Below are 255,980 nucleotides of genomic sequence, written 5' to 3'. Positions count from 1 at the left end.
AATATTATGCATTGTTAATATAAAGATTTATATACATTTAATATGTTATCAATCATTTATTTCCACTACTTATATTTAAAAATAAAGAAATAATAGATTAAATATGAATGATGAAACGACAATGTAAAAAACTATTAAACTAATGTCTGTATCTCTTTCTTTAACAATTTCTCCCATGACAAGTTCTCTAAGAAATTGTTGAGAGAAGTTCTAGCCACTACTAAAATCAAAGAGTACAAACGAACTCAAATTTATCCAGTTTACAAATGAAACAAGTGGTCAGTGTTTGAACTCATAAAAGCTGTCGGAGAAAGGTGGCAAATACAAGCATGGAGAAGACACTGAACCTTCAAGTTCACTGATTAATTCACTATAGGTCCAAGTACCATGATAATGGCCCATACACATACATAGAACTTTTATGGAGATAAGCTAAAGAAAATTTGTCCTATAGTTTTGATCTTTGAGACATGATTTTCTATAGGCCATCTTTGATATTTACACAATTTGTTGTTCAATATTTTCACTTTAATGTATTTGTCCATGCTAATGTATTTACATAATTTTTTCTTTAGCACATGTATTTATATCAATGAAATTGGAATTGAAAAGAGATGAAAGTTTATATGACCTTGTATAAGCAAGAAAATTTGTAAGGGGTGTTCTTGGCCGTGTAGGTGGTAAGGTGGAGTCTGCTCCATTGGAATAATAGTCAACTTTGGACTGCCTAATTGGGTATTTGAAAAGACATCCTGAGACTTAAGTCAATATAAGTAAAGATACATAAAGAGAAGACACCGTAAAAGTATATTAGTATGAGAAAATAAGTGTAAACTTTTTTTATGAGGAAACTCTCTTATTTATAAAGAGTTTGAGTGAAACATATTTCATCGTAGGATACTTTTAATGATGATGAATAGTCTTGCCAATATCTACTAGGTGGGTTGCTTTAGCCATGTTGGTCAGCCCTACTGCATCTATGATCTTTATCCAGGATGAGTCATTTTCTCGCCTATCCATGCTATCGTAATCAAATATTATTTTTGAGGATAATACATAATGTTCAACTAATGTTTGGCTCTATAATAGTGTGTGCACTATTTAAGCACCATGTTTGTCCAACATCATATATTTGTGGTTTTATAAGTATTAACTAGGTTATGTCTTATTATGTCATTTTTTCTTTTAGTTAGATCGATCATCTGAGTATAATCAATAGCCACATTCCACGTGGGCTGAATCTTATCCGTCCGATGATGGATTTTGGTCCTATGAATCAACTGATGTTTGACTAGTTAGACACATGATAGAACAATGGGAATATCAAAATATGAAATCTTTTGGTGAAAATTTGATTGTAAGATTTTGTTACAAAGTATTGCAACACCAAAGCCAAATGTCATGTGATTCTCTGGTGTCTTCCCACATGGAAAACTAGACAATTCATGCCCATTTTCTTTGTACTTGGTCAGAAGACTGGTGAGGACTCAATGAAAAAGCTGACACCACATTTCTCATTGGCGTGGAACTTGGAAAATGTCCAATTCCATGCTTGAATGTGGGATAGCTATATCTCAACTGTTATATTGATTTGTTGTTAAAATCAAACTTCTTAATTATATTAATCTTCAGTAATAAATAAAAAATGCATATAATATTTTAAAATATAGACCATATATTCATTTTTACTTAGTAAGTAGGGGATTAGTAGAAGAATTAGATAACCGTATTTAAAAATATTTAATTTCTCCTTTAATTTATGATTTGGTTCGGTTGCCTTTATTATAGATCATGCATAGTTTTATTGTAAAGGCAAAATATAATATGAGGTATGTAGTTGGAGTTATTATAATTTGTTTTGTTTAATAAATATAATTTTATCACTTATACAAGTTAAATCTGGCTCGAACTAAATTGCCATTCGTTGTGGAGGAATGAGGAAATGTGTGATTTAGAAATACAAATGCAAAATATTGGACATTTGTTTTAATAAAAAAAAATTGTTTACTAATATAGACTAATTTTCTAGAAATATATCAACAAGAAAATCTATAAGTATTTGAGCATAATTTTTTTTATATATAAAAAAACAAGCTTTAAATTTTCTAATATACTATCATTTAAATCTTGTAATAAAACTTAAAAAATGATATATTAAATAGAGGAATAATATTAACCAACAATGAGTTGATATGGTGATAAAGACACCACAAAATTTTAAGCCTACAGTAAAGATTTATTACTTTTATAGTACAGTTTCTTACTTTTATTCTTTAAATAGTTACAATTGTACATTTATTAACAACACCCATCAACGTTTTATATAGTTTCTGATTTTTATTCTTTAAATAGTTACATTTGTACAGTTATTAGCAACACCCATCAACGTTTTATCCTTGATTTATTAATAGCTAGGTTAAAAAATATGTAGTATTAAATAGAGGTTTGATTTTAAAATTGATACCTTACATTACATGATTTGCTTCAAGGCATATAGTATATAAATATGTAGTATTCAATTAAATATCCATATTTATATGTAATCAGTTTATGAGAAGTATAGTGATAGACAAATGTGAAGCAATGTTGTTGTGTTGGTGTCTGTCTCACAAATTAACACCCACCACACTACACTACACAATCATTTCATGAACACCATAATTGCTCCCAATATGAACATTATCATGAGAATATTTTTATTTTTCTAATTTGACTTTCTAGAAATGATTAATATTATCATTTTCTTACAATTTTGTTTCTACACGAAGAAAATATAAGGTGAGTATTAGCTCAATTACTACAAACAGATACTTTATGAAGGTTGGTTGTTTCATGTCATTAATGGTGGCACTATCATCATTAAATGCTCTGGTTTCCTTTACTTCCCGTGATTTTAGGGCATTATTAAATGTCTCCATTTTATATTAATTATAATATTTATGTATTGTTACTGGTATAAAATTTTATATACAGTTAATATATTATATATTATTCATTTGTATTATTTTTTAGTGTAATATTTTATATACCATTATTGTGAAGATTTATACACAATTAGTATATCATTCATCATTCATTTGTCTTAATTTTTTGAATAGTCAATTATGATTAAATGCAAATGACGGATGATGCATGACAACATATGTATTTATAAAACTCACGCACCATTACATTTGTTTCTTTTAATTTTCTTAGAAAAAATAACAATAACTAAATATAAATGATAAATGATATAATAAAATTATATAAAACTCGTGTTACATACATTTTTTCTATATTTCTTGAGCTAAACTTTTATTGGACCCTACCACTGTAGGACTTGCTACATTGCCATCCTAAATTTTTAGAGGGCTTTTGGCCCAATAAATTAGCCCTTGGTCTTTTAATTTTTGCCTACATCTTATTCCCAATCATTGGACTAAAAAAGTTGGGAGACATTTTTTTCATCCAAAAATAATGAGATATACACTCTATCAACCTATCCATTTCCTATAAAATACTCTGTGCCCCTTCAAAATATTCCCCCTCATAAACTCATTCAACGTATTCACCCTAACAACCTTCTCCCAATTGATTCTATAAACCTTGATCATGGATTGTATGTTCTAAAATATTTATGTCTCAATGTTTCAAGCCAATTAAATTTTACTAAATAATATAGAAAATTATTTTCTATTTTTAATTAGGTGACACTTTTTAATTAGGTTGAGACACAAATATGACACAAAAAAGGTATTGATGATATTTATTCGTAAACTTTTGTCTCTCATCTTCAACTTCTAAACCTACTTTCACAAGTGCACCTCAATAAGGAAGACAAAGTCACAATTCTCGCTTTGAAGCCAATAGTAGGTTACCAATAATCTCAAGGCAAATTTGTTTTCAACTTCAACCTTCTTTAGGCTAGTGAGTTCAATATAGAAGCTAAAATTTATAACTGCTACACTTAGCTCATGAACTTAGGAATTTCTGAGAAATCCTTTTATGATTTCTACATTGGAATCAGGAACTTATCATGAACGAAAAAAGGTTGTAGAAAAAACGAGTCTACGATATCGATCACACAATCATTGTATGCTAACAGAGTCAAAGAGTGATGGGATTTAATTTTTATGTTTATAGTTGAAGAAGAAAAGTTAGTTTTTGGAGAAGAGAAAGTTGTAGCACTAGCTGAAAAGACTTACTAGGTCGAGCTTTAAGCAACTCAAGGCTAACCTTGATATCCTTAGCGCTTTGTTTGGGAGTTACGAGGAAAAGAGAATGAGAGAGGTCAAGAGGTTAGGAATGCCGAGGAAGTGAAGGGAAAAGAAATGAAATCATTCTCCTTGTTTGAGAGTATGAAATTTAGATGAGGATGTAAACTAATGATAGTGTAAGATTTTTTTTTTCCTTTAAAAATGTAATTAACAATGAGAAATGGACAATAATGTATAATTATATAATATTAGTAAAAATATTTAGCTATTTTGATATTTTATCTCCAAAAAAATCCTAATGCTTTGTTTCGAAGTGGAGTTTTGGAGGGGAAGGGATGACTTTGGAAAGTCTTCCCCTTGTTTGGGAGTTGGATCAAGGAAAGGGGAATGTTTTGGAGAGTTTCTCAAACCCACCAAAACCCTCATAATGTCTATTTTTAAAGTTCCCCCAATTTGGAATATTTTGGAAATAAAATTATATATTATTGTCCATTTTCAATTGTTAATTACATTTTTTAAGGGAAAATAAAAAAAATATTATTACATTATCATTAGTTTATCCTCCTTCATCTAAATTTTATACTCCCAAACAAGGGAGATGATTTCTTCCTTTTCCCTCCCCTTCCTCCTCCTTCCTAGCCCTTTGATCACTCTCCTTCCTTTTCTGTCCTAACTCCCAAACAAAATCTAAATTGATGAAACTTTAAAAATAGTCATAGGGTTTTGGAGGGTTTAAGAAATCCTCCAAAACCTTCCCCTCTCCTTCATCCAAATCCCAAACAAGGAAAAAATATTTTAAAGTCATCTCTTCCCTTCCCCTCGAAAACCTCACTTCCAAACAAAGCCTAAAACAATTTTCTCAACAGAATTTCACCATAAACAATACCCCACAAGTCTATAAAGATTAAAATTAAAACACTACCTTTATTATTAATTCCTTTTGTCAAAGAAGTATAACAATGACAAATTTCAGTCCATTCCAACAATGAACATTTTATAATTGTACTACATAATAAGGATACCAAAAGAGTAATACATAACAACAAAACCACTCATAATAATTCAACTCAAATCAGAGAAAAATGGAATATCGGTGGAATTCAACCATTCACTGCCTTGTATGAATTGACCCACTGTGAATTTGCTTGCCTCAATGGAACTATTGATTATATGATAACCTGGCCAAGTAACTCTAGCACTTGTATTAGAACCAGGTCCTCTATTTTTGTACTCTCCATAATATAATGTATCCAATGCAAATGTTCCATTCCATTCTAACCACCCTGCTGGATCAATCAAATCATCTATGTAAGATTGAAGAAAAACAGTTCTTGAGTACATTTTCCAAGGGCGGCCTAGGTACGACTTGAACGTCGATTTAACCGGGTTCAAATCCGCGGCGGCTGCAACCTTACAATTCAAAATCGATATTCCGGTGTTTTGATTAGGATCTTCTCTACCTTGAGCAGTGAACAAATTCTTTTGATTTGGGTCAGGCTTGCGTGCATATAAGTTGCAATTTTGAAAGACTACAGCTGCATTGCCAAAAATGAAGTCTACGGTGCCATAAATGTCACATTCACGGTAGAATTGGCGCAAGGAATGAACATAAAGAGTGTCTTGATATGCAACAAAACTACATTGGTAAAAGGCTGATAAGTCTGCACCACTTCTCAAGGCTACAGCTTGGTGCTTACTTGGCCCAGCTGAGTTCTCAAATGTTATACCCTTCGCTATGAATCCATCTCCAACCACAGCTGAACACCACAAACGTTGAGAATTTTTAATAAGTTGGCTATTTTTTTTTAGTAATGTGAGGGCTCATTAGATCCCCAAATATCAAACTAAGTAAATGTTAAAGGTTCAAATTCTGTAAATGATACAGTTGAGAGAGAGACAATAACTATTTTTTCCGAAAGGGGCAATATCAATCTAACATATATCCTAGAGGGAATAATTGTTTATCTATAAAGTGAGAGGATACTATTTGTTATAAAAAATGTGGTGATAAGAGGGATAAAAGATTTCCGTTCAAAGTATCCATGCCAAAAATATGGAATTGAGTTTTGTTGATTCATAATTGTAGGATAAAAGAAAGAGAAAAAAATGTATGCACTGTCGAATTTTTTATATTGTTACTGTATTATTCATTATTTATATTTAATTATTATTGACTTTAAATATAAATGAATGATGAATAATACATTGATTGTATATAAATTCTTGTATTGTGAAATGTTAAATTAGTGAGCATAGCATATAATAAACATTAAAGAATACCATAAAACAAGTGAATTGCTCACTGGGCCTAATAATGTATTGAAAATTAGCTCAAATCCAAATTAAAGTCACTCTTTAGTTAGGTTGGAGTCAAGTGGACACTTTCCAGATAAATAAATGTGGAAATGAAAGCATAGATCTAGTCTTAGGAATTTCCAACATAGTCACATGTATCTAGTTTTGTTCTTACAGTAAGAAGAGGTGTCGGCAACTACTAATCAAGAAATCTAAAAACAATAAAAAAGATTTAGTCATTGGATTTGATACCATATTTCTATGTGAATAGAGTCAGATACTCTTACATATTATACGTATAGTTAAACAAATGTAATTAAGTATAATATACAACTTAAAACAGGGTTTAGCTGAAACTATTTCCTATGTTAATTAAAATAATGTAGGCTAACATGTTATCTGGAATGTGAGACCTTGGTTTTGTAATATGATATTCTTGATGGGAGAATCACAAGAATATAAGACAATTGTCTGTATATATTAGTATTACTATATATACAAGTTGCTGTCCTTGCATAGTTTAAATATAGTTAAGAGAGATTTAAAACAAGTCTTGTTATATTTTCTACGTTTTTTATTTGAATTTGAGCATTGTTGATAGAAAGTCTCTTCAAAAAATAATAATTCAAATGAATGATAAATGAAGTTATGACTGTGCATAAATATTTATATTGACAATGTATGAATATTATACTCTAGAGAAAATATGTATGCACTGATAGTGTATAAGTTTTATACACTATTACTAAATTACTCAATCATTGATATCTAATCCTCATTAACTCTTTAAAAAAAGTAATCCAAATAAATGGTAGATGAAGTTATGATTATACATAAATTTTTACACGGACAATATCATATATTATACTATTTTAGCAATATCACATTAGAAAAGTAGTACTTTTTTATATTTGTCAAAATTGTTGCTAGTATTCTATTACTATGAAGTAAGATAGATTTTTGAAAAATGCATATCTGACAATCCTAGGTATGGGTGAACATATATACGCTCATGCAGCTATGAAAACCGACAGAGGGAACGTGAGTGTAATATATGCATGAACCACTATATAGGAGAAGAAACCTAAAAGTTTATGATGAATGATTTTAAGTCTAGTGTTAAAAATGTAAGAATGTAATTAAATGATGGTTATGATTATAATTATACTGTGTTCGTTGTAATTGTGATAAATTGAATAAAAATGCTGTCACATGTTGTTGGAACTCAATAACCATAATATTATAATCACAGATTATGATTTCAAAATACAATTAAAAACATCAAACGAAATTAGAGTAGGGCCGGTTTCTTTGTTTTTGTTAGTATTTTTTGTTTTCATGTTTTAACATCAAATCCAACATATCAAGGGAAAAGAATATATTTTTGAGCATCGGGAAGATAAACTGTTGTTTTTTTGTATTATCAAGAGTATTTATCACCTTTTTTGATATATAATTAATCTCTTTCAGAATTCGTGAAACTTTAAAAAAATTGTAGCAATAATCGAAAGAAGAGAGTTGAGAATAGGACGCACCAAAAGTAGCTGATTGGAAAGTAGTCCACCCATCCACAACATTCCTACTGGCCTTCACAACAGTGTTTCCAATTCCATCTCCAACCAACATTAAATTGGTCTTTTTCTTTATCACCTCCACATTCTCAAAATAAGCCCCTGATTTTATGTGTATCACAAACCTACCATCACAAAAAATTAACTACACAATTAATGTTCAATAATCGAAGGCCACACTAACAATATAAACAATGGAACTTAGCTTAATCATTTTATCATCTAATTCCCTTATTTGTATAACTAAATTGACTTAGGTTATAGTCACAAATTTATTTTCTCTCTAATATATCAGTCTATGTTGTCTTCTTGCTTATATGAATTCTTTAAGTACCTCCGATACTTTTCAATAAGATATATTTTCCAATAAAAAAATAGTATATGATGTCTATAACTAGCACAAGGGCTTTTATATGGTATAAATGGTAATAAACAAAATCTCTCGCAACCTTATACTTAATCTTATATATAAAATCCATATAAATTGTTCTCTCTCTATAATCTATTTATTTGTATCCGTAGATTTGATACCTAATTATTATCTCACGGATCCACTTACAACACATTTATTCTAACATTCACATATAAATACAAACTGTCACATTCATTAAATATAGTACAACAAAAAACCATTTTTATTTATAATATTTTTGTATAACTAAGATATTTAATAATTATCATACATATGACTAATAAACTAATCATTTTTAGAGGAGCAAGGATCCTCTGCATTAATGGAGAGATAATTAGTTGTTTTTACACATATTTTCAATAACAAAAATGTGATTTTGTGGTAAACAAAGAGATAAAAGTGGAGTCTGAATCCTCTCCATGACAGGAGAAGTCAGTGCAGAGCCATGATTATGACATGTGGCAACGTCATTTTTTAACGGTTAAAATTTTAAAATACAAATTAATATTATTTTTAATTAAATCAATTCATAAAAATGGCAAACATACTCTTTATTCTCTCTCCCTTTCATTCCTTAATCCCTAACCAAATCTCTTCCCATGGCTACCACTATTTTTCTTTTGTTCTAAATTTTTTATCTCTCCTCTGTAACCTACTTCTGCACTGCCACCATAGTGTGCATTCGTCGTCGGAGTTTCTCTTCCTCTTCCATATAACACCTCCGCCTCATCCTCTCAAGCAAACATTTTCTAAACTCTTTTTGCTTAATTGTTTCACCTTGTCCAAGTTGCTGTATGAGTTGAAAAAATGGTGTCTTTGACTTTGAACCATGATTATGTGTCTCTTGTTTTTTTATTAGGAGGAAAAATGTGGAAGGTTTCTTTTGCATTGTTGAGCATGAATAAAAAGTGAGTTTTGATTTTTTTGAGAGGTGAAATTTTACCCTAAAAATTATAGAATGGCGCAAAGAAGATATGGTGGCAGCCATGAGAATAGATCTGGTCAGGGATTAAGGGATGAAATGGAAGAGAATAAAGGGTATGTTTGTCATTTTCTGAATTGATTTAATTAAAAATAATATTAATTTGCATAAAAAATGACATTGCCACATGTCATAATCATGGCTGTGCACTGGCCTCTCCAATAATGGAGAGGATCCACACTCATAAAGCCACATGTCATAATCATGGCTGTGCAGAGAGGATCCAGACTTATAAAACTGTTATTACATATTATTTTTTGTGTGTTATTATGTGGTACTTGCTTCTCTATTAATGGAGATGATCTTACTCTTTTTAGAGTGTGTGACTCTCTCTCCTAACAACTTTATTTTTTAAAGATTGAAATTTTGACCATTGCTAAGTAGGATACACAATGATTTAATGATATCTTATTCAACAAATGTGTCGTTCTTATTTTTGTTTATATTATGTAACAATGGTAGTACCACGTACCTAGTTTTGCTCGAGTTTGGAGCTGCAGCAATTGCTTCCACTATAGTTGAGAAATTGCCAGTGCCATCTTTTGCCACCACAAGATCGAACTTGGTCTCATTCACTGAAGCTTGGAGTAGCTTTCTATCTTTGAATGATACCCAAGAAGGGAACCCATCTTTCATCTTTCCATATTCAGGGAACACTTCAGACTTAGATTGTTTCTTTACTCCAGGCACTTTTTTAAGCATAGCCAAAGAGTTACTAATGTGATGTGAAATCTCATACAATTTCTCTTCAATCCTATCTCTTACGTGAGTTCCTTTACTATAAGCAAAACCATCAAGGCACGTGTATAAATTGGTCATTGCACCACTTAGCAAAGTTTGAGAGTCATGGTAACGTTTGGAGCATATTGTGCTTTGATTGAGATCATAAATAGAGGTTTTGAGTTCCTCTATGGTGTTATCAAAAAGGTTGTTACAATCATCAAGTGCTCTTTGTTCTAGATTGTTGAGATTTCGGAGATTCTTTCGAAAACTGGTGCAGTTTGAGGAAGACAATGTTACCTCGTATATGGTGTGGTTGAGGAGGGTGCATATTGTTTGAGGGACAGATTTTGAGGTAAGATCTTGGAATGAGGTTAAGGTTGAGACACATAGGTCAGGGTAGAGTGTTCCTTCACATGTGGAATAAGCTACTTGAATGTGTTTTTGGTAATGAAGGTGTATTTCTTGGTGTCTTAGATTTGTTGTTGTTGTTGTTGTTTTTGGGATGATAGTGAAATGGGTTACAAGAAAAACAATGGAGAGGATGGTAACAAGAACCAAGAAGAGTGGTGGTGTTCTTCTCATATGGTTAAACATGGTTGAAAGACTATAAGGGAAGAAATTTAATGATGGCAAATGAATCTTTAAGATATGGATCTTAATGTGTGAGGTGAAGTGGAATGATGAAGTTGGATAAATAGGGTGGTTGAGTGCATAAATGAGTATGATCAAGTGTGAGCTTCACTGTAGATCTCACAAGACATCACATGTTTTTGTCCTTATCAATATGGCTATCATTTCAACACTTGAGTTTTTAGACCAACACTCGTACACTTTCAACTATTGGGAAGTTATTGTATATGAAAATAAAGAAGATTGCAATTCTCAATCCCCTTTCTCCTTTTTCTCTTTATTTTCCTATAATCAAAAGGAGGCAAGACTCATCTCATGTAAAAAATTATGTTTTTTAGTGTATTTTTAAGGGTAAAAATATAATTTTAATGTAAATTAAAGGATAAAAATGTTATAATTATTTAGTTTTTCTATGCATTTCCATATAATTGTCCTCTCAGGCAATGGAAAGGAATTTGACTATATATGTCATAGGTTAATCTTTAGGTATAGTAAAGTGTTGTTCGTGGTAACTTCACACATACACACAAATTTATGATAACAATGAATATATAATTCATAACTATTTATTTAACTGTACCTTCAAAGCATTTGGAACATGCAACTAATTAGCAAAACGTAATTATGTACCATGGTCTATGCCCATGTTTCATCTTGGAATGGAATTACTTCATTTTTTTGTTTTCAAGATTGTTCTATAACATCCTTCTTTGTCCAATTTTTTCAATCTTTCAAGGGTGCAAGGTTTTAATCCACTCACATCACTTCAGAAATAAAAAAAGTAGTTACCCGAAAGATAATAAAAAGGTTATGACAAATAAAAAAGGTTTTAAAGCTAACTAGAATGCGTGTATATATGCTAAAAGGAACTATATATAACCCCAAAACAAATACTATGCCTATAACAAACACTTGAAGCTACTATGTATCGTGTAAGAATTCAAAATGCAATGGCAAATAAGGAGCTACAAGTGTTGCACAATGACCAAAAGCAAAGAAGCTTGCACCACAAGTAATCTTAGAGAGGGGAAGAACAAATAAAGCATTGTAAGATGCAAAAAAAAACTTTTTAATTGGACTGAAACACAATAAGACACAAAAAAGAAACATGTGATCTCCATTCTGTTAATAGAATACCCGAATTGAAAAACTAAAATATAATTAAGCATAAATAAACTGAGGATCAAGCTTCTAGTTTATGCTTCCATTCTAATAAATCTAAAAACTAAAGTCTTTCACACTAACTCACAAGACAGGCAATAACATTAGTCAAGTATTCAAGTTATATATATGCTTTGGGATATAGTATAGACTACACTATTATTTTTATTCTTAATTTTATAAATCATCAATATATTATAAGGGTGAAATTTTTCTCTCAACCAAATATTAATACCTTCAGTAACTCAAAGTTAAGACTTTTAATAAAGCTAGAATTGTTGAAATTAGGATCTCCCAAAATTTTGAATAGTCTAGTTAATATCTCCCAAATTTGAGTTAATTATCACCACGATGGTTATTAACTGAAATCTATATACCAAAGTCCAAACCCGTGTTTCTTACCATGCAGTGTGCAAATTGGATTTGGGCATGTATTTGATATAATATAGTAGTAGCTACTTTTAAGGAAGGTGTATATGTCATTAATATTACTTATAATTACACATTCAGTTACTTCAACTCTAAAATCGGTAAATTGGTCTCCATTTCAGTACAGTATGAAAACCATATCCATCATACAATTAAAATTGATTAATAAAGGAAAATACCGATCTAATTATATGGTACAAAGTATATTGAACCTTGATCTTTATAGTTGTTTCATGTTTGTAATATAGTTAGTCATTAAATCATATATATCAATAATTAAATTATATGTTGCAAATAATAATATGTATTTCTAATTTTTTTTATAATTATAATATATATAATTTATTCGTATACCTCCCTAAACTTTATGAATTTTGCAATTAAAAATTATGAACTATTTTTTCTTTGTAATTACACCTTAAACTTTATCACTTGGTGAAATTGATCCATGTATAAATATATTGTTAAATTACTCATAAACAATAAGAAATTTGCTACAATCACACTCACAATAGTAGCAACACAATAATGCATGTTAGATCAGTATTGATATCAACATGAAATCACCATTAAAATACAAGATTAATTGAGAAGAAGAAAACCAGTAAATTATAGAGTTAAAAGTGATTAATACAGTAATATTGTTATACGTACAAAAATAAAATTAAGAGTCAAGATTAAAAAAATGCATAGATTAAACAATTTCATTGCTTTTAATTTAACATTCTCTTTATGTATGACAAATTTCACCAATAGTTAAATTTTAAGGGGTAATTAAAAAGAAAAAATAGTTTGTAGTACCTATTTACATAAACATAAAGTTTAGGGTATTTTTATATACTTTACCGTATAATTTAATTATTGAAACCACTATATTAATACTTGATTGATATAATAATTGGTAGATATTAATGATAGAACTAGCACATTAAGTCAAAGTATCCATCATCAAGGAGGAGATATAGGTAATCACAATGGCATATCTTCATCTAAATTTTAGAGGAGATAACAATATTTAACTATAATTTTATTACTAAAATTAATTGAGTAACAATGAATATAAAGAATTATATATGATAAAATTTTCATTTTTTTCCTTTTTAATATAAATTACTATCTAATCAACAAGAAATTTATCTTCTATATTACTACATAATTTTGTTTGGTTGTTTTTGTTGCTGAAAATAATAGAGTAAATTACACTAACACCTCTCGAGTTTTAAATCACCCAAACCTTTTCAAAACCTACACAAACTACCCATAATTATATATACATCATACTGACTACCCCAATAAAAGATATAAGTGCAATTTCTTAAACAAAAAATAGTAATGAGTGTAATTAAGTCAAACGAAGTATGATATAGTGCGAAGACAAGTCCAAATAGTATGAGAGTTAATGTCAATTCATTACAAACTACATCAATAATTCTAAGGATATATTTAAATTACTCTTATACTATATTGTAACTAACCAAAATAATGAATAGACATCGACTCTTATACTATTTGGACTTGTCTTCACAATATATTATATTTTGTTTGATTTAATTATACTCGTCTCCATTTTTTATTTAAGAAATTACACTTATATTTTTATTTCTCTTACATGGGTAGCCAGTGTAATGTATATATATAATTAGGATGATTTGTGTAGGTTTTAAAAATGTCTAGGTGGTTTGTATAATTTTACTTAAACTCAAGGGGTGTCAGTGTAATTTACTCAAAATGATATTTATGTAGTAACTAAACCATAATAGCTAAAATAAGACGAAAAAATATATGACTAACGACATATGATTGGATTTCTTTTTGTATGATTGAAAATTTTTCAAACTTGAATGATTAACGACATGAACAACAAAAATTTGAAATTGACATCTCAAACTAATTTTTTGTTACTCATTGAATTTCACATAATAGATTTTTGACAAAAATACATATCTTATAAATATTAAATGAATTATAAGCATTCTTAGTATATATTATCAATACATACATAATCTCTTTCATCAAGTGTAAAATAATTATGAACTTAAATGAAGTCATATTATTATAAGTAACATCAACCTATACACGTGTAAGAATTTTTTATCAATTATGTATAATTTTTAGAAGGATAACACAAGTTATACTATATATATAATCTACAAATGCATATTTCCATAAAGACGTCATTTGGGTATAGGTAAGTGAAGTACATCTACTATTCAAAAAAGTATGTCATTATATGTGTTCTTTTTTATAATTTAAGAGTTAATAATTAAATACTCAATCATCATAACAAGTAACACATGAAACAATATACTATGTGGAACAACAAATATATTGCGTAAAGAGGTAAAAAACATTATTTTAATAAAAAATTAAAAACCAGGGGCAATTGCCCCCACCTGATGTCCCCCCTCGGGGTAATCACTAATCTCGATCGTTGGGCACTCACATATTTAGATAATCATTCAAAAGTGTAACTGTGTAAATGACACTAAAGTGAGTGAATCTTATAGCAAGTAATCGATACACAAGGACATGATGAACCAAGATTAGAGATTTTTTGTAGAAGGTGTGATGAGAGGAAGAAAATTTTGAGGGAGAAGTAGAAGTTTGTCTATTGAGAGAAAGGGAGAGCTGGGTTGGGTGTGAAGAATCTATAGTGATTCAACTTAGCTTAATTCGTTAAGTAGCAGTGACAGTTATTGTCTCTCGATGTTTATATGTAAGGAGGATCCTTGTTAGAATTTAAGTACATTATCCGACAACATATTAGTTCATTAAGTAGGAGAATCTCATGCCTTAAATATTAAATTGAGTTTTCCTATCTAACCTAATGTAGGACTCCTAACAATACTTGAAAGCTAATATGGAGTTTTTGATGCCTCACTTTTATTGATTGGTAGTGGTGATAACTGGTTGATAAGATCTTCTATCCAGCAGAAGGATATGTGCAGGTTGATTGCTTGTGTTGGTTGTGGGGATAGATCTAGGTTTAGGAAGGGGACAAAGATTATCTCTCCCAAGATAATTAGGAAGGGGACAAAGATTATCTCTCCCAAGATAATTTTGTCTCCATGTATTCAGCAAACCAAACTCCGTATAATAATGTGACAATATTAATTTATATTATTATAATATTTATTTTTAATTAAGTTAAAATTTTTAATTGGATGAAGACACGAAATAAGACGGAAGTGAGGACAGGGGATCCCCATTCTCCTGAAGGATGAGTAGTTGGGAGAGATATTTTTGAAAGAGTTATGACCTAGATTATATGTAGCTTAGGCAGATTGTTGGTGTTAGTGGTTTGAAATCTAAATCCTATGTAACAAAAGTTTTCTATATCTCTATACCAACCCAATAAATGATCTTTTGTCAAATACCTAAATACGTTAGTATGATAATTAATAGGAAATTAAATGAGGTATGTTATTTATTTTACTAGGCAAAATCAAGGATTTGAATTCTATCATTTGGTATCCTATTCTTGTAAGAATGTTTGTCATTGGTTACATCAACACTTTCAAGTGAACTTTCATATTCATTGAACATTCTTACCACAAAAAACATTTTGTAAATATTCATTGCAGTTTTGTATAAATGCTTTTTTAAATGTTAGGGAACCAATTTTATCTTCTTTAATTGTTTGGTTATTATCAACAGGCGTTGGTTCAAGTGGCACATGCTTGATTTTCCTTAAGCAAGGTCTCGGGTTCGAGTCTTGTGGATGGAAAAATGCTCACTGGGAGAGTTAGCCCCATATACCTGTGGATGTTCCCGGCTCGGACAGGATTGCCTCCCGTGCGAGGATACCTGTGGGAAACCAAAAAAATTGTTTGGTTACTAATGACAATTAGAAGTTACGAATTTAAAAAGAAAAGTTAAAAACGGGATAGAAGCAGCATGAAAATGAGAAAATGAGTGAAGGGTTAAAGAGGACAAGAAGAAAAAGAAAAAGAAAAAGAAAAAGAAAAGACAAGGAAGAGGAGAAAAACAGGAAGAAGAAGAAGAAGAGAAGAGAAGAAGAAAGTGAAAGTCATTTTATAATGTTCTTAATCCGGAAAAATATGGATTTATTTATCTCTAAAATTATGTATAATAAAAAATTGCGTTTAAAATGTGTACGTGGTTGTAATTCTTAAATCTTTAAAGTTATTTTTTCAGAATTATAAAGACTCTACGCATGTTTCCACATAGAGATCAATATTTGCTATCAATTCTTTAAAACAATGAATATTTCAAAAATGGAGCACAATGATATAATAGATATTTTGGAAATCTAAAGCCAATAAATACATTTACAATAAATGTGAGAAAAAATATAATAGTCAAAGAAATCATTATTTCTTCTAATTGAAATAAATTCATCTAAAAGCATGAATGAGTCCATTGATTATCAAGTCGCTTATCATACATACTTTAAAGTATTCAAATGTATTCAATACAACTTTATTAAAGAAAGCTATACCAAATAGTCATTTGGTTGTCATGTTGTTCATATTAGTGTATATGCTTTAAATAATTTAATTTTACAAGTTCCTAGTTGTCAGATCGTTCCTTGTTATTAAATTCTAAGAAAATATCACATATTTCAATTAATTTAATTTACAAGTCACTTGATATTCAAGTCGTTCATTATCATTAAATTATAAATAAACATCACATGTTTCAGTTAATTTAATTTACAAGTATTCTGATATTCAGATTGTTCGTTATTATTAAATTCTAAACGAATATCACATGTAACAATTATTTAATTTACAAGTCTAGTGACATTCATGTCATTTCTTATAATTAAATTTTAGACAAATATCACATGTGCCAAATAATTTAATTTACAAGTCACTTGATATATAGATATGTTCTTTATTATTAAACTTGTATCAACTAATTTAATACATAAAATATGTCAATTAATTTAATACATGTATGAAATAATTTAATTTATAAGTAAACATCACTGTCACTTTTTAACACATCAATGTTTGAGGTTTCTATAACCTTTTCTTATTTTTTTTTTGCAGAGGGCATATAGAATCACACAAGAAAACCACACAGTGGATTTAAATGACATTTTCTTTACTTCCCTGTGAAAACGGTACATGGGCTTTCTCCTTATATATATATTATGCAGAGGAAAGTAGTGTATTAGTACTTAAATTTATATATATAAATTAAACAGATATGGCCACTCAGAGAAAATTCTCTCTATATTATACACATAAAATACAGATTTTACCTTTTATAGAAAACACACTTCATTATATATATAAATAGTTTATTTATTGAATATAAGTTTCATCCAGGAACTATTTTCTATATGTATAATGTAGTTTTGAATACAAATAGAATGAATAGTACAAACAAATATGTACATATTTACGGAGAAAGTTTTCTCTCATAATTGCGCATTGTCTCACTTTAATTTCTATAAAAATATTGCATCATATGCATACTCATAATTGCACAAGCAATTACATCGAAACTTTTCCTTTTAGTACTCTCAAATATATAAGGCACAAAAAAGAATATATATATGGTTTCTTCCAAGTGCAAACAAACTATATTCATAAAAAGAAAATTTTACAATACAAATAAACCATATTCATACAAAACTATTATATATAAATTAAACACAAAAATCATGCTATGATACCAATTGAAAGTCTTTTTTATAGTTGTTCTTAACACAAACAAACAGGGAAATAAACATAGATCTATTTGTATATAAAATTATATATAACAAAAAACTGCATATAAAATGTGTTCTCTCGGTTGTAGTTTCTCAATCTTTAAAGTTGTTATTCAAAATTATGAAGACTCTACACGTGTATCCACATCGAGACCAACTTTATAATCAACTCTTTGAATCAATGGAGGAGAAAAATATAACACACTAAAATTAAGAATTTATTGTTCATAAAACTCTTATATATATAGTAAATAAAGAAAAGAAAAGATCCCACAAAAAGACAATACAATTGTTTATTTTCTTACTGTGCAATAGAGTGAAGGAAAACCTTTTTCCCTTTCTTTCTTACGTTCCTGTCCATTTCAAGAGCCCTTTTCCCTTTCATTATATTGTATATACGGGTGTACAGTGTTTCTGTAATACAACTTGTTGCCACCCTTTTGGATGTGAATGGACCCAACTATTTCACTTTGTGCATACATATATATTATATTAATATATATTGTTTTCCATCAAGTGGTACATAGTAGTTGAATTGTTATAAACCAGTTACCACATATTATTTCATGAAAGAATGCAATGACTCTTCATTTATTATTTTTTCAGGTACATATAAATAATTTTAGAATGTATTTTTTTTATTATTTAATTCTTAGTGCTAGCATTGAATTAAAATGGTATTCCATATAATTATTTATTTGATCAAATTAAAATTTTAAAATTAATTATCAAATGATATAATTTTTTAGCAAAGATTAGAACACTCATTAGTACGTGACCCCGTAGGTTCAATACTAATATGGTACTAAATTAAATAATTAATTTACTAAACAAGGTTGACGTCTAACAACATTTCTTAAGGACCAGTTAGGATGAAGTAATATATATTTTACTTTCAAGAACCACTAGAAGATTAATTAAAATATTTACTTTCGTCTTTACAACTCTATTCTAACCTTAAAATATGGTACAACTATCAACCTTTACTAAGTTGTCATGATGACTCAAAGAAACTCATTTCTTTATTCACTATAATACATTGACCAATGTCTTATTTTATACAAAGTTCAAACTCATTATCAAGAGTTGATGGATTCCTTCTAGATTAATCATTAATTCTATAAGCATTTAATCACACTCAATATTCATTCAAATAATATCTCCCTAGGACATTATGTGTCCGAAATTAAAATATAATAAATAACATGTTATCTACTGTATTAATCACAAGCCGAAGGAATCTGTTCCATTTCTTATTGGCAATTTAAGGTAATTTTAATCATTAGAAATTTTCAGTTGAGTCAGTTAAATGAACATATGCATCATTTATATATGTTATTTAATAAATGAGATATATTATTATTTATTCTATAAATATTATCACACATATAGTGTTCTATCCGAGTCATTATGTCGTATTGTCATATTGTCAATGACTCAATGATAAAGAACAATTTAGACTAATAATTATAAAATACATGTCTCTCATTTATTATAATCTCTATTATAATAAGTTTCTAATTTTTAATCAAAGACTTTATAATATAATCTATTTAATTAAATAAAAAATATGATATAAATAAACACAATTAATTTAATTGCATTTAATAACAGATTAGGTCTTAGACATAAATACAAATATATTTTCAACAGAAAGAAAAAAGAAGAAGAGGAAGTGGCAGAAAAGAATAAAACTGTATGTTAAGTGTGAAAAAGGAAATAAGAAGCATACACTTGTCTACCTCCTTTCATTCTTCTGTTTCTATATTGTAATATCATTATTAGGGGTGTATGGTTAGTTTGGATAAGTTTTTAGACAAAATTTCACATGATTCGAATACATAAATAACATGCAGTCTGATTCAGTTTGATAGATTTATATTAAAAATCTGATCCAAAATTTATAAACAGTTTCGGTTAGGTTTGATTTGTTTTTCTAAAGAAAAAATAACTAAGTCTATTACACTTTCGTAGTATCAACTTCACATAAAAACATGTCTATTTCAAAATAACAAGTTTAATACATTTTTAAATCGACAAGTCTATTTCAAAATAACAAGTTTAATACATTTTCAATTGGACAAATCCATTCCAAGACTTATGGTACCAAGTGCAATAGACAGAAACATTTATTTGGACATTAATAATATTCATTTGAACTAAAAATAAGAACGGACAAAATAAAAAATACAAATGAAAGAAAAACTAAAACATCAGGAAAACAACACTAATAACATATCATCATGTCTCTAGAAAATGGGTTTCCCTACACTTTGGATATCCACTATTATAACTTGTGCCACCGCATCATCCTTATTTGTTTTACTTAATGGTGAACCTCAAAATTAGTTTATGCAACTAGAGCTTTCAGGCTAGACGACATTGGTGGATCTTGATGCAAAGTCTAGCGAAGGCAATAATATCTATTATAATTAAGATAAGTAAAAACATATAAAGAAATATATATAATTGTTTCAAAATAATATATTAATTGTAAATATAAAAAAATAAAAAATTAAAGGCGTTAAAAAATATACATTCATTTAAAGTGTCTTGAATTCACCGATTATTAAATTAGAGGTGAAATTTTTAGTTATTTCAATATAAATTATTATGTTATCCGCAAGATTTATTTTATCTTATAATATAATTTTGTTTAGATAAGATGAACAACTGAGTCAAGTAAACAATATGCATTTACTTTCCTCATTTGTCAAATTTGTATTTAACTTAGAAATGGTTGAAAACTTCTCAAACATGAATGATTAACGACATCAACAATAAAATATTGAAATTGACATATCAAGTTAATCTTATCTTATCTTACAATATAATTTTGTTTAGATAAAATGAGCAACTCAATTAAGTAAATAATATGTATTTACTTTCCTCATTTGTCAAATTTGTATTTAACTCAGAAATGGTTGAAAGTTTCTCATACATGAATGATTAACGATATCAACAATAAAATATTGAAATTGACATCTCAAGTTAATCTTACCTTTCTCATTGAAATCCACATGATAAATTTTTTGTACAAAAATACATATGTTATAAGTATTAAATGATTATAAAAATTCTTACGATCTTATGACTTTTGCTACGAACTCAAATGAAGTCATAATATTTTATTAGCAGCATCAACAAATACACATGTAAGATAATTTATTTATTATCTCTAATTTTTATTACGACCACACAAATTATATTGCACATTTTTATCAACCAACAAATTGAAGAAAAATGTGAGCTCAAATAAGTATTTTCATGAAGACATCATTTGAGTGTAGGTAAAAAGATAAAAATAAGAGAGAAAAATCAGTAATATACATTGTCACTGCATCATTCACCATTTATATTTTATCATAATTGACTAATGGAAAAAAGTAATACAAATAAGTGATTGACAATATGCTGATGTATATAAATATTTACATTAACCGTACATAAATATTACACTAAAAAATAGTAGATCGATAATTCAAAAAATAATTTTCAGGGGGCAGTTGCCCCCACCTGCCCCAACAAAGTTCCGCCTCTACAAGGTGACCCTATCTGATGTAGGAAGGTTGACTGTGTTATCAAAGACGAACTCGCTCGTGGGAAAAGAAAACATTTTAATATTTTTAGTAATTATTTTTTCAGAATTTTTTCATTATATTTTATGTATCTTTTCATTATATTTTCTTATCTTTTCAGTATCTTTTTCTTTAGTATTTAAACACTTTTGGGAATGTAGTCAAAGAAAAACATATTATTTTCATTAATAAAATTTGAAAGTTTTCTCTTTGTGATGGATTCTAGAGCTTTATCTATTATGTTTGTTGCTTGCAAACTTATGTTTTCATTCTAGGTTTAGTGTTTGTCAATCCTTTGTGCTTCCAACTCCATCAGTGTCTCCATCATATTTCTTTTATTTTACACTTGCACGTATTATCTAATATCTACTATGGTTACTAATGTTGCTATGTCCAATGAGGTTCATGGAATAAAAGTTTCTCACAAAACTCATTATAGCACATCTCCTCTTTGCAGATCATAAAATCCCTGTCATCAAGGACACACCAAATGAGGCAATAAAAACTAGACAATCCTTCGATCTTTTGAGCAAGCTTCTAATCCAAGGATCAACTATGACAAGTTAGCGCTCTCATTTAACCAAAATGTTACATGTAAGAGGATTAATGAGATTGAGAATCCTTTATGTATTAAGGAATTCCAGAGATATTCAAAATACTTTGGTCTCCTAACATTGATTTGGGTCAAAGTATTTTATTTTTGACTTTATCAGTTGTAGGGTTTGGGAGAAGCTCAAAGGATAGAAGGAAAAGTTCATTTCAAGAGTAGGTGAGGAGATCATAATTAACTCAGTTGCCCAATCACTTCCAAGATATTATAAACATTCAATTTTGTTAACATATTTTTACAAAAAATAAAAAATATAGATATTTCTAAATAACAAAAAATAGCAAATCAACCACTGTTACGATTTTATAGAATTAAATAAACATTTTTACACATTTATGAGAGTATTATAACAATGGTTGAGATTTATATAGTCAAAATTAGTTTTTTATCCAAAAGTTGTACTCTCATACTTTTTGAAGTTAAATGAAATATTTTTACTCACCAAAAGTTATTGTTAAACATTCTTTGTAAAATATATTTATCATGCAATGATCATATTTTAGATATGGTGGAACACTAAAATATCAGTTAAATGATTGGGCGCTTGGCACACTAAATGTCCACTAGGTTTTGGCTAGCCACTAGATTAGAAGATATCAGATTATGTGCATTGCCATCATGACATAGCGGTCCAAGCATAGTTTTAAAATTCTGCCACGAACAACAACACAACCCTTCAGTGAGTGACACAAGTCCCCTCTGCCTTGGTTCCCTTCCGATAGACAACACGAATATATGTGTTGTTGTCAGCACCGTCTCTATGCGTTCGTTTCAGCAACACCACTTGTTTGCCGGCAAGTGGCCACACCTTAGTTTTTTTTTTTTACTTTCGCCATTCCTTTTTATTTATTTTAATAATTAAATATTAAAATTTTATTTTCAAAAAAATGATAGTAATAAACATTTCATTTTACTAATTAAATGAATAATAATGAAAAATAAAATAAAAAGTATTTAAAAATGCTTTAATTAGTTAAAATTATTTTAGGAATTTAATGGTCAAGATATGTCTTGTGTCATATTTTACTTTCAGCTTTTTGAGTAAAAAAAAGATTATGGTAATTATTATTGTTTTTAATATCTCGAAGTGAGAAATCAGTTTACAACTAATGTGTTCTCTTCTATAATTAGTTCATTTTTAATTAAATCAATTTCTTAAAAAATAAATAAATAATTTTATTAAATATTTTTTTAAGAATTTAATAGTAAGGTTATGACTTATGTCATATCTTATTTTCTACCTCTAGTTCAGAAATGGTTGTGGTGGTTGTGTTTATAACTAATTCGCTTTTAATTAAAATATTTTCTTTTGTTAAAAAGTAATTTTTGAGAATTTAATAGTGATATTACAACTCTTGTCATATCTTACTTTCTACTTTAAGTCGAGAAACAGTTTTAGTCATTAGTATTGTCTATGCTATATCTTAAGGTGGGAACTGGGTTCACAACGAATGCACTCTCATCTCCTATTAATTTCCTTTAAATTAAATTAATTTATAAAATTATTTTTTTGAATTTAATATTGGTGATATGATTCATGTGGTAAATTATTTTCTACTCTAAGTCATTATAATTTCTTTATATTGTATCTGATATATCTCAAAAGTTGGGGCATTCTCCTCTCATGATATAATGAGAAAGAAAAAGTTGAATAAAAATGCATTCAACTTGGGGCGAGTTATAATGAGAGGAGAATGTCTCTATTTATAACATGTGAGTTTTTCCAAGTTCTTCATCTCTCTAATGTGGGACTTGAGAGTTGTTTTTTCAAAAATCTTCTATGTGAGACTTGGGAGTTTTTTTAGATTTCACACCTACAAGTTCCAACTAATGGATTTCAACAAACCAAGTTCCAACAATCTCCCACTTGAAATTAAAAAATGATTTTCGAGAAATTTTTTGGTCTCAATAAGATTGTGCATAAACAAAGGTGTCATACGACTTGAACATTTGCATAGTAAATAGGATCCAGATTTTACTAGAGTGACTCATAGTCTTGAACTCTATCTCCGACATCAAATCACACACAACCTTTTTAAAGGTCATGCACGTCTATCCTAGTATAGCGAACACTCTAGAAATTTATGCCCCATAATTTCACAGGAAGCGGCCTCCGCTTCCACATTCACATTGGTGAGTCTATCAAGAGTACTCTTGTAGCCTAGATACTCCACTCCAATTAGAGTATAGATCTCATTAAGAGTTTAACTCATCCTTACATATGTTGCAAGAATCATGCTTCTCATAATTTTATAGCATTTGCATTCTCATAATACTTCACAACTTGTTATTACTCATTGAACATATTTCTTTGATCCCCAGTCAGTTAGGTCGGGTTATCATCATGAGTAATTCTCGTTCTAAGGGCAATAGTCCTATAGTCTTAAAAGTATTGCAGACTTTCTCTCTAGCTAGTCATTTCGGCAAAGGATCTGCTAAGTTATTCTCAGTGCGTACATGATCCACTCTAACAGCAGCTATAGAGAGTAACTCTCTAATAGTGTTGTGATTACGACGAATTTGTCGTTTCTTACCGTTATTAAAAGCGGTTCTCAATTTTTGAAATAGTCGCGGTACTATCATAATGGATCAACACAACTGGTATAAGTTTTTCTCATATGGGAATCTCTACAAGCAAGCTTCTCAGACAACTTCTTCTTCACTAGTTGTTGCTAATGATATCATCTCAACTTTCATAATGGATTGAGCTAAAATAGTCTGTTTTTTGTTAGACTGTAGATAATCCATCTTATTATTTATGGAATATTGCTACAAATTAGCATCCAAAGAAGTCAAAACTTCTTGGAGAGTTGATGGATTCTCCTAAAATATATAGATCATATAATCAAGTATATACTCTCTAGCAGTTGTTTCTCTCTTACTTCTTCTAGGTTCTATTTCAAACCTTTCATTTTTTATCATTATCTCAAATCACAGGTATGTGACTAGTTGATGTGCCCCCACTATTCCTCAATTTAAAAGGAATTTTTTCTCATTGGAGTCAGCATCGTTAGACTCAATGATCATTTTTGCGCTAATGTCATAAAATCTATACGCATTACTGTTTACAACATACTCAATGAATACACATTCATAGGCTCTACTTGTGAATTTAAATCTCTAGGGGCATACTTTCATAAATGATTTCATGAGAAATTCTCTTTATCTCATTAGACCGAGACTCTACTGATTTATCATCATTCATATGATACTTGAGGTAACGACTAACATCATACTTTTTAGTCTCAGCTTCCTCAGTACCATATTTCTTTTCAAGTGCATACCAAATTAATTGAGCAGACTTGTATGGACTATAATAATCACAGAGATCATCAGAAAATCCATTGAGAATGAAATTCTTACACAAGTAATTATTTTCATTCCAGATAACTATTTTAATAGCGAGTTTATCATTTTCTCTTTTCAGTTTTTTCTAGCATTATTTGGATATCAGTTTTCAGAATGTGTGTAACTTTTTTCATAGTGAGGAAATTTCATCTTGTGTTGCCACCATTTGAAATTTGCCTCATTGCAGTAATATTATCTACGAACGTCATTGCAGTAGAAACGTCTTAAAATAGTTGTTGTTGTTGTTACTTTTGCTTGCAACACTTCTAAATGGCACAAAATAATACATACTGACTGAGTCACGACCAAGTCGCTCTCTTTAAGACATTTCGTGGCACTGCCCGAAATGTGTAAGCAGACTATCAACCACGCCGTCCCTAGGATAAAACAGCCCAAATCTCTGTTATCGAATTCTTACTGCACTGTAAGAACCAATCTCGAATACACCCACCACAATATCGCTATACGTGCCAATTCTTTTCCTACAATACTGACTACTATTGTCAGTTCTCGAATTGCCCACAATATGGCTACCTTTGTCAATTTCCCCCCTCAATACTGACTACTCGTATTAGTTCTCGAAATTCTCGCAAATTGGTTGTTTGTGGCAATTCTTAGTATCATGGAAAGAAAGGGGGAGAAGTTTGCGGGAAATGCATCAGTGGGAAATATAAGGGAGAAAGAAAAAGTTGAATGAAAACACATTCAACTTGGGGCAAGTTATAATGAGGGAAAATGCCTCTATTTATAACATGTGAGTTTTTCCAAGTTCCTCATCTCTCCGATGTGGGACTTGTGAGTTGTTTTTTCAAAACTCTTCTATATGAGACTTTGGAGTTTTTTAGATTTCACATCCAAAAGTTCTCACTAATGGCTTTTAACAAACCAAGTTCCAACAATTTATGCTTATTGAGGAGGTAATTCCTTCTCCTACGAGTTGTATATTTATCTTTTTATCTTTGTTTGTAGTTATCATGAAAATGTTAGCTAAATTTGTCTCTTGTTGGGATTGGATGTAATATTTATATAATGTATAACACTTTGATTTGAATTTATGCTTAATTAATTACTATGTTATAATTTTTATGAGTTCCATATTTTGCCTAATGTTCCTGAAGGTTGACAACCTCTTTTGTATGAATTTGGATCGATGAATGCATGAAGGAATTCCGGTTTTAGATTATGAAATTAGGAGCTCATTGTATTGGTATAATTTCAAGACATGGACTTGTGTCGATTGGTCATGTTAATGCATGTGCTGGATGCAAGACATAGAGCCGTATGAACATTAAATCAGTCTTAAATTTGTTAACATAATTGTTAGACATAGAGGTGTGTTAACGGTTCATAAATCTTCATCTTGTTAGTATAGTTGCTAGACATGAAGTTATATTAGTATAGTTACATTGTCGATTAATACGTTTGAGTTGTTCATTAAAATGCTATTTAACAATCATAGTTGCTAGAAATAAATAGTTCTTCATCTTATGAGTGGAGATGGTAGACATAAGGTTTTATTTCATAATCTACTAAATTAAATAGATATTAGCTTTTTAGTACATTTGAGAGCCTATTGTTGTGAAAGAACCTTAGCTAAATGATCTTGTTTTGTTTAATCAAGTTCGTATGAATAGTGAATAGTAAGTTCAATTTCATTATCTTTATTTCACTGGTTTAATTAAATCAAATTTCATTTAATAGTATAATCAAACAACCAATAAAAACCCAATTTGAAATAGAATAACAAATTTAGTTAAAAGACTAGTGTCAAATAAGTCTTCGTGGATTCGATAATTAAATTTTTAATCAAAGACAATAGTGTATATAATTAGCAAGAATATCATTTTAATATGGATAGACAATATGTTAATGCAAGACAATATTTTTCAAATTAGGAATAAAAAGAGTATTTTACATTTTGATGGAAAAAATCATAATAGGTAGGGAAACATACGCTTTGAGTTGTATTGCACGGCCTACCTCTTTATGCAGCAAAATTGACAATATGATCACAAGAATTTTATTGGGCAGAAGATGTTAGCAAGGGGAAAATTCGTTTGTTGAGTTGGGAGAAGCTTGGTATGCCAAATAAGTCTGACTATTTGGTTATCCAAACTTTAATTGCTTTCAACAAAGCTCTCTCAGTTGTGATGTGTAAATATCTTTTATCTTAAGATGTATACTACTTCATATACTTTTTTTTATTGATAATAAAATATAAATTTGATAAATGTTAAAATGAAAGGATCTACTTACTTTATGAGTAAGTTAAAAATACATATTGTATATCTTAACTATTCATTCTATGAAAATCTAATGATTCAGATTTACTGACTAATTCAAATCAGTAAACTATTATATTTTCATAGGATAAATGACTAAGATGTGAAGTATATTTTTTTAACGTACTCCTAAAATAAGTGAATTATCTTTCTATATTAAATTCATGATGGCGGGATAAGGAAAATTTGGGACCATAGAAGTATAAATATTAGGACAAACAAGTATTACACATTAGGGGTGAGCAAGACCTAGTTTGGTCCATAGACCCATCTCAACTCGATAACTTAGGGATGGGTCTGATCCATCCAAATAAATAAAAAAGGACAGACCCGATTAAAAGGGATAGACCCGTCATAAAAGAATGATGGGTTTAAGTCTATGTCTGAGTCACTTGGCCCATCCCTTATACGATATATATAAATAGATGAATCAATACCTATCAATACCTATTATGTTCAGCCCAATAACTCAAATACCTACATATATCATATGATCTTTATTCCTTACCATTTTTCCTTACCATGCAACCATGAATCTTGATTACTAGGAAAACAATTAATTTTTAGTTTTTTTGTGTATTTTGTGTGAACTTCAATTTAAGTTTCATTTTTCAGTTAATAGTTGCTTATTGTATTTATTTTTGTGTGAACTTTTGAGTATTAATATGTTGTCATTTCAGTTCTTATGTGTTTTTTTATTATTTACAAAAACACTTCAGCTTATGTTGACACTTGACAGTTTAAATTGTTCTGAAATTTTCAATGTCTTCTATAATTTTTAGTCACGTGATTGTGATAATTTTTAGTTTGAATGATGCAATTTACAGTTTGTAACTTGTTGTGATAGTTTTTAGTTGATTTTATATACAAATTGTGATAATTTTGCTTGTGCATGCTTAAATATTTGAGAAAAAATATGAGTTTGTCATTTTGTCATTTTCCAATCTAGACTCGTCCATATCTTAACCTGACTTATTTTGGATTTGTCCTTCATGCATCCCATCCTAATTAGGAATGGTGAAAGACATACTTAACCCATCCCAACCTGTCTCACGTTCACCCCTATTACACATATAGGTGCATTAATGAGCTTATTGATGTAAATATAGGTACTTCGAAGAATGAACCATGTATGTTCTATTAAAGTTTGTATCACCTTATATACTTATTATTTTTCGGTACAATGGAAAGAAAACCAAAAACTAACACGAAGGAAAGAGATCAAAGTTCATATAAGGTTGACAATCTTGTCGAGCTGGCGACTAGTTCTTCATAATAATAGGCGAGTGTGAGCCAAACTTAACCATAAAATCTGCTACTTTATTCGCCTCTCTGGTGGCAAATTTTACTTCAACCGTCCGGTTGCGAACACATATCGGGATAAAAGGTGTTTATCTCGACAAAGAAGTCATAACCCAAGTTTTTGGCCCAGCACAAGACTAGGCCCTCTGTTTTTGGCCCACTAAAAAGAGAGGATCACCGTCCCAAATTAATATATTTTTTGGTTAAATATAACATCGTTTCCTAGCTCATATTGATTTTAGAACCTGGTTTTTCAAGTTTTTAGTCCATGTGAATTTAAAATCATATTTAAGCATTATTTTACTACAAAAATGGGTATTGAATTTGACATTCTTAATAAATGATACATACTTATTCACTGGACCATGCTTAGTGTAAAAGGTTCATATAAATATATTTAATATCTATCATCGTTTTTCAACCTTTGAAACTATTTATATCATTTTTATGTGTTATATATATATATATATATATATATACCACATGTAATTTAATAACTATGTAGTTTAATTAGTGACCATACAATTGAGTCAATATGCTAATTACTAAGTACATTGATTCAGTGTGATAATCATACTGATTTTAATTATATTTATTGTAGACTTCAAGGGAAATGATGTGAATGTCATTTAAACAATCCAATTTCAACAACTTCTCTTACCATAAAGAAACTATTTATAAATATATCCAAAAATTCATATAAAGACCAAAGAAGAACTTTAAATTTTCCCAATTTAATTATTAAAAATAACTTTGTTGTTTTGCTAGATTAGGGAGCTCTAATTTTGTTTTGCCCAATGGCCCATGTAATGTTAAGAATATGATGTATGGATTTGGTCAATGTATTGTTATACATGATCAATATATAGTTATACATGATCAATCTATAGAAACAAAATTCAACCCAATTATATCAATACCTCAAAAAAAGAGATCAATCTTTAGTTATACATGATGAATGAATATAAATATTAAACTTTTATAGTTATTATTTCATTCGCCTCGAAAAAAGACAATAAATAAGATAAAATGAAAATATGAGTTAAACTATTACATGCAATTATATACTGAAAATAATTATTAATTAATTTTGTTTTTATTTCCATAGTTTATATTAAATAAAATAACATTTTACTATTTCTTAACAGAAGTGCACCCAAGAAATCTTTGCAGATACCACCATTTAGCTATACATTACACGCAATATTGGAAATAATCGTTAATTACTTTTTTAAGGAAACTATTATTATTCAATTTTAAATATATTTCCATAATATATATTTAGTAATAGATATTATTTATTTTATGTTTGTTTTAATTAAAAAGTTATAGATTTTATATTATTTTAGGATAAAAAAACATAATAAAAATGAATTAAATATACTACTAGATGACAAATTTCCTTTATAAAATTGATTATTTGACAAAAGTTGAAGTTTATCCTAATATTTTGTACGAATGAGAATGGCCAAATTCATAGCATGTAGGCATAGAAAGAAATAAGTTACTATTCAGCATATATAAATTGTTGGTCATACTAAGGAGAATGGCACATTCTTTTTCTTCTAACCAGAATACGAACTCGACCAGGTTTTCCTCTTTTTTCTTTTCTACTTATCATTGTTCATAGCTTGTTTACTAAAAAATTTGATTAGAGTTCCTTACTTTTAATGATATATTTATTCATCTTATATTATTATTATTGTTTTTCTTGAGCATAATTTGATTAGTTGTGGTCTACATCACAAACTTTATATTTTCTCTTCATATATTCTAGTAATTTATAACTTCTCATAAAATTAGATCTTTTTGTTGATATTACTGTATGGGGAAGCATTTTATGTCATCAAATAATCACAAAGAAATAAATAAATTGCTTTGAATCTAATAGAAATTTATTCATCTTCAATAGTTTGGATAGTAACACTAAATTGCATTTACTAGTCACCTTTTTTATTACTTTTCATTTATCAGTGGCAATTGGATGAGTTTGGATTTGGATCCTAACGAATGGACATAAAACTATCAACCAATCCATATAAGTTCATTACATCACATTTTTAAATTATTCAATCCATCCATATCCAATAGATTCTAATCCATCCATTCTATCTATGTATCCATTTTAATGGATTGGATGGATGAATATCCTACCAATTTTTCTAATTTGAACAAAACAATTTTAATAAAGCAATTTTTAGAAAACAAATTATTTTAAAAATTATTATTTAATAAATCATTTTTAAAAAAATTAAAAAGTGTTTTTTTTAAATTATTCTTAAAAAGTGAATTTTTTTAAAAAAAAATCTTAATAAACACTTTTAAAAATTGCTTTTTTGATAAGCACTTTTAAAAATGTGAAGTTTTTCTATAAACATTCTTATTGGCAAGAATCTCTGCTGCAACATAATTGTCAGAGGTGTAAAAGTTCGTTTTGGTTTTTGACGCAATTTAGTGACCGAACCTAACACAAATATACGGTTCGGTTCTACTTGATTAACCGCAAATTTTATTTAGGCACCAAACTGAACCGTTCATTAACGGTTCGGTTATTTAACTTATTTAAAGAAAATACTTTAAGAAATAGATGAACAAATTTTGCAAGGTATAGAGTCAACTAAATGAATACTGAACACGTCCATAATAAAGTATTTAATACTATTTCTAGTAAAACAATAATAATTCAACATCTCAACGCATTACAAACTTAAAATTTTAGTCCGCAAAATCTTCGACAATGTCCAACAAAATTTAAGAATGACAAACTTGGTACCATTATTTTAGTCCAACAGTTACACATAATACTTCACATCATTAGTAATATCCTCAAGTTCTTCCTTAATTTTTTTTAGTTTCTTAATTTCTTTATTTAATTAATTTCATCTCTGAATATTGACAAAATGTATACTAGTTTTTAGTTTTCTTTCTATCTTCTTAATGGATAATAGAGATAATAGATATTTAGGTTTATTTACTAATTAATTTTTTTCTATTTGCGTCTTATTTATAGTCTATATGTATTAATAATTCTAATTTCTTAATCATATTTTATCTCCTAACTTTAAAGCTTAACCATTCAAATATAAAGTAAAATTATTTTTTAATATGCGGTTCGGTTCTAACTGTTCCAAAAATTATAAAACCGTGAACCAAACTAAACTTAAATGGTTCTAAATAAAAAAAACTGAACCGAACCGAACTGCATTTTATGGTTCGGTTCGGTTTCATCGGTTTCAGGTTTAAACCGGAATCGCTTACACTCCTAATAATTGGGACTTCCATAAGTTATATGCAACAGTCTATCATTCTGAAATATTTCATTTTGTTATTATATTATCACATTAGTCAATAACAAAAATGATATATTTATACTTTGCATTAAAATGTTAGGGTGAAGCACTAAGGCCGAAATCATTTATACTTTTTTGATAAGCACTTTTTAAAATCACAATTGCAATTTTCAACTTTTGTAAAATGTTTGGAATTGTGCTTAGAAAGGTGAGAGAGATTTTTTATATTAATATCAAATTAATTGGGAAAAAAAAACTTGTTTTTATTTTTATTTTTTTTGGATGGATTGAGTATCATCCAAATGGATATACCCATGGATATAATGGATAGATTTGAATCCATCCATTATCAACATTATCCATTGGATTATATCCATTTAAATCCATTAATTCTAACGGATGAATTTGGATGGATTTAGATGGATTTAATTTAGATGAATTTTGGATTATGGATAATTTTGTCACCCCTACTTACATTTACTTCTAACTTGTTTGTTTAGATTTTTCATGCATAAGGATGCTACTTTTATTATACAATTAGATTATATTAAATGGATCAAATCTTATAACTTGGTGATAAAAGAAAATATTATCTCATTCAATATTTTTAGGTTAAGTCAGATAAAATTGTTAAATTCATTATTTTGTGTTTATTACATGCATATGTTCATAACTTCCTGTCATTTTCTATGCAGCATAATTGAAGGAATGGACAGTGATTTTCCTTCATCTCTTGTGATCATTGATAATGATGAATCATGGAATGAGTTTTGCAGTGACATGTTACCAACTGAAGAACCTATTTCTCAGCTAGTTGATAATGATTTAAAAGGATTCTTGGATTGTGAACCAATGGTTCAAAATTCTGATATTTCTGACAACAATGTTGATTCTATGGACCAAGAACAAGTTGAGAATTATAGCTTCGATAATTGCATGGAGCAAGTTGAACTTTGGAAGAAAAGAACTTCAACTAAGTACAAGGAAAAAGAGTCGGCTCTCAATTTTTGTAAGGTCAATCAAGATTTTTTGCTAGAAGAGATTAAGCGGCGCGATGAAACCATAGCGCGCTTGCAACAAGAACTTGATCAAGAGAAAAGTAGAAATTTACAATGTGCCAATCAACATAAGCGTGACCTCTTTATGATGGGTAAACTTGTGAATGATTATAGAGAACAGAATTTGAAAATAAACCGTAAATTTAAAGAATATAGGTCATCTGTGCAAAATTTGAATGGTAATTTGGGCACTACTTTAGAGTCTAGAGGTCCTGTTTTGAACACCGAGGGACATGCACTAACCTTTGGCTTTAATTAACTATTGTTTATATATTGGAATTTTTAGATATTCCAACCACAATAATTATAGCCGATTTCATCTAATAAGATTAAGACTTGATTGTTATTATTGGGATAATAATCGATCCCACAGTTGTATTTTCATATTATGTAAGGGGATATAACTTGTTGTAGAGCCAAGAAATCAAAGTGTCAGCTAATATATGATGCAATATAATAAGTTTATTCAGATTGTGTGCTTTCCTTTCTCTACTATAATACCATCTCTTTTTAAATTATAAGAGTTACAATAAATGATGCATGGAATTTCAATTTCAACTGGTTTCTGTAAAATATGGGTATATCCCTTATTCTTTATCATTTGCTTCAAAGTGGGATAAATGCAACATAATTTTTTCAAAGAATTTTAATTTAAATTCTCTATATTCAATTTTTTCATATGTAGAGAATTATGATAGAATGATGTGTTGCCATGAAGCCAATCATTGGTTTCCAATAAACATGAGAGATGATTGACATTGAGTATGTTGAACCGGAAAATGAAGAAGCTTTGAGCCAATGACAGCTTGAGTTGAGCTATTACATGCAATAATATATTCAAAATAAATTCTTAATATTTCTTTTAAATATTAAATAATGACTTTAAAGGAAAATAATTTAAGAAAACAATATTTATAAAAATTAATGGATATAAAAATAGATTATTTTTTGTCATAATTTGAGATGTAAAAATTAGTGTAATGCATTTCACCTTTATCAACTAAGTATTTCCTTATCATATGAGAAAGATCATACCTTGTTTTTATAAGCAAAGAATAGTATTGGTAAAAGCATAAGAGGTGTTTAACTACATATAGTTGATGGACTAAAAATAATTAAGAAAGTGACTTATAACATATTAAGATATAAGTAATTCTGGGATGATAACTAGCTTAGTTCTAACAATTTGTTAATTAGGTTTAAAAGACTTTATTCTCTCAGTTTGCATCAAAATGCTCACATTAACGAGTTAAGTAGTCAAAAGTTTTTGGCTGCCATCTGCTGGACATGAGTGTCATCTAATAAAATATTTAATTGACACCATGAGATATTGGATTGAGATGATTTCATCTAGATAAATTGTATTTTGTTATTACCTAGGGTATTCTCTTATAATATGGATAAAAAATTAATCTCTTTCGAAATATGTAACAACTTTTCCTAACTAGTATTGTTCTTAGAAATAGAATTATTGACTTTTTAATCTTGCTGGAGATTTAGTAGAGCCATACATACACTACTATATTCACAGCTTGTTCCTTGTAGATTTATTGTTTGATAGGCTTGAATAGCTACCACCAACTTATAAAATTTAAAGCTTCTATGGCTGCTAAAGGGTGGATAATGACTTTCATTTCTTATTTTAAAGAATATCCTTTTCTTCAAAGTTCAAACATAACCAGGGTTCAAAACAAAATCTGTGATAATAATTGAAGTTGTAATTTTGATATTGTTTTGAATTGTACAAGTATATCACAAATTCACCATAGTTGTCATAAAATTAATACATTTAGTTGACAGATGCTACTCTCTACGTTCCCGTCTTCACAAGCAGCTTTAATTCGTTACCAACTTGCAAGAGGTAACAGAACCAGAAATTTTAGGTTGTAGAGTTATTATTGTATAAAAAAAATTAACATACTTTTTTATAAATATGTTAATTAATGGTATATGTTAAATATTACCCAACTCATACAAAATGTAAATTATATACTAAAATCTTATTATAATAATAGTCTCATGTATCATATTAATGAATGAATAAAAAAAATTATTAGTTTGTATTGAGAATAAAGTATTTTCTCATATCATGACATAATTTTTCTCTTCCAACCACTAAAATAATAATATTGTATCCTATTTTTTTATTTTTTAGAAAAGTTTTTATAGAAAATGGTTAAATATAACTTATATCATGATTTTGGCTAAGAGAAATAATTTGTCTAATAATAATATTAGATTTTAAAAATGATATATATAAAAAATATTTTTTATACTTTTTTAATTTTGAATATAATTAAGTAATTTAGAAACAAAAAGCAGCGTTGTAAACATCTTCAATTAGAAAACCGGTTACATTAATAATGCAATTATATCAATTAAAGCTAGTCGACCGGGTATCAATTAAAATGTACTAGTCATACCGACCAATTTTCATTTAGTACTAACTTTTCTAATAAAATGACTCAATTTTTATCAAAATGTAGATATGAAGGATGAGACACATAATTACTACATTTGTTTATACTTTTAAAACATAATCTATTCATAAGCGTCACATCTTGTTTTAACAAATGTGATAAATAAAAGTAGTTATTCCCTTCTTTATTGATTTTTTGATATTAATATTAGTAATATATATATATATATATATATATATATATATAATTTTACTGATCTATGGTTTAATTAGTGAATTATTGGTTGAACTGTTATACTACTATACACTACTCCGATTAATTTGATAATTAATATAATATTTTAATAATACTAACAAAAATCTAAAATACACTTGTGGTAGGAATAAATATAAAGTTTTTTCACATTATGTACCTCCAAGGGTCCGGTCCTTGCTTGCCTGCTTGCTTGCAAGGGGTTCATTTTAAATCTCTAGATTGTTTAGCACTTAAATGCATGGTAGCATTGACATTCCTTACTTATTTTCAAAGTTTAAAAATGTGAATGGAATTTAAAGTAGATAGAATTTGTGTATTTTAAACATTAAGTTATTAACTAAATCTACAATCAATTTTGTTTCAATAAATGAGCCTCATAACTATCTTGACTCATCCAATGGTTAGACCCTGTATGTTTGAGTTAGACTCATCTCTATTACAGAAGATGACACGTAGGTTTTATATTATATTTTTAAGGGTAAAAATATAATATCAATATAAATTAAAGGGATAAAAATATTATTATCTTTTGGTTTTTTTATACATTTTTATTTAATTGTCCTCACATGTAATGTAATGTAGAGCAGTCTAGCTACCATGTGATTGTGATTATAGTTCAAAAGCTCTTTACTTTAATGTCAAGTAAACAACATTCAATTATGATAAAAGATAATGACATGTGCCCAATTTATTATCATACTCCCGTCCAACTTAGTCATTTAATATTTAAGAAACTAATATAGTGAAAATTTTAATTTTTAAGGGTTAATATAATAACAAATTTATTTAGAAAAGTTGATAACAAATTTAATACTTATGATAAATATGATGACAAATTTCTTTGAAATACTAACCGTGACAAAAACAATATTTGAAATATTGCTATGATGACAAAAAAAATTAAATGAATAACTTGATGACAAATGTAATATTTATTGGACAATTTTTTTTAAAATCAGTAAACTAATGACACTTCAATTTTTGGAAAACCAAATTAACTATATCTCATAAAAATACATATAAGCATAGGAAAATAATATATATTCATACTACATCCTCCTACCCATAAAAAAACAACATATATCACAAAATAATATTTTATTAATAACTAATTTACAAATGACACATATTACTTTAATGATTTATAGTAGGATTTAGTATAAGGATACAACATTATTCATCCTCATATTTTGAAGTCAGAACCTTCTTCTACTATGAGTTTTTCTAGAGAATTCTCCATATCCACCTTTTTTCCAAGAAAGCATTGTTGAACATTTCCAAATCCTTAAAATGATGCTGCAATTTACTCATGCTTGTCCCTAGAGAAAATTCCTCTAAACTTACAAAAGTCATTGTAAAAACCATCCCCTACACCTTAGAGAATGAGAAGAAACAAACACACAGGGATTAGGGAAAATAGAATTTATAAGAGTATTTCCCAAAATAAATAAAAAATCTATGTGTACAACTCAGTCACAGCAATAATTTAGAGCTCATTTTGTTAAATAATAAATGCTCATAATCCAGTCATCTCTAAGGGTTCGTTTGAGAGTTAGATTTTGAAGGATAAGAAAGGGAAATGAAAGGGTTGGGAGTCATAAAATACACTTGCGAGATGACTCACAAGTCTTCCATTTCCTTTTTTTCTCCTCCAAAATTCAACTCTCAAATAAACCATAATAGAACTGGTTTGTATTGCCAATAACAGAAATGGCAAGCATTTGAAAGACAATCTCCAACTTGCAATTGAAAAAGTTCAAGTGTAATTACGCATTCCCCATTCCAAAACTAGTTTGTTTTACATTTATTTTTTATTCAAAAATATTGTTGTTTAAGAAATTTAATTTTTGAACAAAATTGTTTTTCAAAATTTATCCTCATTCAATGCACATAGAGAAATATACACCATTGTATCATAAGGATCTTCTCTCTTAGATCTTTCCTATTTATATGTTCCTAAACAATTAAACTTTATAAAATAATATTAAAATATTAATTGTTATTTTTTTAATTGAATTAAACTTTCTAATTAGCTTAAGACACAATATGAAACATAAATTAGGATATATGATTATCGTCCCTTTCAAATAATGGTGATATACCAACTAGTTAATACACATAAAAAAGTTTTATATTAAATGTTAATTTCTTAATATGTATGCAATAACATTTAACATTTGAGAAGTATAATTTTGGAATAGCGAGTATAATAAGTTTACTTATTTTAATTTAGATTATATATTAGTTGAGCAACATATAAAGAGGAAATAAATAGGAGTATTTTATACAAGAGTGTAATATCTATGTACTGAGAGTATTAACTGTGCTATATATATATAGGGTTGAGGGTGTGCAAATGCCCACCCTAATTTTTTTTTTAAAAATTAATATAATACCTACAAGGCATTGGAAAAATGAGAAATTCTAAGTGAGCTAGATTTGAATTAAGAAACTAGTCTCAAACAAGTTGTTGATATTTGTTGGGATTCATATTATGCAACTTTGATAAATTTAATATTGATGTATTTTACTATATGTGATGTTGTTGAAATTATTAAAGAAAATGGATTAACTCCCGGAAAAAGAGCTGAAGCCAAATATATATTCCCTGTGAGAGGAGATTTTGAATTTGCATTCATGTCGCACTTGATAAAAAATATCTTTGGTGTTTCAAATGAACTATCACAAACATGGGAAAGGAAAGATCAAGACATCATTAATGATATGATCTTGGTTAAAATCATAAAGCAATGATTAGAGACTATGAAAAATGATGGATGAGAATCTTTAGAGGTAATCTTATTTTGCAATATGCACGACATTGACATTCCTAATATGGATGCCAACTTTTTTCCTAATGGTAAATCACGACGTGGAGGCAGAGCACATGTTATCACAAAAGAGTATCATTATCGTGTTGAATTATTTTATATTATTGTGGATATGTAACTTAAGGAACTTCATGATGAGACAAATACTTAATTGCCTCTTTGTATGTATTATTTAAGTCCAGTCAATTTGTTCTCTAGTTTTGATAAGGCAAAACTGGTTGAATTTGCAAAGTTCTATCCACATGATTTTTGTCAACTGATTTGGTAATGCTTGATAATCAACTTGAGACTTATATCATTGATATGTGTTGTAGTGTTGAATTTGCTTCTTTGAAATGAATCAATAATCTTTCAGAGAAGATGGTTGAAAGTAGAAGACACATTGTTTACTCATTAGTTTATATCCCTTCGAAGTTAGCAATATTTTTACTTGTTGCTACGACAACAGTAGAATGAGCATTTTCAGCTATGGAGATTGTGAAAAATAGGTTGTTAATCGAATAGGAGATGTATGGATGAATGACTGTCTAGTAACTTATATTGAACGAGAAATGTTCAACAACATTGACAATGAGGTGATCATTCAACGAATTCAAAATATGAAATCACGTAGAGATCAATTTTGGAATCACGTAAATATTATGATTTTGACATTCATGTTTTCATCTTTTTATATAAGATGATATATACTATTTTATTTTAATATATGTTGTACACTCTGCTTTTGGATCTCAGAATTGTCACTGACTGATAGTGTAAATATTTATACACGGTCAGTGCATCATTCATCATTCATTTGTATTACTTTTATTTAAAAGTTAAATATAATAAAAAATGAGTAGTGACATTTTTTTCTCCTTATGTCAATGCAATAAATAATAATATTAGTTATTGATTTCTTAATGTGTATGCATTAACCTTAAGCATTTAGAGTTTTGGAATAATGAGTATAATGAACTTTACTTATTTTAAATCAATCTATGTAAATTAACAAGGGTTGCTCTATTGATTAGATAAAGCTGGACTGGTATATATGGACTCTATATCACTTAAAGAAATAAAAATGGATTAAAATTGTAGGAATCCAAATTATTGTTTAACCTATATTTATCAGGTTATGTTAACAAGTATATTATAGGCTACGAATAAATAATAAGTCAATTTTGAAATTTCAACCCCAACATTACTTAATATGTTAAATGTGTTAATTTCAAGCCCAATTTTGAAATTTCCAATATAAAATTATTCTTTTTATTTCCTTAAAATTCTATGATACTTCTTAACAAATCCCATTTTATCGGAACAATAGATAATTGTGATAGATATTCCTAGAAAAGTATTCAATATATATAAACTAAAATATATTATAACTACATGACATAATTTTTATTTACTCATTTTGCTCTTATAATTAATAATTATTGCAATATTTTTCCATACAATAAAAAATATAAATGAAGGTTAGAGGAAGTTATATCCACTAAATATTTCAAATTATGAATACAATTTTTAAAAATATCACAATTCATTTTCATCAAAAAATTATAATATCATATATAAAAAAGTGATATAATTCTCTAAAATAAAATATATAAAAAATTAATGTTCAAAACTAAAAAGTAAAAAATGTAGATCGGCAGACACGAAGTAACTGACGACATGCTAGTACCTATAATAACAAGAGAGTAAGATTAGATGTATGATATTTAAAAAACTCCACTACCTATATTTTATCACAAGTGCCACCCATATACCAACTGTGTTGGCGTCGTTGATTATTAAATTATTATTATTAATTCATTATGTCAATATTATATATTATACATGCACATTGCCATACTTGACCACTATATAATACAATGATATCATATCTTTGTCAAATAAACGTTGAAAGGCTTATATTTTAAACTATTTTTAATAAAATATTTAAAAAAATCAAATTATTTTTTATTATCATATTCACTACTAGATTCTATAATATGGATCTGAACTAGTAAATGATAACCATCAAATAAGAATAAACATTATTTTATGTGATTATGTTTACCGTCAATAAAAAATAATTATTTATTAAAAATGTAAATTAAAAAATAAGTTATTGAAATCTTTAATATCATGGTTGTTTTTTATTGGTGATAAGAAAAGGAGAAACAAAATTATGTGTTCTAATATATAAAATAAGAGTATAATATCTATATATTATGAGTGTTATAATTTATATATAGTCAGTACATTATCAATTATTTATATTACTTATATTTATGAATTAGATTTAATGATGATTAAATATTAATAAGAAATAATGTACTTTGTTTATAAGCAAAGAAAATTGTATTAAATAATCACAAGGGATAAAAAAATTAAAATGGAAAAGAAATACAAGCATCCTTAATGCACACTCTAGGATCTGTACACCAAGAAAGGAAAGAAAAAGCTGGTTTTTCAAAAATGATGTCCAGATCATATAAAAAGTGTTCATTCATATATTTTTCCCTAAAAATAAATAATATTATGCAATATTATTTGCATATTTTCACCTTTACACAAACCTAACTATTTAACACATATAGAACACATATTTTATTCCATAAAATATGTCATTTCATGTGTTATAACGGTAAGTGATCAAACAAATAATTATTTATTATTAGATAAAGTGATATATATTATTAGATAAAAGATATTTTCTCGTCTGCAAGTGACTGCATCTCTAAAATTTCATAATATATCCTGCTGGTAATGCAGACTCCTGTATGCTAGCCACGTATCAACATCTGGTAGGCCAATGCAAATTCCTTCAAGTTCACTTTTTTTAAAAAGATTCTGTAATGCATATTTTGTGGATGTTTTATCAAGTTGGCTTCAAAAAAGAATCTGTAATGCATTTTCTGTAGATGGTTTAAATTATGGTTACTACTTTGATAAAGTTATATTACTTATACAACAACCATTGAAAATTGCAGGAAAATATGAGTGATTGGATAATATATTATTATAAACATTCTAGAACCATAATATTATAGCGACAATAAAAATTAAGAGTATAATTTAAAATATTCATCCACTATTCTAATAAGACAAAACTCAATCTATGGGTTTTACTTGAAGTTATTTTTAATAAAATACTTTAAAAATTATCAAAACTCATCCTTTATTATCATATTACACCATATTCTCTCTAATATGGAGCAGAACTTGCAGTTGGCAACTAATATCATACAAGTTTAGTAGAGGTGAATATGAGCTAATCTTAGATGCTCATCTGGTTTAGCCTAATTATGCTCGAGTTCGAATATGGTCAATTTTCATCGTGTCTAGGGCTGAGTTCAAAGTTTAAAAATTAGATTCAGTCAATATTTAGGGTTGTATATGGGACAAGCATGATCTGACTCTGACACGTCCCATAATTATTCACTTATTATGTTTGTATATGTCTCTATTCAATTATTTCAATTATGTATAGAGGAATTATATCTATTTGGTTGAAAGTATCATTGATTCTATATTTTTTCATCATATATACATGATTAACGATATATATACACATATCATTTCATATGTTAAATTACTTTAGAATAATAAATAATATTAAGAAGACTTTACCCAAAATATGTATGTATTATATTTAACCGGATCGAGTTCGAGTTCATAGACTGATCTGATAGACATTTGGGGTCGGATTAACTTCAGGCTTAGAGCAGGGTTCAGGTTCAAAAAAATAAATAAATCAATATTTAAGATCGGATAAAAGACAAGCCTTACTCGATCTACCATGATCCAAACTCACCCTACCAGTTGGTTGTCAAATAAAAAATAAACAGAAATCTTTTATATAAGACTATTTTAAGTTATTATATTTATTACGAATAAGAAATAATTACTTCATTTCAGAATGTTTAATGATGTGATTGTTTTTAAAAGATTATGTTAGATAAAATCTAGACAAAACTATGTCTTCTAATTTATACCAATAAATATTCTCATGGAATATTTGCATATCTTTAGGATTACACAAACCCGACCGATCTACTACCTGACTAGCTACTTCTCTAAAATTTCATAATAGGCAGCTGGTAGGCGAATGCTAATTACTTCCACATGACTTTTTTTAAATACTTTAATTTTTAGTGCCTTATATCTCCTAATCTTTTTAAATTGTGGTTTCTATTTTGATTAAGGCTATATTGTATTTGCAATAACAATAGAAAATTGAAGCAGATATAAGAATAATGGTCGATCTCTTGTTACAAAGTATGTCTCAAATCATGTTTTATATCCAGTGTTGTTAGAACTGGATCGGACGGTCTGATCGGACTTGAAAAGACTCTGGTTTGCCATCTTAATCGAATGAGAGTTGGACCGCTTTGAACCAGAAAAAATCCGGTCCGATCATGTTAAACCCGGTTAAACCGAATTAACCCGGGAAGTAAACCGGACGGCTCACTTAAAAATAAAATAAATGGGACAATGTTCTAATATTTTGTTTTACTACGGTCCAAAAAAGATAAACATATATTATTTCAATATAATTATACATAATTATTAATTATATAAAGTTTTACATTTATATATAACTATATATTTATAAATAAAAATTATTAATTATGTACGAAATCATTTAAACCAATTAAATCTAATACGGGATCTCTGCCGGTTTAACATCCGGCTCGGGTTTCACAATACTGCCTAACCAATGATATTGAACCAACAAGAGAAAATTAACAAATTTTTAACTTTTTTAATTAATATAAACCAATCATAATTTACCCCATGGTTTAGAACAAAGCATAGGTTAGTGTTACAAGGCATGTGATATCATTTATTGAGGACACTCCAAAAAACCAACCACAATATTACAAAGACTATAAAGATTATGGAGTGAAACTTAAAATACTCAACAATCATTAATAAGACAAAACTCAAACTTCTTCCTTGCCTATATAAGAAGCTCAAGCATCCTTGAATTCCATGTCCACAAATCCATCCTTACAATTACAACTAACACTAATTCCTTGGTCCAAAAATCAATGGCTTTCAAGAACTTCCTCATTGCTACATTTTGTGTTTTATTTTTACTTTCCATCTTTACATCATTATCCATAGCTGATAACTATGCAAAACCCACTCCACCAGAAACTATTTGTCAATCCACAACACACCCTTCTTATTGCAAAACCATGCTTGCTAATCAAAATGGAACCATATATGACTATGGTCGCATTTCTGTTAGAAAATCATTGTCCCATTCCCTTAAGTTCTATAACTTATTGGATTCATATCTTCAAGATAAGTCATATTTGTCACAACCTACAATTAGTGTTCTTGATGATTGTAGATTCCTTGCTGAACTAAGTTATGATTACTTATCAAACACACATAACCATGTTGATAAAGCTAATGATAATAATCTTCCAAACTCTCAAACAGAAGATCTACAAACCCTTCTTAGTGCAGTTTTGACAAATCAACAAACTTGTTTAGATGGCTTAACAACCACAGATTCTGATCAGAGAGTGAAGAAACATCTTTCTTCTTCGCTTTCTGATGATACCATGCTTCATAGTGTCTCTCTTTCTTTGTTCATGAAGGGTTGGGTTCCAAATAAGAAAACACCAACAACATTGGAAAACAAAAATGGAAGACATTTGGGTTTTCAAAATGGTCGTTTACCATTGAAGATGTCAAACCGAGTACGGGAAATTTATGATAATGGTAGAGGCCATGGAAGAAAGTTACTTCAAACTGTGGATGATATTGAAAGCGTAGAGGTGAGTGACATTGTTGTTGTTAGTCAAGATGGAAGTGGAAACTTCACTACAATCAATGATGCTGTAGCAGTTGCACCAAATAACACAGATGCTGGTAATGGATACTTTGTCATTTTCATCACTGAAGGTGTATATAAAGAATACGTATCTATTGCAAAAAACAAGAAGAACTTGATGATAATTGGAGAGGGAATCAATCGTACAATTATCACAGGTGATCATAATGTCGTTGATGGTTTTACAACATTCAACTCGGCAACATTTGGTAAGCAAAAACATTACACACAAATTATCATGTTGATGCCCTAAATTATGTTACCAAAATTAACTTATCAAGCATATATATTAGTGTTTTGAATTGCTTACCCACAAACAATTGCAGACACAATATTATGATTTTGGGAGTCTCTGTAGTAGCACCACAATCGCAATTGTGGTAAACATATCCGAAATGTATATGTGATGACCGTAATTTAGAGCACTGTCAAGGTTTTAAATAGCGGTTGTAGTTTCGAAAACTTCCAAAACTTTGATGTTTCGTACAATTGTGAGCATATACAGTCGATGCAGACGCAATCATGGTCGTAATCCATTTGTAGCTTCTCCTAAAACCTTAACTTGTGGTTGTTTGTAGTGTATGCAGACCCAGATTTAAAACATTGTTAAGACTCATTATATATATGATATATTTGAAGACCATCTTCTGAATTGTTTCAAATTTAATTGCAGCTGTTGTAGCACAAGGGTTTGTTGCAGTTAACATAACATTTCGTAATACTGCTGGACCAAGCAAGCACCAAGCAGTAGCAGTAAGAAATGGAGCAGATTTATCAACCTTTTACAGTTGTAGTTTTGAAGGATATCAAGATACTTTATATACTCATTCTCTAAGACAATTCTATAGTGAATGTGATATATATGGCACAGTAGACTTCATATTTGGAAATGCTGCTGTTGTTTTTCAAAGTTGTAACTTATTTCCTCGCTTACCCATGAATGGACAATTCAATGCTATCACTGCACAAGGTCGTACAGACCCAAATCAAAACACAGGAACTTCAATACACAATGCTATTATTAAAGCTTCTAATGATTTGGCTCCAATGATTAGTAGTGTGAAAACATACCTTGGGAGGCCATGGAAGGAGTATTCAAGAACAGTTTATTTGCAATCATTTATGGATAATTTGATAGAACCTATTGGTTGGCATGAATGGAATGGAGATTTTGCATTAAGTACTTTGTTCTATGGAGAGTACAATAACACAGGACCTGGTTCTAACACTACAAATAGAGTGACTTGGCAGGGTTATCAGGTTATGAACACTAATGATGCAGCTAATTTTACTGTGTCTAGTTTTTTGGATGGAGATGTTTGGTTACCTCAAACTGGGGTACCATTCTTGAGTGAATTGATGTAGAGAAAGAAAGTTAGAAGGTGATTATATAATATGTGTAAAGTTGCTCTATAATTCTTTAATATCAAGCATGAGTTTCTTTATTGTATTAAACAATAAATGAATTGTGCATTACTGTTCTATTACAAAGGTTTTCATTCAAGTTATTATTAATAATATTTTCATTAATTATTTATTTCTCTTCTCTCTCACTTTTTAATTATTAATTTGTTTGTTACATTTTCATAAGATTATTTCGACAGTTTCATGTGATTTAATTATGTGTTAAAGATCCCTCGTTTATGGTTGTCTTCTTCCTTACGGCATCATTGCTCTTCACCTTCTCTGTCTTAGCCTTTTTCCTGAACTAGTGTTGTTTCCCGTTTGGTCCTTTATTTTACCTTTTGGGCTTTGCTTTACAGAAAGCCCAATTCTATTTTTAGCCATTTGGTTGTTAGTTTTAGCTTTTTTAGTTTAGTTAGTTATAGAATTGTTATTTTTCTCTCTTTTTGGCAACAAGGATTAGCATTAATATACATCAATCCTGCCCTTTGTATTCACCAAGTTCTCCAATATCCCAATTAAATTTTCACTGAAGTTATTCATTTCTCTTTTCTCCATGGTTTCATTGCAAACTAACATGGTATGATAGCAATCATTGCTCTGATCACCATCTCTTCTTCCCTTCTGTTTTTCCTTTTCTCCTACTTCTTCCTCTTCTCCCCTCTATCTCTTGCAACCTTCTCATTCGTCAAGATGATCACATCCAACCTTGATCACAACATAAATCCCCAAAATCCATTCTTCCTTCATCCTAGTGAAAGCTCATCCCTTGTCCTTGTTACCCCTCTCCTTGATGGAAAGAACTATCACTTATGGTCAAGAACCTTCAATCTTGCATTAGACTCCAAAAATAAAATCGGTTTCATTGATGGAAGTTTAAAGTAACCAAGAAAGGAGGATCCGATGTTTGGCCCCTAGAAAAGATGCAATATAATGGTATTGTCATGGATCCAATAGTGAAGTCAATCCAAGACTTGCAAGAACGGTACTCTCAGGAAAATATGTTTAGGATGGCAGTGTTACAACAAGAATCTTATCAACTAGATCAAGGTAATCTTTTGATATCTGAGTTTTATACCAAACTTAAGACCCTATGCGATGAAATAGATAATTTCAGACCCATCAACGACTGTATATGCATTGTGCCTTGCTCATGTGGAGTAATTGAGTCAGTAAAACAGTACAAAGAACAAGATTATGTAATCATATTCTTGATGGGATTAAATGAGTAATTTGCTCAAGTTCGTTCACAAGTAATGATGATTGAACCCTTACCCTCTATAAACAAAGCCTTCTCTATGGTTGTTCAACAAGAAAAACAATAAAATAACCTCATCCCCTCAAACCTCAACCAAGACAGCAAAATTTTGTCCATCAATTCCAGACAAGAAACCCAAAAGAACACTAATGCTGGAAATAATGCCACTTTTAGAAATAGAGGTGGTTATGATTATAAGGGAAGAGGTGGTTATGGTTATAAGAGAAGAGATGGTAGATCAAGCACAAGAAACCTAAACAACAAGTTTTGTACCCATTGTAAAAGGACAAATCATACAAGTGAAACATGCTTCTTAAAACATGGTTATCCCCCTGGATACCAATCTAATAATCCCTCTAGGATGGCAAATCACACTGCTTTCTTTCCACTAGACAAAGAAGAAAATGTTGTCCCTGATGCTCAATCAAGTTCTCACCAACAAGGCCAGTAAAAGATATTCACAGAGCAACAGGTCAATGACATATTAGAAATGCTCAATCAATCAAAAGGTGAAAAGGATCATGCTGCTAATTCTGTAATCAACACACCTCTACCAAATCCAGGTAATTCTGCATCTTAATGACTCCTAGACATTGGAGCCACATATCATATTTCCTTTACAATGAGTAGTTTCCAAACCTTCAAAACTATGGCTCCAATGTTCATAATATTATCTACTGATGTCAAGGTCTCTACTAATATCACTGGAATAGTAAAATTAAGCAAGACCATCACATTGCATAATGTTCTGTTTGGTCCTCAATTTCATCTCAACCTTATTTCTCTCAATAAATTGATTCATTACATGAACATTATATGTCTTGCATGAGGAACTCCTTTTGAGTTGTTCATCCTAATGCATTGCAAAAAAATATTAGATAATTAATTATTAAATTAGTCTTCAAAGAAAAATGACAATAACTAAAACACTCAAAGAATCTGTCCATCAACTAAAACAAAAAGATGAAAAGTCATCATGTTAATTTTACGTTAAGATGAATTTCTTCTTTGAATGATTTAAGATTTAGTTGGAGGCTAATATTTTGTTTGAAGAAATAAGTTGGTGAACATTCTATTACAGGCTTATTGTAATATCTACATTGCATAGAATATTGATATAAAATTTTTAATTTATGTATTTATAATTTTTCTTTTTAATTTAGTGGCATTTTTTCATTAAATTAAGACATAAAAGTGGGATAAAAAGTGAGACAAAATTTGGTACATATAATCTCCCTCAATATCCATCCTTCACATATTTATTGGGTGGCCCACCATGAAAATATGTAACCCAATTGCTACGTCAATACATGAAAATATGCAATCCAATTGTTACGCCTATAGTATATCATCACTCTAGCATCTTAAAAGTCCCAAAGAAAAATGCAAATATTCTCTAGTTCTCTTCTCCCCTCTCCCACTCTTCTTTTATCAATTCTTCTATATTTAATTATACCTTGTGACCAATAAGGTGTTTATCTAATGACATAAGAACCTAGCTTGATCTCCAGACAAACTAAAAAGTTAATAGTTCAATTTCTATGAGCAACACTTGTTAGAAGAGACAATCACAAAAATATTTGGTTGTATATTTTTAATTGTCATTATATAAATATCAAACTCATAATTTGTATATTCCTATCGATTTATTTATAATAAGATATGTAATTGGCAAAATTTTGACATACTAAACTTGGACTAAATTTTGATATACAAAAATGGACTAAATTTTGATATACAAAAATGGACTAAATTCACCAAATTGGCAAAATAGGGAATTAAAACCATAATTTGTTTATTCTCCTTGAACAGGTTAATCCAACTGGTGTAATTGAGAATTGGGTACCTAATTGATACAACTCATTCCATGGGGAACTAAATACCTTAATGATCCAGCTGAGAATTGGGTATTTTATTAGTATGAGCTGCTCATTTGATCGATCATATATTAATAATACAAACTAGTTTGGTTAGATCGTTTAAGCATTAAATTAGTGATCTGACTTGGTTGGTTGAGACATTTAAAAAACATAACAACATTGTTTTAAGCAGGGGTGACGATGGACTAGGTAAGGTTTGTCTCTTACCCAACCATAAATGTTAATCAGATCATTTTTGAATTCGGACACGTTCCTAAACTCGAAATTAACCCGACCATAAATATCGACCAGGTCAGCCTATGAGCATGAACTCGATCCTAGACTCGATTAAATATAATGCATACATCTTTTAGATAAAGTCTTCTCAATATTATTTATTATTATGAATATAGTTTGACATATGAAATGATGTATATATATATTGTTAATAAGGTATATATGATGAAAAATTTAGAGAATCAATGTTGTTTTCGACCAAGGATATGTCATTACTCTATATATAATTGAATAAAGACACATACAAACATGATGAGAGAGTAACCAAAGAACGGGTTCAGGTCGACTCATGTTTGTTCTCTATCCGACCTTGAATATTAACTAGGTTTAAATTTTAAACTTGAATCCACCCTAAATCCAGTAAGACCTAACTCTATTTGTGTTTGATTATGATCGGGTCAAGCCGAATGAGTGAGTATGTTCAGATCCTAATTACCCATAGTTTTAAGAGGGGAAATATGGTGTTTTCAACTTATGCCTAGATATGTATGTTAGTCAGTTAATTTATTCTTTATTAACTTATATTTAACAAAACAATTAATTGAGTTTTAAATTTACTCATTTAATTTTCTTAAAGCATATAATTTATGATGTTTAATTTTAACTTATTTGTGAAATCTTTGAGCGTTGTACTAAAACCTTGATTATTGATTGTTTAGTTAAACATTTGTGGGATGACATTACTTTTAAATCTGGAATATAAAATTATTAAATAATAGAGTAAATTACATTAATACTTCTGAGTTTTAATGAAATTATATAAACTATCTCTTACTTTTTTACACCTACACAAACATTTCCTAATTTTTATACTTTCGTTATATTGATCACCCCTGCATAGAAATAAATGTAATATTTTAAACAAAAAATGTGATAAATGCAATTAAGTTAATTAAAATATGATATATTGTAGAGACAAATCCAAATAATATATGAGTCAATATTTCTTTATTATTTTTGGTTCGTTACACTATATTATAAGAGCGATTTAAATATTATTTCTTTAGAATCGTTGATGCATTTTGTAACAAAAAATAATAAAGATACATTAATTTGTATATTATTTAGACTTGTCTACACAATATATCATGTTTTGTTTAACTTAATTGCATTTATCACATTTTATGTTTAAAATATTATACTTGTTTTTTATGAATGGGTAGTCAGTGTAATGAAAGTATAAAAACTATCAGAGGTTTGTGAGGTTTGTGTAGCTATAGAAAAGTGAGAGGTGATTTATATAATGTCACTAAAACTCATTGGGTGTCAGAGTAATTTACTCTAAATAATATTAGTTTCTATTATCTTTTTTTTTAATGTAAATTGGATTAACCGTCCTACAAGAGACCCAATGATTTAACCATCCAACTAATAACCTATACAAATTTAATAACACGTATTAAAATTATATTTGATTTTTTTATTATTTTCTAAAGTAAATTACACGAAACACTCTATAAGTTTTAATGAAATTATATAAATTACTCATTCATTTTTTAAACTTACACAAATCACATATAGTTCTAGACATATATTTCATGTATAATTTCTTAAACAAAAAATGGTGACTAGTGTAGTTAAGTTCAACAAAATATGGTATATTATGAAAACAAGTCCAAGTAGTACAAAAGTGAATGCATATTCATTGTTTTAGTTACCTATAATATAGTATACAGTGATTTAGACATTTATTTAAAATTATTGACGTAGTTTGTAATGAACAGAAAATAATGAACAGACATTGACTCTTATATTATTTGAACTTGTATTTACACTACATCATATTTTATTTAACTTAAATACAATCATTAACATTTTTTTTATTCAAGAAATTATATATGCATATAATTAAGAGTAATTTAAGTTTTAAAAAAATAGATAATTTATATAATTTTATTAAAACCTGAAGATGTTTGTGTAATTTTATTTTATTTTTACTAATAAAAAACCTAACACCCAGTTAGAAGAAAGAAACCAAATGCTCTTTCACTCACTCTTGAAAGTCAATAGCTGAGAATCCTCAAACAGAAGCAGATACTGAAAAAGCGAAGAAAAGAAATGGAGAAAATAGAGCACACAACAGTAGCCACAAATGGAATAAAAATGCACGTTGCATCAATCGGTTCAGGCCCAGTAATCCTCTTCCTCCACGGTTTCCCTGAGCTTTGGTATTCCTGGCGCCACCAACTCCTCTCTCTCTCCGCCCTCGGCTACCGCGCCATCGCTCCCGATCTTCGCGGCTACGGCGACACCGATGCTCCGCCTTCTGCTTCCTCTTACTCCGCCGTCCACATCGTCGGCGATGTTGTCGGACTCCTCGATGCTCTTGGTATTGAGCAGGTTTTCTTGGTGGGCCATGACTGGGGAGCTAGCATCGCGTGGTATGTTAGCTTGTTGAGGCCCGATCGTGTGAAAGCGTTGGTGAATTTGAGTGTTACGTTTAGGCCCAGAAACCCTAGGAGAAAGCCCGTTGAAAGCTTGCGGGCTTTGATGGGTGATGATTATTATATGTGCAGGTTTCAGGTAAGTGAGAATTATTCAGTTAAATGTCATTTTGATCCATGTGATTATGATATGATATTATCGGTCAACTTGGTTCCTGACGATGTACTTTTGTTGGTAACTGGATTGACCGAAGGACTTAAGTATACGAGAAGAGTCAGTCTAACTCAAAAGACTAGTTTATTATAGACTTAAGTTACCCTGAGTTTGTTACGCTACCCTACTACTAAAAACACCAACAATATACGAAGTTGAAGATTAAATTGACAATTTTGTAAACTAGAAGACTAATTTAATTGATGATGTCAATTGTATGGATCAAATTGATGATTTAATTATGAGGGGATCCACCTACTCCATGATTAAGTTAAAAAAACATATGCCACATCTTAGCTATCATTCTATGAAATTCTAACGGTTCACGTGATTTGAATTAGTCAGATCTGAACATTAGTTTTTCATAGAATAGATGACTAAGAGGTGGAATAAAAATTTTTTAGCTTACTGCTGAAATAAGTGGATCCCCTCCCTTTAATTATTGTTGCCGCGCTTTGAGTAAACTGTTGTTTGTCTTAGCTGTCCTCGATAACCATAGAATCTGTTTGACGTTTATTTCACCTGAGGGTAAGATTATGTACAGTTATCCTCTGGATCTGTGGTCCTTTTTTGAAATTTATTTTGGTGAAATTAACTTCTTCATCATTCAAATCTCAAAAATTCACATTTGTTGTAGGTAATTAGATATCTTCCATCACTTTAGTAGTTTTATGCATCCCATTCAGCTGACATTCACATAAATGGAGTATGGCATTAATGTTTATTTTTTAAAAAGACTCTTCAATAGAGTGATAGACATGTCCACCAAACATATGAGAAGTCAAAACTGACTTTTAAAACGAGTTCTTATATAAATCTTGTGCACCTAAACCAAAATCATTAGCGATGACACATGAATAATTCTTGTTCTATTCACTACTGTACTAATAATGCATCACTGGTTTAGTACTCTTAAATTACATATTACATTTGCTTTATACAAGAATCTCTCTATTTTTAATTTTTTGTCTTAGCTCGTAGTGTGTAGAATGTTCTTTTTATTAATAATGCATCATTGTTTTAGACAAGTACATGGTCTGCTTAGGTGAGTTAATCTTCACTTTCATTCCGATAATACATTAAAACTCTATGGTAAGTAGAAGGATCCAAGTTCATACATATAATGCTTGACTCTTGTATAATTTTTTCTTCCTTGAACAGCAAAGCAATGTCTGTAGTGGTCTAATGAATTGGACATATGTGGTTAATCTGTATTTGCTTTTGAAGAATTGGTCTTTACAGCAGTGCGAATGACACATCGATCTGTAATGGTCTAATGAATGTGGACATATGTGGTTAATCTGTATTTGCTTTTGAACATCGATAAGAATTCTTCCTCTCTACTATTTTGAGCGCCTGAAAATGATAATTGCTTCCTTGCACAAGCTTCTGAATCAATTTGAGTTACATGGAACAGTACTTGTCAAATTCAATGTTTTACGAATTCCATAGACATATATGATGTATGGTAATCGATAGTTCCAAACATATATACGTCAAGTTAATATCTAGTATTCGGTTGTTGATTGGTTGCCCTACAGAAACCTGGGGAAGCTGAAGAAGAGTTTGCCCGTGTTGGTACTGCAAAAATATTGAAGACATTTCTTACATTGCGTGATCCACGCCCACTTCGTGTGCCTAAGGAGATAGGATTTGAGGGATTAGCTAACATTTCTAATACTTTACCCTCATGGCTGTCTGAAGAAGATATCAATTATTATGCAAGTAAGTTTGACCAGAAAGGCTTCACAGGAGGACTAAACTACTATCGTGCTCTCGACCTGTAAGTTTCATCTAGTTTCGTTGTGGTAAACATTGCTATACATATTGAATTGAAACCCACTATTTGTATGTGAAACTCTTGGTTCTAGTTGAGTTAATTTTTTCTTGTTGCAAAATGTTACCAAAAATCAATTCTACCACCGGAGAACTATGTTTTTTGTTTCTCAAATTTCTCATCCTTGTTTTCCTTGTCTTTCCCAAGCCTCTTACATTGGAACAAATACAAAAGTATATGCTGAATGCTGATTGAGTAAAAAAAATTCCTCATGATTAATATTTAATAGAACATTTATCATGACAAAAGTAAGTCATATTTTGGAACAGCAACTTGAAACAAACCTGCTCTGTTTTATGTCTCTATCAATTAACGAAGTTCAGAATGGAAGTTTTAATTACGAAAAAAAAAACGGCCCAGTGCATGAGGCAAACACCTGGTGGGGTTTGATAGTTGAGGAAGGTCATGCAGCTTTACCCTCACATATAAAGAAGTTGTTTCCAAGATCGCATGATCTCAGATCACAAGACAGACAAACTTATTTTTACATTGATGCTAACCTTCTCGAATGAAAGTTTTAATTGCAAAGAGATAATACTATTCCTAAGTTTTGCTTATTTATTTTATTTTGTTGAAGGATGTAGATGTATAATCAGGTAAATTTGTTATATCTGCAGAACCTGGGAGGTCACAGCACCATGGACTGGAGTACAGATCAAAGTACCTGTGAAGTTCATAGTGGGGGACCTAGACATTACATATAACACTCCAGGTGTTAAGGAGTATATACATGGAGGTGGGTTTAAGAGAGATGTGCCATACTTGCAAGAACTGGTTGTAATGGAAGGAGTAGGTCACTTCATAAATGAAGAAAAACCAGCAGAGATCAGTGCACACATATATGACTTCATCAAGAAATTTAAATCTGCATTATAATTCACAAGTATACTGTGTAAGAGTCATAAATAATATAGATTTGAGCTTGTATGAGTGTCAAGTCTTGCACAATTTATCTTATTTTTTAATTTGGCTTACATAGTCTAACTATATTGCTGTAACTAATATCTCACCTGTTTCCTTTATGGCATAGCTAATGAGTCATTCCCAAATGGCAGATTTCCTCAAATTATTTTGTTAGAATATATGTTACTTGGTCTTATATGGTCACAAGCTTCTTGAGCTTGCTAGTTGTGGTAAGAATTTATAGAATTGCTTGCACCAGTGGTTCTAAACATGTGAGGTTTGTTTCGGGACTTAAGAACATGAGGAGAACTCAATTGAAAAAATTAGTCCATTAGGTGGGAGAGTCTCATGATTTAAGTATCACATTGAATTTGTTATTCTACCCAATGTGGAACTTCTAACATTGTTGTCTCCCTTTAAAAGTCGATGTTCATGATGACTTTCAGTTTATTGACACTGACTCGATGATAGTCTTTTCTCTCTTGACAACTTCAATAGCCTATCACTATTCAGTAATACCTTAATCTAACCTATGAGTAGTTTTTTTGCGGCACAACTCTCAATAAAAGTATCATTTGTTACAACTTAAGCATATGAAAGAGTCCAATTCAAAAGAGTAGTCTAATAAGTGAGAGAGTCTTATTGTTTAAATACCACATTTAGTTTGTTATTCTACTCAATATTAGACTCATAGATTTTTTATTACATGTGATTATATTTATAAGATTTTTATAGGTAATTTGATGTGAAGTAAGGAAAATGGTTAATATAATTAAATTTGTCAATTATTATATATATATTTCTAAAAAAGTTCATTCTCATTAATGTTCTATCTCCACTCCATTAATAACTTTATTTTTTGGGTCAATAAATATGAGGATACTTTGGTAAGATGCATACAATTTTGAAAATGATCATGTAAAAAGGGCCAAAAAATTATAATCTCCAAATGATCTTATAATAAGTATAGAGGCTACTAATATGTTAGTAGCTTACATCTCTAGGTTTTCTTTTGGCACAGGAAATTGTTTGTAAAGAAGGTTCAGATTGGAACCTCCTATTACTCATGTCCTACTTATTACTATATAGGTTAGAGTAATTTTATTGTGATATGGTAGTTTACTAATTATATTATATACCAGTCAATATATATAATAAATTTATAAATATAATACGTTATTTAAATTTATGAAAATTTACATTTATTTATCAATTTTGATGATATTTGTTATTGTGACTGATTTAGTTGTAGGTGTAATATAGTTGTTAGAGACGCTAGTATCAAGATCAATTTTCCAAGGTGAAGAGGGTGGTCGCAAGGAATGGAGTGTAGGAGGTTGTGGGTTCGAGTCCCACCATCAACATAAAATAGGAGTTATAAGGTGGTTAGATGGTAGGGGTGTAGAAGGTTGAGGGTAGAGTCTCACCCATAATGAAATACTAACATACTAACAACTAATATACTAACAATTGCCGACAAAAAAAGAGATCAATTTTTCAATTAAGGTAAGATATATGATGAAAACATATTCCTCTAAATCTCCAACAAAAATAAATTTATTATATTTTGGTGGATCACATGATTTTGTAGGAAATGGATATCCCATTTTTATTTAATGGTAGTCAAGGAAAAATAAATCAAGGATTGTGCATGTGACTTTGACCATGACTATGTAAAAAAGTCTTCTCTATCTTTTATTATAAATGTTAAAGGATTCTATATAAAAAAGTATGATAATCCATAATTAACTAATTTAGCATTCTAATTAAATACATTCCTAAAGTACCTATATTTTATTCATAAATTTCAAATATAAATATAAAAGTCATTTTGTTATTATTTATTTATTAAAATAATTCATTATACTTAACAATTTTCCTCTTTACTTAATCACTAATATTCCCTCACAATAACAATTAGGGGAGTTGAATTCTGATGACTCCTGCTATAGTGTCTGAAAATTAAGAATTTCTGATTTTTTCTTTAATCCCTAAATCTCTTCCTTCTGTTTCTAAAACATAAAAAATAAAAAAAAACACCATGCAATCTTCCAAATTCCCTCGCCGGAAAGTTGTTCCGATGATCGGCGACGGCGACAACTCCGGCGACAAATTGGAGCAACTCCTCATCTACTCCGCCATCTGCAACAACGAAGACTTAGGCCCCTTCATCAGAAAAGTCTTCATCTCCGGCAAGCCGGAAACCCTAATCCACCATCTCCGCCACTTCGCTCGAACGAAAGAATCCGAGATTGAAGAAATGTGCAAAGAACACTACCAAGACTTCATCGTCGCCGTCGACGACCTCCGATCACTTCTCTCCGACGTCGATTACATCAAATACTCACTCTCCGATTCAAATTCCAAGTTCCAATCCGTCGCTCTCCCTCTCCTCTCTTCCCTAGACTCCTTCGTCGAAACGCGAAACGTGTCAAAGAACCTCAACCGCGCAATCGAATCGGTCAAAACGTGTGTTCAGTTAACGGAACTGTGCTCACGCGCTAACCGTCACCTCTTGAGTGATAACTACTACATGGCGCTGAAGTGCGTTGATACGCTCGAGAAGGAGTATTTGGATAAAACGCCGTCGTTTACGCTTAAACGAATGCTAGAGAAGAAGATTCCAGAAATTCGGTTACACATAGAGAGGAAAGTGAATAAAGAATTCGGTGACTGGTTGGTTGATATTCGAGCCGTGACTCGAAATTTGGGGCAGTTAGCGATTGGTCAAGCTTTGGCAGCAAGGCAGAGAGAAGAAGATCTCAGAATGAAGCAGCGGCAAGCGGAGGAGCAGAGTAGGCTTAGCTTGAGGGATTGCATTTATGCCTTGGAGGAAGAGGATGATGATGATGATGATGAAATCGGCGCCGGCGGCGGAATTGGAGAGGATGGATATGGTAATAATGGTGGTGCTGGTGGAATTCTTGGATTTGATTTGACTCCATTGTACAGAGCTTACCATATTAATCAGACTTTAGGGTTAGTAGATGGGTTTAAGAAGTATTATTTTGAGAACAGGAAGCTTCAGCTGACTTCAGATTTTCAGGTACTGTTCATGACCCTGTGAGAATTTTTGTGGGAGATTGCTGATAGTGAATGAATGAACGAATCATACATTGTTGAGTCCCTTAAGTTAAGGGTGTAATTCTGTAAATTTGTAAATGAATTGAGCTATTCCTGATCAAGTTTGTTTGTTTAGCAGCTCAAACTTCAATTATTTAAATGAATCCAGCTTTATATTTTTTAGGATTGATATCAGTAGCTTTCTGATAGCTCGCCTCTAGGTAGTCAAACGCGGATAGCGGTCGACCTTGAAAATACCATGACAGGATAGCAGGTAGCGGGATGGCCACTATAGCCAAGGGAAATATAATACACATAATTTATACCTTACACGTATAAATACTCAAAAATACTAAAATACACCAAATTAAAGACACATTCATAGATTGTAATCAAAATTAATAGCAGAAACATTTGTAACGTATAATGAAAATAAGTAATAGCTTCTAGGGCTTCAATATAATAGACCAAGCCTCTAAGGCTTCAAAAAATATGTGATCATATAAGGCCTCAATATAAATATACCAAGTTCTAAGTAAGACTTGAAAAAAATAAGATTAAGCCTCTAATGGCTAGGAGTAGTGGGTGTGGCCGTTTGAGGGTGAGATGAGGTGATGGCTGTACAAAGTGAGCTCTTGAAGTGGGCATGTGGGAGGTTGAGAAGTTCAGATGAATAGAGTGAGGGAAGTGGGTATGCTAGAAAGCTAAGAATGTGGCTGGAAATCACCACCAGTGATCGTAGAAGGCAGAGCTTGTTTCAGTTCAGTGTGAGGTGAAGAAACTTCAAATGGCACATGGGGCTTTAGCGTTTTAAGAGTGAGGGAGAGAAGGGGAGGGTGAAACTACTAAATACACTAAAGAAACTCGATAAACAATCAATCAAACTTGTGTTTTTTAGCTAAATCATAGTTGCATGGTTCCCTCATTTTGCCCGTGTACTGCGCACCGGGTTCTGATTATCACGTACTAGGTTCCACTTAAAGAAAGTCTTGTAATAATAATATAAAAAGTGATAAACCACATAGAATTGTGCTAAACAAACTACCTCAAAGTTGAAGTTATGGTCAATTGTTTAATGAGGTCAAGCATGTATTCCTTAAAAAAAGTGTAATATTATATTTATTTGGCAATTCTAATATATTTATGATTATCTTATTTACTTCGGACTTTCAGGTATCATCATTGACCCCTTTTCTTGAGTCCCATCAAGCTTTTTTTGCTCAAATTGCGGGTTTCTTTGTAGTGGAAGATAGGGTTTTGAGGACTGGTGGTGGTTTGATATCGAAAGTGGAAGTTGACGATTTGTGGGAGATTGCTGTTGGTAAAATGTGTTCTGTTTTAGAGGACCAGTTTTCTGGAATGCAAACTGCAAATCATCTTTTGCTCATTAAGGACAATGTCAGTCTTTTAGGTATAACCCTGCGCAGATTTGGGTACCCAATTGATGCGTTGCTTGATGTTTTGAACAAACATAGGGATAAGTACCATGAGCTGCTGTTGTCAGATTGTCAGATGCATATCACTGAGGCCCTTGCTGCTGATAAGTTTGACCAGATGTTGATGAAGAAGGAGTACGAGTATTCCATGAATGTGCTTTCTTTCCAAATACAAACGTCAGATATTGTGCCTGCTTTTCCTTATCTAGCACCATTTTCGTCAACAGTACCAGAATGTTGTCGCATTGTGCGGTCATTCATTGAGGATTCTGTCAGTTTCATGTCATATGGCGGGCAGCTTGAGTTCTATGAAGTTGTGAAGAAATATTTGGACAGGCTTTTGAATGAGGATTTAGATGAAGCATTGTTCAGGCTTATTAACGCATCAGTTCATGGTGTCAACCAGGCGATGCAAGTAGCAGCAAATATGGCCGTATTGGAGCGTGCATGTGATTTTTTCTATTGCCATGCTGCAAAGCTTTCAGGTGTTCCCTTGAGAATGGTGGAGAGAAGCAGGAAGCAGTTCCCTTTGAGAAAAGCTCGTGATGCTGTCGAAGAGATGCTCTCTGGGTTACTCAAAGCCAAAGTTGATGGATTTATGACCTTGATTGAGAATATAAATTGGATGACCGATGAGCCATCTCAGAGTGGAAATGAATATGTGAATGAGGTCATAATGTATTTGGAAATTTTGGTTTCAACTGCTCCAGCTCAAGTCCTTAAAAGAGTTCTGCAGCGTGTTCTTTCTCACATATCAGAGAAGATAGTTGGGACTTTAGCTAGTGATTCTGTTAAGAAGTTTACTGTAAATGCTATTACCATAATTGATGTGGATATCCATCTCTTGGAATCATTTGCAGAAAGTCAGGCCCCTCTTTTCCCAGACGGGGATGTCGATCAGTTGAAAACAGCACTCGCCGAGTCAAGGCAGATGGTTAATTTGCTACTGAGCAATCATCCCGAAAACTTCCTGAATCCAGTGATCAGGGAGAGAAGCTACAATACTTTAGACCGGAAGAAGGTGGTGTCTATTTCAGAAAAGTTGAGGGATTCTTCGGATGGGCTCTTTGGAACCTTCAGTACTCATGGACCTAAGCAGAATCAAAAAATGAAATTACTGGATGAATTGATAAACATCCTTAAGGATGCTAACTGATTAAGCTTATAGCTGAATGTAAGGTCCTTCAGCTTATTTTATTTTCTTGTTCTGTATTTACTTTCATTTTGAGTTGGTGAATTATTTAATAAAAAGTATGATAAATTTATTTGATTAAGGCTACCCTATATCTGTCTTTCATTTACAATTATATATCTTCTAATATCTTTTCATTGTTATGTTTCTCTTTCTTTCCCTCCAAAATTCAACTCACAAACGGATCAGTTTGTGAGTAAGTTTTTAGAGGGTAATGGAAGGAAGATAAATATTTGGGAGAACCATTAAATATATTTATGAAATGACTCTAAAGCTTTTTTTTCCTTCATTTTTTTCAAAACTAATCTCGCAAACAAACTCCTAGTTGTTTGATTGAGAAATTAGCATGGGGTTACTTTTCAGCTATGTGTTTCATGACTGTGGACCTACTTTACTTAAGGATCATATCCTAGGATCTGTACCTCTAATACGAAAACAGTCTTAAAGATAAAAGGCCACGGTTAAGGATGGAAAGAAACCAAGAAAAAATCATCATTAACACCTTGTGACTCGGGTAAGTTTTACTTGCAATTGTTAGGAATCGAGTCCTTTAGTTGTTACTCCCTCTGGGGAAGACTTTACCTAGCTACTAACTCAACCAGAAGATGCATAAACTATTATGTACCAAAAATAATATAAAATTAACCATTAAATAAAAAGAAAATATCAAGAAATCAATTTATAGCATTTTATTTGACATAAGAATGAATAACTGAACAAGAGTTATAATTCATTTTCCTTGCAATCTTTTATCACTAACTACTACCTAGTTTTCTGTAATTTGCTATACATGCTTTGATGTCATGAACAATTTTGGGACATAGTTCTGTGCAACCGAAAATGACCCTTTGGTGTCATTTCTATCCCAAGGGGTTGTCCTAGCAGTAGAGGCATGTGATATTGGATAGGTGCATTCGATTCCAGCTATGCCACTTTCTTATGGTTAGGTAAGATTACACTTTTTCGATTGTGGTGATTGCCCAACCCTCTCCTTGTTCCGCCCGCAGGCCTATTTGGACTTTGCCTACCCTTTCTATCGATGAACAGGCAAAGTCGACTAACCAACTCACCAACCAATAGCACACACATTCTACAATTTGTCTATCTCTGTCAAAGTGAGGATCATATTAAGCGAGTATCTTGACCTTCCATTCTGAATTGTCACTCCCTAATTTTATTGAAATTTTGGAAGAAAACTAATTTGGATAGATAATTCAAGCATTTGGGGAACTTCATGAATGGGTATGAGATGTATGAAATGCTTGACATTTTTGTATTGTTTTTGAAACTAGTAATATTAGGATGACCAAAAGGTCAAATGTTTGATTCCTGATAACGACATTTGTTGTGAGGGATAGTCATGCACCCGAAAATGATTAGTTACTTACCCAAAGGGTGAGAGGATAACCTTGGTAATACAAAAAAAAACTTATCAAACTACCTTCAAATCTTCTCACCTTGTAACATTACTAGTTTTGAATACTTTTCTGTTTCACGATGCCATGGATTGAGCCATTGAGGAATAGAATATGAATTTGATGAATGGAGCTATTCACTATAGCTCTTATAACAAATCAAGAGTTTGGTAATCCAACTTCAATATTGCAAAACTTAATGTAGATTTTTTGATGTTTTTAATGTAACTTTTAGATTACCTTAATGTGCTCTGTTATGAATTAGGATGTTGAGTAATTTTGAAATACTGACACAAACAGAGCCTCTTGATGATTTTCGTCTATATTACCAAAGGAGACACCAGCAGTATATGCCTTACCCAATCATGCATGCTATATTTACTAGGAAAGTATTTGGTAAAGGTCTAGTTTTTAATAAAGAGTTTAATATTTATACATATTATCCCATAAAGTATTTTCTTATATTTTTATTACATTCAAGAAAATCAATAACTATTAATATATAACTTAATAAACTAAAAAACTCTTACATTATTAATTTTGATTTTTTTTATATTAACTTAATTTTTCAAAGATTCTTTAACCAACCCAAATTCCATGAAACATCAAATGGATATCAGAATTGCCATGTAGGATGTTGAAGTATCACATTAGTGTTAAATTACACAATCTACTATCTTATCATTAATGAAAGAGAACATTGCATGCTACATGCTAAATCGATTTACATTGACTTACTCTAGTTGGACTTATTTTCTTCATTATTTTTTTCTCTCTCCAACTCTTCCATTTCTCATACTTCAAACTTCATTCTACATGTCTACTCTCTTCCACAATCTTATTCAAGCTTTCTTCTTTCACCACCAAGCGAATGGATTCATGTTATGAATATAATTTTTTATTTTGAGAATTTTACCTATAATATGTTCAATCAAATATATTATTCTAAAGCTTCTATGTTTGTGTCTAAAAATTAAATATTTTTTCATCTTCTTCAACATTTAGTGACTTGCCCTAAAAAGGTAAGGTTAAGTTTTTTGTGGGTATTTGAAAGAATAAAAATTATTATATCATAACACTGATTTCAAACTTCTAATATTATTTATGTCCCTCAATCTAATTAGGTGTGTCAAGTTCAATTTTTATGAGTATTTGAAGAAGTAAATATTTTTATATCATTCACTCTACCTTCTTTATTTGAAAATAAAATATATTTTCACCTTCAACCTCGTATGACAATGTGATTATTATTTTGCTTCGTAATTATTTTGGACATTTTACATCTAATAGGTGAAGATATTCTTATTGGATTTATGGGATTTGATCCTATTAATCATATTCTTATCAAATATGCTACCATTTGCATATTTACATTCAATATTGCAAGGTTTTAGTTATAAATGACATTTTCAACCTTATCTAAACATGAGATTATTTTAGTCATTGTTTTTTGTATGTAATTTTATTTGCTTCGTAATTATATTGGGCATTTTGCATATAATATGTTCAAGATATTCTTATTAACTTTATTGGCATTGATTCTATTAATCATATTGATATCAAAATATGATTCTATTTGTACGTTGCAATGTTTCACTTATAAATATTATTTACAACCTTATGTTTTGGTGACCCAGTCGGAAGCATAATAGATTGTTGACGATAATATGTTTTTCCGATTATATCCCAAAAGTGATTAAATATTAAAAAAAATACTAAAGAGATATTGAAAATATAATAAAAGGATAATGAAAAAGATATTTAAAAAATAAAATAATTGCTAAAAATATTAAAATGTTGTTCATTTATTCATTACAAAATTTAACACATTTCATTATAAAAAAATGATTAGTTGATAACCGTTTGGACTCCAACAATATAAATCAACATAAACTAAGTAAATTTTTTTTTATTAAGTTGGGTTGTCAAAGTACTAAAAAATCTAATCTAACCAGGCCATTAGATTCCTATTCATATGCTAACTAGTTTTATGGGACTCTTAATTTATTATTATTTGTTTAGGACTTTATGGTTAATATTTTTAATTTAATATAGAGGAAATTACATTGATACTCGCTGAGTTCTAGTAAAATTATACAAATCACCTCTCACTTTTCTACACATACACAAATCTCCCATAATTTTTATACTTTTCATCACACTGATCACTCATGCATAAGAAATAAGTGTAATCTTTTAAACAAGTCTAAATAATATACAAATCAATGCATCTTTATTATTTTTTGTTACAAAATGCATCAATAATTCTAAAGAAATATTGTTTTATAATATAGTGTAACAAACCAAAAATAATGAAGAAATATTGACTCATATATTATTTTGGATCTGTCTCCACAATATATCATGTTTTGTTTAACTTAATTACATTTATCACACTTTTTGTTTAAAATATTATACTTATTTTCTATACAGAGGTGATGAGTGTAATGAAAAAAATTTAGAGGGTGCGAGTGTAATTTAGTTTTTAATCTATTTAATGTTTTAATGTGTAAAAAGGAAGTAGGGTTTTAGATTTTTAGGTTTGTCTCTAACCAGTTACTACCACTTCTCTTCACACTCTCCTCTCTCTACTGTGAAACCTCCAAACACGCGCGCGCACCATGGCACAAACAAAGAAGCCAAAATCTAGAGATGTAGCAAGCCACGGAAGAGAGAAAACAAAACCAAATTTCGATTCGAAGAATCTCAAATCCTTCAAATCCAAAACTCATCGCAAGAAATCTGGTCCTCATTTACCTTCATCCCTTAAAAAAGAGGTTGAACGTTTAAACCCTAATACGAACTCTTTTGGTAGCGATGAGTCTGATTATGAAGATGGAGAACGAGAAATTTTGGTTAAGGATTTGTATGAGTACGAAGAAGAACAGGCTGAGGAAGAATCGAAGAAGAACAAGCGTTATGATGCTGGTTCTGTTGATAAACTTGAATATGAACTCCCCGATGATCTTTCCGATGACTTCAAGGTGAGTGTGTTTCTGCCTTTGTAGTATTTATTTTGTTGTAAATTAATTTGCAAAATTTAGAGTTTTTTAATTAATTTGTATATGTTAATTTAGAGTTTTTTAATTAATTTGGAGAAGGAATTAGGGATGTGAGTGTTTTAAGTAGATCTGGAGGAGGAGGAAGTGAAGTTGTTGATGTTGTTGTTGTTATTGTTAGAGTCTTCGGATTGGAATCGGAAAGAGGTGGTGGATTTAGGGTTTGGGGAGGAGGAGGAGAAGGAGGGGGGGCTGGTGGAGGTGGAAAAGTAGATGGAGAGAGCATATGGTAGGATAACATTATGATACATAGGTAGGATGACATTATGATACCTGTCTGCATATTAATAAAAAAGCTGATTTTAGGAGAAACTGAACAAATCTGTCAAAACCAATTTTGGAGAATTACTCATTGTTAGAATCTTAAACAAACAGACCCTAAATTTTCCCAAATGCGCATGCAACTTTAGTTTGCAGTACCTCATTGCTTTAGTGCTTCATTAATTTTATATTTCAACTTATCCATTGTGTCTGTACTAGTTCACTGTCATTTATGTGCCCATTTGTATTTCTAGGATGAGGATGTGGAATCTGAAGATGATGACGACGATGATGATATGAGTAAGAATCGAACTGCCGCGAGTAATGAGTCGGAAGAGGAAGATGAAGAAAGGCATGCAAGGATGTTACAAGGAGTTACTGGTATGCCCACCGAGGCTTTTGAAGGTAAGTATATTAGTATTTAACTTTTGTTTGGCCCATTATTTTGGTTAGAACATAGAAGCAAGTCAGTTTTCTGTCCTATTTATTGGAAAACAATTAGTTATACGAGATGCATTTGAAGAAGTTTTTAACATGCTAGGATGTCAATTTTAAACTTTTTGAGACAAGTTCTGAACACCTTTTGTACGGAGTTAATCTGATTCAGAGATATTTTTCTCATTTAACTGTTAATCCATCCACACATATGTTTTTAAGTTAGTTCAAAAAAAAGTGTGTATATGTACATCTGCTCCGATTTTGGAGACATGCGAGTAAAATGCTGAAGCAAGTTTTCCATATGAATGCTTCCTACAGAGAAACACAGTGCTGTTACACCATAGTCTGTCTATTGTGTTGATTCTAGAACAATGATGCACTTGTAATTTTAATCACAATGCAGGGAAGAGGAAGAATAAGAAGATGAAGGATACTGTTTTACCGGAGCTTTATCAAGAGTCAGAATATAATTCTAGCCGTGATGTTGTGAATGGTGATGGACTCATTACCATCGAGGATCTTCTGAATCCTCTTCATGAAAAACCTGGTTTTGGAGAACTTAGGAAGAGAATGAACGAAATTGAGAAGAAAGCTAGGACTATTCATGCACCTCTGCCAAAGGCAGATCAAGCAAAGATAGAGAGAAGGGCAGCATATGAAAGATCAAAGAAAGATGTCACGAAATGGCAGCCCATTATTCAGAAAAATAGAGAGGCACCAACTGTCTTCTTTGATGAAAATGTAGATTTAGGGTTTTCAACTGTTGGAGCAATAGCTTCTGAATTCGAACCCAGAACTGAATTTGAGATGAAAATGGCTGCACTGGTTCGTGATGACAAAGTTATGGAAGCTCATAAAAGGGACGGGTCTAGGCTTCTTGAAATGAACATGGTATGAATATGTAGATATTAGTTGACATTACTTCAATGAACTTAACATTTCAGATTCTAGCTGATCGTTGAATAGTATGATGAAACTGTCTTGGTTTCTATACTTCCCTAATTTCTGTTGTATGACTAAAATGTCTTAAATAGTCATCGCTGAAGTTGTTTGGAAGCTTAAATTGATGTGATGCATATAATGTGGAATTGCTGCATTTCAATTCCTTTATATAGTTTATGATGCCTGACAGGTCTCTGTTGAAGATGAAAAGGATAGGCAAAATCGGATTGCTAAAATGCATAGCCTTCTTTTTCGTCATGAACGGAAGGCAAAGCATATGAAAAAGATCAAGTCTAAAACATATCATCGTTTGTTGAAGAAAGATAGACTGAAGGAAGAATCTTCTCGGATTGAAATGGACCCTGAAGCCGCTAAAGAATATGCGATGAAACAAGAGCGCCAAAGGGCAGAGGTATGTAGTCTCTCTAAAGAAATAAGATCTGCAGAATTTTTGCTTTGCTAATGCTGTTTACTGATATATCTATTGTTTTATCAATTAAGAGAATAATTGTGTCTACCAATCCCTTTCTCACTTACCTCAGGAACGCATGACTCTGAGACACAAAAACCAGAATCGGTGGGCTAAGCGTATTTTACAACGTGGGTTAAGTAGCCAAGATGAAGGAACTCGTGCAGCCATAGCTGAACAACTTCAAAGGCATGCAGCGTTGTCTAGGAAAATGCACTCTATGAAGGATAGTAGTAGCAGCAGTGATGATACTAGTGATGAGGATGAAAACTCTGATGGATCTGATCAGGATAGGGTTTCTAAGCTTTTGGGAAAAGCAAAAGAGAAGACAATGAGAGTGTTAGAGGAAGAGGATGAAGTTCCCAAGTCAGGATTGCTTTCTTTACCTTTTATGGTAATTACTGATTCCTTCTCAACCTTATTTTATAAAAAGAATACTGAGTTACCTATCCTCTATTCCCTTGGTTTTTTATGTTCCTGATCCTGAAAAGATGTGTTTAAACTAAAATTGTTTACGTGGATAATTATATGTCTAAATAAGATTTTGTTTCATTAGCACTGGAAAAGGGAGAACCACCAGCAATGAGGAAGATATATATCTCCGGCTTCTGTTAATCTTGTTGTATTGTTTTCTTTGCTATAAAAAATCTTAGGAGTTGCAAATTGTCAGTTAGAAAGTTTTTCTTTGTGATTTGTCATTTGTGGTCTCTTGATTTGTTATGTGCAGAGGCGTGGATTGGAGAAAAGAAAAGAGGCAGCTGTTGAAGAAGCCAACATTCTTATTCAAGAATATGAAGATTCCTTGATGAAGCTGGGGAGTTCTGGTGGCTCAGAAGATCCAAAAGCTGCTTCTGTCAGTGGCAGAAGAGTATTCGGAACAGCTAAGCCCCAGATTTCCGATGCAGGCAATAAGGTAAAATTTAGGAACTCATTCAACAGACTTTTGCGGGAGATGATGTAGAAGATGATTTCGAAAAGGATAAACAGGAGATCCTCAACAGAGAAAATCCAGAGCCGGAAAAGCCTGTATCACTTCCTGGATGGGGCCAATGGACACATATACAGCAGAAGAAAGGTGAACCATCTTGGATGCTGAAAGAGCATGAAAATGCCCAGAGGAAAAGGGCAGAAGCTCTAAAAAGGAGGAAAGATGCTCAACTAAAAAATGTGATCATCTCTGAGAAGTTAGATAAGAAGGTTAGTGGCAGTACAATATTTTTTTACCTTTTTCTTTTCAAATGATATATCAAATTGATTTCATGCATGCAATTCATTTGCTTTCCAATAAGAATTTTGTTATTCTTGATTGGCATATTTCTAAATATGATATTTGGCAAAGGCAGCTAACTCATTAATATTTTAATAATAATAATCTTAGTATTATTGTTAATATTATTATTTATTGCTAATATGAGTAAATTACCCACTTCCTCATATTGTCTTCAAAGCATTGGTTGTACGCTATTAGTTTAATATGAACATGATTTATGATAGTAGAGCATTATGGCGTTGTTTGATCTATGTAGCCGACCCCACCTAGTGGGATTCATGCTTGATTATTGTTGTTGTATAACTTGTATTATTGAAAACTTCTTTGTATTCATAAAAGGGTTGCATCAAATGTGAATGTTTTGCTCTTTTCTTGACATGTAAGGATGAATAAGTAGGAATGACATTTGAACACAAGATAAGTTGTTGCTATAATGGCTCATTTAATGATTCAGTTAGGCTTGATATTATTTTAGAATTAGTCGTAGTAGTTTTTTCGTGAATATAATGGAATTTTGGTAGGTTCTTATGATATTGGAAAGATATGTGTAAGGCAAAGTAGAGTACCTGAGAAAGTAGCATTCTATTAATGTTATGGTTGTTGGTGTTTGATGTTGATCTTTTCTTTCTGTAATTACTTTTTCTTTTGGTAGACCTTGATGCTCTAATTTCATTTTGATACTTTCTTTTGAATATGGCAGGCTGAGAAGCTCCATACAAAAGCATTACCTTTCCCTTTTACTTCCAAAGAGATGTTCGAACAGAGCATGCGTGTACCTATTGGACCTGAATTTAATCCAGCAACTGCAATTGGACCGCTTAACAGGCCCGAGGTATGTGCTTGAAAACATTTCCTTGGCAAACTGAATATCCTTCAGTTTTCTAGCATTAAATTTTCACAATTTAGCCCTTATTCAAAGTAGCTCAATTTAATATTTGGAAAGTCCTGCTGGTCTCCTTTAGAGTAGAAAAGTCCTTAATTGATCGGATACTCGTCTTTGAGTTTAAACTATTTGGGGAAAATGCAATTACCCAATGTGCATTTTCTCTTGCTGCATTGTAAATTGACTCTTGTATGTGCAGGTGGTGAAGAGACCAGGTGTTATTATAAAACCAATAGAGTTTGAGGAAGTGAATCCTCATGAGCAACGGAGCGAAGATAAGCATAGATTGAAGAGGAGTAAAGGCAAAGGTGGCAAATCTTTGAAAAAGATGAAAAGTTGACCGGAAAAGTTAATCTTCCTATCTTAACAAGGAAGTTTATGGTAGACCTGTAGTATCTAAGGAAGAGAATAAAATAGAATTCAAGATATCTATGAAAATTGTTATTGATTTATTTTATACTTGCTGAAAATTTCAATGTTTAATTTTGTCATTGGTTTCTCCACTTGATATTAATATATATATGCTCATTAAAAGCTTTTTTCTTTGGTGGTTTTAAAGATATAATTTAACGTCAACTATTAATTCAATTTTCAAAACAGGTATATCAAATCTTTAACATAAATATTAATATACTTTCATTCATTAGGTGGCAATGCTAGCCCAAGGAAAATATAGTAATATCCTCTATTTTATCAAATGTAAAAAAATTATAGAGTATTTAATGACAGTATATTATTAACAAGATGTTTGTCTACTGATATAAATTCCTGCCAAATCTCTAGGATGATCAAAATGTTAATAATTCGATTCCTTGGAGCAATACTTGTTTGAAAAGATAACTATGCGTTCCGAAAGAGATTAGTTTCTTATTCAAAAGCGTGAGAGAATACCTTTAACAATACAAAAAATGACATAGGTTGTTTTGTATTGCTTATATTGTATTCAAACTAGTACATTATAAATTAAAATTGATTGTCATGCATAAGGTTATTTGATGAAGGAAAGCTTTACGTATAAAAATTAAATATTGAGAAGTTGTGAGGAAAATAGACAAAATATTAACTTGTAATAAAAAATAAAATAAATGACATAAAGGAGAGAAAAATATTAGAAAAGTTTTACCTATGAATTAAACATGGAAAAATTGTGAGGAATGTAGAAAAAGTGTCCCCTCATGACAAAAATAAAAGTAAAGTGAGTAAGTAAAGGAAGAGAAATTTTTTAAAAAAATCCTATGCATGAAAATATTAAAGGATATTTGAGTATATCATTCAAGAAAATAATAATATAACAAATTAATATTAATATTAAAAGCAACAAATGTTATATACTAGGAAGAGATGATGGGGTTCCCTTGGTTTATTATGTGTTGTAAGAATGTACTAAGAATTTATAACGGGCAACTGAATGGCTAGTCCATTCTTCTCTATTTTGCGGCCCATTCTTATTGAGTTAAGATCCAGATAAATATACCTAAAACAAGAGGAAAAAATAATATGATTTAACACTTTATTTTAGAGATATAATAAAATGACATTTTTACCTCTATGTACAAATGCAAAAAATGTTTACTTGTCTCTCTCCCATTCTTATTGCATTTACCTAAAGTGGTTAGTTTCTTGTGTGGCTAACATCCTATTGTCATTCTTATTGCATTCATATAATTACTTATCTCTTTAAATCTCTATTTACAAAGCTTTTGATTATAACTTGTTTGGGATACAGAATAAACTAATCCAAACATGATATTCCAAAAGTATAAATTAACAAATACAAAATGTAATTTTGCAAATTAATTTAAAAATAAATACTCTAGATGATGAACCATTCTCATCTTAAAATCATTGAAAGATCATCAAGAAGTTCATACTCGAATTTATCAACAGAACCAATATCATAACGCTTGTTCTTCTTGGATTAATTCTTATCTTGTTCTTCTTCGTAGTCATACAAAGTGAAGATGAGCATAGATTGAATAGAAGTAAAGGCGATAGTAGCAAATCCGCGAAAAAGATAAAAGTTGACTGGAAAATGTAATGTTCGTATAGTTTGTGTTTTTTTCCAGTTCTATAAACATTTGCAGTTCGGTCGAATAGAAGGCATTGATTGTACTATGCTTGAGGTTAAAACCAATCATTGCCTTCAATTCGACCGAATTGCAAATATTTCTAGAACTGGAACATAACACAAACTACACGAACATTACCTTTTCCGGTCAACTTTCATCTTTTTCATGGATTTGCTACCATCACTCATAGGAAATGGAGAGAAGGCATGAAGGGACAATGAATGCAATGAATGCAAGCTTGTGGGAAAATATTCTCATATAGTGGAGGTTGAAGACATGGATGGCACGTCCATCACTCATAGGAAATGGAGAGAAGACATGAAGGGCTAACATAAGCATAAACATGATGATATAGATTATTTCATTGCAAAAATCAATAATAGAAGGGGATGTGCTCTCTGGTGGCTCTATCTTTTTTAAGACAAATCCCAATATCATGCCTAATGGAAGTAGATTGAAAGGCATAAATAAAAAGTGCTCCCATGATAGCCCCCTCCTCATGAGTGGAGAGTGGGGTTCCACCGAGAGAGTGAGATGGTTAAGGAGGAAAAGTTACGTGGGTAGTGTAGTTTGACTACACTATCCCACGTTTGGGTATGTTTCTGATTAATTACGGCTTAGGGGTATTTTTATGAAACTCGTGGATGCCAGCCACGAGTTTGGCGAAGTCGTGGACTAGAGCCACGATTTCACTGGAAAGTCGTGGATACCATCCACGATTTCCATGAGAGTTTCTCTCTCCTCAATGAAATCGTGGATAGGATACACGACTTCCAATGTCGTGTACCCGATACACGAGATTGCATGTGTTATTTCAAACAACGCCCATTTACGAAACGTGTTTACTTGTTTTTATTTTTAATAATTTATAAAAATAATATAGTAATTGATAATTGAATATGGTAATTTTAGTATGTAAAATGAATATGTTAAACGTTTAATTTAAATTAATTTAATAACAAATTTGGAATTGGAATAATTTGTAATTTAAAATTAATGTAATAACAAAATTGGAATTGGAAAAAGAAGAAAATTTCATAAATTGTAGTATGAATTTCAAAAACATTAAATTAGCGGGAAAAAAATCCTAATGACGTCTATGAGATGATGTTCAAAAAATCCTAATGGCGTCTATGAGATGATGTTCCACATCCAGGTGCCTTTCTCCTTCGAGGTGGTTGGACTCTTAGTTGTTGTTGTTGTTGCGATTGATTTTGTCTTCCACCTCTAACCAGTTGTGGCTGCTCCTCATCTTCGTCTTCACTATCGTCATCATCTTCATCGTCATCGTTTGTTTGTGAAGGCATTGTCGGCTGATAATATTGTTGAGAGTTGAATGCCGAGAATGAAGTATTTGAAGTAGTGCCAAACATTGATGGCATTCCTTGAAATTGCGAAGATGAGGCTAAGTGAGAAAATGAGTAGTCACCCATTGCTCGTAACATTCAAACCCAAAGGGATGTTGTTGTTGTTGCTGAGGAGCAGGAGTCTGAGTGTATGCCTGCAGAAAAGTATCTGTCTGAGTTTGACTCTCATAATGTTGTTGATAGTCAGGTGCAAAAGGCATTTGGAACTGTTGTGGAGGAGGAGCTTGAGAAGTAGTTGAGGAGAAGGCGGTTGGAATTAGTTGAGCAAATGCTTCCATCATCTCATTGCAGTTTTGATAGACATCATTCAATGACTGCAACGGATTTGGAAACACATTTGTAGGAGCACACCTATCCCGAATCATTTTGATAAAATTGTACTGCCTAAAAAGGAAGGAAGGAGAGAAGTATGTTAAGAGGGAAAGTTTATGGTTGTATCCAAGAGAGAGGGTGAAATCCCTTTATGTATTTTACTCACATTGATTAATTTTATACTTGCTGAAAATTTTATAGGTTTAATTTTCTCCTTGGTTTTTCTTCTTGCATTAATATATATGCTCAAGGTGTGTAGGATAGACTTTCTCATTGATATGTTGTAATGGTATTTTATTTTAAGTATAAGTTTCGTATCTTGTCTAAGATATATCTGAAAGTTGGAATTTGTATTTCATCATAACCTGTCTTTTATATTTACTAGTTGTTGGGTAAGGAGAAAAAAATCTGAGTTCTTTAAAACTGATGGTACATGATTAAGTATAAATGGAAAGTGTCACACAAATTGTGTTACTTAATTTGTTAGAAATTTTTTTAATTATTAAATTTTTAATTTTAATATATATTTTTAACTAATTGTAGTGACACATGAATTTATTTTATGCTATTCAAATTTTAAAATGTTAAAATTGTTATATTTGTACTTAAAAAACAAATGAGTATTTAGAAGTAACTATAACCTTATCTATTTCATAATTATGTAATGGATAGAGAATTTAAAGTTAGAAAAATATCAGTAAATATTTCATCTCATGCGTATTCTTCAAATATAAAAAATATAGATGAAAATAAGAAATAATCATATTAAAAAATTAAAAATAATGATCTAAAATTAAGATACAAAATGTTAATTTCTTGAAACAAAATTTAATTAAAATATTTAATGACCATAAAATAAATAAGTAAAATTATAAAATAAATATAGAATGTTAAAAATAAAATCAAAGATTTTGAACCTGAACAAAAGTTTGATTTATTGAGATTAAATATCAACAATGTTGTTTATGTCGTTAACATTTATCATTTCAAATTGTTGATTTATGTTTTTGTATTATAACCATTGATATAAAAATTGTATTGTGCCGGCTGGTTGACCGGAAAACTGACGAACTAGACCCTTAATCAGTACGGTACAAATGTTGAACTAGTCAAATATCAAAATCAGTCAAAATTGGTGAATCAGGCGGAATTTGACTAAATCGACCGCTTTATACACATTTTTAAAAAAAAAATCCTATTACACGGTGACCAATCTTTTCAACCCTTCTTCTACATTTCAAGACATATATTTTCAAAATATACATAAATTGCACCTTTTGGCTCATAACATTAGTGTGTAATCTCATTGACATTTGTGTAATCTTATAGTCAACTATCTGAATATAGGATTTGGTGCAAAAATGGAACCTCGATATGAGACGAGTTTGACTCCTTGGTGTGAAATGTTAAAACTCTAAATTTATTTTTTTGTACGGTGAGTTGTAAACTTCTGTGTCATTTATTTATATTTTGCGGTTGTTAAGTGATACTTTTGGATTGATATATGTTTTGCAATTTAAACTTTGAATTTGTTAAAGACTTAAAGTTGTTTGTTTATGTGAATTTTGAGTAGATTATGAATATGAATTATAAATTTGAGTATCTACATTTTTTAATTTTTTTGTTATATGTTTATAAATATAAGCAGGTAGATCCGATTTAACCAGTTTAATCGGCATGCGGTTTAATTACTGAACTACACATTAAACTAGTGTATCACTATATCAGTATACTAATCGGTTTGAAAACCAATACGGTTTTAACAACATTGATTATAACTATTTTGACTTACATGTTTATTTTTTGTTTCAACTCATAAAACTTTAATATTTTATATTGTATTATTAGATTAATATTTAACTTTATTTAACTAAAAATTTAGGTCTTTCATTTACCTATAACTTTTAAATACATTTTTTAGTTTCAACAGGAAGCAATCCATGCAAATCACATGGATATAATGCTAGTAATTCTCATAAAAAATTAAGACATATCACTTTAAATATATGATTAGGATATTTGGTTAGATATGAGATACATCCCCTTTGCATCAATATGATGGATAGAAGGATCCCAAGATCCAGTTGAAACTCTCTTTTAAGTAAAAATATGCAAATTGGAGAACAATTTCAATAGCACAATATCAAGAACAATTGTGTTACAACAAAGATTCAATGGAATGCTCATTGGCTTTCAAAATTAAGGTTTAAAAATTTGGGTATTCATACTGGAAAAAATGCATTTATATAGAAGATGAGAAATAAATCAAGAGAATAAAGTATCTCTTTACATTAGGATATAATTTATTTCTTCAAATTCATTCATTGTTTGAAGTGTATTTTATTTATTTATAATATATTTTAAAATAAAAACTTTTAGAGGAAGGAGAAAAAAGACACATGTCAAATAATGAGTGTGTAAATTATCTCATTGTTTGATAGTCAATGATGTACTAACAACGTAAAAAACACTTACAATATTAGTATATATATATATATATATATATATATATTAAATCCTAATGAAATACTTTATTCTCATAAATCAAATACATAGATTTGTAGTCATTGAAAAAAATGGGACAAGTGGTGATCAATTATAAACATGTTGTAATTAATTAACTATATATATGATTTCACCCGCAAGAATCAATTACCAATCCACAACAATATCAGCCCAAAAATATATATTTTAGTGGAAAAGTGTGCATGGTAATCCATTATTCTGACCCATTTCCACTAACTTAAATAAACTTTTATATTAATTATCACATTGATTAAATTGTGATCTTTAAATATTATTATCCTTTTCAATTGTTATGCCTCTCAAAACTGTGATTTTAATATTCGAACTGTTTGTATTTTTATAGCTTTTAATTTTGAGTAAAGATTTACTTTGGTACATGAAAATTTTCGTCCAAACCAATTTAGACCATGAAAGTATAAAAAATCCAAGTCCTAAAAAATAAATATGTCACACATGTCAATCCCCCATTACTTTGACTGTTTCAGTTAATAAAAACATAAACATTTGCATAATTCTCCTATCCCTCATAAAAATAATTAAACAATCTCTCCCTTTTTATCATGATAAAAAAGCAATGATATATATATATATATATATATATATGAAAGCGCAAAGAGTCAAGATTTGCATATTTGACGCTAACCTGTATTTTGATGAAGACAATGGACATACAATCTTAAAGATTGTATAACAAACAACGAGCGGAAGACTCAAGGGTTACATCTATAGACTTAGGGCGTTGTAAATTTTTACTTTTATTAGAAGTCTTAAGATGATTGTCTTAGATCGAGTCTAGGTTAGGTAAACCTAGGTGAGAGTCTCACAAGAGCTTTAACATAAACAAGATTAAAATTGAGACATCACATCTACATATCACATGATAAGTAAGCTCCTGCATCTACATATATGGTTTTATGCATTGAAGGTAACATATTTGAAAAACCATGTATTGCATGTTTACATACCATGTAGTTTATAGTGGACCACAAACGAACCAAGGTAAAAATTTCCATGCGCACAATTTTCTAACCTCTATCTACTTTACTTTTCGTCTTTATATTTTTGTTAATTGATTGATTTTGTGTTGTTACATGTTATAATCAGTATTGACATAATTCTGTAACCTTTGTAATCAATTAAGTGTATAAGAACTGGTAATCGTGACTTATTGTGCAAGAAACCATAAAATCAAGAACTGCAAGAACTCAAGATAATCGATTATCCACAGGCATAATTGATTAAGTCCAGCACTAGTTAATCGATTAAAACCAAGTTTAATCGATTAAGTGCAATAACTTTCCATTTTGCGCAAAGTATCAGAAAAGTGGAGAAAATGATCTGCAACACCTATTCAACTCCCATTCTAGGTGTATTTTAATCTACTGGTACCCAACAATATATATAAAAAGGATATCAGAGTGATAAAATTTAACATACTCCATTAAAAACAAATCTTTCATAATAGTTTAGATTACAAAAATGAAAATCAACATGAACCAAACTATCTTTTTTATTAAGTTTGATTCCTAAAGTACTAAAAAATCGAATCGAACCAGACCCTTAACTCCGAGTTATAGGGAGTAATTGGTTTTATAGGGCTCTTGATATATTTTTGTTTAGGCTCTAGGGTACTATTTTTAATTTAATCTATTTAATTAAGTATTCCAATTTGTAAAAAGAAGTAGGGTTGTATATTTGTAGGTTTTCTCCAACAACACTTCTCTTCACACTCGGAAACCTCCAAACTAGCGCAGCCATGGCAAAAATGAATAAGCAAAAATTGAGAGACAGAGCCAATCGCAGAAGAGAGAAAACGAAACCAAATCAGAATTCAAAGAATCTCAAATCCGTTAAATCTAAAACTCAACACAAGAAAACCAGTCCTCATTTACCTTCATTTCTTAAAAAAGAGGTTGAATGATTAAACCATAATACTAACTCTTTTGATAACGATGAAGAGACAAATTCCGATTATGAAAATGGAGAACGAGAAATTTTGGTTAAGGATTTGTATGAGTATGAAGAAGAATAAGCGTTATGATGTTGGTTTTATTGATAAACTCAAGTATAAACTTTCCGATGATCTTTCAATGATTTTAAGGTGAGAATGATTCATCATTTGGAGTATTTGTTTTTAAATTAATTTGAAAAATTTGAGTTTGTATTTGTTAATTTGTACTTTTGGAATATCATGTTTGGATTAGTTTATTTTGTATCCAAAACAAGTTATAATCATAAGCTTTGTAAAGATAGATTTAGAAAGATAAGTAATTATATGACTGCAATAAGAATGATAATAGGATGTTAGCCACACAAGAAACTAATCACTTTAGGTCAAATGCAATAAGAATGAGAGAGAGGCAAGTGAACATTTTTTGCATTTGTACATGGAGTAAAAATGTCATTTCATTATATCTCTAAAATAAAAGTATCAAATTATATTATTTTTTTCTCTTGTTTTGATTGTATTTGTCTCAATCCTAACTCAAATATCCTTTAATATTCTCACGGATAGGATTTTTAAAAAAAAATTCTCTTCCTTCACTTACTCATTTTACTTTTCTTTTTGTCACAGTGAACATTTTTTCTATATTCCTCACAACTTTTTCATGTTTAATTTTTCACTTATAATTTTTTCACAAACTCAATAATTCATGGGTAAAAATTTTCTAATATTTTTCTCTCTTTTGAGTCACTCATTTTATTTTTTGTTACAAGTTAACATTTTGTCTATATTTCTCACAACTTCTCAATATTTAATTTTTATAGGTAAAGTTTTCCTTCATCTAACAACCTTATGCATGACAATCAATTTCAATTTATAATGTACTAATTTGAATTCAATAGAAGCAATACGGAACAACCTATGCGAACGCACAAGTATATTGTCATTTTTTGTACTATTAAGGGTATTCTTTCACTTTTTTGAGTAAAAAACTAATCTCTTTCGTGATGCATGTTTGTCTCTCCCAACAAGTGTTGCTTCGAGGAATTGAATTATTGACATTTTGGTTATACTAGAGATCTAGCAGAAACTTATATCACTAGATCAACATCTTATTGATAGTATATTGTTATTTGATACTCTATAATTCTTGACATTTGATAAAAGAGGATATTATTATATTTTCCTTGGGCTAGCATACATTAAAGATTTGATATCACGGTTGACCAAATTGAATTAATATTTGGCGTTAAATTATATCTTTAAAACCACAAAAATAAAAGCTTTTAAAGTGCACATTAGGGAATACCCGTGCACATTAGGGAATACCCATGCACGTTATGAAACATTGTGTATTATGGTCAATAAACCATGCCCTTTATGGAATTCGTGTGTGGAACACTAGTTAGGCTATATTTCTTTGTGTACATTTTTACAAGTTTAAAATATATGCATTGTTAGTATAAAAAAATTTATATTGTTAACACATCATATATTATTGATTTGTATTATTTTGATTTGAGAGTCAATATTGATTAAAACATGAATGGTAGATAATTTGCTAATAGTGTAAAAAAATTAGATTGTCAAGTGCGTATATATGAAATCCAATTTTTATAATTACTTTACAAATAATTACTAGACACTTTATAATTTTGACATTTTGTAAAATATAGGATATTATTATATTTTCCTTGGGCTGCTAAAATTACTTAACTAATAATCATTCTATAATTTTGACATTTGGTAAACAGTTATAGAACGCAAAAACATAGACAGAACTGCTAATGAATAGTCTGGTTCGGTTCTAGAGTTTTTTTGCTTTTAAAAAACCCTTTAAGAAAAATTTAGAGGCTTCTGAACTAGTCATAGTCAAAAAAACTCAATTTTAATAAGTAAATAAAAGTAAGTAAGCAAGAAAGAACTGTGAATACTTAATGACTAAAGTTCAGCTGAAGATCCAAAGCCCACTACAAGAAACTTTCAATATACTTCAAAACAGCAAAATTAAAATTTTAGTCCAAAAATCCAAGACATAGAATCATGTCCAACAAAATTTAACACCCTAATAAACAATGGTTTATTCAACAATAGAAGTCACTACTTACATGACTTATGCTCACGGAAGGTGCCATGTGGTGGTGAGGTGTGCAATTTGCACACCCTAATTTTTTTTAAATTATATATTTTTAAAGGAAAAAATGTATACATTAATAGTGTAAGAGTTTTATATATTGTTGGCATATCATACACCATTCTTTTAATCATCATTGTTTCTTCGGAAAAATAACTCAAATAAATGGTAGATGATACATGTGTATAAATCTTTACACTGACAATGCATTAATATTTTCTATTTTGTAATATTTAATAGTATACATTATTATTCCTATGATTTTTTAAAGAAAATTATATATTACCTACATACAAGAATATTAGCTAGAGACTAAGTATTGTCTTCAAATATTGTTTTATTTCTTAGCTAATTGGTTGTTTATATAGCCATTTAGCATTTTCTATTTCATTCTTTATATTATGTATTTCATTTTTCTATTATCCTAACATTGTTTCCATTTCATTGTCTCAATTTTATTGTTTCTATTTGTTGCATTTGAATAAAGCTATTTCCTTTTGTTATTTGTTTGATTCATTAAATTTACATTTCATTGTTTGGATATATATTTAACACTATTTTTATTTCAGTGTTTCTATTTATTTCTTACAAACGATTTTTCGTTTCTTTTATTCTTTATTTGTTTCATTGTTTCTATTATGTTTCATTCTTTCTATTCACTCTTTAAATCTTTGTAATTTATAATTTCATTATTTCTATTATGTTTTGTTTCTATTATATTTTATTTTGTTTGCAATGATTTTAGATGTTGCAACAATAACCGTAGAAGGATAGTTTTCAACTATGAAGATTACGAAAAATAGGTTGCATGGTTGAATGAGATATGCATAGATGAGTGACTCCTTATTCACTTGTATTCAGCAATAAATGTTTAACAACTCTGAAATTAATTTATATGGAGCGTGTAATTTATTTGAATAGTTATATTTAAATTTTGGTGATTTTCATATTAATGTTTTCATATTTTTATATTTTTTATAGAGAATTAGAATGTTTTTTGTATTGAATATGTATTTTATGTTATAATTTTTTTTTATATTTATGGTAATATCTAATTAAAAGTGGGATATATGATTATTTTGTTAATGATAATTACCTTTGATTATATGATTTTTTCAAAAATTAAAAATTGTTAAGAGCAAAATAAGAAATTGAAAATTAATGCATAGTGGTAGTTAAAACATGTTTTGCTTTTATATATTGTATAGAACTATATATGATTTTTATTATTTAATTTTTTAATATATGTCACACACCCTGCTCCCAGGTCTTAGAATCATCAATGCTTATGCTACTGAATACATGTCATATTTAATTCATTGTTTTTAATCTCCCACTAAATTGCACCATTTTAAGACATGGTCCACTAACACATGGTGATAGCTACCATTACATGTCATGTATTAATATTTGTGGTGTAAAGCAATTGTAATAAACAATGACTTATTCAACAATATATTACCTTAATTTAATTTGATACATTAATCATTAGGTACAGGTCTATCATTGATATCATTTGTTGTTCCTGTAATTCGTTGATTGTCTACTCTCATCTTTAATAAAATATTGAAATAAAAACGTATAACAATTTTGAATACTTATTTTTGTCCGGACATAATACTTTTTAAAAAAGTGACAAATAAATAATATAGGTACTTGTGAGTATTTTTATCGAAAAATAATATTTTTTAGGTATGCCAAAGTACCCACTGCACTCATCAATTTCTCACCCCCCTTTCACTCACTCATGAATCCTTAACCGGAAAAATTACGTGGGTAGTGTAGTTTGACTACGCTATCTCACGTTTGAAACCTCCCGAACCTTCATTCTGACACCAACCCTTCCGAAATTATACTTTCTAAAATCATACTTTCTCTCATTTCCCGATAATTATCATCAAAAAATGGAACATATTGGTCCAGGTCCTATTAACCCCTCCCTTCTCACCCTTCAAAAAGATCATGTCTCCACAAACATTTGGAATGGTGGAGAAGTTACTTTTCGAGCAAGATACAACTTTTGGCAAAATTTACCATCTGCGTCGGTGTTAGAAGTTATTCGTAACACAACATTTGGGCATATTCTCGATATTGGTACAATCGAAATCAACAACCACCTAATTACGGCATTGGTTGAGAGATGGAGGCCGGAGACTCACACCTTCCATCTACCTGTTGGCGAGTGCACAATAACTCTTGAAGATGTCGCATACCAACTTGGGTTGTCAATAAATGGAGCTCCTGTTACTGGCATTACAAGTGGTGATTGGGAAATGATTTGTCACAACTTGTTGGGTGCAATCCCAACTGACAAACAAATTATGGGTCAAAGGATCCAAATGAGTTGGCTCGACTCAACTTTTGCGGTTCTTCCACAACATGCTGATGATGTTGTGATTGAGCAACACGCAAGAATGTTTATATTACGCATGATTGGAGGCTTCCGCATGCCAGATACATCAGAATCACGAGTCCACCTGATGTATCTCCCATTGTTGCAGGACTTGTCACAGACATTCCAATATAGTTGGGGTTCATCTGTATTGGCGTGTCTATATCTTGGAATATGTCGTGCGGCACTCATTAGTCACCAAATTGAAATCGGTGGATGCTTGCATTTACTACAGTCATGGGCATATGACCGCATCCCAATGCTAGCTCCAAGAGTACATAACAATGACTCACAAACTTTCCCTTTAGTCCAAAGGTATATTTTTTTCCATGATTTTATTACTAAAATTCTTCAAATTACAATAGTTTATGTTTGAAATTATTCATATAACAATAACTACCAATAACAATACATTTTAGGTGGGCGCAATATCTAATCACCACCAACATCCCTGGTCATGCAACAAACATAATACGGTCAATGTTGGATCGCTTGCGCATTGATCAGGTAATTTCTGTAAATTCTAATTTTTAATATATTTACTATTATTTCTAACTATTCTTGTATTCATTAATTACTAACTTTGTTTATATATTAGTTTGTGCGGACCCCATATAGGAACATTACCTATGTGGGGCTCATACCTGATGTAGTCAGAGCACGTGTACCACTCATCTACTTTGCACTTGTTGAGTGGCATGCTGCTGATCGGGTGATGAGGCAGTTTGGTCTACAACAACCTATCCCAGAAGATCCAATTAATCTGCAGAAACAACACAAGATGGATCTACGTGGGAAGAATGACTACAACTGGCCTCAAAAGCATGACCAGTGGATTCAGGTTTGGAATAACCGGGAAAACTATGTAGTAAATGGTTTTCCCGATAACCAGTCTTTGTACCAGTACTCGTGGTATATGCAATGGTACTTACAAAGGACAAGGAAATACATATATCCAGATGGAGCATATTCAGCCGGATCGGTAATAACAAAAACATTTGTAATTATATTTTATTTTATTTTGTCTTGACATATTCTAACAATTTAAAATTTTCCATTTATTCAGTACAATTTTATCAAAATGATTCGGGATAGGTGTGCTCCTACAAATGTGTTTCCAAATCCGTTGCAGTCATTGAATGACGTCTATCAAAACTGCAATGAGATGATGGAAGCATTTGCTCAACTAATTCCAACCGCCTTCTCCTCAACTACTTCTTAAGCTCCTCCTCCACAACAGTTCCAAATGCCTTTTGCACCTGACTATCAACAACATTATGAAAGTCAAACTCAGACAGATACTTTTCCGCAGGCATACACTCAGACTCCTGTTCCTCAGCAACAACAACAACATCCCTTTGGGTTTGAATGTTACGGAGCAATGGGTGACTACTCACTTTCTCACTTAGCATCATCTTCGCAATTTCAAGGAATGATTGGCACTACTTCAAATACTTCATTCTCGGCATTCAACTCTCAACAATATTATCAGCCGACAATGCCTTCACAAACAAACGATGACGATGAAGATGATGACGATAGTGAAGACGAAGATGAGGAGCAGCCACAACTGGTTAGAGGTGGAAGACAAAATCAATCGCAACAACAACAACTAAGAGTCCAACCACCTCGAAGGAGAAAGGCACCTGGATGTGGAACATCATCTCATAGACGTCATTAGGATTTTTTTCCCGCTAATTTAATGTTTTTGAAATTCATACTACAATTTATGAAATTTTCTTCTTTTTCCAATTCCAATTTTGTTATTACATTAATTTTAAATTACAAATTATTCCAATTCCAAATTTGTTATTAAATTAATTTAAATTAAACATTTAACATATTCAATTACCATACTAAAATTACCATATTCAATTATCAATTACTATATTATTTTTATAAATTATTAAAAATAAAAACAAGTAAACACGTTTCGTAAATGGGCATTATTTGAAATAACTCATGCAATCTCGTGTACCGGGTACACGACACTGGAAGTCGTGTACCCTATCCACGATTTCAGTGAGGAGAGAGAAACTCTCATGGAAATCGTGAATGGTATCCACGACTTTCCAGTGAAATCGTGGCTCTGGTCCACGACTTCGCCAAACTCGTGGCTGACATCCACGAGTTTCATAAAAATACCCCTAAGCCGTAATTAATCAGAAACATACCCCAAACGTGGGATAGTGTAGTCAAACTACACTACCCACCTAATTCTTCCTCCTTAACCATCTCACTCTCTCGGTGGAACCCCACTCTCCACTCATGAGGAGGGGGCTATCATGGGAGCACTTTTTATTTGTGCCTTTCAATCTACTTCAATTAGGCATGATATTGGGATTTGTCTTAAAACAGATAGAACCACCAGAGAGCACATCCCCTTCTATTATTGATTTTTGCAATGAAATAATCTATATCATCATGTTTATGCTTATGTTAGCCCTTCATGCCTTCTCTCCATTTCCTATGAGTGATGGACGTGCCATCCATGTCTTCAACCTCCACTACATGAGAATATTTTCCCACAAGCTTGCATTCATTGTCTCTACTTCTTATTAATAACACAAATTTTAATTGAGAGCTTGCTACACTGATTTATTAACATATGCTGCACTCTAACCATTGTCTCACTGTTACATTATGTCATGCTTATGTCTCACTATTTCTTTTTACTTTGAAGTCTTAATTGATAAGGTGGGGATATATGATTTAGCTTCAACATTTTTGCTCAGGTTTTATTTCTATGTGTGTGCAGTCTTCAGTAACATTTATTATACATATTCCTAAACGTTTGGTTGGTCTACATTACTTGCTAAAGCATCTCGTGTTTTATATTTGTTCATGTGTTATGCGCATAAAGGAAGCATCGGGGATATTATACCGGGAAGCCTAACATATGGTAATCTTCTCCGGTTGAAGCTAATAGGAGATGACGATGTTGCTTTCTCCAAAATAAGACAATTGTACACTTTGAATCAAAATGAGATTAAGTAGAATTATATACCTTTGTGGATCAAAATGGGAAGCAAGTGGAGTTAACAAGCTGTCGGGTATAACAATTAAATTTTACATACTTTTATGTTCCCTTATTATTTCATTATCTTTTATGTATAATAATTAATAATTTTCATAAGTAATCAAACATAAAATTCAAAAATAAAAATATTGAAATGAAGATTTAATAGTGAGGTTACGATTTGTGTCGTATCTTACTTCTTACTTCGAGTCGACAATCGGTCGTAGTTATTTGTACTACTTATGTTATTTATCGAAGTAAGAGGATGGTTAATGACCAATATCGACTCTTCACTTATTAATTCTCTCTTTAAAAATTAAAAAATATTTTAATTATTTTATTTTCGGATTCAATAGTGAGGTTACAACTTGTATTACATCTTTCTTCTTGTTTTGAGCCGAGAATCGGTCGCGATCACTTGTACTGCTTCTGCTATCTATCAAAATGGAAAGAAGGTAAGCAATCAATATTGACTCTTCGTCTATTAGTTCCACTTCGATTAAATTCAAACAATTTCTAAATTTTAAATTAAACCAACTTATTAATTTTCTACAAGAACTACGTAGTCTTGATTTCCCTATTACACCCAGAGATACATAGGAGCATGATAAACTCTTGTCAGACACAAAAATAGAAAAATAAATATTTTGTTTAAACAATTTAATTTAAATAAATCAAGGGTATTTAGTTCATGCAATTAGTTAGGGTGCCGTTTAATTACGGGCAGACGATGTGTTAATACCTTCCTCGATCTGTAATCAACTCTTCAACTCAAACTCTAATATAAAAGACCATTTCCAGAAGTTGGGCTTAAATTGAGTTTTCCATATTTTAACTGCAAAATATGTGGTAGCGACTCCAAAAGAGGTCGTGTAGCCAAAAATCAAGACGCGACAATAACTTACAATAATTTTTTTTACTATACCTAATTCAACTCTAACTACATGACTTGAAAAATTAATCTTTTTAGGTTTGTTTCTTCAACCAAATTTGAGCATAAAATAAAGCCTCAATCATGAAGGGTGCAATGAACTACGATATGAAACAAGAATGTGACCCACGATGCTAAATACATTCTCGGACGATAGTGTAGAAACTCGAATAACTAATATATTCCTAGCCATGCATGAAATAACATGATACTTGACTAACTTGACTCTCTATCATTTCAAAATAGATCATCATCACTTAGTTCCGCAAAATTATCATCCATGTATCTATCCAATTCACTTTTCTTTATATCGCTTTGTTTTTTCCTCAAATGTTTTATTTGTAGTTCCTTGACCATAGCACTAAGGTCATCATAATTTTGAACAACTTGGTTTAGGGACATTGTATTGTGATTTCGCCACTAGGGACATTGTATTTATGGCTTCCCCCTATGGTACGAAATCAACGCAAAATTCAATGTTTTTCTATGTAATATCCATCCTCATCAATGAAATGAGTCGTCACACACTCATGGTTCATGTTTTCAATGGAAGTATAGGAACTGGTTTTGAATGAAACATTTGATGATTAAGCTCCAACAAAGATTTCAATAATACTTTTCCTTTCCTATAGTAATAATCACACGACTATGGACTTTGAACCGTGGTCGAGCTTACTCACAAAAGATCTAAACACAAGATTCTCAACAAACTTAAATGGAAACTCAACAAGATTCATAGTCACATTTCTTTCACCTTCCCTATTTTTCCCTTGTGCTATGGTCTTTCGCTTCTTGTCATGTATTTTATTTGGGCTTTTTACACTCCTATCTATATGTTTGCTCAATGTAGTTGTTGCACTTTTAGTGAATACTCTCTTGCACAATGATGACAAACATCTTTATTGGCTTCCTTCTTAAAAACATCTCATACAACAAGACAACTCTAGAAGGCTTTCGTTTAACACTTACCTCATTTGTAGATGTTTCACTTGTAATTTCAGCAACTTACCTCAGTGATGTAATTTTTTATACCTGTCTCACAGGTAGCCGCAAATTTATATATTTCGTTTTTAGTTAGATTATTATATAAATTTTATTATAATTTTAACTTTTAAGATTATATATCATATACTTTATTATTATTTCATAATAAATTACACATATTTGACAATGATCATAAATTTATCATATAAATATCATATTATTCATGTAACAATTATTTTTACATATTGATTATTACATATTATATAAATATATAATTAAAATTAAAAACTCGTTGGGTATCCACAAATACCTGCTACTCGCACAGGTACCCGCACGGGTACCCGCAAATATTGTGGGTTTGGGCACGGGAAAACACTACTCACGCCTGCCTGCACCCATTGCCATTCCTAGGAAGAGATAACAATGCATCCCGAAATAGATTAATTTCTTACTCAAAAGGGTGAGAGAATACTCTTAATAGTACAAAAAATAACAATATACTCGCGCATTCGCATATGTTGTTCCATATTGCTTCTATTGAATTCAAATTAGTACATTATAAATTGAAATTGATTGTCATGCATAAAGTTATTAGATGAAGGAAAACTTTACCTATAAAAATTAAATATTTAGAAGTTGTGAGGAAGATAGATAAAATGTTAACTTATAACAAAAAATAAAATGAGTGACTGAAAGGAGAAAAAAATATTAGAAAAGTTTTACCCGTGAATTATTGAGTTTGTGAAAATTTACAAGTGAAAAATTAAACATGAAAACATTGCAAGGAATGTAGAAAAATGTTCATTTATGACAAAAAGAAATGTAAAATGAGTAAGTGAAGGTAGAAATTATTTTTAGAAAAATCCTATCGGTGAGAATATTAAAGGATATTTGAGTATATCATTCAAGAAAACAATAATATAACAAATTAATATCAATGTTAAAAGCAACAAATGTTATAAACTAGGAAGAGATGATGAGGTTCCCTTGGTTTATTATGTGTTGTATGCATGTACTAAGAATTTATAACGAGCAACTAAATGGCTAGTCCATTCTTCTCTATTTTGTGGCCCATTCTTATTGAGTTAGGATCGAGATAAATATACCTGAAACAAGAGGAAAAAATAATATGATTTAACACTTTTATTCTAGAGATATAATAAAATGACATTTTTACCTCTGTGTACAAATGCAAAAAATGTTCACTTGTCTCTCTCCCATTCTTATTGCATTTACCTAAAGTGGTTAGTTTCTTGTGTGGCTAACATCCTATTGTCATTCTAATGCATTCATATACTTACTTATCTCTCTAAATCTCTCTTTACACAACTTTTGATTATAAGTTGTTGGGGATACAGAATAAACTAATCCAAACATGATATTCCAAAAGTATAAATTAACAAATACAAAATGTAATTTTGCAAATTAATTTAAAAATAAATACTCTAGATGATGAACCATTCTCACCTTAAAATCATTGAAAGATCATCAAAAAGTTCATACTCGAGTTTATCAACATAACCAATATCATAACGCTTGTTCTTCTTGGATTCATTCTTAGCTTGTTCTTCTTCATAGTCATACAAAGTGAAGATAAGCATAGATTGAATAGAAGTAGAGGCGATAGTAGCAAATCCGTGAAAAAGATGAAAGTTGACTGGAAAATGTAATGTTCGTATAGTTTGTGTTATGTTCCAGTTCTATAAATATTTGCAGTTCGGTCGAATAGAAAGCATTGATTGTACTATGCTTGAGGTTAAAACCAAAGGCCTAAAAAGGAAGGAAGGAAGAGAAGTATATTAAGAGGGAAGTTTATGGTAGTATCCAAGAAAGAGAATAAAATAGAATTAAGAGAGAGGGTGGAACCCTTTACGTATTTTACTCACATAAATTGTTGTTATTGATTAATTTTATACTTGCTGAAAATTTCATATGTTTAATTTTCTCCTTGGTTTTTCTACTTCTATTAATATATATGCTCAAGGTAGTGTGGGATAGACTTTCTCATTGATATGCTATAATGGTATTTTATAAGTATAATTTTAGTATCTTGTTTGTGATATATCTGAAAGTTGGAATTATCATTTCATCATAACCTATGTCTTTTGTATTTATTGGCTGTTGGATAAGGAGAAAAAAAAAACCTGAGTTATTTAAAACTGATGGTAATGACTCTAATATAAATGGGAATTGAGACCACATCATCTTCTGTCCTATAAATTGTGTTACTTAATTTGTCAGAAAGATATTTAATTATTAACTTTAATATATATTTTTAACTAATTATAGCAAGTGACACATGCAATTTATTTTATGCTATTCAAATTTCAAAATGTTGAAATTATTATATTTGTATTTAAAAAACAAACGAGTATTAGAAGTGAACCATAATCCTATCTATTTTATAATTATGTAATGGATAAGGAATTTAAAGTTAGTAAAACCATCAAATATTTCATCTTTTACACATTGTTAAATATAAAAAGATATAGTTGAAAATAAAAATTAATCATATAAAAATTAAAAATAATGATCTAAAATTAAGATACAAAATGTTAATTTATTAAAACAAAATTTAATCAAAATATTTAATGACTATAAAATAAAATGAGTAAAATTATAAAATAAATATATAATGTTAAAAATAAAATCATAGTTTTTGAATCTGATTATGAAGAAAAGTTTGATTTATTGAGATTAAATATTAACAATGTTATTTATGTCATTAAGATTTATCATTTTAAGTTGTTGATTTAAAGCTTATGTTTTTGTATTGTAACTATTTTGACTTACATGTTTATTTTTTGTTTCAACTCATAAAACTTTAATATTTTATATTGTATTATTAAATTAATATTTAACTTTATTTAACTAAAAATTAGGTCTTTGATTTACCTATAACTTTTAAATACATTTTCAATTTTTACGGGAAGCAATCCATGGGAATCACATGGATATAATAATCTAGTAATTCTCATAAAAAATGAAACATATCACTTTAAATATAAGATTAGGATATTTAGTTATATATGAGATACATTCCATTTGCATCAATATAATGGATAGAAGGATCCCTAGATCCAGTTGAAACTATCTTTAAGTAAAAATATACAAATTGGAGAACAATTTCAATAGCACAATATCAAGAACAAATGTGTTACAACAAAGATTCAATGGAATGCTCATTGACTTTCAAAATTAAGGTTTAAAAATTTGCTTATTCATACCGGAAAACATGTATTTTTAGATTGAAGATGAGAAATATATTAAGAAATAAAGTATCTCCTTATACTAAAATATAATTTATCTCTTTAAATTCATTCATTGTTTGACGTGCGTTTTATTATTTATAATATATTTTAAAATGAAAACTTTTAGAGGAAGAAGAAAGATGAATGTGTCAAGTAATTAGTAAATTTAATGAGATAAATTATCTCATTGTATAAGAAAATTAGTTCAAAATCTGTACATTGATAGTGTAAAGTCTTATACATTGTCAGCGCATCATCTAACATTAAATTGTATTACTTTTTTTAGAGTCCATGACTATTAGTAAATTAATAGTGAATGATTTACTCACAATGTACAAAATACTTACATTATCAATATATACATATTAAATCCTAAAGAGATACTTTATTTTCAGAAATCAAATAGATATATTTGTAATCATTGAAAAAATGTGACAAGTGGTGATTGATTATAAACATGTTGTAATTATTTAATTATATATATGATTTCAGCCGTAAGAATCCATTACCAATCCACGACAATATCACCCCAAAAATATATATTTTAGTGTAAAAGTGTTCATGGTAATCCATTACTCTAACTCATTTCCACTAACTTAAATCAACTTTTATTTTAATTATCACATTGATTAAATTGTGATCTTTAAATATTATTATTCTTTTCCATTGTTATGCCTCTCAAAATTGTGATTTTAATATTCGAACTTTTTGTATTTTTATTGTTTTTAATTTTGAGTAAAGATTTATTTTGTTCCCTCAAAATTTTCATCCAAACCAATTTAGACATGAAAGTATAAAAAATCCAAGTCCCTAGAAAAATAAATATGTCACACATGTCAGTCCCCCGTTAGTTTGACTCTGTTTCAGTTAATAAACATAAACATTTGCATAATTCTCCCATCCCTCGTAAAAATAATTAAACAAATTTTTTTTGGTAACATTTGAGTAAATATAAATGTATATAAAGTGCAAGGAATCAAGACTTGTATATTTGATGCTAACCTAAATTTTGATGAAGACAACGAACATACAAATAAGCTTGAAGATCGTACAATAACAACAAACCGAAGACTCAAGGGTTACATCTATAAACTTAGGGCGTTGTAAGTTTTTACTTTTATTAGAAGTCTTAAGATGATTGTCTTAGGTCGAGTCTAGGTTAGGTAGACCTAGGTGGGAGTCTCACAAGAGTTTTAACATAAACAAGATTAAAATTGAGAGATCACATCTAGATATCATATGATAAGTAGGCTCATGCATCTACATATAGGGTTATATGCATTAAAGGCAACATATTTGAAAAACCATGTATTGCATGTTCACATATCCTATAGGTAGTTTACCATATATCAAGAAACTATTTTTCATACAGCATAATCGATTATGTGTTGTATATAATCGATTATGTTTTGTATATAATCGATTATCAGAATTACAGTGGCTAACCAATATGATGATGTTGGTATGTTAATCAATTAAGACAATGTATAATCAATTAAGACGTAACATAAAACCAATTTTTAACAGCATGTTAATCGATTAAGTGTATGTATAATTGATTAATAGCAGTATTAGTATGATTCATATAAATGCTAGAATTCTGGCCAATGTGATATAAAATCATATCATGCATAATCTTGTATAATTTTGCATAACTAGAAGATCTTTGAATATACATTTTCATATAGTGCATTAGAAGAGTTTAGAGAATAAGATCATGTTGAATAGGGCTTAAACATTCACATTATTGCATGCATATCTAGGGCTTTTCATGCATTATATTCATGCTTGTGTTTCTTGATTGGTTTTAGAGTGAAAGAGTGAAAAATTTGTTTTCTGGAAATTGTGAAAACTGTTTTGTGAAAACCTTAGCATAATTTCTCATTTAGAATAGGTTCTTGTGAGTATTCTGCTTAATGTTTTAGAGTTGAGTTTACATTGTTTTTATCCGAGTATTTAGTACTTAAGAAAACTCAAAATATGTATTGAACAAGGAAGGTGATCTCTTGGTGAATAGTTTCACTTCAAGAATAGATCTTGTTATTCTTCACGAAGACTAGGAGGTCTTGGTGCGAGTGATACCTAGCTGGGCCTAATTGCGAAAATATAGGAGATGTTAGTAGGTGAGTTAGAGAGGTCAAACCGAGGTTGTCAAGCTCGTAGAGTCCAAAAAGTAGCATCTTATTTTTGTTGTGTATTGGAAGTTTGTGTGTATTCAAACAATTTCAATAATGAAGAAAAATCTCCCGATATTAAAAGGGGAGGCCTAAATGTAGCTTGCAGTGGACCGCAAACGAACCAGGATAAAAATTTCCTTATGCACAATTTTCTAACCCTTATCTCATTTACTTTTAGTCTTTATATTCTTGTTAATTGATTGATTATATGTTACATGTTATAATCTGTATTAACATCATTATGTAAACTCTGTAATCAATTAAGTGTATAAGGATTGGTAATCGGTGACTTCTTGTGTAAGAAACCATAAAATCAAGAACTGTAAGAACACAGGATAATCGATTATCCACAAGCATAATCGATTAAGTCCAGCACTAGTTAATTGATTAAAATCAAGCTTAATCGATTAAGTGTAATAACTTTCTGTTTTGTGCAAAGTATCGGAAAAGCGGAGAAAGTAATCCACAACACCTATTCAACTCCCCCTTCTAAGTGTATTTAACCTGCTGGCACCCAACAATATATAAAGGATATCATAGTGATAAACTTATAGACATGACAAAATTTAACAAATACCATTAAAAATGAATCTTTCATAATCGTTTTGATTACAACAATGAAAATTAACATGAACCAAACCAAACTATAGTTTTTATTAAGTTTGATTCTTAAAGTACTAAAAAATCGAATCGAACCAAACCATTGACTCCAATTTATAGGGACTAATTAGTTTTATAGGGCTCTTAATTTATTTTTGTTTGTTTAGGCTTTTAGGGTATTATTTTTAATTTAATCTATTTAACTAAGTGCTCCAATTTGTCAAAGGAAGTAGGGTTATATATTTGTAGGTTTTCTCCAACAACCACTTCTCTTCACACTCGGAAACCTCCAAACAAGTGCAGCAATGGCAAAAACGAAGAAGCAAAAATCGAGAGACAGTGCCAATCGCGGAAGAGAGAAAACGAAACCAAATCAGAATTCGAAGAATCTCAAATTCATCAAATCCAAAACTCAATGTAAGAAAATTGGCCCTCATTTACGTCCATTGCTTAAAAAAGAGGTTGAATGTTTAAACCCTAATACTAACTCTTTTGGTAGCGACGAAGAGATAAATTATGATTATAAAAATGGAGAACGAGAAATTTTGGTTAAGGATTTGTATGAGTTTGAAAAAGAACAGACTGAGAAGAAGGAATCCAAGAAGGACAAGCGTTATAATGTTGGTTCCTTTGATAAACTCGAGTATAATCTTCCTGATGATCTTTCGATGATTTTAAGGTGAGAATAATTCATCATTTGGAGTATTTATTTTTAAATTAATTTGAAAAGTTAGAGTTTGTATTTGTTAATTTGTACTTTTGGAATATCATGTTTGGATTAGTTTATTATGTATCCAAAACAAGCTTTAATCAAAAGCTTTGTAAATAGGATGTTATAAGTAATTATATGAATGCAATAAGGTAAATACAACAAGAATGAGAGAGAGGCAAGTAAACATTTTTTGCATTTGTACATGGAGATAAAAATATCATTTCATTATATCTCTAAAATAAAAGTGTCAAATCATATTATTTTTCCTCTTATTTTGGGTGTATTTGTCTCGATTCTAACTCAAAAAGAATGGGCTGCAAATAATAAACCAAGGGAACCTCATCATCTCTTCCTAGTATATGACATTTGTTGCTTTTAACATTGATATTAATTTGTTATATTATTATTTTCTTGAATGATATACTCAAATATCCTTTAATATTCTCATGGATATGATTTTTCTAAAAATAATTTATTACTTCAGTTACTCATTTTACATTTCTTTTTGTCATAAATTGAACATTTTTTCTACATTCCTTGCAACTTTTCCATGTTTAATTTTTCACTTGTAAATTTTCACAAACTCAATAATTCACGGGTAAAACTTTTCTAATATTTTTCTCTCCTTTTAGTACTCACTTTATTTTTTGTTATAAGTTAACATTTTGTCTATCTTCCTCACAACTTCTAAATATTTAATTTTTATAGGTAAAGTTTTCCTTCATCTAATAACTTTATGCATGACAATCAATTTCAATTTATAATGTACTAATTTGAATTCAATAGAAGCAATACGGAACAACATATGAGAATGCATGAGTATATTGTTATTTTTTGTACTTTTAAGAGTATTCTCTCACCATTTTAAGTGAGAAATTAATCTCTTTCGGAATGCATTGTTGCGCTGTTGTCTTTATTTTTAGCATTATATATTTATTTTATAATTTTACTTATTTTATTTTCTAGTCATTAAATATTTTGATTAAATTTTGTTTTAACAAATTAACATTTTGTATCTTAATTTTATATCATTATTTTTAATTTTTAATTTTTTATATGATTATTTTTTATTCTCAACTATATCTTTTTATATTTGAAAAATGTGTAAAAGATAAATATTTGCTGGTTTTACTAACTTTAAATTCCTTATCCATTACATAATTATAAAATAGATAAGATTATGGTTAACTTCTAATACTCGTTTGTTTTTTAAATACAAATATAATAATTTCAACATTTTGAAATTTGAATAGCATAAAATAAATCCATGTGTCACTTCCTATAATTAGTTAAAAATATATATTAAAGTTAATAATTAAATATTTTTTTGATAAATCAAGTAACACAATTTGTAGAACAGAAAATGATGTGATCTTAATTCCCATTTATATTAGAGTTATGTACCATCAGTTTTAAAGAATTCGGATTTTTTTCTCCTTATCCAACAACCAGTAAATACAAAACATATAGGTTATGATGAAATGAGAATTCCAACTTTCAGATATATCAGAAACAAGATACTAAAATTTTACTTGAAATAAAATACCATTACAGTATATCAATGAGAAAGTCTATCCCACACTACCTTGAGCATATATTTTAATATAAGTAGAAAAACCAAAGAGAAAATTAAACATATGAAATTTTCATCAACTATAAAATTAATCATTAACAATTTATGTGAGTAAAATACATAAAGGGTCCACCCTCTCTCTTGAATTCTATTTTATTCTCTTTCTTGGATACTACCATAAACTTCCTTCCTTCTTTTTTAGGCCTTTTGTTTTAACCTCAAGCATATTATAATCAATGTCTTCCATTCGACCGAACTGCAAATATTTCTAGAACTGGAACATAACACAAACTACACGAAAGAAAGAATCTAAGAAGAACAAGCGTTATGATATTGGTTATGTTGATAAACTCGAGTATGAACTTCCTGATGATCTTTCAATGATTTTAAGGTGAGAATGGTTCATCATCTGGAGTATTTATTTTTAAATTAATTTGCAAAATTACAGTTTGTATTTGTTAATTTGTATTTCGGAATATCATGTTTGGATTAGTTTATTCTGTATCCCAAACAAGTTATAATCAAAAGCTTTGTAAATAGAGATTTAAAGAGATAAGTAATTATATGAATGCAATAAGAATGACAATAGGATGTTAGCCACACAAGAAACTAACCACTTTAGGTAAATGCAATAAGAATGGGAGAGAGACAAGTGAACATTTTTTGCATTTGTATATAGAGGTAAAAATGTCATTTTATTATATCTCTAAAATAAAAGTGTTAAATCATATTATTTTTTCCTTTTGTTTTAGGTATATTTATCTAGATCTTAACTCAATAAGAATGGGCCGCAAAATAGAGAAGAATGGACTAGCCATTCAATTGCTCGTTATAAATTCTTAATACATGCATACAACACATAATAAACCAAGGGAACCTCATCATCTCTTCCTAGTATATAACATTTGTTGCCTTTAACATTGATATTAATTTATTTTATTATTATTTTCTTGAACGATATACTCAAATATCCTTTAATATTTTTACGGATAGGATTTTTTTAAATTTTCTCTCTTCCTTCAGTTACTCACTTAACTTTTATTTTTGTCGAACATTTTTTCTACATTCCTCAAAACTTTTCCATGTTTAATTCATAGGTAAAAAATCTAATATTTTTCTCTCCTTTAAGTCATTCATTTTATTTTTTATTATAAGTCAATATTTTGTCTATTTTCGTCACAACTTCTCAATATTTAATTTTTACTGGTAAAGTTTTCCTTCATCTAATTACCTTATGCATGACAATCAATTTCAATTTATAATGTACTAATTTGAATTCAATAGAAGCAATACAAAGCAACCTATGCAAATGCACGGATATATTGTCATTTTTTGTATTATTAAAGGTATTTTCTAACTTTTTTGAGTAAGAAACTAATTTCTTTCGAGATGCATGGTTGTCTTTTCTAATAAGTGTTGATCCGAGGAATCGAATTATTAACGTTTTTGTTATCCTAGAGATTTAGCATAAATTTATATCACTAGACAAACATCTTGTTAATAATATATTTTCATTAAATACTCTATAATATTTTACATTTGATAAAATAGAGGATATTATTATATTTTCCTTGGGCTAGCATTGCCACCTAATGAATGAAAGTATATTAATATTTATGTTAAAGATTTGATATAACTGTTTTGAAACTTGAATTAATATTTGACGTTAAATTATATCTTTAAAACCACCAAAGAAAAAAGCTTTTAATGAGCATATATATATTAATATCAAGTGGAAAAACTAATGACAAAATTAAACATGAAATTTTCAGCAAGTATAAAATTAATCAATAACAGTTTTCATAGATATCTTGAATTCTATTTTATTCTCTTCCTTGGATACTATAGTCTATCATAAACTTCCCTATTAAGATACTTCTCTGCTTCCTTCCTTCTTAGGCCTTTTGTTTTAACCTCGCATAGTTCAATCAATGCCTTCCCTTGGACCGAATTGAAAATATTTCTACAACCGGAATAGAACACAAACTACAGGAAGATTACCTTTTCCGGTCAACTTTCATCTTTTTTACGGATTTGTCACCTTCGCCTTTACTCCTCTTCAATCTATGCTTGTCTTCGCTGCGTTGCTCATGAGGATTCACTTCCTCAAACTCTATTGGTTTTATAATAACACCTGGTCTCTTCACCACCTGCACGTACAAGAGTCAATTTACAATCTAGCAAGAGAAAACACACATTGGATAATTGCATTTCTTCCAAATAGTTTCGACTCAAAAGACAGAAACTACTGACAGTATCCCATCAATTAAGGACTTTTCTACTCTAAAGGAGACCAGCAGGACTTTCCAAATATTAATTTGAGCTACTTTGAATAAGGGCTAAATTGTGAAAATTTAATGCTAGAAAACTGAAGGATATTCAGTTTGCCAAGGAAATGTTTTCAAGCACATACCTCGGGCCTGTTAAGCAGTCCAATTGCAGTTGCTGGATTAAATTCAGGTCCAATAGGTACACGCATGCTCTGTTCAAACATCTCTTTGGAAGTAAAAGGGAAAGGTAATGCTTTTGTATGGAGCTTCTCGGCCTGCCATATTCAAAAGAAAGTATTAAAATGAAATTAGAGCATCAAGGTCTACCAAAAGATAAAGTAATTACAGCAAGAAAAGATCAACATCAAACACCAACAACCATAACATTAATAGAATGCTACTTTCTCAGGTACTTTACTTTGCCTTACACATATCTTTCCAATATCATAAGAACCTACCAAAATTCCATTATATTCACGAAAAAACTGCTACGACTAATTCTAAAATAATATCAAGCCTAACTGAATCATTAAATGAGTCATTATAGCAACAACTTATGTTGTGTTCAAATGTCATTCCTACTTCTTCATCCTTACATGTCAAGAAAAGAGCAAAACATTCACATTTGATGCAACCCTTTTATGAATACAAAGAAGTTTTCAATAATACAAGTTATACAACAACAATAATCAAGCATGAATCCCACTAGGTGGGGTCGGCTACATAGATCAAACAACGCCATAATGCTCTGCTATCATAAATCATGTTCATATTAAATTAATAGAGTCCAACCAATGCTTTGAAGACAATATGAGGAAGTGGGTAATTTACTCATATTAGCAATAAATAATAATATTAACAATAATACTAAGATTATTATTATTAAAATATTAATGAGTTAGCTGCCTTTGCCAAATATCATATTTAGAAATATGCCAATCAAGAATAACTCAAAATTCTTATTGGAAAGCAAATGAATTACATGCATGAAATCAATTTCATATATCATTTGAAAAGAACAAGGTAAAAAAATATTGTACTGCCACTAACCTTCTTATCTAACTTCTCAGAGATGATCACATTTTTTAGTTGAGCATCTTTCCTCCTTTTTAGAGCTTCTGCCCTTTTCCTCTGGGCATTTTCATGCTCTTTCAGCATCCAAGATGGTTCACCTTTCTTCTGCTGTATATGTGTCCATTGGCCCCATCCAGGAAGTGATACAGGCTTTTCCGGCTCTGGATTTTCTCTGTTGAGGATCTCCTGTTTATCCTTTTCGAAATCATCTTCTACATCATCTCCCGCAAAAGTCTGTTGAATGAGTTCCTTTTGAGAAGGAAGCTCATATGACAGTTTAGATCCAGAAGACAGAATTCCATCCACCATCTGTCCTTCACTATCTGTATCACTATCCTCTCCAAATTCCTTTTCAGTATCCTAGGACATACAATAACAACAATCAAAGACCATAGGACATAGAATGAGAAAAGGTTACGGCAAAACCAGCAACAGGGTAGATATTCTCAACACTACAGAGAGTTCGTACCTTCACATCTTGCTTAGCAGGACCTGTAAGCTTTGAACACTTCTTGATAGTTTTGCCTTCATTTTTGTTCTTTGCCTGCTCACCATAAGTACATTAGAACTCTCACATCTATGGAACCTAAATGAGAATACAAAAATTAAAACCATTCAAACCTTTTGCCATGTATCTGATGCAAATATGGAAACTTCATATGTAGATTCTGGCCCGGGAATTGTAATAATCTCATCGAAGTTCTGTGAACAAAAAAATGCATAACATGTATCACAAGTTCACAACTATGAAGCAAGACACGATGAACCCAAGAAAAGGTTTAAAAATGAAATTTCCTCACCTTAAAAGAAGATTCCTGGTGATTATCAGTGTCTTCTTGAATTAATACTGAATCAATGCTTACATCCGTCTGCAAAACATTGCCTTCCCCATTCTCTATATCGTTTCTTTTGTTGTCCCTCATGTCATCCTCGCTATCACTGCTGCCATGAATATTATCTGATTTTACCTTATTGCCTGCATCGGAAATCTGGGGCTTAGCTGTTCCAAATACTCTTCTGCCACTGACAGAAGCAGCTTTTGGATCTTCTGAGCCACCAGAACTCCCCAGCTTCATCAAGGAATCTTCATATTCTTGAATAAGAATGTTGGCTTCTTCAACAGCTGCCTCTTTTCTTTTCTCCAATCCACGCCTCTGCACATAACAAATCAAGAGACCACAAATGACAAATCACAAAGAAAAACTTTCTAACTGACAATTTGCAACTCCTAAGATTTTTTATAGCAAAGAAAACAATACAACAAGATTAACAGAAGCCGGAGATATATATCTTCCTCATAGCTGGTGGTTCTCCCTTTTCCAGTGCTAATGAAACAAAATCTTATTTAGACATATAATTATCCACGTAAACAATTTTAGTTTAAACACATCTTTTCAGGATCAGGAACATAAAAAACCAAGGGAATAGAGGATAGGTAACTCAGTATTCTTTTTATAAAATAAGGTTGAGAAGGAATCAGTAATTACCATAAAAGGTAAAGAAAGCAATCCTGACTTGGGAACTTCATCCTCTTCCTCTAACACTCTCATTGTCTTCTCTTTTGCTTTTCCCAAAAGCTTAGAAACCCTATCCTGATCAGATCCATCAGAGTTTTCATCCTCATCACTAGTATCATCACTGCTGCTACTACTATCCTTCATAGAGTGCATTTTCCTAGACAACGCTGCATGCCTTTGAAGTTGTTCAGCTATGGCTGCACGAGTTCCTTCATCTTGGCTACTTAACCCACGTTGTAAAATACGCTTAGCCCACCGATTCTGGTTTTTGTGTCTCAGAGTCATGCGTTCCTGAGGTAAGTGAGAAAGGGATTGGTAGACACAATTATTCTCTTAATTGATAAAACAATAGATATATCAGTAAACAGCATTAGCAAAGCAAAAATTCTGCAGATCTTATTTCTTTAGAGAGACTACATACCTCTGCCCTTTGGCGCTCTTGTTTCATCGCATATTCTTTAGCGGCTTCAGGGTCCATTTCAATCCGAGAAGATTCTTCCTTCAGTCTATCTTTCTTCAACAAACGATGATATGTTTTAGACTTGATCTTTTTCATATGTTTTGCCTTACGTTCATGACGAAAAAGAAGGCTATGCATTTTAGCAATCCGATTTTGCCTATCCTTTTCATCTTCAACAGAGACCTGTCGGGCATTATAAACTATATAAAGGAATTGAAATGCAGCAATTCTACACTATATGCATCACATCAATTTAAGCTTACAAGCAACTTCAGCGATGAATATTTAAGACATTTTAGTTATACAACAGAAATTAGGGGGAAGTATAGAAACCAAGACAATTTCATCATACTATTCAACGATCAGCTAGAATCTGAAATGTCAAGTTCATTCAAGTAATGTCAACTAATATCTACATATTCATACCATGTTCATTTCAAGAAGCCTAGACCCGTCCTTTTTATGAGCTTCCATAACTTTGTCATCACGAACTAGTGCAGCCATTTTCATCTCAAATTCAGTTCTGGGTTCGAATTCAGAAGCTATTGCTCCAACAGTTGAAAACCCTAAATCTACATTTTCATCAAAGAAGACAGTTGGTGCCTCTCTATTTTTCTGAATAATGGGCTGCCATTTCGTGACATCTTTCTTTGATCTTTCATATGCTGCCCTTCTCTCTATCTTTGCTTGATCTGCCTTTGGCAGAGGTGCATGAATAGTCCTAGCTTTCTTCTCAATTTCGTTCATTCTCTTCCTAAGTTCTCCAAAACCAGGTTTTTCATGAAGAGGATTCAGAAGATCCTCGATGGTAATGAGTCCATCACCATTCACAACATCGCGGCTAGAATTACATTCTGACTCTTGATAAAGCTCCGGTAAAACAGTATCCTTCATCTTCTTATTCTTCCTCTTCTCTGCATTGTGATTAAAATTACAAGTGCATCATTGTTCTAGAATCAACACAATAGACAGACTGTGGTGTAACAGCACTGTGTTTTTCTGTAGGAAGCATTCATATAGAAAACTTGCTTCAGCATTTTACTCACATGTCTCCAAAATCGGAGCAGATGTACATATACACACTTTTTTTTGAACTAACTTAAAAACATATGTGTGGATGGATTAACAGTTAAATGAGAAAAATATCTCTGAATCAGATTAACTCCGTACAAAAGGTGTTCAGAACTTGTCTCAAAAAGTTTAAAATTGACATCCTAGCATGTTAAAAACTTCTTCAAATGCATCTCGTATAACTAATTGTTTTCCAATAAATAGGACAGAAAACTGACTTGCTTCTATGTTCTAACCAAAATAATGGGCCAAACAAAAGTTAAATACTAATATACTTACCTTCAAAAGCCTCGGTGGGCATACCAGTAACTCCTTGTAACATCCTTGCATGCCTTTCTTCATCTTCCTCTTCCGACTCATTACTCGCGGCAGTTCGATTCTTACTCATATCATCGTCGTCATCATCTTCAGATTCCACATCCTCATCCTAGAAATACAATTGGGCACATAAATGACAGTGAACTAGTACAGACACAATGGATAAGTTGAAATATAAAATTAATGAAGCACTAAAGCAATGAGGTACTGCAAACTAAAGTTGCATGCGCATTTGGGAAAATTTAGGGTCTGTTTGTTTACGATTCTAAAAATGAGTAATTCTCCAAAATTGGTTTTGACAGATTTGTTCAGTTTCTCCTAAAATTCAGCTTTTTTATTAATATGCAGACAGGTATCATAATGTTATCCTACCATATGCTCTCTCCATCTACTTTTCCACCTCCACCAGCACCCCCTCCTTCTCCTCCTCCTCCCCAAACCCTAAATCCACCACCTCTTTCCGATTCCAATCCGAAGACTCTAACAATAACAACAACAACATCAACAACTTCACTTCCTCCTCCTCCAGATCTACTTAAAACACTCACATCCCTAATTCCTTCTCCAAATTAATTAAAAAACTCTAAATTAACATATACAAATTAATTAAAAAACTCTAAATTTTGCAAATTAATTTACAACAAAATAAATACTACAAAGGCAGAAACACACTCACCTTGAAGTCATCGGAAAGATCATCGGGGAGTTCATATTCAAGTTTATCAACAGAACCAGCATCATAACGCTTGTTCTTCTTCGATTCTTCCTCAGCCTGTTCTTCTTCGTACTCATACAAATCCTTAACCAAAATTTCTTCTCCATTTTCATAATCGGAATTTAACTCTTTGCCGCTATCAAAAGAGTTGGTAGTAGGGTTTAAACGTTCAACCTCTTTTTTAAGCGACGAAGGTAAATGAGGACCGGTTTTCTTGCCTTGAGTTTTGGATTTGAAGGATTTCATATTCTTCGAATTCCAATTTGGCCTCGTTTTCTCTCTTCTCTGGACATCTCTGGACTTTTGCTTCTTTGTTTCTGCCATGGTTGCGCTTGGTTGGAGTTTTCAGAGTGTAAAAAAAGAAGGGGTGGTTGGAGACAAACCTACAAACATACAACCCTACTTCATGTATCCAATATATAGTACAACAAAAAATGTCCATCACACATGTAACTACATGTAACTGATGCCAACAAATGCCTATCACGATTTTTCATGTATCCAATATCAAAATTTCCGTCGTCTATTTTGCAAATTTTCAGACACATTATCCATGTATAAGTATTCCATTGTCAAAATTTCAGAGAAATTACCCATTAAGGATTAAAGAAACATATGAATTTAATACGATATTCCCGATTCCTAGTGTCTTACAAAATACATAGTAGACTTTTACATAAAAGACTTCCGATCAATCAAGATTAAGAGCACTAGAAAAAGTAATAAACAAATAGAAGAGGAAAACCATACCCTTAAAGAGAAGACAATGACGGATTGAGGCTTGGTCTGGATAGCAAGCATGGAAGGGAATAAGGGTTTCAGTCAAACAACCTTGTATTTAGAGTATTCTTTTGATAGAAAAAATCCAATTGAAAACCACGTCGTTTTGAGTTGCTGGAATCTTTAAAAGATAAATTGTTTCTTACATTGAATGATTAGGATTTAAAGTTGAGAAATAAGATAGGATTGAGGAATATAGGATTATCAGCATCTATCTATAGATACTATATAATAATAACTGGAACAAACAGAACTTCCTAAAATACCAAACAATTTTTCCTATGCAATATAATTATGACAGTAAAAGGAAAAGGATAGGAACAAGTTTATTGAATTAAATTACCAGATTTTATGATTAAGGTTGTTGCAGCACAATTTTGAAAGTAGAAGTGGCTATGATTGCAAATATCAGAAGATATTTATTATTATTATTCCAAGAGTACGCAGAAGTTGAAAACAAGGGTTCATGACTTCATTCTACAAAAACACACCGTTTCAAATGGGCCTAATGCCTTGCTCTTTTCAATGATGTATAACTAATAAATTTGTGCAATAATAATTAATTTCACTTATATTTTATTTTGCATTATAAATAATATAATATAACATATGATTCAAAACTCATGAATAAATAAAAAAATTTAAATTTTTTTAATACAGTTACAAAACGGAAAGAGTTAATTACCAACATAAATTAAAACATATCAGAAATAACAATCATTATAAATTGTTATGTAATATAATGTAAATCATTTGTTATAAATATGCATTAATTATAATTTAGTTTCTACTTTAAAATTGTGTACTAAAGTTGTTATGAAATTTTGAAAAATATTTTAAATACATTAAATAAAATATGTTGCAATTACACATTTAAATAGATCTTAAAATATTAACAATTAATATCATTTAATCATTTTTAAAACATAAATAGTAGAAAATTAATCTTATTACTAATAGAAAGAATAAACTATGATATTATAATTAATATGGAAATCTGTTGAAAATTTTATTCACATAAAAATGATAGACAATGAATTTATTTCACAAAATAACAATTTTTAATACTAATTAGAAGAAATGTAGATAGTTTTCTTACGTTCCTGAAACCAAAGAATTTTGGGGCATTAATAATGAAATAAGGAATTTGGAGCGTCGTATGATGATATGATGGTTAAGGTGAAAGAGTTAAAGGAATGAAGTGTATGAAATTGTGGGTTCGAGCCTCACCCATAGCAAATTTAAAACAATAAAAAAATGAGTTACAATGTGGTTTGATTGTTGCGGTGGAGTTAAGGAGATTTAAGGTTCGATTATCACACGAAACAAATACTAACATTCTAATTATTATTAATTGAAAGAATATTCTATCATATTACAATTAATAAATAAATATTTTGTTATTATGTCTAACATAAAAATGATAGACATTGAATTTATTTATTAAAAATAACAATTTTTAATACTAATTATTTAAATAGATTTTAAAACATTTTCATCTAGCTATTTTTAAAAACTTTAATATCATTAATCAAATCTTATTATTAATAGAGTAAACTATAATATTAGAATTAATAAAGATATCTCTTGACATTTAATTTATTTCATAAAAATAATTATTTTTAATATTAATCAGAAGGAAAGTTGATAATTCCTAAATGTTCCCTTTCCTATAATTAAGGAATTAGGGACACTAATTATGGAGTGAGGATTCACTTACTCGAAGAGTAAGTTTTTTAGTTTTTTACACTTACTCTTCATCTTGGTCATCAATTATAGGGATAATTAATCGTTTAGATCTACTCACTAATTCAAACCATTGAATTTATCTATAATTGATGGTTAGGATGAGGAGTAAGTTTAAAAAATTTACTCTTGAAGTAAGTGGATCCATCCTCTTACTTACGATGATTTAGTTTCTATTTTAAAATTATGTATTAAAGTTGTTAGGAAAATTTGAAAAAATATTTTAATTATAGTAAATGGATTATGTAGTAATTACATATTTAAATAAATCTTAAAACATTTTCAAATAATATCATTTACTCATTTTATGTGTCATTTATCATTCCCTGAAGATTATTAAAATATTATTGTATAAAAATTGTATGGATAAAGACATATAATCAAGACAATGATACAATTTTAAAATAGTATAATAAAATACTGTAATTGTACATAATCACTAACACAACAAATATAATAACATTAATATTATTAGTTAAATTATATTATTTATTTTTTTTACAATTCTCATAAATAGGTCACTCTCTACCTAATGACATATACATTTATTAATTTTGATAATTCAATAGATGTCATAGTTCAAAGTATTTATCTAGATCTACAATATCGCTAAAAATGAAGAATTTTTATAATCAAAGATAATACTTGCATCAATTATTGAAATTATTGAACACATAAGTGATTTCTTTTAATTCAAAATAACAAATTTTGAAGTGTTATCTTAGAGAAACAATATATATGTTCTTAACCATGTAGTAAAAAAATATTGCCCTATAAATTCACACGGGTATCTTGCTAGTATAAATAATAAAAATTATGCCACGTTATTCCATAACACATCACAACCTCACTGAAAAATTATGCCACCTTATTCCATAACACATGTCACAACCTCACTAAAAATTTTCCCTCCTAAATTACAATTTTGAGAGGCATATCAATTGAAAAGAATAATAACAGTCAAAGGCAAAATCACTATTTAATCAATGTGAAAATCTATACTTATACTATAGAGAAAACATGATATAATTATTTATGTTATAATTTTTGTTTTCCTATTTTATCCTTAACACTTTAATTTCTAAAAAAAATTATATAATCATATGTAATCATCATCAACATGTTAATCATTATCTCACCTTCATTTTCATTTGTCAAATAAATAAAAACAAAAATATAATATAAAGTACACTTAATACAATACATATTTCATTCACTACAACAAATATTCTAATTAACCAAGTATTAGTATATATATTTTTGAAGTGATAATTGATTATTGTGGATTGGTAATTAATTCTTACTAGTGAACTGTGAGATTTAATTAATTACAACATTCTTATAAATGATCATCGCTTGTCATATTTTCCCAACGACCAAAAATATATGCATTTGATTTACTTATCTCCATGATTGAATTGCTCATCTTCTATCTATAAATACACGTTTTAAAGCAAATTTTTAAACCTTAATTTTGAAACTCATTAAGTATTTCCTCTTATCAAGAATCATTGTAGTAACGCATCTGTTAATTGTTCTCCAATTTGCATATTTTTAGTTAAAGAGAGTTTCAACTCCATCTTTGGATCCTTCTATTCATCTTATTGTTGTTAAGAGCGATGTATCTCATATAGAACCAAATATCAAATCTTAAATTTAAAGTGATATGTCTCAATTTTTTTTTATGAGAATTATGTATCTTTATTGTTGTTGTTGAGGGTGACATATCCCATGGTTGATTGAAGGTGAGGTATTCTTAGGGGTGTAAGTGGTTTCAGTTTAAATTGTGAAACCAGTAACCAAATAACAAAAATGGAGTTCGACTCAGTTTCGTGATTCAGTTCTATTTTTTTATTTGAAACTATTTAAGTTCGGTTCATTTAATGATTTTAGAAAGTTAGGAATCGTTGGAACCCTAAATCAAATATTAAGAGATAGATTGTTTTACATTTGAATGGTTATGATTTAAAGTTGGGAAATAAGATAGGATAAGGAATATAGAATCATAAGAATCTATATATACTATATAATAAAAAAAGTTTTGTCACGTCTTTCCATGACACGTCTCACAAACTCACCCAAAATTTTCCTTCCTGAAGCACTCAACTTTCTTAAAGTACATCATCTCACCGAATAAAAATACACACTTATTCATTATTCATTACCCAATATATTATTTAATAATAACATTTAATAATGTAATAATATAACATTTAATCATTTTATAAATTTGTATTTGCATTGATAATACGAGTAACACATATGTTCTGAATAATGTGAATATATGGGTGATATGTGTTCTAACTATGTGATTGCATAGATAATATGTATTTTTTTAGCCATGTGAATATATGGATAATATATGTGCTTTTAACCATTAAAATGCACATATCACATGTTTGTTCTTAACAATACAAATGCACTAGTAACATATATATTTTTTAACCATACGAATGTACAAGTAACATATGTATTCTTAACTATGTGAATGCACATGTAATATGTGCTCTTAACCATCCAACAAAAAATATTGGTCCATGCAAATGCATGAGTAACTTGTTAGTTTGTGAAAAAATAATAGTTAACTCACCAGTTCAACCAAGAACCGACAAAGTCACTAGTTTTTTGAAAATTCGGCAGAGACTCACCGATTTGTACCGGTTCCTTTGCATAGCCAATCTAACATGTGGCTTAGACCAATTTATTGTTTGGTTCCAGTTCAACTGGTCGGTCGAAGTTGGTTTTTACAACAATGTTTATAATGTAGATTTATCTTTACTTAAATGTTATACAAAACTTATGTAGATATTTTTTTCTTATACAAGTCTACGAGGGATGGGAGAATCATGCAAATGTTTATTAATTGAAACAGAGTCAAACTAACGGATAGATTAACATGTATGACAAATTTATTTTCCAGGGGACTAGGTTGAATTTTTTATACTAACAAGATCTAAATTGATTTGGATGAAATTTTTCCGCAAAGAAAGTAAATATTTACTTCAAATTAAAAACAATAAAAATACAAAGAGTTCTCGAATACTAAAGTTGCAATTTTGAAAGGCATATCAATTGAAAAAAATAATAATAGTTAAAGGTAAAATCACAATTTGACCAAAGTGAATAACTAAAATAAAAGTTGATTTAAGTTAATGATATGTGTGAGCGTAATGGATTACAATGAGCACTAATGTATTAGTATATATGTTTTTGAAGTGATAATTGATTGTTGTGGATTGGTAATTAATTCTTACCAGTGAACTGTGAGATTTAATTAATTACAACATTCTTATAAATGATCATATTTTTCCCAATGACCAAATATATATGCATTTGATTTATTTATCTCAATGTTTGAATTGCTCATCTTTTCTCTTCATTTCTTAAACCTTTCACGCTACATATTTGAGTTGTAGTTTCAAAACTAAGTCATGATGCACTTGGTTTGCAAATTTAGTTTAAAATTAAAAGTGAGTTTACAATAACCAAATTCCTCATTAGCATATGAGATATATCTCTTTCTTTAACTAGATTGCTTTTAAGAATGGGCCTTAATTTGATTGATACTATAACTCACAGAAATATCATATGATAAGTATAAGAGAATAATGTATCTCCTTATATAAGGAGATAACTTATCTCCTCTAGCCAGTAAAAATGTGACATATGTGCTATTTTGTTTATTTTTTAAAATATTTTTATTGAAAATGATGAAATATGACACATGTCATGATTTCATTGGCGGGAGGAGATAACTTATCTCCTTATACAAGGAGATACTCCATTCCCTAATTATAAAGACATGCTCAAAAGTCACAATAATAAAAGTAATTTTTTTATTATAATCATATTTACAAAGACCAAGCAAAATCCAATCCATAGTGGTATAGTTGAATCAAATTCCATATTCGTATATATCTCTATCATAGCTAGGCTTTCTCTATTTAATCTCAATGTCATATTTCCTAGAGGATTAAAAATGAAACAAGTAAATATTTTAAGGATCTTATATTGATATTCGGAATTACATACTCACATTTTCTACTAAAGGATTATACTTTTTTGTTGTTAAATATGAATATACATTTAGAAGTGTCGATAGGTCGATAACCCTACCTATATTTCATGAATAATACATTACTATATCTACCATCTATAGTGTCATGTTACCCATTTCAAGTCTTCTATGGATCTGTGATGCTTCCAATACCAGTAGTGGCAAGTTTGTTAACAAGAGCAAGAGCATTACTTGTTATGCAAGAAACATTCCGAACCCGATTTCGCAGCAATTTGATTTGGATCTCACTTTGGCCTTCAAATCCATCAATGCAAGTGTCTTCACTAGTGAGTGCTGCACTGATCCATGTATTTAAGTTCCCCATTTGGGTACTAAATATGCTTTTACTTAGGTTTCTAAGCACACCAAGTGATTTGTGAAGCTCATCAATAGCATCTGCAAAAGATTCAATACAATCTGAAAGTGCAATTCTATTTCTTCCTCTCATACTCATGTTTCTGTTCAATTTTTGAAGATATGTTTGAACATTCTTGACCTCTTCTATTGTTACTGAAACACTTGCACGTGCCCATTTACTTGGGCTTCTTCCTGAAGTGTTAGAGAATTGTGATAGAGAGTGTATGCAAAGGTTTTGATACCTTGTTACCTTGCAAGCTTCTTGAACTTCATCACTCCCTTTTGCAAATACCATTTGGCTAGTATTTGCTAGGAATGAAAAAAGCAATGCAAGTAACATGAAACGTGCTATTATGATCATTTTATTCACAGAATTACAATGTAGAAGTTGAAAGAAGATGATGAAATATGAAAATAGAAGGTAGTTGTGATGCTAGTTTGGTACTCTGAGTGTTTAAGATCAGAATAGAAGAGTTAGGTATTATTATATAGTTCCTGATTTTCTAGTGAAGTTTGAGAACTAGAATGAGATTTAGCTTTATAGGTGGGTATTTAATAGGGGTTTGGATTCTCTTCTGCCGAAAAGTCCAATACTAAAATGTAATGTGTAAGTTGCTTTGATGATTTATAATTTTTTATTTAAAGATAATTTAAATTTTGTAGTATTAAAAAAAATTAAAATCGTATGTCATAATCTTTTCCGGATGACTCACTTTAAGGACTTAAGAGGGTAGTGATTGCAATTATAAAAAGGGATATGGGTGGTGAACTAAAATAGATGGGAAAGGTAGTGACATGTGAATGGATAGGGAGTGTCTCTCTAGTCTTGATAAGATCAAAATATTTGATTTTTCTAGCATAGACATGTTATATGTACAACCAAAATTGACAAACTGTATAGGAAACTACTTACTTCATAACATGTTGTTTGGATGTCCATAAAAACACTTTGGTTCATAATATTTTGAAACCTAACCTTAAATAGAAGTATTAGTATTATTTTTTTTTGTATAATTAAGGGTATTTTTATTTTATGGGTAAAAAATTAATCGTTTTTAAGTGTATGATTGTCTCTCTCAACAAATGTAGTTCGCATGAGTTAAACTTTTGATTTAGTATGATACTTGAGGATCTAATGAGATCTTATATTATTAGACAATCGTCTATTGGTAAATAGAAGAATTAGTATGAGAAAATATAAAATGTTTTATATTATGTACTTAGTATCTATATCTATACTATATATAAAGCCAAAACATCTTATAACTACCTAATATGGTGTAATTTTTTTATTGCCTATTTTACCCTTCTAATTAACTATTATTACAATGGTTTTATACATAATAAAAAATATTAATAGGAGTTAGAGAAAGTTACATACCTAAAAATATCATATTATCAATGTAGTTTTTTAAAAGAATTACAATTTATTTTCATATTTCTTTTATCATAAAAAATATAATACGATTCTCTTAAATATTTAATATTAGGAAATAAGAATGCGGGTCGACGAGCACGAAGTGCCTGTCAACGCTAGTAATTTATAAATAGAATAGAATTAAAAAGGGAAATAAAAAACAAACGTTGAGACATTAATTGTTTGCTGAACTAAAATTTTCACAAGTTTCTCCATCCACATTTGAAATATTAAATTCCCTTCGGCTAAGTATCTTCCGTATCTATATTTCATCCACCCAACAAACAACAAGGGTAATAACTCATATCACCTTTCATTGTACTTAACTTCTAATTGCTATTTCATGCCAAAAGATGTTAATTAATAAAATTGAAGTGTGTAATATATATGTATTGTTAGTATAAAAATTTATACACAAATAATATTATATCATTCATTTGTATTATTTTTGGAGAGTTGATAATCATTAAATACTAATGATATGTGATATAACGTTAATATATAAAATGAAACTATTAGGCTCAAGGAGATGAAGACAAGTAGGTAGCCGAATGGGACCTTAATCTGATTGGCACAAATACCTTATGTTAGGTTTGATTACATGAGGTCTTTTTCATGCTTGCCTCTTCTTGAAGAAAAAAATTGACATGACGAAATTGCATCTTTTATGCCTAACCAAAAGGCCAAAAACTAGATTCTATTAATAGGGGCCACAATGATCTTAGATAACTTATTATTTTGTACGGGCCCACATATAAAGATTATATTAGGGTTAGCTTTCTATTAATCAATTAACAAAGTTTTTTCATTACACCTGATGGAATAAGTGGTTGATCGAATGATATAAGGTGTTGTTAGATTATGAGAAAGATTAAAAGGATAAAAGTTCGATTACTGATAACAACATTTTGTTGGAGAATTTCTCCGACCATAATCATTAGATTGAATGCGGAAGTCCTTATGGTCATTGCTTCGTTCCAATAACCTAATGTTTATGCTCATACATAAACTCATATGGAACGACCATGACCCAAAATGAAGAAACCCCAAGTGATTTCATGGTGAAGAAGAAGAACATACCTTGTTGAGCCATTTCGAAATCTCGAAGGTACGAGGGTGTAATGATCTTCCAGATGTTAGAGCGCCGAAAAGGTTTTCCTTATGCTTCTCTAGAGAGGGAATGAGAAAGCCAAGAGCTTGAGAGTGAACCCATTGCTTGATGTGAGATTATTCTTTCTTAGTGTTGTGTGTTATTGCCTTATAAACAAGTCCTTGTTTATAACACACCTTTATTCTCATTATCCACTCAACCAAAACCCATTGTTCTACAAATGAGGACCATAACCCATAAAAGTAACTTCGTAGTGGTTACTACTTTAGTTGCAATAATTCTGATTCAGTCCTTCATCAAATCATAAGTTGACTGAGTATATCTACACTTGTATTATTTCATGACACATATGGCTTTAGCCACCAGATTAAATTACTGAAGATCATTTTATATTTTGGCTAATTACATAATGGCCATAACACAATTATAGAATTATATTTGTGACTCATATATTGTCAGAAATTCTAACAATCTCCCACTGGTCACACATATGATTCTACATATGTGTTATCCTTATTGCGCGCTTAAATATTGCCATTATGACTCATGCATACCTAAATTATTCCGTCAATTAGTCCTATCTCCATATCGAATCACAGTAAATTTTGCTATATCAATCATGACTAATTCAACAACAATGATCACCAATATCGACACAACTAAATGACATAGATAATCATGAAATGTGTAGCATAAAAATCACATGAATATATGTCAATTTTCAACTGGTTCTACTTAACTTTAGTGAGATCCTTAGTAATAACATAAACCTTATTGTACAAAGCATAAAGACAGAATACTAAACTGAATGATTAATCAACTGAAGTTTGAATACAAAGTATCCATACATAATACCGAAATTACATAGAACATAATAAAATATGCGCACATTCTAATTCCCACTAAACCAAAATATCCTCACATTGCAGAACACACATGTGAGCAGTATGCTCATGAAAGACCTTGGGTGTGATAGCTTTTGTAAGAGGATCTGCAATCATGGAGTTAATGCCCTAAATGTTCTATGGAAAACTGTCCACTTTGTACCTTCTCCTTAACAACTAGGAACTTAATGTCGATGTGTTTTGACTTTGCTGAACTCCTATTGTTGTTGGAGAGCAACACGACTGATTTATTGTCACGATATAACTTCAGTGGTCTTTCAATTCTTTCCACAATCCGCAGCCTAATGACAAAATTTCTTAGCCATGAAGACTGAAGTGATGCCTCATAACATGTTATGTATTCAGCTGCCATGGTGGATGATGCAACAAGATTTTGCTTGGCAGAATGCCAAGAAACTGCACCACCAGCCAACAGACAAAACTTAGCCCGAAGTAGATCGTCTACTATCTTGACATCCCACAAAATCGGAGTCAGAATACCCAATGATCTCTAATTGTTCTGATCTCCTATATGTGAGCATATAGTCTTTTGTTCCTTTGAAGTACCTCATGACCCTTTTGGCTGCTTTCCAATGGTCAATTCGTGTATTACTCATATATCTGCCTAAAACCCCAACTATGAACGCTATAAAACTTTTGACCAAAGAGATATCATTAATTTATACGCAATTGAATAAGCACAAATACAAACACATTGAATGAGTGGTCATCTTAGTGACCCTAAATATTAATTGATTCTAATGTTTGAATTCTAACTCGATCCTAAACCCAACAAAACTGACCATATCTACGACGAATCATTGTCGGCCAATCCATTTATGTGAGTAGATTGGATCTTGTTCACCAATACTAATGATGGCCATGAAGAAGAATGGATTGTTAAGATTGTCATTTTCATAAATTTTTTCACCTTTTAATTTAGACCACTACTTTTTTAATTAATAATGTAATATCTATGCATATACAAATAATATAAAAATTTATACATAATTAATATATTATCTATTATCAATTTTAATTACCTTATTTAAAGAACAGTCAATAATAATAAAAAATGAATGATAAATAACATTGTGACAATATATAAAATTCATACATATATCTTTTCTATTGAATTAAATGAGAAAATAAAATTGTGCAAGATGCACCTTTTTTAATTGTTACACGTTAGAAGCTTCCTCGGCCATAATATCTGGAAGCCGTCGTCATAGCACACTATAATAATTTTGGAACCCTAATTTTGGAATCTCTGATTGCAACGTTATCAATTCCAAATAATCTAAGGTAAATCCACTTTCACTCAATTCAATCTACCATTCCCCGAAGCTTTTCCGTTCCTCTTGACTCTAAATTATTGTGATTGAACCACAAAATTCGATTTTTATTTATTTCTTTATTTCCCTTTTCGCTATGTTTTTTCTCTTGCTTTACTTAGTTTTTTTTTTCATATGAAGAGTTGAAATTCGTTGCTGAATTAGATTTATTTCGTCTTGAATTGGGTGCTAGGGCAAACAAAATTAAATTTTTATTGTTTATTGGAATTTGTTGTTGCTTATTTTCGTTTATTTTATTACGTTTTTGCAGAAAAGATGAGCAGACGTTCGAGTAGAACTATATACGTTGGGAATCTACCTGGTGATATTCGTGAGAGAGAAGTGGAAGATTTGTTTATCAAGGTGCTTTGTTATTATTTCATTTTGATCTTCATTGTCCTTGTGGGTAATTGAGGAAGCGCTATATATTATATAATGGTGGTTAAGGGGTTGTGGATTTTGTATTTTGGAGAAGGGGTTGGAGGCGTTATAACTTATTTTTTCTATTTGGATCCATTTTCCGATGACAAACTTACATGCTTTTGAACGCCATAAACTTGCTAGAACCTATACATAAATGATACTCTGCCTTTGTTTGTCCATTTGTGGATTTCATTTTGTTTCAAGGGTGTCGAAAACATATATTAAAAAGGTAGGGATTGGTGCGGATCACCATGGAAAAGTTTCGGTAGCTAGAATCAGAACCACAAATCACTTGAATCACACGATTAGGTGGTGGCTCGTTAATTGCTGGACAAAAACATTTCATGACTGTTGCATCTTTGTGGGTTTAGCAGTTGAATTAGTTGGGTAGCATAGGTGTGAAAAAAAAGGTCTCCTTTTAAAGAGAAAAACAAAAGTTGAGATTACATGGTGTGGTGCGTTTTTTATTAAGTTATGACTTTTAGCCAATTTCAGTCCGTGCAGTGCTGATGACTCAGTCTATTTCAGTTTTGAAATTTGAAAAGCTTTTTTGTTACTGTGAATTGAAATTACTGAATATTAATTTGCAATTAAGTGGGTGGAATCCTACAGTAAAAAAATGCCTATTTAGTCCAGAAGCTATAGACTGCAAGAATTACACAAAATTCCTCCAATGTCTCCTGTTGCCAGTCTCCATCACCATATGTTTTCTTATGTTTTATGGGTTTTTCTTATTTATTAGCTCATGAGTGCTGGATCTGTTTATGACGACACTTAGGAATGGACTTATGATTGATTAATTTATGATTTTGTTTTTTATTCATATTGTCATTATATATACATTATGCATAGTTTAAATAATATATTGTAAGCAACTGTTCATTATGTTTTAAATCTTAGGATTTGATACAATTTATGACTCACGATTCAAAAATTAGCTTAGCGAATCACAATTTGAACTGTGATTTGACACAATTTGGTTTGTGTTAAAACGAAATGAATTTTAATAAACATTGGTAACAAAAGGTGGCCTTAAGTATTATTATAATTATAACGCTTGGTAGTTGCAGAAAGGTACAATTTTTAATGGCCTCTTTTGAGACAGTGTAGGTAGGATGTATTCCTGTTGTGGATGTTTAGTGGAGTTCTTAGTTCTCATATGCTGTCTCAATTAGTAGATTGTTTGATGTATACATAACTATTTATTACTTATTTTATAAATTTCACTTTGCAGTATGGACACATAGCTCAAATTGACCTAAAGGTTCCCCCGAGGCCACCTGGCTATGCATTTGTAGAGGTGAGTTTGGAGCTACAGTGTGATATATATTCCCTTTTATCCCTTTATGCTAATGGAGGGATGACTATTGCAGTTTGAAGATGCTCAAGATGCTGAGGAGGCAATTCGTGGGCGTGATGGCTATGATTTTGATGGGCATCGATTACGGGTTTGTTACATCTTACAAATTACATGTTGAAGTGGTCTGATAGCTGTTATGACCCTATAAAAATGAAGATAAAGACAGACACAGTGCGTTTCCAATATTGTTTAAACTTGTATCTTTGCAGGTGGAGATTGCACATGGTGGGCGGGGTAACACATCTTCGAGAGATCGACATAGTGGTTATAGCAATGGACGTGGTGGGGGTGGACGTGGGTTATCCAGGCGTTCTGATTATCGTGGTGGGTAGATTGTTGAAAAACTTAATTGGTATTTTTGAGGATGCTTTTGATATGCTTTTAAATCTTATTCCTCCCTTTTGCAGTGCAAGTCACTGGATTGCCCTCATCTGCTTCCTGGCAGGATCTTAAGGTGAGACTGTGTTCATTTCAAAGTTTTGTCGAATAGTATTTTTTTTGGAGTTTATAGGTAATGTCTTTTAAGTCAATGTTTTTTAAATGCAGGATCACATGCGGAAGGCAGGGGATGTTTGCTTTGCCCAAGTTTTTAATGATGGAGGAAGAGGTACAGGACATTTACATGAGATTTTTTGTTCAAGTATTCTTTTGGTTTGGTGGGCTGCACATTGGTTGATTTGGTTCTGGCAGAATCGAGAAAACCACTCAACCCAACCCAAACCTTAGTTCTTGGGTTGGTTTCTTTTTTCTAGAACCAATCAATGTTGGCTTCGTACTTGGATTTGGCTTTGGTTGGAACCAAGCCAACCCATAGAACCAAAGGAACCACCGGACCATCCAAAATAACACAATACATGGTTACTATGTTGTTATGTGTTTCACTTTTAAAAAACAAAAACACAACACTGCAGCATTTTAAAGACCAACCTTCTATGCTATTCAATTCAGAATAGTATGTTATTGATTTGGTAATGTTAGAATCCTTAAATCATAGCAACTTGTTGATTTGATTTTTTTAAGGCCGGCATTGATTTGTGTGGAGTACTTTCTAACATTTACAATTTCTCATCGTCTATCTTTTTTATATTTTTTTGTATATTTTTACGCGTTAAAACCAATAGAACTCTATCCAAACCAACCCAATCAAGAGCGGGTTGGTTCAAGTTGTTCCTTAAGATCATAATGACATTTACCTGACCAATTTTGCTTGGTTTGGTTCTAATTTCCCCTGACTAGCTACCCAAACCAATCCATATGCAGCTGTAGGTTTGGATGTATCAGCAACTGAGAAGTTTTTAAGCTGCTAACTTATTTTCCCCGTTTATCATTTCACTTGTCGTAGCCTTTGTCGGAGTAGTGATATTTGATCCTGTCAAAGAGACTGATTTTTTAAAGTTTCTCATTTCAAAATTACTTTTGGGATTATTCAACGTAATGTGATTGGTTTATAGGTACTACTGGGATTGTAGATTATACAAACTATGATGATATGAAATATGCTGTAAGTTACTTCTTTACTTGTACCGTCTTTTTTATTTAAGGGAACATTATTGATAATTGGTCATGAGCTTTGGATATTGGATTATGTTATTTATAATAAATACCTAAATATTTTTTAAATGCTGGTGACTGGTTTGCTGCAGATTAAGAAGCTTGATGACACTGAGTTCCGGAATGCATTTTCCAAGGCTTATGTTCGTGTATGACCTTACTTTGATATGTGTAAATTTAGATTTTTCTAGTGCATGCTATTTGTAGTTCATATTTTACCATTTCCCCATGTAGGTTAGGGAATATGATTCAAGGCGGGACTCCTCTAGAAGTCCTAGTCGGGGCCGTTCTCATTCTAGAGGAAGAAGCTATAGCCGCAGCCGTAGTCACAGTCGAGGCCGGAGTCAAAGGTCTGTGCAATATGTGTTTTAGATTCCAAGTTTTTCATTATGTGAGAATCATTGTTTTGTTAAGTTTTCTTTATTTTTAATTAAACATGTATTCTTAATTCAGCAAATCTCCAAAGGGTAAATCTGCACTGCATTCACCAGCTAAATCTCCAAAGGGTAAATCATCACAACGTTCACCAGCTAAATCTCCAAAGGGTAAATCTTCACAACGTTCACCAGCTAAATCTCCACCGAGATCTGTTTCCCGTTCAAGATCGAGGTCTCTTTCGAGATCGAGGTCTCGTTCTTTATCCGGGTATGAAGGAATTTCTCTGATACCTTACCTTTTTAAGTATCATTTTCTGACTGATACTGTTGTATGATGATTTAATGTATGTTTGATGCAACTTGATCATTTTACCAATCAGTTAGACATTTTTTGTCTCTAAGGTCTGTGCATGTACCATAAGAGCACCACCAGAAGAGGCTTTTTAATAGTTGGAATTGGGGGAATATATGGAGAAATGTGACCGAGTACTGATAATGCACAGAATAGCAGTAATTGGACTTGTATTTCATTAATCAATTGATTTTATTGCATATCTTGTCCTATCAAACTTGTCATAGAGATTCAATAAAGTTTTATATTGGTTGTCGACTACCTAACACAACCTTCACCTTTTATCCGGGCTTAGGACTGGGTATATATATAGAACCAAGCACACATAGGCAGGTTTGTCCGATCAAACTTGTAAACAAATTAATTTAACTGCTTTGTCCAAGTGAAGTAAAGTTGTCTGTACTTTCTGTTTTTTGCGTAAGCATCCAAGACTTGCTGACACTTGGAAGTAAAAGAGAGATTCTTGTTTGTTCAAAAAATTATTTATCAATTTTCTCAAGCCAAACTGTTGCTCCCTTCCTATTCCATCCCTTGTGAATTTTTTCCTTTCATGCTTTCTTCGTGCGGTACGTGATGAAGCATGCCTCCTTGTCAGGGTGTTCGGTTTCACTTTCCTTTTGTTTTTGTGAAAATTCCTTTCTTTGTTTTTTCTTAGATATGGATACTTGCAGCAAACTGGAAATTCGAAATTAGGAACTTGATGGGAATTGGTTCAATTGCCTGCAACTCAATTTGTTGTAGAGGTATGGTATTTTTTCGATGGGCGACTTTGGATACCACAGTGCATCTGTTCTAATACTTTTAGCATGTAAATGTCCATGGGTGCTAGATTGGGAATCAAGGAGATCATGGATTGCTATTTTAGAGCTGGATTCTTGTGTATCAATTGGGATTTGGAAATCACCACGAATGAGGAATAGGGACAGTCTCATTACACTTTTCGGCTTCAAGAGTTGCCAAGCCAATAGGGTGAACTATCTGGATTCATGGGATTGTGTGGTGCAGTAGGGAAGATTCTTCTCTCCAGTCCACTGGTGTCTTAATATATTACCTGTGATGGTTTATTTTTTATTTTTTTTTCTCAGCATGTTATTATGAATAGAATGTCTATTTCTTGTTTTTTGCTTCTTTTTTTGTTGGACTGTTTCATATTTTATGTTTTTTTACCTCTCTTGGATATGTCAATTGTGACTCTGGAGAGGCATCAAGGCAGTTGGATCGAATTTCACATGGGAACTTGTGGATTTTAAACTCTGTTGTTTGTGGAACTTTTGCAGATCACGATCGAGGTCCAGATCTCCATTGCCTTTGGTGAGTAAATTTTCTTAACATTGGTTAAGAATTATTTTCTTGCCTGTCTCTTGTTTTGGGTAAAGCCATGTAGTAACACAAACATGTTGGTGAACTATATGAATTTCATTTTTCATGGTGAGTCCTTGTGGCTTCTAAGAAAGATTTTGGCACTATTGTGGGGGTAGGAATTACATAGTGTGTTGGAAACCACATTTGAAGTTTCCATATACACGTTCGGTAGATTGTGTTTTCTTCTTCCCTCCGCAATTAATGGTGTTTTTTTGTCAGCGTAATAAAAGCCCAAAAAGGCGCAGTGCAAGCAGGAGCCGAAGCAGGAGCAAGAGTTTATCCCGGTCTCTATCTTAAATTCTGTTATTTCATTCTTCGTGAACTTAGCATTACATTCCTTCACTTCCTGAATACAAATTTGGTTTATGCTCAAATCTATGTGAGGGTTTTCATTTTGGATCTGATTGGATCTTGGTCATGCAGGTAAGCTCTGATTGTTGTATTTACAACTCATGAACATGTGGATGAGGGTGAGTGCTACAAAGTATTTTCTACTAAATTGACATTGGAATTATTGAATGAGATAAACTCCTATTTGGGTTGAACATTTTGATTATAAACTCCTTTGGATTGAACTTAGACTTCTACTTTTGCTTAGTTTATATGACAATTTGGTGGACCCTATATTTATGTAATACCCTTGTTGAATATCAAACTTCATTGCTATTTTGGTCACTTTCATGGTTTTGTTTGGTTCTGGTTTAATTACATTATCATTATCTCACACGTGATTTATTTATCATATTGTATTCTTTCTCTTTTTTGCCAAGCCATGATTGGCTACTTGATTTAAGGGCCAGAAAACTTTACTACATTATATGGAATATGTTTTGGATTTTACTTAGTTGTCGTTTACATGGGATTTGCATGTGGTTGAGTTTGTAAGTGGACCCTTTTTCCTGATGTGTAATTTTACAAATTTGTTTCTCGGCAAGAGCTTCAAATTTTGCATCACCTCTTGTGATTTTCAATTAGAGGGTGGGACTTCGTGCATTAGTAAGAATGTTTGCCTTTTGATTTTGAGGTTATTGGTTTAAATTCGGGGGATAATCTCGTCTTGCGAGAATAGTGTGGTATAGATTTAACCTCATCAGACTCACTAGGTCGGAGATTCGTACATTGAGTTGATTTTTTTATCTCTTGTTAAAATTTCAATGGGTTTGGGACATAATATGTCAATTATTTCTCCAATAATTTACTGGCATTTATTTGGACAAGACGTTTTATTGACTCCTCTGACTCATTGTCATATTGTATTGGCAGTCTTCGTATTAGTATACAATAATACAAGACATGTAATTAAATTGGCTAAAATTTGAAAATATTGGTTGATATTTGTCTAATTATGTCATATTGTATCAGTCAAAATAGATTTGTGCATGAAAAAATTCATCTTTTTTTAAATGGCATGTTAAGAAATTGAACCTTAAACCTAGCAGTTATTTCTATTATATTGAACCATTTGAATATGTTATGAATAATAATATTATTTTTTATAATTTATTGTAAAATATAAAACTTAAATAATATGTAGATTAATTAGTAAATGATTGTATTACTTTGTTATTTATATATTATCACTTAAAGATTTATATGTAACTACTAATCATTTGTTATCTATTTAAATATGAATGAAGCTTATACATTTATTTTTTCTAAAAGTTATTGTTTATTCAAACGAGTCATTAAGTCATGGATGTTTGAGAAATTAGTTCATTCAAAAGGTGATGAGATACTTTTGGTAGTACAAGAAAAATAATCATCAAGTATTTGAAAAACTTAAAATAGTCTCGAAAAATATTAATGTATCAAGTTAGTCTATTTTTAGCATTTTTATGCTCCTTATAAGAATCACTTTAATTCAAATTCATGATATTTTAGTACTAGTTTGAATTTTTATTTTTCAAAAATTAAATTATAGGAAAATTTATAAGGATGAAATTTAATATTCACACGAATGTTATATCCTTCAGCTTTTTATGGGATAAAATCATAAAACACATGGAGTGCAGAGAGAATGAGCATATCTTCTTTTCTAAAAAGTGTGTTACTTTTTCTAATTGATTAAAAAATATATTTTATTATTAAATTTTAAATTTAAATATATATTTTACAACCAATCAAATAAAGTATCATATGAAATAACATACTTTTTGGTTCAGTAAATGTCGACTATCCAGAGGGAAGGAACTCACCTGGTTAAAGAGGCATCTATGAGGCCCATGTAGGGACCAATAAATTGTCAAGTGGCATTTATTAGTTGGCAACTTGACAAAAAGTAACTAGTCATGAAAACTTGGTGGTTGTTGGCCTCTCCTCTTTGTGTGGTTCTGGCTTATCTTTATTTCATGTCAATGTGCTGTTCTGCACTCAAAGAGATAGAACCATTCTGGTCCCTCAGGGGTCACTTGTGGCCTCCATTTGTTTCATTTCTTTTCATCTTCACAACCATGTCCACTTGCTTCTATCTATGTAATGCTAATTAGCAATAACAATAACTTCTTAATTCTATTCAATTATATACACATATAAGAAGAGATTAGTTTATATCTAAGTTAAGTTACACTAGTACATTTAATTTTATTCATTAATTTTTTTAAATTTAACAGATTAAATTGGTGAGTGAAGATGACTTTTAAGTTTCATTCATTTATTCCATTAGATTTAAGAAAACTAACGAATAATATTGAGTGCAACTAGTATAACTTCACTTGAATGTAAATAGATCTTACTTATATATATATATATATTATATGATGAGAAAAAGATGTACGTACTCACAGTGCAATAGTTTTTTACACTTTCAATAAATCATCTATTATTTATTTTCAATTATCATTAACTCTTAATTAAAAATAATACAATTGAACATTAGATGATATATCATTTATTGATAAAATATTTATTTCTAAATATTTCGAATCACCCTGTAATTTTTATTAATCTTTTTTTTTAGATTAGCATTAATTTTATCTCCTCCTCTTATTAAGACTTTTAACCATTTCTTAACACTAAAAATACATTCATTACTAAAACATATTATAACTAAAATTGAAGAGGTAATGGGAAGGAGAAAAAGGGTTAGAGAGAAGGGTAGATTTTTTTATGAATGCAAATTATAAAAATACCTTCATTACCAAAACATAATATAATTAAAGTAGAAGAATTATTTTTATCCAAAGGTCTTATTGTACAATGTTAACTTACTCTCTTAGAAAGTTACATTCCATTGATGACCTGAAGATAAAATGTATCAAAATTGTAAAGAGCATACAAAGAAAAGTAATGCCTCCTTCTTCTTATTGAATCAAGAATAAAAAAAATACACTTCACATCTCTTAAGCAAAAGGAAAAGCCCTTATACACTAACTAAATGTAAAACAAAGTATAATCGAATAAGGTAACAACTAAAACTTAACTAACTAACTAAAAATGGAAGGGTCTTAACTAATATAACTAACAAGATACAAAGACTTGCTATTTTAGTGATACTATAGGGTTGGGCCATGAAGGCCTTGATTGGCCCAACATTTGATGATCCAAGCCTGTATTTATGAATGTTGAAGTCAGAGGAAAATATGTTGGTTTGTTCTTGATCGAGCTGAAGAATTAACCATAGAAGAAGGCTTATAAGAATACACTAAATTTAATATACTCCTTCTAAAATCATATTTTACTTAAGTTAGCAAAAAAAATAAATATATATATATATATATATATATTATTTTTAGCTCAAAATCGATTTATTTGATTTATAATCAAGCTTATCAAATTAAATAAGAACTTGAGTTTCAAATTAATATCAAGTTAATTGGGTTCCCGAAGTACTCATTATCATCAGTTGTAATTAGGGGTGGCAATATGGGCTTGGCCCGACGGGCTAGCCCGTTCGGATGGCTATTTTTAGCGGGCTGGGCTGAGGATTTTAGCCCAAAAACCCATATTCAGCCTGTTTTAGTAGCCCGTTTTTTAGACGGACCGGGCCGGGCTGGCCCGATGGGCCATTGTTAAAAAAATAAAAAAACTAAAGTGTGTGACACTGTGCTGTGCAAGGGACGTGTCAACTGGTTTCTTCTTTAGAATTTACAAGTTTTAAGCTAAGATGTTAAATTGTTATTGTAATATTGTAGACCTATGTTTGTGATTTTTTGTTTTAAAAGACATCTATCAAGTTTGTTGATTATTTTTGTCTAAAAGTTTTAATTATGTACATTTTGGAGGAAAAACGGGTCAGCCCGTCAGCTTGCCAGCCCTACAAAATATGAGTCGGGCTGGCATTTTGAGCCTTTTTAACAATACGAGTCGGGCCGGGCCAACCCTTATTTTGGCGGGCCAATGGCGGGCTGGGCCAGGCCGGGCCGGCCCACATTGCCACCCCTAGTTGTAACAAACAAAGTTATGGTAAGGTGCCCATAATTGTTTTGACCAAAGATAGACGGGAAAATTTATCCAAGTACTCTCAGGTTGACTTTTTATTTATTTTCTAGTAAGTACAACTTTTATAAAATTTATGGGGAATGTTTAGATTTGGAGATCTCGTATTTCTCATGTACGATTTTACTTTTTTTTTCTCTCTCCAAAGAACTCGTGGATGAAGACTACAAAATCGTAGTCACTTAATACAATTTTGCTATAAAATCGTGGCTAGAAGAAACAAATCTTGAACCTGTAGATGTGAGGCACAAATTTTGTATGTTACACAATTTTTAAACCTTATGAAACACGGGAATAGTTCACTATGAATAAACTTACAGTCTGGATGGAAGAAAGGAACAAAAAAATACATTTGAAGGTAAAGGGAATGAAAGGTAGGTGCATACAGAGAAGATGCAATATTTTTCATATTAGATTAGAGACAACAATTGTTTAGAACAAAAATGGATGATATGAAATTGTTGTTGAAATTCTATTAGTAAATGCACTAACTGGTTGTACTGGTAAGGAATAAAATTAGAATATCTTAAATGGTAGTGGCTTTGGTTGGGTCGGGTCTGGATGTTATGGGTTTGGTTAGAGGTGGAGAAAAGAGAAGAAGATCACGAAACCATTTTTTGTTTGATACCATCAAGGAAATTCGGTTGGCCAGCTTAGGAAGAAGGAGTTAAAGCATCCAAAATTAAATTGGGATGTGTAGAAATTTGAATTGCCCCCTTAAATGCCTAAGCAAATTCGGCTACCTCCACCACCGAGAGAATGAGTTTTTTTTGTTTCCAACATGTATGTGTGGTTAACTTTTTTAGTGGGTATTTTTCATCTGTAAGACTCGAACTTGAGAACTCGCTTAAGAAGAATCAAACATGTGTCACTTGAATCTCTATATTAACTGCACCAACCGAAATTTGTTCAGCTCCATTAAACTACCCTTCAATTTCGACAAATCCGAAAGAGCAATCATGTGGAATAACTCATGTTTCTGCATGTATGACTAACTCTTCTATTGAGTATTTTTTTTATTCACAAAACTCAAACTTGAGAAGTTACTTGAGGGGGATCAAACATGTACTACTTGAATCTCTATATTAACTGTACCAACCGAAATTCGTGCAGTTCCATTAAACTATCCTTCAATTTCGACAGAACCCAAAGAGCAGTCGTGTGCAATAACTCATGCACTAACTGTGTGCATTAAAATGGCAAGGAATGAAAAAATGGGCCTTCCCATTTATTTCTCCATCAACGGCTCCAACAAATGAATAGGAGGGAATTTTATTTTACCATATAAGGGATTCTAATTTTATTCCTTATCATTACAATCACTTGGTGCATTTATTAATGAAATTTCAACGCACAATTCCATATCATTCATTTCTATTTTCTGTATGCACCTAAACTTCACTCCCTTTATTATCAAATAGAATTTCTGTTCCTTTCTTCCATTCAGGTTGTAAGTTTATTGTTAGTGAACTATTTCCCTATTTCATAGGCTTCAAAATTGTATAACATGTAGAAATCGTGTCCCACATCCATGAGTTCAAGATTTGTTTCTCCTAGCCACGATTTCATAGCAAAATTGCATTTAGTAGCCACAATTTCATAGTTCTCATGCTCTTCATCCACGAGTTCCTCAGGAAAGAGAAAAAAAGAAAGTGAAGTCATGCATGAGAAGCACGAGATCTCCAAAATCTATACTTTCCCTGTAAATTTTGCAAAAGTTGCACTAGAACAGTAAATAAAAAGTCAACCTACACTACGTGGATAAATTTTCCAAAATAGACGTAAGAGATCGTTAGGTTGGGCAATTATACCCTCTTAAATTGACAAATTTTCTATTATGCATGTTATGTTGGAAATGACATTTGTATTTATGTGTGCAATTTCTCCTCTTAAATCACAAACATAGATGTAAAAGATAATAGTTCTCATCCAATAATAAATTTACTAAACAACATGTCTTAGACCATCAAATTTATCATTTATGGTTGATGTACACTATTTTTATTTTAGAGTTGCTCTATCTCGTCGTAAAGTCATGTCATGGCTAGACTAAACTACTAGGTGTCTGCTAGATATCGGGCAAGACAAATCTACTTTGATAACTTTGAAATTTGGACAACTTTGGATCATGTCAGGGCACAATCCAAAGGACAATACATGAAACTATCACCTTTGTTATCCGTTTGTCACGTCGCTTATAAAAGACGATCACTGCCATCTAAGCAACACAAACATTTACCATGAGTCGCATGCTACCTGCACCATGGACCTATTTTCTCTTAGACGACAAAGACAAGCCTATAATCCGACTACTAGGTCTACAACAGGCTATAAGTCAATTATCCACATAATACAGACCTACCCTACAAGAGTCGAGTAACATGGGTAAATCAATCAAGGCTTGTTTGAGACAAGACCGACAAGACAAGATTTTCGACCATACCAACATCTACCAAAGAATATTTCATTCTCTTCTTCACTATAAGTAGGAGACACCCTCATAAGGAATATATATGAACTCTTTCATTTACTCTTGAATATTATGTTTTCTACTCTCATATAATGACTTGAACGTCGAAAAAACTTTTCAGGTACCTCACTAGGTGTTTCCACATCAATCTTAGGCAACATCCATAAGAATCGTTGCCTAGTCAATTGTCCGTCTAGTCCAGATATCACCATAACAAATAACAAGAGTCAATGATGATTTAGATATGATGCATTAATGATGTAAAAAATTCATACATTGTCGATGCATTAATGATGTAAAAAATTAATACATTGTCGATGCATAAATATTAAACTTTTAAAGTTATAAAAAGAATATTCAAAATTTATTTTATTTTTCTAAATTTTAAGTTGAAACATTATTGGTGAACTAGCAAATCTAATAAGTGAAACGTGGATGTGTTAGGCAACTTTTTACATTGGAAAAAGAATGAAATAAAACAAATTATGAGACTTGAAACCGTTATCCTTTTCCAAAAATGAAAAAAATGACTATTAAATCATGCAATTTGATTGTAAAAATGAAGTTATTGGTTTTATCGTTATTATTAATATTGTATTAGTCATTAAATCAAATTAGATACTAATTAAATTGTATACCGATGAAATTAGACTACATATTAATAAAATTAAATATACATATATATTATACTAATATTAATATTGAAAATTTAATAAAGAATACAATAGTTTTATTTATTTATATAATTTGTTAAAACAAAATGTGTCACTTAATGTTTTAGAAGTATAAACAAATGTAGTAGTTATATGTTTTTGAATAAGGAATTAATTTCTTACAGGGTTCGTGATTACCCCTTCCAACAAGTGTCGCTCCCAAAAATTAAACTTTTAATATTGAGAATCCAATAGGGTCTTACACCACTAAACCAATGAGTTTTTTATTAGTTTTATTGTTGTACTATACCAATTCATCAGTTTTATCATTGAATCTAATAATAGAGTCCAATTTTCACTAGAATTATGAATGTTTGAATTATGTATATAGTCTAATATATATGCAAAGTTCACTGAAATAAATGAAAATGGTAAATATTCCAATTATTGTTAGATAGCACAATTACTGGAATTAAAAATGGAGTGATGTTTTGTACTTCAAAATTTCTTTAAAGTTTGTGATTACCATTCTTGTATTAAATTTTCTATATAGTGTCAAGCAAGCTTGATTTATTGCTAGATTATGCTTTAATTATGAATGTTTGAATTATGAATATGATCTAATCTATGTGCAAAGTTCACTCAATTACTTGAATTAAAAATGGAGTAAAATTTTGTACCTTAAAATTTCTATATCAAAATGTTTTGTACTTTGAAATTTCTATATCAAAATGTTTTGTACTTTGAAATTTCTATATAATATTTGATATTACCATTCTTGTATTAAAATCCAGTTGAAGTATATATATATAATATATGCAAAATCATTTAAAAGAAAATATATTATGCAAATTAATTTTTATATAAAAAAGCTCACATTATCTACACTCACAGACTTACTTTTTATGAGTAAATGAAGACTTATTTTCTGACTCTTTTTTAAGGGAAGATGCCTCTTTGTTATATATTGAAGGTTTAAATAGAAAATAAATATAAATTTGGAATAGTAGATAATGTTTTTTAATGTAGGAGGAGTAGATACACTTAATAGTTAATAGAAGGGAGAGACAAAGGAGGAAAAGAAAATATTTGAAAAGAAAAAGCTTTCTAACATTAACAACGTACGGTTCACAAGATGACAGAAACACTGAATTACATCCACACATTCCACATGCGATAGTGTAATGTGATTTTTTCTTTCTATACCATCCTTTCGCAATTATAATAAAATATTAATATTTTTTCCAAAATATGAGTAATTAATTACTTTTACGTTTTTGTTTTTATTTTCCCCCAAATATCACATGCTAAATAGTAATAATAGTCATTTTCATACTTTTTATTAAATCAAAATAATTATTTTGTCTTTTCAACTAATTTTCTAAATATGTGTGAAAGTGATTAAATTTAAAGGCTAAAACTATTAAATCATAAGGATTATCTATCAAACATTCATGTACGCCTTTATTACTCTACTATTATTTATTTGTTTTGCTAATGATATATCTATCACTCTTTATTATAAGTCAATTGATTTCAGGATATATAATTATCTATTAAAATAAATATTATTTTCAGGAATCGAACATTTCACATTTTAATATATTTAAGGATCTAATTTAACCTTATATCATTAAATTAACATTTTATCAATCTAATATATAATCTATAGAAAAAACCTATTCAATAAAAGTGTAATAGTTTATCATCCACTTCATAGGTATGTACTCTTAAATATGAATGAATATAATATATACATTATTAATATAAAAAATGATAATTAAATTGTAACAATGAAAGTTATAGAATTAATATACAAAACTCTTATATTATTAATATATGCATTTTATTTCAAAATATATTACAAATAAATTGAGGAATAATATACTAATTATATATATATATATATGATATATAGAATATGCACTTTACTCTAAATAAATATTAAAATAATGAGAAGATTTTTAAAAGGAAACAACAAATGTGTGGTATATAAGAGTGCATGAGATAGTACCTGATTCATATAATCTTAACTCTCACCATTTCCCATTTCCAATTTCCAATTTCTGAGTTCCCAATACCAAAACTCTTTTCTATCTTCATCTCCAAAACCATAACCATAACTATGTCAATTTATAACGTTTTCTCATCTCTCAGTGATGACATCATCCACAAAATTTTCCAATATCTCAAAGACGATCCACGTCACTGGCCTCGTCTCGCTTCCGTTTCCACTCGTTTCTCTTCTCTCATTCTTCATTCCTGTTCCACCAATAACTGCTCTCACACTCTCCCCTCCGATCTCATCTCCGCCGCAACCGCCACCGTCTCCCTCCATAAACTCACCGTCTGCTGCCCTGGCCTCCTCCACGCCGGTATCCTCCTCAACGACACCTCCGACTTCGGCCTCCACCGTGACCTCGGCCCTGACCAACCACTCACCGTCATACAATCTCATAACTCAAACCACAACAGCAACGACGTCGTTTCTGTGGCCGCCACAATTTCCTCTGAAACTAAAGAATCCTGGTCACTCTTCGATGATCTTTACTACGACACCGTTTATAACCCCTCTGAAGAATGTGAACCACAAGAATACAATTCAGTACAAAACGACGCCGTTTCGGAATGCGTTGTTGCTGTTGCTGAAACGAACGGTTGTAACAAGAGAAGTGGGTCCCAGGGTTCGCATTTAGCGTCAGGGGTTTGGAACTTGAGTAGAGAACAAGGAGGGAAACTTCTTGGTCGACAATTTCGTGATGATGCGTTGTACGTTTGTGATTGGCCAGGATGTGTACACGTGGAAGAGAAGAGGAAGTACATGGTTTTCAGAGGAGTGTTTAAGGATTTCAAAAGAACTAGGGTTTGGAGAACTATTAATGATGGGAAAAGGAAAAAAGTAAATCTTGGTTGTGCTTTTTGTTCATGTGATGAGACTTGGGATTTGCATTCTGCGTTTTGTTTGAGGAGAGGGTTTGGGTATCATGGTGATGGGGAGCCGGTGGTTAGAGCTTTCGTTTGCGAAAATGGTCATGTATCCGGCGCTTGGACCGATGTTCCCATGTATGGTTAGGTCGTTTGTGAGTTGGTTTTCCGGATAACAAATGAAACGGGAAGACTTGAGAGTAATTTCAAAAAAGACTTGCTACCAGATCCTGAGAGATATTTTTTTATATTTATTGCAGTAAGATTTCTCCTCTGTTTTGTGACATTTGATTTTACCAACAATTCAGTATTTCTAAGATATGTAATAGGATTTGAAGCCATGTTGATGGAATTTCTATAAATGATGAGTTGAATTGTTTGTAAGGTTGTAGAAATATTTGATGGGAAACAAGACAAGTGTATTTCATGTTTCTGAAGCTTCATTATCTGTTTATTCTCCTTTGAAACTCAACTCACGAGAACTAGAAGACTAGAAATGAATGATCTTTTTCTTGAGTTATTTTAGTCTTATGTATCTTTCTGATTGTGATCTGTTGCACTCTCTTATGCTACTATGTTTTATATTGGTCAATCTTTTATTCATGAATTGGGATATAGAATGTTTGCATCTCTATAAAATTAGCTATAAGCTCATTCTCCATGATTCTAGCCACTGTTACTCAGAGGAACAAAAGAAGATTGAAGAAATTCTTTTGTAGAGGGAAGAACAATTTAGTCACATTATTTCCACCCTGTTTATCCAGATTTTTATCGAATGAGGAGAAAATCTCTTCCTACCTGGACCCTAAGCACTTGTGTTTTGTATGAATCCCGAAATTTAAGAGTCAGATAACAAATTCGATCAATTAATGAACTACTTGTAATTGAAGTGTAATCCACACACCAAACTGTACATATTGAGAACCATTGAAATTTAAGGTTTTTATGCTTCTTTCTCACCGAAAACATTCTCAATTATTATGAAAATGTCTTTTTCTATCTCCTATATGGTAGACAACCCATCTACCATTGGGGTGGCATGCTTCACTTGTAAATGATGAAAGAATTTTCCGAATTGCTTGAGTGTATTATCAATCTAGCCCTTTTGTATTTATAAAATGAGAATCCTTAAATTTAGGAGAACAAAATCAAAGGAAATAATTGATTCCCAAATCATATTGCCAAACTTAATCAAATAAATCAATAGGAAATCATCTAATTAATATCAAGAATCTCAATATTACCCCTTGAGTTGGAGCATATAAGTTAGATGCATCCAATTTATCAAATATATTTTATATTCTTGGATCTCTAAGAGATTTATTGAAGATATCTAGGAATTGATCATTGAAATTCACTAATGATGTAGTGATCTCTTAGTAATAACATTTTGATGGACATTATGACGATTAACCTCTACTGCTTCGTTCTTTCATGAAAGACTAGATTAGAGGTAAAATACATTGTTGTCAAATCATCACAAGTAAGTTTCATAGATTCAACTTTGCAAAGCTCTAACTCTGATAGAAGATGTTTGAGCCATGTAAGCTCTCTTGCAACAAGGGTCATGGCTCTTTATTCTACCTCTGCACGTGATCTACCGACAAGATTTTGATCCTTACCCCTTCATGAGGGAAGGTTGCCTACAATAAGAACACAATAACCTAAACTTGACTTTCTATCATTTAGGCATCCAGCCAAAACTGCATCTCAATATGCAACTCATATATCAACCTCTTCAATGAGATCTTTTAATGTACCTTGAGATTCGAATAATTGCATCCGAATGGTTATGAAGTGGTGAAGTTAGGAATTGACTAACGATGCTACAAATAATATATATGGTGTAGTCATGGTGAAATAATTTAGCTCGTCTGTACGTTTTTGATATTTCCCTCGTTCGACATGGCTCCCCCTAATCCAACATAAGTTTAACATTAGGATTCATAGGAGTAACAATAGGCATTCAATCTAGTATTCATATCTTCTTCAGAATATCTCAAACCTACGTTTTCTCGGATATGACAATACACGTTTGTGTCTAAGCTACCTTACTTTCAAGAAAGTATCGCTAAGGTTCCAAGTATTTTATTTGGAAGTGTTGAAATAAATGTAGTTAGAGAATTTTATTGTCAACATGCTCATTTCCAATGTCATCAACATAAACTAGATGATAAATGCATTAATCAGATGATTGATCGAGGTCGTACCCGATACAAATAATATAACAATTAAAACTGCAGTACTAGGAAGTGACTCCTACGTCGTTTCCCAAGGATTATCTTTCAAGCAAAGTATCAAACACCTTATACTCACACACACATGGGGGGTTTTGTTGTTGGATATTATGAACATAAATCAAATTCAGAAATAGTAGTTAAACAATGTGATAAAACGGGTCGTTTCCTAAGGATTATCTTTCAAGCAAAGCTTCAAACACCTTATACTCTCACACACACAAGGGGTGTTTTGTTGTTGGATAGTATGAACATAAATCAAATTCAGAAACAGTAGTTAAACAATGTAATAAAACGGCTAAATCCCTTTGGTTCGTTTGTTCACAACTCAATCCTCGGTTTCAAAAGATTATTTTCAGATTCCAACCATTAACTTCCGAATTTTTTGAGAATCAATTAACTAAGCGATAATCAATCAAAAGCATGAAACGATTAACAAATTCACACGAACTAAACATTTATGCACTAGAAAGAGTAAATCAATTAAGTGAAGATAAACTCAACCAACCAATTTCTAAGCAATGGCTCAATGGCATTAAGCAAACCATATTCAGAAATGATAGAAGAAATCAACAATAAAGAAACCGAAAATGCATTAATAACAAAACCTCAAGAGTTGTGATACATTAGCAAAGGAACTTAGTCCAGAAATTTAGCCTTCCATGGCAATGGAAGAGCAAACCGAAAATGAGAAAATGAAGAGCAAACCCTAGCAAAGCACAAAGAGGGAAAACAGAAATGTGATTTTTTCAAAATGAGTCAAGGTGAAAGTGTGTGTGTTTGGAGTGGGGAATCCGAATTTAACCCCTCCAACACACATAAACCGAATTGGGCCTAAATAATGAGCCCAACCAAATCCAAATTACAATAAAACTAACTCCTAAATTAAAAATACAATCTTCACTTCAACACATATCCTCGACTTCCATAATGCCCAAAATGTCATTGGTGCCAAATGTGATCTGAAAATGATAATAGATTTAATCAGACCAAATAATCCCAAATTACTCATTTTAGGAATATTAGTCCAATAAAGTCTAAAACACTAAACCATGTGAAACAAAGTCAATTAGGCACCAAGAATCATCAATCATGCTAAATTAAGGTTATAAATAGTGTGTAATATATTGTTCATCAAGATAAATGCTTATAAAAACATAGCACTCTTTTTCATTATGGATTATACCAAACTTTTAGAGAATAGAGTTGAACCTGCCAAACTACACTCAAGGAGATTGTTTAAAGCCTTATAAAAGACTTATGATGCTTGCAAACAAATCCATGAGACTCCCTTTGAGCAACAATAACAAGTAAATTTTCCGTGTAAACTTCTACTAAATCTACTTGAAGAAAAGCATTTTTTTTTTATTTCCAGCTTATACAGGGGACATGCTAAGAAGATATGAACATAATCATTTTGGAAATGGTGAGAGCAACTTGCCATTGTGAAGGCTAAATTGTTGAGTTGACCCTTAGCCACCAATATGACTTTTAATTGATCAACATAACCATCTAGGCCTACTTTGATAGTAAAGGTCCATGGACAGACCAATGTAGAGTTATTAGATGGAAGAGGGACAAGAGTCCAAGTGTGGTTGGATTCTAAAGTTGTGATCTCGTCAATTATGGTGAAACATAGGATGGGAATATGCTTCTTGTATAATTTTAGGGATAGAAATAGAGGAAAATACAAACCCAAAAACATAATGCGATAAAGATACACGATGATAACTTAAGAAATTATATACGAGATAAGAGTAACGAGTAGAGTGGATACCTTTACGAACAATTATGGGTAACTATTTCATCCATGAAATTGAATTTAGGATCCATGAAAATAATATTTGATATTGTTCTCCTTGCTATAAAATCATGGATTCACATGGTTTAGATCATGATCCAAAACAATGAGAACCTAGGATTAATATAAAAGGAAAGAAGAAATCTTAGAGCTCTACTTGCCTTGAGCATTGCAAATATGAATGAGTTCTATGTGAGGTAATTCTTCTATGCAAGTTTGATGACTTGAATTTGGAAAGAAATAAATGAAGATTGGGCACGAAGAGGTGCAACAAAAGAAGACAATGGTGTAGACAAAGATTCCACAATATGATCGTCATTCGTAGTGGCCATATGAGCAACTAATACCATATAAAAGAGAAGAAGATGGAAGAAGAGAGAAGAGAAAGAGAGAGAAATCAAGTTGAGAGTATCTAAGGCATACTCATTTGGATATTACAGTACATGTTTGTGAAAATAACAATGTCTAAGACAAAATACTTATATCCAAATACATCTTGAAAAACCATTAATAAAAATAACAAAGTACATATACCCTAACACAAAATTGACATGACTTAGGACATCAGATATGGGAATGAACAAAATTAAAATGATAGTTTTATTGGATATGAGCTACTTGTGGAAATGAGGCTCGAACATGTTTATCAACCTGACATAATTAACATTCTAAGGACTACAAATTGGAGAAGAGGAACCACATCCTCAATTTATTATATTTGGACGACCTAGGAGACATTGGTTGAGTTGCGGAAATTGATGTTGATGCAAGCAAGTCTTGTGTCAATCTTATGTATAGTACTTCATTCATGTATTGTAAAGGAGTCATTAGTAAAGGGTATATAACAATTAAAATTATGGGTGAGTTAACTAACCGATGTCAAATTAAATGGACAACTTATTAGAAAGAGTAATATAGTGTAGTACTTTGGGTTGTGATAATTTTAAGAAAATATATGAGCTATGAGCTATATGATCTAAACATCAAAATCCAGTATTCAGAATCTGTCAAGATATGCTTGAGAAAGACAATGGATGGCCGATAGGGTGGCTAGGACAACAAGACGAGGACGATTTCTTTTATCAAACCAATTGGATCTGAATTTTGATACCAACTTGAAAATGATGAAAGATTTATCTGAATTACTTCATGAAGGGAATAGCCCTCTTGATGGGTTTATTTTATATTCTTTTGGGAAACAACAACTTACTGCTTAACAACTATGTTGATTTGCACCTCTATTTTTGTGTGTGTAATGGTAAGTAAAACACTTATCTCTATTTAAGTAATTGTGGTTCAATTTTCGTAGCACAGAGTGCACCATTCGGGCATATAAGAATCGATATAGTTGCATTTTAACTTGCTTAACAATATATATTTATTATGTATGGTAATAGATGCAAAGAAGCTTGAAACAACATAGGAAAAGAGAGGGGTAACTATCTCTACAAAATTAGAAAACTCAAAATAGTTCCAAATATTTCAAATGTTGGTTAAATTAGGTCACTTTTGTGTTTTTATGACTAATTTTTGGGACATACTACTTCTGTCAATGACTTTTTTGACTCATATTTTCAACATTTAAGATATAGATTGGATTTTTATTTTATAAAAACCAAAGTGATGCGTGTGAAAATTAAAGATATCTACTCTTTATAAATTTCTAATGAGAAAATTAAAATTAGAAATTAGAAGGGGAAATGTATAGCACTTGCATACATTATTTGTCTATTCTCTATTTGAAGTATAGTGCACCTTAGATCATATAATAATGGAACACATATATTGTTCTAAGAAATGTGTTATTGTATGTTTACTTATTGTGATTAGTTGAAAAAATATATTTAAATAAAAAAACTAAATAATTAACCTTTTTTTTAATAATCACAACAAACGATCATGAAATAACCACTTGGCAAAACATATGTACTCTATGTTACTCTTATCCTAATAAGAGTACAATCATTGCTATTAGTTGGCATTATTTTTTTGGTTTAATATAGAGAGAAAGAGAAATAGTAGCCTAGAAGAGTGGGATGATAAAAAAGTATTAACATAATTTTATTAGTTAGTATCATATTATTATCTCACTATAGAGAGATAAAGAAATAATGGTATAGAAGATCTTCACTTTGTAGAGATAGAGAAATAGTTGGATAGAAGGTCTACACTCCATACAAATATGACATAGAACAAAAATTATATTTTTTTATGGAACTTTCTTTTCCCTATTACCGGAAAGATTATGTTTATTACTATACTATTTAGAAGCATACATTAAGGTTATTGTTTGGTTTTTGGCTTTTTCACGATCATCACAGAGCAGTGAGCGTTATGAGCACAATAGTCACTCACACTACCTAGAACCGCCCTGCAAATAAATACAATAAATATCAGTAAATTAATACATTCTGAACTTTTGAAGTGAAGAAAAGTTGGATATTAAAACTATGTTTGCATAATGCACAAACATGCTCTGTTTCAACACATGTATAAACAATGCTAAAATATTGTTAAACATCACATAATATTACCATGAGTTTTGTGGCAAAAATAACCTTCAAAACCGAATAAATAACTAAGAATACAGTATCTCCTCACACTAAAAGATAATTTATTTCTTCTAGTCAGTAAAAGTATAACACATGTACTATTTTGTTTTGTTTTTGAAATATTTTTATAGAAAATGATTAAATGAGACACATGTCATAACTTTAATGACCATAGGAGATAATTTATCTCCTTATACCAGAAGATACTTTATTCTCAATAACTAATATGATAAAAAAATGATGGTCTAGTAGGATGGTCTAGTGCATGAGACATGATAAGTGTAAAATTTATCTATTTTTTGGATATTATTTGCTCTCATTTTCTACTTTAGTTGATTGTATTTGTACTTAATTCAATTTGAGTATAATTAGTTTATATATGTAATTATCAATGTATCATGCTTAATATTTTACATTTAGATATATTTTGGAAGGAAAAACAAGAAATTTAAACAGGAGTTGTCCGATAAAATTGTGATACCGCATTCGTTCACTATTGGATCAATAAGATTATTGGATATGATATTCCTACAATAGGAACTTCAATATGAATAATAATCAGATCGGTGAAACATGCAACATAGCTCTCAACGAGCGAAATGAAACTGAATGTTGGGACTGTTGGGTAACCATTTTCATCAATGAGAATCCGCTCGCTAAACAAAAATGCGTGAATTTTTGCAACTTTTTTAAGGGCAAAATACATGATTTTTAACCTTAATTTTCCTCATTCTTCACTTTTCATTTCTTAGATTCAGGTTTGTAATTTTAGGGCTTTCGTTACCTATTGGAGAGGGAGGCTTGAAGGTTGAGTGCATTGTAACTTTGTAGAGCTTATATTGTTGTTCTTCCATGAAGGGTCTTCATCTTCTCTTCTCCACGTTGTTAGCTACCATGGAATGAGTAACTTATCTCTTATTGGAATTAGATATAACTATTCATTTTGATGTATCTATTTTCATTCATTTCAATATATTCATATTTATGGACTATTTTTTATGGTTTACTTAATGCTTCTTGTAGTTTGATTACCTAAATTTAGATGTTGATTTTTTATTGAAAATCACATGTTTGAGCCAAAATGTATCACCTAATGAATCTAATTTCTAGGGATAGAACTAGATTGATTAGTCAAGATAGTATTCAAACTTATTACAAGTCACTTTGTTAATCATTCAAGAAATCGGTGGTTAGGGAAATATGTTGTTAATCTTCTCATTAAATATTGATGAAGTTTGATAGAAATGATGTTGACGAAATCAAAGTATAATTATGTTGTGTGTGTTAAATCATTCAAATATTGAAATATCATGTAACAAAATCTAATCTTCTTTTTATCACATTTAATCTTTATTTTTTAGTTTCTTATTGTTTAATTCCAAAATCAAAATCTTATGAAATGTTTTTTAGCTTAAGACGATAATTATTGTTGAACTGTATAATATCACTCAAGTCTTCATGGATATGATAACTATTTATTATTGTTTGCAATTCAATATTTCATTGATCGATTTGTGAGTTTGTAAGACGTCCACCTAGTGGGGTCTTGGTAAACTATACAGATGTAACCTTATCTTTACAAATGAAGAGGTTGTTCCCAAATTTGATTCCATAACCTCTGAATCAAATTTCATAAAACAATACAAGGCTAATTTTGTTGGAAATGTCAATTCTATCTATGCTTTTAAGGAGTGGCAAATAAAATTTGATTCATCCTCCTAGAAACTTCATTTTCTGATGATATAATGATTCTTTTTTTATCTTATGAGTAAGGAAATAATTTTTTTAGGTGTGCGATTATCTATCTTAACAATTATCACTTTTAGAAATTATACATTTGACAATTTAACTTATCTGAAGATCCGATGGGATCTTACAACGCCTTGTTACATAATGATTCATTTAAGAAAACTCATCTCAAGTTTCAGAAAAGTACTTTAGCATAGATAGATTACTCATATTAGCATCCTAAGAAGGATAAGAATAAACATGTACCTTTTTATAGGCCCATAACCATGACTGCCCACAACCAATATTGAAGCATGATGCTTCTCAACAGCATCACAAAGAACATTTCTAGGGTCACCATCCACCACTTCCACTATTGGATCTTTTACCTGGAAAAAAAAATCATTAGAGATTTTTTCCACATTAGCGTTCATATTTTATTTGTACTTTCCTCTTTATTCTTTAAGGGTTTGTTTGTAATTTAATTTTTGGAGGGTAATGGAGGGAAATAGAAGATTTGTAAGTCATGAAATACACTTATGAGATAGTGCTCGAGCCTTTTTATTCCTTCCCCTCCAAAATCAAACTCACAAACAAACCCTAAGTAGTAAAAAGAAAATCACATTGGTTCAAATGCATCATTTTGGTAACCACAAGCAAGATGATAGTGAAATGCCTCGTAACTCACTGAATAAATGCAAAATACAAGGCAAGCACTATACAAGACACACAAAATGCAACATTCAAATCCCATAAACAATCTCGTCGTTCACGAGAATAAAGTTACATACATCTTTCATCCTTATATCCCAATAGGTAAGAGTCTAATGCACTAAGCTATTTTTTTTACTTTAGGCAAAACCTATCAACCAATATATAGATATTGTAATATACTACAACTTATGTGGTGGTTAACAAATCAAAAAGCAACCAGAGATTAAAAATAGAAATTGATAGGGATAAGTATTAAATTAAATAGATTACAGATTTCTTGATGCAGAGTTCTTTGGCATACTCTACAATTTTGGTAGTTGTCCTTTTCAAATCCGAATCCACGATAGGCAAAACATCAGCCACTCCTACAAAATTTTATGGAAAAATTACAACATAAAATATTACCCTTTAAAATGAAGAGAAAAAATATATTCACTAATAGTGTATGAGTTTAATAAAATGTCGTTACATCATTCATATTTAATCATTATTTACTCTTTAAAAAATAATATAAATGAATAGTAATATGTATACATCTTTATACTAACAATGTATAAATATACACACTAAAATAAAAATAATAAAAGATCTAGTCTTAATCATACTAAAAGGTTCAAAGTGGATGTAAATAGAATCACTCCACATTAATGTGTCTTATGGATGAAGGCTACTATAGTCAATATTGATGACTCTAATAATTCCTAATGGAGGTTTTAATTTCTTGTAAGTTAGGTTAATGTCCTCCAATCAAATGTTTCAAAGAGTCCAATTACTTTTTAACATGTTGAATTTCACAGGAGACCCACTAAAAAGAGTGATTCAAATCGCTACGTAAAATTCACAGCCTCATTCATGAAATTGACCACATAAAAAATGTGTTAGAAAAGATGTTAGAAAAGTGTTGGTAGCATTGTTGGACTAAAATAGGTGGGGTTTGGAAGATTTATTTTATGTTTATTTCAGCTTATCTGATTATATACGTATTTATCAATGTGTTTGAGAGCACTTATAAAAATGACAAGTGGAAAATTTATCTTTATATATATAAAGAGCGACTCAGGTGAGAACAATGTGTTATTGTGATAAATGAAAACATTTAATATAAACTATTAGATCTTATTTGAATGGTCAAAATTAAAATATTCCTACATATAATTATCATGTGATCAATAACTAACTTTCAATCCTAACTTGTATATATAGTTGATGAGCAATATAAATTTAAATTTATTAACCTATTCGAAAGTTAATAAATTTTAATTTAATCAATCTTAAAAAATAATTTGTATTGCACTGAGATCAAAACTAAGAACTAGATTAATCAAACTGAATTGAGTCTAACTAAGTCATTTCCACCCCTACACTCTACAACCTTATTTGATGATTACTTTTCAAATGTGCATCTAAAAGCAAATAAGTTATTTAATGTTATACTATCATTGTGTAGCTGAATTTAATGATTGTGTAAAAAAACTACAACCAAAGTGTATTAGATTTTATATTTTTCCATTGTGTAAGTGTAAAATTTTTTATACATTCATAATATTATTCTTTCTTCATTCATATTAGTTATTTCAAGATATGAATGAATAACATATTGATAATAAAAAACTATTAAAATATAGATTCATAAATATTAGAGTAAATATATATTTTAGTTCATCGTATTTCGTGACATTATTAATTTGGTTTTCAAAAATTGAAAACTTTAAAATAATTCAAAGAATTTAAATGTGAATCGAATTAATCATTTTTATCAAGCTTTGAAAACCCAAAATAGTCGAATAAAAAATATGAGAAACTGAAATAAATATATACTCTTGATACTAAACTGTGTATACCAGGACCAGCAAGGAGGCCAGCAGCAGAGAGAACCGAAGGCTTGGCATAAACAAGAACAAGCTTAAAGATAGAATCATCTGTTGTGGGTCCCACCAAATGATCAAGTGTCCATTCCAATGCATACAAGCTGAAATCGCTATCATCTATGCCAACAACCATTACTTGCTTCTCTTCCATTCAATTAATTCCACTTTTAACTTTATCTTATTCCTATGTACCTATCTCTTCATTAATTCTTTGTCTTCTCCTCAAATAATGAAAAGAACTAAATGAAAAACTTTACTTTATTTAGTATACATCAATGAAATGTAACTATACAAAGCATTAGAATCGGATCGCCATTACTTTCTTCATTTTTTGTGTTGAATGAGTCATGGTCCATGAATTAATGATTGAATACGGAAAGTAACATTACTCATTTTTATTCTTTTATATATAATAAAACATCATATTTGTCATTGAAAAAACAAGTATTTATCTCCATATTAATGAATAAGATCCTTATTCTATTTTTATAGAATTGTTATTTTATTTTTAGTAATACCAATGGTATTAATACATTATAGATAAAGAACTATTATTTTTGGGATGTGTGGTTAACTCTTTTAACAAGTATTGTTCTCAGGAATTAAACTATTAATATTTTGATCATCATATCAAACTGGTAGTGTTATTTTATTTAAAAATAAAAGTATGTTGTAAAAAGCTTTTAAATTGTCATTATATTTTCCATAACTCATTATTTTTGACACATTTGACATTCTGAAATATAATATAAGATGGAGACAACAACTGATGGTCCAAAACCATCACAAATAATTAATAGCCAATCATGGTTCAAAGTTAAAGCAAAAATGTAATTAACAAAATCAAGGACGAATATTTTATTTTGAATTTAATATCTATGTATTGAAAGTATAAGAATCTTATACAATTTCAACATATTATTAATTACTATGTATTAATCATTATTTACTCTAAAATATATATATATATATATATAAATGGTGGATAATTTTTCTGATTGCCTAAAAGAAAAATTTGTGGATACTATACTACTTTATATTGATACTAGACTAATCATCATCAAACTTATTTTTTTATATTATTAGGAGTAATTTCTGCACCTATTAATAGATCACTGTTCATAGCTAAAATAGATTTTCTTTTAGGAAAAAATCAAAATAAGAACTAATTTTACCTTGTCTAGGAAATGTACCACATATGATAGGGATTTATTGGGAGTAGTATGGATAGATTAGTTTGATAAATTGTGATGATAATGTATTATAGGAGATGAATAGACATTTGTTGTTATTCCAAAACAATGTATCACTTTATGTGTTGTTGTTTGTCATTTGTCAAATTTTATTTATCAAATTTTAATTCAAATAAATATTTTTAACCAATCATGTACATTGAATAGTGTCTTCACACTGTTGTATTGTCTCCACTTAGATATTCCTGGCCTCTGATACAACGTTTCATTACCTAAATTGAGTGAATAATAGATTATTAAGATTTATGTTTAAAGATAATACAGTAGTAGAAAAGGTGATAAAACGATCATTTTCCGTAATTTTACTTTGTTTATAAGATTTCTTTACATTGTTTAGCTTTGAGATAATTACATATTTTCCATAACAGCGTTGATCTATGGCTCAATATGTTTGTAGTCCACCATTTTACCTTTCCAGGCTCCAATAACAAACCTATATCTGGGGAATTTTGGGCCAGGACAACTTTATTGACAATCTTGTAATTTCCATTTACTAGAAGAATAATTATATTTACAAAAAGAGAATAAAATATCTTCTCATATCAGAAGATAAATTATCTTCTCCATCAAATAGAAGTATGACATGTGTCATATTTTCCTAATTTTTAGAAATATTTTTACAAAAAATGATTAAACAGGACTCATGTCATGATTTTATTAACCAGAAGAAATAACTTATCTCATTCTCTAATAAAATTTGTGCAGTTTTCTTTTGAATAAATACGTTCCCTTTGTTCTTGTGATCATGTTAGCTTTCCATGCACAGAGAGATATAAGCATTGTACGGCAACACAAATTTCTAGTTTGTCCAGGTAAATCATAACCTTTTAGCTTAGTTAATAAATTATATAGTCCTTCAATGAAATAAAAATTGAAAAAGACTTCTAGCATTTCAGAGCTAGTTTAAATTGTTTATAAAAAATCATTACAACTTTAGTTACTATGTCTCCCTTAGGCATCAAATCGGAATATATTAAAATAAGTCAAGAGGACAAGATGGGGTACTTTGGTGGTGGAAATTGCGCTGAGCTAATTTTCCACAGGACCTCCGAGATAGTATCGTCATGGCAGTAGTGTTTAACCACCAAGTTCGGGATGGATTGGTGTGGTTCCCCTATGCCTAGGACACCAGAATATCGACCCCATAAACAAAGAAAGGAGTTAGATAAAAAAACATATTGGCTCACCAGTTGATTGAGAAAAGAGGATACATAATGTGTACCAAGTGGTTCATATTTCCCATATCCAAGGCATATTACAAAACATGGCAAATATAGCAGTATCGATATAAGCATAGTCTACCCAAAACAAATTTAATTTATCTGTTGATTTTTCACAGCAAAATCCATACCTAAATTCGAAAGCATTAACAACATTTCCTAATGATCTTACTCGTTGAAGATTTGAAGTGTTAGACAATACATCCATAAATATAACACAATTTTGCTGATATAGAGCAGGAATGACCAGATCATTTCCATGGATCAAAATTAAAGCTTACAACCTTTTTCTTAGTATGCCATCGTCAAACAACTAGTCTGGAGTGAAACATATCATCAGTGCACAAGAAGGGGATTCTTATTTTTGTGCATCTGATACCTCATACATAGTTTCTGTAAAGTTGCACTTGAATGCTGCATCGGATTTAGCTTTATATCAAAGAACATACTCTGAAAAAAATAAGAGAAATATGTAAGCAACCATCTCACAATTACTGCAAATCAAGAAAATAAAAAGCAACATCCAACCTCATAGTCATCTCCGTATTTATCTACTAGCCTGCTGACATGAAGACGCTGAATTGTAGTCAGAGGTTGAGGAAGTGCACCCTTTCCATCTCTCCGCCTCTTTCCAAGGGCTGTTTTCAAGTCTACAAAAACCAAGAGAATATGTATATAAAATAAGACAATTCCTAATTAGTCCATTATACATGACCTCAACAAAGTGAAAGGTACAAACAGATGATAACATATAATTTGTACAAATTGACTTTGATAGACGAAAACAACTGAGTCAAAACCTCTTCCTAAGTGAATATTATGGGTACTTGAGCTTGAAGCACAAGTAAGAAACTTTGCTTCAAGTTAATAAAGCTTCAAACGATCAAAATCATTCAAAACAGAGAAACCATTTGTACAGAGAAGATAATGTGAACTAAGAAAATACATTCAGAAAAATGTTATGTCGGAGAGAAGTTGAAACACATTCGGTACTTAAGCAAAAGAAAATTAGCACAGATAGATTTATTGACGGTGAGACTGCTTGGAAGAAAACAAGGTAAAAGAAGAATAGGGTCAATATATACAACAATCAAGCCTTAATCACACTATTGGAATCAGCCAGATGGATTGAAAATTTGAAACACACCATGATACTCTATCATAAATCATATTTATTGACAACGCATTGACCACTAAACTTTCCTAATCATTTTGCATATAGATTTTCTTAATCTCCCTCTATACCTAAAAATTGGATTACCCTTCATTTAATCTAATCTCATTACTGAGGATTCTACCAGACCCCTCACAGATGCTCAAACCACCTCAGACACGACTCTATCATCTTTTCTACAATAGGGAGCTACCCCAACTTTCTTATGCATTCATTCATGATCCTATATTGTCTAGCCTGTCCACTAATCCAACACAACATTCCCATCTCTACTACATTTAGTTAAATCTCTTGTTAGCATTTTACCACCTTACAATCAGCCTAATATAACATTGTGGATCATGAATTGTGCAGTAAAATTTTCCTTCAGCTTGAGTGACACATTTTTATCATATATGACACTTTTAAAACTTCGCCACTAAACCTACAATTCATATACTCCATCTTATTTCAACTTATATAAAAAGACATGCACATATAAAGGTTGTCTCCACATTTCTAGTTTCTCATTTAATTTCTCTCTCGAGTCTCAAACTACAACAATATCATCCGCAAAAAGCATGTTGTCTTGCTTCGTTTGCCCTGCTACATGAATAAGACAACAACAAGTCCCAAAGACTTATCCACTAGGTAAGACCAGGTACATGAATAAGACAGTGCCATTACGTTGTATCCTAAACCAATTACTCAAAAAAAGTAAATTTAATTCCATATCTTATTCAATTGTTTTTCTACCATATATCAAGTATAAACAGTTTTCCATTTCCATATATCCACCTCACTTATTTCCTCTCATCTCACTTTCGCCTAAACCAAGCAAACCCTAGAATCAACATCATCAACACAATATAGACCACAAACAAACGCTAAAAAGGCGAATTAACCATATCACAACCAACACATCACAAGAATAAAAAATAGCCATAAATTATAAAATAAATTCATAAAAACAAATAATAAGCAATGAAAGAGAATAACTAACCATCTTCTTCGAGATCGCTTCCAGAGTCAACAAGAGCAGAGTCATCAAATTCGGTAGCATCATCAGAAGAAGGAGGAGGAACCTGAAGAGAATCGTTTTCAACGATTCGCGGCGTGCGAGAACGAACGTTGAGCAAGTTAGGGTTCGAAACGACGCCGAATGACTTGTAATTGCGAATAACGGTTCCCTTAGCGTCCCATTCAGGGTTTTGTTCAGACACGGAGCTTAAAAGTTTTGGTGGAACAGAGAACGCTGGTTTGAAAACGTTAGGGTTTTTCTTTGGAAGTCCTACACGAACCTTGTTGGTTCTTGATTGCTTATATTTTCTTCGCGATCTTCCCATCTTTTCTTTCTCTTTCTCTCTCTGTGTGTGTGTGTGTGTGTGGGTGTAGATTCTAAGTGCAGATTAGGGTTTATTGTGTGAGATATATGAGGGAGTGAGGGGTTTAGGATTAGGTTAAATTTTGCATTGTTTAATTTATAAAACTGAAACGGTGTCGTTTCGTCTTTTTATGTTGTCCTCTTGTCAAATTAAAAAAAGTAGGATTTAGTATAAGTGTTATTTTATGAAAATATCCCGCATTTTGTGTCACTTCATTTATGATAAGATGTGATTAGTTGGGAAAAATATATATTTAAGTTAAAAAGTTAATTATTAAATATTTTTTTGATCAGTTACATCTCATGGCACATAGAATAGTATAATAATATGGAATAGAAGATATGGTCTCGTGTTTTTACACTATCACTAAATTATTCAATATCTATATGTTAACTATTATCGACTCTTAAAACAAATATAATATAAATCAATGATAATGATGTACTTGTGGTGTAAAAAATAACTAATAGTGCATAAATTTTAAACTAAAAAATTAATTACACAAAAAAAACTTTGCAACTGAGTAATCATTCCAAAATTTTATGAGGATAAAGTATTTTCCTACCCTATACATATAACTTATCTCTTCTAGCCAGTAAAAATATAACATGTGTATTGTTTTGTTTAGTTTTAGAAATATTTTTATAAAAAATAATTCCAACACATAATATCCATGGAAACTTTTTGGGATTAAAACTATGGATATCTATGGATTTCTCACAAGATAATTCTTTTTTTATATTACCAAATGTACTCTATGCATAAAAGTGTTGTTTTTCATTCTAACATGTGTCACCTTCACAAATCAAACACTTAATTATTTTTTGTTCATTTTGAGATCTAGCTAATCTTTACACTACTATCTTGTTGGTAGTGAGATTTAAAGATAGGATATAAAGTGACTAGCGGGAATCAAACACATATCATTAGTTTGGAATGTTAGGGATTATAGTCGACGTTGATTCAAAAAATTTAACACCTCTAATTCAAAACTGAATGTAAAACTTTTGTTTCATTTTGCTCATTTACTAAATAAATTCAGACATTAACAATAAAATAGAATCACACTATCTATGTCAAGGTTTTCTATATAAATGCATTTAAAACATATTGTTTTTTATTATCCATATAAAAAGAATAAAAGAGGAGTACTCTAATAATCTTAATATTCATTCTCTATTTCTATTTGAGAGAATCTTGAAAAAAAGAATAAAATTTTCATCTAGCTAAAAAAAATGTCATAAGGTAGTACATTGTAAATATTATTTTTCTCTTTGGGCCTTTGTTTGAGATGAATTTTAGACAAACGGGCCTACAAAGGTGAGTGATCTTATAAGCAGAGCATATTCTAGAAATTGATTCGATCAGAGAACATTCTAGAAGTCCAACCTAACAAACATTTATTTCCTTATTTATTACATCATCACATCACATGCACTGATAATTACTGAAACTGTCACTTTAGAACTTCCTTGTTCCTTTCATTTCACTTGCTATCAAACAAGGAATTAGGGTTTTACTCTCTCACCTTTTCCAAACAAATATGAGGTACAAACCCTTCTTCTCATTCTTCTTATTCTTCGTATACTTTATTTGCTTTTGATCCCATTTGATTATTATTGTTATCAGCATTTCTAAATTGTGAAGGATATAACATTGTTGAGTATAATTAAAGATGATAGATAATTTTACTTGTGCTATTTGAAAGAAATCTTTACGTATACTGTTATTGTTAAGTACAGAACTGTAAAAAAAAGTGTTCAATGTTCATTGATTTTGCTTTATTTTATTTTTTTGGGCATATTAAAAACATTTAGAAAATGAAGTACTAATATTTGTTTATTAATTTATATATCGGATAATTCATAGACACTTTCGCTTGCGAATGTGAGTCTATGTGTATCTATCCTCCTTGGATCCTACTAAACGAGAGTCTTATGCGCTGAGCCGCCCCTTTTTTCTCAATATATATCAAATTACCACAATAACTAGATAAATGTTATTATAATTTTACCATGACTAATGATCATTTTTTAAATATATTGCTCTGTTTTAGTTTAAAATTTGTATTCTAAATGTTGATTGTATATATTGTATCACTGTGATGTATAATTTTCAAATTTTCCGTATCTTATGTTGGTGCAATATCGGATATGTGTTTCGTGTGTTGTATCTGTGCTTCCTGTGGTTTAATTTGTGACCAGATTGCTCCTTGATGCACATTTCTTTGATATTTCCTAGTTATTTGAGTTGCTTCTTTTCATGTGGTATGATTGATGTTTTGCTTTTGACTGGAAATCATGAAAGTGGTTGTGATTTGTAATTTTTTTATTTTTTGTCTTAGTGATAAGAATTTCAAGCTTGCGTTGCATGCATTTCTGTTTCTTTGCGCTTATTTGATTGTCACTTTAATGTTGCATTTTGTGATGCAGTCGTCATCCAGAGGTTAAGTGGGCTCAGAGGGCTGAGAAGGTCTATATCACGGTGCAATTGGCAGATTCTAAAGATGCTAAAGTGGATCTTACTCCAGATGGTGTTTTTGCCTTTTCTGCCGGTGCAGGTACCGGAGGCAACCAGTATGAACTTAAACTGGAGCTCTTTGACAAGGTTAATGTTGAGGTGAGGAAGACCTTCTGAATTATGGATTGCTTCGACATTTTTACAAATGTTTTTCTCTTCCTATAATTTGAATAGTGACATGGCCTGATACATGCCTGTTTGCTGGAGCATTGTTTACATTTTAGCTTTATATACATATATATATATGCATTCTTATAGTTGTTGTGATTAAGTTTTTTGTATTTGTTCAATCTTTTTATTTACCGCAAGGAATAGTTGATGATATATTTCTTTTCTTTTTTATGTATAATCATTTGGATTAACTTTGCTTTTACAGAAACGGTTTCCTTTTGATATATTTTTAATGCATTTTTTTTCACCATCCTCTTTTGTTTCAGGAGAGCAAAATTAATGTAGGAAAGCGCAGCATATTCTGTGTAGTGCAGAAGGCAGAGGATGAATGGTGGAAAAGGTTACTACGCGCGGAAGGAAAAGCTCCACATTATGTGAAAGTGGATTGGGATAAATGGGTTGACGAGGATGAGGATGAGGGTGGTATGCACATCTGTAACCACATGATTCTGTTTATCAATTTAAATGCTGTATAAGTCAATGTTATTTTTGTATAAACTGATTGAATTATCTCATTGTTTGTTGATTAGGTGAACCGGACATGGGAGGCACGGATTTCTCGGTATGCGTTGTGTTCATTTAATTCTTCGTTTCAACCTCTTCTCCTATTGATATCAGTTGTCCTTATTATTTTTTGTATGCTGCAGAAATTTGGTGGGATGGGTGATGATGCAATGGGAGGACTTGGTGGAATGGGTGGACTTGGTGGAATGGGAGGACTTGGTGGAATGGGAGGAATGGATTTCTCAGTATGTATTTTGTTCACTTGATTCTCTGTCTCTTACTATGTTATCTGTCCTAATTATTATCATGTGCATGCTTCAGAAACTTGCTGGAATGGGTGGTGATGCAATGGGAGGGATGGATTTCTCAGTATGTTTCCTGTTTGGTTGTTTCTCTTGTATCATTCTCTTACTAATGCTATTGGTCCTAATTATTTGTACTTTATGCAGAAATTTGGTGGGATGGGTGATGATATTGATGGGAGTGACGATGAAGGTAACTATGCTGTGCACTTTTCTTGACATTTATTTTTCTGCAGGCTACTCTACACTAATAAAGCATACTTGATTCTAGGAATTAGGAATGGTAATATGAAAGATACGTTATGTGCCTGTATATGTATGTGGTTTGGTTATCGTAAAGCTTGCATGGTGGCTATAGGCTGTTGAGTATGGTAGATGGGTTTACTAGTGGAACTGCTTATGTTATTTTCCAGCAGTTAGATGGGTTTTAGTGGACATGTTCATGGTTGTGGTGAGTTAACATGGAAGTATGCAAGAGTTAGGTTGGAGAATATGTCCAGTTTTGCAGTGAGCGTTTTTTGTCAGGGTGTTTTAGAGATGACGGTTTTTCTAAGGATCTCAGAGGGACAGCTTCTGAAATATGGAACTAACATTTAAAGATGTTAAATCAACTTTAATATATTTCTGAGACACTGACATGGGTTGATGATTGGTTTTGAGATTTCAAATTTGTTCATGCTATTTTTTATCAAGAAAACATTGAAGTAAATGAAATAGGAATGGGTATTGGATTTTTCAGTTCTATTTCTGAGAACACTGTCACTCGCCCTTGAAAGGCTTTCATAAATTGCCCTTTTTACTCTAATTCATAGTGCCATATAACTAGAGACCCTTGAATCCTTGACCGTATATTTCAAAGAAAACCGAAAAGCTTGGCAGTAAGGTCCTTTCCTCATCCTTCTATGCTGCAATGTAATCCATCAAACAAAGAGAGTAACTGCTGGGGCATGAATTTGGTGCTTGTTGCTTCATGGTTTTTATTGCAAGTTGGAAAAGGGGAATAAAGTAAATAGGATTTAACCTCAACTGTTGAATCCTTAAGATCAATAAGCTGCAACACATTCCCTTGTATTTCCCGGTGTCCTCCTTTTCCGTTACTTGATATTGCTATATGGTTGTGTTTGGCTCATCTGTGTTACAAGTTGTTTCAGAGAATAAAATAATATTGATATCTTTCTAATTCAACGTATATGATGTTGTGTGGAATTAGACAGATATCTTGTATTTATAATCTCCTTGAACTTATGTGGTATAATTTTCTGGATTATAATCTTATACTCAAAAGGTTCATTCATTTGGCTAACAAATACATTTTATTTACCAATTGCTATAGAGCAAGAAGTTTCAAATCCTGGAGAACAAGATGCTGGCAAGAGTACTGGTGATGCATCAAAAGATAAACAAGAAGCTGCTCCAAGCACCTCATAATAACCTTGCAGTTCAAGTTTCTATGTCCATTTTCATTCTCTGCACCATTGTCTGGTAGTTTTTTAAGTGGAGATGTCTGTGTTTTGCTCCATGTTACCTAAACATTAGCTTGGATTTTTTTTCTTCCAGCAAAACATTTTTCTACTTGAATCAGGATATTGTATAATTGAGATTTTCATTTCAGGAATTAATGGCGGTATCTTGGGTTCTCTATACTAGGGTATCTTTTCATATGTTCCATCTGATACTAGTAGTGAGCTTAATAATCTGATCTGGTACCGACAGTGTGCTTTGATTGGTTGAGAAAAAATATTTAAGTTCAAATTATAATTGTTAAATATTTTTTTGGTCAATCATATTTTCTGGTATATGGAGTAGACAAAATAGTGGAACAACAAATGTAAACCTATTTTTAACTATCTCATTCACATATCCTCGTAAGGATAGGGTGCAATTTTATTATCTTTACTATATATGAGTATTCTTAACTTCTCCTTTATACATTTTCAGAACTATACCTTGTTAGTATCCAATGTGTTGTTTCTCATAACTTGTGGGTTTCTATGATATTTGATGTCTTTAGATATTTCATTCATCCTGTTTTTGAACCCCATGATTTATATCTCACTTAAATATGTGGGATGATCAAACATTCTTTATAGACAATGATATTCGCCTCATTGGATCCCAAGGTTAAGGGTTCGATTCTTGAGAGCGATATCTGTTAGGAGAGACAGTCATGAACTATAAAAGGGATTAATTTCTTATCTAAAAAAAGTGAAGGGATACTCTTCGTATTACAGAAAAAAAATGATATCCACCTCACCATAGATTGAGTTCTACTAGTGGCCTTACTAATGTTTAATCTTCGTTATGCTACTGATTCTATTCATGTTTATTCACTTCTCGAATATCTTATCACCCCTCTTCCAAATCCATTTTTATGGCGAACCAAATATTCTCAAGAAAAATCTTAATATTTTTCAATAGTACTTCTCCAATCATTATATCACTCTCAAAATGTCACCTATGTTCATTACTCTAATATTGAATTCCTCTCTCAACCTCTTCAAGAATCATCATTTACTTTGATTATATCTTCATCATCGATCGAAATTATTAACAACTCACAACATCTTAATCTCACAAGATCTTGAGAGCTTTGATACTAGTTGATAGAACTGGACCAACAAAGCTTGTAAAAATATTTGAGGGATCTTGCTACTATTCTAGTCTTATTTTTTTATAGGCAAATATATTCAAAAAGGGCATAATGATTGGTGTCAACATAATTACATCTTACAAATAAGATCAATATAAGTGTAGGTATTGGTACACCATTGGGAAAAGTGTAGTAAGTAGATCTCATATTTTTGAAAACCATAACCAATATCTAATTGGGATCAAATCCGAAATGTGGATAAAACTAGCATTCCCCCGAAAGATAATATTATTCCCCATACTTCAAATAGCCCAACTAATAGCAAATTATAACATTTTCCATAAAGTTTTCCCTTTATCAATTTTACAAAGAGGATCATGAATCTGAAGCACTTCCACAATCGAATTCGGAACACTAATCTATATATGCAACCACAAATAAAACACCATCCACACATTACTCAACAAAATTTGATAGAATTGCAAGAAGAGTGTCACTATACTAATTTTAGCATTATTATTACCATCTTAACCATAGCCCTTATCAACACTATTGTCATTACCACACCACTATAATATCACTATGGTCATTACCATTGTTATAGCCATAACCACAACCACCACTATCTTCACACCACTATGAATTCACCATCAACACCCATACCACCAACTAACCACCATCATCATCGTTATTGTCGACACTATCCAATACCATTGCCGCATCACTATTAACAACACAATTGGCATCATCAGTACCATCATTACACAATTTGGCGTGCCATCACCATCGTTATCGTCACCATCACAACCTTCAGCTAAGTGTTGTCACTGTAATCACATCGTCATAGTCAAATTACACTTCATTGTACATCATTGTTAATATCAAATCATCATCTCGTCAACATCATAACCTTTCCACTAACACTATACTTAATGTCGTAGTCACAATACTATCATCATTGCACTATCATACATCTCACTGTCATTGTCTTTGTTGCCACCTTCTCCTATTAGCCATTCTTACCCTCATAATTACACTACTATCAAGTCAAAATTATATATTATACTTAATTTAATATATATGGGTAAATATGTCATTTTCATATAAATTGTATAATGTAATGTTATTAACTGGCAAGTTTTCTATTGTATATATAGGTAATGTCCGACAAACCTTTAAAGTAGCTTTCTAGGTTGCTTGTAGCTTTTGCCTCACTTAAAAGATAGTAGAGACTTTTGGTACACAAAAATTAAAAGTATCTTATAGGTTTTAAAAAATGAGTTTGTAGCGTTTGAAAACTACTTTTTAGAAAGATACTTCAAGTAGCTTTTAGGAGGTGAAAGTAGCTTTCAATAGTTCACTTTTCAATTTTGCTCTTTAATATTTTAACAAATTACATTACATGTCCTGAATTAAAAAAATTCTATTAATTTTATCTACCACTGTTACAAAAAAACATTATATGTTATATTTCGTTTATAAAGAAAAAAGTATTTAGCACATCTCTTCATGTGGTTTCCCGGTGATTAACACTTCAAATATGTTATACAATTTATAGAGTTTTATACAAGACAAATGACTTTATTGATTATGCATTTTTTATTTTATTTTTCTGATATAGTTATATATAACATAGTTAGAGCCCCTAATATTGTTTGATTCTATACAGTAAGATATATTATATTGTTTGTTGTATGAGTTAAATTGATTTATAGGTTTTTCTTTGATTTCTAATCTTATCTATTGTAAATAGTATAATTATTCAGATTTTAAAGGATTTGTCCCTATTGATTATGTGTTATTGTTTTTATTTCTATATTTTAATATATATATTATTAAAATAAAACAGATAAATAAATAAAATATTACATATTCAATTATAATTGAACAATAAAATAAATGATTATTTTAAATTATCCATGTATTTAACTATTTCAATTAATAGATAACAAAATAAATAATAAATAAATAAGTATGTTTTTTTTAGTTATTTTTTAAATTTCAGCTAGTTATGAAGTTTATTTTAGTGAACAGTTCTAATTTAACATGTTATCTTCACAACTACAACAAGCTCACACCTATAAGCTAGTTTTCCCAAACATTGTCAAAATAAACTGGGTTGGACTAAAAGCCCATATACAATTTATGCATATTAAATTGTAGCCCTAAGCGGGTTACGGGTTGTGGCGGACCGACCGACATAAACTAAAAGATATTTATTTAAATTTTAACATATTTAATCTATTTAAAAAATATATATCATTTGATATTAATATATAACTTTTTTAACACACTTATAATGTCCAATACAACTAAACTTATAAATATAATGCATTGTGTTTGAGTTAAGACGTGATGTTAATTCCACATATATGAATTTTAACATAATTCATTTATTACATCTCTCATTTCTATTAGACTCTCACACCCTCACTCAATATAATTTGTAACTTGACTTTATTATATAAATATTTGGACACTATCAAAAATATTATCTTTTGTATGCTCTTTATCAACACTTTCATTGTAAACTATTATATTAAATTTGGTTGTGTAAAGTTCTCTATAGTAAACTATTATGTTATCTTTTAGTTTTTTGTAAATATTATTTTCTTTATTATGTTTTTGTTTTAGAAGTTAAATATAATTAAATACACAATTAAGAAAGGAAAATTGAAACTCATGTGATTTAATGTCTTCTTATTTCATTTGATACATTATGTTGTTATTGAGCTTAAAATGATATTCCGCAAAATAGAAAAAATAATATGATGCTTAACTTTATTGTAGGGGTGTTCAAATCTAGACCGGTCAAAAAATAAAATCGAAATCCGATCCAAAATAGACCGAAACCGCAAAAAGTGAATCTGTTTGGATCGTGTTGGACTTATTTTCTAAAGACCATCGGTCTGGATTTTGGTTTCACCTCTTGGATCCAGACCGATCCAGACTGGACTGAAGTAGTATGTAAAGTTTAAGTGTGTAATACTTTTAAGTGTATTCCAAACTTAATCTTAAGTTCCAACTCCAAAAAATATCTATACTTCTATTTATTATATTCTACAATATATACATATATATATATATATATATATATATATTTTGTTATGTTTTAAATCATATTGATTATATTTGATACACTACTTTAGAAATTAAACCAAACTCACAACCAATGAAGATGATTCAAGTGTTGATTTTGATTAGGTGTTTTATTATCAATTTTATTGTTATGAAATTATTATTATTATTATTGTCTTACTATTTATTACTATTTTATAATGTTGTTTCCTTATAATATTGTTGCACACATTTTAATGTTGTTGAGCACTATTTTTATTGTTGTTTTATACTTAATATTTAGTAATTTTTAAGAGTTTTAAATGTAAGTGCAATTTCAATATTTTATAAAAAAAACCCGATAAAAACCGAACCGAAACTGCATATAATATTTGGATAAGATTGGATCGGACATCTTAATATAAACAGACCAAACTTGTATTGATCACATGTTACGTGTTTGGATCAAATCATTTTTTGCTTAAAAACTGATCCAAAAGGACCACAAACACCCTTACTTTATAAGATTATTGCAATTTATAAATATTTATGTTCAGACATTACTCTATTTTCTATTCAAAGTTAATAACATAATATTTATTATATATTTTTTATTATAAGTTGTTTTCTAAATTAATACTCATTACCAAGCCGAATGTCCTAAAAAAGATAAAAAAATAAAGATAATGGGTAGCTCTAGCCCACCCAGGTAAGTCCACCCCGCGCCAGGTTTTAATATAGTCCAGTCGGACCGAGCCAAAAACTCAAATTTAATAAAAAAATAACAAATATGATACCTAAAGCCTACAATTTTTCGGACTTTGGTAGGACCGCTTATTTTGATACCTCTACTAAACACCATAAATCTGAACACGTAAATAACAAAACTAATTTGCAGTGTTGTGAAACCCGAGCCGGACGTCAAACCGGCAGAGGTCCCGTATTAGGTTTAACCAGTTTAAACGGTTAAACTGTCCGGTATGACCGAGTGATTTCGTACATAATTAATAATTTTTATTTATAAATATATAGTTATATATAAATGTAAAACTTTATATAATTAATAATTATGTATAATTATATTGAAATAATACCTCTTTATCTTTTTTTGGACCGTAGTAAAACAAAATATTAGAACATTGTCCCATTTTTATTTTTATTTTTAAGTGAGCCGTCCAGTTTACTTCCCAATTTAACCGGGTTTAACATGGTCGGACCGGATTTTTTCCGGTTCAAAGCGGTCAAACTCTCATTCGGTTAAGACAGCAAACAAGAACCGTTTTCAAGTCCGGTCAGCGGTCAGACCGGTCGAACCTTCCGGTCCAGTTCTAACAACACCTAATTTGGACATAGACCTAAAATCCTAAAATTAATACCATGTCATATCATGAAGTGGCCTCACTGCACTTCGTCCCACTGGATTAAAACCCAAAAACCCTCCATGTCGTGATGCTCTTATTTCTCTGCTTGTTCATCAGCAACATAACCAAACAATAATCTTAACAATGGAAACAAGTGCAGCCATGGATATTGAGGAACAACCTTCACCCAACAACAACAACAACAACCTTAAACGCTTTGGTCTGAAAAACTCTATTCAAACCAACTTTGGTGATGACTATGTTTTCCAAATCATCCCAAAGTAAGTTTTTTTTTTAATTTCCCATTTTAGTTTCTCAAACTTGATTAAAAAGTCTGAAAGATTCAATTTTTATTCGTTTAATCGAAATTCAAAAACATGGGTTCTGATTATTTTTTGTGATTTGTGGAAACTGGAAGGGATGATTGGAGTTCAATGGCGGTGTCACTTTCAACGAACACAGTGAAACTGTATTCACCAGAGAAGGGTCAATATTATGGAGAGTGCAAGGGTCACTATGCAACTATCAATCAGATTATGTTTTCTGATGCTTCCAATTCTCATGTTTTAAGCTCTTGTTCTTCAGATGGAACTATTAGAGCTTGGGACACAAGAACGTTTCAGCAGGTAAATTTGTTTTGTTGCTTTTTTGTTTGTTTATAACTGTGGTTTTGGATGAGTGAACACACTATGTAATATAGGATTAGGAATAAATGGTGGCTCACTGCACGAGGCTCACATATAGTGGAGTCTTGGGAGCATAAATGTTTGCAACCTTATCCTCGCAAGCTGAGAGGCTATTTACGGGATTTGAACATATAACTTTTAGGTCACAAGGCAATCAATGTAGGATTAGCAATGAATGAGAAAAAGTTGAGGTAGGTATATATTGTAGAAAAGATGATAGAATTTTGCTGGGCATGTGTTATAGAAGCATAGTTACCTGGTACGCGGTACGGGTATGAGTACTTGGTTCACTTGGGTACATAATTCGTCACTTTTTAGTTTTTAGATTAATTTCATTAAACTTTCCTAATGATGAACCCGGTACATGGTATAGTAAAGTCTCACTCAGGAGAATAGATCATATGGAAAGTGTTGCAATAGTTAGCATGGTTGTTAAAGTGTATAGTCAACCTTGGAGCGTAACACGAAGCATAGCTCCACCTAAAATACAAAATTATATTAGAAAAGTACACATATGTGCAAGCACTAGTGTTGTTTATATTATTCACCAGGAGTCAGGAGAACCGGTGTTTTTTGTTTTACTGAGTTGAAAAGTTGCAAAGTTTTAGGGCCGATTGTGATTTATTATTAGTGATTCTGAAAATTAGGATTATGTAGTGGGCTGGTTGGGGCGACTTGAGCTGGGAAAATTAGGTTTAAAACGGGTAAAAAATTAGGTTTAAATTCTTGTGTTAGACGGCGAGAATTGGGCTTGGAATCGGGTCAATAAACCCGAACATGTAAGTCAATAACCCAAGCTCTGGAAGTCTTCTTCTCTAACGCGATTTGAGCAGAGCTTCAACGATTCTATGCCCAAAGCGCCGTGCCACCACGTTCCTTCTATTGAACGAGTTTTGGCCAACACCAACTCACCATTAACCTTCAAAAGCGTTGAATCACATGCTTCAACGCTTTGGCACACTTTTAATAACCATGGTAGTTAGAGGGAAATCAGGACTTTGATGCAAATGGTTTGTCTATAAACACGATGTATGATGTAATATAATGGCGTTGCTTGATGAAAAACTTGGTTTTTATTCATAAATGTGGTTAATTTGCTACTTGTGTGTTGAATTACATTTGAACCTCATACTGCAGATTTCTTCCATCAATGCCGGTCCTTCTCAAGAGGTCTTCAGCTTCTCTTTTGGAGGGCCTGGTGGGAATTTAATTGCTGCCGGGTGTAAATCACAGGTTTGCTTTCAATTGTGAATACTACAGTTAATTCGTATGAAATGGTCTCAAAGTTGACTAGTATTTGAGCTATATTCTGCTGTATAATTTTGCATAGATACTCTTTTGGGATTGGAGAAATAAGAAGCAAATTGCATGCCTTGAAGAATCTCACGTGGATGATGTTACTCAGGTTTGTGCTGATTGTTTGAATTACATGTGACAATAATTAAGATTTTAATCCAAAAAACTTGACCTAATGGAGTTAATTGAAAATGATCGACTTCGGGTAAAATGATATCTGGTCTGGTAATTCCCTTCCAGAATTTTTTTGACATGAAAAATGAAACAATCAAATATCTTATTGAAATTGTAGGGATATATCATAAGAAAAGAAGTAGGAATATTATTAGAGTTGAAGATAAGAGAGGAGCATTTTCGTTTTAGATTTATGAAACATTGGGAAACCTGCCTATATGTGCTTGATGTTACACATAGTCAGTCCTAAGCCTGGATAAAAGGTGAAGGTTGTGTTAGGCAGTTAACAGCCAACGTAAAACTTTGTCGAATCTCTACGATGTAGGTTTATGAAACATTGGGCTAGTCTCCTCACATTCTGGGTATGAAGTTGTTACTCAGGCTCGCTAGTATTTTCGCACTTCAGGCTGTAACAATTTTCATTAATTTAGCATGGCTTTAGACTTTATTTGATCAATTAAACTCAAGCTGACTATTGATGTAGAGATTACTATGGAAGATTTTAGTTAGTCAATGCCTTTATAACTTTGATTTCTGAAGGACATCTATGTATTTATGAGTAGAAGTCTTACGTGACGGGCCTGATGATATTGAAATGAAGGCCTCAGACATATCTTTTATGCCTTGTTTGGCTTCTGCATTGCTATTCTTTACCTAGTTCTTGACCACTTACCCCTTCCTTCCTAGTTATTCATCCTAATTACTGCATTTATGCCTTGTCACTTGGTATGTTGTATAGTTGTGTACATACGGTGAATATGATGATGTCTTAAATGAGAGTGTATGATTGTTGCTAGGTTCATTTTGTCCATGAAGAACAAAGCAAGCTTATTTCTACTTCAGTAGATGGGTTGATATGCGCGTTTGATACCACCGGAGATATCAATGATGATGATCATCTAGAATCAGTAAGTCTTGGTCTCTAATTCAATTTCCGTTACTTGATAATTTTTGCTTCCATCTTGAATGACCAAAAGCATTAAAGACAACTAAAAGTGGATGTTGAAATAGGATTGTGTTCTTGGCCGCTTTGGTGCTCGGTTAATCGGTGTTTCAAGTGAGATACCTTTTTAGACTCAGATATAGAAGTCTTACTGCCTTTACTCGGTTAATGTATTCTGTTTTTTGTTTTTGTTTTGGAGGATTTCTAATCCTTCCTTCAATTGTACCTTCTCTCCCTCACTCCTAATAAATTTACGTTTCTGTATAGAAAACTACACACTTATTTTTTAAAGTTCCTTTTTGTCAATTTTTAGTTTGCTTTCATTGGATAGCTATGCAATTTAATGGTGAAACCGATATCCCGTTACTCTATCTTTTATATGATCCTTACATGTGAGAGAATGTTGTACTTTTGGACTCCGGTAAGTTTCTCATAAAATTAATCAATTTTATGCTTACACAAATTTGTAGGTGATTAATGTGGGGACTTCAATTGCGAAAGTGGGGATTTTTGGAGATAACTGTCAGAAGCTTTGGTGTTTAACACATATCGAAACCTTGGGGTACTGTTTATCTTCATTAGTTTTTTATAACAGTTGAACATAGTTCACTCATTTTCCTGTTGCAAGTGATGCATATTTTGGTGGTATGCTTTGTTCTGCATTCGTTTTAATTACGGTTATTAGTAGTAAAAAAAGGCAGATTCATACAGACAAGAATCATTACTATACAGATTCTTACTGTATGTTCAAGAACTTCCAGCAAAACATCAAATTATATTCTTATCCTCCTAAAATGGGCTTTGGATTTGTGTTTGTATACTAACCTTTTCTTTTGCGACGTTTGTGGCTTATATTTAATTCTACTTTGCTGTCTTATAGTATCTGGGACTGGAAAAACGGTACAAATGAAGTAAACTTCTCGGATGCTCGTGGTTTAGCTTCTGAAAGCTGGAATTTGGATCAGGTCAGTTCCTCACTATTTGATGGACTATGCTTATTTTATTTAACTATAAAAGCATCGAACTCTATGAAAAAGTGTATGAAAGCTGTAATTTTCATCTGAGAATAAAAATATGTGGAAACAACACCTTAGCGACAAGTGGATATGACATTCTAAAAATAGGACATGATATTTCTAAGATTCAATATATACAATTAACCTCATCCATCTGCTACTATCTTTTTATAGCGTTAGAAAGCTTCTCTCTTAAGGACTGGATTCGGTGTTTAATGCACGATTTCAGCGAAACCAACGTAGCTGCTGAGGCTTTTGCACATTTGGGTCACTCTTTTGAGTTTGGAGTTTCTAGTTTCCCAGTTCCTCCCCTTTGTGTAATGGAGATCCTTAGGGATGTAGTTGGTGTGGCTTGGCCCCTGCTTCTTGTGTCGATGTTAACCGAAAAACAATTACAAAAGTAATAAAAATACTATAAGATTAACAGAGAACACAAAATCCTAAATTAGAATAAAGATATCAATTTTTCGTAAGTAAGCCATGGACATAATAAGATCATTTATTTGACCATTTTTGTTTCTCATTTGTATTAGTACAAAATTTCAAAAATAACTAAAAGATATAGGCTACATTGCTAGAAGTAGCTTATAGTATCCAGGACTTAACTATTTTGAAGGGTTTGTGCTTCATAGATTCATGTCACTCAAATCATTAGCTGACAATCTGATTTTTACTTTTCTTTTGGCAGGTCGATTATTTTGTTGATTGTCACTACTCGAAAGAAGCTGAAAAACTATGGGTGATTGGTGGAACTAATGCCGGTGCATTGGGCTACTTTCCTGTAAATGACAAGGGACAGGCAACAATCGGAGGCGCAGAAGCAATCCTCGAGGGCGGCCATACAGACGTCGTTAGGAGTGTTTTACCCATGTCGAGATTTCACGGTGGATCTGCTCCTAGTAGTGTTAGCTCTGGCATTTTTGGATGGACAGGTGGGGAAGATGGTCGTTTATGTTGTTGGTTATCTGATGATTCCACTCAAATAAATCAATCATGGATTGCGAGCTCGATGATTATGAAGCCAGAAAAAACTCGCAAGAAAAAACGACATCACCCGTATTAGCAACACCATGCATTAACAACCTTTATAGTTCAATGCCGAAGGAGTATTTCTGTAAGTTGGTTTTGGCTTTAGTTTTAATCTCTATGATATGGATCAATGAAGTGAACGACTTTATTTGTTAAGCTGGTATCGTGCCTATGTCAGCTTTATGTAATATTTGATTATATTGGATGTCAAATTTTTAGTGTTATACTTTATTTTATAGGAAATGAACAGTTTTGTGCTCATTTACAAGGTTTCTTGATGCATGATGCATGTCAAGTAAGCAAACATTTACGTGAAGTATTTAAGGGTTTTATTTGGTAAAAACTAATGACAATTTGTATACTAGCACCAGCACGTAATCCTTTTGACCGAAAATGTATCTTACTTTGAATTAGTTGTTAAAAAAGGTCTGATATTCGATTTTTGTGAGCAACATTTATTTAAGGGGCATCCACGTACCCTGAAATGATTAGTTTTTTTTACCCGTGTCTTGCTGAATTAGTAAATAACCTACTATAATTTACCTACTACACCCAACTTATTTATTTAGCTTCATGCAATCATTTCTCAAACTAACAAGAGGCAAGATCATAGACATTTAGGTTATAATTTAATATTAATATACAAAAATGAAAAGTATTACAGAAACTCTCTTTTAACATATATTCAAATTTCATATGCAAAAATTTTCTATATATATTCAAGGTTGATTATTTAACACATTGGCTCAATGCTCTAGCATTACTTCTCATATCATAAGCAAGGGATTGTTTCAGCATCACAATTTCACAAATCACAAACTTCACTATTGTGCCCAAAAGGCCAAAACTCACCTTATTCTCAATCTATCTACCTAAACATTTTTACAAAAAAGTAAAGCCACACACCTCATTAGGATCTTGAAGTTATTAATTGTGCTGCATCAAATGTAGCATAAAGGTATCCATCAAAATCTACTTCCTTACTAAGTTTGTGATTTTCATTCAAACTTAGTCAATCAACTTTTCAATCACAATAATCATAATCAACCAGCCAACAAATTACAAATAATAACAAAATGAGTTTAGCTTGCCGATGTAATTTTTTTTCACACTATCAACTAGGTTATTATAAGAGTCAAATATTTTTAATAAGGTGACAAATTGACAATATAGAATTTGTTGAGAAGGTAAAAAACACTAACTGTGTATCATATTTAAAAGCACAAGGAATGAGGTAAAGCAAAAGTGGGGTTTAAAGAAGAGAGGGGATACACTTATTTCAGGAATAAGTTAAAAAAACATATTCCACGTCTTAATTATTCATTGTATGAAAATCTAATGGCTCACATGATTTGAATTAACCAGTAAATTTAAACTATTATTAGATTGTCATAAAAGGAATAACTAAAATGTAAAGTAAGTTTTTTTTTACCTTTCTGTTTGAGCAAGTAAACTTCCCCCTTTAAAGAAAAGAAGAATAGTTGAGTTGAAGAACTTATGATGGATGTTCATCCATGTATCACAATTTACCGAGTGGCCATTATAAGTCTCCCCATTGTTAAACAAATCAAATCACAAGTTACAAATCAAACAGAACCAATCTACATAAGTTAGTGTATTTTAATGATGGTGAAATATTAGTTATCACCAACTCTTCTAGATCCAAAAATTATTTTAGCATATTTGAACTAGAAATGAGAGTTCTTGATGTGTCATTTTAGTAATAAAGCTTCTTGACTTAACTAGTTTATGTATAGTTGTTGGGTTTGTGCTCCCTTCCTATGTGGAGAAAGATCCAGTTGTCCCACTTAATCTAATTGATAGGGATCAAATGAGGCAAGGGTATGAACTTAGAGTAGACAAAAAAAGGCAATAGAAAAGTGAGAGAGAAGTTGAAAGAACTCAACCCGTAGAAATTCATAGCAGCTGTGTGACATTTGCGACTGCGTCTTCTTTCACTGTTGGATCGGACTAAAATTTGGACAGAAGGTTCACAACTTCTGGTACTTCATTTTGAACGGTTGGATCAGTGAGAAATCATCCGAGGTGGTAGAAAATGAGCCAAAACAATGACTATTTTTTTTGGTTTTTTCTGCAACTTTGTGTTCTCATTTTCAAGTTTTTTGCTCTATTGTATGTTGTATCGTTGATCATGTTTTATGCTGTATTTTGGAGACACTCTTGTATTCTTATTTTTGATCATAGTGAAGTTTGATTGACTGACTTGTGCTTGTGGTTTTTACTTCTCACATTATGAAGGTTTTTCATGTTAAAATTCTGGTGTCTCTTGTGTGTTCTTAGTTAATGCATTATTTGTTAGTGCTCCTCATATATTCTAGTAAGTTGGAGAAATTATTATTGCTGCATATACTCTATTAGAGATTTCGTTATCGTTATGTTGAATTTTCTATCAATAGCCATATTTATATTATCTTATTTATTTTTAAATTAAATTATAAAATATACTTCACTTTTAGTTCACTTTTTTAATTCTATATTTTAAAAAATATCTCGTATCGAACTCGAGTCGAGTTTCGAGCTTGGTTCGATTCGGTTCGGCTCGTTTCCAACCTTACCTATAATCATCCACAACCTAAATTTTTTGAGAACAATGACTAACATGAAATTTGTTGTTGTCCATTAGAAACCTTCCTTGCCCTACTTTGGGTAGGTGATAGCACCCGAAGGGACCTATTTTATTTGAACTAAGACCACATAAATGAGAGTCATATGCTCAAGCGAACTAAAGCGAAAGCTAAATCATGCACGCGATTGACATATGGGGAGTGATCAATTTCAATTTGACAATCGTAAAATTCTTGACCGAAGGTCCATCACAAAAGCTAGTACGCATGACCGGGCCACAAATCTCGGCTAACATAGACCCTTAGTTGAGGTGACCCAATTCAACCTTATGAAACAAAAATGAAAGAAAATATGCCTCTTCGACACAGTGTTTGAGGTTACAAATGATTTAAAATGGAATTTATAACCTTTATATGTATTGGTGTAACGTAGGAGAACCACTTTGCTCATTGCATCAACTATTGCATGTGATGTATTACCCCATGTAAATTTACCACTTCTAAGGAGACAAACTCAATACAAGTAAATACATCTTCTGTCCTATAATTTGTATCACTTCATGTGTCATATCACATATGCTATGATTGATCAAACAAATACTTAATAATTAAATTTTACCTAAAGTATATTTTTTCTATCAATTACAATCTCATGACACAGAATGATACATTTTGTAGTTCAGCAAATGTGCACCCGAATACCAAAACCAAATCTGATTGAAAAAATAAACTCAAACTAAGTCAAAGCTCGTATAATTGAGTTTAAACGGGTACCAGTTGGTTCAAATTTTATTACCATCTCTATTCTATTATATTCTACTCTACCCTTTTGTGCAATAAGTTTAGTTCTCTTTAAACATATTTGAATGTTATAGAAAAAACAAATTATAGAAGAGTCATAAGCTATTTTCATAAACTCTTCCAAACACTCCCTTTCCACTCTCATTCTGTTTATTTTATTCAAGGATAAAATAACATACAACAGAGCCAATGAATGTAAGTACCTTTCTGAAAACTGAACTTCCAAGGCATAATTTGGACTATAATTTCCAAATAACACAAATGAATAATACCCCTCCACCCTCTCATGATTCACACATTGAATGAAAAGAATGAAACATAAAGATCAGCATAAACTCTGGCTTATAAATGGACTATGACCCATATTTATATGTATGATGTAGATTTTGAAGGCATTCAACATCTACAGCTTCTTGATAGAAATAGTCCAAAGAAGATCTGAATCTGACTGTACTGTCACTATATCTTCTTCAACAATATTTGATGTGCTGACTAATCCTCCAAATCTCATCTCAGTGTTTTCTGAAAAAGCCAAAGTAAATAAGTTATTATTCATCAGACTCCACTGAAAAGATTAGAACAGGGTGATTAAAAAAGGTAAAGAAAGATGATGTACTCAGAGCCAAAGCATCAAATTTGTATTATCATGTGTTGATGTTCTGATAGGCTGCTAACTAATATATATTTTTTCATTTTGGAACCCAGGAAAAGTGTGTCCATCGTATAGCGTATAACAGCAACCAAGCTTCTGTTGCCACTAGGTGGGGTCAGTTACATGGATCGAACGACACTATAATGCTTTGTCATAAATCATGTTCATTGACAAAATATTCTTTTTTATCATTTCTCCTATGAATTTTCTTAGTTTCCTCTTCCTCTAGGAATTGGACTAGTTTCCATTTGATATGCTATCTTTACGAGGACTTCTACCAGTTTCCTCTACACATGTCCAAACCACCTAAGGCGCAATTCTACATCGTATATAGTATAGTGATTAATAATAGCTGCATAAGAATCAAATTTTTTTGATGTCATATCACCGGCAATGGTTACCATCCTATTAAATTAAAGCCTCGTGAAGCAAGTTCTGATTTAGTTATAGACTTACAGGTTCCGAAATAAGGTACCTTGAAATTATTTATTAAACAACAATACACATGATAAACAAAATTGTTCATAAAAAAAAAAAAAATTAACAATGATATGCTTACTGAGGTTCCATTTCAGTCCAGTGGTTGTAGAACTTCCAGATGGCGTCCCGATGGGAATGAGTCCACAATGTGGACCCTCAGAAGAAGATTGAATAAGGATCTTATGACAGTGATTCTTTGGAAGAAGGTGAATGAGGCAATCCTCAGACAGAAGGATTATTCGTGTGTTGGAGAATCGACACAGCACATTGATATTTCCCATCTCGTGGTCAAATCTCCCACCAAGTGCGCCCGCTACTAGAATGCATAGCTGCCATTACATTAAGACGAGGGTTTTGTTAGCCAGTCAACGTAAAATCTTTGCTCAATGACAAACAACGATGCCATTACATTAAGAGAAGGGGGAAAAGAACATCAATGCACATAGCATGATAGTAGTCCCTCAAAAAAAAAAATGTATAACCAGATTTTTAACTTACTGGTGATTTATCGTTTTTTGGCATGACTTCACATATGTGTCTTACACATTTATGTAAATCTGTGGAATCTTGATCATGAGACTCATCAATTATCTTAGTCCCCTGCAGGAAGCAAATTAGCATAAGACCCTTCACAAATTGACATGATGTAAGGAAGACAGAGGAACAACACGACTAGCAATTGGTGTGACATAAAGTTGGATCTTGGACTCATTTTCTATATGCACATATTCCGAAACACACAAAAACCTTAAACATATATATGGAGGTACCTGCTCCACATAGAAATCAAGTACTTCTTTTCTGATAGAATCCATATCACCTTTGATTAAATTGGGCTTGTACCTGATAAAAACATCGCAAGTTAGATTAAAGGAAATTTCTGACTGTAAACCCAAGATGGCAAATCAAGCTCATTAACAAAAGAAAAACAACTATTTCCAACACAGTGTGGAATAGTTTTTAGTATATAATCAACCCTCCAATTAAGCTCCATAAACTAAAACTAGAAATAAAGTTCATTGGGAATGTGTATGCCATTGACAATCCCAAAAGCAAAAACGTATAACGTTATGAAAAACTTCAAACCAATCAATTGAAAATGTCGGCCCCTCTCGCTTTAATATATTTTATAAAATCAGTTATAGTTATACATGCATATAGTACTTGTATGAAAAAAGAAAATACCTTCCCAAAAATATTTACTATATGTGTGTGTAATTTTATATATTTTTCCTCCCAATATCTGGATTCGTTCCTGATTGTACTGATAACGACATGGAAACTGCCGGTACTGACAATGTTACTTCGTAAGGTAAATTAGGTTGGGCTTAATTGCGTCTAACGGTCTCTTGCTTTAAAAATTATACCACCCAGCAATTTGAAGGAAAATAGTGAAATTTGACGAACCTCCCATGTGGCTTAGGGTTAGTTTGTGAGTTATGTTTTGGAGGGGGAAAGGGAAAGATAAGACTTCAAAACCTTCTATGGCTTTTCAAGCCTTTCATTTTCACCTGTTCCCCCTTCAAAACCAAACACGCAAATTGACCCTTAAAGATCGCAAGCTAAACTTTTGTAGGATAATGGAAGCAAGAGAAAGGCTTGAGAGTCATGAAATACACTTTGAGTCCCCTTCAAAACCTAACTCGCAAACAGACCCGAGCACTTCCGAGTTAATTTTTTAAAACATTGAGAAGACTTCAAACCATGATATACAAATTATAAGAGGATTCCAAGCCTTCTATTTCTCTCTCCAACCATCTATGTAGGTTGGTGTATATCTGGCTTACGAGGAATGATGTGTTTTTCAATGGGAAGGAAGTTAATTTTATTCAAATTATGGATCGAATTCAGATAAGATCGTGGTCTTGGTTTTCGTCAAGTACGAGAGCCAAAAATCTTGTTACAAATTGGTGTTTGGACCCATGATCTCGAATTTTACAGTCGGTTAATTGTTGTTTTTTTCTAGTTGTAATGGGTTAGCATTCCTTGTGTTTTCTTAATATACCTTTATAAGAGTAACTTTTTATGATTAAGCCACACCGTGATGACATGAAAGTACTTTTACTTTAAATGAATTATAGTGAATAAAGAAAATGGAATTAAAGGAGAAAAAGAGAGAGAAAGACCTTGAGCGAACATAGGAAATATCTTGATGAGGGAATAAAAGAGGCATTTCATCAAACAGCCTATTCGCACCTCCATCAGCACAAACTCGTAACTGGGCTGTTCCAATCCCATCATAAAATATCAAATCAATCAACCACAAACAATAATAACAGTATCAAAAACAAATAATAAATACCAAACTTTTAAATCCGGAACCATTACAGACACCGATATGTTAAGGTTTTATCACGACCACATTAGTTTCCGAAACCGCAACCGCTATTTAAAACACTGGATAGATATATATATAATAAAAATGGAGTACCGTGGTCCCAAAGCAGAGGAGCAAAACTGGGGAGGCGTTGATTGAGAATAATGAGAGCGTAGGAAAGAGAAAAAGGAGAAGGAGAAGTGTTATTAAGGGTATCCCTCTCAGAAGGAAGAAGGAAAGTTGAAGAATGATACATCACCTCCATATTAAGGGTATCTCTTATTATTAAGGGTATCCTTCTTCTTCTTCTTCTTCCTTTCTGTTTCTGATGTTGTGTTATTTATTTCCTGTCCTTTGATTTTTCTCCCTACCTACCTCATCTCATGTCATGTCCATCCTTTTATGCTAGAACTTTCTTCCATTCTTCTTTCTATATTCTATTCTTTCAAAAAATCTATAAATATCAATATCATCTTCTTTTTTTAATCAGGTATCTCTATAAAAACAAAAAAACAAAAGTTGAGACTTTGATTATGAGAGTCATATTTGTTGGCTGCAGGAGAAATCACCCATTCAGAAGGGGAATAATTTATTAAAGAAAATGATATATTTTTATTCTAAATACTAAATTTTCTTCTCACATATATGTCACAGTGTAATACTTTATTTATATATTAATGATAATTGATTTATAAATAATATATGTCAGTTTTTTTTATAAGTACAATGATTTGTATGAGGATATAATAGGAAGAAATAACATTATTCATTCATTAATCATAGGTGGAGATATTCTTGATCCGTATAAGGAGATAAGTTATCTCATACAATTACTAAAATTATGACATGTACTAGATTTAAGAGTTTTCTATAAAAATATTTATAAAACTAAAGTAAACAATATGTATATTATATTTTTACTATTGATAAAAGAATAAGATAAATTATCTTATGATATTTATTTGACAAGTCCATCCTCTCCATTGATGTTTTTACTTTCTTTAGCTTCAGCTAATTTGTTTTTACTTGAGTTTAATAAGCTATTGGAACTCAATACACCTACATAATTCTTTTTTTTGTATATCCTAATATAATTTATTTATTTCTCTCATAAAATTAAAAAATAAGATTGTATATCCATTTTGATATGTGAAAGTTTTTAAATGTATTAATTTGATACTTAAAAATATTATTGGTCATTGAAAGTTTTGAATGAGGAGTACATTTGCTATCAAAAAATGGTGTCACTCAGTAATCTTTAGGATTTGCATCAAATTTCAAAGGGGATTCATTTCAACAACCCACTTGAATATTACAAAAATGTACCTTTTGTTTAAAGAGCAGAAATCTAGATCATTAAAGACGATGTATAATTGAGATTGTTAATAAATTCACATCTAAATTTTGTTTGGATTAATGCACATTATAGTTCAAACCTCAATTTAAAGAAACCCCTCCCTTGTTTATTTAACATTATTTTGCTTTTAAACTAAATTATAAAACCATTTTTTTTCTAAGTGATTTTTTTGACTTAGAAAAGACAATATTCTTTAGAAAAGGCAATATTCTTCACTTTTACCAAAATTAAAATTGTAACACTTTTGCTAGCCAGTATCTAACCTTATATAGCAATGCTTAAGGAATCAATTAACAAAAGTCTTTGTTGTCAAATTATAATTAACCAAATCTATAAAATACATCACTTACTTTTTTTATTATTATTTAGAAGTTTGGTTGTTTTTGCATCCTTCCTCCTTAGGACAATAGTTTGGATCATGTAATTATCATAAATCACATTACAAATATCAATAAAATGTTAATCTAATAGTGCAAAATCTCATTAAATCTCGAAAAAATGAAGAAAAAAAAATCAAAAGTAGACTTTTTTGAATAACACTTGTTCACACAGACAATCACGTAATAATGTTTTTAAAAAAAAACCACATGCAAATAACGTTTCACACGCAAGAGTCAAGAAGTAGCCTAAGTCAATAAACTCAAATCATTTATTATTATTATTATTATTATATGTTTTCTAAAATTAAATTAAAGAAAAAACATTTCACATGGTTTGAGATCTGTAATAAGAAAAGGATTGAATAAGTAGGTAGCAACAACCTGGCATCTATTAATGGACCATATGAAACAAGTCAAAAAACTTTGGCAACCCACGTGTGAATTAGAGAAATTTGGTTATGTGTAAATGTTTTTTTGTAGATAGAGAATTCAAGTCTAAAAAACTTATTTCATATCTTAATAATTTATTATATAAAAATCTTATAATTCAGATATGTTGATTAATTCAAATCATATAAACCATTAAATTTTTATAAAATATATGACTAAGATGTAAAATAATGTAAAATAAGTTTATTTATTAACTTACTCCTAACTCCTAGAGTAAGTGAGTCCCTGGATTTTATAGGTAAAAGATCCACAAATAATTTAAAAAGGACATACTTTACATCTTAGTAATCTATTTTGGGATAATCTAATTATTTGAATTAGTAAATAAATTTGAACCATTAGATTTTTCTATAATGAAAGACTAAGATGTGAAGTAAATTTTTAAACTTACTCTTAGAGTAAGTGAATCTCTTCTATTTTATATTATCAATCCAAGATAATAATTATTGATTTTAAAATAAAAGTGACACATATAAATGATTAATAATAATTGTATACAAAATTTACAATATTAAATCCATAATTATTTATAATAATTTTATGGACTTTATTGACAGGTAAGAAGGTTTAAAAAAAGAAAACAAAAGTATTAAAAAATCAAGAACCAATGAACTTAATTTCCTAATTTTACCTTTTTGTATATATAACAGAAAGTTAATTTTTTTTTGAGACAAAGAATCTATTAAAATGAATACATCTCCAAACAAAAGAAATAGACACCTGTCTAATCTAATGAAATATATTTTTGAGAAAAAAACATATACATTAATTGTGTATGAATTTTATACATTATTATTGTATCATTCATTATTCATATCATTGACTTTTAATAGTGAATAATATAATGATTTTGTATAAATCTCTAAACTCATAATGCATAGATATTACATTCTATTGTTTTTTAATGAGATAATAATAACTACATGCTTCCAGAACTTGGTTATCAATGTACCAAAAAAAGAGAACTTAGTTACCAAAGTACCCAAAAGGAGAACTTAGCTATCTATAAACTGTTTTCGGTCTTGACACTCAGTGTAGAATATGAAGGATTAAATGAAGAAAATTGAAATAGAAAATATTTACAAGAATGGAACCCACTACTAGAGGACCATCTTTTATCAACTTGTTACTAACATGGCCTGCACATGCCACAACTTTATAAGGTACTTTGATCTCTCTGTAAATGTACTGATTTCTGGATTTATTTGCCACCAACATCTTATTAATTTTAAGTCCCTATAATTACCCAAAATAATGAATTAGAAAGACCAACAACTTAAATCATCAACAAATATAGTCTTGTTTTTTTGCCACACATTTCAAGACCCACCCAATGAGCATGACGTGATAGTCCAAAACTCAAGCTATTTGCGAGTTGAATTTTGAAGGATAAAGAAGGGAATGAGAAGGCTTCAGAACCATGAAATACACCTGTGAAATGACTCTAAAATCTTCTATTTTTCTTCATTCCAATCCAAAACTCAACTTACAAATAGACCCAAAGTAAAAAAAGGAAGAAATACTGAGACAAAGTAAAAAGACCCAATCCATACTTAGTGATGTTTGAGAATGATAAATATACACAGTCTTATGCTCGCAAATAAAGAAATTATTTATAGGATTTGAACCCCATGAACCAATCTACCGTTGCACGGAGACTCAACTACTAAATACACAAAGTACATCTGCATCTCTTATCAACCAAGCATTAACCTCATTACACTTTTTACATAATCAAGATCCTAAGGATTTATTTAGGAAATTACAGTAGGTGAATTTCCACTTGATTCTTCTATAGTAGCATGTACATGATTTTGTCAGGGAAGGAGTGTATAATGCAAAAGTATAAAATAACATGCAACACCACACAATTTATTTGATAATTTCACCCAGAAAAAAAAACCATTTCATTTCTTGAAAAATAAAATAGGTATTTACAAGCACAGAACCCACAAGAGGGTACCCCACAGAGCCTGAGGAAAGACCAAAGTAAGTAAAATTTGGTCAACAAATTTACAAAATATGCAAATTTTTGCAGAGGTTGCAGGACCAACAATGGAATTTTCCATATCCATTGGTAACTTATCTTGTTGAATCTCTATATATAGTGGCCATAGAACAATAATAGCCTAAGCAAGAAATGCTATACAAAGAAGTTTTGCCTTACTTTACATAAAATAGCTTAAAGCTCTCTTTTTTCTAGATCCACCTTCTCCATAAAGGTCATTCCATTGTAGTAGCTCGGTCATATTCGACGACTCCGATGCCACACTTGCACACACCTGCAAGCATTCATTATAAGTTTAATGCAAAATGTAATACATCAAATCTAGCTTGGAATTTATCATGTAATAATACTACAAATGTAAGTTAATGTTTTGTAAGGAACAACATTAGTGCCTAGAAATGTAGATTAATGTTCAATTAAGCTTCTTTACCCTCAAATATAGGCATGCTTCAAAGTGAAAATATCTAAAGAAGGAACCTTAAAAAACTTGGATAACAAAGCAGAACTACTATACCTGCTCATGTGCATGAATCAAATCCTCCATCTTTAAGGAACGAATATCAACACTGGTACATAATTTAGGTAAGGGTTTGTTCTCAGCCAATGCTAAACTCTTTTCCTGAAACACACTTTGATGTCAGAGCAATAACTTGTAAAAAAATGACAGCCCAATGCACGATGCTCCCACTTAGTGGGGTCTGGGGAGGGTAGATGTATGCCGCCTTTACTCCGTAAGCGAAGAGGCTGTTTCCAGGATTTGAACTCGCGACCTCATGGTCACTAAGCAACTTGTATGCCGAATAAGAAAGTGGACACTTTCATGTGTCAACATAATGCATAACATATTCATATCTTTTATTTAAAAGGGGATGTACATAGAAAAGAAGTAAAATTCCCTCCTAAACTCATTGAATTTTCAAGAGGGTACCAAACATTAACAACTGATCTAAGAATGATCTCAACAACATTAAACTTCATAACTTTTCACATGACAATCAGACTTCAGTAGTTTTTTATATACGAACCAAACTCGGTTGCTCTTCATTCTTACAACATCAATCTAATTAACTGTTTTGTCTTTCATTTCAGTCCATGTATTATCGATAACATCATATACTAATTTCCTATTAATTCGGTTATTTCTTAAGAAAGAGTCAAGCTTCAACGTGTCTTATTTCTTAAGACTTAGACATAAATCATACAATAGTTAGAGTATAAATATGTACATAGGTATTAAACTGACCTTTTTTTCCTTTTCCAAGATCTCTCTTATTGGGTACTGGGCCGCTGTTACACACAAATTCTGCAACAAAACATTATATTACGTGTGAATATCTTCCAATATGCCGACCCTACAGCTTCTCTAACGACTGAATGAAAGAGAAAGAAAGAAAACCTTTAGGTCACTCCCTGTATATCCATCAGTCATGTTTGCCGTTGCTTCCAAATCAACATCAGGTGCCAAATCTTCTTTGGCTAAGATGACCCTGAGAATTTTTTCTCTGTTTGGAGCATCTGGCAAATTAACCATCAATCTGCATATTTGTTGAAGAAAGACCATAAGCTAGAATGGTTAATCTGTCAAACAAATAAACATGAAATTGACGACATATAAATAACATTTATTTACCTTCGTGGAAGCCTCCGGATAACAGCCTCATCAAGATCAAAGGGCCTGTTTGTAGCAGCAAGAACAAGTACACGATCTTTCTCTTTTGTTCGCAGGCCATCCCAGTTAACCATAAACTCGTTCTTCATTTTACGCATAGCCTCATGCTCACCAGGATTTTCACGTTTTCCTAACATACTATCGACCTGTCGTAGATACCGTAACAAATCAAACACAGATAACTGAAAGAACATCCATAGCAGTTCCCACCATAGAAGAAATAAGGCTTATATATTTTTATATCTTAATCCTTCATTTTAACTGCTTTAATTTTTTTTCTTTATTTTTTCATTACTGACACAATTTGCATAAGCTACCCTGAAATGCACATCATGTGACCAATTAGCCTAGTTAGCTATTACATTAGTGTCACATTGATACTGGCATATTAGGCATGTCATGACAATAACCTAGTAAAGAAAGTATAACACCTCTCTATTGGTGAGAATGTGTTAAAGAAAGAAGTTAGAACTTAAAAGATTAATGAACATTTAATTTTTAAGATGGACTAGCAAAAAATGTAATGTGGAATCTAGATTCTGAAGGCCAGATAAGCTTTCAATTTTTTCAAACAAAAAAGGATGAAAATGTAGAAAGTAAAACATAATTAAGCCGAGCAACAATAAAAGGAAAATAAAAATATGTACATTGCATCTTGTACCAACCTCATCGACAAAAATAACACTTGGGGCAATTTTGCTAGCTACGGAAAAGATTGCTTTGACATATTTTTCTCCTTCACCAAACCACTGCAATAAAAAAATTATCATGTACTCTAGCCACCAAAGCATTAAATGAATTAGACAGCATAACAAGAAGTTAACAATTCATAACACTCAATACCTTCGAAGCAATGCTAGACATAGAAATATTAATAAAATTTGCTCCAGCTTCGGTTGCTACAGCCTTTGCAAGCATTGTTTTTCCTGTCCCGGGAGGGCCAAAAAGTAATATTCCCTTGCAAGGCTTCATCCAAAGATCCAAAGTAATTGCAATGAGGTGCTAAATATGGCGGGATCTAAATGGATTTCACAAGTCATTAATAGTAAACAATAATTAAGTCACGCCACCTTCGTTAATTGCCCTTTGCTAAACAATTCAGGCCTTTGAAGAGGAAGCATAACCAATTCCTTCAAGGTGTCCTTCACATTTTCTAATGCCCCAATATCATCAAATGTAACCCCAATATCAGTTGGAGGAATAACATCAGCAAGCAACTTTTTCTCGAATTCATTCTCAGCAACCACATCCTATAAATAAAAATCAATAAGCATAAATGATCAAAGTGTAGTGTCCATAAATTTCTATAAATAACATCAAGACAACTAATTTTTAAATATCTTCACATCTTGGGACTACTAATATAGTCCCACCTCTTTGGTTGGAGTGCATTAGCAGGTTAAACCCGAAGTTTTGGACAAAATTCCAACACCTCATTTTGTTTAATTTAGGGACATTTTGTTAAATAAAAAATTGTTCTTACATATTGGTTTTTTTTCGTGAAGCTACATGTTTCTCCCTTTCCCTCCCATAACAACATCACCGGTAATAATATTTTTCCATAAATTTGTAACTTCTATAATTTTTAAAAAGAAATTTACTAAAATATCCCTAACAAGTTGTTTGAGCAAGAAAATAAGGTTTTTTGTCCAAATATTTTGGTGTAGGTTGCTAACATATTTCTTCATGGGAGTATATTAGCATTTGTTCGCCCCGTCAATCCTCAAGGACCCAAATAACTCAATTTTCTCCAATGAACTATTTGGGTTAATAGATTAGTTCGATCCAAAACTTGAGATAATGGTTGTAATCCAAAAAAAGATTCCTAAGTGGTCGTTAATGGAGTTGATCGCACCAAATTCAGGGTCCCTTATATAGACATGCAGCAACCAAATACAATTAAGCAAGTGGCAATGGATACCTTTGACCCAAACTTGACATGTTAAACAAAGAAGATGGAAACCAGTGCATTCTTATTCCACGAGAAATGATGGGTAATGGAGTAAATTTGGAAGGGGTCATGCTAAGTTTACCTTGATTGATTTACTCAAGTTCTTGTTTTCACTTTCGATGCCCTGTAGAATGTTGAGCCCATACTTAATGCTGCACCAATGAAATGTAAAATACTCGTTAACAAGATCGAAGAACTGCATTTTGTTCCATTCTCAATTTTTAAGGTCGGTGTAACCAAAATGCACATAAATGGTGGGAGCTACCTTTCTATAGATATCACAGGCTTGGACACTTTGATAGGATCTTTGGACAAATGCATAAAATGGTGACTTATAGCCCAACCGATGATTTTTTCCGCACCTAATAAAAGGAATCATGTGATGTTCTCAGTAATATTTGCAGCAAAGGTAAACATTTGCATATATATTGTGATAGTCAGGTAAGTTTATTCAAACTTCAAAAATACTTACTTTCGTTAGTTAGGGTTTGATCTTTAATGATAAAAGACTCAAGGTCAGGGCAATTCAATCCAATTCTTTTGAACACCTGAAATCATTAAAGAATCGTATCATAAGTTTGATATATAGCAAGGAAAGATAAAGTTTACAATTGAATTAATCCAAGTGGAAGCCAGGAGACGTGGCAGAATGAAACTAACACACATTGCTCGACAAACCAACCTCAAATGGATAATTTTATTGTTTACGCAAAAGGTTTATTTAAGTAATAAAGCATTTCTAAGCCCTATTAGAAGGTCAACACAAAACCAAAAAAAACTATTTGCTATTGATGGCACCAGGATAGGTATATTGTAAAAGTAAGAAAAAAGAAATGAGATAAATAGATGTTACAAAACTCACTGAGCGAATGCTGGCAACATTGGACTGAGCTTTCATAATTTCAATGTCACGTTCTAACTGTTGCTTCCAATCAGAAAGTAAAACCTCATCCTGCATTGGTTTGGAAGTAAAATTGGATACTGTAACTAACAACAATACAATCTGCACGATAAAATTTAATATGTGATACCTGAGGCGGCTCTATCGTCAATCTATTGGGGAAGAGGCGACTAAGTTGCTTCATAGCTTTGGGCGATTCTTTGCTTCTACCACGCAATCTACTGAACTTATCCTAAAATATGACAACATTGTTATAGTTGATAAGTAGTTAGTTCATGAAGGAACCAAACCACCAAAGTATAAACAATGTTTAAGTAAGATTTTGACCTCTATGGTTACCACTTTAGTGTTTGCCCCAGAACCTTTGGGTATTAATCACTATATGTTGATTTATTTGAATTTTGATGTGTACTGTTAAGATCCTGGTCCTTATATTTTCCACTAATTTGCTTTTACTCCATATAGTTTCTACTCAAGGTACTTATCCTCAACTCACTACTTCCTATAATGGATTGGTCCATACGCTTTTCACTTATTAATGTGTATTTGTCCTTGAGAGACCAAAATGCAAATCAGTAAATATAGAGATCAATACCCAATATGCAGAAATCCATCCAACCCAAAACCATAATCCGTGGAAGAAATCCAGTATTCCCGAAAAGTAAATACATAGATAAAGCACCATGAACACAAGTAATGCAATATTCAACCTTGTAAATTTTGGATGAATAGGGAGCAAGGGAAGCACAAAAATACTTTTATTAGGCTATTACACTCCAAAATTTTACTTTATATTTACAACAATATGAAAATCACATAACCTAGTCTATCAAATACAACTCTCTTTTTGTAAAACTTGTGTTCAAGTAAACTTGATAAATAGATAAACTCTCATAATCTACTAGTGAGTTTACAAGTCTAAATTTAACATTATCTTGGCCTTAAAACACACAGTTTTGATCAATTTATCAGGAACTTGAGTCTACTCGCCTTTACTCATCTTTATGAAGTTAAAATTTTATATTTTCATCATTATTTGTACTATTTTGTCAAACTGCAAAATAATGTAAGCGCAAAGCTAAGTATATTATAATAGTTAAATCAAGTATTTAGTTATATTTCTAATTTATTACCTTCTTTTGCTTTGTTATAAAGTAGGAATGTTGATTTTCACTTATGAATATGTTATCTAATTATGTCTGGTGACCAAAATACCTTGTAAAAAATATTTTTGAAATATGTAAGCTCTTATGAGTTTATAAGCTTATGGTTTGAGTTTAATGGAGCTCCACAAGTTAAGTTAAACTCCTCATTTTGACAATTTTGAATACAAGTATTATCAACATACACGGAGCAATGGATATGATTAGCATACCGGAAAAGCAAGATCCAGTAGTGTTGCCTGATTGCTCCCAAACTTTGTAAACAAAAGGCCGCCAAGTTGGGTCTGGAAGCATAAAGATGCAGCCAAGAAAATCAAAGGCAATAAGTTCTTTATAAACAATGGCAATAACTTCTTTTAAACAATCTTAAGATAGCTAACAAACAATCATCAAACAGCACCTTATCCTTCGGATTATCCAGCTGGGTGTGTGAGCCAATTACAACAACATTTTGTGGCAAACTTTCAAGTTTACTCTTAATAACGTCATAGTTCCCAACTATCGCCTTCTCTATATCTTTAATGAACACCAGCAGTGCCCCACTTTTACTCTGATTGGAGGCAACCTATGTACACAACAACAGAGGAGGGAGTTAAAGTTTAAGTATACCTCCTCAGGAGTAAAGACTAGAACTTTTGGACAAGTAAAGCAGTAAAGCACCGGGGTCACCTCAAAGATATCGTTAATTGCAATCATGTCAAAATCATCCCCTCCAAAACCATCTACTCTTAGTAAATGATTAACTGCATCACGAATCATCAACGGATTTTTAGCACACTAGCAAAACTCGTCATACAAAAAGCCAATATGCAGCCAAAGAAACAGAATTCAAACGGATAGAGTGAATTACTGGAACAAAAGAAACCATGATCATCTTCACAAAGGCCCCCAAGATCATTGCCATCAGGAATTGATTTATCAAACCTAACTCCAATTTTTGAAGACTTGTTATCTTTGAAAACAAGGAGAATTTTGCCCCGGGAGCCATAGCTTGGTCCCCTACCCAATACAGCATAAGAATAAAAACAAGTTATTAGTGTCCCGCTTGAACAGAAGTTTGACATGGGAAATCATAAAGTAGGATCTCACAAATAGATGTTTTGAATATCCTCATTCCAATAACATAAAAAAGATGTATCTAACAAATAGAAATTTTGAATATCCAAATTCCAATAACATCAATGAAACAAAAGAATTGATAGACAAAGAAGTTTCATTGAAGAGGAAAAATACAGCTAGGGGGATGATAAAATATTCTCCAAACTGAAAATTAAATATAATGGAAAAGTGGGGGAATAATGATTAAAGCTGTCTACTCTCTTCAAAAATTATTACTCTTTATCTACAATGCTTTTGAAAGCATATACTAGAAGTGTTTTCGTTTTCATGTATGCCCTCCTAAACAAAAAAAAGAAAGAAAAACCCTATTAAGATTGAAAAATATAAAAATTATATAATTCTTTCATAATGTATTACCTAGAAGGATAATTTTGTAGTGATGAGATAGACGAAGGAAAGTTACCAACAAATTTTACTCGATCACCTGCAAATTATGTAAGCATCATGTCACTAAAGTTTTCAGAATGTCACACAGCATAAACAAGTGAATAAGAAGATATGTAGTAACTTAGCATAAACTACTTTTTTGGGAAACAACAGCTTACCTACCTGCTTTAAGACTAACACCTTTTGATGATGCAGTAAAAGCCTCTTGCTTCAGCTTACCTTTAGAATTTAATGCAGACCCGCTTATAATATCAACATCGGCACTAGAAGCTGGTTTCTTAATCTGTACTGTGGTAACCTGGGTGTTTCTCTTTGTAAACATACATGTTCTGTCATGTCTTGAACTTGCCTTAGCAGAATCAGCTTCCTTTAATGGTGTTCCCTAGAAAGAAAATTAGCATATTAAAGAAATGATAATCATATAAGTCTGTTGTAATGTGATTTAATGCTTTTGCACAGTAAATTTATAACCTTTATAAATTGTTATGTTATAGGACAAGAATATCTAAGAAAACATACACCAAGAAGTGAAAGGGTTGAAAAGATGAAGGATTCACAAAATTCTTTGACTAGTAAGATAAATTCCTAAATAAAACTTGTAAAGAGGTTATAAGGTAAGAATATATGAGAAAGCATACACTAAGAAGTGAAAGAGAATCCACAATCAATAGTCTAACACCAAAATGTTTAGCAAGTCCCTTGCACAAAGTTTCCTGATATATTTCCGAACCTACACAAGAACCATATAGGATAGTTTCACTTCTCTATCACCAGAAAGGGAAAATAAAAGTACAAATAAGTATGATAGAGCTACCTGTGGGACCAGATAACAATATCCGTGGGAATATGGACGGTAGATCTAAAGCATATTTTCCATAACCATTGCACTTCAGATGAATATATGTAGAAGCAATCAAAGCATTTCTCGTTGTATCACTGTGATGATACAAAATGATAAAATAATGTAAATTAACTTTTATCCATAGCTCTAAAATTCTCTCTCTCTCCCTCTCTCTCTATCTATATCTCTCTGTCTGGCTCTCTCTCCCTCTCCACCCTTCCCTTTATTTATCTATATATCTACAAGAAGCAGTTGTTTATCTATCTACAAGAAGCAATTGTTTTACCTTAGATAATACGGGAAGCTTTCAAATGACACCTCGATATCGTCAGGATTAAGAATTCCTTGTTGTAAATTTTCTTTAAATATTTGACGATTGCTTGATGCCAATTCTACTTCCTTAAGGAGCTCTCTTAATTCACTTCGCTCTTCCAATATCTTAGAAATACTACCATCTGAATCAAATTCAGAGCATGAGCCAGCAAGCATCTGCAACAAAGGCCTTAATTCACAAGTACCTCCACTCTTCTTCCCTGCATCTTCACCCAAACTAGCATCCAAGTCCATATTGTCAAGGCTAGGATTTTCATTAACCGCAATGGAGGATGCAAGAATACTCTTCTCATCTGAAACAGCACCAGTCGGTTCGTTATCATTGCTGGCATCCTTTATTTCATTGTCAAGAGTATCATCCTTATGGCCAGAAGGTAGTGATGACATTGAAAGCTCTGTGTTGTGTTGCATATTCTTGCTAGTTAAAGTAGGAGGTTTAAGGAGAGAAAAATCTTTATGAAGATTGGATAAGGAGGCCAATATTGATGCACCAGCAACGGCTGAAGGGTCACCGGAACACAATCCCTTTACTGGAGCCTTGTGGGCTTCTAAAATACTCACAGGTATATCAGTCTGCTGAAAGATCTAAATTGTAAGCTAAGGAACCACAAATTAACCATACAAGTTTAAATATGAAAAAATACAACATTGCGTGTACAGAAGACATAAGTAACAGTTGACCTCATGAAATAAAAAACAGAAACATGCAACGAAGAAGAAAAAACAAGAGACTACATCTTCCCAGGCACAGTTGGCACCTGAAATATATGTAAAAGGATACGTAAGCATGCTTTCCAGAAGAATTGAAGATTAATTCATCACCTTCAGTAACAAGCAGACAGGTATTCTTTCGATAAGTCTTTCCATTAACTTGAACAGCACCTTTATCTCCCGTGATTTCTAGTAATGCAAAAAAAGAACCTACATGCTATGCAGATGTATAAAAATAAAATTGTGGTTAGTGACTTTTTAGATAAATAAAAACATAAAATTCATATAAAAAATATTCTGAAGTTGGGACATTTTAGGACCCATCTACTATATCTGGCATAAATTTGTTTTTTTCATAAATATATTCCACTAACTATCTAAGTTATATTTGATTTTTGTTTGAAATATGAATACTTTTCCATAATAAAGTGGTACAAAAGATAGACTCTCAGTTATTCAACCGTTTGCTTTAAGTTCCAAAAGACGAGGAAACTCTACCTCAACCAAGCTTAACTTGCACAAAACGTTACTAACATCTGGATCTTTAAGCAATAGATTACACCGACGGCCACCAACAGTGAAGAGAGGATTGCACATGTGCAGGTGAGGATTCTGGAGAATCATGGATACCAAAAGATGATCAAATCCAAATCTACAATCATACAACCATAAATTGAAGAGCTCTAATAAGAAGATACAACATAAATCATATCCCAATTCTCCCCAAAAAATAGAATATACTTCTTTAAAGTATATAAAAGAGAGGCCAGGAGTTATTAAACCTTATATTGATTCAATAGATAATTAACGAAGTGTGTCTCTAACACGTATAATATCTATCATATAAACCAGTAATTGTGAATTCTTTTTTTTTATCTTTCACCCTTAATATAAAAAAAACCACATGGTCAGAGTTGATTCCAATCAGCAATTGTATAACAAATGATAAATCAGTGTCAAATACGCATCATTTGAACACAACAAATGTTAAACAATTTATACACTCATTCTGAAATTGGGTCACTTTCACCTTAAAAGCATATCCATGACTGCATATTACTACTTCAGTGAGTTATGTTTACCATTGCGAACAAATTTGTTTTTGGATAAAATCTAGATTGATATTAGTTTCCACCAAGTTATACCAAATCTTGTGCACAATGTTGATGATGCATCCTATAAATCTAATATAGCACTATCAGAATTTTCCTTAGTTGATTTTTTTAACCAAAATAAATAAACGAAGAATAGTTCAAGACTGCTTCATTAAGTGATTCACTTCAGTATTATATAAGCTCCAACCAATTTGCTTCTCCTAGATGGATGTTGTTGCTACGATACAGCATTTTCCAAACAAGAATAGCATTGAAATGTAGTTAAAGGATATAGTTACAGAATGGCCCACCTCATAAAGCACCTAAGAATTTCTTGTGTGGAAGTCTCAGTAACACATTCATTTTATGCATCATGAGACATACACAAAATTTCATGGTCTAGAACTAGTAAACAATATGAATTCGCTTAAGATGCAAGACTCGTCAAAGATGACACAACACTAAATCCGGAAAATGCAAAGTGAAAAATGCTCAACTAAGAGAAAGAAGTAAACCTGTGAGCACTGAGAGATTAGCCTTCCCCAAGAAGCCTTGGGGTTTGCCATAGTGGATTTTGCCTCGCATTCCTTTAACTGACCAAGTGCTTCCCTAGCTGCAGCTGCAGCAGCAACTGCCCTAGCTGCAGCAGCTGCAGCAACCGCCTTAGCAGCAACAGCTGCAGCAGCCGCCTCTGCCGCAACTGTGGCAACAGCCTTACGTTTATCGGCATCCATCGCAATTTCATCCAGCGTCTCGCCTGCCGTTACCATTAAATTTACAAAATCAAATCAATCCCAAGTCCACAATTACATGGTTCCCTCATTTAGCCTATGTACCGGGTAACAGATTCGGCCACATACCGGGTTTCTTATAAAAGAAGTCTTTTAATAATAACGTAAAAAGTGATGAACCACATAGAACTAGGTACCACACACCAGAATCAGTACTGTGAAGTGCAAACCATTTAATTATGCCCAAAACCTCATGCAAGCAAGGAAACAAGGATAAATTATAATAACTTCCCTGAGATTTGGCTTAATTACATCGAGTATCCTTCGCATCCTAAAAATTACACTAAGGATTCGTTTGCGAGTTGGGTCTCAGAGCTGTGAAATACACTTATGAAATGGTTATGGAGTCTTCCATTTCTCTTCCTTTCCCTCCAAAACTCAACTCACAGATGGAACCTAAGAGGTTTATCTTGTGTTACAACTTTTAAACAAGACTATCATCAAGTGTAATTAAGCCAAATGTAGGATGCAACTTTAATTTTCCTTAAAAACAAACATCATAAAACAGAAAAAGGGGTTTCTCTAGAACCTAGAATTTGCTGCAAAACAATAGGGTCTTGTTCAATTGTAACAGAAGGAGACTGTGGTGACATAGCATCAACAACAACATCCTTGAATGAAACAGGTTCATGTGGTATTGTTTTGTTGACTGGATCACCAATTTCAATGGAGGGCAAGCTTGTTTCTGAATCATCCTCACATAACTTTCACAACCCATATGAAAAATCAATCAGATGTAGAAGAAAAATCTCTACTAATGAAAGTGTTTGTATAGATTATAGATATATATATATATACCTTTGATCGTTTGGGTTTGGGATGAGAAGGTGGAGAGTGAGAGCGCTTGGTAGGAGAAGAAGTAGTAGAAGAAGTAGAAGAAGATGAAGATGAACTGTGTCTTGTTTCAACCATGGTGTTGGTTTTCTGATTAACAAAAAATCAATGCAAAAATTAAGGAGAGAGGTATAAGACTGTGTTCTTTGTTTTGTGAATGATTGTACGAGATCTGCCACATACGTTATTGATCTGCATAGATTTTAAATTCTTAAAAGAAAATGTTATTGAAGATTAATTCAATATGTATAGATACACTGTTAGTAAAATCATATGATATTATATTCATATTTAATTATTATTGCTTCTTAAATAAAAATATTATAGTGTAAAATTATTGAAAATTACTTCATAAAAAACAATTTGTATGTATTTCATTGAAGATTACCTCATAAATAAGGTGTAGAATACTTAAATATTTTGGAAAAATTCTTTATAAATTATATTTGTTGGTGTCTTTGGTGGTTTACCATCTTTATAATGTATCAATATCTTCAATCTATTTTTACTTTGAACTCTTGACATAACTATGTACAATTAATCATGACTGAATAGTTGTCTATATAAATACAATTTCACATTATCTAATAATTGAACTTGAGATTTATTGATTGTTATAGTATACTAAACAGAATTCAATTCTGAAAAGTATGAAATGTCAAGTAGATTATGAAGACATTGACAATTGAAAAATATATGTGATATTTCTAATATTTTTTAAACATGATTTTCACTTCAAATACATGATTTGTCATCTTAGTAATCATTAATCTTTATAACAATCTTGGTTTTATACTTTTTATTGAGAGGAAAAAAGGTTAAGTATAATTTATTTATTGATATGATATTTAATAATATATTATTTCTTAACATCTTGAGAACTTACCTAATGGAAATTAAAGTTGAGACACCACACATTCACATTTTGAATGATGTATTCAAATACTAGTAAATCTTGAGACATAATATAAGGGAAATAATCAAATTTATATGACTTTAAGTATGAAATTTGGATCAATATATCATATTTTAAAATAAATAAGGGAATACTAATAGGATAATAGGGTATCCAGATCTGCTGGTACTTGATGAGTATCTTAGTATTTCTTTTTGTTGTTCTTTCTACATTATCATACATGTAATTGATCAAGCAAATATAGTTTAGGATCACATGATTTAAATATGCAATAACTTAATATTTATTTGACCAATAATGTTATGCCACTAACACTATCCTAATATTGTTAATGGTACATTTATGAGTTGGATTTTGAATAAGAATGAAGAGAAAAGAAAGACTTGAGAGCCATAAATATATTATTGAGATGAGTCTCGACCTCCTTTTCTCTTCTTTCTCATCCGAAACTCAACTCGTAAACAACCTTTAAGCACTTAAATGTTAGTTAAACATGTAAACAATATTTTCACCAATGAGTTAAAATTGTGTATATCTATCATTCTAAGATCCCACTAGGTAGTTACATTGGGTCACCCATTCTTTACTTCTATTTCTTATTTTTAAAATGTGATTGATACAATAATAACAACTGATTTATTTATCCTTGTTGAAGCATGATGATGAATCAAAATGCTCTAGACGTGACTCCTTTTATTCCACCAAATGGCACAATGTCATCCTTGTTAGATATGCCAGTGAATCCAACAATAATATAATATAATGGCTCTGTAGGTTAACAATTTGCACTAGATAATGATGCTGGAATTTCCACACCACTGGAACAAACTAACTAGGATTTTAGTTATATGATCAACTAGGTATATCAAACTTGGGAGGTAATTTCTTCTTTTTACTTAGTAGTCTTTTTTTTCAATATATAGTCTAAGTTAAGATGGTGAGCCTGACCCAACACTAATGATAATGTTTAGTGATTATGAGTTCAAATTCTAGAAATAGTTTCTTTCACAATATGATGATAGTGTTCTTCATCATCTTTAGTATTAAATAAATTATTTCATTCATCAAACAAATTTCCAACACTACATGCTTTGTTTATGAACTATTTTTCTTTTTCTTTGCAGGTATATGAGAGATAGGAAACTATCCTAGCTCATTATATATGAAGTCTGACTTGGATATTATGTTGGACTCTTTGGATCAAAAGGACATGAATAGTGACACATATAAATTATATATAACTTCTCTATAATGTCCTAAGTTTTAATATTTTTAGTAAATATTTAAGGCAAAATTGATTAGGTGACAATCAACGGCATTTGTTAAAATCTGAAATTCTGAATCTCCACACAATGTTAATGTATAATAGTGTAAGGTACAACTACATGAGTGTTAAAATGGAAGAAGTCATGCTTAAAATCTTCTTGATGAATCAAGAAATATGACAGAATGTATGAATGAGAAAGAAAATCTTGAAGAATCTTAAAAAAAAAAAGAATCATAACTCTATTGAATTGAATAACTCTTCTCATTGTATTTCATTATTCTCAATGTGATTACAAAGTATAGGAATCATCCTATTTATACTACATCTACCAAAAAATAAGGAAAGACAGAAAATCGGTTAACTAGAAACAGAGTTATAATCATTTTCAACATCCCCGCAAGCTAGAATGTATTAAGCATTCCAAGTTTGAAATAATTGTGTTGAACACCATGTATACTCTAATATATCCTCTGATGAGTGAATCTTCATCTCACAGTCTTGAAATCATAATGTGAAGCAACAACGACATAAGCAACTTCATTCAAAGCTTAACCATCTATTTTGACATAAGCTTAACCAACCATAATGGATGAAAGAGAGAGAAAATGAATCTCAATATTGATCCTAATGTATTGCTTCAAAGAGGAACAATTACACAATTTAACAATGTTGTGTGTTTAATGAAAGAAAGTGTTGAATAAAAAAGTATTAAAGAAAAGAGTTAGTTAAATGATGAAAAATAAGAAAAGAACGTAAAGATTCTTATAATATGAATCATATGGATTCTTGTTGCCATTGATGTAAGAAAACTTGTCAAGAACATATCCAAATAGATGAAGGAGGACAACCTTTTATTTGTTCAACATTTCTGCCATAAGATTGAGAGTAGCATTACATCCACTTTCATGATGACACTGAAAATATTCTTCCTCATGGTGATAATGCATGTTGATCTCTCCAATTGTGCAACAATGCTTTTGAGTAGTATTAATAGCAATTGCATCACTTTCTGTTTCTGAGACCCATGAAAAGTGACATTTCTTGATGATTAACATGACATCACTCTTGATGGAGACAAAGAAGATGGAAGAATGATGATTCTTTGTTGAATCTTTGATGAATATTGAAAGAGATAAGTGGAAGTCATCAAAACTAATTATTGCTCTGATACCATGTTAAAATGGAAGGAGTCACGCTTGAAATCTTCTTGATGAAAGGAGTATAAAAGAATGCATGAATGAGAAAGAAAATCTTGAAGAATCTTAAAGAAAGAAGAAAGAAAAGAAAATGAGAATCAAATAGTAATGTGAAGGTTAGTATAAAACTTGTTTAGTCTTTATAATCTCCAGTGTTAATGGTCAAGAAGACCATATAATACAAATTTATATATCAAACTTAGGCATATAGAATATGAACTTCTATGATACATGGTTAAATCAAGATATAATTGATGGATGATGTGGTAAATATCTCTAACCTCTTGCATGGTCTTTTATTCAAAGCCTCATGTTGAATGTTTTATGTTTTGCACCAATAGATGAGTTAACAAATGGTTCAATATTGCATAAATAATACAATATTATTATAAATAATAGCATACTAGATTACATTTGAACTTGAACATTTTGATTGATGTTGCTGATTAACTTAATTTGTCATATGATCTTCAATGTAAATGAATAAAATTTGTTACCCATTTTTGGTAGCATATGTTAGAAATTCATAATTTCTAATTAAGGTGAATATCATATATTTAATACAATTATATTAGCTATTTATTTTGGGTTATAAAACAAGTGATCTAATTAATGACAATCTATAAGACTTCTAAAAGTGATAACGAATATGAGCCTAATGAGTGGATACCTAAACGGTTGGTCTGTAGGGGATAATGAGACATCAAATCACAAATAGTTTTCACCTCTTCCCATCAGAGAAAAAACAAAGGCCCTAAAAGGAATTCAGGATTTGGTCGAGGAAGACCATCATACCAAAACTCTCTCAAACGGTATATCAAAGGAGTAGATCAGAGAACATAGATTCAGGGATCTAGGTATGACTTTGTATCCTTGTTTTATATTATGTGCGAGAATCATGAGATTCAAGATCCTAGGATTGGTATTGCATCAATCATCAAGAAATATCTAACAAGTGATATCAGAGCTCGTTGCGCAGTGTTGGCCACAAGCAATCAAATAAAGATATTATTAGAGAATAAGGATTACAAACCCTAGCACACTCATTGGCCCACCTGCCCATGAGGTGTTTCTATTAGGTTTTTATATCTGGTGCACATTACAACAAGGGACATGAGTCTAATATATAACATTGATATTCTACTCTATTCTGATACTAGACAATGTGAGATTAATACAATAATATATTTCAAGCATTCCCAATAATCTCCACCTTGATTGAAATAGACGAATATCTCGCTCCTTAGGAAATCTACACAAGAATCTCCACCTTAGCGAATATACGACTCCACCTTGCTCAATGTCTAATTCTCTTTAACTACTCCCCTGCAGCATAGACCTTCTGAGTATCCTTGACGATGTATCAAGAGCCTAGCTCTCCAAACTTGTAGTGCAGCATAGACCTTCTGACTATCCTTGACGATGTTATCAAGAGCCTAGTTCTCCAAACTTGTAGTGCAACTTCCCGTACCGCCATCAAATGGAACATGCCGCCTAACCACTTATTGTTAAGAATTTTTTCGATATATTGGAACCTCTACACAAGAGTTCACCAACAATCATCATCTTCAATACTCAGTCAAACTGAATCTCGGAGCTTCCTTGGAAAGCCTCAACCGCTACCATCATTGTCTACTCCGACAATCCTAGTTCAAAAGAACTATCATATTCCACCATAAGGATTATACCCACAACCACATCATGCATCACTGCTAACTAATGTATGTGTCACATCCTTGCATCCAAGCCAATGCCCATGTCACACCTCTGCATCTCTACCAATGCTCGTGTTACAACTTGCATCAAAGCCAATGCCCATGTCACACCCTACATCAAAGTCAGCCATCGCCCTTGTGCTTTTGTGGATCTGCTAACAATTAATATCTTTCACTATGACGTCTCACACACGCCATTACGATATTCTCTTTCTCATCTCCAATGAGAACATTCTCTCAACATCTAGAAAGATATTGTCAGCATCTAACTCAACACCTCTGTCTCTATCTCCACCTTGATCCTAACCCAATACATGAACTTATGGGGTTCTGGATCAACACGTACATCGCCTACACTACAGTTCTGCCATGTTTTCTTCTCCTTCAACTCATCTCCTCTATCTTTGCCATTACCTTAGATGCACCTTGTCTAGCCATCACGCATTCACTCTCTTTAGCCATTATCTGACGTCTGGGTTAAGAGCCATCTACCAATTGGCTATGATACCAATTGTTGGTACAGTAGAAGCGGTCGTTGTGTAGCGTTGGCCACAAACAATCAAATCATGTGCATAGAATAAATAGAAGAGAAGAAATAAGAGAATTTGTTAACAGAGTTCGACCAATTGTGCCTACGTCCCCGGGAGCACTGAGCGGCTACCAAGATATTATTAGAGAATAAATATCACAAACCCTAGCACACTCATGGGCCCACCTGTCCATGGAGTGTTTTTATTAGGTTTTTATATCTGGTGCACATTACAACAAGGGACCTGAGTCCAATATATAACATTGATATTCTACTCTATTCTGATACTAGACAATGTGTGACTAATACAATAATATATTTCAAGCACTTCCAACAATATTTCTTATACATTAGGGTATTACGCAATCTGAATATGTGAATACATGTTATATATATAATCATGGTTTGATCAAATATGCTCATATATATTTGAGATTTTTAAATTCTATATTTAATGTTTTCAATTCTTTTTGAAAATGATTATTGCATAAAACATTAAAATACCATCATGAGCAATAAATATGTGATTCACTTTGTTTTAAGACACATAAATAAAGATTGAAGTTAAGCTATATATATATTACGTTTAAGCTTAATGCTTGTAATTAAATATATATATATATATATATATATATATATATATATATATATATATAAAAGTATATATTTATATTTTGGAGGTGCATATATATATATATATATGTGTGTGTATGTATGAAATAATTGACCAAATATATATAAAGATATGCTTTTGACGTTTTTAAGATATGCATGATCATATTCAATTTGGAATTTTTTGATAATGATTTGCATATATTTTTTTTATGTTTTTCACTCTGGATCTACTTTGTATTTGATTAAGATTGCATCCATTTTTATATGTTGATATATATGTAATATATCTTTTTTGATTTAGAATGATATTGTGGGATTAGATTTGTTAATCATACAAGATATCAAATCTGAAGGTTTTAATTCCAAGATTATATTTTTTTATAATAGACTCATATTGTTTAACTTTTGTTTGGTAATTAGTTTTGAATTAATTGATGTAATATGTTGTCAAAGTAACCTATATTATGAAAATTGATTAAGATTACACAGATGAGTATGATATTATTTATGCGAATTGTGTTCGGCCCAAAGGAAGACACAATTTGGTAAAGTAATAACATACATGTGATGATAAATAAGTAACAATTAGAAGAAAAAAAATTCATGTGAATAATAGTCGGTCCAAAGAAAAGCTATTGTTTGACAGAACTAATGATTAATATTTGATTATTACGTTGAGAGTACCACTTGCAAGTTAATTTCTCTGTCCAAAGACTAGAAATTGATGTTGTGTTAGGTATCTTGTGATGAGTCTATTATATGAACATATTTTGTTTAATATTTATTACATGTATTAATTGTTTAAATGATTGCAACACTTATGGTTTGTTGCATTAGTTGGTGGCTAAGTATTATTAAGTAGATGTTATTGTTGAAGAATTGTTTATGTTTGGACAACTTGCCCTACCATGTTTAATCATGTATAAAATGATACTATTTTCTTTGATGGAAAATTCAAAAGGACCATTACTTGAATACGAAATGAAGTCTTTGTGATTAGAATGATGCAATGTTACCAATAGGCTATAATGAATATATGTATTTATTGCGGATATAAATAATATATGTTATGGATTAAATGTTGAATCAAACTCAACTAAATGATTTTTTTTTTTTGGAAAATAAAATTGTTTGACATTTTAAGTGAACCTATTAAACAAGAAGTCGAATGTGACATCTTTTCTGTGAATTGTTTGAAATAAATGTCAAATGCTAGTGCGTATATGTATCCATGCGAGTATTAATCGACCCAAAGAAATAGTATTATTTGGCCAGATTATATACACACATGTGATGGTAAACATGTGATTATTATAAAGTTGTATATGTGAATAACAAATCAGTCCAAAGAAGGATTTATTTTTTGACATGTATTATGATCAATGTTTGACCATAAACAAGAATATCAATAGTGATTAATATGAAATATCAAGCCAATTGTATGTCTACATTTTATGTGAATAGTGGTCGACCCAAAGGAAGATTATTATTTGGCTCAAATTATAAATATACTTGTAGCAATAAATATGTAATAATCATATGGTTTTCCATGTGAATAGTAAGTCGGTCCAAAGAAAGACTTATTGTTTAACATGATTGATTATCAATATTTGATTACTACATTGAATGTACCACTTTCAAGTTAATATTTTGTCCAAAGACTGAATATTAATGTTGTGCTAGGCAACTCGTGATGTATCCCAATATCATTTGAATTTAAGTATTAAAGTTGAATGTGAGTTTAATTGCAAGAATATTGCAATTTGTTTTGTTCTTTTACTAGTGTTGCAAATATTTCTGCTCAAATTAAGAACATTCGATTGTTGAATGGGACAAACTTTAAGGTCTGGAAGGAAGCCGTAGAAATTATTCTCGACTGTACGGATTTAGATCTAGCACTTCAGGTAGAGAAATTCATTTATACTATGGAAATCCTCAATGAGGTTAAAATTGAGAAATTGGAACACTCTAACCGAATGTGTATAATGATCATGAAACGCTCTATTCTAGAAACGTTTCAGGGGCTCTATTTCTGAGGGTCAGAGTAGCCTTTTGGCTAAACTCATCTCCATGAAGTATAAAGGCAAATTGAACATAAGGGAGTATATTATGGAGATGTCTAATCTCGCATCAAAACTCAAGTCACTTAAGTTTGAGCTTGGTGATGACTTGCTCATGTACTTGGTTTTGATCTCGCTTCATGCACACTTTGGGCAATTGAAAGTGAGTTATAACACTCAGATGGATTATATGCAAGAGGAAGAGAGACTACAGAAAGATAACACTGAAAATGCTCACTTAGCTATGACCTCTCAGAACAAGATAAAAAAGAACAATAAGGATGCTGTAAAATGACTATTTGTGTTTTTTCCTCAGAGAATGTGGAATTGTTCTGCAATACACTATGTCAGGCAAACCTAGCATGAAGAATGTTGTTGAGTGATTAAACCGAACTCTTAAAGATACGGTGAGAAGTATGATTAGTCATTATTCCTTGCTAGAGTCTCTTTGGGGGAGAGCTTTAAAGATCGCAGTTTACATCCTTAATAGGGTGCCAAGTAAAACAGTTAACAAATCTGTTGCAGTCACTGAATGACGTCTACCTAAATTGCAATGAGATGATGGAAGCGTTTGCTTAACTACTTCTAACCGTCTTCTCCTCAAGTACTTCTCAAGCTCTTCCTACACTACAGTTTCAAATGCCGATTGCACCTGATTTTCAACAACATTATGAGAGTCAAACTTAGACAAATACTTATCCGGAAGCATACACTCAAACTCTTGTTCCTCAACAACAACAACAACAACAACCCTTTGGGTTTGAAGGTTTTAGAGCAATGGGTGACTACTCATTCTCTCACTTAGCATTTTCTTTGCAATATCAAGGAATGCCATCAATGTTTGACACTACTTCAAATACTCCATTGTCGATATTCAACTCTCAACAATATTATCAACCGACAATGCCTTCACAACCAAACAAGACGATGAAGATGATGAAGACGAAGATGAGGAGCAACCACAACTAGTTAGAGGTGGAAGACAACATCAATCACAACAACAACAACTAAGAGTCCAACCACCCCGAAGGAGGAAGACACATAGATGTGGAACATCATCTCATAGACGCCATTAGGAATTTCTATTCTTATTATGTTTTCTTAAATGTAATCATTTTCAAATTCCTAATACAATTATCAATGTCATTTATATGAAATTGTATTATTATTTCAATTTATGCATTTAAAATAAGTGTTAACAATATCAAAAACTTTAACCAAATTCCATAAAACTAACACTTTACTAAAATTATCATATTCAACTAAATTTTACAATTTTAATTTAAACATATTATTTTTATACACTAAAAATCATAAAACAAACTCCTAAAACAATAAATAACATATTCGTATAAAGAGAAATTCAAAAATCATCATATCCTATCCAATCTCGTTTATGGGGTACACGACTATGGAAGTCGTGCATGCCATACACGACTTCTCTTCGGGAGAGAGAGTCTGTAAGAAAATCATGGTTGTGGTTCACGATATTGGTGGGAAATCGCATTTCTCATCCACGACTTTGCTAAAATCGTGGATGCCATCCACGGGATTATAAAAATACATCATTCCGTAATTAATTCAAAAGGTACCCAAATGTGGGATAGTGCACGGAAATTTTCCGTTAAAAGTTGCTTAGCATGTAGAATAAAATATTGTAGATTCTTATTATTATTGACTATATTTTATGTTAACAGGATTTATTAAATCAACAGAAGTTCACTCTCTAACATATAATGTGTTGAAGAGATTGTTAAAAAAAAGTTGCTAACGTTTTTTTCTATAAATAGTATGTGTTTAATTGACATTAATTCTACCCAAAAAGTTGTTAAAGGTCCAAATAAACTTTGTTGATGGTGTTTGGAAAATATATATAAATAACACAAAGTTGTGTGTGACTAGTAAAGGCTTATATTTGATCTATGATTAAATGATATTGTTTGGCCTATGATAATAGAACATAATTTAAACGTTAATTTTAATATCAAGTTAAGGTTTTATCTTAAGATTAACTGATAATGAGAAAAGTAGTCTAACAAATTTTTAAACCATTTCTAAAACAATTAAGTGAACTGTGAGACTTATTTTCCTATAATTTCTCCCACACAGCTGAGTTAATATACAAAATATAAATATGATATAAATTCCAAAGTAGGCAATTAATGGTTATTGCTCTTGGCATTTTCATTGTTAAGGAAATTAATCTTAATAGTTTTATTACTTGAGTACATGATATTAATTAATTAGCATCTAATATATAGAGAGAGATTTGTGCATAGTTGTTTGGTTGGTTTGGTCTACTTTTCATGCAAACTTCATGACTCTCAACAACATAAGAGAGTGCATATAAGCAACTTTATACTAAATGATCCTATGAAGTGAGGATTGCAGAATGTACACTAATGTCGGAATAAAATAAGAACTTTGCAATAGTTTTAAAAAAATTAAAAGTATAAGTTTTATAAGATACAAACAATTGTGTACAGTAATTTTAAATCCTCCTAATTCATTCTTTTAATTATTAATTTTTTTATTAACAAAAGTTTAAGTGAAATGAGTTGTATAATTATTAGAATTTTGTTAATAAAATGGATTACTTATTGTGTTGAGTGGACTGTAGTGTAGTTGAGCATACAGATTATCTATCCTGAGCCAATCAAAATGTTACTTTTTGCATTAATTTTTTTTATTTATGTGATTGGTATGAGACAGAGAATAAAATATCATTTAGGACATGTGATCTATATTCTAATTGTGCATATTTTGTAAGATATTATCTTACCTAGTGAAATAAAGACTTGATTATTATAGATATTGGGTTTGGGATCCACTAATTCTACTTTATATTTCCAAGTTTTCATGAGGTGGTTTTTTATATCAGCATTCTTTGTCATGCTGTAATGTTTGCTTGAACTCTTTGTTTGGAGCTTATGATAGTTGTAAATTCCCTTCAACCCCTCCTAGAAGGGTAATTCACTTTGATGCTAAAGCTAACGTTTTATTAATAATATTTTTACTAAAAAGAATTTGATAAGTACACTGTAGAGATATGGGATCCCATATTTTGTTCTACAATTTATGTCACTTTATATTCTATTAATTGTGATTGATTAAAAAATGCTTAATAATTAATTTTTTAACTTAAATTGTATTTTCTTCGACTAATCATAATTAATGGCACGTGAAATGATACAAAGTGTGTGACAACATATATACTCCCACAAATATGATGTTACTATGAACCAGCAAGAGTCTATACTCTATATATGCCTTTTATTATAAGTTATGTGGTAATGTGCTACCATAATGTTTAGTTTTGAGGTGCAAACTACATAGGCTTCATAATGAATATAGAGTAATAAGGGAAGAAACTAGGATTTGCAAATTCATATGATGTATTTATTTTCTTCCAAATTTTCATTCAAGCTTCACTTGGGAAACCATATATCCCTGAAACTCTTCAAATTAATTTTGTCACATTCATGTTTCATTTCATCCCCTAATATTCAATTGAAAATAATCCTTAATACTTTATTCATAAGACTAATACTTTAATTTAGAGAATAATGTATCTCCTGTATAAGGAAATAAATTATTTTCTCCAGCCAATAAAATCATGACATGTATCATATTTAATTATTTTCTATAAAAATATATCTAAAACTAAACAAAATAGTACACATGTTATACTTTTAATGACCGAAGGAGATAAGTTATTTCCTGGTATGAAAAGACATATATTGAACTAGTTGAAATTTATTATTACATGAAGTTTCATATTGCCTAATATTAAAATGGAAGAGGGAAACCAATATTAAGTCTCTTATTATAATATATATCAATTATAAACACTAATTAGATATGTGTAATAGAGCTTGTAATCCTTATTTTTTTTAATAATATATTAGTAGATATGTGAATTACATAAATAACATCAATAATAATAATAACAATAAAGATTACATTATTACATGCTGATTATAAGAGATGGCTACATTACAAAATATCAATATTATTAATGATAATTCAAGCAACGATCATATGCATGGCTTGACCTATTAAACATACATGCAAAATCTTTCTGTAAGCTCCATCTAAAATCGCGTGAACAACCATGACGTCTACAATCTCTAGATTGAGAAAAAATGTCAAACCAATGTACTATACCATCCCATGTGAAGCCACAGAAAAACAAAGTATTTCTAAAAAAGTTAGGCCTAAATTGAAACTTATATTCATCTTGGTAATCGAGATAATAAACACCAAGATCATCGTTTTTGGATTTACAATGAACTATGAGAAGAATATCGTTGCCCAAGTCATTCCTGATATAAACATGTGTGTAAGTCAAAATAGATCCGTCGTCACTAAATAATATAAGAGAGGCGAGTAATAAGAGGATATAAACATTTGATGTAACCATTATCATTTTGTTTATCCAAATGAATATAGAGATAATAACAATTGCAGTTAAAATTTAAATAGATATATAGAGATTTGTGGGATTGTTTGGTTGGATTGGTATACTTAACTACATGCAAACTCCATGACTTTGAACATAAAAGATAAGTCTTGGAATCTTTAAAGGATGAATGAAATTTTGAGAGAGAAAAATTAAGGGGTTGTATTTTTAAAAATTAAAGATTTGATATTTTGTAAGGTGAACTTCATCATACATATCAATAAAAAATCTACCATGTTGATTTTCTCATTAAAAGTTACTGCCTCTACACTTTTTTATAAGATGTTTTTGAGATTTTAGTTTTTATTCTTTTTGTATGACCTAACTATTTTTGTTACCAAACTCTTCATGTATTAATTGATTGAAAATATTAAATTAATTGAGTGAAAATATAAATGAATGAGTCTCATATTAGAAAAATTACATCTAATTGTTGATAATTTTAATGATACTATCAATCATTATTATCTTCCCTAATTCAAGTAAAACTATAAAAACTAATCTAATAAAAAGGACCTGGTATGAACTGATTCAAAGGAACGAGTTCAACTCCTATTGATGCACATCAAAATGATTAAAGGCATTTTAAAGTCAACTCATGTATTAGATAAGCATGAACAAGCCTATTTTGTTGGCTATATGGTGTTCCCAACACACAAGAAAAGAACTCATTTCAAATGAAAGGAGAATATACTATATTTTGTAAAAGTATAAAGTAAATTAATGCTATATTTTGTTAGAGACAAAATTGAAACCTAAAGTAAAATAGATAACCCAGTTAACATATATTTTTTAGAGCACCAAATTAAAAATTAAACATAAAATACAAAATTATTTTAGTTTTTTTAGTAAAAGTACAGTCAATCTTCATTACCACATTGCATGATATCACATTAAAAGAGTTGATTTGGACCCATTTACCACACTCGATGACTAAAATATTATGAGTGTTAATATTTATGTACTGACAATGTAATTATCTATACAGAATTATTGTATTATTTATCATTAATTTTTATTTATTTAAGAGTTAATAGTGACTGAAAATAAATAGTGAATGATACAATGATAATGTAAAAAACTATTACATTGTCAGTGCATACATTTTAAAAAAAAATTCGGATTTGGATCAATTCTTTACTAATACACTAAGTTCCCATTCAAATATCTCTCTCTTCTTGTAGGAAACCTTAATTCATAATTGTCATATTCTAAATTATATTTTATAATAAAAAGATTTATATTTAAGTGATAATTTAAAGTTACATACCTTACTCTAATTATGTTTTGTAATTATTATTATCATTTTTATTATTCTTTTAGTTGTCCAAAATAACATACATAATTATAAGAAAGATGGGCATAAATGTATAAGTTGTTTAGAATTTTTTTAAATATTTTATAAATTTCTAGATACTTACATATCCGCTAGAACTCAAAGATCAATGGTAAAACAGATCCAACAGGTAGCTAGGCTAGGGGCCCAAAATAGCAAAATATGATGGGTCCTTGTTGTTCACTAATTGAACCCTTCCATGTCTATTATCATCTCTAAATACTAGAGTATTTGGTGAGAAAAATCTAAAGAAAAAAATAGAAATATTATGTTTATTGATACTTATTATTATTTTTTCAATATAAAGTGTATCATCTTTATGAAGAAAAAACAGTTTAAATATATTAAAGATATATTAGAGGATATTTTTGGAAGATGATAGTTGATTATGAAATTATGAATTAGCTAGTTAGGTTTGTGTTAGTTACTTGTTTTATAAGCTTTTTTTTCCTCTTGTATAAATAAGTCATATTGGATCACTTCTTTTTCTTCACTCTTTCTTATTCATCTTTTCTTTCTCATTCATGCATGACTCCTGCCATTTTAACATGGTATCAAAGCGTAATTTTTCGATCGCTTCCGCTTATGCTTTTATCGTTCCAGGATTCAAGAAAGAATCATCATCACGGATCAATCATCAAAGTGAGGAATCTTGCACTATGGCTAAGGATGGTGATGATTATAACATAAATCAAGAGGGTGTAAGTGGACTATCTTGTTAAAGTGGTGCAACTTCTTTTTCATCATCTTTAATCACAGTTGGAGACTCCTCTGATGGCTCTCTCATTTGTTCACATACATTACTTTGTTCTAAGCTGTAAGATCCATCATAGATCTTCATCCAAATTACCTTCATCTAACTACAACACATTTCATTATTCTCTTTTCATCCATGGCGAAGGAATCATCTTGAGCCAAGAATTATTATCACCTTTCATCTTCAATATATTTATTCAAAGATTGATCATTGCAATTGATGTTTCTTGTACATGTTAGAATTTCTGACAGTTTATGGGTCACAAATATTATAATTGTGTTATGGCCATTTTTTAATTAGCCAAATATAAAATGGTCTTCAGTAATTAATTTGGTGGCTAAGGGCATATGTGTCATGAAATATTATAAGTGTAGATACCTTCAGACAATTTTTGATTTGATGACGATACTAAATTAAAATTATTGCAACATAAGTAGTAACTGTTACGGTTATTTTTATGGGTTATGGTCCCTATTTTTAGAGTAACATGTTTGATTGAGTAACTGATGAGATAAAAGATGGATTGATGAGGAGTTGTCAATAAGGTTACAAAACCCATCAGAATTCTATCAGTTCATACTCTCCTTGGCTTTTCATTCCCCTCTAAAGGAGCATAAGGAAAACCATCAGGCTCTATCATCTGGAAGATCCTCGTATCCACATACCCTTCAAAATTCCAAATGACTAATCAAAGTATGTTTTTCTTCTTCACTATGAACTCAATTGGGGTTTCTTCGGTCTAGATCAGGGTTGTTCCATTTCGGTTTATGTATGGGCATAAATATTTTGTTATAGGAACAAAGCCCTGATCATTAGGTTTTCCGTATTCAGTTTAAAGGATTATACAGAGAAATCCAACAGTGCACTGCAAGATTTCCACCAATCTTGTCAAACAAGTTGAAGAAGATGAATTAGAAGATGTTATGAAGACCGTGAAGCAAAGAGGGTTGGATATGCAATTTTACATGCATACTGTTGCAACGAGTGGATATGCAAGATCACTAGCTTTTATTCCAGACAAAATGGAGGTGTTCAATGGTGTGTTGTTAGAGAAATTGAAGGTGTAATGACACACTTCACTATGGAAGGGATCCATCGAAAATGAAGTGGCGAGATGGACAAATCGGACATCAATATTTTGTGAATCTCATGTTCTTCTCAATGCATTTTGTGCAAAGATAGTTTCAGTTAGAAGAGGTGGCCTAGACTTAAACACTTTGTCTCCAAATTGAAAGTGTGAGATTTTTTTTTACTTCATTTGAGGCTCATTCATAGAGTCTACCAAGTGCACTTACATCAAGTCAGATTAGAATTCTTTTCAAGTACATAAGCTTCTTGATATCCTCAAGCTCTTCAAGAATAGAGCATTATGACCAATTTATCCTATACAAGATTATATTCTCTTCAATATTTACTCATCTTTCTTATTCATCATTGAAGCATCTCATTAGGATAAGATTCTAATTCGTTCTCTCTCTTTCATCATCAATGGTTGGTTCACTTCTGTCCATGATGGTTAAGCTCACATATAACTTCTATCATGGATGGTTAAACATTGGATGGGTAGCTTCTGTCCATATTGGTTAAGCAAAGATATAGGTTCTGCTATGGGTGGTTAAGCGTTGTTATTACTTAAATCAAGCTTCAAATCAATTCCAAGCCGATAGAATGAACATTTTCACTCACCAGCTTGAGGGAGATATTAAAGATATATTAGATGATATATTTTCGGAAGATGATAGTTGATTAGGAAGTTATGAATTAGCTAGTTAGGTTTGTGTTAGTTACTTGTTTTACAAGCTTTCTTTTCTTCTTTTCTCTTGTATAAATAAGTCATATTGGCTCACTTCTTATTCATTCAATCAATGATAATAATGAGAAATATTACATTTCAATGAAGACTTTGATTATCTATTCTTTCTCTTTTTCTTCATTATTTCTTATTCATATTTTCTTTCTCATTCATGCATGACTCTTACAATTTTAACAAAATATAAAAAATACAACATATGAATTCAATATAGAGTGGGGATTTAAGAATATAACATATGGTAGTTGACATGTTATTCAAATTTTTTTTTTGCAAATTTCTGATTTGGTGTCTCTAATAATCATTGGAGAGTTGTTAGATATTTTTGTGTGTGTGATATTGTGTGTTCTTCTTGGGTAGAGGAAGATAAAAGATAGAAATAAGAGAATGTGTGAAACATTAAAAGAGTAATGATTTATTATGAAAAATAAAAGCAGTGTGAAAGTTTTCTACTAATTATTAATAAGAGAGATTACAAAATGATAAATTTAAAATATAAAAATTATATGATGGGGTTAATACTTGTTTTGACTTTATTAATAATACAATCATACAAATATATAGATATAGATAAATAATAAATAATGAATTCAAGTACATTAAACTTTTATGAAGTTGTGATTTCTAATTAAGATTTTTACTTTCTAATTTCTTAAACAATTTTTAAAAGATTAGTTAGTCAATAAAATAAATATAAGATGCTTAAATATGAAAGAGTTCAAATCTAACAAATGGTACAAAATTTTATTATTTGTGGACAATATCTACATGATATTGTATTTAATTAGTATATATAGAGAAGATAATCCGACATTTTAATATAACAATATTAAAATAAACATCCAACAAATATGTTTATATTTTAAGAAGATCAACATAAGCCTAAAAGGATCAATGTAGATAAAAAGCATATATAACTTAAGAAATAGAGAATTCTAATTTTGACAACACCTCAAAAGCTATAGAAAGACTTTTAGGATACTCTTTCTAATTCATGCCCTAATTTTACAAGGACAGTTACTTCATGTTTATAATATTTATGCATTAATGGTATAAAGATATACACAAAGATAATATATTCTTTATAATTTATTTGGAATTTTAGTTTTAAAAAGTCAATAATAATTAAAAAAAATGGTAATAGATTTACACAGTATCCTATATACATAGTGAGTAAATTAGTTATCACTCATTTTTACTTATATAATTAGTTATGTAGGAATAATTTAAGTATGAATGCTGAAATATATAATGAGTTATTATATATGCATTAACCATATAAAGATTTATACACTTAAAATATATCATTCATCATTTATTTATAATACTTTAATTTAAGAATCAATTGTAAAAATATAAATAGTGAATGATACATTCACCATATATATATATATATATATATATATATATATCTTTTTCTCTTGTTTAAAAGCAAATATAAGAAATCACCTTCGAAAATTGCATTGTTCTACTTTATTCACATATATACTATATTTTCTACCAAATTACCCATGCTAGGTTTTTATTTTTCCAACCCAAAACTAAAGGTATTTATTGAAGGATGTGTAGAAACATGTCATATTGCCTATTATTAGTCTATTATTTGGCCTATCACAAGTTATGTTATATTAGACTTTTTTCATGAACATGTCAGACCTAGGATTTTTAAATGTGTATTTAGTTTAACAAGTAAAGCTTTAGGTCATCCAAAATGTCATTGTGCCTAACAGACTGACCTATTAAATTATACTATGTAATAATATTCATATTATACAATTTTAATATAAGTAATGATAGTATTTATGTAATTTTAATATAAAAACGTATACAAAAATATAATTTAATTGTTATGGTTAGAAAATTCTAGTTAAAAGTATACCTATTAGCATATTTAAATGTAGATATGATGATGTATTTCAAGATTATATAATATAATAAGTCTTTAAACAGACTAATAGACCAGACAAGATTTTTAAGCAGGTCAGACCCAGACTTTTGGAATTTTTTTAAAGAGGCTAATAGGTCAAACTCAAGTTCCTATATACTATATAAGTTCGACCTGTTTAAGGTAAAATCTAACATGTTTTCACCCTTACCCGAGTTGTCGAAAAACACTAGTACTTTTAGGACATCTCGTTATCCACCCTAGTGAAGGATTATTATTGAAGACGCCTTAAACTAGTAAATAATGGTTACAATATAGAAAAAGTGGGAAATAAGATTAGGAAAAATTACTTTCTACTTTACCTCACACATCCCACAAAGAGACTACCCCAATGATAAGTATTGTTTTGATAATAGTCAACCGAATTTTTATTTATTTTTCCCCATCATAGAATGACGTCGTGTTTTAAAATAATATTTTTTAATAAAGTTAATTTTTTAATATATTTGTTTTTAATAAAAAATTAGAGCCCCTTTACTCCACTCTCTTCCTTCTTCTTTAACCCCAATATCACCTCTTGCCTCCATTTTTACATCTTCTTCTTCCAACCCCAACACCACCTTTTATATTAGATAGGTTCTCATCAATAATTTTATTTCGCAATCAATACTTTTTTTGCTTCCATGTGTGATTAAATCATTTCACAATCAAACTCCTGCAACAAAAGCTATGACCAATTTTCACAGTTTTGGAATGAAACAAAAAAATATGTAATTATTAGTTTCAAACCTCGCACACAACTTTAATATGAGTTCCAATAACAACAATTCATAATAAATCAGGTGCACCAAAAATGCCTCAATTAGAGAGTAAAAAATCTAGAAACAACATGGATCATTCATCATCATGTTCTTGATAACAACAAAATTTTCCAATATTCTACTTAAAATTCATAAAACATTGGTGCAAAAATAGAAACTTTAACTTTACTAGCTACATCCAAAAACAACTCTGATTTCAAAATCTATACTCAAAATTAATTAAAAAATCAAGATGCAATAAAAAACAAAAACAAAAAATGAACCTAAATTAAAATAAAGAAATATAAAAAGTGAATGAGCTTTGAGGAGCAAATGAGTAGTTGAAGTAGACTCAGGTTGAAGAAAAATTCAATTGAAAGAAATAATAAGTGCACAAAACCTGATTTGAAAGGACAAAGTGGTAAGTGAGTGAAGAAAGAGAGAAAAGTGAGGACTTTGTTGATTAAAAGAAAAACAGGAAAATGAGATTTGAATGAATAGATTGTTGGATTCGAAAACAGCGGAGGCATGGATGGATAGAAAATCTGGATAATAGCCATGAGAATGATAAAGTGGAGGATTCAAATGAGATTATGGAGAAAATGTAGTGAAGAAGATGAAGAAATAAAAAAAATAACCCAAAACGAAGTCATTTTGTATAGTAAAAATTATTCAAAAAGACGTCATTTATATAATAGAAAATAAAAAATTTTATTAAAATTATTATTTATTTTATTTAAAAATATTATTTTTAAAAACGACGTCGTTTTGTGAAGGAAAACAATTATAATTTTTTTTGGTTGATGACATGATAATTTGTACACGTAGGATCCAATATATGTCACGAGAACAAATTTGTTACAGTTAACGAAACTCAGATGACAAAAGGACTAATGTGACTCAATATTTAATTTGTTGGGGACGAAAATATCACTTAAAAAATTTCAGGGACTACGTTGCTATCCACGAAAAAGATGAGGAACCAAAATGGGTAATTACTTTTGTTTTTATCTAAGGATGGCAATGGGCATGGCGGACACGGGCAGTAGCTACCCTCTACCCATTTCAAAATAGGAGAGTATTATCCATACCCTCCCGTACTCGTATGAGTCCCCGCGTGCGTGGTTTTTGTGGATATTTCTGAGTATCTGTGGGTATAACGGGTATCAGCAGATTTCCTATATTATAACTAAATTTTTAACTTCATACTTTTATTATGTTTCAAACGAGATGAAACTTAATTAATATTGTGTCTTTTGATTGAATATTTGGCAAAAATGCTAAATCTATTGGTATTTTTTATTTGTGTGATTTGATGTTCCCATTTCCTTAACAAAAAAATATATATTTTCTTTGCAAGACATGTGTGATTCTACACATGTAATCATGTTTGTATAGAGTTTCACCACCAAATTCAATAAAAGATGTAAACAATGTAAAAAAAATTAAACAAAGTAAATTGAAAAGATATACATAGTGCAATGACGGTTAAAATAGTTTACTTTTTATTTTAATCAAAGATGATATAGTAATCATATAAATAACGGATACTCGCAGATATGAGTACCATAATACACATACTCGCCCGTATGTACTACATGTATTTTTAAAAACTCATTTGTAAAACTCACGGATACCCGTTTGTAATCCGTACTCGTACGGGTTTTACCTATAGGTACCCACGAGTATGAGTTTTTTGCCATTCATATTTTTATCAAATGCCCTCCATAAATCCTGAGTGAGAAAATAGAAGTAATGATTTTTATGTGGTTTGAAAATACTACCCAAACAAAATTAATTATATGAAATAATTGTTAAAGCCAGAAGTTGACTACCAAAATGTAGTAAAAAGAAGGGAAAATCCAAGAAATGGACTTTTTGCATTAAAAAAATTAGCCTAGTTCAAAAGCCTATACCCAGTAATCAATTTCTGGACATAAAAAATATGTGAAAAAGAGAGAAATGAATGAGCTAAAACCGACTTCCCAAAATGAAGAAATAGGAGACTAATTTTGAAAATAAAATTGGACGGGTAAGATTTTAGCCATTTTATTTTTTATTCACATTATTGAGTAAGCCATTGAAATAAAAATTAGGATATAAGAAAATAGTATAATATCTATGCATTGTCAGAGTAAAGATTTGTACACAATTTATATATCATTCACCATTAATTTATATTATTTTGTTTGAAGAGTCAATCATGATTAAAAAATAAATGGTGAATGATGAAGTGACAATATATAAAACATTTACATTATCAGTGTATACATTTAAGGGCATATCAAACTGTGAATGTCCCAAAATAATTTGCTTTAGATCATTTATTACCTCTGTATGACTTTTATTTAATAATCAATAACGATTAATATAAATGGTGAAAAATAACACTATAAAAAACTCTTACATTATTAATATATACATTTTTTTTTGTTTCTTTTTATCTCTCATGTTAGTAAAAAGTAGCATCTATTATTATTATTGTCCTAAAGATCTTTATTTATAAATTCTCTTATGATTTAAGAGTTTTTACCTTGTTATGCATTATTTATCATTCATATATAATTATATTTGACATCCAAAATATAAGTAATACATGAATTATAAATAATATAAGTATAAATCTATACCTATATAAATATGAAAAGAAGATATATACATTCATAATGTAATATATTTTTACACCGTTAATATAACATCCATCATTCATATATTATAATTATTGACTCTTAAATAAAACTAAAACGAATAAATGGTAAATAATGTGCTGACCGCATATAAATCTTTACACTGATATAATCTATAGATATTAAACTATATAAATACTAGCATGTTGACCAACAATCTGTGTATGTCGACCCACATTCTTATTTTTTCTGATAATGAGTGTATCATATTCGTGTTATATTTTTTAAGAAAAAATAATTTAATATAAGAAATGCAATATAGAAACTTAATAAAGACGAAAGATTTAATAAGCTTAATAAAATTGAACACGTCATAAAAGTATATTTTTCTTATATCGAAAAAGAGAAGATAAAAGTAACAAAATGAGTAAAAGAGTAATGATATATTGATGAAAAAGAATAAAAGTGATATGTAGAACTTTATGATAGTTATTACTAATTATGGCATGGTGGAATATAGTTCAGATGGATTACATTCATAACATGATAAAGTGACATTATTGATAGATGATTAACTATCAGTATAGTGAATCTATTATCTATATAACAAAAAAAACTCCTTATTGACACATGTCACTATATCCTTAACTTAAGCTCATTGTCATGTCATCATTGACACATGTCATCATTTCCTTAATTTTCCCCCCTCCAAAATGCTCACATATTCTTATAATGAGCTCTCACACACTATATCATTCTTCTACTATCTTAATATAAATATATGTGAGAATAGATTGTCCAAAGAATAGTTTATTTTCATCAAATTAATCTTTCATCTCTCTACTCTTATTTCATTTCAATTTACTTCTTAGTTTTTTCTCTATTTTTATTTCAATTTACTTCTTAATCTCATCTTCTTTTGAAACTCACAAATTACTTCTCCTACATTTTTTTTATTTTTATTAGACAGGTCTAATTTTTTCCATCATCAAACAAGGTATTATCTTAATATAAATATATGTGAGAATATATGGTCTAAAGAATAGTCTATTTTCATCAAATTAATCTTTCATCTCTCCACTCTTATTTCATTTCAATTTACTTCTTAGTTTTCTTCTCTATTCTTATTTCAATTTACTTTTTAATCTTCTCTTCTTTTGAAACTCACAAATTACTTCTCCTACATTTTTTTTTCATTTTTATTAGACATGTTTAATTTTTTCCTTCATCAAACGATGTATGATTTTCATCAAATTAATCTTTCATTTCTTTACTCTTATTTCATTTTAATTTACTTCTTAAATTTTTTCTCTATTCTTATTTCAATTTACTTCTTAATCTTCTCTTCTTTTGAAACTCACAAACTACTTCTCCTACATTTTTTTATTTTGATTAAACATATCTAATCTCTTTCATCATCAAACGAGGTGTGATTTTATAGTCATTTCACTTTTTTATTACTTCATCATTCATGAATTATCTAACGAGATGTTCATTGATATATATAATTTGATTTCATATTTTACCAATCAAAGAGATAAAAGCCTTAAAAGAAAAAAACTGATATAATTTTGAACATATTTTGATTCTTACAACTATCATTCGGGTTTATTCATACTTACTAAAGTTCTAGATCCGATTCAAAACATGTTTCAGTGTTGAATCCATTTTCTTCATCAGGGATCCTGATAAGCCATTTTGTCATTTTTTGTTATGACTTTCTTCTATATAATTTGGAAGTTTTAAATTGTATAATTTTCATATTATGCATATTCCATTTCATATTATGTATAATTGATTATGATAATTAATTGATTTGATTTACATTTTGATTAAATTATTTATGATTCGCTAATTTTAAGCAATGCTTATTATGGATATAAATTTGCATAACTATAAATAATAAATTTACGAAAACTTAATAATGATGCTACAAATATATAGTCGAAACTGTCTTCCTATTTTCAATTAGTCATATAATGAGTTATGATATTACAATTAATAAGGAAATATGTTGATATTCTAACTCCCTTAAAAAATAATTGACAATGAATTTATTTCAAAATAATGATTTTAATACTAATTATTAAAAAAGATCTTAAAACGTTTGCAATTAATATTATTTAATTATTTTTAAAACTGAAAGAGTAGTAATTCAATCTTATTAAAACATTCTCAATTACTATCTTATAATTATTTTTTTAAATTTTAAAATGCTAAATAGGATATATAGTAATTGCACATTTAAATAATAAATCTTAAAACGTTCTCAATTAATATTATTTAATCATTTTTTAATACTTAAATAAGAGGAATTCATTGTTACTATTAATATAATGAGTTATGGTATTACAATTATTAAGGAAAAATATATTGATATTCTACCTCGCTTAAAAAATAATAGACAATGAATTTAGTTCAAAATAATCATTTGTAATACTAATTATTTAAATACATCTTAAAACGTTGTCAATTAATATTATCTAATTATTTTTTAATTTTAAAACGCGAAATATGTTATGTCGTAATTATACATTTAGATAGTAGATCTTAAAATGTTCTCAATTAATATCATTTAATCATTTCTTAAAATTTAAATTAGAGAATTTATTGTTACTATTAATAGAATAAGTTACGATATTAATATTAATAAGGAAATTTGTTTATAGAATTAATCTGTTGTTATTATTAATAGAATAAATTATGATATTAAAATTAAATAATAAAATAATTAAATGATATTTTATTTCGCTTAAAAAAATAGACAATAAATTTATTTCAAAATAATCATTTTTAATACTAATTATTTAAAAAGATATTAAAACTTTTTCAATTAATATTATTATTATTTTTAAAACAGAAATAGTAAGAATTCAATCTTATTAAAACGTTAAATATGTTATGTCGTAATTGCACATTTAGATAGTAGATCTTAAAACGTTCTCAATTAATATCATTTAATCATTTTTTAAAACATAAGTATGAGAAATCTATTTTTATTATTAATAGAATGAGTTATGATATTACAATTAATAAGTGAATTTGTGGATATTATTTCAAAATAATCGTTTTTAATACTGATTATTTAAAAAGATCTTAAAACATTTTCAATTAATGTTATGTAATTATTTTTAAAACTGAAATAGTAGGAATTCAATCTTATTAAAATATTCTCGATTAATATCATCTAATCATTTTTTAAATTTTAAAACACTAAATAGGATATATAATAATTGCACATTTAAATAATAGACAATAAGTTTATTTCAAAATTATCATTTAGTACTAATTATTTAAATATATTTTAAAATGTTCTCAAATAATATTTTTAATTATTTTTATAACTTAAATAGTAGGAATTCAATCTTATTAAAACATTCTCACTAAATATCATCTAATCATTTTTTAAAATTTAAAATGTTAAATGTAATAAGTAGGAGTTACGCATTTAAATAGTAGATGTTAAAACTTTCTCAATTAATAGCATTTAATCATTTTTAAAACTTAAATAGTAGGAATCCATTATTATTATTAATAGAATGAGCTATGATATTACAATTAATAAAGAATTTTTTTCGTATTCTATTTCACTTAAAAAATAATAGTTTAATAATAATTATTTAAATAGATTTTAAAGTTTTCTCAATTAATATTAATTAATTATTTTTAAAACTTAAATAGTAGGAATTCAATCTTATTAAAATATTCTCAATTAATATCATCTATTTTTTTAAAATGCTAAATATAGCGCATTTAATTAGTGGATCTTAAACCATTCTCAAATAATATCATTTTTTAAAACTTTAGTAGTAGGAATTCATTGTTATTATTAATAGAATGAAATATGATATCATAATTAATAATGAACTCTATTGATATTCTACATTGTTGCTTGAAAAATGATAAACAATAAATTTATTTGAAAAGAATCGTTTGTAATACTGATAATTATTTAAATAGATCTTAAAATGTTCTCGATTAATATTATTTAATTATTTTTAAAACTTAAAGAGTAGGAATTCAATCCTATTACTAATAAATGAGCTATGATGTTACTATTTATAAAGAAATATATTGATATTCTGTCAGACTTAAAAATAAAATTACTGAATAGAGCTAAAAATAATAACATTATATTCATTACATGATTATTTTTTATTATTATTGCAATTATGTATATTAATATTTTTTTATATTTTTATTTATGAATTTGTTCATATCACAAAGAAAAAAGAGAATTGCCTAAATGAATAATATTTTTTAGAATTAATTTTATTGTGATAATAAAAGAGTTACATTTGTCTAAAATTTATTTATGGCTTAAAAATAATATATTTGATTTGATTATGATAATGAATGTATTTATTTTATATTTATTTCCTGATTTATTTTCGATTATTTAATTTCACGTCATACTCGTTATGGATATAAATTTGAGACAATGCTCATCATGTATATATTTTTTGACAATGAATTATGTTTAATTTCTTTCAAAGCATGTTGAAAAGTTCACTAAAATATAACATAATGGAGATTGACACTATTCTTTAAACTTATATTTTTTTTCCTCATTTGAGTCTGTTTCAAAATGTTATCTTTTATTTGTGTGAGAAATATAATTAATATCGTTCGTTCAAGTTCAATACTTTTATTGATAAAAATGAAATCATTTTATAAAATTGGACTTGCATCAGTAATATGAGTGAAACATGTGATCTTAATAATGCGAATGTACGAATAACATGTGTGTTTTAATTATAGAAATGTGCGATTAATATATGTATTCTTAGCAATGTGAATGTACGGGTAACATATGTGTTTGAACCAATGTATGAGTCATATGTTTGTTCTTAACAATATGAATGCACAAATAACATGTATGTCCTTAATCATCTTAATCATGTGAACGCACATGTAATATGATTCTTAACCATGAGGCAAAAATTACGGGCTAGTTTAGTGATATAAAATACTTTTAAATTTTTAGAATAATCAAAATATTGAAAGTTTAATTTATTGGACAAATTACTTTGTGAAAAAAATACAATCCCATAAAATAATGAAGTTTATGATCAACGATCATCCTTTCCTTTCTAATCTGAGTGGGTTTTCGTTCCAAACTATACCCAAACATCCTCAAAAACATTTCAAATCCTAATCCTTCAATAAAAATTCACAGAAAAAAAGATGTTGGAGAAGTGTTTGGGAGCTCAACGATTAAGAAGATTCCAGAGACTTCTCAATCATTCCAAGCTCACCATTCTCTGTCTCCTCCTCACCGTCGTTGTCCTACGTGGCACCATCGGCGCCGGTAAATTCGGCACGCCGGAGCAAGATTTCAACGACATCCGCAACCGCTTTAAATCTCGTAAGTTAATTAACGACCCTCACCGTGTTCTCGAAGAAAAGGTTCTCCACAAAACGACGTCGTTTTCTGATTCCTCCACCAATTACAACGCCTTCGATATCAACACGTTATTGAAAGATAACGAAGAAGAAAAAGAAGAGGAACGAGAAAATGAGGAACGCGATAAATTGAACGAGTCTTATCGTCTCGGACCCAAAATCTCGGATTGGGATAAACAACGATCGAATTGGCTTCTTTCAAACCCTAATTACCCGAATTTCATTCGATCCGATAAGCCTCGGGTTCTTCTCGTAACTGGGTCTTCACCAAAACCGTGTGAGAATCCCGTTGGTGATCACTATCTTCTGAAGTCGATTAAGAACAAAATTGATTATAGTCGATTACATGGGATTGATGTATTTTACAATTTTGCCCTTCTGGATGCTGAAATGGCAGGGTTTTGGGCGAAGCTACCGTTGATTCGGAAGCTTCTATTGTCACACCCTGAAGTTGAGTTCTTATGGTGGATGGATAGTGATGCAATGTTTACAGATATGGCTTTTGAAGTGCCTTGGGAGAGGTATAAAGATCATAACTTTGTGTTACATGGGTGGAATGAGATGGTTTATGAAAAGAAGAACTGGATTGGTTTGAATACTGGGAGTTTCTTAATTCGGAATTGTCAATGGTCATTGGATATTCTTGATGAGTGGGCGCCGATGGGGCCGAAAGGGAAAGTTAGGAATGAGGCTGGGAAAGTGCTTACCAGGGAGCTTGAGGATAGGCCGGTTTTCGAAGCGGATGATCAATCGGCAATGATTTATTTATTGGCGAAAAATAGAGATAAGTGGGGTGATAAGGTTTATCTTGAGAGTGGTTATTACTTGCATGGTTATTGGGGTATTTTGGTTGATAAATATGAGGAAATGATGGAGAAGTACCATCCTGGTCTTGGTGATCATAGGTGGCCTTTGGTGACTCATTTTGTGGGTTGCAAGCCTTGTGCCAAGTTCGGGGATTACCCAGTTGAGAGGTGTTTGAAGCAGATGGATAGGGCTTTCAATTTCGGCGATAACCAAGTACTGCAGATTTATGGTTTTACACATAAGTCATTGGGTAGTAGGAGAGTTGAGAGAATACGGAATGAGACTAGTAACCCTCTTGAGGTCAAAGATGAACTTGGCTTACTTCATCCATCATTTAAAGCAGTTCAGGTATCATCATCCTAGCTGAGTCCCTCTCATTCTTTTTCTGCAGATTAAATTGTCGGAAAACTCTTTAAGCTGACCCACCTAGTGGGACTAAGGCTTGGGTTGTTGTTGTATTATTTGAGATAGAAAGCACATTGTGAGAAACAGGAAAGCAGCATATGCTTCTTGGCTTCATAGGATTATGTAGTTCTCTGTTTCCTTTTATGTTTTGGCCTTACAACTTCTAAATTCCAAGTTTGTAGATTAGTCCTATCCATGGATTGTATATGGAGTAATTGAAAAATAATAGAAAGGGTATATTGTATGAAACAGGAGAGCAGTTGTTACTCTAGATAGAAAAGCAGAAGAAACCACCTTTTTTTCTTCTGAGTTGTTACTGTTTTGAGTGTGTTCTGTCTGTATATGAAATTTTGTGGTTGGTACTGAAATTGCACTGTCACAATCATCTTCAAAGTGATCTTCATTGGGATTTATTTTGCTTTAATATCAACTGCTCTTTCTATGACTGTTAATGACCTAATGTTGCCATTTTATAACATCTAATTATGAAAGGAATTGGAATTTGTTTGCGAAATTAATGTATTATACATGTAAGGTTTCTTGCCTTATGTCTTGGAAGTCATGAGTCCAGACCTTGGAAACAGCCTCTTCACTTGCGAGGGTAAGGTTGCATACATCTATCTTTCTTAGACTCCACTAGGTGGAAGTCTTGTGTACTGAGCCACCCACATGTACTAGCTCGCCAGACTTGTATTGTGACTGTCATAACTGATAATTCCCAATGTTATGCCATGTTTTTGCATCTTTGAAAATGTTTCAAAAAGATATTAGCAGTTACCTTATTGCATAATTTTTGTTAAAACTCTAAGAGGTCTCCACATTGTTCAGATAAGGCATTACCTAAAAAAAAAGGAAATTGGTTATGTAAGTATAGCTCTTTGAAAGCATGTTAACACTAAAATACCCTAGGGTGGAGCAAAAAGCGTTTTCCTGTGAGGTGGGAAATGAAATAAGTAATTGTCTGACAATGAGTAAGGAAAGATTTTGAGTAAGTAAATTTCTGATAATGAGTGAGGAAGAATTTGGGAATAAGTTATTGTCTTATAATGAGTGAGGAAGGATTTGTGGAAGTTTTTGTCTGATAATTAGTGAGGTGTATACCTCTTTGTGCTAAATAGGTGTAATGAACTCAATTCATTATATGCTAAATAGGATGTTTTGAACTCATGATTCATTATATGTTTTTATGAATGTCAATTAAGTCCATTGTTTGCCGACCTCACGTAGTTGGATAAATGTTTGGTTGATGTTGCTATGTTAATTAAGTTGGTTGTTTAATCATTTGATAAAGGAGTTATTCTTTGATAAACATATAGCTTCATTTCATTGGTTTGAAACTCAATTTCTGTGAACAACACTCTTCATGTTTTCCAAACAACCTTAGTACTTTGCAACGTTACATTAGTGTCCTTTATGAAATAGATAGATACTCCTGGCTGCTTGCTTCAGAGTGAGTCCCAGATATGCTTTTGATATTCAAATTTCATTTTTATGAACCAATTTTTCATTTTTTTATATAAAAGAACTCTCCTAAAAATAAAGAAAAATAAAAAGAAGACTTGAATAACATGAGTTTGCATTGAAAAGAATCTCATGCAATATTCTATTGTTCAATCCCATTCTCAAAGGAAATTATGAAGGCCAAAAAGACAGATATATACAACAACCAAACTTTTATAGTTGACTACATGGTTTGAATAAAACATGATGTTCTATCATAAATAAATAAAAAGTAGATATATATAGCAACTAAAAACCAATGCTGCTTAAATTTAACACTTGTAAAAGTGAGTCCAAAATATACAAACCAAAACAAAAAAGAACTATTATTTACAGAACAAGGCCTTAAACTGATTGTTTACACAGCATTATTGATACCCATATGCCTATATATAACTTCAACTTCAAACAAAGAGGAGCTTAACATTCACAACAGAGAGAAAAGCAGCACATGCTAAACAAGGCTTTGTGAAATCACCAGCAACAGAATTGAGTTGCCTAAACACATGCATGCAGCCGGACAGCGCGCCGAACAATCCCAAACACACCATCAAGCCAACCCTTGTTGCTCCAAGACCAAAAACAAGAGGATCCCATAGCAGAGTGAAGATGATCTGAGCCAAGTAAAGCAAAAGAGCCACAGGGTTTGCATGGAACCCTCCATCTGCCCACACCATCCAAGCAGAGATACCCATCAAGAAGCTAGAAGCAGGGCACATAAGGTGTAAGACCCATGATGGTGTGAACCAGAAGGGCTTTGTAGAGGCCACAACAACAACATCATCATCATCATCATAATAATCGGCATGTTGTTGGGTATGGAGTGAAGAACCTAGGTACATGGATAAAAGGGTAAGAGATAAAGGAAGAGAAACTGCTATGGCAAGTGACTTAAATCCACGTTTTGCCATTGCCATTCTCTTTTCTCTTCTTCTTCCTACACCTATGTTTCTTTTCTTGTTGTTCATTGTGGTTGTGGAGGGATTTTGTGTGACTCGTTGTTTGAGTTCATTGGAAGCCATTGGAAAAAGATAGAGTATGAAAATGAGAGGGTGCAAGAAGGGTAAGTTAGAAAGATGTTAATGTTGAAGAGGATGTGTAGGTGCTATGGTTTTTTTTTTTTTGGTTTGTAATAAAGGGTAGAGCGTGGTTATCTCTAGTTGGAGGGATGGCATATAAGGTATAGAGAGGATTCAGGGTATAGGACATGGCAGAGATAGAACCCATGTTTGGAGATAGGATCCATAGGAAGAATATATGACTCAGAATTATCTTGAGTATTAGAGATGAAAATGCTATAAAAAGCAAAGAAAAATAAAATAAAATGACACTTATATTCTTTTATTTATGCTGAAATGACATTTTTACTCTTAAAACTAAAAACAAAAACATAATTTTCTTCTCTATTATTGAAAAAGATTATTGTTTGACTGATATGTTGGAATCTATAATAATAGATATGAATGTTGAATCAAATCCTCCATGCAAAAATATTGGATATGTTTGAATAATGGTGTGATACAGAAAAATATATATTTGGATAATTAATATTGAAATTCAAGTTTATTATGACTATTTTTTTAAGTTTAAATTCGACTCATTTTAAGATTTGTAAATTATTCGGTTGAACTTAATTTACATGAGTCAAAAGACTTCATAATTCAATGCAAAAGTGAAAATAATCCACAAAGTGAAAATCAAGTAATAATGACATGCTACATATTAAAATTAGGTCTTTAAAAAATATTAAATTTGGTCATCTTGGAACCAAAATTATTTGAAAAAAGTTTTATGTATAATTAAGTAAAAGGCACACCACATTTGTACTTTTCTTGAAATTAGTAAAGTTATTTATCCACTTTCTTTATGTAAAAAGAAAGAATCCTATATTTGCTATATGAGAATTAATAGAAAGATATAGAATGATTCAAAAAATGAATTGTATATGATTTTGTTATGATAATGTAAATAGATATATTTAAAGGAAATCTTTAAAGAAGAAAAAATGTTTATAAATTGTCTACACTCATGCAAAAAAACGTACAATATGATTCCCACAATTTTCCTGTCTCCCTGTCCCGGACCAATCAAACATCACAAAATAATATTAAAATATTAATTTCTGTTTTTATAATTTTTCTTTTTAAATGAATGAAGCTCTATGATTAACTTGATACACCAAGTGAGACATGTAATCCCCATCCATAAGATTATACCAAGAGTTAACATTAAAATTTTAATTGTTTACAAAAACACATGTTTTTTGCAAATGCAATTACGAGTTCAAATTAGTTTAAATAAGTTGGTACGTGGAACTTTGACACCCATGATATATGATTATTTTCAATCAGTATAGAATACATGAAATTCAAATCCTTTCATTATAACAACACATAAACATAAATAAATTTTCTAATGATGCAAAACTTTAAATTTTTAAAGATGATTTGAACTTGTAAAATGTGATTATGTGATGATTTCAACTTGTAAAATGTGATTTAGAAGGAAAAAAAGACAAATTAATTGAAAAATAATCTGATATTTTAATTGCACCTTTAACCCTCGGCTTGCTTCAATTAGGGGTTACATTTTCTCTTCTACAAAATATACCATTATATTTACTTGATATTAGAAAAATATTTAATTATTAAACACATGAAATTTCATCCTTATGTAGTCGACTGGATAGTCTCACAAGTATCTAATATTTGTTGCCACAGTTCCACGAACCTGAATCGTTGCTCGCACTCTGCACCATTTTTTTTCCTTTCAAAACTTGCATCTGTTCCACCTACTGCGTTTCTCAGAACAATGGTTACACTCTCTTTTCCTTTTACTTCCATTTTATTTTCATTCCTCATTATTGCATTTCCAGTCACGATTCTCAATTTAAATATTTAATCAATTAGGGTTTCCACATTTCCAATTCAAACAAAAAGTGTCTCGTAGACATGTCTATTTTGTGAATTAAAACCTATTCCATTGTTATCTGTTATTTAAGAATTTAATTTCATTTTAGGTTTCGGTTCATCACGTCATGGTTTCTATTTCTTTCATTTCTTATTCACTGGATTTGTAACGTTTTATTATTTCAGGACGGACATGATTCAGAAGATCCAAAGCAAAGCACTGCTGACATGACTGCTTTTGTAAGACTTGTTCATAATAATTTTCAATATAATTTACGTTTTTTGGTTCTATTATTGCATCTATAAGGGGATGATTTGCGGCGTAACATTAAAGTTGTTGCTTAGTGACCAAAATGTCATGTTTGAATTCCGGAAACAAACAGTCTCTCTGATTATGGGGTAATGCTCAAACCCCACTACGTGGGAGCCTCTTGCGTTGTACCATTCTTTTATTTCATTTGTATGTATGTCTTTGTGTCAATAATGCTGGTAACTGAATTGGGATGCTGCTAGGATTTCTAATAATTATCAATTTTGGTAACTGGCATGCTTAGGTTCCCTGAATGAGAATATGCAAATTGGATTACATGATGCTAACATTTGAAAATGATTTTAGCATGGTTTTAAATTGTGATTGCTGCTATTGTAGGCATTGTGGTTGTTTCAATGTCGATTGCAACTATTATTGTGTGTATTTTTGTCTTAAGATTGGTTTTTGAAAATGTTGTCGTCCGGCGTAGCCTATTGTGGCTGCAATGTGGTTATGATGCAGCAGTGTCACTGTGTTGTTGCAACGCAAGTGCAGCGGTAATAGTAACCTCAATATTGTGTCGGCAATTGGTGCACATCTGCTGTCCCATAATGAGTATCACTCTATGTGCCATGGGTTTGTGATTGGTTGGAAAAAATGTAATTAAGTTAAAATTTAATTATTAAGTATTTTTCTGACCAATCATAGCTTATGGCACATGGAGTGACACAAATTATGGGATATAAGATGTACTCCCGTCGGCAACACTTCAACTGACAATGTCCGCACTTTAGAACCTTGCTATGTTGATCTATTTTTGGCTGGCTGATTAACCCATAGTCCATGATGACTTGATGGGTGCAATATGCAATTATGCATATTGGTGTTCTTGCTATTAACATTTGGGTCAGTCTAGTTAGATGATTTGATTGATGCTCTTGAAGTTGAATGTCAATCAATTTTGACCTTTTTCTGTCCCCTTTTCCTCTCTTCAGGTGCAAAATCTTCTTCAGCAGATGGTGAGTTGTACAGTCTAGGCTTAGAGTTTCATTACTGTTTTTCTTTATCTGTTATACTGCTGCTAACTCAAATTTTCTTTGCAGCAAAGTAGGTTCCAGACAATGTCTGACTCCATCGTCACGAAGAATATCCTTTTCATATGCCCTCCATTTCGATACAATTAGCTAATCTTAAACAATGAATAGGATTAAAAAATCCAATTTCAGAAAATGGTAATTCATGACTAAATCACTGAGGTCAGATGATAGGTGATATTAAGTGGCTTTCTCGTTATTAATCTGTATTCTTAAATAACAGTTTTTGGACATTTGGTTAGGGAATGAAGTGGAATTTATGACTTTGGTTTTATGACTTTTATATCATTGAATTGTTGTGCAATACCCATCTATACTAAATGGGCTTCGACACTCGAACCAATAACATGATGGCATATATACACAACAGTTTAATACTTTGTTTATGGTTGTGTATGTGTGGTATCATATTATTGGCTAAGGCAGGATCACAGTGATGCCAATTTTATTACATGTGCATTTCTGATTTGCCTATTACTCAAATTGCTGAAGTAATATTTTCCTTGACGTCAATGCACTTGATGACATGGGAAATCGTATAAATGAGTTGGAGCAAAGCATCAATGACCTAAGAGCAGAGATTGGCGTGGAGGGCTCTCCATCACCCACGGCCCCGGCAAAGCCAATAGATGAAGAAGAGTCAAACAAAGAAGAGGGTTCAGCTTAAGTAATGTTTCATGTTCAATTGCCTTTTATTCTTGTCTCTTGATACATCAAGATTTTGGTGCTGTGCATCTTTGTGTGTAGTTGTGGTTCAGAATTCAGATATTTGCCATGTAACTATGAGTTCCATTTCTCCTATGTAGTTAAATTGTCTTGCTGTTCAAATGAAGAAAAATACTACTGATTGATTGCTTGTTTTTCCAGTTTGATATGGGCATATTTGGGTGCTGTTTGAGTATTAGCTTGGATTTTCCTGTAATTTTATTGTGATTACTTTGCTAACCCTGTGCCCCTTCTCCCTGCATGTTTTTATTTTTGTGTTTGTCACTTTTCAAGGGACATGTATCCTCGTAAGTTCTAGAAAGAGCTGCATCATGTGCAGTTCATCATCCAATAGTTGCCATTTTTTAACCATTTTTTTAGAGTGTTATAATAATGACCAAGCCTTTATCCCACTAGGTAGAGTCGGCTATATGGATCGAATGATGTCATAATACTCTATTATAAATCATGTTACATTTATCACTAAATCTTTTGTAATGGTGGCACTAGTGGTATTTTTTGGCATTTGTCTTTAGACATTGGACTAATATTAATTTAATCCTATCTTATCCAGTGGTGTATCATAAAAATAAATTGTTTGTGGCCTAGATTCTCTGCAAGTTTAAAAACAATTGCACAGGATCCATATTCTGTTTCAGATTTCACAAACTCCATTTGCCATCAATTTTTCAGGCCCCACATTTGAACTTCAAAATTTGAACCATGCATATGATATTGTATACATGTATGTCAATCTTTCATTTTCTTTTCCATATTCATTGAATACATGTATTTTGAAATAACATCAAAATTCACATCCATTTTGTTAAATCTGTACTGTTCAGAAACGAGTACATCCTATTTTGTGCACCTTATGTCTATGAACAGCTGTTTCTAGGGACAATATACTTTCTGGAAAATAGAATGAATGTGCGTTTTTCGATTTCACATCTATTCACATGCTGGCATGAGTAGACACTAACCCAGCTTATTTTTCATCTACACACATCCCCATTCTATATTGTTGTAATGAAGTTCTACTCACATCCCAATGCACTCTTCCAAGCAAAAACTAATCAAAAGCTAAAAAGTTGATCTAGGGTCTATTTGCGAGTTGAGTTTTGGAGCAGAAATAAAAAATGAAAGTTTTTTAGAGCTATTTCATAAATGTATTTCATGACTCCCGAATATTTCTTTTTCCTTCTTTACCCTCTAAAATTCAATCCACATATAGACAAAGAAAATATATCTTTATCTTTCATGACACTTTTTGTTATTGGTTGAAAAAAATATCTAGTTAAATATTTTTCTAACAATAATAAATAATACACTTTTGTAAAACAACTTATGTGTCATGATAAGAAAATGTTATTATTTATTTGCAAATAATGGTGTCTCTAGTTGATCTATTAATAGATATATTTAATATTGATTACTATCATAATCTTGAAAGAAGTGTTTACCCATGTATATAGTATCTTGAACTAGTATTGTTGGCACATGAACTTCATTAAGTTAAGTAGAGAGTTGACTATTGTAGTTACATATGGATTGCCAAATTTAACAAGCACAATTCATTTGATTTGACTTCAATTGACTTGCACTTTCAGCCACTTGCTTAGATTACAAGTCTATATATACATAAAAAATTGATTTTGAGATTTGCAATCCAAGATTTAAAATTACACCAATCTTTTTCATTATTCAACTCCTTGTCCAACTTTATGTTTAACCATGAATGCAAATATAAGTAAAAATTACACCAATCTTCCTTGAAATTTTACCTAATCACACCTCGTACTCTTTGTATTTCTGAAGTTAGATTCAAGTGTTCTTAGGTGAAGAATAATATAATTATACTAATCACCTCTACAAAACTTAATAATAACATGAATCTCCAAAAAGCCTAATGTAATTTCGAAAATAAAAAGCACCTTCACAAAGAACAAAATATTATACTAAACCCATAATTATTTAACTTTAATTTACACAGTTAAAAAAAATAAAAACTAAAACACCAAATAGATGTAATCAAGTAAAATGTTACAAGCCTTATTATCATAACTACATAGCATAAGAGTAATCAAATGGAAATGTATGAAGAAACTTAACTTTCTTCTTCTAAGTATTACGGCAATGAGTGATGGTATTGCAGCCACGGGTGTAAGGATTAATACTTGCTTCTGGCTTGCAATTGTAGTATGATGAACCCCTTTGAGTGCATGGCACGGTGTTCCGCTGCAGCGCTTTGTAGCTTATATACTGCGAGGTTGCTAGGATGCGCCGATGGGATTCCGAGTCCATCACTAACTCACCATTAATTATGCACTCTTCTATCGAGCCTTGACATGACGTGGTTGTAGTCGTGGTTGTGGTTGGTAACCATTGTATACGATGGTTGCTGAGCGCAACTATTGTCGGGGGATAGATCGATGTAGCTACCATGAACAAGTATAAGGTTAGGAGAAATGAAGCACTTGCCATCTTTGGTTTTGGTTTTGGTTTCGGTTGTGCTATTATTCTTACATCCAGGTTTCAACCATTTTATAGAAGAAGCTTACTAGGAGAGTGTTAGTGTAGCAACTTGTATTTTGAGTTTTGTAACAATCAAGATTCAATTGTTTGGTTCTATACTACAAATAAATAAAAGTGCACACAATCTTTAAATAATGTAGTAAAGAGTTTAGCCTTATAACCCCTAATTAAATGAGTATTAAGCAACTTTTATTTTTTATTAGTCACAAGAGCCAAGCTTATAAAAAAATGTCAGTGCAAATAAATAAATAAAGAATAAAAAAAAAAGTTGTGCAAATTAATGATTAAGAAAGACTTGTGTGAAGACATATATATGTAGAGACAACCAATAAAATTTTGACAACACAATAAAAATTAATTATAATTAAAATTTAATCATAAATAATAGAATAAGAAACATAAATACACTCCTATTCAAATATAATGTGTTATATATATTTTCAGAAAAGTTAATGATTATGCAACTTTGGTTACATAATATTTTTGTGTTGCATAAAAAATAAAAGCTTTTACATGGAAACTTCAATATTATTATGAAGAATAAATGTGTTATATATGTTTACCTAGGATTACATTGCATTTCTACTCCAACCACCACCCAAGGTTTCTCAATCTCATTATACTAATAACATAATAATAATGTTAAATGAGTTTAATATACTATGTGCCGATAGTGTAATTTTTTTTATATAATTAGACCAATATCAACCATTTGTGTGTAAATTATTATTGCATCTTAAATAAAAATAATACAATAAATAGCGGCAGATGGACAATAATTTTTTTTATTATGACGATCCATAAATATTAAATTCTAACAATCTAAAAAAGAATAAACAATTGGAGAAGAACTTAATACCACCCATTGAAGAAAACTGAAACTGAACTGTTTGTTACTTTTCAAGTTCAAATGTGTTCCAATTGCCATGAAGAAAGTTTGGTACAAGAAAAATGAGAACCTTCAAAACCTACCATGAAAATGAAATAAAGCATGATGATGGGGCACTATAATCCTAGGTTCAGATTCAAAGCATTAAGACTATAACTTTTAATATTGGGCCTGAAATGTATGGATTACGCAGAAGTCTAATTCAACATTCTTGTGTCTCAGCCCTTAACAAAAATGATGTTGGGTTTGAAATCATGTTCCCTTAGATAGGTCACCACAAAAAGACTACCCTCTAAATTTCTTTGGTTAATCGACAGTTTGACACTTGAAGAAATTTTCAAGTTCCTTTGGAATGAAGAATGATAACTAGCACAGTATTCAACAACATAGATCAACATCAATATTATTGCTTGAATGTTCCACTCAATTGTCATTACATCTTAAATATTTAAGAGAAAATAATTGGTGTATTGATATAATAAGAGTTTTTATATTTTTAGCGCATCATATAGTATTTATATGTTAATTATCATTGACTCTTAAATAAAAATTTATATATATGAATAATAAATAATGTACATGCAAAAAAAAAACTTTATAATAACACTACATAGCTATGACTTAAGATTTAATCATTAACATATAAAGGGTTAAGTACTCCTTTCAGGGATGAATTAAGTTTTAAATTATTATTTTATTTTTTATGATAAAGTAGCCTAAATCCCATATTTAAGCTTGCGTTTTGAATTATTTTTTTGGAAACCTTGAGTTTTAAACTAATATCTAGAAGAATTAATTAAACAACTAATAGCTCTAAAGCCAGTTTAGGAGATGCCTTCTTACTTTGTTCTAGAAGGGACTTAATGTGTGTATATTTAGTTTATTTTGTATTTAAAACGAATTATAACATAGTTTTTTTTACAATTTATAATTTTTTTAATAATAAGCATAATTTTTAATAGAAAAAGTTAGCAAACAAATGTGGTTAGAGGCAACAATTATGTCATCTGAATCCTTTGAAAACGGATTCTTTGCTTTTGGAGTAATGCTGCATATATTTTATTAAGTGAGAGCTTCGTGCTGATCTTTAAATACAATATAGATTTACAATCAAACAATATTTGTATATCAATTTAATCTTCTGTGTTAAGAATCTCACTAGTACTTAACATTTAATTTGAAATTGTAAGCAATGATCATGGAGGACTACATGTGCAGTGTTTAATTACTTGGACAAAGAGATAAATAATTGAACCCTCCCAATTCTATAAGAAACGATTGGAAATTTAATAAAACTTCTCATCTTTCCAGCTTGCTTAAAAATGCTTCCATTGGTGGTAGCTCCTTCACAATTTGCAGCCAATCTGGCACACCCTGCAAACACATTTTCATTTGTTAGCATACCACTGATAGTGGCACGGTATGAGAAATTGTATTGCAATCGGGAAAAAAGGCAGCCCAATACTCGAGACTCCAACCTAATAAGGTGTGTAGAAAATAGATGTACACAATCTTACTCTCATAAATGAAGAAGTTGTTTATAGTATTTAAACTCATAACCTCCATATCACATGTCAAACAACCTCACAATTACGCCGATATTCAAAATGGTAATGAATTTCCTTGACAAGCTTAAGAACTTAGTCACAATTTCTCTTGAATCAAAATGCTTTTTTTATGGTTTGTAGGTGACAAGCAATATGTAATACAACAACAAAAACAAATCCTTTACCCAATAGTGGAGTCAGCTACATGAATCAAACAATACTATAACGTTCTAAATCATCCAACTAGTCCAATAAAAAATAACCAATTGTTTTCAATTAAGATCTAAATAGAATTCAAAGTACTCCAGAACAAGGTCATCAAGCTTTCCAAACAAGTCATTACACATCACAGCAAGAAAGACATCTCAATGAAAAACATGTTTATTCTGAAATGGTACTTACTTTCCCGGATCTTCGAACTCGCCCATCTAAGCGCAGTATTATGTACACGTCTTCGCCAACAGTAACTCCTTCAGACTTCTGCTGATCCCTTATCCACCTATACAAGTTAGTACATGTTAGCATGCAACTATTAGCAACTCATTTCACTCTCTCCTGCTTTTCTTTATCCTGAACTTCTTAGTTGACAATTTGACATCAATGCACCCTTTCGCTTTTGCTGTCTATGTTGATGCTAAGTAACCTTTCGTTTCACGACGAAATAGATTACGTATTAGGTGATTCAATACGAGAGACAATATAGAAGAGCATATTACCCTTCCCATTCTGCTGGTGATACAACTTCAGCCTTGAACCTTATTTCAGCTTTCAACTTAGATTTTGCACTTATTGACTGTGTTCGCTTTTCAAAATCTTCCTAACAAAGTTTTATGAGTCAGTGTCATCAAAGAAACAATGGTTTTATTTTATTTCATGTGAAGCCGGATTCACACGGACACATGGTTATATATCAAATCTTACCCCAATAGATGGAAGAGCTTCAGCAGCCTTCGGTCGAATACCAAAACCTTTCTTCTCAATTTTGGTTTCCTTACCTTCTCCCCAAATGACAGGAACTAACAAAACACCGCGTTTAAGGAGATCAGTTCGAAATCTCTCTGCTCTTTGCAGTGCCAAAGATACTGTTTCTTTTTTCCCTGCTAATATAACCTATAACCCAGGCTTCAGTTTAAAGCATAGAAACAATCATATTGAAAGGGGAAGGAACAAAAGGGAAGAAACAAAGAAAAAACGAGGAATTTTGCACAGAGAAAGAACAATCATAACTTGTAAATCCATCCATTTAAGTCCTCTAGTATGCTGTTAACATTTCATCAATCAACTCAAGTTACAACTTATCTATGAGTTTCTAGATGAAAACTATTCAGAACTAACCCCCTCGGATAATACTAACTAATCTGAATTATAAAGAAAAGAGAAAATGCTGTTAATAGATGGCAGTAGTGTATGCCGGTATGGTATTACTTTCACCAAGATCGAACTCCCAAAAAGATAAACAAAAGAAGAAGAAACACTGAAAACTTCATCTCTAATGCATTGCATTCAGAACTTAGAAAATAGTAGAAGAATTTATCACTCAGCAAGCTACTGAAACAGTTAACTTTACATTACTCTTGTGCTAAAATGCATGGATTGTGAAGCACTTTTTCTCATCCCCCTTTAAGGAGAAAGAAATAAACATGTAAAAAAAATACAATAATGCAATGTAGGAAAACAACAGAAAGAGAGAGTGAGTAGGGAAAGAGAAAACAGATACTGACTGGTCTAACTGTGTCCCGTAGCTGCACAAGTTCAACTATTCGATTAGTTGAAAGGCGCAAAGGTAGCCTTGATAGTGTCTCATTTCGGGTTATCTGCGCAAGCTGCTCCTCCTCCTTTTTATTGTCCCACAAGAATAATGCCACAAAAACAACAATACCTGCACATTGCTGATTCCGGTGCTTAGTCATTTAATGAAGAAATGCTATAACAATTTTCTCAGGTGTTACACAATGTAGTTACTAGTTACCTAGAAGTTTATGATAAAAACAAACTCCTCATTCCTCACTGAATTTAGTAAGCATAAGTTGAACCTGAATTGTTTTTATTAGGAATTTAAATAGGTCAGTATTCACCTCCGATGTTAATGGCAGCATTCTGAGCAGTTTGCAAGAGATCAGGAGCACCATCACCACCTTGAATTGCACGAAAGAGCCTCGGCACTGTTAAAAACAATGATATCCCTGCTGCAGCTGTGAATGCTACATAAAAGAATCTCCTAACCCCGCGAAATGGTGCTTGAACTTCACTAATAAGTTTTAGATCTCTTCGAAAACTGTTGCCAATATCTTCCCCACCCAGCCTGGCCTGGTGGCATGGAAGAAAAGTATATGAATAATGTTAAAAGATTTCAGCCTCCATAATAAGATTATAAAGGGGATCATAAATTCATTTAATATGATTTTTCACTCTAATTGGTATTATCCCTCTCAATGATATCCTCTTGTATTTTAGGCTTTTTCCACAAAGAGGGCAAGGGTGATGAGGGTGGGTGGAGGAAACAAAAGAGGCAAATACTTCGTTGTTGGACACATTCAAGTGTGGAGTCCCACATATATAAGATGAGTAGAAGAGTTTATAAGTAGAAAAAATCAATGAAACCATAGTCTTAAAGGTTTTGGTTCAAGACGTGATGTCTCGCAGTAGCTCTTCACTCTTCTATGCCCGATACAAGGGGACTCCTTGGTGGTTGGAGGCTCCACGGATGCCAACGAGTCAAACAAGTGGTATATAGTCGATGATTCGGCTTGGACATGATGAACTTAAAGGGGTGATATTGTTGGATATATTCAAGTGTGAAGTTCCACATTGGATATGAGGGGATGATTGAAAAAGTTTATAACTAGAAAATAATGATGGACCTATTGCATTAAGATTTTGGTTGAAAATGTGGTGTTTTGTGACTCTTTACTCTTCCCATACCCTGTAATAATGAGACTCCTCGATGGTTGGAGACTGCTTCCTTTCTTGACTATTTTACAGAATATAGTAATCTTAAAAGCTAGTAATGTTAGATATTTATAAAATCATTCATGGGCCTTCATCTAACAACATCTTTAAACTTTTAAGAGAGTTGGCAGTTGACAACTACAAGTCTACAATAAAGCACATAATGATCAGACAAGTTGGCATTGCAAAATTCTTGAAAACTAATTAAACAACCTCTTCTTGTAGTTCTTTGAATTCAGGCAAAGCTCTGAAGGATGCTAAATCTGGATCATTGAGAATTGTACCAAATTTTAGGTTGTATTCCTTCAAAGCAGTTCGGAGACAATCAGCAGCTTTCTTTCCTTCCCCTCTTCATGAATATAATAACCAAACAACATCCACATTAGAATGTAAAGATACATCCACTCACTTTACCAATTACAACATTACGAATATAGAAGATAAATCAATTGAATTTTTCCATGCCATTACAATGTCTAGAAAATGCAAGGAATTGAAAAAATCTTATGATTTTAGAGATGTCCACTTGCTCAGTCATTTCTCTGGGATAATAGAAGTCCAAATGACTCAAACTAGTGGGTTGAATCTAAATGAATAACAACTAGTGCCATATAATAGTCAATTTGACTAACTCAAGAGAAACAAATATACCCACTAATAGTGTATGAGTTTTATACATTGTCATTGCATTATCCACCATTCATATTTTATTATCACTGACTCTTAAAAAAAGTAATATAATGGTAGATGACATATTGACTGTGTATAAACCTTTACATACTAATCATGCATAGATATTATTACACTCCGAACTAAATGCATTCCATGTGTGTGAGATATACACACCCTAAACAGGGTCCTACAATTTTGAGAGGACCCTTCCATTTAAAGAATGTTATGCATAACCTGAAAACTAGACAAAAGAGAATTCATTCCAATACACTGCAAATGGATCCTCTCATATTTTTAAGTATTTTTGTCACATGGTCATTGATCGAGAGGTGAGACAGACACACAGATTTTATTAGTGAACATGGTCTAAATCTGTGGAATTTCTGTTATAACCTCTATATCTATGTGTCTCTTGCACATGACAACATTATTTATGATCTCATACTCCAAAATTTTCAGACTTGTCTGAAAATTGTTTCAACAAATTCATTCAAACCAATGGATAAAGAGTCATTTCAGTCTCTCATGTTTTTTCAATATTATATGTTTTGTTCCTCGAAAAATTAAAAAACCCAAAATGGTCATGTGGGTTAAATTAATCCTTTTTAATATGTTTTACGACACCTAATACTAATTTATCCTACAAATGACTAATTTGATGGACATGAACCATTTTGAGTTTTTCAATTGTGAGGGAAATGAGTATTTACTCATCAATAAATTATCAAATCAAAAGTTTAAAAATGTAACATTCACATTAATTCCTTGTAAAAAGATATCAATAACACATACCTGTATGCATGGCAACAAGCTTTGTTATATAGAGCAGCTTGGGCCTCAATAGGATTAGGATTCAAAGAAAGTGCTGTTTCAAACTGTGTTAAAGCATCTTTGACCTGCAAAAAAAAGCATTCCATTTTAACTCAAACCAATGAGAAAAATAAAAAATAATCACAAATTGAAAAAAAGTTGAAGACTTTACTTTTCCTTTGGAAAAAAGCTGAAGACCCAAATTAACACAAGATTCAGGAGTTTGAATATCAGCAGTTTCTGGGGTCTGTGAAGAAGAACATGAAATGAATGAAAATTGATTCTTTTTGTGTGAATTTAGAAGAATGTTGGCAGTGTAAGGAGAAAAACATGATGGGTTTGTTAAATTTCTACTTCTCAAAATTGATTTTGTTGAGAAGAAGAGAAATTGATGGTGCACACTAACTGCTACCATAGCCATTGCTATGTTTCATGTTATCAGTTACTGTTTGTTATTAACTTATTATTACTCTGTTATCCAAACAAGCTACAATCTTGACCGTCTGTCACTGCGAGATGTGAAAATGGACGGTTAGGATCTTAAGGAGTATAGTGTTCCTTGATTCTGATTGCTACACGTTGCTGCAATTGAGATTGATGAACCATTAGCAATGGGGGATCCTTATTTAAAAAATGGTAAGAGATCCATTTAGTTGAAGAATAAATTTAAATACTTCAAATTCAATAGTAAGTATTTTAAATTTACTACATATCTTAATTATTAATTTTAGGGAATTAATAATCTATCATTTTTTTTATTTGTGAAAAATTCATCTCTCTAACTTACATACATTACATGTATATTTATGTGCATTTTTATCATCTAATTTACAAAATTGTGGAAAAATGATTCTCCTTTTAATATACTTCATAAAAATCAAATTACTTATCCAAGGACAATCCCTTGTTATACAATTGAATATGAAATACATGTTAGCATATGCACGCTCACCAAGAACTAGTACATGCTCATTGAGAAGAAGATGAGTAGCAAAAGAAATTAAAGAATTACATTGTGTTGAATACTAAATAATAATTCTTCTTTCTTTTATAGTTTTTAATTTATTTAATAATAATATAATTCAACTTACATGTGTGACTAAGTTAATTTCATAATATCATTTTCTTAAGACAAATAAAAATGGGTTTTTATTCATTTTTTATTGATTGATTATTTATATTCTTTATTTTTTTTAATTAAATATAAATTTATGAATGCGTGATTTTTTTAAATATAATATGGAGACTAATAAAACATTGATTTGGTGATATAATGTCACGTTAGATCTCAGAAAGGCAAAAAGATTAAATATTTGATTCATGTGAATGATATTTGTTCGATAGACAATCATATACCCCGAAATAAATTAGTTCGTGACTCATAGGATGAGATAATACTTTAATAGTACAAAAATGTAATATGAAGACAAATTGTGCATAACTGAAAAAATTAATGTAAGGACTAAAATTGTATTATAATTTCATGTGACACTTGGGAATGACATGTCTAATGTCATACTCGACAACACTTTTTACATTCTATATTGGAAAATGAGGTGCACATTGTATAAGTTATTAGATTATGTCTATTTGTATTAAGTAGAGGTGATCATTTTTGCACAGCTATGTAAGGTTGTGGATGAAAATTGCACGAGGAAGGACAAATTATGTACAAAAGAAAAGGATGAAGGACCAAAAAATACACTTTATAAGTCTAGATATTACATACAAATTACACATGAGATGAACAAAATTTGTCATATAGGTAATACCATGAAGATTTTAGATGAAAAGTTAATAGAATGACTATTTTTGCATATTAATATAAGTTGGAGGATGAAAATCACACATAAAAAAAAAATAGAAGAACTAAAACGGTAAAATTTAGAAAACTGAAAGAACAAAAGTACATTTTAACCAAAAATTAAGAAATAGAATAAGTGTGTGAGTATAGATCTATGTATTAGGGGTGTAAAGACTGATATTTGGTATCGATAGAATTGGGGAAAAAATAGAAGAACCGTTACGGAAGATGCAGAGAATCTAAGAGTGCCTCTTATTAGGAAGGGTAAAATAAATCAATTAATACTAACTAGAAACTCTTAATAAACAAACATTTATATAAGTGAGTAACTCTTGATAACTCTTGGAGAGAGTTCCGTAGGGACCTATTTGACAGAATTTTTTTGGGTTGGAGTGCAGATTCCTTATTACAGAACCATAGAGATCATATGTGGCGTTGGAGTGCAGATTCTTCTTCCTCTTATTCAGTAAAATCAGTTTGTCTTTGTTAGTTGATCAAATTCTGCATTATTCAGGTATTCAACAATCTAAATGTGGCTTAATTGTGTTTTTTTTTAAATTTGTTGTTTTGTTTGGAAATTAATTAGAGGTTGTCTTTCTTTGAGGGTGGAGTTATTTAAGAGAAATGTTATTTCTTCTTCTAGTGATATCAATTGTGCTATTTGTTTGTCCGATGAGGAATCCATGGAATATTTGTTTCTTACTTATGATTTTGCATCCTTTGTTTGGAAAGGCGTTCACCCGTGACTTCAGGTTCCTGCTTCAAATCCGATCTCAACTACTAAATCTCGGAAATTTTATGATGATCTTGGTAGAAATTTCAGGGGGCGAAATTGTGGACAATGGTGTGGTTTGCTATGATGTGGTTTGCTATGATGTGGTCTGTTGGAACTTGGTCAAGTCTCATATAAAAGAGTTTTGAAAAACAACTCCCAAGTCCCACATTGGAGATATGAGGAACTTGAAAAAAATCTCATGTTATAAATAGAAGCATTCTTCCTCATTATAACTTGTCTCGAGTTGAATGCGCTTTTATTCAACCTTTTCATTCTCCCTCATATTTTTTGCTGACGCATTTCTGGCAAACTTCTCTCTATTTCTTTTTGTGGCACTAAGAATTTGCACATGCAGCTAACTTGTGAGAATTTTAAGAACTGACACTGATAGTTAGTATTGAGGGAAAAGAGTTGGCACGGGTAGCCATATTGTAGGCATTTCGAGAATTGAGATTGTTAGTCAGTGTTGATGGAAAAGAATTGGCGCGGGTAGCCATATTGTGGGTATTTTGAGAACTGACATTGATAGTGAGTATTGTGAGAAAAGAATTGGCATAAGTAACCATATTGTAGGCATTTTGAGAATTGGAACTAGTAGTCATATTGTGATGGGTGTATTCGAGATCAGTTCTTACCATGCAGTAAGAAATCGATAACCGAGGTCTGGGTTATTTTATGCTCTTGGTGGTGTGGTTGATAATTTGCTTGCACATTTTGGATATTGCCACGAAACGTCTTAAATAGAGCGACCTAGTTCTAACTCGGTCAGTAAGAATTATTTCGTGTCATTTAGAATTGTGCAAGTTATGGTAACAACAATTTTAAGACGTTTATAGTGCAATGGAACTCGTAGATAATATTACTGGACTGAACAACTATGACTTGAACAAACTATTTTAATTTGACGGGACAAATTTCAAACATTGACAACATAAGATGAAAATTTTCCTCACTATGAGCCCACGTTCTGAAAACCGATATCTCATTGGTGTCGGATGAGGCTCAAAAAGAGGAAATTAATAAACTAGCTATTAATATAACTCTCTAGAATTAAAATGATGATCTTACAAGAATTTCATTCTGGATGAGTTGTCAAATGATCTCTATGATGAGTACAATCCATAAAAGTCTGACAAATTAACTTGGTATGCACTTGAAAAGAAATATGATACTGAGGAAGTTGAGACTAAAAAGTATGATATTAGCCGCTACCACAAATATCAAATGACTAATAATAAATCAGTAAAGTCCCAGTCCTATGAGATACATAGAATTGCTCATGAAATCATTTTTTATGGTATACTCCTAGAGAGTTAAACTCATAGAGCCTATGAATGTGTATTCGTTGGGTATGTTGTAAACAAGAAGGTATATAGGTTTTATGACCTTAACATAAAAGTGATCATTGAGTCTAAACGTGTTGATTTCAATGAAAAATAAATTCTATTTTAAATTGAGGAATAGTGGGGCACATCAACTAGTCACATACCTGTGATTAAAGATAATGATAAAAAAATGAAAGATTTCAAATAGAACCTACAAGAAGTAAGAGAGCAACAACTATTAGAGAGTATAGACCTGATTATATGGTCTATATATTGGAGGAAAATCTATCAACTCTCCAAGAAATTTTGACTTCTTTAGATGCTGTTTTGTGGAAAGAAGCCATAAATGATAAGATTGACTATCTAGAGTCTAACAAGAAACAGACTATTTTAGCTCAATCCACTATGGAAGTTGAGATGATAGCACTAGCAACAACTAGTGAAGAAGCAAGTTGGTTGAGAAGTTTGTTTGTAGATATTTCCCTATGGGAAAAACCAATACAAGCTATGTTGATCCATTGTGATAGTATTGCGACTATTTCAAAAATTGAGAACCATTTTTATAACGGTAAGAAATGACAAATTCATTGTAAGCACAACATCATTAGAGAGTTACTCTCTATAGGAGTTGTTAGAGTGGATCATGTAGGCACTAAGAATAATTTAGCAGATCCTTTGACAAAAGGACTAGCTATAGATAAAGTTTATAATATTTCTAAGAGTATGAGCTATTGCCCTTAGAGCGAGGATCACTCAAGATGGTAACCCGACCTAACTGATTGAAGATCCCAATAAATAGGTTCAATGGATAAGAAGTGATATGAGAATGAACATGCTATAAAATTATGAGAAGCATGATTCCTGCAGTATATGTAAGGATGAATTAAACTCTTAATGAGATCTATACTCCAATTAGAGTAGAGTACCTAGGCTACATGAATACTCTTGATAGACTCACATATGTGAATGTGGAAGTGGGGGTAATTTCCTATGAAATTTGGGGCATAAATTTCTAGAGCATTCACTATACTGGAATAAACATGCTTTAACGCACATGCTTTACAGAATACACCTTTGAAAAAGGTTGTGTATGGTTAGATGTTGGAGATAGAGTTCAAGACTATGAGTCACTCTAGTAAAATCTAGATCTTACTTATTATGCAAAGGTTCAAGCCGCATGACACCTTTGTTTATGCACAATCTTATTGAGACCATAAAAATTCTTGGAAATCGTTTTTTAATTTCAAGTAGGAGATTGTTGGAACTTTGTTTTTTGAAAGCCATTAGTGTGAACTTTTGGGTGTGAAATCTAAAAAACTCTCAAGTCCCACATTGGAGAGATGGAGGACTTATAAAAAATAGCATGTTATAAATAGAGGTCTTCTCCCATCATTATAACTCACCCCAAGTTGAATGCACTTTCATTCAAATTTTTCTCTCTCCCTCATATTTTCCATCGACGCATTTCCGACAAAATTCTCTCTATTTCTTTCTGTGGCACTAAGAATTTGCACATGCAACCAAATTGTGGGAATTTCTAGAATTGACAGTGATAGTTAGTATTGAGGGAAAAGAGTTGACATAGGTAGACATATTGTGGGTATTTCGAGAACTGACATTGTTAGTCAGTATTGAGGGAAAAGAATTGGCACAAGTAGCCATATTTTAGGCATTTTGAGAATTGAAACTAGTAGCCATATTATGATGGGTGTATTCGAGATCAATTCTTATCATGCAGTAAGAAATCAATAACCGATATCTGGGTTACTTTATCCTGCTTGCACATTTTGGGTAGTGCTATGAAACATCTTAACAAGAGCAGCCTAATCGTGACTCTGCCAATAAGTATTATTTTGTGTCATTTAGAATTGTTGTAAGCTACGGTAACAACATGCCCTTTATGGTTAATGAGAAATGACATAGTTTTTTCTATAGTATATTACACTAACACCCCTGAGTTTTAGCAAAATTACACAAACCACCCATACTTTTCTACACCTACACAAACCCCCTAATTTTTATACTTTCATTACACTGATCATCCCTGCATGAGAAATAAGTGTAATCTTTTAAACAAAAAATGTGATAAATGCAATTAAGTTAAACAAAACATGATATATTGTGGAGTCAAGTCCAAATAATATATTAATTGACACATCTTTATTATTTTTGGTTCTTTACGATATAGTATAAGAGTGATTTAAACAATATCTCTTTAGAATTATTGATGCATTTTGTAACAAAAAATAATAAAGATACATTGATTTGTATATTATTTGGATTTTTCTCATAATAAATCATGATCTGCTTAACTTAATTGCATTTATCATATTTTTTATTTAAAAAATTACATTTATTTCTCATGTAGGGGTGATTAGTGTAATTAAAGTATAAAAAAACTAGGGGAGATCTGTGTAGGTGTAGAAAAGTGAGGGGTGGTTTGTGTAATTTCACTAAAACTCAGGGGGTGTTAATGTAATTAACTTTTTTTTCTAATAAGGAAGCTAGTTTTTTGCATATCATGGATTTGATTCAAGTAAGATCATAGACTTGATTTCTTTCTAAAATAGGACCTTCACCTCTTTTGTTTTCAAATTGGTGTAATGATCATATTTTCTGTATTTTTATGTACTCTAAAAAGATCACTTGTTGATCTTCTTTATATTGGATTAGCTTCCCTTGTATTGTTTTCTAATATATATTTGTTTAATAAATAAAGTAACACATTTTTATATATTTTTATTAAAAAGGTCATTTTAGATCCATTTTAAAACAAATTAAGTGCGTCAAAATTAAAAGTTAAGAGAAGATTACATTAAAAGGTAGGAATGAAATTTTAAGAAACATAAAAATTACATAATTGTTAGTAAGGTAGTCAAAATCGAAGTTCTACTTAGGATCAGGAGGGGAGTCAAAGATCGTAAATGTAGGATCATAATACGACTCATAAGATCCTACTTATTAATAGAGACGTATGCAAATAAAGTCATATATTTAATAGACATAAATTTAAATACAAACGTAGTTTGCTAGAAATATAATTTTAAACCCAATCTTAAAGCATACATTTGATAAAAACATAATTTTAAATCCAATTTCAAAGCATAAATTTGCTAAAAACATTCTTCCAAATACAAATCCAATATCAAAACATAAGTTTTAATACAACTAAATCTAATTTAACAAATCATTCACATCAAACTCTTTATAATCATCTTCCAAAGAGGCTTCATCCTCATTTTCTTCAACGTCATCTATATCTTCCCCAATATCTTCTCCAAGGATTTCTCTCATCAAATCATCCATATCACCATCTGAGCCATCCAAATGATCATCATCATCGTTATTGTGATCCACGATCCACTCATCATCAGATGTGATGTCATTAATAGTTAGCTCGACACTCTTTCTCGCTTGCTTTTTTGGACAATTTTGAGTTTGCCATAATAAAAACAACACCATTTATTGTTTTTTGCTTTAATTTATTTCATCTTTTGGTGTGGGCCTAAACAAATAGTTAATAAAATATAATTGTGCTTACATTTATGTGGACATAAACAAATAATCAATAGAAATACAATTCAACTGAATTCTTACCATTTCAAATGCACTTCAATTACGCTTATATCTAGAGGAGCTACAGGTCAAGCTTAGTATACGCAGAGCAAACCTTTTAAGCTTTGGCATTTCATCTCCGAAAAACTCTTACCAATATGTTGGAGTCTTCTGGTTCACTATATTCAAAGCCAAATTCTTACAAAAAAAACTTGTTTATTAGTAAAACGATCCATCTAAACAACAATCTTAGATTGACCTTGAATATCAGGCACCATCCTCCCTATGACATCAAACAATCCATTTCTGACTTCAAGATCAACAATAAACCTAGGAGCATAATGTAATTGAAGGTTAAGAAATATCATGTAGCATGTAATGGTCTATGAAGTTGTCTATCCCATCTATCATCAATGATTTTTCATAGAGGCATATAACTATAAAGAATATCATAAAGAATGATGTTAGTTGCAAATAATGAGCAAACAAATATTAATAAATATATATTAATTGCAAATAGTACATGAATGTTACCTATCATCAACATCATTGTAAACACTTTTTATCTTCTCCTTAGCTTGATGCGTTGCTTCATGTATTACTCTCATTGGTGGCTTTTAATAGTCATCTGAATCAACCAAATGAAGAACTTTCATTAACAGAAATACCCTTCAAAACAAAAACAATACTCATCCAAATTCCTTATCCAACATCACATCCTCAATCAATCTGCCATCATGTGTCCTAGCAAATTTGGTTGCCTTCCATTCTGTTGATGTGAACAGTCTTATTAAACTTGTTCTATTATCATTAAGGCAACCCAAAGTCAAGTATGAAGTAGCAAAACGAGTGAGGCCCCGTCTCAGTAAATATCTCCCTTTTGTATGTTGTTGCAAAAGAGAAATTAGAGAAGTTCTCCCATAGAAGAACATTGTAATTTTTCTACCTTTATAAATTGTGCCTGCGTGAATGGGAATTTTCTTCTCAAACTCCTCCAACATTAAGTCAATACAATGCACAACACAAGGTGTCCAATAAAGCTTTTACCTTTTCTCCATCAACACCTTTCTAACACCTTTGTAATTGGGTGCATTGTCTATCACAACTTCAACAACATTAACCTCCCCAATCTCCTCAACAACATCATCTATCATCTTAAAGATCATATCAGCGGTTTTTGCAATGTGTGATGCATCAATAGACTTTAGGAAACTGTTCCCTTGGGGCTGTGCACTTAGAAATTCAGGATTGTCCTTTTCCTCTTGTTGGTCCAACCATCAATCATTATGGTATACCCAACTTTCTTCCACTCAACCTTGTGTTTTTCAAGCCTAGCATTGGTCAACATAATCTCTTCCTTCAAATATTTGACCCTAATTTCATGATAGGGGGGAGGCTTGAACCTTGATTCATGTTTCGCAGCCAACTCGAACATTTCAAAGTATTCATCACTATTTGTCACATTAAAAGAAATGACATTATTGTAAAAACACCTTACAATAACTTATTGCTTCCTCTTTGATATCATTCTTAAACATGTTGTTGATGGTGACTTGAGTGTTAATCCTCTTCCCCCTCAACAAGTTTTCAATTTATTTCCTCTTTTCACCAACTTTAAGTTGTTCCTCCTCACTCAAAAAATAATTGAACTTGTTAATCAAGTTTTGTTGTAAACCAGTAACAATGAATAACATTTCCTTATTCAATTCATTACTCACAACAATACAAGGTTCAACATCCTTGTTAGTTCCAGGTAGGTGATGCTTCAACCTATATGCTCCTTCAGTTACAACCTTTTGACAGTATTTGCATTGTGTTTTTCTGGTTCCATCAACTGCAATCTCATGCTTCCATATTATGTCACTTCTATTTCCATGTGTATTCCTGGGCAACACACTAGAAGCATTACTTTGGAACTCAGGAGCATTGCTTGAGCCTCCAAAAGTTGGGCTTGAATTCGAGTTATCTTCTCTAGACATATTAAATCATTTTTTACTTAAATTAGCAATAAAAATAGTCAATGGACAAAAATTTAAAAAAAACATCATTTTAATTTAACATAAATAAAAAGAATGAATAATAAAAAATAAAGTAAACGCAAACAAAAGAAAAATAAGAAAACATAGAAAGGAATAAAAAGGAATAGAATATAAAACAAAAAACATAAAAATCTTAGAAAAAAACTAATAAATGAAATAAAGACAGAAATAACATATAAATGAAAGAATGTTATCAGAAGAGAACGAAACAAATAAAAGAGAAGAGAGAGAGAAAGAAGGGAAAGTAAGAAGAGAAGAGAAATGAGAGAAGAAAAAGAAGAGAAGAGAAAGAAGAAAAGAAGAAGATGAAGGCAAAGAAGAAGAAAAGAATAGGAAAAGAACTATACCTTAACTCTATAAGTCTTGGAACGAAGAAGAAGAACACTTATGGAGTTCTGGCCATGTAAGTTTGTTTTTAGGATTATTACTTTTACTCTCACACTTCCACCCCTTTCAAAGTTGAAATGGGCTCTTCAATTAAGAAATTGTGATTTTTTTAAATCGGGTCTAGACATGGGTTGCGGCTCAAACCTTTGGAGCTTCACAACCTAGGAATGGTGGAAGCGCCGATTCCACCAATTCCAAGATCCTACCCAAAAATTTCACAAGTTTGCCTTCTCTTGAACACATTTCTAGGATCGAGCACGGTTGTGCCGCCAAAACGCGTAAAAACATGTGATCTCATGTGTCGGCGCATGATTTTAACTACCCTGATTGTTAGAGAAAAGGATGTATACATTGAGAGTGTGAGAGTTCATTACGCCAGAATAGCAAAACAACAATGCTTAAATTTATCATTTAACAACGCTTTTGAGGCACTTTTGTATGTGAGTGTAGTAGTACATAAGGTTATATTCAACAACATTTTTTGAAGCGCTGTAGAAAGTAGACATTTAACAACATTCACTAAAGCAAAAGCTGTTAAATGTCTATTTTCTAAATAAGACTATTTCTCTCAAACGTTCTATCAAACACATGACAAGCATGTCCAACTCCACCACATTTACAATAGATTTGTTAAATCACCAACGGCTCCAACTACATTCAATCTTAACATATTCCAATACTATAAAATAACATATTAGTAATGAGATCTTACACAAATTGTTCATTCTTTCTCCTCCAATGTGCAAGTCCTTATAGAGTGTTCATGTGTTCCTCAATGATCAATGCAAGCTGCAAATACAAATAAAAATGTCATCTCTAAACAAATTGCAAAAGTTATAAAAAAAATACAAAATTACCGGCAATTGATAAAGAATATTTACCATTACACTCAAACCTTGTGTTCTAAACCAGTGAACCATAGCCAAAATCCTAGAACATCATAGCTGCATAACTTCACAACAAATAAAGACTTTTTATTTATGGTGTAAATGCAAACATCAAGACTGAATAAAAAAAGAGCTAAAATAAGATAACGATTTACCTTATGCGTGAAGAAAAAAATAAAAAACCGATAACTTGTTTGAAGAGAGAAACTAAAAACAAAAGAGAAAAAAAAAATGTCATGGAGAAGAAGAAAAGTAAGAGAAATAATAAACTGATGGATATGTGTATTATTGTATGTGAGGTTTTTGTTTTTTAATTTGAAAAAATTCCTGCTCACTAAAGATGTTATATTTAACAGCACTTTCTTCAATAAGCGATGTTAAATGTGTTATCTTTAACATTGTTTGTTTAAGCAACCGTTGTTAAATGTGTTATCTTTAACAACGCTTATTGAATAAGTGTTGTTAAATATATGAAGTATCATCTTTAACAACGCTTTCTTCAATAAGCGATGTTAAAGATAACACACCTTTAACAAAGCTTGCTTAAATAAGTGTTGTTAAAGATAACACATTTAACAGCGCTTACTGAAGAAGTGTTGTTAAATATATGAAATATGATTTTTAATAACGCTTTTTTCTATGAGTGTTGTTAATTCTTTTCCGCCTTATATTTAACGGTGTTCAACACATAAGCGTTATTAAATGTGCGTTGTTAAATACCAATTCTGACGTAGTGGTTTCTTACACTATTCATGTATCATTTACCACTCATTTTCAATCAACATTGACTCTAAAATAAGAATAATACATACACTGTATCATCAACCGTTCATTTGAACTACTTTTTGAAGAGTCAATAATGATTAAATATAAATGGTAAATAATATAGTAATAATGTATGAAATACATACACTGTTAGTGCATACATTTTTTTCTCTTAATTTTTTGTCTTCAATGAAGTATTTACCGTAATTGCACAATCTAATCATCTTTGATATATTTTATTATAATTCATTGTGTGGTGTTCACACTTAAATCAATTTAAGAAGAGTACTGATATATTTTTATATTAAATCATGTTAATCATAAGAAAAAGATATATGTCACTTGTAAATCATCATTAATTAAAAAAATATCATTTTTGACATATGTCATGTTCTTACGAGTACAATGATTTGTACGAAGGTATATCATTTTCAATTTAAGAAATATATTAAGTTTATTAAAAGAATAAAAAATAAATCAAAATCGTAATTTTTAATGAGAAAATGGTGTATACATTGATAGGGTAAGAGTTTCTTACATTGTCACTACATCATCTACCATTCATTTTCAGTCATCATTAACTATCATGTAAAAGTAATACAAGTGAATTGTGGATGATGCATTGTCTGTTTATAAACCTTTACACTATTAGTGTATACCAATGTTGGTAAACTGTACCGTACCAGCCGTTAAACCAGAAAACCGGTGAACCGGATCCCTTACTGATACGGGACAATTGTTGTATCGGGTATGTAGTAGATCAGGTGAAAACTGGCCAGTATTCCACAAAACTGGTGAATCGACCGAGTTGGCATTGAACCAACCAGATGTTGCATATAATAAAAATAATGAGTCAAGGGGGAAGAAAAAAACGAGTTGGCACTGTTCCGGAATGGTATGGTTTTTTGATGAAGTTTTAGATTTGAAGAATTTGGAGAGAGAGAATGAGAAGAAAAAATGAGAGGGGAGGGAAAGAAGTTGTTTGGAAAACAATGTTAGGAAATATGGGAGAGATATGGCTACGGAAGGACAAAGTGTGAGAAAAGGTTATAGCGTTTGACACCGGAGGATTTTGATTGGAGAAAATAGATTTCATATGGATAAAAATTAAATTATATATTGAGTTGATTTGGTTTTGATGGAAGAGGTGAAAAGATAACGTTATCATATTACAATATTACAATTTTTTATCTAAGTTATCCATAAATTTTAAGAAATTAATAAATAATATAAAATAAAAATATGTATATACTATATAGTAATAATACATAAGATTTTAAAATATGAGAAATATGTATGTAATTATAGTGCAAAAAATTATACATTGTTAGTATATTATCTACCATATCATACATTTATATATAAATATAAGCATATATTTCTGGTTTAACCAGCATGCAGTTTAATTACTGAACCACTAGTTGAACCACTGTAGTACTTTATCAGTACTCTGACCGGTTTAATAACCGGTATAGCTTTAACAATACTTGTGTATACATATTTTTTTAATTTCCTCCCATTTTTTTTTTATAAAGAACCAAACAATTCAGATTTGGATTCATTTGTAAAATTCAAATTTAACCTAATCACACGATATTTAATAGCGTGGGTTCAATTTTGTACAGATTCAAAGTGTAATTATTTATGGAAATAGTCCATTTGTTCAAAATTTACGTTTTGACTTATATAAAAAAAATAAAAACTTGAAAAGTATAAAAAATAAAATGACAAAAGTAATAAAATAACAAGCTAATAGAAAATTCATATGATAGAGAGATTTATGAGGATTCATGCCTAGTATTATTTGATTACACTCCTATGAATGTCTAAATGATCTAAAGTTTGGTATGCATGATCATAAAGATAACATTAAGTGATTAAAAAGTGTAATGATTTATTCGGTGTTGTTTCTAGAGATTATAATAATATTGTTGATGTGTTTAGTTGTAAATTAGGTTGTTCCTTTTTAGATGCTCCTAAGTCCTAACATTGCTCTTTATTGTGTAAGTATGCATTTTAGCAGTTTCACCCTTAAGTTAAAAAAATTCAATTATTTATGATACGGGTTTCTATTGCACCATGAAAATCTCTCAAAATTAGCCCTCTCACCATAATGTTATTCTTCCATTATTAATTCTATATAGTGTTATTAATGTCGTACTGGTTATCAAACTGTTAAAGTACTGATATAGTGATATAACAGTTTAATCAGTGGTTTATTAATTAACCGCGTACCGACGAAATTAGATATACATATATAATATATTAACATTAATGTTGAAAATTAATAAAAAAACCAATAATTTCTTTTATTTTCATTAAAAATTAATTAAAAAACGGTACGGTTCAATTGAAAACTGGCTGGTATGATCGATTTTGATCGGTATGATTGCATGACAGAGATAATTATTATATGTACTGATATAGGGATCGGTTCACCGGTTGAACTGACCGACACGAACCAATTTTTATAACAGTGATTCTATGTATCATCAAAATGTTTTAGAATCTTTGTCTTGTTTTGATTCCATATGTCACTTAGCTTTGTCGAGATTAGTTACAAAAATACTTAATTATTAAATTTTTAACTTAAATATTTTTTTGAATCAATTGCAATAAATAATACTCTAGTGACATTTTTTATGGGACAACATAATATATTCATGTAAGAAATGGTTTTATAATGTCCATACTAAGTTTTTTTAGTTAAAGTAAAAAGTGTCAAAAAATCCAAATATTTTATTTATTACATTATGAATAAATGCATTTATTAAAATAAAATTGTTGTAATCCAAAACTCCTTTAACTTCTCATTAATACATGAACAGTGTATGGAGATAAAATTGGTTGAGTGATCTAAAAATATATTTTTGGCTTAAAAATATTTTTACAGAATAATCACAAAAAATATAGATAGGAAAAATATATTTATTTAGCTTCAATAATTACTATAGCACCCTTTTTAAATGTAGAATTACTAAAATACCTATAAGTAGATAAAAATGATTATTTGTCTTTACAAAACAAATGTTATGAGAATGGACTGGACGTCCGATCGTTGACCAGAATTGAAAATGACTTTGGTTTACAGTCTTAACTGAATGAAAGGTTAGATAATTTTGAACCGGGAAATTCCTTCGACTATGTTAAACCTATTAAACTACAATAATTCGGAAAGTAAACGAACAATTTACATCTAATTTTACAAAACGCGAAATACTACTCTAATATTTTATTTTATTTCAACCCGAAAAAGACAGAAACATGTTACTTCAATATAATTATACACAATTATTAATTATATTAAATTTTGTATTTATGTATAATTATATATTGTAGTTAATTATTAATTATATATAAAATCATTTGGTTTGACTGAACAATTTAATCATTTAAACCGATTAAACCTAATACGATATATCTTCTGATTTGATGTTCGACTCGAGTTTCACAATATTGTACAAATCCACAAAAATAACCAAAATATCATTTTTTTATTATTTATTTTTATAATGTTTAATTTCATTAATTTTTTGATTATTTGTAAAATTAGGCCAAACATAATTGTTAATTTAGATATCGAAATTCATCTTCATGGTAGAAGATGTAAGTTTTTTGGTCTTCTAATTATTTATGCACAATTACTTTTGGTGACTTAAAGTCTCTAGTTTCTAATGATGAGATATTTAAATAGAAAAATGATTGATTTATGACTCGGAGACCAGAAACCTTAATTATATGAAGTAGGGGTGAGTAGCACCCACACCTATTCACTCACCTAGTTTGGTCTGATTATGATTGGACCCAAATATGGTTGGGTCTCATCAGGTCTAGGATCAGACTCAGGTTCAAAAATTGGACACTACAATATTTAGGGTTGGGTAGGGGACAAATATGACCCAGTCCGAACCGACTCATAGTCGCTCACTTATCATGTTTGTGTATGCCTATATTCAATTGTATATAGATAATGACATCTTTTTAGTCGAAAGTATCATTGATTTTCTAAGTTTTTATCAAGAAAAGAGGAGACAACCCTATAATCGGAATGAAATTGATGTTTTTATAATATATATATATATATATATATATAACATTTCATATATCGAAATACATATCCATAATAATAAGTAAAATATTGAGAAAACTTTATCTTAAATATGTATACATTATATTTAATCAGACCTAGATTCAGGTTCAAGTGTTGTCTCAATCGATATTTGGAGTTGAGTTAACTTCGGATCTTGGGCTGGGTCTGGATTCAAAAAATAATCTTACCAACATTTAAAGTCAAGTAAGGGACAAGTCTTATCCAACTCATGATTACCCCTAATATGAAGTGTATGTTCTTTGGGGAACATTGATGCCTCTTTTAATTCATATTTTTCATGAAAAATGATGTGATTTGAATTCAAACTCTTCCATGAGGAGTCATGATTATCCACACGTTTCTTATTAATATGTCGATGTAATATTTCCATGATAAGTATGTCAATAATCATTAACTTAACTTTAATAGATAACTTGAATTTGGCTAATTAAAATAAGCCATAGTACATTTAAGCATTGCATTTATTACTCAAAACATTGCATTCATTATGAAACATTGCATTCATTATGAAACATTGCATTCATTCTGAAACGGCCTATTTTAAACATTGCATTCATTCTGAAACGGCTTACACTCTTTATTTAGCCTTTTCCAAACTTTATTTTGGAAAATTGATTTTTTAAGAATTCCAAAACTCATCTTCTTAGAAAATCTTTGTTTGTAACCTTTTTTTAAGGCTCAACCAAGTGAATGTTCCATACGCCATTCTTTAATAAAATTAATTAATTTTATAAAAAATAAAAACAAACGGACCCTAAATCAGTCCAGGACCTTGCCATAATGGTTTACAAAGGTTAGAAGCATTGCACAAATCGAATAAATAAAATTCTTATTTTATTTCATTTCATTATTTGTAAGAAAAACATACGACACCATATAATTACATTATAGTTTGAGTGATATTGTTTTTATGGCCACAACAAAAACCACAAATACACCAACAAACTCCAGTGAAGCAATATCTTTTACAAGGTTGACGTCCAGGACCACATTTATTATAGTTTGCACAGTCACCGTCATTCTTGCATAGTAAATTTGGGCTAGCTGAAGCTTCTGAAATTGGAAATTCTGAAAATTGAGTCAAATTTATGTTATTAAAAAAGAGAAAAAGATCGATACAGTAGTAATATAAGAGTCACTGTCATTGAATTATACACCATTCATTTTCAATCTTGACTCTTAAACGAAAAGTAATTCTAATGAATGATAGATTATGCACTGACTATGTATAAATCTTTACATTGTGAGGGCATAAATATTATAGATTCTATTAAAGCTAGCATGAAGGAAGAGATCATCATCATACCTTGAATTGCAGTTGCTGCTAGAAACCAAATCATGAAAGCTAGCATGAAGGATAACTTAGCCATAACTATTTTAGTGTGATTGAATCACTATGAAGCTCTTTATTTATATATGTGGAGATCAAAGAAGATGTTGAAATGTGCTAATGAAGTCATTTTAGCTAGGTATTTATAGATTGTTTTTGGGTTTTGTTTGTATTTCTAGAATGAGGGTAAAATTTATACATTGTCATTGTAAAAATTTATACAAGTCAATACATCATTCAATATTCATTTACATTACTTTTATTGAATAATCAATAATGATTAAAAATAAACGATAATAGATATAATGATAATATAAAAATTTGTTATACTATTGGTGCATATATTTTTCTCTTCTATAGTTTTCTTATTTCTTCACTTTCAACCAGCCAGTAGCAATATTTGTCTTGGTTGTCACAATAAATTCCAACTTTTGAACCTAATTTTTTATTTCAGATATTTTAAAAGTGTACAAATAAAACCAATCACATATTTGTTTTTTTTTTTGTATTTCTAGTTTTCTTATTGTACTGAATATATAGGGCTATCATCACATAAAAATTATGAGAACAATAAATATGAGTCATCCAATTATATATAATTACTTAAAAAAGTCATGTACATTAATATTTTAATCTTGATCTTTTAAATAAGAGTAGGGGTGGCAATTGGATGGGTTTGGATGGGTTTGGATTTGGATCCTAATGGACGGATAGAAAACTATCCATCAATCCAAATAAATTCATTACATCACATTTTTAAATTATCCAATTCACCCATATCCAATGTCATCCATTCTATCCATGTATCCATTTTAATGGATTGGATGGATGGATATCCAACCCACTTTTTTTTTTAATTTGAACAAAACATTTTAATAAAGCAATTTAAAGAAAAAATTATTTTAAATAATATTATTTAATAGAGCATTTTTAAATATCAATTTTAAAAAATATTTTTCTTAACAAACACTTTTAAAAATGTTTTTTTAATAAGCAATTTTTAAAGGGTGAATTTGTGAATTTTTTTTATAAGCTCTCTTAGTAGCAAGAATCTCTGGTGCAACGTAATTGGTAGGGGTGTAAAAGTTCGGTTCTGTTTTTGACGCAATTTAATGACCGAACCGAACACAAATATATGGTTCGATTCGATTAACCACAAATTTTATTTAGGAATCGAATGTTCATTAGTGGTTCGGTTCCGCAGTTTTTCAACTTATTTAAAGAAAATCATTTAAGAAATAGTTGAATATAATTTGTAAAGTATAAAGTCAACTAAATGAATACTAAACACGTCAATAATAAAATATTTAATACTCTTTCTAGTAAAACAATAATAATTCAACATCTCAACGCACTACAAACTTGAAATTTTAGTCCACAAAATCTTCTAAAATGTTCAACAAAATTTAAGAATGACAAACTTGGTACCAATATTTTAGTCCAACAGTAACACCTAGTACTCCACATCATTAGTAATATCCTCGAGTTCTTTCTTTATTTTCTTTTAGTTCTTTAATTTCTTTATTTGATTAATTTTATCTCTGGATAGTGACAAAATGTATACTAGTTTTTTTAGTTTTCTTTCTATCTTCTCAATGAATAATAGAGATAATAGATATTTAGGTTTGTTTACTAATTTATTTTTTCTATTTGCCTCTTATTTATAGACTATTTTATTAATAATCCTAAATTCTTAATTATATTTTATCTCATAACTTCAAAGCTTTATCATCCAAATATAAAATAAAATTATTTTTTAATATGTGGTTTGGTTCGGTTCTAACGGTTCCAAAATTTACAAAACCGTGAACCGAACCGAACTTAAATGGTTCAAAATAAAAAAAACTGAACCTAACCTCGAAACTGAACCGAACCGCATTTTATGGTTCGGTTCGGTTTCATCAGTTTTACTATTTAAACCAGAACCGCTTACACCTCTAATAATTGGGACTTCCATAAGTTGTATGCAACAGTTCATCATCCTGAAATATTTAATTTTGTTATTATATTATCACATTAGTCAATAACCAAAATGATATATTTATACTTTGCATTAAGATGTTGGGGTAAAGCACTAAAGCCGAAATCGTTTATACTTTTTTGATAAGCACTTTTTAAAATCACAATTGCAATTTTCAATTTTTGTAATATGTGTGGGATTGTGCTTAGAAATGTGAGAGATTTTTTATATTAATATTGAATTAATTGGGAAAAAAATTTGTTTTATTTTTATTTTTTTGGATGGATTGATTATCCATCCAAATGGATATAACCATGGATATCCATTGGATATAATGGATGGATTTGAATCCATCCATTATCAACACCATCCATTGGATTATATCAATTTAAATCCATTATTCTAACGGATGGATTTGGATGAATTTAATTTGGATGGATTTTGGATTATGGATAATTTTGCCACCCCTAAATAAGAGTCAATTATTCATATTAATTATTGTCATTTTTTATAACAATAATTATTTTTATTTAAGTCACTTCCTAAACTTTTGAAAAGAGCCTAATTTACACAATATTTGATATAAAAATAAATATTATTATAACTTAATCAATTTAATTGTATTAATTTTAGGATTATCAATATATTTATTTAAATTTGTGACTTACTAAATCTTTATGGTAAAATTAATTTTGAGTTTGAAATTATTAGAAGATTTGATAAATATTAAATTAGATATAACAAAGATTGAAATTAAATTGATTATTAGATTGATGGAATGATTGACAGATTTTGATCTAAAGTTTATGAGGAGAACAATATTTAATTATAAATTGTAATTAAGATAAATTGAGTAACAAAAATATAAAGAAATATAGATAAATTTTAAAATAACATATTAATTATAAATAATAATAATAATTAACAATTAAATAAAAAATGTACATTCACTTAAAATGTCACTATTCATTAAAGACTTCAATTCAATGATGATTGAATAGAGGGTAAAATTTGAAACTATGTATTTTCAATATAAATCACAATGTTGTCTAGAAGAAATTTATCTTCTATGTTACTACATAATTTTATTTGGTTCTCTTTGTTGCTGAAAATGATCTTCATGTTATAGTTAAATCATAATAGTTAAGATAATACGAATAACTTGATCAAACAAATAATGTGCATTCACTATTTTCGTATCATCAAAGTTACATTTTTTAAAGCTAGGTGAAAGACACCCCAATATATTAAAAAAAGAAAGCGGTTACAAACAAAAGAAAGAGCTACATGTTCCTAAATCTATAATTAGGAAGACCCATTCTATTCTTATTGAATTCGATTAGAATGAAGCTAGGCAAAGTATCCCACCAAGCATACATTTTTGAAGAAATAGCAAAGGAAGCTAGCTTATCGGCACAAGTATTTCCTTCCCTATAAATGTGAGATACTCGAAGCTCCATAGATGAAGCATGACGTTGACACATATGCCACTTATTAAGTAGCTTCCAAGGAACCTTGAATTCTCCTTTGAAAATATCAATCACATTCAAGCCAAACCTTGTTCCAGCCTCTATTATGGGCAATCTCAATTGCTAGGATAGCAGCCCTTAACTCAGCATATAAGGAGTCTTTAATGTTGAGGTAAGATGCAAAACAACCTAAAAAAGTGCCCTGGCTATCCCTGTAAATAGCTCCTCCTCCTGCATGACTAGGAGCGCCGTGGGCAGCACCATTAGATTTAATTTTGATCCATCTTGGCAAAGGGGTATACCACAACACCTCAGTGATGACAAGGGCAGAATTATAGTGCAGAGAAACGTTTAAGTTCCTTAGAATAGTGAAATCCTGCTGAGAACCATTGGCACACAACTTAGAAAGGTTTCCCGACATAGAGATTCCCATCTTTATTCTTGCTTTTGCCATAGCCATAGAAGTCCAATTATCTTGGAATCTGCAAAAATTCATGCAATGCCAAACAGTGTTCATGGTGTGGACAATTGCAGTTGCAAGAACACTCTTAATTTGAGGTCTCCATTGAAGACTACACATGGACAGAATCGCAGCTAAGGTTCTTTTTGGATATGAAAGATGCTACCAATCCATTGCCAAAGGGCAGCAGCAAAGGGACACAAGAGAAACAGATGATCAGAGGTCTCACTGCTAGCCCTGCAGAGATTACACATTGAAACTAGAGAGCACCCTCTCAATTGGAGATTATCATCACTAGGCATTCTCCTATGGAACAACATGCAAATAGTGAAGGATTTGGATGGGGGAATTGAATCAGACCAAATTGTTCTGCACCAGGCCATGTGATTATCATTAGGCTTGATGCAATTATAGGCAGCTTTAAGAGAGAGAGTCATCCATAGTGCCCTGCCAAACAATCTGATCTTTCTTGTTTGTGATGGTGATGTCTGCAATGCTTGAGGCTATCTGAGGGAACAAATCATGAATCAACTTAGGAATGGTCCATTTATAATCATGAGTAAAGTCAGCCACCTTGGCTAAGAGAGAAGGGTGAAACTCAATAGGGATATTAAGGGAATTCACAAGAGTAGATCCCAACCAGTTGTCCAGCCAGAAGTTTATACTTTTGCCCTCTCCAACCAGCCAAATTGAATTAGACATAGCAGTGTGCCAATTGCTTTTAATGCCAGACCAAATTGAAGATTTGAAATATCTTTGAGTAGGAGAGTTACCATTCCCAAATATATGTCTATATAGGATAGCCCACTCTTGGTTAGAAGAGGACATTTCCTATGCAAGCTTAATCAAAGCAGTCTGATTCATTGCTTTAATCGATCTCAAGCCCAAGCCACCAGAATTTATTGGAGAGCACACCTTGTGCCAAGAAACAGTGACAATTTTCCTTATGTTTATGTCACTTGGCCATATGAAATTCCTGATGCATTTGTCCAAGTGCTTAATCAAGGTGGAAGGCCAAGAGTAGATGTGAAAACTGTAGGTGGGCATACTTAGAATGATAGACTTGACAAGTTTAATTCTTCCCATGATAGACAACAAAGAACCTTTCCAGGTGGCTAATTTGAGGATGATCTTGTCAGCAATAGCTTGGAGGTGGGCCTTCCTTGGTTTCCCTTTACAAAGAAGAACACCAAGATAGTTAAAAGGCAGCCTACCCAGAGAGAAACCAAGAGTGGAAAACAAAGCCAAAATTTTCCTTGGAGAGTCACTAGTAAAGTAAAATCTTTATTTGCTAAGGTTGATGTGTTGGCCTGAAGCTTGGGCATAATCAGTGACCAATCTCTTAAGAGCCATAAGATTCCTCTTGATACCTTTGCAGAAGATGAGGATGTCATCTGCATACAACACATGGCTAGGAGTACAGAGATTAGCAGGACCAGAGATAGGACAAAGCAGACCCTCCAAAACTAGCTTGGATATGCCTCTGTTGAGGACATCCTCTGCTAAACTAAACAACAAAGGGGACAAGGGATCACCTTGCCTAACTCTCCTTCTGCAGCTAAAGAATCCAACAGATTGCCTATTAACATTGATTGATAACTTGGCTGAATGAAGGATGATCTTGATCCAGTTAGTGAATTTGCTATTAAAACCAAAAGCAATAAGAGTATCAATCAAAAAACACCAGTCTAGAGTATCAAAAGCCTTCCTGATGTCCAGCTTGATTGTCAAATTACCCCCAAACACTTTATGATAAAGCAGGTTGATTGCCTCAGAAGCAATGCAAATGCATTCATGGATATGTCTCTCCTTAATGAACCCTCTTTGTTGAGGAGATATGATCTTAGGAGCAACTTCAGCAAGTCTATCAACTAGAACCTTAGTGATGACTTTAAATTGGAAGTTAGCTAAGGCAATTGGTCTAAAGTAGTCAATTCTATCAGCTTCAGGATGCTTAGGGATGAGGACCACCGTGTTTGAGTTAAGATTTTGAAGAAGCCAGTTGTTGGAGAAAAATTGAGCCACGGACTGACAAATATCAAGACCAACAATTTCCCACAAAACTTGGAAAAAGCAGCCACCAAAACCATCTGGACCCGGGGTACCCTCACCATTCATGCTGAACACAACAGATCTAATCTCATCATTAGAGGGATGCTTAGTGAGCAAGAAATTATCTTCCTCACTCACCAAAGAGGGGATTACAGAACCAATCAGGTCATTAGTGACAGTGTTATTAGAAGAAGCATACAAGGCAGTGAAGTACTCCAAAACATGAGTTTCAATATCAGCTTGGTTTGTAATAATGTGCTCCCCCTCCTTGAGCATGGTGATGGCTTTAATGTTTTCCCTAATCTTGGCCATTATGTGGAAAAAACTGGTGTTCCTGTCACCATTAGCGTGTCAATTCATTCTAGATTTTTCCTTCCAAAATGCTTCTTCAACCAATAAAGCATGCAGCAGCTCCTATTGAGCAATAGCTTCCTGTTCCAAAAGGTCCTCATCAGCGCCACAATTGTTAATGCAGTTTAAGATAGCTTCCACAGAGGCAAGAGAGTTCTTAACCCTGAGATGCAAGTCACCAAAAACATTTATGTTCCAGACTCTGAGTTTCCTTTTTAGTAGCTTGAGCTTCTAAAAGATGATAAACATAGGACAACCTTTAATATTAGAATTCCAAACCTCATCAACCACTCTTTTGCAGTCCAAGTGCTGCAGCCACATAATGTGAAATCTAAAAGGAGGAGGAGGAGAAATTTAGGAGAAGAGGATGATGGTTAGATGATATTCTAGTCAAGGTGCAATAGAAAATTTCATTCCAAGAGGCGAGCCAATCAGCATTACAGAGGCACCTATCCAACCTTTTCTCAGTGAGGGCACCACCTCTCCTTTTATTGGACCAAGTGAATTGAGCACCTCTAGTCAAGAGATGGATGAGGTTAGAGCCATCGGAGAAAGACTTAAATTCCTCAGAAGGCAGTCTATGAGGAACAACAGACCCTCGATATTCATTAGCTCCAAGCACCACATTAAAGTCCCCAATGCAGCACCAAAGACCAGGACTGGCAATCATGATCGATCTAATCTCAGACCAGAGCAGTGTCTTCTATGTATGTAATGAGTGTGGCCATACACAACACAAAGGAAAAAGTGATATCATGATCAGTTAAGGAGATGGATATTTGCTGCTTAGAATTGGCTATCACGTTTGGAAGCAGGTCAGTTCTACAAATTCCCCAAATATTAGGTAGTTGAGGATTTCTATCATTCTTCACAAAAAGCTTTAGATTCATGCCAGACCAATAAAGAGGGCTAATATCCTCAAAGGAAATCAGGGGCTCAGATAGAAAAACCAAGTCAGGTTTATTGTCCAGACAGAAAGTCTTGAGAACTAACCTTGTTTTAAGGTTTCCAAATCCCCTGCAGTTCCAATACATAACTCTCATTAAGAAGGGAATAAATAACCACCCTTGCGGGTATTATGCACTTTTTATGTGCTATTCCTTTTCCTTAATTTCTTCTTTTGAGATTTTGAGAGAACCCCAGTGTAGGAGTCTTCCACCAATTCCTCACCATCATCCTCTTTATCATCTGCCCAAAGCCTCCCTACCAGCTTCATATCTCTTGTTGCAGAGGGATTTGTCATTTCCTGGATGTCTTGCACAACATAATTACCACATGGGGGTTGAGGGGATTCTTGGTGTACCCTTACCACTACAGGTTCTGGTATATCCTCCCCTCTACCTGTCGCCTCATTTTCCACTTCTTCCTATTTATAGGAATCTACAGAACTGTCCTCCTTATCAGGAGTCAGGCCAACTTTCTCCAACCCTTGAAGATTGATATCATGTTCAATCTCTAGGTCAATAGTTAAGTTACCTTTTGCTTCCATAGATAGGGTAGGCATCTTTGTTAATTTTCCTTTCTGATTTACCTTCTTTGGAGCTTCCTCAAAAGAGTCATTCTTATGTGATCATCTACAATTTGAGGATAGATGACCAATGGAAAGACAACTCATACAGAACTCTGGCAAGCTTTCATATTCAATGGATAGAAAGAAAGAAAATCCCTCCTTCTCCACCAATATTTGATCAGGAATTGAATTCTTGAGATTGATATCCACTAGCACTCTTGCATAGTGACCAAATGATCTTTTGCTTGTGGCCTCATCCAGGGAGATAGGAGTGTCGACCCCTCCTGCTATTAGGAAGATGATCGTAGGGCTCTAGTATTCTTGAGGGAGGCCTACGATTTTGATCCAACATTGAGCATGGGTGACTTTCTGCAGGGAGGGGTTGAAATAAGGGGTCCATAAGGAGAGGCGTTGGATTCCTGGTTTGAGATTCCAAGAGCCTATTGCACACACCTTCCTCATGTCCTCTACTGACGAGAAGGAAAAATCATAGAAGCCCCTTCCCAGTGAGATCATATTCCATTTCCCAGCCATTGTCCAGAGAGAGGAAAGTTTGGCTTTGAGGTCAGGGAACTTTAATGGATGGTCTCCTTTAGATAGGATAATTCTACCATGTAAATGGTTTTTGCATCTTTGTAATCCGGTCTGGTACTCTACCTCTGGTATCTTAATAGCTATGGCATCTCCCTTAACACATGGAAGGGGTAGTTATGAGATGGAGACATCACAAGAACCTTTTAGAGCTTGAAGAAAATATTGTTTTGGGAAGGAAGGTGGGCATTAGAGGTTTGTTTTGTTGTATGCGTCGAGTCTGCAATGTCACCTAAGAAGGGCCAAGAGATGAAAGGGAAGGATGAGGTCATGATGGATTTGAGTTAGATCCAAGGAAGTTGGAGACTAACCCTAGCAGAGCTCCATGAAAGTTGGAGCTCCCCTTTTTCAATACATAAGAACATCAAAGTTACACTTAATTCAGAGATAGATGAAAGTTTTTCAAACATGAATAACAACCAATATCAACAATAAAACGTTGAAATTGACATCTCAAATAAAAAATTTCTTAATCGCCTTGAAACACATAGAGTATAATTTTTGCACAAAAATATATATGTTATTAATATTAAATGATTTATAAAAATCCATAGAATATTGTAACCTCATAAAATATTTCATAAATAAAACTATTATTAACTCAAAAAATAAAAGTATAATAAACAATATTAACATTTAGCTAACGTTATAGTGATGTAAGGATATTAAAGAACACGACATACAGCTTGAAAGTGCCCAACATAATAGGGTTAACATCTATGAAGTATTGTAATAAGATTATATGTATCATTATTTTCTTTTACATGTCTAACTAAATACTTAGTTCCAAGGGGAAGACGAAACATTATTTTTATTAGTATTTCTATATTAATTTATTTTAAACCATGTTTTATATTTGATGATTATTGATTTTATTTTCTCCCTAAATTGATATAATTAAATATTAGACAAGTTCAATCATACATATTTTCTCCCTAGTTTTTCAGTGTTGTCCTCATGCTGTTTTTTAATCGCCTACCTATTCGTGCTTGTCTCCTTCTGTCCCATTGCACTTCTCTTTTGTGACGTGTGGATAGAATAGGGATCACCTATCCCAAAACTTGTCTCAATTTTCTGTCCCCACCAACTAAAAATTGGCCCATAAATAAATAGAATTTTTTAAAAAAGGAAATGATATATTTTTATATTACTTGCTCAAAGCTAATTGGACAGAGATATGGTGTGTGACAGATAATCTGCATCTATGTGGACAAGGGTTTGGCACGAATATATGTGGAATTTTGGATAGAGATCATTTATTCTAAAGGGTGTTTCAAGTCAATCAGAATGTTGTT

At 30.9% G+C, this 255,980-nt stretch overlaps 20 protein-coding genes and 1 long non-coding RNA gene across 33 annotated transcripts; 10 read left to right on the top strand and 11 right to left on the bottom strand.

Moving 5' to 3' along the window:
• Positions 5,101-10,871, bottom strand: LOC109329605 (pectinesterase-like). The gene is made up of 3 exons (XM_019563297.1): positions 9,929-10,871; positions 8,027-8,187; positions 5,101-5,953 (listed from the first exon to the last, which is right to left on the bottom strand). Exons 1-3 carry the CDS (start codon positions 10,771-10,773, stop codon positions 5,259-5,261), a joined length of 1,701 nt encoding a protein of 566 aa, XP_019418842.1. The 5' UTR covers positions 10,774-10,871; the 3' UTR covers positions 5,101-5,258.
• LOC109329606 (pectinesterase-like) lies at positions 44,071-46,347 on the top strand. Its single transcript, XM_019563298.1, has 2 exons — positions 44,071-45,092; positions 45,557-46,347. The coding sequence occupies exons 1-2, from the start codon at positions 44,087-44,089 to the stop codon at positions 46,246-46,248; spliced, it is 1,698 nt and encodes a 565-aa protein (XP_019418843.1). The 5' UTR covers positions 44,071-44,086; the 3' UTR covers positions 46,249-46,347.
• Positions 51,687-75,522, top strand: LOC109329607 (bifunctional epoxide hydrolase 2). Of its 2 annotated transcripts, XM_019563300.1 has the most exons (4): positions 51,687-52,224; positions 53,841-54,082; positions 54,754-55,046; positions 75,484-75,522. In XM_019563300.1, exons 1-3 carry the CDS (start codon positions 51,760-51,762, stop codon positions 55,010-55,012), a joined length of 966 nt encoding a protein of 321 aa, XP_019418845.1. In that variant the 5' UTR covers positions 51,687-51,759; the 3' UTR covers positions 55,013-55,046; positions 75,484-75,522. The 2 variants fall into 2 exon arrangements, with proteins under 2 accessions (XP_019418845.1, XP_019418846.1); XM_019563301.1 differs by lacking the exon at positions 75,484-75,522 and having other exon boundaries at positions 54,754-55,061.
• LOC109329604 (exocyst complex component SEC15B-like) lies at positions 56,997-60,812 on the top strand. Its single transcript, XM_019563296.1, has 2 exons — positions 56,997-58,085; positions 59,276-60,812. The coding sequence occupies exons 1-2, from the start codon at positions 57,081-57,083 to the stop codon at positions 60,692-60,694; spliced, it is 2,424 nt and encodes an 807-aa protein (XP_019418841.1). The 5' UTR covers positions 56,997-57,080; the 3' UTR covers positions 60,695-60,812.
• LOC109329609 (U3 small nucleolar RNA-associated protein 14 homolog A-like) lies at positions 64,739-88,881 on the top strand. Its single transcript, XM_019563303.1, is given in 10 exon segments — positions 64,739-65,129; positions 65,720-65,870; positions 66,307-66,794; positions 67,036-67,257; positions 67,388-67,708; positions 68,042-68,237; positions 68,240-68,511; positions 69,285-69,416; positions 69,667-69,769; positions 88,767-88,881. Coding segments are annotated over 10 exon segments (2,298 nt in total). The 5' UTR covers positions 64,739-64,766; the 3' UTR covers positions 88,817-88,881.
• Positions 97,262-104,089, bottom strand: LOC109329603 (uncharacterized protein C57A7.06-like). 2 transcript variants are annotated; one of them, XM_019563295.1, is made up of 12 exons: positions 103,635-103,738; positions 102,846-103,267; positions 102,131-102,278; positions 101,207-101,694; positions 100,742-100,963; positions 100,291-100,611; positions 99,604-99,957; positions 99,425-99,505; positions 99,273-99,347; positions 98,780-99,163; positions 97,873-98,004; positions 97,262-97,609 (listed from the first exon to the last, which is right to left on the bottom strand). In XM_019563295.1, the coding sequence occupies exons 2-12, from the start codon at positions 103,206-103,208 to the stop codon at positions 97,457-97,459; spliced, it is 2,721 nt and encodes a 906-aa protein (XP_019418840.1). In that variant the 5' UTR covers positions 103,209-103,267; positions 103,635-103,738; the 3' UTR covers positions 97,262-97,456. The 2 variants fall into 2 exon arrangements, with proteins under 2 accessions (XP_019418840.1, XP_019418839.1); XM_019563294.1 differs by lacking the exon at positions 103,635-103,738 and adding an exon at positions 104,008-104,089 and having other exon boundaries at positions 97,352-97,609.
• On the bottom strand, positions 109,478-110,392 carry LOC109329608 (21 kDa protein-like). The gene is made up of 2 exons (XM_019563302.1): positions 110,313-110,392; positions 109,478-110,256 (listed from the first exon to the last, which is right to left on the bottom strand). Exon 2 carries the CDS (start codon positions 110,183-110,185, stop codon positions 109,595-109,597), a length of 591 nt encoding a protein of 196 aa, XP_019418847.1. The 5' UTR covers positions 110,186-110,256; positions 110,313-110,392; the 3' UTR covers positions 109,478-109,594.
• LOC109330032 (serine/arginine-rich splicing factor SR34B-like) lies at positions 114,464-120,683 on the top strand. Of its 4 annotated transcripts, XR_002105615.1 has the most exons (15): positions 114,465-114,541; positions 114,840-114,933; positions 116,228-116,293; positions 116,367-116,441; positions 116,563-116,677; positions 116,761-116,807; positions 116,900-116,960; positions 117,805-117,854; positions 117,997-118,053; positions 118,139-118,254; positions 118,358-118,549; positions 119,289-119,376; positions 119,463-119,944; positions 120,215-120,279; positions 120,419-120,683. XR_002105615.1 is itself a non-coding variant. In XM_019564000.1 (14 exons), exons 2-14 carry the CDS (start codon positions 114,847-114,849, stop codon positions 120,290-120,292), a joined length of 939 nt encoding a protein of 312 aa, XP_019419545.1. In that variant the 5' UTR covers positions 114,464-114,541; positions 114,840-114,846. The 4 variants fall into 4 exon arrangements, 3 of the variants coding, with proteins under 3 accessions (XP_019419545.1, XP_019419544.1, XP_019419543.1); XM_019564000.1 differs by lacking the exons at positions 119,289-119,376; positions 120,419-120,683 and having other exon boundaries at positions 114,464-114,541; positions 118,358-118,386; positions 118,426-118,549; positions 119,911-119,944; positions 120,215-120,292; XM_019563999.1 differs by lacking the exon at positions 119,289-119,376 and having other exon boundaries at positions 119,911-119,944.
• On the top strand, positions 129,608-143,251 carry LOC109330067 (phytochrome A-associated F-box protein-like). 2 transcript variants are annotated; one of them, XM_019564059.1, is made up of 2 exons: positions 129,608-130,640; positions 143,240-143,251. In XM_019564059.1, exon 1 carries the CDS (start codon positions 129,678-129,680, stop codon positions 130,623-130,625), a length of 948 nt encoding a protein of 315 aa, XP_019419604.1. In that variant the 5' UTR covers positions 129,608-129,677; the 3' UTR covers positions 130,626-130,640; positions 143,240-143,251. The 2 variants fall into 2 exon arrangements, with proteins under 2 accessions (XP_019419604.1, XP_019419603.1); XM_019564058.1 differs by lacking the exon at positions 143,240-143,251 and adding an exon at positions 142,872-142,887.
• On the bottom strand, positions 136,726-141,567 carry LOC109330070 (universal stress protein PHOS32-like). Of its 2 annotated transcripts, none has more exons than XM_019564061.1 (4): positions 141,342-141,567; positions 139,780-139,874; positions 139,063-139,184; positions 136,726-136,886 (listed from the first exon to the last, which is right to left on the bottom strand). In XM_019564061.1, exons 1-4 carry the CDS (start codon positions 141,526-141,528, stop codon positions 136,799-136,801), a joined length of 492 nt encoding a protein of 163 aa, XP_019419606.1. In that variant the 5' UTR covers positions 141,529-141,567; the 3' UTR covers positions 136,726-136,798. The 2 variants fall into 2 exon arrangements, with proteins under 2 accessions (XP_019419606.1, XP_019419608.1); XM_019564063.1 differs by having other exon boundaries at positions 141,351-141,567.
• Positions 143,928-146,432, bottom strand: LOC109330069 (nucleolar protein 16). Its single transcript, XM_019564060.1, has 3 exons — positions 146,007-146,432; positions 144,379-144,500; positions 143,928-144,300 (listed from the first exon to the last, which is right to left on the bottom strand). The coding sequence occupies exons 1-3, from the start codon at positions 146,347-146,349 to the stop codon at positions 144,187-144,189; spliced, it is 579 nt and encodes a 192-aa protein (XP_019419605.1). The 5' UTR covers positions 146,350-146,432; the 3' UTR covers positions 143,928-144,186.
• Positions 147,810-151,515, top strand: LOC109328840 (uncharacterized protein OsI_027940-like). Of its 3 annotated transcripts, XM_019562446.1 has the most exons (8): positions 147,810-147,936; positions 148,821-149,007; positions 149,346-149,502; positions 149,610-149,641; positions 149,727-149,828; positions 149,905-149,952; positions 150,033-150,078; positions 151,219-151,515. In XM_019562446.1, the coding sequence occupies exons 1-8, from the start codon at positions 147,932-147,934 to the stop codon at positions 151,311-151,313; spliced, it is 672 nt and encodes a 223-aa protein (XP_019417991.1). In that variant the 5' UTR covers positions 147,810-147,931; the 3' UTR covers positions 151,314-151,515. The 3 variants fall into 3 exon arrangements, with proteins under 3 accessions (XP_019417991.1, XP_019417993.1, XP_019417992.1); XM_019562448.1 differs by lacking the exon at positions 149,727-149,828; XM_019562447.1 differs by lacking the exon at positions 149,905-149,952.
• On the top strand, positions 156,947-162,374 carry LOC109328821 (WD repeat-containing protein 89 homolog). 2 transcript variants are annotated; one of them, XM_019562420.1, is made up of 9 exons: positions 156,947-157,174; positions 157,312-157,519; positions 158,717-158,812; positions 158,910-158,984; positions 159,847-159,957; positions 160,463-160,554; positions 160,873-160,957; positions 161,697-162,104; positions 162,139-162,161. In XM_019562420.1, exons 1-8 carry the CDS (start codon positions 157,038-157,040, stop codon positions 162,069-162,071), a joined length of 1,179 nt encoding a protein of 392 aa, XP_019417965.1. In that variant the 5' UTR covers positions 156,947-157,037; the 3' UTR covers positions 162,072-162,104; positions 162,139-162,161. The 2 variants fall into 2 exon arrangements, with proteins under 2 accessions (XP_019417965.1, XP_019417964.1); XM_019562419.1 differs by having other exon boundaries at positions 161,697-162,374.
• LOC109330391 (thiamine pyrophosphokinase 2) lies at positions 165,529-169,267 on the bottom strand. The gene is made up of 6 exons (XM_019564579.1): positions 168,987-169,267; positions 168,682-168,778; positions 167,326-167,398; positions 167,054-167,155; positions 166,635-166,884; positions 165,529-165,945 (listed from the first exon to the last, which is right to left on the bottom strand). Exons 1-6 carry the CDS (start codon positions 169,135-169,137, stop codon positions 165,827-165,829), a joined length of 792 nt encoding a protein of 263 aa, XP_019420124.1. The 5' UTR covers positions 169,138-169,267; the 3' UTR covers positions 165,529-165,826.
• LOC109330271 lies at positions 172,952-185,041 on the bottom strand. 2 transcript variants are annotated; one of them, XM_019564405.1, is made up of 27 exons: positions 184,826-185,041; positions 184,557-184,731; positions 183,752-183,993; positions 182,641-182,754; positions 182,213-182,359; positions 181,385-182,016; positions 181,072-181,193; positions 180,896-180,987; positions 180,420-180,639; positions 180,228-180,294; positions 179,602-179,750; positions 179,421-179,494; positions 179,152-179,316; positions 178,964-179,035; positions 177,719-177,820; positions 177,550-177,639; positions 177,160-177,235; positions 176,953-177,049; positions 176,770-176,839; positions 175,807-175,986; positions 175,580-175,702; positions 175,402-175,485; positions 174,698-174,882; positions 174,464-174,602; positions 174,311-174,370; positions 173,582-173,686; positions 172,952-173,341 (listed from the first exon to the last, which is right to left on the bottom strand). In XM_019564405.1, exons 1-27 carry the CDS (start codon positions 184,937-184,939, stop codon positions 173,228-173,230), a joined length of 3,810 nt encoding a protein of 1,269 aa, XP_019419950.1. In that variant the 5' UTR covers positions 184,940-185,041; the 3' UTR covers positions 172,952-173,227. The 2 variants fall into 2 exon arrangements, with proteins under 2 accessions (XP_019419950.1, XP_019419951.1); XM_019564406.1 differs by lacking the exons at positions 184,557-184,731; positions 184,826-185,041 and having other exon boundaries at positions 182,641-182,794; positions 183,752-183,832.
• Positions 211,911-213,703, top strand: LOC109329860 (xyloglucan 6-xylosyltransferase 2-like). The gene has a single exon (XM_019563723.1). The coding sequence runs from the start codon at positions 212,024-212,026 to the stop codon at positions 213,410-213,412; it is 1,389 nt and encodes a 462-aa protein (XP_019419268.1). The 5' UTR covers positions 211,911-212,023; the 3' UTR covers positions 213,413-213,703.
• On the bottom strand, positions 215,203-216,158 carry LOC109329862 (translocator protein homolog). Its single transcript, XM_019563726.1, has one exon. The coding sequence runs from the start codon at positions 215,974-215,976 to the stop codon at positions 215,359-215,361; it is 618 nt and encodes a 205-aa protein (XP_019419271.1). The 5' UTR covers positions 215,977-216,158; the 3' UTR covers positions 215,203-215,358.
• On the top strand, positions 217,639-220,113 carry LOC109329863 (heat shock factor-binding protein 1-like). The gene is made up of 5 exons (XM_019563727.1): positions 217,639-217,768; positions 218,050-218,103; positions 219,109-219,132; positions 219,217-219,259; positions 219,726-220,113. Exons 1-5 carry the CDS (start codon positions 217,766-217,768, stop codon positions 219,872-219,874), a joined length of 273 nt encoding a protein of 90 aa, XP_019419272.1. The 5' UTR covers positions 217,639-217,765; the 3' UTR covers positions 219,875-220,113.
• LOC109329861 (protein LOW PSII ACCUMULATION 1, chloroplastic) lies at positions 224,483-229,759 on the bottom strand. 2 transcript variants are annotated; one of them, XR_002105590.1, is made up of 9 exons: positions 229,487-229,759; positions 229,297-229,400; positions 228,046-228,181; positions 226,959-227,190; positions 226,605-226,762; positions 225,805-225,993; positions 225,600-225,696; positions 225,286-225,382; positions 224,483-224,710 (listed from the first exon to the last, which is right to left on the bottom strand). XR_002105590.1 is itself a non-coding variant. In XM_019563724.1 (9 exons), the coding sequence occupies exons 1-9, from the start codon at positions 229,733-229,735 to the stop codon at positions 224,636-224,638; spliced, it is 1,341 nt and encodes a 446-aa protein (XP_019419269.1). In that variant the 5' UTR covers positions 229,736-229,759; the 3' UTR covers positions 224,483-224,635. The 2 variants fall into 2 exon arrangements, 1 of the variants encoding a protein (XP_019419269.1); XM_019563724.1 differs by having other exon boundaries at positions 225,600-225,700.
• Positions 245,771-246,408, bottom strand: LOC109329545. The gene is made up of 2 exons (XR_002105547.1): positions 246,269-246,408; positions 245,771-246,030 (listed from the first exon to the last, which is right to left on the bottom strand). It is a non-coding gene; the product is annotated as an uncharacterized LOC109329545 (long non-coding RNA).
• LOC109329372 lies at positions 250,602-251,009 on the bottom strand. The gene has a single exon (XM_019563040.1). The coding sequence runs from the start codon at positions 251,007-251,009 to the stop codon at positions 250,602-250,604; it is 408 nt and encodes a 135-aa protein (XP_019418585.1).

This window comes from Lupinus angustifolius, chromosome LG16 (genome assembly GCF_001865875.1).
Source record: "Lupinus angustifolius cultivar Tanjil chromosome LG16, LupAngTanjil_v1.0, whole genome shotgun sequence".
Classification (NCBI taxonomy): domain Eukaryota; kingdom Viridiplantae; phylum Streptophyta; class Magnoliopsida; order Fabales; family Fabaceae; genus Lupinus; species Lupinus angustifolius.
This window is presented reverse-complemented; position numbering and strand designations above follow the sequence as displayed.

What these genes read in the sequence shown, in the direction of transcription:
- LOC109329605 (XM_019563297.1), bottom strand. Translation starts at nt 10,773, where the DNA reads ATGTTTAACCATATGAGAAGAACACCACCACTCTTCTTGGTTCTTGTT. An exon ending in CCAAACTCGAGCAAAACTAG is followed by an intron (nt 8,188 to 9,928) that starts GTACGTGGTACT and finishes TTGTGATGGTAG; the next exon opens with GTTTGTGATACACATAAAAT. An exon ending in TTTCCAATCAGCTACTTTTG is followed by an intron (nt 5,954 to 8,026) that starts GTGCGTCCTATT and finishes TGTGGTGTTCAG; the next exon opens with CTGTGGTTGGAGATGGATTC.
- LOC109329606 (XM_019563298.1), top strand. Translation starts at nt 44,087, where the DNA reads ATGGCTTTCAAGAACTTCCTCATTGCTACATTTTGTGTTTTATTTTTA. An exon ending in ATTCAACTCGGCAACATTTG is followed by an intron (nt 45,093 to 45,556) that starts GTAAGCAAAAAC and finishes ATTTAATTGCAG; the next exon opens with CTGTTGTAGCACAAGGGTTT.
- LOC109329607 (XM_019563300.1), top strand. Translation starts at nt 51,760, where the DNA reads ATGGAGAAAATAGAGCACACAACAGTAGCCACAAATGGAATAAAAATG. An exon ending in ATTATATGTGCAGGTTTCAG is followed by an intron (nt 52,225 to 53,840) that starts GTAAGTGAGAAT and finishes GTTGCCCTACAG; the next exon opens with AAACCTGGGGAAGCTGAAGA. An exon ending in TACTATCGTGCTCTCGACCT is followed by an intron (nt 54,083 to 54,753) that starts GTAAGTTTCATC and finishes TTATATCTGCAG; the next exon opens with AACCTGGGAGGTCACAGCAC.
- LOC109329604 (XM_019563296.1), top strand. Translation starts at nt 57,081, where the DNA reads ATGCAATCTTCCAAATTCCCTCGCCGGAAAGTTGTTCCGATGATCGGC. An exon ending in AGCTGACTTCAGATTTTCAG is followed by an intron (nt 58,086 to 59,275) that starts GTACTGTTCATG and finishes TCGGACTTTCAG; the next exon opens with GTATCATCATTGACCCCTTT.
- LOC109329603 (XM_019563294.1), bottom strand. Translation starts at nt 103,208, where the DNA reads ATGGCAGAAACAAAGAAGCAAAAGTCCAGAGATGTCCAGAGAAGAGAG. An exon ending in GCCCACCGAGGCTTTTGAAG is followed by an intron (nt 101,695 to 102,130) that starts GTAAGTATATTA and finishes ATCACAATGCAG; the next exon opens with AGAAGAGGAAGAATAAGAAG. An exon ending in TGCTTTCTTTACCTTTTATG is followed by an intron (nt 99,958 to 100,290) that starts GTAATTACTGAT and finishes TGTTATGTGCAG; the next exon opens with AGGCGTGGATTGGAGAAAAG.
- LOC109329608 (XM_019563302.1), bottom strand. Translation starts at nt 110,185, where the DNA reads ATGATCATAATAGCACGTTTCATGTTACTTGCATTGCTTTTTTCATTC.
- LOC109330032 (XM_019563998.1), top strand. Translation starts at nt 114,847, where the DNA reads ATGAGCAGACGTTCGAGTAGAACTATATACGTTGGGAATCTACCTGGT. An exon ending in CTTCCTGGCAGGATCTTAAG is followed by an intron (nt 116,808 to 116,899) that starts GTGAGACTGTGT and finishes TTTTAAATGCAG; the next exon opens with GATCACATGCGGAAGGCAGG. An exon ending in AGTCGAGGCCGGAGTCAAAG is followed by an intron (nt 118,255 to 118,357) that starts GTCTGTGCAATA and finishes TTCTTAATTCAG; the next exon opens with CAAATCTCCAAAGGGTAAAT.
- LOC109330067 (XM_019564059.1), top strand. Translation starts at nt 129,678, where the DNA reads ATGTCAATTTATAACGTTTTCTCATCTCTCAGTGATGACATCATCCAC.
- LOC109330070 (XM_019564061.1), bottom strand. Translation starts at nt 141,528, where the DNA reads ATGGAAGAGAAGCAAGTAATGGTTGTTGGCATAGATGATAGCGATTTC. An exon ending in AACTCTGCATCAAGAAATCT is followed by an intron (nt 139,185 to 139,779) that starts GTAATCTATTTA and finishes TTTTTTTTCCAG; the next exon opens with GTAAAAGATCCAATAGTGGA. An exon ending in GGTTATGGGCCTATAAAAAG is followed by an intron (nt 136,887 to 139,062) that starts GTACATGTTTAT and finishes ATTTATTTGCAG; the next exon opens with GGCGGTTCTAGGTAGTGTGA.
- LOC109330069 (XM_019564060.1), bottom strand. Translation starts at nt 146,349, where the DNA reads ATGGGAAGATCGCGAAGAAAATATAAGCAATCAAGAACCAACAAGGTT. An exon ending in AAGCGATCTCGAAGAAGATG is followed by an intron (nt 144,501 to 146,006) that starts GTTAGTTATTCT and finishes TGGTTTTTGTAG; the next exon opens with ACTTGAAAACAGCCCTTGGA. An exon ending in AATACGGAGATGACTATGAG is followed by an intron (nt 144,301 to 144,378) that starts GTTGGATGTTGC and finishes TATTTTTTTCAG; the next exon opens with AGTATGTTCTTTGATATAAA.
- LOC109328840 (XM_019562446.1), top strand. An exon ending in TGGGAGGCACGGATTTCTCG is followed by an intron (nt 149,642 to 149,726) that starts GTATGCGTTGTG and finishes TGTATGCTGCAG; the next exon opens with AAATTTGGTGGGATGGGTGA. An exon ending in TGATGGGAGTGACGATGAAG is followed by an intron (nt 150,079 to 151,218) that starts GTAACTATGCTG and finishes CAATTGCTATAG; the next exon opens with AGCAAGAAGTTTCAAATCCT.
- LOC109328821 (XM_019562419.1), top strand. Translation starts at nt 157,038, where the DNA reads ATGGAAACAAGTGCAGCCATGGATATTGAGGAACAACCTTCACCCAAC. An exon ending in CTGCCGGGTGTAAATCACAG is followed by an intron (nt 158,813 to 158,909) that starts GTTTGCTTTCAA and finishes AATTTTGCATAG; the next exon opens with ATACTCTTTTGGGATTGGAG. An exon ending in AAAGCTGGAATTTGGATCAG is followed by an intron (nt 160,958 to 161,696) that starts GTCAGTTCCTCA and finishes TTCTTTTGGCAG; the next exon opens with GTCGATTATTTTGTTGATTG.
- LOC109330391 (XM_019564579.1), bottom strand. Translation starts at nt 169,137, where the DNA reads ATGGAGGTGATGTATCATTCTTCAACTTTCCTTCTTCCTTCTGAGAGG. An exon ending in ATTTCCTATGTTCGCTCAAG is followed by an intron (nt 167,399 to 168,681) that starts GTCTTTCTCTCT and finishes TGTTTTTATCAG; the next exon opens with GTACAAGCCCAATTTAATCA. An exon ending in CAAAAAACGATAAATCACCA is followed by an intron (nt 166,885 to 167,053) that starts GTAAGTTAAAAA and finishes ATGTAATGGCAG; the next exon opens with CTATGCATTCTAGTAGCGGG.
- LOC109330271 (XM_019564405.1), bottom strand. Translation starts at nt 184,939, where the DNA reads ATGGTTGAAACAAGACACAGTTCATCTTCATCTTCTTCTACTTCTTCT. An exon ending in CCAAACCCAAACGATCAAAG is followed by an intron (nt 184,732 to 184,825) that starts GTATATATATAT and finishes GGGTTGTGAAAG; the next exon opens with TTATGTGAGGATGATTCAGA. An exon ending in CTTCTGGAAAGCATGCTTAC is followed by an intron (nt 182,017 to 182,212) that starts GTATCCTTTTAC and finishes CTTACAATTTAG; the next exon opens with ATCTTTCAGCAGACTGATAT.
- LOC109329860 (XM_019563723.1), top strand. Translation starts at nt 212,024, where the DNA reads ATGTTGGAGAAGTGTTTGGGAGCTCAACGATTAAGAAGATTCCAGAGA.
- LOC109329862 (XM_019563726.1), bottom strand. Translation starts at nt 215,976, where the DNA reads ATGGCTTCCAATGAACTCAAACAACGAGTCACACAAAATCCCTCCACA.
- LOC109329863 (XM_019563727.1), top strand. An exon ending in CTGCTGACATGACTGCTTTT is followed by an intron (nt 218,104 to 219,108) that starts GTAAGACTTGTT and finishes TCCTCTCTTCAG; the next exon opens with GTGCAAAATCTTCTTCAGCA. An exon ending in AAAATCTTCTTCAGCAGATG is followed by an intron (nt 219,133 to 219,216) that starts GTGAGTTGTACA and finishes TTTTCTTTGCAG; the next exon opens with CAAAGTAGGTTCCAGACAAT.
- LOC109329861 (XM_019563724.1), bottom strand. Translation starts at nt 229,735, where the DNA reads ATGGCTATGGTAGCAGTTAGTGTGCACCATCAATTTCTCTTCTTCTCA. An exon ending in AAGCTCTTCCATCTATTGGG is followed by an intron (nt 225,701 to 225,804) that starts GTAAGATTTGAT and finishes AAACTTTGTTAG; the next exon opens with GAAGATTTTGAAAAGCGAAC. An exon ending in GAGTTCGAAGATCCGGGAAA is followed by an intron (nt 224,711 to 225,285) that starts GTAAGTACCATT and finishes ATGTGTTTGCAG; the next exon opens with GGTGTGCCAGATTGGCTGCA.
- LOC109329372 (XM_019563040.1), bottom strand. Translation starts at nt 251,009, where the DNA reads ATGTCCTCTTCTAACCAAGAGTGGGCTATCCTATATAGACATATATTT.